Raw genomic sequence first — 288,358 nt, 5'->3', positions numbered from 1 at the left:
CACTAGCTCCGCCAGACTGTAGCAAGAGTACACATCTGAATGGAGATCGACATCTGTATCAGAGGAAAGGACTAAATGCACCATAGTCAAAGCCATTCCTTTAAGTGATATTTGAGAGGTAGAAAGGAACACCCTCTTTATTTGTGGAACCCCTAGTTTCTATAGATGTTTATCCTATTATTCATTCTGTCTTTGAAACCACATCTTGTGTGTGGCGTGTTATGTTGGTCCACCTCATTCCCTGTGTAGTACGTGATACCATGAGCCAAACGGTGCGTGTCATTTGGCATTCTTGGGGTTGTCGATTTTTTAAAAACTCAAAATATGGGCATACAAGTCCCACTATGCAAAGTGAAACTCAAACACTGAACCTGAGGTGTACATACGACTCATTCATGGAATTATTTGCGTGTAAAGCAGGGATTTGCGTGCCATTCTGCCCGCAAATCCTTGTTTGACGAATAGGGATTTGCGGGCAGAATGGCACGCAAATCCCTGCTTTACACGCAAATAATTCCATGAATCGGGGCCAGGGCCATTTGATGACCATGATCATGAGTTGAGTGAGGTCTGCTATTTCCAAGGCGAACGTTCAAATGAAATTGCTCCACATAGAAGCAGTGGTACGTGGACTGGCCTACAGGGAACTTTGGAGATTTCGCAGTAGCCCTCTGCACCCAGGGCCCCTTTTGTGTAGGAATTTCAGAATGTTCTCATTGGAAAAAGGATGGGTTTGCTCAAAGTGTGTAATATGGAGCAACTATGAACATTATTTCCAGGGCCTCGTTTGGGTCCCAGTCCAACCCTGCAAAGAAGGTTGTTTAAATGCGTGCTACTACTTTACAATGCATTAACCATGACATTTACTTTCTTAAACATGGGGGTCTTTAAATCCTAATGCAGGGCAATGTGATGTCACTGCCCATGTGGCCCGGGCTTTAAAGCAACATTATAGTTCTGCTTGACCCTACGAACTCCATAATTTGTCAGAAATGTATAACTAAATCACTAAACACCTTTATGTGTGTGGAGTGGAGAGGGTAGCGGAGGAGGGGGGCGGTCGTTGGGGGGCAGTCGTTGGGGGTGTGCTACAAATGACGCTAATCCCAGGGCGTCACGTTCAGGCGTTGGCAGAACGGGATGGCTTCATTCTATGTGTTTGTAATCAGCGTGGGCTTTTGCCCAGCGCAGGGCTGTCCAAACACAGGATACTTATTTCGTGTTTATGATCTGTCTTTCCTTCGTGTTCCCATCTTCTGCTTCGCCTACGCCCCAGATGTTTGTGAGCGGTAGTTGTTGCTTCTTTAACGTATTCGTTCTCGTTTCCCAGTTTTGAGCCTCCATGGTCTCATCCCCGCTTTCTTTGGCTCACTTCATAGAACAAAAACTCCTTTCTCTGTCTCCCCTCCCCCACCCAACCACAATACTAGTTTGTGTATTGTTCCCTCCTCTTGGGTCTTGGCCTGCCATCTGCCGCTTCCCCTGTGCCCTTTCTTTGTTCCCCTCCCAGTGCTCTCCATTACTCATACGCATTGTCTCTGCGGCTGCACTTCCTGCTCTTTCCCGCTGCCTCGGCTCTTATTCTTTTTCCGCCCTTCCCCCTCCCGCTCCGGGAGCTGCAGCTCTTTCCCCTGCGTGCGCGCGAGGCCTTCCCATTGTCCTCCTATTATTCCCTCAGAATGGACCCCCTTTTCAGCGCCGCGCTTTTTTTCTTCCTCGTCTCCTTTTTTAGGCTATTACTTCCTCTGTATAACCTGTATGATGGCTTAATAATGGATTAGCGTATCTGATGCGCAGATATGCAGCAGCATATACAGGTCTCCGCTTCCAATTCCAGTAACACAGTGCAGTGACATGCCTGCGTGCTTCCGGCGCATTACAAACCAATAAATAAAATAAACCCACTGCGCTGATCCGTGCGTAATCTTCACCCAGGGCACACGTTTCAATGCCAGTTAATAGTTCAGTGGGCCCATGCACCTGCTGCTGGTGTATTTGTATGCAAGGGATTTAAAAGGCGCGAAAATAGCCTTGTGTGCAACAGTTCAATTCACCGCTTCAAGGCAATGTCACTAAAATGGGCGTCCTTTGTGTTACATGGCCATGTTAATTAAGCAGGCTACACATGATCACTGTGATGCATTTGTGCCGAGCTACGTGGGCGGGCACACACCAGCCACTCCCCTGATACATGTTATGTGTGTCTTGTGCACGGCGTGGCAGTGGCACATGAGGCTGAAAGCTGCGTGCGAACAGTACGCGACATGTGCAAGACAAGCGTATCATGTTCTCGCATCTCTACCCTGGGCCCCCTTCGGTTTAAATCTTTCCAGATAATATTCTAATCTTCACAAGCCGGCTCAATCCTGCTCAGACCGGTTTATCCCCCTCTCTTGCCGATCTCTATTCTAAATTTCTTCTTTGTGCTTCTTCTCCCTCCTCCCCAACGCCTCCGCCTCTGCAATCTCCTTTCCAGGTTTCCAATTTCCTCTCTCAGATACCTAGCATCGGAAAAACGCATTAACTCTTCCCGAGTTGTCTGGCTACAACAAAAAAAAACGCAAGCTGTGTTGTGTACATTAAGTAATGTGGGATATAACTCGAAAGCAGAGCCGCTAAAATATAAAACTCTAATATTTATGTATTTTAAACTAGTTAAAGCGTCAAGGAGAGTACTTCCCCCTTTCACGAGCAAAGGGAAAATGGGAAAATAAACGAACAAACTCGCTGACGCGGGAGTCCTTCGCGCCATTTTGACCTGTCTTGACTTTCGCCAGTCATTTCCCACTACCTGGATACTTCTGTACAATGTATCCCCGAGCATTTTAGAGCCAATGCGATGACAAAAAATGTCCACCTACGCTACTTTTCAATTGTGATGCCCATATTCTGTCGTTTATTCGTGTAAACCTTCAAACAACCTTATAATTTACGTGAACACTCCATATAGCAGTGGAGCAGATCTATGAATTTCCCAGGGGGGGGACAAATACAGGAAGTGATATTACTGGCAGTTATAGGACCGCAAATTTGCATGCAGTCGTCAACTTGGTGCAACGGTGCGCGGGGGGGGGGGTTCGTGGAGGCACGTGCAGCGCAGAACAGTGGAAACATTGGCTAGCATGTATTGCATATATAAAAGTCAAGTAAGAAGGAGATTTAAGCCTTCCAGTTGCATTCCAGTAGGCCATCACTGCCCCTACTCCACCCCTCTATAATCATCCAGGTTGTAGTAGCCCTCAAAAGGCAAAGCAACACAAATAGGATGGGAGGGACGAAATGCCGTCCCATCCTAGGAGTTTGTCAAACGTCAGAGCAAAGACTGTGCGTGTGCCTCCTACCTTGGAGCACAATCTCACTAATTTGGTGCAAATCTTGCATGTGGGAGCATGGGAATCCCCTGCGTGTGTGTGGGCTGCAGACCCCAGATCACATGCTCACTTCTTCAGTGTGAAACTCTGGCCAAGGCTCTTTGGGCAAGCATTCAGGGTGGGTCTCACTCCTAAAACAGTGTGATATATTGAGTGGGCACCTCACTCCTTGGAGCATAGTATCAACCGTTGCTGGTAATCTCACAACTGAATGTACAGTTTCGCTCTTGGTCATCTCAGTGACCCCATGTATATTAATGAAGTCAGTCTCCCATCTGGGAAGACAATTATATTTCTGTTAAAACACTCTGAATTGTCACTCCAGTTTTCTCGATCTATAGATCCATACCATATTCATTCAATGTGTGTGCAGCGGTGATAACTTGTGTCTGAAAGAGCTCATTCTTTCATTCAGGAGAGATAAAGGGGTAACAACCCCCTGTATGTGGGATCAGGCTCATTTTGCCCCATGGCCCCTCCAGAAGGAGTGAGCAGGTTTTAAGACCCTGCTGATTCTGCTATCGGACAGGCTTGAGCCTTCTTCTATCCCTTGCCCCATCACGGCTCCCAACATCCTGAGCGGCAGCTTATGGACAGCAGGCAGCTCCGGACATGCCTGTTGCCAATTGAATGTAGACAGATCTACTATTAGACACTGGGAGAGAGCCATGAATCCACATTGGTGGTGAAGAAGCACTCAACATACAGAACACAATGGAATAGTGTTGCAGTCCTACTGAGAAATGACAATTCTGAGCATGTGAGCAGTAGGCTGTATCAGTGCTGCCCCATAAAAGGTGTAGAAGCCTCTGCGAGAAGTCGCAGTACTGTCCCAACGGTGAGAAGTGTAGTATTTTCACATTAACTATGCTTAAGAACTTTGGGTTATTGAATAGTGCTGCTACATTCGGAGTAATTCCATCCCTTTAAATATATGAGCTCTTGTATAACCACAACAGTGTTGAGTTATACTGATGATGACAGACTTGCTGAATAGTTCTGGTTCTGTATCATTAAATGTACTTCAGATCTTTAGAGTATCGGAAGGATAGCTCAGGGGCAACGTGCTCGCCTTGGAAGCAAGATGACAGAGCAACACAGGTTCGCTTCCTCGGTCCGCGCAACACAGGTTCGCTCCCTCAGTCTGCGCAACACAGGTTCGCTCCCTCGGTCCGCGCAACACAGGTTCGCTCCCTCGGTCCGCGCAACACAGGTTCGCTCCCTCAGTCTGTGCTTAGAAACCTCTGCGAAGTATACGCATTATAAATAACCAATTAAAATAAAAAGAAAGACATCTGTTGAGAATTGCTGGGGCCTTATCAATAAGAGTGTAGCAGTTCCACTGAGAAGTGCTGATGTTGTTCCATCAAAAGTATAGCAGCCCCACTAAGATGAACTAGCATTGCCTCAACAAAAGCATAGTATTATCGCTGAGAAGATTCAACAATTATAGAAGCCCTGTTACTGCAGTACTATCCCATCAAGAGTATAGCGAGCTAACTGAGGAGTACCAGCATTGCCCCATTTCAAATATGGCAGCTCTACTAGAAAGTGCTGGCATACACCTCCGCTCCCCGCCCATAGCATTCACCCTCACCACGTGAAACACTTAGAGACATGCAAACAGTCTCATTTGCCCTCTCCCTGACCCTGCTCCCTGCCCCCTCCCTCGCTTTGCATCTGTGCCTCCATTTCTAAAAATCGTTTTGGGTTGGGTGTATCCCTACATCTGTGCACCCCTCTTGCCAACAGGGGTGCACAGATGTACAAATACACCCAACCCAAAACGATTTTTAAAAATTGAGGGACAGACTTGCTTTGCATCTGTGTTTCCATTTCTAAAAATCGATTTGGGTTGGGTGTACCTCTACATCTGTTCACGCGGGTGCACAGATGTAGAAGTATACTCAACCCAGACGATTTTTTGAAATTGAGGGACAGATGTAAAACAAGAGCCTCTTGCTTTGCATCTTTCCCACAATTTATAAACCTCGGTTTCCCCGGCTTTTACCCAGGCCGCCAGAGAGAGACACAGTATAGATGGAACAAAAGTGGACGTGCTGAGCCGTAGGATCATTACGATATCTACCGGAATCCAATTGAGAGGTATTTAATAACTTCTACGAGCTCTGGTTCGAACAATATTAACTACGTTCCCGCCGTTACTCGATGGAACAATTGCGATGCATACACACAGCGGGGAGTGTGATACCCTGAACATCGAGGTGGCCTATAAGTGAAGTAGGCGCATACACAGATCCTATAGAACTGTGTTCATCTTTCCCTTCCCTTATGAGTGCATGGAATTACCAGCGCTATTGGTGTGTACATACTTTTTCTTGGGTGATTCTCACCGATGTTATGGTTTGAGATACCCATAGGAGATTCATAGTGAGTCTTGCTGGTACAGTTTTTTTTTCTCCATCTATATTCCACCTGACTGCGCTGGACCATAGCGCCCCTGAAGAATTTCTGTGCACCAAGATTTATACAGAAAGAAACATGTCGGGTTGGGGAGTGTATTGTTTATTATAAACAACTTTAAATGAAACCAGCTCGAGTTAGAATACATTGTATTACTAAAGATTGACTCATTGGTGAAAAATGTATGGTTCATATTAATAATGGACCAATATTGCAATGGTGTATTTTAATACGATTGTTTTTATAACAATGAAATACATGATGTAATTGAATGATTTGATGTTTGGTTTGAGTGTGAATGTGGTATGGTTGATGTGTGGTTGGTTATGGTTTTAGATGGGAATGTTAGCTCGTACCAGTCCGTAGATGAATTTGATGGATTGGTTGATGAATTTATTGATAGCGACATTGACTGTGTATACTTTTTATAATGATTCTTTTTTCAAATATGTTAATAAATAATTTTGAATCATGATTGAGTATCGACTGGGTTGAATTTAATTTGTTTCATCCCAATATATGGGCTGTGTAAGATATTCTGTGTCTTAGGTGTTTTTTTGTGCTCCTTAGACTGTTGGATTATGTAGATAGGTAGACTGCATTGGCTCTCACCTTATAAACACAACAGTACTTTGACCTTCTATGTGAATTATTTTCTGTTCTATCCAGGCCAGGTCAGAGTACTTAGATATCCCTTGTTACTTCTGTATTTTGGATGGAACAAAGGGCCATCCATACTGCGTCTCTTCTCTCCTGCCCGGGGGGGGGCACAGCCCCGACTTCATTCTGCAAGGGCGTGGGGGGTCAGGCCCCGCGGCCCCCCATACTCGGCGCCCCTGACCCATAGGCGACTTAGATAGTGCAGTATTAACAGAGGAGTCGGCTTTTTTTTTTTAAAATGTTTTTTATTTTGAAAACAAATAAACAATACAAACCAAACTTGCAGCATTATTTACAACAGACTCGTGAACATCAATTAACGCAGGTTACTGCTCCCCAAATCCCCCCTCCCTCAAGAGCTTATTTGCGTTTCTCGTTCTGTATCCGCTGCGTGTGGCTGGGTATCGCTTCCTTCCGAAGCTGCAGTATCCATTACTGTGCCAAACAGTCCTGTTATTAACATTCTCCAAGCCATCAGGTTACCCACTTCTTCTTCCCCGCACTTACTACATGCCTCCTGCCACACCACCGTTTCAGCCTCTGCCCATTTTTGCAAGTCCCGCCACCATACCTCAACCCGTGGCTTGTGGCTCTGCTTCCAGCCCATGGCAATCCTTTTAGCAAGCACATATGCCAGGTCCCTCAGTTTCCCAAGATGTTTAGTATTCCGTGGTCTGGGAAACCCTCCCAACAGCCAGGCCCAGGCCGTATCTATGTTGAGCGTGACCCCTTTATCCGCTAGTTTCCGTGCCACTTCCCCCCCAAAAGGCTTCAATCACTGGGCAAGACCAGAACATGTGTGTCATATCAGCATCTTCCTCATCGCATTTTGGGCATGCTTGTCTTCCTGCGTTCACAAACTTGGATATTCTCTTCGGGGTCATATAGGCTCTATGCGTTATGTATAACTGTATCTGCTGCAATCTGGTGTTTCTGGACACCTTCTTGTGGTATCCTATAGCACGTTCCTACATTCCATCGGTCATCTGTGCCCCCACCTCCGCTTCCCAGTCCAGCCTCAAATGAGTCAAATCCTTCCCCACCCGGGTCATCACCATCTCGTACAGTCTAGAGATCTCGTGCCCTCCTTCTGATATGTCATATATTGTTCCCATTAGGACGTCTGGCTCCTCCGCCAGTACAGTCTCTGGCCAGGTTTTACGAATAGTCTGCACTAGCCTAATATACATGACATATTGGCCTCTATGCAAACCTGTCTCTTCTCCCAGTTCTTCGAAATCTTTGATAATCCCTTCTTGCCATACATCTCCCAATGTGACCAGCCCAACCGATTCCCAATAGGTCCTAATTATCATTCTGAGTTGGTTGTCTCCCCCAGCTAAGGCGACTAGCGGCACCTGTGGGGAACACGGGCACGGGTTCTCCATCAGTTGGCATACTCTGTGCCACATCTTCCACCCAAGCAACAGCATACCCGGGCGTTCTTTCATTTCGAGTCTAGGCACCCAGATAATCTCATTTAGGTAAAACGGGGTGCAGTCCTGCCCAAACAGCCTAGATTCAGGAGTTACTTCATCAGAGAGCCATTTGGTTACATATTGCAACTGACTAGCTACATAATAGGCCTCAAAATTCGGCAGCTTAATGCCCCCTCTATCATGGAAGTTCTGTAGCTTCCATAGCGCCACTCTATTGCGAGTGCCATGCCATAGGAAGTCCCTGCACATGCTGTTCAGTTTGACAAAAAACTTTTTGGTTATCAAGTATGGTATATTACTAAAGACATGTAACAGCCTGGGCAGGACCACCATTTTGAGCATCGCCCCCCCGTCTCCTCATCGCCAGCGGCAGCTTCTCCCAAAACTTCATATTTGTTCTGATTTTTTTCACAGCCACCTCGGTGTTATGCAAGTGTTCCCCCTCCACCGTATGATACACATCTATTCCGAGGTAGCGGAAGGAATCAGCCGCCCAAGGTACGGACAACACTGGCAACGGTTCCTGAGGGGCTCCTATGTAGCTCCCCAAAGGGAACATGCTCGATTTTTGGGGGTTTACCGCTGTGCCGGATAGTTCTTCATACTTTTCCATAACCTCTAGCGTATACTGAAGATTTTCTTCCGGATATTTCAAATATAGTAGTAAATCGTCAGCATACAAGGATATTAGGTGTTTCTCTCCCCCTACCTCAATACCAACAATGTCATATTGTTGTCCGAGGTACACTGCCAGGGGCTCCAGGGCTAGAATGTATAACATCGGGGACCAGGGGCACCCTTGTCGGGTGCCTCTACTGAGTTGCCACCTCTCAGATATCACCGATCCTGTGCGTACTCTGGCCAGTGGTTCACTGTATAGTAATTTTGCCCACCTAACATAACCTGGCCCATTCCCGTATTCTTCCAGGGCCGCCAGCAACCATGGCCACCTCACTGAGTCAAAAGCTTTGACTGCATCTAGGGACACCACCGCCATTTCCCCCTCGCTCCCGTTTCCCTCTTCAATCACCCGGTGGAGTCGCCTGTGGTTGTGGGTTATATTTCTGTTGGGGACATAACCTGTCTGGTCCGGGTGTATCAGTTTGCTAATAACCCTTCGTAGCCTATTGGCCAGGACCGCCGTCAAGATCTTGCTATCCTGGTTCAACATTGACAACGGCCTATAGGAGCCGCAGCTATGCCCTGGCTTGTTGGGCTTAGGGAGCGGCACAATTAATGCTTCTCTGAGCGATTCCGGTAGCCGACCCATCTCAAAAGACTCATTGAGCATCTCTAGCATAGGGGGGAGTACTTCCACTTTATATGTTTTGTAAAACTCGCCAGGGAATCCGTCCGCGCCCGGAGTCTTGCAGGTGGGCAGCTGCTTCACCACCTCCTCTAATTCCTCTAAGGTAATCAGTGCGTCCAGCTCCTCCCTTTCTTCATCACTAATCTTAGGTAACTCCATGTCTTTTAGAGTTTCTCTAATCTCCTCCCGATTGTCCCCTCCTCTGTCCTCATATAATGTTCTGTAATAGTCCAAGAATGCCTCGTTGACTCCCTCCTGGGTGTCAACCACCTCCCTGGTTATTGTCCTAATCGGGGGCCTGGGGGTTTCGATCTTATATAACCACGCCAACAAGCGGCCAGTTTTATCCCCACCTGCATGTTGCCTCTCGACATACTTCTTGTAGTTAAGGTTGCAGAGCCTCTCCCAAAGCTCTGCGCACCTCTGCTGCAACTCGAGTACAAGTTCTGCATCCCCTCCCGCCCTGTTGCTTTCGCGCTCCAGGTTCTCTTCCGCTTCCTCTAGTTCCGTTAGGACCCCACCCTGTAGGCCTTTTGATTTAGCAATCGCAGCACCCCGCAATACCACCTTAAAGGCTTCCCAGAGCGTGCACGCTGAATCTACGCTGCCTGTGTTTACCTCAAAGTACTGTGTGATCGCATCCCTAATATCTTCCCTGAAGACTGGGTCTCGGAGCGCCTCCGCCCGGAGGCGCCATGTCGGTATCCGTGCCCTGGGGCGGCAGTACTGCCAGCTCAGCACCAGAGGCGAGTGGTCCGACAGAACCCTCGCTCTATAGTCTATTTGGGTGGTCTCTATCACCACATCTGGCGTGGCAAAAAAGTAATCCAGGCTCGTGTGCAGGTGCTGCAGAGCTGAGTAGTGCGAGTACTGTGTTTCATTAGGGTGTTTCAGTCTCCAAACATCCGCCAGCCCAAAGTCATCTAGTAATGTCTGCAATACCCTGGCCGCTGGGGTGGGCCTATCAATCTTCCCATCAGATCTATCTGCCTTTGGGTTGAGCACGCAGTTGAAATCCCCTCCCCAGATAAACGCTCCTCCCATACACGCGCCCAGATGAGTACACAGGGTTCTAAAATACGTTGCAGTGTTTTGGTTGGGGGCATACGTATTTATAATGCACACCTCTCTATTCTCTACCAAAGCCTTTAATATGACCAATCTCCCCTCCGTGTCCACCAACTCCTGTGTAAGTTGGAGCCGAACATGCGGTGCCACCCAGACCAGCACTCCCCTAGCGTAGGCAGAATACGAAGAGCCTACTACAGTACCTCTCCACTTCTTCCCCTCCAGTTCCAATTTTTGCTGGGTCAAATGTGTTTCCTGCAACAACGCAATATCAATCTTCTGTCTTTTTAAGTACATCATGACTTTGTTTCTCTTTAAGTAACTGTTCAGTCCCCTGACATTCCATGTTACGATCTTAAGGTCCCCCATGGCTCAGGAGTGTCTTCTTGCCTTCCGTGTAGCGACTCCCCTTTGCCCACGTGATACAGATACAGCTCTCCATCTTTGCTTGTAGCTTCTCGTACCAGCTCAAACTCCCCATAACTATGTACACGGCAAATTCCCAACTTCCCTCCCCTTCCCCCACCCGTCCCTTCCCCAACATCACACACCCCAACTGCTGCCCAGCTCCATTCTCGGAACTCAGGCACCCCCACATCTAGCCCTGCAAGCACCAAACAATGCACAGAGCTCAGTAGGGTGAAGTCGCCCTAATGGCCACTTAACTAAAGTTGTTTTGGGGTAAAGAGAACCGCTCTGTAAGGCTCCCGTTAATTCAATAATAACTACAGTGCTTGTAACATTTAGTGCAATAGTCTGACCTTCTCTACTGAAGGCTGCGCAAACGACTATATTCAAGTCCCACGTGCCGCGCCATCTTGTGGCACCTTCTTCGTGCATTACTTATCTCTTCCGTGCTCTTTCTCCGTCCGAACTTCTGACTCCTGGGGACATCCTTGCGCATCGAGCCAACCCATGGCATCCTCCGGGGTCTCAAAAAACTAAGTTTTGTGTTTATGAATGACTTTCAATTTTGCCGGATACAGTAACATATTTGTGGCCCGCCTCTCTCAATCTCCGCTTTACCGTCCCAAAGTTCATGCGGCTACGCTGCACAGACAGGGTATAGTCCGGGTAAGCCGTGATGTTTGCCGCTCCTCGTGTAATCGTTCCTCCCTTACGAAAGTGTTCCAATATCCTCTCCCGATCTCGGTAATTAAGAATTTTGCTATCACCGGCCTAGGCGGGTTCCCCGGCGGCGGCCTCCTTGTTAGAGCTCTATGTGCCCTTTCCACTGCAAATCCTTGGGATAGGGCTCCTCCGGGTATCTACTGGAATGGCATCGATTCAAGGAATTCCGTGGGATCGTGGCCCTCCAATCCCTCCGGCAGGCCCACGATGCGGATGTTGTTTCGTCGGGCTCGTCCTTCCGCCTCCTCCGCTCTGCTCTCCAAGTTGCCCACTCTTTGTATCAGGGCATGCAATTCGGCCTTATGGGAGGCGCAATCCGCAGTATTCGGGCTAACTTCCTTCTCAAGGGACTCCGTGCGCTCCGCCAAGGCCCTGACATCCTGTCGGAGTAGATTAACGTCCTCCTGCACCTCTCTGACCTTGAGGTCCAGTGCCGTTTTCAGTTCAGTGACGGCTAGTTCGAGTTTAGATTCCCAGGCCGCCCTTAGGTCCGCAATCGCAGCTAGGACTTCTTGGTTAGCGCCCGAAGTCGTCATGCCGCTTGCAGGCAGCTTGTCCCTGCTCTTGGTATTGTCTTGACCCGGGGACATCTTAGCGAAGTCGTCTAGGGGGGGCTGTTTCGCCTTCGGCCTCACCGTTCTATTCGACATAACCCAGAAGACCTGTATTTTGCACAAATGACAAATGTGCACTCAGTACGCCCCTTTCGCTCGGTCACCGTGCGGCCTGCTCCTTCCTTTGTTCCGGACATTGGTCGGCCATTTTGTGTCTTTCGTCTCCGGCGCTCCTTATCTTTCCCACACAGATCTCTGCCGTCGTTCTTCCTGCACCATCCAGGAGTTCACCACGCATGGCCCAATCATTCACACACCAACATGTGTATTTTCAGCGGTCGTCGGCCCATCATTACGCACTTTTTCGCCCGGATCATTACAGGATCTCGAGACCTCCTCCAGATCACGTCCTCCTATATGGCTCTCGTAGCCACGCCCCCAGAGGAGTCGGCTTTAACGGTGTGGGGGTCGCTGTACGACATCATCTTTACCCCTCGGTAGCAGGCTTTGGTGGACAGGTGGGGGTATAGTAATCATTTATAAATATCATTGCAGTGTATAAGGAGTGTAGCAGATGTATATATTCGCATGGCAGGGAGGTTTTTCATGGCTGCCCTATACTGTAAAGAAAGTAATACTGAGGGAGTGGAAAATTGCTACATTTCGCTCTGCCTCAGTCTGGTCTGATGAACTTTGAAAAATGTCTTTTTTTGGCCAAACTGCACAAAATCCCTCAGACTCCTGTGTAGTGGAAAAGGTTGCTTTAATGCGACAGGCACCAGCTGACAACAGAACGCTAACCTGGCTCTTTGGCTTCACAGACTACTGATAGTTTACAAATAACCAAAACAATTAATTAGTTCATTAATTAATTCATGTCACATGTTCCTTGCCCTGCCCTTCAATTCCTCTCCCCCTTCTTACGCCAATTCTCCCCCATCTTCTCCCTGAGGCCACGCCCCTCCTTCTTCCATACCTCTTCACCCTTCTTGTACCCCCGAGCTAGCATGTCCATGCAAACAGTGCCTGCCCCCTCCCACTAATAATACCCCCTTTAGCTTCCCCCAACCATCCTCATAAGGACCATGTCCCCGTCACCCAGAAAACCCCTCCCCTGATGTGTTTATTCTGTCCCGCCCCACCTCCTTTTTACCTCCACATTTTTATCAACTCTTCCACCGCCATCCACAGATCCAGCATCACTGACAGGTGCACAGCATACTCCCAAAATAAATCAAATTCCTCGTATTGGATGTCCTGGTGTGCTACTGTACGCACCCCGCCCTCCCTCCGTGCCCCAGGAATTGCAAAATGTCTCCATCTCCCTGTTGATCTTTTTCAATGTGCGCTCCACTGCCCCTTCCTTAATAGGCCCTCCTAGGCATCAACTCTGTCCAATGTAATGAAACGGCCAACCAAATCTCCCTATAACAAAACGAGGATGCCACAAACCAGCTACCCGTCTTTGCCCACCATGGTGTCATACAGCCCTAATCACAATATTTATCTAGCTAACCAAGCTAAAATAGACAGGGGTACCAAAAGATGTAAAAAGAAGAACATATTTTAATATTATCTAATACATATTCATACACAGCATAAAAGGATTTAAAAAGACCAGAAAAAATGAATCGTCAACGTCAAAAAACGACAACACATGAGAAAAAGAGTTGCCTATCACAGATTTATCTTGGCAGTTAACGTGAGGTTAGTACTTCTACGTGAGTGAATGTACATAGTTAGCCATCATTCACTTGTTTTGACATTACGTCTTCTCATTATTAGCATGTCTACATCAAAAACATTTTTTGAGACAGCAGTATCATGTCGACCATTGTATTTGTTTCTAGGTCCAACAATTTTTCAAAGAACCCGTGTGTTTATCAATCTGAATCACGTGATTTTTGGACCTGTCTTTAGGACGCTTTCTTTGATAATTTTATATGACGTGCCGACTGTGGTTCGTCATATGTGAAGACTTGGCTTTTCAATATTTCATGGCCATCTAAAAACCAAACAAACATATATTTGTTGTTATTTTCATGTACCCTAATATCTGTCATAATGTTGAGAATATATAGGCTGGACCGTGACTAACCTTTATATTCTTTTCAGCGCGCAAGGAATGGTGACCTTTTCAATGTTCACTATTGGTCTGTAATTTCTTGTCCAACTATAGAGAACAGACATGAATATAAGTTATCTTGTTCACATTTGCTTTCATGCACATGTTTATTAATAACATGTCCAAGTGTGTTCAAAAAGAGACTATTTCAAGAACAGTTCTCTTTAAGAGAAACCCCAGTGTTTATTCCGAGGTTCATGCTTTAATGAATTGCAAATTCAACGTTAGTTCTGTTGTGCAACTGCTGTCATCTAGCATACATTTTTTGATTTTTACAATGCATTCAATTTTCAACAGAAAATAGTACCTTATTAGTATTCAGTTGTCGTGCATAGTAAGTCGCTCTAGACCAAAAGGAGAACGTGCCCTCATTGAATTTCCACAGTTGTGACCGATGTGTTGGTCCATTCACCTGTGTGCCCAGAACGAAGTGTGTTAGATTTTTGTACGGCTTTTGTAACTGAATACCATCTGATCGGGGGCGTTTTGGCTTTCAACTGTTGCGAGTGCAAATACGCCTCGTTTTTTATGATGGAATCCTACGTGATTCTTTGCCGTTACTCCTGTATGTGCAACAAACCCTTGTTAGCATATGATCAATTTCTTCTCATTGTGCTATGTATACAGCAGATTCTGCTTCTAGCTTACCGGGGCTCGCGTAAAAACCTCCAGCGTTGTATCACGGAACATCACGTGACTGAGTACTATAGATCTATTAGTACTGGTACGTCTAATCTGAACACGTGATTAATGTGCATCCGCCATCTTGGATAGGTGTCCAAGTGTGTGTACGTGTTACTGAGGGCAGCTGGTGTGTATTTTTCACCCATCACATCCGAACCGTTATTTCCAGATGTGTCAAAATGTATATACGGGGATAACAAAATTCAAAGCTTCTAGGGAAAACTCCTAACACTACTTTTTGCAAAAAGCGGGCATCCTGTGATCATATCTTACAGGTGTTCAGGTCTCAGTGCGTCATTCTTTTGTATTTTTTATGGGAACATGGTCAAACCTATGTCTACCTTAATGCAGCGGCCAATCAAAATTGGCTGTATGACACCTTGGTGGGCAAGGACAGGTAGCTGGTTTGCGGCATCCTCGTTTTGTTATATATACTTTAGTCCTTCTGCCACCCAGCCCCCTAAAAAAGAAGGACACTAGAGCTCCTAGTTTTAGTTCAACCAAATCTCCCTCAACAAACTCAAATACCTCTTTATCTTCTTTATCAGCGCTACCCCTGGTTCTCTGACCAACTCGTTTTCACCTACGTGCAAAAACAGCACCGCCGGCACTCTATGCTGCACCCTCAACCTAGCCGACATGGGCAGCAACTGATCCCACCTCAAACCCCCTACCCCGATCATCTTTTATTTCATTTCCCCACTGGCCCTGCTGTGCATGCCTTTCTCAAAGATGGCTGACCCCATTTAGGGTTGTGTAGTTACCCTTTTTACCTGAGCCTGCTCCCCCACCATTGGTTGCTCGCTCCTACATCAGCCCTTCAGTTGCACCGGGAGGTGGGAGCCGACCCATTCACCAAAGGCCCACATCGAGGCCCGGGAGTTTCTTCTCTTTTGCATCTCGTATCGTGGAACAGCTGATCATCACGCTCTGGCGCTCTTCAACCTTCAGCTACTGCACTTTCCAGGCCCCCACAAAGAAGGTAATCCAAGGTGTGTCTTATCATCGCGGCACACCGTACCCTGCTTATTTTTAAGAAAAGTAACAAATTTAAATGCGCATTTGGTCATTTTTCACCACGTGATGACATGCACCATCAATAGCAACAAAAAAAAAGAAAAATGGAACTCCCTTTGTTCATGGAGTCTTCACGACGAGATTCACCATATTAGCATTCCGACAGAAGTGGATGCTTTAAAAGGACTATGTCTATGCTGCTCCCTCACCCCAGCCAACATGGGCAGCAACTGATCCCACCTCAAACCCCCCACCCCGACCATCTTTTTTTTCATTTCCCCACTGGTCCTGCTGTGCATGCCTTTCTCAAAGATGGCTGACCCCATTTAGGGTTGTGTAGTTACCCTTTTTACCTGAGCCTGATCCCCCACCATTGGTTGCTCGCTCCTACATCAGTCAATCAGTGGCATCAGGAGGCGGGAGCCGGCCCATTCACCAAAGGCCCACATCTAAGGCTTGGTCTGCTCCTGTGTCGCTTGCCGCCCTGCATTACCCGTACTATAATACCACCACCAGCGATCAATTGTCTGTCGGGTCACTATACTGCCCGCCTCTGACCTTCATAAAAGTTTTCATTTTGCTACATTGCCTGCTGCCCTCCTTGTGGCCTGCAACGTAAGGAACCTAGCCTAACCACTGCAGCACGCCAGCACCTGCACCCATTCATGCACTGTATCCCTACTTATTGCTCTATAATGCCACCTTTGTGCTCTGCCTAAATAGTATCAGTTTGCCCACCTTAGCGCCCGCATTTGCGCAGGCATTGTGCTTCCATTGTGCCCCCATCGCATTGTGCCTCTATATGCTGCTGTTTTTACCATGCCTCCTTTGTGCTCTGCCTAAATAGTATCAGTTTGCCCACCTTAGCGCCCGCATTTGCGCAGGCATTGTGCTTCCATTGTGCCCCCATGGCATTGTGCCTCTATATGCTGCTGTTTTTACCATGCCTCCTTTGTGCTCTGCCTAAATAGTATCAGCTTGCCCACCTTAGTGCCCGCATTGCGCAGGCATTGTGCTTCCATTGTGCCTCCATACTGCCTACCGGCACTAACCTGCAAACACTTGATCTCCCCGCTCACCTTAGCTAGTTCCCACATCCTTTTAGCCTAGGCAACACTCACTCACACTGTACTGGAGCTCACCATACCCTCCTGCACCCAGAAACCTACTGGCATAATGGCCTTATACTAGCATTTCACCTCTCTTGCCACACAAAGGAATCCGCCCACCCCATTCCTCCCCCTGCTCACTATTGGTGAACCCTGCCCTGCACCAAGCAAGTTCACCTCAGCCCAAAATTCAGACACGCTTTCACCGACACTAGGAGTGCAAACCCCTACAACACCAATGTCTCTATACCTAAGGAACCAAAGACTAGGATCTCGCTCCATCAGGACCTCCTCCACTGCATACACGCGCCTCGAAAAAACACCTTATGTGCCCTCTCCTACAACCACCGTTACGCCTAGAGCCTTGAAACCAAGCACTTTGCCCTCCAACACCACAACCATACCTAAAGCAAATGACAACACCACACTAATCCAACTTACACTCATTAATGCTAGATCTATGCAAGCCCACGCCAGAGAAATCCATGATCTGATCACAGACCTAGAGCTTGATGCACTAGCCATTACTGAGACCTGGCTACACGAAGCCTCCGGTCCAGCCATATGCCAATCCCTTCCACCAGGATAGACTATCCTCCGCCAGGACAGATCCACTCACAAAGGTGGCGGGGTTGCACTCATAGTTAAAGAAACTCTCAAGGCCAGACAAATCCAGTCAGCCACGTCAAACAACATTGACGCTCTCTCAGTAAAAATATCCTTCTCACCCAATGACACAATTAGACTTCACCTAGTTTATCGCCCACCAGGCTCTCTACTAGACTTTCAATCCAATGTCCTACATCTCCTAGGTAATAACCTTAAAACCAGTACTAGAGCCATTCTCTGAGGGGATTTTAAGCTTGGATTTAACGACACAAAAGACAAACAAGGAAAAACCTTCGCCAAGTCTCTCCTCGAACTAGGATTTATTCAAAAAGTAGATTCCCCAACTCATATCAAATGACGCATACTTGACTGGATAGTGGATCACAACTCTGGCGTTGACATCAGTTCCAACACTCCTCGCCCTTGGACTAACCATCACCTCCTCCACTTCCGCATACCTTCCAAAGTAGAAACTCAACAAATGCCTCCCATGCCAGCCGCTATGGCCAGATCTAGAAAATTGCTCACTAAGGACAGAATTCTCCCCCTCCTCGAAGCATCAGCGCTAGCACTCCCAGTCCCTAACAACCCTACTGAACTGATCAAGCTCTATAACACAAATCTTAGAGAATCTGTAGACGCCATCGCCCCATTAGAAAAGAAAAGAGCTAAAAGTATCAAACATACCAACTCCTGGTATAATCAAGACCTTCTTAATGTGAAAGCCATTAAAAAGCAAGCCCTGAAAAAATGGCAATATAGCCCCTCTGGCCCCACACGTGATGCCTACCTCACAATAGCTAAACAATACAAAATATCTATTGCCACTGCCAAAGCTGCCGCCTATAATATCCAAATTGACAATGCAAAACCCCAATCTAAGGAATTATTTGCCATCTACAAGAAACTGAGCGTCCCTCCCTCATCAACACAGCAAACTGTAAAAGATGAGACATGGTGCAACAACATCCAACATGCACTGCTTAACAAAATGGACCTATTGCAAGATAAAAATCAAAGCTAACTTCAACAACCTGCCCATGGCTACCCCCCCAATACTTAATGACCCAAAACCAGTCTTACCTACCCATCAAGACTTGAAACAACCAACACCTTTTACTTTCAGGGAAGTAACCATACCTGAGGTATTAATCATGAAACGCTTAAAACCATCGCTATGCAAAGGTGACATCTGCCCAGCAAGCATAATCAAAGACTGTGCAGCAACACTAGCCCCCTTCATCACAGCCTTTATTAATGCTTCCTTCACTTCCGGCATTGTACCCGCCTCCCTTAAGGAAGCTTGGGTCCGGCCTCTTCTGAAAAAGCCTACACTAGACCCAGACTCCCCAAACAACTATAGGCCGATCACCACGGTGCCTTTCCTGTTGAAGATCCTGGACAAGGCTGCATACCTACAGATCCAGCCTTACCTGGAAATGCATAACATCCTGGGAAAAAGACAATCTGGCTTTCGCCCCCGGCACGGCACAGGGTCAGCTCTGCTAGGCCTACAAAATCAGCTTCTAGAAAACATGGACAAAGGCAAGGCTGCACTTCTCCTATTCCTCGACCTCTCTGCAGCATTTGACCTAGTCGAACACGAGATCCTAGCAAGACACCTCATACCCTCTGCCTACTTCTCCCAAGAAGCCACCATCTGGATAACATCCTTTCTGGAGGGCCGGGCTATGAGGGTTTTCTCCGACCAGGCTTCAGCCAACCCATCTCCTATTGGTTGTGGAGTCACACAAAGCTCATGCACCTCTCCTACCCTCTACAACCTCTTCACTCTATCTTTATTCAAGGACTTAGAAGAATTCAGCATTACCTTCTCCCAGTATGCCAATGACACACAAATTCTTTTCCCATTATCCAGTGACTACGAGGAAGACCTGAAAACCCTACAGCATATCTACGCTATCATCCAGGCTTTGTCTCCATGGGGACAAAACTGAAATCCTATTTTGTAGGCCCCAAGGAGACTTTAAAAAAACTAGACACCAAATACTGCAACTTCCAAATTGAAAGTACTATAATCCCTGCTTCAACAGTACATTATAGATTCCTGGATCAGGGTCGGACTGGGACAAGAAATAGGCCCGGTCACCCAAAAAAAGTGGCCCACCCCTTGCCTCAAAAAAGTGGCCCACCCATCGTCTCACGACCCTTGACCTCTGATGACATCACCGGAAGTGATGTCATTTGACCCCACCCCAAAGTGACATCCCGGTAAGCGATGAAACACGACTGTTCACCCCTTGACAAAACAGGAAGTGGCATCAAATCGCATTGTGACCCTAAGTACACTAAACTGTGAATCCAAGCAGACGTCCAAGGCCAAATGATAATATGTTATTGTATAGCACCTACGCTTAAGCTCTTTTTTATAGAACAAACATGCATACAATATCACCCAACCTGTGTTGATACTCATTTATCGACCTAAGAAGAATGAAAGGCTTTTTGAAGAAAAAGAAAAATGTGAAAAACAAAAATGATTTTTTTTCCCAATTTCTTTTTCTTACAAACCGGCCCAGGCATGGCCAGAAACCAGCCCGCGCTCCCTAGGGACGATTTCAATATTGCAAGAGCCACCATAGGCGCAAAATTAGATTACTATAATGTCCTCCTTCTAGGTACCTCATCGAAAAACATGAATAGACTACAAATAACCCATAACAATGCTCTCAGAGCCGCTCTCAGCATCCCTAAGAGGGCATATTTCTCAGGCCAGACAAGAAGCCCATTGGCTCCCCATTAAAGAGCGCATTCTTTTCAAGGCTCTCACAATCACTGACAAATGCCTATCACAATCTGCACCCCCTTATCTCTCCGAACGATTTCACCAAGCACCTTCCATCAGACCCAAACGTGACTTATACTCACACCAACTCAAAATCCCCGCCTGTAACAGAGTCAAAGCAGGAGGCTCTAGTTTTGAAGTGCTAGCACCAAAATCTTGGAACGCACTTCCGCTCAGACTTAGAAAAGAAACCTCTCTCATGGCCTTCAGAAAGGCCTTGAAAACCATTCTCTTTAAGTAGACCATACTCTCTCCGCTGTTATGCCTGTAACCTCATTACTTTACTGTATAACATGTATGCTAACCAACAAGTACTTAGCACGTAAATTGTATGTATGTATGTAACAGGTACACGTTATGCTTAACCTAATACCAAGACTTGCTCCCATGTAACCAGCACCTAAGTAAATATTCTTGTAACAGCGCCACGTTGCCCGAGGGCTGTTGTGCGCTTTATAAATGGAAATAAATAAAATAAATAAATAAATCATCTTCTGCTGCATTAGGAGCTGTGCTGCGCCCTCTACCATGCTCCTCTCCACTGTCCGGGGAGACCGTCCTGGACCTTCCCCCTCTTCCGCCCAATACCAGGGAGGACGTCTTCCTCCTACCCCCTCACTCTTCTGCAGGCATTTCTTCCCCTGCCCCCTCTGTACCGCTGTCAAATTCTGCTCCCTTTCCCTATCCCCATTCTCACCTCCTTCCTTCCAACATTCACCTGCAAACCCCCTTCCTCCAACACCCCTCTTGACCCTCACTACCCTTACCAGGAGCACCCCCTAACCACCCACCAGGGTATGTCTACTCTACTTCTCCTGGCCCCTTTCATCTTTTCTTTAGCTCACCCTCTTCTGCACCCGCTGAAGGGCTGCATGCCACCAATGCTGCAAGGGCCCGTCCAAGGCTGCCCTGTGCTGGTGTCTACCCCTTTAGGCCCCCTCTTCCCTGTGACCTCCTCCACTACCTCCTCTAGCTGTGTCTTTGATACCCTACTTATAAGGTTCAGTGCCTCCTCCCAGGGCCCGCGTGTCCACTCGCCCCCGCCCAGACATGGCACCCCATGCTACCCCTTTTGCCCAATCGTGACTCCCCCTTTACCACCTATACCCCAACCCATGTGGCCCCTGCCACCCCTGTTTTGTTTCTATTTATTTTCAATGTATTTTTATTTTCTCACCCCTCACTCCCCTTCTCTCTTCTCCAAAGCCCCTTCCTCACAAACCTCCCCCTGTAACCACAAGGGCCTCCTGGCTTGGCAACCCCCTGCTGTGCAGGGCCTGGGCACTCGCCCCCCACTGAGGTGCCCACCACCAGCTGATCAGTCTCCCAGCCCACTCCTCATCTGCTTTGCCCGCACCTGCCCCTCCCAACTTTCTCTTGCAGTTGCCAGCCATGCTGCGCTGGAGACAGCAGCCCGACAGGCTCAGAGCCTGCACATAACACTGGCACTGGCAGGCTAGTCTGTGCCACCACGCTCCTCCAGTCCCTCTCACCCACTTTAGCGTTCCCAGTCCCCTTGCTCCCAAATAGAAGGCCCCCTGGGCCCTCCTCTGCCCACCAAAAGCTCACTCAATAAGCTCTGCCTGAACCCAACACAGGCCACGCGTGCAGGACCTGGGTGCTGCCCACTAACAACCCAGGCCACTTCCCCAAGGCTCTTCACCCAAAGAGTTCCCTCCCATGGAACCCATGACCCACCGCTCACTGGCAGCTAAAGCCCACAGGTCAGTCCACATCACCTCGCCCTGATACAGCTGCTTATTATTTTCTTTTTATATGTACTCTTCCTGAACAGCTAACTACTCAACCGTTCCCTCCAAGCTCAACCTGGAGAAACCTGCTGAGTCTGGGGGAGTATGGGAGCAAGTGAAAAACATGACACCAAGCCCCAACCGTCGCTTGCTCCTGAACCTTCCCTGCTCCCATTTCTACCCAAGAGGGGGCACCCCATCCCACCACCCGCTTGCTGCCCAGGGGTGCAGCGCCCAAATAACTCCGGGCGAGGGGAGGCATCCACATGCCCCCCAGTTTCCAAATCTTCCTGCCTCTCCTCCATCCCCTACAACTTATCCAGAACAGGAATGCAAGACTTGTCCTTGGCCTCAAGCCTAGGGATCGTATCTCTCTAGCACTGAAATCTCTTCACTGGCTCCAAGTGGCGGCAAGGATCACGTTCAATACCCTCTGCATAGGCCACAAGGCTTTATGGGGCCTAGGACCGCACTACCTCCAACACTCTCTTCTTAAACAACTTCCTTCTCGAGCTCTCTGCTCATCCACCTCTCTGAGGTTCAGTCGCTTTTCCAAGCAGAGAGTTAAGGGCAGATCTCTTTCTTCGGCAGGGGGCCTCCCTCTGGACCAGCCTCCCTGCCTCTCTCAGGCAGAACCACCTCTGGTTCCCCAAGCAACTCCAGACCTTCCTCTTCGCCTCCACTTTCTCTCTACCTCTCCCATGCTGATGACCCATCTAGTCCATGCACTGGTCACCTGGCCACCCTCTGAACTCGGGCCCAGGTCCTCACTTGTCCAGCTGCACTTACCTTACACTGCCGCCTGGCTCCCACAGCACTTGTGGTCTGTATCTGTAACCCTAAAGTCCCCTCTCTCTGCACTTAAGAGCCAACCGTTGGCTGCACTTTGCTTACCTGCACTGAGCCAACAGCTGGCTGCACTTTTTGATTACCTGCACTTCTCCATCCCCCCCTTCCCCCTTTTGGCACGCCTCCCCATACTCTCTCCGCACTTGCGCGATCTGAATGACACAGGGCCTAGTAAGATTGTTTTGTCCTCCCTCTGTTTCACCCCCTCTTGTCCCGTCGCGCCTAGAAACAATTGTGTAAAGGTGCGTTATAAATGCCATATCATATCACTGTCCCACGTTTGAAAAGGTCATATTGTGTAAACAGAAGAAAAGTTGTATTTTTGAAGAAATTTGGGGATGATTCAATGATATTTTGTTACGTGTAGTCTGACATTCAGAGGTGGTTGCGTTTCATAGAGTGGCGGGAGGAATATCAGTGTGTCTTTAACTCTTTAGTTCACTAGGTTTTCTACTCAATAAAAATGTGCATACAAAAAACGTGAGAGAGATGCTCTGGTTCAGGAGTGTCAGGTGGGTTGTGGAGAATCAGTACATGTTGAGGCACTCCGAAAGAGGTAGGTTGCAAAGTGAAGGTAACTCCCTGTATTTCTTGAAACGGCCTAATGCTGCCAAGGTTTCTCAGCCGGGCGTTGGGGGATACCCAACAACATGTGAATCTATGAAAAATACCAAAACCGGTAAACAAGAGCAGTGGCGGATCCAGGATTTCAAAAAGGGTCATGCGGGAAAGAGGATGGGACTGGAAGGAGGGCCGAGGGCTTGGGAGGTCAGCACCAACTTCCTTTCTCCCCTCCCCCAAAGAAACATTTTGCTACAAAGTTGTGCCTTATGAGTCTAAATGAAGATGAATATTTTTCACAGCAAGCATCAATTAAAAAAGCGCAACTAACACATACTCTGCCAGCTGCCTACACTGTCTGGATTGAAAGCTCCTTAAAAAGGGAAGTCTTGCAGAGGATCATTTATTAGGCAACACAATTTTGGATGCCAGCTTTCAAGACCTACATCAGCTGTAATTTTCATGTACCTTGTGCTTTAGTTCATTCATATTTTAAACCATATCACCATGCATTGGTATCCAAGAAATACTTTTTTTTATTATTGAAACATTAGTCTACTATGTCTCAGCATAACACTGTGACATCAGACTTTAATTACAAACGTTTTTTTGTCACATATTCCTCCAAAAGCACTAACACTAGACCAAACCAAAATAAAATAAAAGAAAGATGAATGCATGAAGAACACAGGAGCGGCCAAAGCCTCTGTTCAAATACTCTCTAGCTTCATAATTAGGGCGGCACAATCTGTGTTAATTGACTCATAGCCTCCAATTCAAGAGAGGCGATGAAATCAACTATCGCACAGCATAGTTTCACGGAATTACCCGCCATTGCATATGACCAACAATCTCGAGAGTCGGGGCTCGCAGGACTAAAGTTGCCAAGATGTAAGATTCATTGTGCCGTAATCATCGTGCATTTAGTTATTAGATGTTCTAGGGATTCAGGCTCCTTCAAACAAAATCGGCATATATCATCAGTTACTTCTTTGGAATGACGAAGCCACAACATGGCTCTTGTATCTATGGCATTCAGACGTATTCGCAGGAACTGCTCACGATGGTATCTAGACGGACAGTTCGTCAGATAGTTACATGGAACACCCAGCTTGAGTTCACCTATTCCAGCATCTAATGTAGAGGCCATCTTACTCCGTTGCTCATTATTCTGGATCCACTTCGCAGTCTCAAACTTTTTTTTCGCAGATTTTGGTCTCATTATCAGGTCGTCGGTATTTAGATCAGCACCAGTTAATATCTGTACCAAGCGTTGTTTCCACTCTTCAAGTAGATTAGAGTGACCAGGTCCAACACTTTTTGAGAAGATCTGATTGCTTAGTCCACTCTGTGTGGCTGAAAAGCATAAAGGTGCATCATGTTATGGGGGCGCGGGGGGGGGCTGGTCATGGACATCGCACCAGCCCCCTGAGGTGCTATGGGACACCAGCACCTGGGAGGCCCGGTGCCGCGGGGGAATTGGCAGGGCAAGCCTTGCCTGCACATGCAGAACCTGGCTGCCTTGCTGGCAGGGGACCCCATGGCACCCTGGCCTGCAGGCCCTGCTTACACAGGGTGGGGCTGCAGGCTTTAATCAGACACTGACTCAGGTCATTCTGTTTCAGAGGCTGCATCCGTTCTCTTGCACGTGCTTACAGGGCTTCCTTTTATTAGCTTGGGCCATGACGCAGTCATGGCCTATCTTAAAAGACAACGCATATGGGCTGGACACATCCCCTTAAAGGGGCAACACACATGGGAGGGTTACTAGACAACACATCAGATCTTAAAATAAGTCTTGTTTTTTACGGTAAATTCACGTACTGTAAAAAGTAAAGCAAGTCCAGTGAATCTGGTTTCTTTCATTGTTGACCTGAGGTAGCACTTCAAAAATCTCAAAGTTTGGAAGGATATTTTTCCACTAGCTGTTGAAACTGGAATTGTGCTAAATAGCTGAAGTAACTGGCAGATTGTTCCGAAACATTGCCAAGGACCAGCAGCAACAGCATCAATGGCATGAGCTGGCAATTTCGCATCGGTCTTCCTTCTACATGTATTTACCCATTTCTCATACTCCATTAGAATTTTGTGCGTTTTTATTTTTTGTTGCAACAAATGTAGGTCATACAGTTGTATGCATTGGCAATAAGTCAGTGAAGGAGTCCACTGTTTTAAAATATTTCGTTATCAGTGCAGAAAGTGAGTGTACATCTTTCTGGTGAGTGGAAACCTATCTTCAAAATCAACAAGGAGATGGTCTTAAAAAAAAGGAACACACCACAATCAATCTCCAGTAATCATCTGCACTTTCTGTGTATATTTGCCTGGTTTGTCTGCCTCGAAATGAGCCTTTGTTCAATTGCAGATCCATTGCAACAGCAAGCACACTGGCTTCAGCCCACACACCCCTAAACACAGATGTGGATTTTAGGCACCATTGCTACAACATATTTATGCCAATCAGGGTGACACAGCTGCACAAATCAATGTTAACCCTATGCAGCACTTCTGACAAGGGCTTTGTAACGCTTAGCACTTTACTGAGCACTTTCAGGAGCGCTGGATAAGGATGGGCATGTTGAAAACTAATTTACAAAACCATCAACAAAAGGGATGGAATTCTTTGCAAATCCACACAGCATCATGGCGCTCAACCCATCTATAAAATCACTGAACCCATCACATAAAGCTTTTCATCTGCTGGGTTTTCAAAGACCATCAGAAGAAAATGTTTCTAGCTGGCCTTGGCGCTACGTCATTTATGAAGTTTGTGCAACGGTATTCCCTTTGCTAATGGTCTGGTTCAGACAACGAGCTGCACATTGTACATAGATGGCCATTGGATAGCGCTGTCTAATTTCCGTTTAAGCCCAGCAAAATTGACCACTCATATTGCTTGCCCCATCATTTCCCTGCCCAGCTAGATTGTTCAGGTCAAGATCCAGGACTTTAAGCTCTGTCACATTACGGTTGCCAATTCTTTTTCCTGTTGTATCAGTCCTTTTTTTTGTATTCATATAAGCAAATAAATGCGACCAACTGTGTTTCCAAAGGGCAAAAGGCTGTCTCCAGTTGTCATTAAATGGTTTGTGGAGAAAGAAATGGTAAGAATACCACCTGAATCTCATTCTACACTCCACCCAAGCTAACACGACATCCCTACACACAAATCCCCCAATGAAACAACACAGGTTACACAATCAAACACACACCACCTGAAGATATAGGTCTACATTCAATGTGCCTTAATAGCACACTAATCCATCACCGATACACAAAGAGAACTCTCAACACTCCTTAAACAGCACTCCTCCAAACACCACAAACATATTAAAAATGTGCATGACTAACACAGGGTTACATTACCCACTGCTCCAGACAACTCACAAAGTATTTAAAACTTACACACCACAGAAAATCCTATCTTTTCAGATCAAGCACTCATTGACAATGCAACAACGCATTTAACCCACCTCTTGCAGATCCTGAAACTCCAAGAAACAGTGAAGATTATAATGTGTGTGCTAAACAAGGCTCAATAACGCAGGATAACAGGGCATAGCAAAGAGTTGCACTTGTTCTTTTGTCAGGCAGTACTCTGTATTGTATGTCTCAACTCACACGCTTTTGGTGAGTGTCAACCAACCTGTAAACTGTTCGCTCACCTGCCGAGCCCCCTATAACGCCCCTTCACTTGACTGGGCTCTCAACAGCCAAATACAAAATTGGGTGCTTTCACCCTCCGCCAGGACAGAAAATGCTGAGAGCTGTGCTGGACGGCCCATGCAACTTTGGTGACTGGCAGCACTAGGGTAGGAAATTAATGTTGGCCATGCTCAGATGAGTCCTCAATACTAGAAGCAATTAAATGATTTCCTCAGGGTTGGTAACGTTGGTTAAAGAGTGAAGCTGGGATTTTAACCAATGCAGTTTAGTTACTTGAACACACATACCTTCCAGGCGCCAAAATAATGCATTAGGGAGCAGAGCTTTCAAGTTACCCATGGCTATGCACGAGAATGCCACCCTGTCCTGATTTCCCGTCTAATTTTGGGAAGTTTCCCTAAATTTCAAATGGGCCAGAGAAAAAACAATTACTATTTCAAAACCTTTATTCGACATATAGTCATCAGGTTACAATACATTACAAGATGGGTAAAATACACAAAATCATACATGTGAGAGGAAACAGCTCAAATTAAACAGCTAAAAACGAACTTAAGTAAAAGGCTAAAAGGTAACACTAAAATGGTTGCTACAGCAACACAGGGCCTCAAATATCTCAAACAAGTAGGCATTACCACACCCAAAAGCAGTTGGAAAGTCAGGAGAGAAATACCTGCAGCCTCGAACCACCCATTCGAGTGCTGCCATCCTTCTCAGCAACCATGCAGATGACACTGAGCTCGTTTTCAGGCTTCCCTCCACCACCTCTTCTCCCTCCCTCCCTCCCTCCCTCCCTCATCTCCGACTGCCTGTCTGTCTGTCTACCATCCAGGAGTGGTGTGCCGTCAAATGATCTCTGCCTTAATGCCAGTAAAACAGAGATTCTTCTCATCGGCACACCTGCACCCTCCTTTCCTGTCATTCTCTGGCTGGCCTCCATTGGCCCTCTTCCTGCTCCCAACTGTGATGCTAAGAACCTCTGGCCATCTTTGACTCCACACTCTCCTTTTCTCCTCACATCTCTGACATCTCTAAGAAGTCAAACTACCAACTGCACCTCCCGAGAGGTATTCTTCCTTTCCTCTCATTCCCCCAGAAGCTCACTATCTCTAGAGCTCGGGTTCTCTATAGGCTAGACTACTGCAACAGCCTCTTTCTAAATCTGCCTGCTTCTACTCTCCACCCTCTGCAACTCATCCAAAACAGGACTGCGAGTCTGGTCCTTGGCTTCAAGCTCTGGGATCATATCTCTCCAGCCCTGAAATCTCTTCATTGGCTCCCAGTGGCTGCAAGGGTTAAATTCAAGACCCTCTGCATTGTCCACAAGGCTTTCTGGGGCCTGGGTCCAAAATAACTTCAACTCTTCCTCCGTAAATACCTTCCCACTCAAGCTCTTCGCACCTCCACCTCCAACTCCCTCAGGGTCAGCCGCTTCTCCAAGCAACGATTTAGGGGTAGATCTCTATCCTCAACTGGGACTTCCCTCTGAAACTTGAGGAGAACCATCTCCGGTTCCGGAAGCACCTCAAGACCTTCCTTTTTGCTTCTGCCTTCGCTCTTCCTCTCCCCGGCTGATCTGTCTGCTTCATGCACTTGGCTACCCTCTGATGTCGGGCCCAGGTCCCTGCCCACCAAGTCACACACCTGCACTGCCTCCTGGCAACCCTTGAAATGGGGTCTGCATCTATAAACCTCCAGTCCCCTTATCTGCCGCTTGTCTGCGCTTTAAACCTCACACTTGCACCCTGCTGGCTGCACTACCAGTTGTTGTTTGTTTTTATCCCTTGCTCAGCACATTCCACCTCTCCCCCTCTCCCTTGCACTTACCCCCTTCCTTCTCCCTTGCACTTGCGTGTTCTCAATGTCACTGTGTCTAGTAAGATCATTGCTTTGTCCTCCCTGTTCCCCTCCCTTGCCTCGTTGCACTCTGAAACACGTGTGTATGAGCACGATACAAATAAAATATCTTATAACCATGCTCTTCAGTGCAAGTCGTGGCCCACAGAGCATGCCGTTGAGTGGTTGGGGCTTTGAACAAAAATTCGAAGGTGTGACCCCATGTTTTAATATCTGCCTCCAGCACAATGGGTCTCCGATATAACTGCCTTTTGCCGCTTATATGGCTTGCTAAATGAAAGGAATTGGGCAATTGTCTCCTTGGTGGCCCGGCACAACGGGCTACTGGCTGAATCAGGGCTCTCCAATTTGCAAGTAATAGTGGTAGTCGGGAGGATCCCTGGTGTAAACCGCATGTAGAGTGATCGAGCATAGGGTGGCCAAATCTGATCCAGGTAGGCTTGAAAACCCATGTGTCTCTTACCCAGCAGTCCAAGCCCAACTTTAGCTTTGAATCTTTGATATAGAGCAAGTCCCTTGCTCTCGGTCTTATGAGTGGCTTAAATTGGCTCCAGCTCGATGCACAAAAGCTTCCAGGGTAATTCCGAAAATCACCCATGTTCAAGCGAAATAATAAATGTTTTATATTGCAGAGCCATTTCAAGCCACGGGCTGCTTCAAGGGACATGAAATGTTACAGTGCGTCCCTACATGGTTCCAGAGGTGGTTTTGAACAGACTCTGACCCATAGCGAGAAAGGGCGAAACATAATATCAGTGCTCAGAGGAAGAGTGCCATATTCAAAATGAACTAATGCAGTCAGAGCACTAGGTGGTAACAATGACAATTTCTTCAAGAAGTTATTTTGCCTTGGGAAAGAAATCGACTCAACATCATCAAACTCTGATATGTCTGAACCATAAACAGCGGCTAAAACCATCTGTCTTTGGTAAAGTTCTAATTCGGGAGAAATTGCATCACTCCTGTGACGGCTACATTTGTACAGCGTAACGGCAGCCCTATTTATCTGATGGGCCGATCCTGGGCTTGCCTGAAATCTCACGCCTAAATATTCAAAGCTATCAACTTGTTCAATTGAAGTATCGTCGATCTTTAATTGGAGCGAGACATTCTTTCCACATTTCGGCTTTATGACCAGCGACTTGGTTTTTACAGCATCCATTCGGAGACCCAACTCCATAGATTTCCTTCGAAAGATTGAAAGGGATTCCCTCAGGCCATGCAGTGGCGTTGCTATTAGGACAGCATCATACATAAAGAATAATGCTGGGTATTTGGTTGTAGTCGGCTTTGGGCAGTTCTGGCCCCCCTTAATAGCTTGTCAACGATCTCCTGTATGTAGAGATTAAACAGGAGGGGATCCAAGGCGCAGCCCTGCCTAACCCACACGGCCACCTCAAAGAATGTTTGATCACGCCCCATATTATAGCATATACAGGACACAGTTTTTGAATAGAGCGATAATATACTAATAAAATACTTTGGAACTTTACGCTTAACCAGCACCTGCCATAGGTGCTCTCGGAGCACAGAATCGAATGCTGTCCTGAGGTCCACAAACAATACATACAGACAGCTTTTCTGTAGGACTGAATAATTTTGAAAACTGAGAAATAGCACGAGGCACTGATCCACTGTCCCACAGCCCTTTTGGAACCCTGCCTGATGAACACTATTCACCCTGTTTCGTTCGACCCATACTTGAAAGTGATTCAGAATGGTTTTTCCAAACAACTTCTCAGCCCCATCTAGCAAGGAGATTGGTCTAAAATTGGCAGGACTGTCGACAATATGCAGTGAACAAAATAGGAAGAGTATCTACCAAACACCAGAGACATGGAGGGTCCTCTCTGAATGGTAAATGTGACCCAATGGTAAAATAAGAGAAAATTTTTTGGACACCCTGAATGGATTTTAATTGAGATCTGCACTGCCATTTCAGATCCCCTTACATTTGAATCACTAAACAGTGCAATCACTGATGGAGAGACCGAGAATCACATGTATAGAAGATTACAGATCATAAGGTAAATGGTAAACAGCTGATGATAATAATGGCTATAAGCAAAACCTAGATAACATCAGGAAGACTTTCTCAAAATGCCATAGAAGGTGGTGTACGCTCGCACTTTATACCAGTTAATAATCCATGTATGTCTACCAACTTTATGTAGTATTGGGTCTTGTCAAGTTAGGGGAATAAGGGGAGCATGCTGTTCTATTTTGAAATGTGAAAGAAGATTCGTGTACTCCTAACAAGATGCCCATCCATACACCGATTTTTGAATGAAACTTTAAATTTTATTTAACATTATAAACATACAATAAACATCCAGGACATCGGTGCAGGTCCGGAAATTGTCAAAAGCACTACATTGGGCCCCGTTCACCCTTTCGGTACAGTCCCGCAGGTGTGAATTGCACCACCAATTGGACCTTCATCTGCTCCTGACCACTTATTCCCCCGACCCGCTGTCTCCTACTGATCCGTTCCCCGGCCTACTGTAACAAAGTAATGACTGCCTGCCTAATCCCAACTGAGCATGCCTCCCTGTTTCTTCCTCGTCGTGTCTCCCCAATCCCGTTACCTCGTATATCGTGGTCGACCATACCACCTTCTCCCTTACTCCCGATCACCAGGCACCCCGTCCTCAGGGGTCGCAAACATCACCTGCACAAGCGGGTTCCATGCTGTCACATCATTGCTAACCTCCGGTTGGTCGCTGTACACTGGCCTATATCACACCACCAATCAGCTTCTGGCCATTTTCACAGAACTGCCCACCACTCCTCAATGTGAGGGCCTTCCGCCGCTTTCCAGGCCATTGAAATCTTTCTTTCTGCCACGACGCATTCAATATCTTTCATCCTGGTTAGATGCTTCTCTTCTTGCCGCTGCGGGTATTGTCCCAGCAGACTTGCCCCAGGCATCTAGCAACCCATTTGTACACCCCCCCACCTAACCTGTCCACTATGTTTCGCCAGAAGGCCTCAATTACAGGGCACACCAAAACATATGCATCATCCCAGCCGATTCGTTTACACATCTAGGGCATCCTTGTAGATCTTCCCCTGGGAACATCGAGATGTCTTCTGGGGTCAGATATGTCCTATGTGTGACTTGCAGTTGTGTCAGTTTAAATCTGGCGTTTCTGGACACTTTTCTTGCGAACGCCAGTGCTTTGGCACATTCTTCCTCAGCGAACGGCTTCCTCAAATCCCTTTCCCATTTTCCTCTCACCATCAGTTCCACCCATCCAATCCCATCTAAAATAACATCATAGGCCCTCGAGATCACATGTCCGCCTTCTGCCACGTCAAAGTGCGTTTAACATTTCATCCCCTTCCTCCCCCCCTCTCAGCCCTGGCCCTCTGCCCTCCGCCGACTTCACTATCCTATGATGCACCAGAATTGCCCTTTGGAAAGCCATATTCCTCCACCAGCTTGGAAAAGTCCACCGAAGTCCCTTCTCTATGCAGGTCCCCGACCGTGGCCACCCCTTTCGCTTCCCAGTGTAATCAGAGGTTGCGCATCTCATCTGAGTTCCTTCCGCAAATGGCCGTCAGGAGTATATATTGCTAGAGTACAGATCCCACCTCCCCTACCATCTTCCATATTCTGTGCCAGATCCTACGCCCCAGCTTCATGAGTACTGAGGACCCTCTCAAGCTGACGTTTCCTACCCAGAGCAGTTCCTTCAAGTAGTACGGTCTGGCCTCTTCCTGCAACAGCTCCGTGTCTAGTGAGCCCTCGTCTGCTAGCCAAGTTATAACAAATTGTAGCTGCCCAGCTAAGTAGTATGCCTCGGAATTAGGCAGTCTAATCCCCCCTGCTCCATAGTCCCTAAGCAGTATGTTCAGCGAGATCTTACCTCTCTGAAGATGAACCCCCTCACCAGTGAGTCCTACCTGTGGAAAAACCGCCTTGCTACTATGTACCGTATGTTGATGAATGTATACAGTAGGCGTGGCAGTACCACCATCATCAATATTGCAGCTCTACCCATCACAGATAACGGCAATTTCTTCCAAAAAAACATGGATCTCTCCACCCCCCCTCCGCGCCATCAATGTCTTCCCCTTGTGCTCCCTCTCTGATTCCCGATAGACATCCATCCCCAAGTAACGGAACGTCTCCATTTCCCATCTCAGTCCAAGGTTCGCCAAGCACTCACGGTCCCGCCCAGCCAGTCCCCTCAGCAGGAACAGGCTTGATTTCACCTTGCTAATGGTTATGACAGAGTCTCGTGAACCCATCCAATGCCTCCCAGATGTACGGCAGGTTATCCTCAGAGTCTCGCACATATGGTAGCATGTCATCTGCATAAAGCAAGGTCACATGTGCCTTGCCGCCCACTTGTATACCTGTGTCTAGTTCTAGTGCCAAGATGAATATCGTGGGGGACAGAGGGCACCCATGCCTGGTCCCCTTGCTCAATTCCCAAGCCTTCGGGATGCGTCTACCCATTTTGACCCTGGCCATTGTTTTCCTGGTAGAGCAACCAGACCCACCGTATAAACCCAGGGCCCATCCCAAATCTCCCCAACACTGCATGCAACCATTCCCATCGCACTGAATCAAACGCCTTGATCGCATCAAGGGAGGCCACCATATAGTCCCCATCTTCACCCCTGGTTCTGTCTATTATGTGGTGTAACCTTTGCAGATACCAGCAGGTGCTTCTACCAGGGAAGTACCCAGTCTGCTCTGCGTGGACAAGCGTTATCAACCTCCGCAGTCTATTAGCCTATAAACGCGGCCAAGACTTTACAGTCCTAGTTAATCATAGAGAGCGGCCTGTAGGACCCGCAGTCCAGCTGTGGTTTCCCTGTTTTAAGGATTTGCACTATGAGTAACTCCCTAAGACTCCCCGATAACATTCCTGCTTCAAACACCTCCTCCAGCATCTGCAAGAGGTGCAGCGTTAACTCACTGGTGTATTCTTTATAAAATTCCCCCGTAAGTCAGTCCGCGCCCGGTGTCTTACCAGTGGGCAATGATAGTATGGTATTCCTCACTTCTTCCTCCGTCAATGGTGCGTCCAGCATTTCTGCTTGCTCTGGCTCTAAGCACGGTAGCGCTATGTCACCCAGTGTCTCCTCTATTGCCGCTTCAATGCTCTCCCCTCCTGCACTATACAGTCACCCATAATATCTAGCGGGAATTGCATTAATTTACCCTTGTGCTGCCACTCCTCCCCGCACTCATCCCTAATGGCATTGATCATTTCCCTCTTTTCTTCCGCTCGACAAAGTCAAGATAGCATCCTCCCCGGTTTATCCCCGCCCTCGTGCAGCCTTTCCAAATACCTAGAGCAATCATGCTTGCCCAGGCGTTCCAAGTGCCCTGTACAGGCCCCTTTTTAAAAGGGTTTCCATTTGTGACTCAATGGCGACGATGCTGTACTGCAGTTCCTTACGTATGTGCCCTATTTTACCTATCGCCTCCCTCCTCACCACTACCTTAAATGCCTGCCAAAGGGTCCCAGAGCTATCTACACTTCCCATGTTCTGGGCAAAGTACTCCTCAATTCGCTCTCCCATGTGTACCCTGAACCACTCGTTCAGTAATGCCTCCGCCTTCAATCCCCAGGTCGGATTTGGGGGCTTCACCGTAGTTCTCTGCCACGTCACTTCCAGTGGTGCATGGTCCTATAGGACCCGAGCCTTATACTCCGCAGCCACACATTCTCCCACCATTTCCCTTCCCATGAGTATATAGTCGATGCGTGTGTGCACCTCATGTGGACTGGAGTAATAGGAATAGCCCTACTCCTCCCATGAAGCTCTCTCCATATGTCTTCAAGGCCTAACTATGCTATCTGGACTCTCAGTGCTTTAGCAGGCGGTGCCGGTTTCCTGTGCCTATTGTCTGACCTGTCCAACGTAGGGTCCAGTGTGCAATTAAAGTCCCCTCCCCCTAGCCACATGGCTCCCCTATACTGCGTCAATCTCGGGCTCTGCGTCTTAAAGAAAGCCGTAGCTTCATGGGTGATAGCATATGTATTTATAATCCAGAGTTCCCTCTGCTCCAGGAACCCATGCAGAATCACCATCCTACCTTCATTGCCACATTTATAATCCGTCATCCTGAAGGGCATGGCGGGAGCCATCCATATAAATGCACCCCACGCGTACGCCGAGTAGGTTGTGCCGTAAAACTGCCTCCCCACTTCCTAGCAATCGTCGCCTGTTTAGCAGCCGTTAAATGCGTCAATTGCAGAAGGGCTATATGTACCCTCTGCTCTGTCCTCATCCTACTTGATCTCTCCTCTGCCTTTGACACAGTTAACCATGCCATCCTGCTCAACCAGCTCCGTGATAACCTGGGTATCACTGATCATACTCTAGCCTGGTTAACTTATTTCCTCTCTGACCGACTCTCCCAGGTTCAACTTGGGTCCTTCCTCTCCTCAATCTCTCTCTCCACCTGCGGTGTTCCCCAGCGTTCTAACCGCTCTCCCTGGCTGTTCAACCAATACCTGGCACCTCTCGCCCACCGCATTGCTGCTTTCTGCGCCAACTTCCAATGCTTTGCGGATGACACTGAGCTGACTTTCAGGCTCCCCACTGCCGCCTCTTCTTCTCTCATCCCCGATTGTCTCTCGGCAATCCAAGAGTGGTGCGCCGCCAATGATCTCTGCCTGAATGCCAGCAAGACGAAAATCCTCCTCATTGGCACACCAGCACTCTTCCTTCCCCTCACTCTCTGGTTGGCCTTCCTTGGCCCTTCTCCTGCTCCCACCTACGAGGCTAAGAACCTCTGGTTATCTTCGACTCCACACTCTCCTTCTCTCATCACATATCTGACATCTCTAAGAAGTCAAACTACCAACTGCACCTTGTCAGAGGTATTAGCCCTCTCCTCTCCTTCCCCCAGAAGCTCACTGTTTTTAGGACCCTGGTTCTCTCTAGGCTTCACTACAGCCTCTTTTTAAATCTGCCTGCCTCTACTGTCCGCCCTCTGCAACTCACCCAGAACAGGACTGCAAGACTTGTCCTTGGCATCAAGCCCAGGGATAGTATCTCTTCAACATTGAAATCCCTCCGTTGGCTCCCAGTGCCTGCAAGGATAAAATTCAAGACCCTTTGCATTGTCCACAAGCCCTTCTGGGGCCTGGGACCAAAATATCTTCAGCTTTCTCTCCTGAAGTATCTTCCTACTCGAGCCCTTCGCTCCTCAACCTCCAACTCCTTGAGGGTCAGGTGCTTTTCCAAGCAACGAGCTGGGGGCAGATCGCTCTGTTCTGCGGGCGCCTCCCTCTGGAACAGCCTCCCTGCCGCTCTGAAACTTGTGCAGAACCATCTCCGGTTCTGGAAGCAGCTCAAGACTTTCCTCTTTGCTTCTGCCTTCTCTCTTCCTCTTCCCTACTGACCTCCTGTCCGATACTGCACTGGTTACCCGGCTACCCTCTCAACCACGGGCCCAGGTCCCTACCCTCTAAGCTGCACACCTGCACATGCTATTGGCAACCCTGCACTTGGGGCTGTATCTGTAACCCTACAGTCCCCCTACCTGCACTATCACTTGCTGTTCCGCACTTAACCTTGCACTGCCACCTGTTGGCCGCACTTCTTGTTTCTTGATGTTAGATCCTATCTCCTGCACTTGCTCCTCCCCCACTTCCCTCTGCACTTTTCCCCTTTCCTCTGCCCTGCACCTGCACAATCTCATTGTCACTGGGCCTAGTAAGATCGTTGTCTTGTCCCTCCCCCTTACTCCCCTCCCCCGTCATGCTTTGAAACACTTGTGTATGGGCACGCTATTAATAAAATATATCATACCTCTCCTTTTCATGCATGTGTACACATAGCTATTCAGCCCCCTGACATTCCAAGTCACTACTTTAGGCCTCTACCTCCCGTCCCCTCAGCGTTCCACTCGACCCCCTCCCTCCATTCTCTCTCCGCCTGTTGGCTGCTATGGCTTCCTCACCCTCCCAAACCTCCCCAACCTAGCACAATCGAGTGGCCAAACCACGAGGACCTCCTTCTGGGATAACATGCTCTGTAGTTGCACGTTCAGGCGCAGCTGCTTCTCACACTCCACCAGATCCTTGCTCTCCTACTCCAGTCTCATATGCAGCAGCTGGGCGCTGCCAACTGGTGCTCCTAGGGTAACTTCCTCCAAAGTCAATACACTGGGATACAGCTATCCGCCCTTGGACCCTCCCTCTCCTCCTCCTTCCACTTAGTCGTTATATCCCTCTGCTTTCCCAATACAATCCCCTTCCCGCCATTTTTGGTTTTCTAGTTCCCCTGCCATGTATAATAGGCCTCTATAAGGCTCTGATGCTTCTCTCATCCCTCTGGTCCTTTCAGGTCTCTGTGCCTTGCCTTCTCTGTAGGGGTGCCACCCCCTGCGTATCCATCCAGGCGTGTGCACCCATTGTAGTGTCAAAGAAGTGTGTAGTCCCATTATGTATGACCTTCAGTTTTGCTGCATAAATTAACATATACTTGAGACCTGCATTCCGTAGTCGCTCTTTGGAATGGCCGAACTCCGCCCATTGCCTTTGCACCTTCAGGGTGTAATCCGGGTTTACCGCTATTTTGGCTGACCCTCGCTCAATGACTCCTCCCCACATGGAAAAAGACAAGATTGTCTCCTTGTTTCTATAGTTAAGAATCTTTGCAATTACCAGTCTTGCTGGTGCCCCTGGCTGAGGTTTCTTGGCAAGAGATCAGGGGCTCTCTCCACAGTAAATCCCTGAGACAGGTTACCGGGCCCCACTTCCTGCAGCAGCATATTTTCCATGAATGTCGTGGGGTCTCTGCCCTCTGCACCTTCCGGCAGACCCAGAAGCCTTATGTTGTTGCGGCATGCCCTCCCTCTATATCCTCCGCTCTATGTTCCAGCGCTGCAACTCGCTGCTTTAGGTCCTGTGTCTCTCCGCTCGCCTCCGCAATGTTCTGCTTATTGTCTGCCACCTGGGATTTCACCATCCGTACCTTTTACGCATTGTCCTGACATCCTCTCGCAGCAGTCCCACGTCATCAATTTTCCTCTCCAAGGCAGCCTGCAGAGCTGCTATTGCCTTCAAAATCTGACTTTCCTCCACCTTGGCGTCTGGGTTTGCTGAGTCACCTTCCCTCTCCTGCGGCAATCCACTGCTGTCCTCTCCTTTTCATGCAAAGTTATCCATTTTGGTCTGCTTGGATTTCCCTTTATTTGATTTGTCAGACATGAGGCCAGAGTACCCTTGTCACAGCAGTGACCTCCTTCACGCCCCAGCTTGGGCTCGTATCTGTGTACCTACCTGCTTCTCCTCTCGCATGGGCCCTCCCAGTGTCGGTCCCCAGTGTTATGGGCTGCGCCACTCGCTGCCTCATTCATGCTCCACCGATAGCCTGCAGACATTCTTAGCGCTCTTTCCCACCATGTGGTGTTTCCCTAGGCCTGTGAATTCTCTTCCGCACCAATCTGGGACCTGCTCACACGTGTCTCCATACCCCTATGAGAGTTTCTTGATGTGCTTCCAATCATTGCACTCCTCCCATCTGCACCCATCTCCATGTCCTGCCTCCAGTTCTGTCCATCTGCCGTTACACCAGCTTTCCAATCCTATACCCCTCCCTGGCACGCCTTCTACTGCGCCACTACTTCTTTTCTCCACAGCATCTCCCAACCAGCTTGTGTAATGCTGAATGCAGTCTTTGGTTGTGCATTTGAGAGCTTGGTTCCTCAGTGACCAGCCTCTCAGACACATGCGCTGTACTGTAATTCCAGAGAGCGAGAGCCCAAATCTGCACTGTTCAGATATATGCGCACAGCTCTGAGCAGACCCTCAAGTCCTTGAGTCCACTTACAGGCTCTGTATCCGTGCCTGCTCCTCCAATCCTCCAGCGCTTCCTCGAGTCCACCGGGTCCATAGCTCGTATTTTAAATGTTGGCACTATTCCCTCGTGCGCCGCCGTTGCCTTGTGCGTATTCCACTGTTCCACCTTGCAAGCAAGCCTCCGGAGCGTCCCTGCGCTCTGCTCCTCTTAGCAGTCTGTGCGCCTTACTCCCAATCACCGTTGGTGCCGCACTTCCCCAGCTGCTCACCTGCATTCAATGTGGTCTCTGGAGTCGGCTGCCACTGCTCCAGTCAGGCCGCTCCGCCATTAGCTGGGTTCCCCACAGTGCATGTTAGCCATCCACTGCTATCTGGTGCACACTCCCAGGACCGGGGCTCTCCACCCTGCTGGTCCTGCCACCGCTGTTCAGGGCCACCTTATCTGCTACAGCAAGGGGAGGCAGTTGTCTGCTCTGCCCCTCAAGCCCTCTTCACTGCTCTGCTCGAGGTGCCATTTTCCCCTCAGGCTCTGTCTGCCGATATCTGCCTCCTGGGCACCCAGGAGGATTATTCTTTCGCTCACCACGCTCGCAGCCCCCTGCGAGGGATATCTCAAGTTTCCTGGTCTCCACAAGTTAAATTACACGGCAGGGCTCAGCTTCTTTGATGGATCAGGCAGGAGCTCTCTCGGCTCACGTCGTTACAGCATGGCTGTTATGACACGCTCCCCCCATTCCATACATAGATGTATCAGAAGATAAGTGTACTTCTAATGAGACGCACATCCATAGATGGATGTATTTCTAAGAGACACATATTTAAAGCTGTATGATGATTCTTATAAGAGTTACTCATTAAGCCTTGTTTTCTACCTTTCCCATCGCCTTTTTTGTTTCTCACAGATGTTCATACAGTGTCAAAATCCATTATAATCATGTGTCTGTATCTAAAAACGCTTTGTAACGACAAATGAACATGACATGTCAAGCAGAGAGCTTATGCTAATTTATGTGACAAGTTTATGTACTTTCATGTATTAAATCTAGAGGAAGCCTCTTTTGGCAAAACAATACGCACGTGCGCCAACTGATGATTGTTGGCTATTTGGTTTTACATTTACCACATGTTTGTATAAGGCCATTTGGCTTTTAAGGTTCTCACAGTGTGTATAATAAAATACAAGTATACTTTTACTAATGGATTGAAGAGTTTGAAAATTATAGCCACAGAGCACATTGCACCAGGGAGATCTCCCAAGTCTAACTTTTTGAAACATTCATACTGAGGGAAGAAACAATATATGTATAACCCTCTGAGAAGAAACCATCTTTGTGGTCACGTCGTCTATACAATTTGTAGACTTAACAAATTAAATCGAATAGATAGAACTGCAACGTTCTGATAAATGTCCAACACATTTTGCAAGAGCATTAATGAGACATCTTTTGATGCATCGACTTAAGAATTTAAGTTTCGGCTTTGTGTCAAAGACAATTTGTTCTGCAGCCAAGACTTCATCCGGATGCCAACATTTAAAGGAACAAACTCAAACTTTACAGATTTTGAAGTTTTTCCCACTATGACATAGAGGACATTATGTGTCAATATATAGTGGTTCATTTGCAAAGTAAATTTTGAACTAACATATCAAAATAATTTCTAATTGTTACCATTTAGGATTGCTCAACGTGGAATGCAAATTCCTTATTAGAAGAATGAGGCAGTGAATCCTCAGATAGACATGTGTGGATGAGACAAAATAGTGCTTGGTGTCGATAAAAACAGGCAACCGAGTCTGCCACCCAAAACAAGGATATGGAAATAACCAATGGTTCAGCTTAGCCTACGGGTAGTATTCAAGATGTATGTGCAATCGTTTTTGGATAAGTGTTCTGAACAAAGAAAAAAATAAGAATCTGTGTCTGCTCATAAGAGGCTGAAGTTAAAACGAAATGAATCAGATAAACTTCTTACCTAAAAGGCTTTACTCTTATTAAGCAACAAAACATTCGGGCTGCTTTATGAGCAAAATGTGCTAAATGCTACAGAGAAAAATAAATGAAATATTGCATCTCCCCAGAGTAAAAAGTAAAACAAAAATTGCGGACTAGAGCATATCAATTTGATCTTTATGTGCATGTGTGTGTGGGGTGTGGCCACGCTGAAAATGGGCCATGGTATCTCTTTAGGTTGAAAAACACAGGAAAAGCAAAAGCATATTCAAATGAGAATGAGCCCGAAGAAGTAACTGCGTCTAGAGTGCTTCACAGTCACAAAATGTAGCTGTGACTTTTAGTGCGCCACGTTAGGAGGGTGTGTTCATTTTATTTACAAAAACTGAGACGCTGTTGGGCCACCGGGTAATACTTTGCTACTCAAAACATCATCTTGAGAAAGGCTTTGTGACTCCAGCCACGTAAAGCAAATAATCAATAAATGGAAAGAAAAAGGAATCATCATCAAAACGTAAACATTTTTTCCAAAAGGGGAGGTGAAGAGCACTGGCCATTGAATATAATTGATGCCATAAACATGCATTTAGGACCTTCGGATCCAGTGTTGTTCCAGCTTGTACGGTCTGTTAGCTGTCAAAATATTGTAAGTGTCAATAATGAGCCATTGGATGTAATCCTCATTATGGTTGGATTGCATATAGCGGCTGACTAGGTCAAAGTCCTGATTTTTGTTTTTAACAGTGTTCTGCTATCGGGGTCAATGCCATGCGTCTGGTCATTCCTGCATATCATAAATTACACAGCATGAAATTGGGTAAATGTTTTTCGATTGGCAGGTGGTAACATTTTTAAGTTGCCAAAGGAAAGTACCCAATTTAGATTCAGTCTTATTTTCAGACAGAATACTATCCGTCGTGATAATGACCCGAAATAGGTGGACGGGCAGGAAGCAGATATTGTTTGTTGAATTAGGTTTGTAGTACAACTTTGGTTTGTGGTATTAGTGCACCAACTATGTTTTTGCCCCTTTTTAAACTAAACAGTCTGGATCCCGTGATGTTGTTAAGGGCCAAGCTACTTCAATAATTTCGGATCAGCTGTTTTAATCATCGTAAAAATGTTGTTAAGAATGTCAATTTGTTGCTGGGTTTGTGGGAACATAACACGATTTCTGCATTGGCATGCCATACTCTTTCGGCTGTTCGTTTCAGGAGACATAGCGGATAGCCAAGTTGTAATACATTTTCAATGAGAATATTTGCATTTTCCACATCGTTTTTGAGGAATTGTTACATCTGTAACGTAAAAATTAACTGCAGGACAAGTTGCCACCCAACAGTTGTGGATGCTGACTAGATTAATGTGAGGTGGTATTGCAGGTTTCCTGTAGAGGGAAAGTATAGTGCCCTATTGGCATGATTAAAGAAAATTTCTAGAAAGTCATTTTTCTAGGAATTGTAATTCATGGTAATCTGTGATTTTCATTGGGTCCAGATGGTTTAAACTTTGTACAAATGTTTTAAGCTCTATAAGCCTGCCTTTCCAAATCAGTAAGATGTTATCTGTGCATTGCTTCCCAAGCATGATTTTGGGATAGTAACAATCGTCTGAGAAATTTCTTTTTTCTTCAAACTAGAGGTTTGCAATTATGAGATAATGTGCCTAGACCCAGATGCATCTGCTATAAGACCTATCAGGGCCTTGCACTGCAGTTAAGGATAGGCCTCCTCAACTTAAAGGTAGACGGCCATTGGGAAGGCGCATTCAGTGGGTCAATTAGTAACTCTGCAGCCTCTCTGAATTGGGCAGCATTCCCTCGTTCATATTTTCCAGGATCCACTGTGCAGTGCTGTAGCTCACATTCTGATCATACTGCTGAACCTTTCAAGAATGGCCCTGTGTATCCCTTGCAACATTGAACAGCTGCTCTGGTCCCAGGGACACGTTAAATGGCTCTGTCGGCAGGTTATGTATCTATTGCAAAACCCTTTCAAGTCATGCACTTATGGGATCCTTCGTAAATGGGTCCTGCTATGGCTGGGGCCAGGCGGGCACATGTTCGTGGAGCAGGCACATCCTGACAGACTACTGAGGTTTAGGTTGGGGACTCTTCTCTCTGGGGACAGGATTTGGAAAATGTGAGAATTTGGCACTAAGAAGTCCTTTCTAAGACTTAACCAGCAATGCAAGCATGATTTACTCGGGATTCCTTTCTATCCTGTTCGATAATGCTCAATCATTTCCGTTTAAAGGGTAAGGGTACCAATACTGAATGAGTGATAGTTTTATTGTTGAGTGAAATCCATTGTTGTCCGTGGCAGTGGTTAAGTGGGAGAGCTGCTTTTAAAATAGTTTGAGCCATAGAAAAAGATTAGAGGGTAATCTCCTGTACCCCGTTTTGCATTAGGGTTACACCTGACAGTAAAGTGTTATCTGCCGGAAAGAGATCGTTTTACTTCACTTTCTTGCATCATGTTTGTTATCTTGCATAGTTGTATGCTTGGGGATAGGTTCAAGGAAATATACAAGTACTTTCTCGTCAAGCAAATAATGTTACTTCAGTACACATGTGATGTTGTGATATGATCTGTCCACACGCCTTGAAACATTGCATTCAAATTTGCATCGCTCAATGTCCAGGGTTACACCCCCCCACCCCCCAAAAAAGAATCAGGTTGCTTTACCTGCAACACTTTTTATAGTAGCAGTGAGGACATTCTGGAAGGAGAGCATCTGGATGGTTGAGTTGGCTTCGGCCTATAGAAGAGATAGCAGGATATCCTGATAAGAGTTCATTCTGTTTAGGAACCAAAGTAGGGGCCCCAGAAGAGGTAGACCTTTTTAAGAATGGGGCAGGAGCATCCATTCATGGTAGAAAATCTATCTCCGTATCAAGTCACGAGTCATGAAAAGAATGCATTCGAAAAGGGACTAGGTTATGTTTTAACCAAAAGGACATGACTCTTCAGTTCTGTACTGAGTATCGGTCATTAAGGCGAAAAATACATCTGTTAATATTTTTGGAAGATAAGCATTATACACATGCAGATAATTACTAGATGCTTAAGAATCGCTTACAGTGTCCTCCTCGGTGCACATGACAATGTCTGAAGCATTAGTGTTTTAATATGAAGTGCTTCAAGCCATAGAGAAGACAAAAAGAGAACAGATTATTCCTTTTATGAATATCTCCAATGTGGAAGGCAAGGCATTGAAGGATCTAGACCATAATGACTCCATTGTGATATGTAAGGCAGATAAGGGAGGAGCCATTGTTATATTGAATCGTGAAGGGCTGTTTCAGGTAGCTGGCAGACAACAATGCATATAATCAAATGAACAAAGTTCCCACGTTTAAAAGAAATCATTCAGTACCAGGTCTTTTTGGCCAAATATAGGGGATGCATATCGAAGCAGGAAGCAGTCTTTTTTGGTTCAGACTAACCCTAGAATTCTGTTTTATACATTACCCAAAATACACAAACATAAACTAAGCTCACAGGGAAACAGATTGTTTTTGGGGTATCCTCGATACTTGAACCATTATCTTAGTACAAATTATGATTTTATCCAGCAGTGCATACACATGATGCCTTCTCCAGAAGTATACACCCAGACCCATGCCATTAACTTATTAGAAAATTAGACTTTTGTAAACGGAAGTAATTTATAGATTGTACTACATATAGTGTCTCTATATACCAAGATACAACAGATAGCGCCTTTAGATGTGGTTACAGCCACAAAACACACAGACCTAGGTTGCGATTATAATCCGAAGGAATTTGTATTTTGGTGCACTGAAATGGGCTTAATATGCAAATTGTTAAAATTCAAGGTATTCTCAATAAACAAGTTTAAAGGGGAAGTTTGCTCAGAAATGTTAGACGCACAATCGATCAGGCATGTATTTTTGAGCATACATCGACTGATCTTAAAAAAATTCCAATGCAACTTACCTTAATTTTTTTCCCACATTTACACATGTGAAACTGACGGGTCGGGTAATACCATCTTGTGATAAACTTAACCATTTATCCATTGCTCTAACTTCAAGTGCTCTTGCAGCAGTAATACAGATCACCCGCCGATCAAGCTGACAACGATTCTCATGACATTCGTGGACAGCTTAGTGAAACGTACCCTGTATTTGCATTCTTTAGTCAAAGTTCTGAGTGGTCAAATCTAATGCTCTTATGTTCCATCACCGATATTTGATCGATGCACATGGTGTTCCGTTAGTGAGAAGAAAGCAGTCGTTACATTTGGAAATGCAACACTTTTCCATCTGCATGCATTCAGACCATAAATGCAGGCATGTTGCTCCTTATTACTGGCATTGCAAAAGGACACATTGGTGCCCGACGATTGTCCCAGAATATTTTACAGATGCATTGGTGATGGTTATTGTACAATTCTGGGTGAAAAACCCGTCCATTGGAAAACTGTATCCATGACAAATATATTTCAGTACCCACTAAAATAAATTATATACACAGTACATACATATGTCAATTAACAATTTACAGTAAAATGTACTCGTACGATGTCAAGACTCTGCGTAAATGGAACATTAATCTGGCACGTTTTAATCATCAAGCATACATCACACATTCCAACCTCTGTCGCATAAATATGATGTAAAACTATGCTTACGTTATTTGCTGATTTTCCACAGTGCACCAGTACCATTCAGGGTCAGTATTTGTCTTAATGTAAAGATGAGCAACCATCTCAAACGATAGATCTCTGTAATAGAAAGGTAACTTTTCTAACAAGGTGATACATACTTGCATTAAGAACATTTGTTTCAATTAAGACTCCTCTTAATGACTCATATTAATGCAATGCAACAGAGAAGTAATGTTCTTCAAAGTTTACAATTAAATGCATCTTTGTTGCATGCTAAAATCGATACATTGTCAGCCTATTTGCTCAGCATTGTGCATGGTCAGACCATAATCCAGTGTTCAAGTCCCCCCAAAAAAAGATGGTGGACTCATTATCATACCAATTGAAAGTTGTGTCAACAGAAATTTACATATGAAGGTACCCTCTGAAAAAAGTGGGTGGAAAGTTTAGTGGGGCTACTCTGTCAACACTTCTGTCCCCTCAACTTCAGCGCGCTGCCATAATGCTGGATTATTATCAACCACAAACTAATAGTTCTTTTCCTTTCAATCCATGTTCTGTGTGCACAATAAATTCTAGCAAATTTAATATTACATATGGCATGTTTTACTGTAAAGATTACATTTCCTCAATGCATTACGTTCTATTTCTCATAATGAACATTTTACCATGAACGTTTACAAAGTTTTATAAAAGTCAAAAAACACTTGTATTTGGAATTTTAATCAAAAAGCACTTCTCCATGATTTTCCAATAAAGGCACATACACAAAATAATCAATCACATTGTCATTTATTGTTGTGATATAAATCAATGATATTAAGGGGTGAAAAATCAACAAAAGGACAAGTAAAACAGATCAATGCATATCTACTAAGATTACATCACAAACAATTATTTAACAATTACATTTCAAGTGTTCTAATATTGCATTTTTTGTGTTATCAATACAGTTTCCAAATATTAGCCAAATGACTGAAACTTGCTTTGGATACAGTTGTAAAGACCGCAACACATCATTTGAATCTTGAAGTCAACCATTGAACAAGTTCTAGTTTTGGAGGACAAACCACGTTTGCAATGTTCTGTGGCATATAGACTGGGCCCTGCGAACAAAATCTGGAGCCATCCCATGCATACGCATGGGTAGCACAGTCAACGTCAGACCTTTAACAAAGTTAAAATCCATTTGCTGGAATATTGGCTTTGCCACTGACTGTTTGCTTCTTTTTGTAAACACCATGTTGTAGCGAAGCATCCCAAAAGTTCCTGCAGTTTTGGCTTGCTCCCTTCCTATGTTCTCATTGTGTGCAAGTACAGCCAGTCTTGTTATGGCCTCCATACCGTCTATGCCTAAATGCAACCACTTAGGCCTGTACTTTAGGCACATATTATACAACATCTCCAAATCTGCAGCCTGGCAGAATTCTGCAAGTCCCTTCATGTCTCTTGAAAGTGTTTTGTCGCACACAATTTTGTCGAGTGCTGTGTGAGGAGGAGAGCCTGGCACTAACCACTTTTTCTCATGCTCCTGTTCATTACTCAAAAGTCCATGTACACAACCGTGGAAATGTTTGCTTTCTTCCCAAGAGTGCATGTGTGAACAATGGTGCAGCATGGAACCTGGGTCCTTTCTCTCTCTACTATCACTCTTTCAACCTGTGGCATTCCCCAGGGTTCTAATCTATCCCCCTGGTTCTTCAATGTCAACATGGCTGCCCTTGCACGTGTGATTGCCACTTTCATCTCAAACTACCAGTGTTATGCGAATGACGCGCAACTCTCCTTCAGGCTACCCTCAGCCACCTTCTCTACCTCGCTCAGATCTGTCAGACTGTCCACAATTCAGTCATGGTATGCTGCAAACAACCTCTTTCTCAATGCCAGTAAGACTGAAATCGTTTGCATTGCGACTCCTGCTCCCGCTTTCCCACTCTCACTCTGGCCGGCCTCTCTTGGCCCTGCGCCCACACCCACCTGTGAGGCAAACAACAATGGGGTCTTCTTTGACTCCACGCTCTCCTGCTCCACTCACATTTCGCACATCTCTAAAAAGTCCAACTACCAGCTACACCTCCTCAAAGGTACTCTTCCTTTTGTCACCTTCCCCCAGCTGCTCACTGTCTCCAGAGCCCTGGTTCTCTCAAGGCTGAACTACTGCAACAGCCTCTTTCTCAATCTCCCTTCCTCTGCTCTGCGCACTCTGCAACTCATCCAGAACAGAACCGCAAGACTTACCCTTGGCATCAAGCCCAGGGGCCGTATTGTTCTCTGGCGCTGAAATCCCTCCACTAGCAACCCGTGGCTGCAAGGATCAAGTTCAAGACCCTCTGCATCGTCCACAAGGCTTTCTGGGGCCTGGGACCTACCTATCTGCAACATTGCCTACCTAAATACTGTCCTTCCCGAGCCCTCTGCTCATCTACCTCCAACCTTCTGTGAGTGAGCTGGTTATCCAAGCAGAGATTTGGAGGGAGATCTTTATCCTCTGCAGGGGCCTCCCTCTGGCATAGCCTCCCTGCCATACTCAGTCTTGAGCCTGATCTCCTCAAGTTCCAGAAACTCCTTAAGACATTCCTCTTCACCTCTTCCTTCTGTCTCCCTCTACCCCGCTAACCTTTCCCTCCACTCTATCCCGCTCTCCCTCCTTTTATTCGCAACCTGACTGGCCGCCTAGTGTACCTCAGAGTCTCACAGGTCGCTGCCAGTCTTCTCGCACTTGCCTCCAGGCCTTGCACTTGCCTCATCGTTAATGCACTTGGTCAATGACCCATGACAGTGGCATCTCTCAGCACTTACCCCAGCTTCTGACTGACTGGGCACACTTGGTCCCCTCCCCCACCCCACCTCTGCATTTGTCCCACCCTCCCCTCTCCTGCACCCGTCTGCACACATGCTCGATCTGAATGCACCATGCCTTGAAGATAGTCTGTTTTTCAGATATCTCCCCTCCTTGCATGGTGGCACCTCAATGCACTTGGAAAAATTGCAGAATCGGAATCAGACCGGATTGCTGTTATCTACACCGTTAATTGTACTATAGGCACTTGTTCCATGCACTATGACCAATTTAAAATGTTTTCTGTGTCCTTTTTCTTACCAGCAGCTGTCATTTATTTAGATATTGATTTTGCGACATGCCATAGATCAAATTGTTGCTTTATGTGTGGGAAATGGCCTTAGCTATTCAAATGTGGCTGTCAGTGGCTATCAGGCCTATTTGCATGCCGCCCCTGGATTGCAGAAGTACATTGGATTTAATGACACCATATTTCTCCATGGCAACAGAAGATGTACATTCAGACACTTGAATGATGACTGAACTCACAATATTTTTGCTTTCCATGTCTTCGAAGTGGTAAGTGCAGTATTTAGCTGAAAAAACAGAACTGTCCCACTGTCCATCACCAACAAGCCTGCGCCTTTTTCCTGTGAGAGCATTGTCCATCGATATCTGTTTGAGATTCCACGCCTGGCTAATAGCGGGGAACAAAAAAATTGATCTGATAATTGTAGCATTCGGTTTTACCAAGGAACTCAAGTCCCACAAATTTACAGAAACATGACATTTTACTGAGCTTTGATCCACTAAATAACAAAGTAAACGAACAAAGTAAACAAAGGATAGGTTGAGCAGACCATGCAAATGTGATGTGTTGGTGGTCACAGCTACCCTTGGTCTTCAGGTTGGTGCCTTTGAGTACACAAGTAAACTTCACCAATGGCTACCCACAAATCCTTCAACGTAATTTATGATGGCATTTAATCATTTTGATGATCTCTATCAGGTAGCAGTCGAATACAAGGTATTTTGGCTACCTTAATAGCCAATCATCCTGCAGTACAGGGGTTTGTGGTTCGATGGTGGTGGACACGTCCTCCACACTAGGAAGAGGAAAGTCCAGATCATGAACACATTCTTCAATCAATTCTGAAGATGCTTCAGTTATTTCAGTGTGTGATATTTCTGGATTTTCAGCATGTAATGGGGAAAGAGGGAACATAGTCTCTTTCTTTGAAGTGTTTTAGAAGGTATGAATTGGGTTAGTGGGTCTGCAAGTAATTATGAAACATCTTCTGTGTTGTCTGTCTCTTCTGGAGGACGTTGTGTGCTGCAACAGTGATTCATGTTTACTTTCCATGGGTCAGTGGTGATATTCAGTTCGAATTCCGACCACTGGACATCTGCATCCTGACTTAGAATCTTGAGACGAGCATCCTGAGCCTCAAAATTTGGTTGCTCCCAAGTGACATTGGTTTGGCAAGCAACATCAATAGTTTGTGGTGTGGTCGGAGTCTTTCTGCTCCTTTTGTTATTAGGCCTCTAATCGATTGAACGAAACAGGCTAAATTTAGAGCACACTTACAGAATATATGAATTACAACCTCAAAATGTATTATCTGTTGCTTTCCTAGTGTGCCTTGATGCAGTCAATCTTGATTTGACGACTTCAAAACCCAGCTGAAAGAGAGCATTTTGAAAACATATAAACAAAGCATTTTACTTTTCCATTTCAAGACGCATACATGCATATGTACAAATGGAACCAATTTCTGTATGAAAACCATTATCAAATAATACAAATTACATAGAAAGAAAAATGGATGATAACTGATTTTACAATATCATATGTATACTTCAGGTCCATGTGTCTTTTCAATCTCAACAGCTCCAGTAGTACAAAACATATACATAACAAATTCAGCAAAAATATTCAAATCTAGGACCTAAAAAAATACTTTTTGGGAATGTAGTTTTTAGGATTGTCGACTTAAGGTTAAACATTGAAAACAGATGGTAAATCGATGGAAGACATTTTTGAATGAACGCCTTAATAAAAATGACATTCTTAATAAGATGAAGTCAAACACTGTAGATGTAACATTTTAAAAATAAATATTTAAAATTGTACCTGGTGAGCTTCCGAGATGTCACAGGGAATTGGTGTGCAATCATCATAGAAAACAAGTGAATAAATTGTTGCTGCCTAAAGTATGTTGCGTTATAATGTTTTGTTGTACCTACTGAGCTTTAGGTAGGTAGTGAAAGTCTATTAACAGATACATTGACCATTCAGAGAGTGAAAGATTCCATGCAATTTTGTGATGAATTACTGTCATTGTTGCATGTGTGTGGGCGATTGGCACAACAAGGTTATTGATTGAATGCTTTGCAATTTGTTGAAAATATTAAGAATTCCAAATAAATAACTTCATATTAATTTTAAACAAAATATTATTAATCAACAATTATTAATATCATTCAATAAATTCTCAAGTCTCATACCTCATCCTCCTGACCGGTTGCAATAGAAGAACAGTACATGGTTGAGGATACTGCATCCCCCCTGTATCAAAATAATTGATGTTATAATAGTGATGCAAGAGAAACATAGCAGAAACATATCTTGCAAAAGATGATCGATATTGTGACATGCCAGTTTATATCAATAGCTAATATTATAAATAACAATGATCAATATGTTTAAAGTTGAACTTGACCTTATAAATGTATTGTGTGGTCGCATATGAAGGAATAGTATAAAATAATTACTTGAAAGGGGAGTGAAGTTGATGTTGATTCCAGAATATTTTTTTCAATCTGTATTCATAACACTGGCCAATAGAAAAATGCATACATTAGAATAGAAATTTAGACCATTTCATTCTATCTAAATATATGTGTATGTTGCTTGCATTCAGCGTTTGGATATTTGACTTGTCAGTTGTTTCCTTCGTGTTAACGGTCTGCACTTCCATCAGTGTGGTCTACGTAATGACAGACGTGGTAATCAACACATTTGCCAAAACAACCAATTTTCAGAGGACTCAAAGTTTTTATAAAAAGGATCCCATTGCATGGAACTATTTGCGTATCCCTAAAAAAGGGATACACAAAGCAGTCTAAAGCGAAACATTTAAAAACTACTGTACATTGTGTTGCAATGGACAATTGTGCAATAAAATGTTGATATAACTATTCCCAAAAAACACCCAAACCTTTCATCATGTTACCTTTTGACACACTATTTCAATAAATGTGTTATCATTTAGACATATGTACGCAATTGGTATATATGTTAATTTATTTTGCATTTATATAGCGCCTTATATACCATTGGAATGGTCTGAAGGTTGAACGCCCTTGGGAACCGAAGTACAGGTGAGTAGGGAGAGTCAACGGCGCGTGTGCGCACCAGGTATGTGTGCAGCAGGTGTGGTATTCGTGAAAAAAGCTGCTTCTTAGCGGTAGGTGTGATGGTTGAGATCAGGGGTATGTGTTAGTTCTGGCACGATTTATCCAGACCGACTGTGGCTGCGTTAGGCCTGAGGAGAACGCCTGGCAGGGGGGGGTGTAACCAGTAGTGTTTACTTAGAATGATGGGGAGTGAGCGGGAGATGTTAGTATGAGCTCTATGCTCTAGTTGATTGGTGGTGTAAAGAAGAGAGTAAGCGTGGGGTGTGATACGGTGGGTTACTTGCTCTTTCAAACGTTACTTGCATTCCAGACCATACTATGTATGTCGCGCAGTTCTATGCGCTCCAGTCAGTTCTATGTACTTTTATTCAATCCAAGTGTCCCCGTCTGTAATACACACTCTGGTCTGCTTGATGCACTCATGCACTCCAGTCTGCCCCGCGCGCTCCTGTCTGCCCCACACATGCAGTCATGTTTGCTCCTGAATTTTGTATTCACCCATCCTACGCAGTCACCCACTCCCCGCATTCACTCTCTACCGTACTCATGCATTCTCGGCACTCATCCGCTCCCCGCACCCATCTGTTTCCCGCACTCACCCGCTCCCCGCACTCTCCAGCTCCCCGCACTCATCTGTTCCCTCACTCATCAGCTCTCCTCACTTCTCCGCTCTATGCACTCATCCGTTCTATGTACTCATCTGCTCAATGGGAGCACTCGTGCTTTCCCCGCATTCAACTCGTCCGCTCCCCGCACTCATTCGCTCACTTCATTCATCCGCTCCTGGTGCTCATCAGTTCATCGTGTTCATCCGCTCCCCATACTCATCCACTCTCCATACTCATCCACTCCCCGTACTCATCCGCTCAATGCATTAGTGCTTTCCACGCATTCAGCTCTTCTGCTCCCCGCACCCATCCGCTCTGCACACTCATCCGCTCGAAGCACTCATACGCTCTATGCTTTCGAGCTTTCCCCGCATTCAACATTAATAAGCATCCATCAGCCCCTTGGAGACATTCGGTAATACATAGTAATCCTGGTCTATGAATTCATCCGCTCTGTAGCCTCATTCGCTCTGTAACCTCATCTGCTCTGTAACCTCATCTGCTCTGTAAACTCATCCCCTCTACACACTCTTCCGCTCCATACACTCTTCCGCTCCATACACTCTTCCGCTCTATATATATGAACATAAATATTTCAACGTTCACTAACTGAGTCAGCGTGTGCTGAAATTCAGTTGGAACTGCATTGGGAAGTAATTTGCAAAGGAGTCTGGGATGATACTTTTTAGTGTACTTTGATGGTTCATACACATCTTCTGAGAAGTGCATGCTGCAGACACGGAATCGATTGCCCCTCACGTCCTCAAAGATATTCTTAGCTCTGCTTTCAATCTCGGACACTGGAAATCCACAGTTCAACAGCCATGTTCTTATTAACGTCATATCCTTTGGGAAAACATGCATCACTGTACCAGGAGTTCTGGCATAGCGGATATTAAGGCAACCATAAACGATACATGAAGGCATTGTTTGATTGTCCAGAAGATCTGTTAAACAAATATAAATAAAGATTACAATTAATATGGTATCACCATCACATAGCTCTGATCGTATACTTTTTTTTTTAGACTTTTAAGAATGCCCTGTAATGTAACCTGGTCTAACCATCACATCGATCAAATTAGTCAAAGATCATTGGTCTACCACAAGAGGAAACTTATTACTGGTACATTGAACAACCTTTGAGCCACCTAAAGAAAATATGCATTTAAAACATGGATTACGGAACATTACATTTGCAAACAATACAATGTCATGTGATGTGGTAAGTCCACAAATAAAAATACATAGAAAGGTTGATAATGGTAAAGTTTTGAGATAAATTAAAACGAGATTACGAAGTACGTTGAGTAAAAAGCAATAGAAAAGTACTGACCTGAAAACGATGACACTAGAGAAACCAATAGTTGACTAACCGTTACTTTGAAAAATAGATGAGCCAATTCAGCAACCAAATTAAAAAGCAGATGGATGACGATATCTGTTGTGAGATTGTGGAGATGTTTTCTTGCTAAATTACAAGCATTTACAGAAAATCAAAAATATCGATCTCTTAAAAAAAAGGCTCAAGACATTTCTCTTCAACCGTCTGCTGGACTAAGCACCCCATTCCACCCTCCACCATCTTTTTCTGATGTGCTGCCGTTTGTCTTGTTTTGTTTTTCGTGTGCCCTGAGGCTTTTGGACAAGTGGTGCGTCATAAAAATTAAAATAAATGTATAAACGCTTAGAAAGTGGGTGTGTATGTGAATGTTTGACATGTTCATTCCAATGCACACATCCCTATCGGACGGGGGATGGATGTGGATGATGAAGGGAACACAAAAGGCCCGCAACATAAAAGGACACATACATATGTTGATTGCAGGGACATGGTCTTCGAAGGGGAGTCAGGAGACATCGGGTCTGGGGTGGCCGTGCGGCTAATGGTCCCCATGCGAAAGAACCCTTTGAGGTGTACACATGATATTCAGCACCTTGTTTGCTCCTACCCACCCAGCCCCCTTGCTAGCACACAGTCACAGGTGCAAGCTGCCTGGAGGGGGATGGATGTGGATGAAGCGACCGCAAATGCCAGGAACCCTGTTAAAGGACCCCAATCTTTCATGATCTTCTTGTCATAGCATACATTTTGATGTTTTTGACGTGTTGGTGAATTATAATTTAGTTTTAATAACTTCACTGTACATCATTTATTTTATTTAGTATGGCAGGGTTGTTGGCATTGACAAACTACAAATTGTACTGCTGTGATTGAGGTACTGTCTGTATAAATTCCTTGTATTGTCCGGAGTCACTGGTGAATTTCTCATGAATGGCTCGAACCACACAGGCAGGTATTAGTCCCTGAACGCGGAATCCCATGTTTCCATGAATCCACCATGTAAACGCTCAATAGGCCACAAGCCTGTACCAACTGTAATTTACTTGAATGAATCCAATAATTGCATTTATTGTGTTTGCACTGTCTTTTAAAATATAAGGCATTGCTATGCTTTAAAAAAGTACCTTTTCGAGCAAAGTACTGACAGTATTTTTGTTTTCGAGTAAGGATGAATTAACTCCCATTCCAGCAAAAACAGTTTGGAACATAGGAAAATATTGTTTTTAACTTTGAAGTGAAAGAAATTAATTGTTTGGTCGTTATATATAATGTTGAATACTTTGTTTTGAGATAAGAACAAGACATTTTTTCTAATAGAAAAACTATTTTGTCAGTGATCCATCGAAGTTGTAATGATGTAGGAAAGCAACATAAAATGTTAGCTGTTTCGGTTGGGAAGCAGACAATGTATAAAGAGGAAATGTACTCACTTGGATTACGAGGGGAATCTGTTGCTCGAAGTTTGTGCATAAGGACCATCATCATTCGCAACACAGATCTTGTAAGGCAGGCAACCCTTAAGTCATGCAGCTGGTTAACGCATAGTGGTCGTGTGTCTTCTTCGGCTATTTAGGTCAAGGAGCCAGAGTTGGCATAACCTCACAAAGGTGGCAGGTACACCAGGTGGAAACGTTTTCCATGCAACTGGGATCTTCCATGCAACTGGGATCAGGCTCCGATGATTGATCGTCAAGACTTATCCGATTCCCCACAATTTCAGCTTCTTTCTCTTTCAACCATTCCCTCCTCTCAATATTCAGGCTCGTAAACATAGGGCTGAATTGTTGCCATAGTACCTGAATATTGAAGAAGTATAAAGTCCACAGTGAGAAAAATGTAGTTTTTGTTTGTATACATTAACTAAATAAAGTTTTATCTTAAAATTCAATACAAAAGAAAAATAAGAGAAGAAACAGCCATGTTACAAAAACCCATAGTGCAAAGACAAGAGGCACAAACTTTGAAATTTAGCATTGACATGTAAAAAATAAGCCATGGAAATATAGATTTGAATATGGTTTGGTAAAGTCATTTGTACCTAATATTAAAAATGTTTTTTTAAAAACTGGTTCACGTTAGGTAGTGAGAGTACATGTTCTCAGTAGGAAGTACTTGGTAGATAGCTTAACAGAGCAAAAATAATCAGGGAGGCTCAGAATAAAATAGACTGACACGAAGGAAAAATAAACTCCAATGTTGTCGAGTCAGAAAGGGTTGGTTTATATTTATCGAGGAAAGAGGCGTCTTGACATTTGCATGGAAACACGTCATTGCGCACAGAGGACGTTTCACATGAGATTTGCATTGTGAAAAGGGGCGTAAACGTCTAGTGATGTCGGTTTGAGGCGCAGGTGATCCGTATTACTCAAGGGCACTTGAAGTTAGGGCGATGGATCAACGGCTAAGTTTAGCACAAGATGGCGGTACCCAACCCATCAGTTTCGCATGTGTAAATGTAATGAGCATTTTTACACAGACCACAGGAGATCACTGGAGTAAAACTCCAGATAGACCTCTTATGAAAGAGCCATGGGTATGTCCCCTATTTTCAATAGTTCCTGAAACTGTGCCAGAAGCTCAATAGACTGGTTGGGAGGAAGTATGGGTAAACAGAGGGTTAGAAAGCCTGAAGCCATTACCCACCATACAGTGTGTTCATGGATCATGGACGATGGCCATGGGTGGAAGTTGAAAAGAGACTTTGCCCATAGAAGATACGGTGGAGGAAATTTAATTCTTTCCTCTGTTAAACATTTAAAATGTGTGAGCAGTTGTGAGTTTGCGCAGAGATCAAGTGCCTCTTCTTCCAAATATTCCTTTTCTGGATGAATAAAATCAAAGGTTTGTGAGAGTTCAGTAATTGATGCGGGAATCCAAATCCACTTGGAAAATTCTTGGCCTTCCATGCCCTTACACAATGGGGAAAGGATATAGGCAAATCAAGCTCAGTGCCATCCTAACAAGGGTAGCCCAGCCCAAGCGTATAGGTCACATCCAGTCTGCACGAGACACAAGCAAACCCAGACAACATTCAGTTTTGCATGAGTTTCAAAGACTCTTCCAGTGACAAGATGGAAGCAGAAGTGCATCTGGTACCGGGATGGCAAAATGGGTGTGCAATCGATACTCCAGACACATCCCCGTGCAGCAACCAGGTACTCCCTCTGCCACCTCCCGTAATGCATGCTGTCTGAAGAGTAACTTCTGATGCATAAGAGTCTTATGCAGAATTAGTTATATGCAACTCAAAGTTCTTTTCAGTGGAGAGGATGTTGACAGGTAGCCAACTTACAGGGGTACCCCTTAATTATATGGGTAGCCCTAATCAAGCTCACACAAGAGTAAACGCACACTTATAGGGAATTAAGGCTAAGAGTCTTATCTTGCAAGGATAACACATTTAATCTGTAAAGAAATGAGGATGGGGCAAAGAACTCTGCTCCCTGAACGGTGTATTTTGTCCCTAACCGTTTCCACCTCCCGTACACTGGTTCCAGGCACGAGCTTAAATACGCTCGACTTGGTCACTGCATACTGGCATGGCTTATCCAAAACTGGATGTAGCTCCCGTTTATCATCATTCTGCTACCCATGAACATTTATATATATAAACACATTTTCCCGTCATGCTCTCCATACGTCGCTCATTATATTCATATTTTTATCTGGTCCAGTAATTCAGAAGCTTTGCTACCACACCGCTAGCTCTGGGTAGCGGTAGCCCAATCACATTCTCTTTTCAGGTATCAGGATGGCAGAAGAATACCCTTTTCTCGACTATATTCACAGCCAAATGGAGGGAATTTCTTTGCCTTCCCGGAGATGGAGATGAAAACCGGAGTGAGACAGCCCCCAGCATCCCAAAGCAGGTGGTACACTACCCAAAGTACCATCTGCTTTATGAGAGAAGCCACCTGGTGAACCTTCTTTAATCAGACTGATTATCACCAAAGGGCTGCCATTAGGGCTGGATACGAAGATAGGACAGTGGCTCTGCTTTCCAGTCAGGAGTTGGGAGTGGAGGTGTGGTGAAAGCTTTGCTTCCACCAAGTTTTCTATAGGGGCATTTGTGCACCATAAAGCTGGGAATTTAAATCCAGGTTACTGGCCCAATATTGTTAAAAATATCTAATTTCTCAAACTGCTCAAAAAGGTCCTCACAGTACTACTCTGTTTGTGTGTAAAGTAATTGATTGTGTTTCAGGAATGTTGGCCACACTGCTTCCTTAACTCACTAAACAGGTACAGTACTGCCACAAACAGTGGACACTTTATTCACACATAGAAAAGACAACACATGCAGCAGAAGTGTAAACTTCCCTGTGTGAAGAATTAAGGGGATATATCCCTGCTCCCCAATGGGGAGCTCCTCCTTGTGAGGCTAGAGAGGAGAGCCCGCTCCGCAACACCCTCCCTACCGGTCAAGGCAAGTGGGACCTCACAGAGAGAGACTCCCCCATTGGGGACAAGGACTCCCTTCCCTGTGAGGAACTCCCTGATGCCCTCCATGCGATGTCATATATGGAACTATCTAATACACCAAATCCTTAAATGTTCTAGGACTTTGACGAAGATAAAGTAAATGTATACCGTTATCCAAGAGAAAGAAGCTATCCCTTTAAATCACAAATCGCCAGTGGACTGTGCGGAGTTGGAGAGAGGAGATGCCAAGGGGAGGTGGAGAAAGAGAGGAAGGCCGAGACAGACAAGTGAAGCCCCCTGTACAGATAACACCCAAAAGAGGCGTAGCTGGCGTGGACGGAGAAACCTGCAAAGTTCAGAACTGCTTCAAGCTGAAGCAGGGGATGCTGGAAGCCCGGCGTGGCAGAGAAACAGGGAGCCAAGATGGCTGGACCCGAGAGCTCAGTAGTGGCTTGACCACAAAGCAATTGTGGTGGGCAGGCAGCTTCTCAACAATGTTGACACCACCTCAGAGAGAAAGCACTGAATGAACCGATTACCCACACTGGTATTGAGAAGCCAAACAGGAGACAGAAATGCACACAAAGCAAAGCGGACATCTCAGAAAGCAAACAGAGAAGCAAACCGAAGAAAGGACAAGATCCCAAGTATCTACAGGCACCTCAGAGAGTTCCCTACAATACTGAAGGCAACGGGGTGAAAGGGAATACCGCTAAATCAAAAGTGACTAGTTAGAGAATTAATTAAACTCATCCCAATACTAATGACGAAAGTTTGGAAAACAAGTTGATAACGTTGAACTATATTAATTTGTTAACAAGAAATGCAGAAAGCACCAAGAGAGAAAGGAATAGAATTGGAGTATTGATATCTTGAGAAAATGATAGGACCACCAAATATCCAAGAGACAGAGTGGAACACAAGAATGAGAGACACTCGGGAACTAAAGACGAGAGCGATCCCCAAGATATAGATATACCTTATACAAGACAGCCCACTTTGGGAAAAGAGGAACCATAATCATTTGGACAACAAAGTTGATTAAATAATGGTAGGGTCAGTTAGGTTAGCTTTGGACAGCAGACTGATTCTTTTGGACATGTAGCCATGACCGATGAGCACCTTAGTAAAATAAGCAGGGAACACCCCATAGTGATAGGGAAAGATAAGCCTTATTTCTATTCTTTAATAAAGACATGGTAAAAATGTCCTCAGTGAGTCCATGTCCTCCGCCTGACTCCCCACACCTGACATACAGGAAAGGTACCATATGGGTATCAGTGGAAGTGACCCTCACACAAAGACCAGGAACCACACAGAGCAACATTGAAAGCTTCCACCACACACTGGACAAATACATCATGGTCAGCAGCACATCAATCTACTATCACACACCAACTACGTACAGAAGGGGACGCAGAAGGTCCAAATTCCCTCACATGCACCAATAAGTCACAGTATAGGCAGCAGTGCTGCAAAGTTTGCAAAAGTACACGCTTTCCTCACAAATGCAGCAAATGCAGTTGCTAAGTGCATAGGATATATATGCACATTTTTATCTCGAACAGGTACAACATAGACCAGGATATTGCAAGCTTTCCTCACAATCCATCAGGAACTGCATGGGCAGGGCCAGTGGATGGTTTCCACAAACAGCTATAACATGTGTAGGGTCACTACAAACTTTCAAAACCAAGGGCAATATTCCATCTGAAACAGATGCAGCATTTATACAACAGTGAACTTCTCGCACAAACGGTTCAGCATGGTGAAGTGGAAGATGCCTCACAAAAAATGTCAGTGCGAGCACAGGTCTAGAGTGGGCAGACCAGTGCATGTTTCTCTCACAAGTGGGTACAAGTATAGCATGAACAGGTCAATTGCATGTCCTAACAAATGGGAACATTGACAGCATGGGTCACGCCAGGCATGTTTCCCTCACAAACAGATGCAATACATGCAGGGTCACTGCAAGCTTCCCTCACAAACAGGTACAGCATGGGCAGTGTAAGGCCTGTGCAAACAGTCACTGGCACAGCATGCCAGGGCCAGTATAGGTTTCCCTTGCAAATATGCTCAAGTACAGCATTGGCAGAGCAACTGATTGCAAGGGCCTGTGCACATTTCACTCAAATTGGTACATTTATATCACAAACTGGATAATAGCAAGCTTCCCTCCTACACTGGTACAGCATGTGCAAACCCAGTACAGGTTTCCCTACTAAACTAGTAATGGTGCAGCATGGCCAGAGCCAAGTTATGCTCCACCAACAGACAACTTGCAAAGCATAGGCAGTGCAAGTTTCACTTGCAAAGAACAGGCACAGCATGCACTCCAGATCGTTGCAACCTACTAGCTTCCAATGCATGTGGAGAGCTCTCTTTCATGTGACCCTCTGACCCAATCAGCAGCTCTTACTAGTGACCGTGTGCTGGCTGGGGAGTGGGGCAGCTAGAGGGTGCACTGTGCATACTTGTCTGCATCAACATCTCATTACCAGACTTACTTGTGTGGGGTGGAATGGCCAAGTGAAGAAGATGGGGCGGCAACTATAGCTGTTGTTGGATTGCACAAAACCCATCTATGCACATACACCTGCCCATTGCAGAAAGACTCCACTCCTAAAATCTCCCATTATGCCTTCTAGCCAATACCAGGCTATCCAACGAGGTGGGTGGGGACAGCCAGGGAGGAGCTCCTAAAACTGCAGTACAGCTTGGCTGAAGCATATGTGGCGCTTTGGAGCGCATATGCACTGTTGGCAAAGTGCCATCTGCATAATAGCGCTCCCAGTGCATTATTAGTGTCTCCTGCCCTGCTTTAAAAGACATCCATTTGGATGGTCAGACCTTTTTTCCACCATCAAATTGCTAGCATGACCTTCCAAAATGTTCAATTGTTTAATTAATTTCCCTGTAAGTTCAATGTTTGATCAGCATTTAAACATACAACTTTCATGTTTATCTTGGATGTATAACCTGCACTTGATATAAATGTACTGGCAAAGAAAGGCTTGAAATCTATGGTTCAGTATTGCTTTAAAATTTAGCGCAAATGAATTGGGTATCTTTGTTAACTTTCCAAGAAATGCTACATGCTCGCAGCTGTGAATTCACCCAGCTACAAAGAATTTCCACTTTCAATAATAAACTATTGCCTATAATAAACTATTAATGAACTAATTTAAATAAAAGTTGCATGAATAATAATGCATTACTTCCACTTGAGGAAATGCTGCAACAAATCAATTGTAGGGTAAGTTGGACCTTTCAGCATTGCCCAAAGTCACATTTATCAGGTTGTTCATGCTAATTAAAATGTTTCAGAATAAATGTGCTGTAAGCACAGCACACTTTGGTCTAGTCTGAAATTATGTGGATAAGTCCCTTTAACTCCTTGTTGCGGAATTTACAGCAGGCCCCCACACTCACCCCATCACCTTCCTGTTCCTACCTCTGAGGTGTACTACCATGACTAATTACTTGCCTACAGTGGCGTAATGGGGGCTCCCACAGTGCTTGTCTCCACACTGCCCCTAAGGGGAGGGGCCACAGATTCAGAAATACATTATTCCTTTTGCAGCACAAGATGGCGGTGCTCCATCTCCCGCTGAAAAGGAAAAATGATTTCCTTTTTGGCCCAAGAGGCAGGCAATCAAGCTCCTCTATCTTGCGGCAATAAGGACATTATGTTTTGTGCAGCGGGAGATGGAGGCACCCCAGAGTGTCTCAATCTCGAGCTGAAAGGAAATTAATTTGTTTTGAGTGACTGTATCATGTATGGTTGGCTGGGTGTGCATGTGAATGAGCGAGTGTATGGTTTGTGTAAATGAGCGATGAGCTTTTGCTGGGCAGAGAAGCCAGTACCTAGAATGCAATGTGCGCCCGATCAAGCATAAAACGCTATAGAGCCCATAATGGATGCAGTAACAATTTTGGTCCTAGACTCAAACGGCAGGAAAGGTAAGACTTCAATACTCAGTTTTGGTATAACCCGAATGGCAGACCTCAGAGATTTGGGCCTCTCTAGAGCTGGTGGGCATTAGTTTAATTCCTACGCTCTTCACTATCGGAGTGGGCTCAAGACAGGGGCCCAGGGAGATAGGCCAGTAGTCGCAAGTCCCAGACCATCCTATGCTGTTTGAGCCAACCAAGAGGACATCTGTTTTATCTCCGTTAAGTTTAAGCCAGTTATTGGCCATCCACTCTCCGACAGCAGATAGGCAGTTTTCAATTTAGATGGTGGGGGGGAGGGGGGCCAGACGACGGGAAATTGAGGCGCAAACGGATCTGTGCGTCATCAGCATATGAGTAAAAATGTACCCCATGGCTAGTATTCAGATTAACCAAAGCCTGCATATATAAATTAAACAAAAGGGGAGACAGGATAGACCCTTGGGGGACCCCGCACTTCAAAGCTGTGGCAAAGGATGTGAAAGGCAGAAGGGAGACTGTCTAAAACTAGTTCGACAAAAAAGAGGCACACCACCTGAGCGGGATGCCTGAAATTCCCGCCTTCTGAAGACATTGGAGCACGTTCCGATGGTCAACAGTATCAAAGGTTGCAGAGAGGTCAAGGAGAATCATCAAAGCTCCCACTTCATCACGGTCCTGAAGCAAAGCAATGTCATCCATAAGAGCAACCATTACAGATTCCGTCCCCATGCCGGGGCAGAAGCCCGACTGAAAGGGGTGAAGAAGCCGATTAGATTGCAGAAAGGCAGAGAATTGTGGGGGTCGAAATTGACTTCTTAAGCTTCATGATGACTGGGAGTAGCGAGATAGGACGGTAGTTATCCACTACTGTTGGGTCAAGATGTGCTTTTTTTAATAGTGGAGAGTTCACTGCATATTTGAGGGGCCCTGGAATATGCCCTGTTGAGAAGGAGTGTGGTAGTGCAGCAGTAAACAAAGAGATGGACTTGTTAAAAGCTGCCTGGATGATACGAAGAGGGATTGGGTCGGCGAGAGAGGCAGATCTAAGTTTCAACAATACAGAGGAGACTATACTATCTGTCACTGTACTGAATTCAAAGACACTGGTTTGTGTCTCCTGAGCCTTAAGAATTAGAGGATGGAGATCTACATGATCTGACCTTCCTAAACTCATCAGGCCCCAGATATTGCAGATTTTGTCCGTAACGATAGAAACAATACGATTGCAGCGTGCTTGCGTTTGTAAGGTCCTTACGGGAGGTCGTACTGGAGTGGTCAGTTGCTTTGCAACTTGAAACCGTTCTCCGGCAGAGCAGGAAGCTGTAAAAATGCGCTCAGCAAAATGACATGATTTAGCTTTTATTTATAGCAATCTGATATGCGGTGCGGGCCTGTATACAGGCTAGCTTTGCAGAGGGGTCAAAATGTCTATGCCACCTTCGTACAGCTTGCCAACATTCCTGTTTCAGTAGCCTGAGTGCTGTCAAAAACCAACGACCAGAAGGCTTAGCGTGGCCAGCTGAGAGCTTAGAAGGGGCCAAGGTGTCAGCTGTTTTCTGCATGGCATCGATCAAAGCAATACAGGGATCTTTGCTCCTTTTTGAGTGAGGGCTGGGATCAAGTTAGGAACAGAGTTGGGGCAGACCTTTGCCCAATGTCGACGAGCTTGAAATTAAACATTAGATCTTTGTCGGGACACTGGAGAGGAGAGAAAGGAAGCAAATAGTGGTCTGACCATACCATGGGCCGAGGAGTGAAAGTGTGAAGCCCATTAAACTCTGAAAAAAATGAGGTCTAGCTGGTTCCCTCCCGCACGGTTGGGACTATGATTTCTCAGGGTAAAAGTGCAGTCAGCCAAAGAAGACACAAGTATTTTAGCTTGCTGATCACTAGGGTTGTTAGTGTGCAAGTTAAAATCACCCAGAGTGACTAGTTTGGAGTGACCCAAGGAGAGATCTGCGACTAACTGTGTAGTCGTCCAGAAACTGGTTGGTTGCATACCCTGGTGGGCGGTAAACTATCAGGAAATGAGTCGAGCTCTCAGGAGAGGCCTGAATCCTAACTAACAGTAAATTGATGTCTTGGTTTCCGTTTTTATATCTACCATTTTAATGGGTAATTTTATGTTTTAGAGTGGTTATTAGTCACCTCATTGGTTTAAGTGAAAATAATGTAGACAATTAATTTTGGAAGTTGGAATCCCAAATGTAAGTTGTGCTAGGAAACATATTGTAATGTGCCAATACCACCCCCATTAAGAAGAGGTATATGACATCCTTTTATATAAAAGTAACCAGATTTTAAGAATTGATTTTTTGCCTAATTTTTGCAAGTTGCTTGTCTTTTAACTGTGCATGCATTATCCATTTCTTTGCACTGACATTGTATTTGTATGCTGCTGCTTTTATGGTTTTAATCCGCAGAAAAAGCTCATGATGGTGTTTATGATGATATTGGAGTGTGGAGTGAATGACATGCATTACTTACCGTAAAAGCATTTCTGATGGTTGTATCTTCTTAGATTCACATGCTGTGCATATAGTCCGACATCCACTGGTAACCACAGAGTATTGCATCTTGCGTTTTGAGAATCGAAAGGGGACGTCGACATGGGCGTGCCTGTAACACTATCCCTACGTGACGTATAGTGTACCCAAGATCCCTCACGCGTTGAGGTCCCTCCGATTGTATTTTTTCTGCCATGAGAGAGCCTTATAACTATCGTGAGTACAGAAAGAGAGAAAGTGGTAAGACGTCTATGTTCCTTCCTTCCGAGCGGGGAGGAAGGGTGGGCGCATGAGAATCTAAGCAGCTACAACCATCAGAAATGCTTTTACGGTAAGTAATGCATGTCTTCTGATGTTTGTTAATTTGCTTAGACTCACATGCTGTGCATAGATTAGCAAGCAGTACCCGGAAGTGGGTTGTGAGAAGGAACAGTAGTGAAAAGATGTCTTAGTACCGTCTGTCCCACCTGAGAATTAGACCTAGAATTAGCGTCTTGGCAATAGGGTTTTGTAAAGGTGTGTACAGAACTCCAGGTTGCCACTTTGCAAATGGACTCAAGGGGAACATTTGCAATGAATGCTATGGAAGTCTCAGTGCCTCAAATGGAAAGTGATCTAAGCTTGAAGGGCAGCTCTCTCTTAGCAAGGGTGTAGCAGAGTGTGATGCATTGGACTATCCACTCAGAGATAGTGGATTTGGAGACCGCATCTCCTTCTCTACCTGCCGCCACTGAAAGAAAAACTGATAAGTCTTTTAGTGGTCGAGTTCTTTCCATGTAGAACATGACAGCTCTCCGTACATCCAGTGTGTGCAGGCTTCTTTCACCCATGCTTGAAGGGTTTTGAAAGAACGTTGGTAGTTCTACAGATTGGTTCACATGGAACTTAGAAATGAATTTAGGCGCAAACCTAGGGTGAGGGCAAAGGGATCTAGGCAGAGTGCTTGTAGTTTACTTACTCTACTAATGGAGGAAATAGCTATTAAAAAAGCAGTCTTATAGGTAAGATCTTTAAGACTTGCCCTGTGCATGGGCTCGAAAGGAGGCCCCATAAGCCTAGTCAACACCACGTTTAGGTCCCATCCGGGAGCCGGGTTAGAAATGTGAGGGTGACTTCTCTTCACTCCAACCATGAAAGCTTTAATAACTGGTATCTTCCACCATGACACTTTCTGTTGTGATGTTGGCTGAAAGCACAGCTAAGTGAACCTTTAGAGAGTTAGAAACCAGGCCTGAGTCAAGTAAATGAGTTAGTCACATAACAATGTGTGTGGGAGAGCAGTTAATCGGGTTAATGCACTTTGAGTTGCACCAGATCACAAACCGTTTCCATTTACTGGATTAGCAAGATCTAGTGTTCGGTTTTCTTGCCTCCCTGAGAATGTCCATATATCTCTGGGGAGCTGCAGGTGCCCAAACTCTAGAACCTCGGGAGCCAGGCCGCTAAGTTCAACGTCTGCAGGTATGGGTGAAGTGTCTTGCGACATGTTGTACGGGCAACACAGCTCCACTGGAGCAGATAGGGACTTCTCCATCAGATGAGCAAACCAGAGTTGGTGGGCCCACGTGGGGGCCACCAGTATCATCGTGACTGGTTCCTCCTGGTGTTTGGGAGGGGGAGCATAAACAAATTTCCCTGACCATGTTATCCAGAGTCCATTCCCCTTGGACCGGTTCTGGGGGTACCTGGAAGCGTAATCTTGGCATTGAGCGTTCTCCAGAGTTGCCAACAAATCGATCTCTGGGAAGCCCCATTCTGCAAAAACATTGGAGACGATGTCTTTGTGTAGTCGCCATTCGTACTCCATGGGCAACAGGAAATCTCTGCTGAGTACGTCTGCTAGAAGATCGAGTTCCCCTGCAACATGTGATAACAGGAACATGTTGCTTTTGAGAGCCCACTTCCAAATGTTCTGTGACAGTTTGGACAGCCCTGGAGAATGAGTGCCCCTCCGTTTATTCAGATAGTACATGGCCGTGGTGCTGTCTGTGAGGATCAGGACTGTCTTTCCTTGCAGTTGTGTTAGAGACGCCTGCAGATCCTTTGCAATACTGAAGCGACCTCTACTCTACTGACCCGTTTTCTATGCAAGAGGAGCTCTGAAGAGGACGACTCCTTCCCTTTGGCTGGTGGGATCCACCAGTCCCAAGACGAACTTTGAAACGAGCCATCTCCCAAGGTCTTAGGAGCTTCCAGAGCTGCAGAACCCCAATGCAGGAGACCTGCTGCCCATTTCGAGTGGATCATTGTAGAAAGGCTGTCTAACCGTAGCATGCATAGCCCTTCTTTCCAAACAACCTGAGGACTCCGAAAAAACGACAGCTCAGAGCCTGGCGAGACCCACTAGACTCAAGAAGACCTGCATTTTCAGCCATGCCACGTCGTGCTGCAACCTTACGGGCTGCAATACCCCAATACCATGGGACCTCGAGCCATTGCACGGTGCAGTCTTCCGAATCTCGCTGAAACTTGGTGGGTACGATTCCAGTCCGAAAAGTCCCCTCACGAGAGTGCTGGACCTGGCAAACAACGAGAATCCGACTACCGATATTCTGTCTTCTGTGCTCCTGAAAAAGGTGCCAAATTCACAGAGCCACATCCAGCCACAAGGACAACCTTGCCTATAGCCTTCCCTGTGATACTTGATGCAAAAGGTCCTTCCAGTGTCCTTTCTTCTGGATGAAGGAATTCAACAACCAGGTTTCTGGCTGCAGATCCTGATGTCCTCCTGCAGCAAAATCCTCTTCTGTGCCGAGGTACAGTGCTGGGTTGGGTATTTACTTACCTTAGGTCTCTTGTGAAGTTTTGGGGTGTTTTCTGCGATTAGGAGGTGTCTCGTCCAGTTCACCCAGGCCCCTGCTAGAATCCTCCTAGGGTGTCTTCTGTGAAGCCCCTGGACCATTAACCAACTCTAAAAGTAACCTACTTACTTGTTCTAACAGCCTTCGTTAGGAACTCTGACATTTGCTACTTCAGAACCCATCCTGACCTGCCGGGTGGACACTAGGACCCTCTCCTCCCCCCCTTCTGCCACTGAGAACACTCATGCTACAAGAATAAGGAAAATACTTCTATTGGGCATTTTGCCTAGAAAAGAGAATACGTGTTTAAAAGTGACTTACTTGCAAAAGAAGTTGGTTGGTAACTGTAACCGAGAGTGAACAGTTAAAAAAGTTATTACTTACCTTAGAAATGTACAGCCATTCTGAAAAGTATATGTAAGGTTATTTTGCTTACCTAGTAATGTTCTGCCATTCTTAAAAGTATATGTAACATCATTCTTTCCTTAGAAACTGTTTCACCATTCTATTAGAAAGAATTAAGGTTATTTTACTCACCTGTAAATTGGCTGTGTCTCTTTCCCAAAGTAATGCGGTTGGCTTCACCAACTATTATTTTCAGGGAATAGGTGTATATGATTCCCAAATGGGTCTTGCTTCCCCTGATTTGCGCTTAGCTTGTTCAGAATAAGTCTGCATTAGGTTTTACCTACATAGAATAACCTTGAGTCATTCATAAAGTGTAACACTGGGTTTTGCTTTCCGTGGTCTGTTCTAGACTGACACAAAAACAGTCTGAGGTTTATACCTGCCTTTAAATTGCCGATAGCTCCTTTTAAAAAGTGTATAGGTTTTACTTAACTTGAGTTAGCCATTTGCCATCCTAAAATAAGTTACAAGTGTTATTGCTTATCTCAATCTCTGTTTACTGATCTCAAAAGCACCGGTAATAGAATATTACATACTTATGTTTTACTCACCTAGTATAACCCTGGGCTATCATAAAAGTTATAGGTTTTTACTGTACCTAGATCAAGTCTACCACTATTCGCAAAAAGTATATTGTCCAGTTGGTTTACTAAATTATTTCCTACTGATCGTCACAGTACAAATGTTAGGGCCCTTATATTAGTAAAAGTAATCTAAAAAGTAGCTATTGGTTTTACTCCTCAAGAATAGGTGTGACCTATACTGAATGTGTTGGATACGGTCTGACTCACCAAGAAATACTGTTAGTTTTCTATGCTTTGGTCTGTGTACTTTAAAGCATAATGTTTTGTTTTTATAATTGTGGTTATATATAATATGATAGTACTTATTTCCCACAAGATTTATGTGGGCCTACTTGTATCTATTTTTTACAATACATAGTGTTTCTCTGGACCATTTGTATTACAATTTCGTTGTACTGATTCTACAGCCCTCTCTCCCACCTAAGATAAGGCTGGCTGCTCTGTCTACGCTACTCTGAAATCAGGTGGTACAGCCTTATATTAAGAGTGCAGTCTTGTACTGCCTCATTTGAATGGTTTTACTAAGCACTTAGTTGGACTTCAGAAAACTTGTCCCAACACTGGCCACAAGCTGAATATTAGAAACGTGGACAACACACTGTGCACACCTTGATTTGGACGATCTTATTACATATAGGTTGTATATTGTTATATATATCTATAGATATTAAACAAAGTAAAGGTGCGGGGGAAGAGGTGCTCGATTTATTATTCATACAAGAAGGCGTTGGGCCTACCATCTTGTATGAATAATAAATCGTCTTGCTTATGAATTTATCCTTCAAGTTGTCAAAATTTAATTATTTAGTGAAATTTTGAATATATATCTGAAATGCCTCTAAAAGACTTTCCATCTTTAACGATTCTCTAATCACCATTAGGCTTTGGCCTTTTAGATAGTGTGCAGGGGACGAAGATTTCCTAATAGGAAAACACTCTTTTGTCCTCTATCTCCAGCCTAGGTACCAAGGCTGAGCACCTCTCCCCCGCACCTTTACTTTGTTTAATATCTCTAGATATATATAAAAATATACAACCTATATGTAATAAGATCGTCCAAATCAAGGTGTGCACAGTGTGTTGTCCACGTTTCTAGTATTGTTTACCCTCACAGGTTGGTACCATAGCCACACACGAGCACCCACAAACACTAGAATGTCATTCTCGACTATCAGCGCTTTAACAGACAAAGCAGCTACAACTTTGGCCTTCTCAGATGAAGAGGCGACAAGAATTCTGGGTTTAATATCAGATACTAGTAAAGATACACCAACGGAGAGAACTCTGAACGGCTAATCCATAAATTAGAACGACTCATCAGACGAGAGATTTCTCAAAAATTACATGCAACAATCCTCGCCCAGTACTATAAGTGTAAACGGATTCCAAGAGGACTTAGTTTATCTTAGACCTATCCTTTGCAAAGAGAATAAAGATTTCTTCATCAGATGGGAGCAAATCCTGAACAAATGCTCACTAGACCTAATATTGCTAACCATTGAAGAATTGGCAAAATCTGTTTCCAACCTTAAACAAGAGATTGATGACATCACATCCCAGCTGGCTAAATTCAAAACTGCAATGGAATTGAAACAAATTTTGGAAGACACTAATACAAAGCTTGACAGTTATAAAAAAAGACATCGAACAACGAAAAATAAGAAAGTTTAGAAGGGATACACTAGACTACGCGAGGGACATTGTCTACTCGTGGCAGGAATTCTACGCGAATAACTGACCACCACAACATAGGCCACCAAGACAACCGCAGCCCACTAACAACACAGAGAGCAGTGAAGTCACCAGCGGAGAGCTGGAAGAGATTCCATCCACTAGCGAAAGCGGGCCTAACGCAGCATCTCAAGTGATACCACCTACATTATCTTCCCAAAACCAACCGTCTACACCTTTTTTAGAGGAAGACAAGAAGAGGAAAAAAGAAAACCAAGACAGAAGAAGAAATAAAACAGAATCTGGTCATTAATATTTCCTCTAAATCACTGACAACAACACAGATCCAGACATTGAATCTAGGGGTCTCATTTATTCCTACAAACAACACCTCTTTCTTTGAAGAAGAAGTTAATCTTTTCAAACTCATCCGCAAAATGGAACTGAAAGTCTTTTTCCACAATATTGAAGATACACTGCAACCACAATCAAAATCTAAATTTTTGGAACTCAAAAACAAAAGCAGTTTTCATCCTCAAGTGAACCATCCTTTGATTAACTTGTTTAAACAAAAGACTACAAGAGATCTCAAACGACTAAAATATGGCCAGCCAAATAAAATGAATATTCGTAAACATCAGAGGGAAGCCATTAAGCAATTGGCCCAGGACAGTAGTCTAACATTAAAACAAGCAGACAAAGGAGGAGCTCTAGTCCTAATGCACACTACTATGTATAACATAGGATGCCAAAAACTCTTAGACGATACTAGGACATACATACAACTAGATGGAGACCCGGTAAACGAAATCAAAGAAATTATCAAGAAGGTGGTTGACAAAGCATCAGACATGGATTGGATCACAGACAAAACAGCTGAATTTTTGATACAAAAATTTCCAGTGACTCCGGTTTTCTATGGATTACCTAAAATCCACAAAAATGCCACTGACCCTCCCTTCAGACCCATAGTTGCGGGGACAGAAAGTATCTTTCAGCCGTTAGCCATATATTTGGACACGGCACTACAACCAGCTGTACAAAGCACTAAAACCTATCTAAAGGACACCACCCACTTCCTGAACATAATCAACTCTGTTAATCTCACAGAGGAGAGCCCAATTCTTTTCACAATGGACGTGAACAGTCTATATACCTCAATACCACACAGAGAAGGGATAGAAGCGTTGGAATGGTTTCTACTAGAAAACAAAAACGTCAACATTCACAAAGTACTAGCTTTAGAATTAATCAACATCATTCTATATAACAACTACTTTAGACATAATGGAACATTTTATTTACAAATTTCAGGAACCTCAATGGGTTCATCAGTGGCACCTTCATATGCCAACATTTTCATGTACCAATTTGAAACAAAATTTGTGCTACAAAACCAACAGTGGAAAGAAAAAATTAAATGCTGGCAACGATACATTGACGACAATTTTTGGTATATGGCTAGGCACAGAAAGTGAACTTTTCCAATTTTGGGAATACTTAAATACCTGCAATGAAAGAATCGGGTTCACAATTGAAATTGGGAAACCTTCAGTTCATTTTCTGGATGTTACAGTGGAAATACATGGACCAGGTCTTAAGACAAAAATATACAGGAAACCAACAGATGTTAACAGCTGCTTACATCATAGCAGTTTTCATCCGAAACATTTAAAGGCGAACCTCCCCTACAGCCAACTTTTAAGGGTGAAACGTATTACATCTGATATTACCACATTACAGATGGAATATGAAACCATGCGGAATCGATTCATTGAAAGAGGCTACCCAGGAGAAACAATACAGAAAGCCATAACAAGAACTGAATCACAGGAAAGAAAAGAACTCCTAGCAAGCAACAGTAAACCAGTTCCCAAAAATTTGATTCACTCATTGAAATACTCTAGACAAAGCTTTCAAGTCAAACGAATAATACACAAAAACTGGGACCTGATTAAGTCAGATAAAACCTTACAAGAATTGTTTCCAGATCCTCCTATGATGGCATTCAAACGAGGAAGAAATCTACGGGATAAACTCATTAAAGCGGAAAGGCCAAAAAAACCACTACAAACAACATTTTCTAAACAAAAAGCAGGCACATTTCCATGTCTCCACTGCCAACATTGCAACAACATCATTAAAGGAGAAGATGTACGACATCCCAATACAAGTAAAAAAAAATCAGTCTGAGACACTATGCTACATGTGACAGCAAAAACGTCATCTATGCCATCCGTTGCCCCTGTGGAGTCTATTATATAGGAAAAACCAACAGAAAAGCCAAAGAAAGATGGACAGAGCACAAGTCTTCCATAAGAACAAAAAATATCAAATCGCCTGTATTTAGACATTTCCGAGACCATAACCACAACATCTCACAGATGAAAATGATCATATTGGAAGTAATACACCCACTCCCGAGGGGTGGCGATTTACAAAGACAACTTTTACAAAGACAACTTTTTTGGATCCAACGGCTTGACGCAATGACACCACTAGGCATGAATGAGGACTATTACCTTGGACCATTCCTCTAAAGTTTTAACATCTATGAAAGTAAACCAATTGCTGCTACCAGTTTAAACCTTATAGGTTACTATTGCTTCTTTGTTTTTAAATAGATTCTCCCATCAAACATACCCTAGCATTACTGGGGTATCGAATATTAGAACAAAGACCTTTATTTTCTTCGCATATGAGTGTTTTAGTTACATTATCTGCTGTCAATTCACTTGGTTTCATCTTCAAGAAACTGCTTTTAGTGATGCTTTTGCTTTAGATTGTACACCCATACAATTGGGGTAGCGCTAACACAATGGCCTATATTTGTCAAAAAGGTTCACAACATGATAAAACGTGTATAATGGTTTACACAAGGTCCTAGATTTGTCAAATAGGCCAATCACATATTTGAAAATGTGGATAATGGTCGACACTAAGATATCCATTTCTTTAACCATTAATAATCAGGCAGGTACTCCATGACTATTTTGCATCTATGACCATGTGCCCATGTAGGTTTTTCTACTTATCATTAGGTTTAACACCCTCATTTACCCAAGCATGTCCTGTGGACCTTTGAAAAGCAGTCCATAAGACCTCACAGTTGCATCCGACAAAATTTAATTTGTATTTTTAGTCAAACGTGTAAACATGACGTTAGTCAAAATACAGACAGCCATTTGCACCAAACCTATCACTGGCTTATCTTCTTCATTCTCCCCTCTAAGTGTTTTAACACACATGTAGAGATTTAACTTGGTGGACGTACAACGCGTATGTGCGATTGACGTCACTAAGTTGGAGTCATTACCTATAATGTGACATGCACCTTTTCCACCTTCATTGGAATCGTTTCCCACTTATTTTCTAGCTGTAACAAGACGACATGCCCCTTGGATCACCTGATCGCCTAATATTCCATGTTGATTACATAGACGCCTTTATTTACACGTTGCACGCGCGAACAACGTCACTCACTCAATATATAAACAGTGACGTCACTCGCGCATGCGCGAATGACGTCAGCTTGTCCGAAAGGTACATAAAGACGAGTTCCATCACAAAATGGCAGACGCCTCCACAGCGTTCGCCGGTCTGGATGTTGCTCCATTTTGGGACCTGTAAAAAAGGAAGAGAAGTAAGTTGACTTGAACTTTATCACTTTATTGGTATCACTTAGTTATGTAGAATCGAAATAAGATACTATTTCCAATCTGGCCACATAGCCTTAACTTGTTCTATGCCAGGTACTTTGGGGAATAAAGCTTTTCTTCTGCCAAACACTTTATGTAGAATCATAATAAGAGACTAACCATTTCCATTCTGGCCACATAGCCTTTACTTGGTCCGTGACAGCTTTTCTAAAAAAATACCCCGTTTCCCCTTTACTTACCTCTACCACCTTGGTTTTTTAGGTTACTCTTCTTGGAAACAGTTGATTTGGATTAGTTTTCATCGATTAACCGTTTACCTGATTAAGATACCCAGTGACCATTGACTGGTCAGCTCTACCATTGGACCAGTTGTTCAACGAAAGACTTGTAAGTGTGTTTTCACTTATGCATAAACATGACAACCAGATACCTATATTCTTGTCATTAAGACAGCGTCTTTCTCCTTATCTGAATATTGCTTCTTTGACCAGATCTCACGACAGGTCAAGAAAACACTTTGCGAAATCATCTCAGGAACACTTTCATCTATGGCCATACAAGACACTCCATCTTTTTTGGTCTATTTTAAATAGGTAAGAACAACTAGCTATAATTGTTCCTTATGTGACAACTTCAGTTTATCCATTTTTGTTCAAAACACTTAGAGCATTGAATTATTCTCTCCGTGAATAGCATATACAGGCATTTAGCACCAGTAATAACCTGGTTGTACGAAAAAATGTATCTGTTTTGATTCAAATTAAGAGTTTTAAGTTTTTGTCAATTTTTGAGAACGGTTTCACTCTAAAGGCTGTTAGACACTCTAAAACAATTAAGTCCATTTGAATTATGCACTGTACACTTTAAGTCCAGGATCTGTGTGTTCACACGTATCTCAGAGATGTCCTTGAATTGAGGTTGTTTTGAAATTGTTGCTTTCGAAATTGCTTGACTAAAAATATTATATTGTTTAAATTTAAAATGTTTTTTCTTTATAGGAATGTTATTCTTAAAGAAAAAATGCCCCTGATGAAGAGTTGTTTGCTACTCGAAACGCGTTGGGCCTACCATCTTGTATGAATAATAAATCGTCTTGCTTATGAATTTAACCTTCAAGTTGTCAAAATTTAATTATTTAGTGAAATTTTGAATATATATCTGAAATGCCTTTAAAAGACTTTCCATCTTTAACGATTCTCTAATCACCATTAGGCTTTGGCCTTTTAGATAGTGTGCAGGGGACAAAGCTTTCCTAATAGGAAAACACTCTTTTGTCCACAAGCTGAATATTCGCAGGGTTCCAAGTTTCAACTCCAGCCAGTCCATTGCAGCAGTGAATGGTCAGCCTACGGGACGGCCTCAGGACCTTCCCGAAAAGAGGGCTGCAAGATGGACTAAAAGCAAGATGGCCAAACTACAGTTCTTAAGATATGCAGGCTAGCTATTTTGAGAAGATAGTACTTAAAATGGCATTAAAGGAGAAGGAAAAATTAAGGTAGTGTACCAGAAAGAAAGTTATAAAACACGGTTCACTGCAACCGGCACATCCTAGGTACACCACAAAGGCATAAAAAAAGTTGCCAGACAGAAGGAAAAAGGGGTACAAGGTACCCCTGTAACACTCCACTTAAGGTGGTGTGTTTTGCAAAATGAAAACGCAAGAACACAAATGGAAAAAACAGGACTCACCAGTGCCGCCAAATGAAATGAGTAGAGCAGATGAGGGCAGTCACAAAGGATGTACTCACCTCAAATCAGCATCAGCAAGGGACACAAAATATGAGGTCCCGTTAAAATCAATGCTTGGAAAGCTGCAAAAAGAAAACAATCCCTAACAGTACTTGTTACCCTAATATGTGATGAGCCAACGTAACAATACTAATCCTTCCACTGCAATACTCCATTCTCTAGGTGACCACATGCACTACGAATTCCCTTTTCTGGTTGACTTGAATGTGTTATGCACAATTGAAGTAATGTTTTCTTTGACTATGGCAAGAATTTAAGCATCCTGTTCACCACGTGCAATCGTATACTAAAATATATAACTACCTGCCATTTCCAAATAGTCTGGTGGAATGCATGCCGTTTTGCCCCCCCCTAGATCAGCGGTATTCAAACTGTGGGGCACAACCACCTGGGGGGGGGGGGCAGCTGGTCGCACACCCATAGTCTGAATTAAAAAAAGAAATTAAAAACTTTTTTTTTAGATGCTTTTTTTGGGGGGAATCTAGAGTCTATTCTGGAGTCTAGATTATAGACAAAAAAAATCTGGTCTTCAGCATGCAATGAATATCATGTGTAATGGTACCATTTACTTGCACACAGGTATCATTACACAAGATATTCATTGCATGCTGAAGACCAGATTTAGCATATACCATAATGACCACAACATACAGTATTGTAGCCCTCTAAACTATTGTGCATTGGATCTTGCATATTCAGTTAAACCATATTAGTTAAGGGTGTTATTTAAAATGCAGATGAGTTGAGGAGTACCATTAAAAGAGGGCAATTGCTGGGCAAGCTAAGGGATTTGCATCCATAATCGGTCTTTCTACAGGATACCCACCTTCATATGCTCGATCAAACATATTTAGAGCTTCCTGTTTTCTGTGTTCTTATTTTTTGTAATTTTCAGGGTGACGTTTTTTCAAAGCTTGAAATAAATGTGAAATCTGCTTAGATACATTTTTCTACGTCACAAAAAAATGACAATTGTTCCGTCTTTTATAGCCATTAGTTTGCCAACCACTCCCAAGCATATGCCCAGGTACTCACACGACTCGCCAACTGTCGCAATGGACAGATACCACAGTTGAACAAGTTACTCTCTTAACTGGTAACGTTCTTTCGATGGGATGGTCCGACGACGTATTCCAGATCTATGACAGTAATCACCACAGCTGTGCTGCTTCGGAAAATCTTTCAGGGTCTGCGTCCTGCATCGATGACGTCGATACGCTGTCCTCAAGGCCCTCTGCCGAGCCGACGTCACTGGATGTTATAAGTAGGATGCACGACGCCCGTAGGCTCAGTTGTAGTTTTTTCCCCAGAACGTGTGGCACCGATCAACTGCCACTATGACCACAGAAAGCCTTGGGGAAACGTAAGCTGCAATCGCATAAAAAAATTCTATAGCGGGGAAGGCAGGGAGGGAGAGATATGGAATACGTCGTCGGACCATCCCATCAAAAGAACGTTACCAGGTAAGAGTAACTTGTTATTCGAGGGGATTGGGTCCTCCGACGTATTCCATATCTATGACAGACTCCCAAAGCAGTATCAACGTAAGGAGGTGGGAAAAGAATTTAGAATAAACAAATTTAGAGTGTTCAATAAAACTGCAGAGTAAAGGACCGCCTTGCCAAAGGCCAGATCCTGCCCACGGACAGAATCTAGGGAGTAGCGACGTACAAAGGTATGGACCGAAGCCCAAGTGGCTGCATCACAGATGTTACAAATAGGAACACCCCTCTGCAGGGTAGTAGAGGCAGCCATACTCCTAGTCGTGAGGCCTCTGCCGGAAAGGAAGACAGTAGCCGTGGGTTATGATCTCCAGAACCCACACATCTGAAGTAATGGCATGCCACTCTACAAGATGCAGTGCCAGCCTTCCACCCCCAACCGGCGAAGCATGGGCCTCATGACTCTGAAGCAGCTGCAGCAGTGCCTGGAGGGCAAAGAGGCAACTGCTTGCGCGGCCTTAGAACCTCGAGTACCTTGTTTTCCACCTCTGGCACTCCTACGGTTGCCCCTTTGACTTGCAGCTCCTCTCGCTCTACTAAAGGAGTAATAACGAAAGGAACCTCCCCTCCATTGCTGTCCCCTAGGACGAAAAGGCGGAGGTTGGCGGACTGCAGCGCCCAACGACTTTGCTGCAGCTTTCGAGGTCTGCAACCTCTCAAGACTTGTCAGCCTTGCTGCCAAAAAGATGTGCACCATCAAAAGGCATGTTGAGGAGCCGGCTTTGCACATCCGCAGCAAAACCAGACTTCCGCAACCACGCAAACCTGCGCATTACGGCGCTTACTGCCATGGACCGGCTGATGCAATCAACCATGTCCAGACCCGACTGAACGGATTCACAGATGGCGTCCTTGCCATCCTGCACAATAGCAAGAAAACCATCCCTTTTCTCCCCTTCAGGGATATGATCAGCCGCTAAGGAAATGCAGTTCCACAAAGGGTGCGTGAAACGAGACAAGGCACAAACAGAGTTGGCAGCCTGAAGCACCATACCCCCAGAAGAAAATACCTTCTTCGTCCAGCCGTCAAAACGTTTGTCGTCCCATCAGGAGGGATGGTAGGATACGACGCATGCTTTGCGGGGGCCATAGCCGCCTGCACCACCAAACTTTCTGGAGTAGGGTGCGTTGTCAAGTAACACGGGTCGCCACTGGCTGGGCGATATTTCTTCGGCAAGGACTTGCTCACTGCCGGGAGACTCTCCGGAGAAGTCAAAGCCACAGCCACCCTTTTCTGCAAGGCCATATGGAATGGCAGCACCGGGTCAGTTGGAGGACCTTGGTCCAAGATATCAGTCAGGTCATCCTGCTGAAAATCCCCAGTAGGGGCAGACCAACCAAGGTATTCAGTGACCCTCGAAATGAGGCGCCGATATGAAGATTCGGCATGCGTGCCAGGCTCCGGCCTACCAAACTCCACCTCTGGAGAGGTGCCAAGACCACTGGCGTCGTTCAGTGACTGATGCAGGTCCTCAAGTTGACTGTGACCAGAAACAATGTCATCAGGAACCAATGCAGGAACCTCACCTTCCGCAGACCCCTCATCCACCTCAGAAATATAATCCAAAGGCTGGAAAGAGGGTACAGAAAAAGGCACAAAGACATGTTTAGCCTTAGCAATCGCCGTTCTGGGGGGGTGCCACAGTGCCACGGGGTACCTCCAACAAGGCTGCCTCGAAAGGCGTCAACGGAATGGGCGTCGATGTCGAGCGCAGCACTGACAGCTTCGACACAGGCCTCGAGGGCGGAGCCCCAAGCGTGTCTCGACAGCCTGGGTGCCAATGACGTCTACGATTTCCTGGGAGGCGGGGCCTCCAGAGTAAGTCGACGCCCGCGGCGCGCCGGCATCGATGTCCTCTTAGAAGACTTCACAGAGTCTCACGGTCTCGATGGCGTCGAGGACCGGGACCTGGAACGGGCATGCCTAGAGTGACCATCCTTGTCCGACCAGGACCTCGAAGGCGCCCGGTGGTCGCGACGACTGCTCGAGCCCAAAGGCGGACGAGCGGTGTCTCTAGCACGGCCTCAACCGGCGTCCTCAGACGGCAAGGCCAGACCGGAGCCCTGCGATTGAAAAATCGCCAACATCTCCTTTCGGAACAAATCCCATTCCTCAGGAGTGGAATGCTTGTTGGGACAAGCTACCCGCCGACGGGTGGAATCCTCGGAAGAGGACGGGGAAGGCGACCTGTGACGGCGCTTCCCAGACCGAGAACCCCCGGACTCGCGACGACGATGCGGAGAGTCGCCCCTCGAATCGTCCATCGAAAGACCAGTGGAACTTGACTTCCGGGGCTTGGCCACCTTACCGACCGACAGCTTTTTCTTACGCTCCTGCAAGGCCTTTCAAGTGAGCGATTGGCAGTCGACACAGTCGTCTGTATCATGGTCCTCCCCGAGGCACCAGAGGCAAGCGTTGTGTGTATCAGTCAAGGACATCTTGGACCCGCATACCCGACACTTATTAAACCCGGACCGCGGGGTGGAAGAAGGCAAGGACATCATATTCGATAGCAATGAAGCAACAGGCTCGAAGAACCGAAAGAACAGGATTTAGTGGATTCGAGGTATGCCGAGATCTCCGAAGCGAACACGTTCGCGGAAAAAACGGAACTGAGGCTACGGGCGTCATGCGTCCTACTTATAACATTTGGTGATGTCGGCTCGACGGAGGCCCTCGAGGACGGCGTATCGACGTCATCGACGCAGAAAGATTTTCCGAAGCAGCACAGCTGTGGTGATTACTGTCAGATATGGAATACGTCGGAGGACCCAATCCCCTTGAAAAGGCCTATTTCCTTTCCACACAAAAACTCTAAACTGTGGGCTTTATCACTAAGTATTTATTCATGTCAGCTTAGGTTCGTAAACACTGCATGTTAGGGCACTGTAAAGGAAAGAGACATTTATTAAATTATTCATTCAGTTCAAATATTTGTGAGTTTTACATTGTACCTTGATGTCGCCAGCAGCCACTTCTAAATATGGTTTTATATGTAGGTGTAAGCAGCCATATGGTGTCAAACGTTCATTTCATAGCACAGGGTACTTGCTCTCTAGTGGTCATATGTGCAACAATAGGTTTAGTGGGGCTATTTTCATTGTTAAATCAGGAAGCAATGTTGATCACAATTAGGTGCAACTTTAATTTCTCCAACAGAGATTTCAAAGGGGAAGCCTGCTCAGGCACACCAATATTCATCAGGTGGCTTTTGCTGACAACAAGAAAGACTTGTTAGTAAGCTGTGAAGTTTAGGGATGAGAGGTAAGAGTGGTAAACAGGGTTAATTTTAAAATGTCTGCTCTAAAATGCAGCATTTTAACCCATAATTTAAAAGAATTCCCATGGGTAGAACACCCCCCCCGAAACCCCATTGATTGGTTCGGGCTCCCTCACTACGCTCGCTCGCTATGGCATATCTGAGGGAAATATGTATGCCCCTCCACTTAAAAAATTCCCAACTGCCACTGGCTTTAGGACTGTGCTGAAAGCAGGGTGGAGGAGTCCAGGGATTATACTGGAAGCAGGGTGCGGAGACAGTGTGAAATACTTCATAGCCATTTAGACTGTCCATTTGGCATTTTTGGGGCGTCCGGGCCTGCTCAAATTTTGCTCAGAGGGGCACAGGCCAAAAAAGTTTGAAGACCACTGCCCTAGATCAACACCACTTAAAAAGCATCCAGTAGCATTTCAGCTTAAAAGCTCAAGGGAACCCCCATTTTAACATGCTTGTGCTATTTAAACAGTTTCTGCAGAGAATGACCCTGGCATGAGCAGCCACCTCCCTGACCCACCTAGTCACTCAATCCCATAATTAATCAATCTTTGTAAAACCATGGCTTTGTAACATTCCAACCATTTCTTTTTTTCCCGCTTAAGAAATAACAAAACAAGGTAGGCTACGTTCATGTGAATTTGTGCAGTGCAGTCATCAATAGTGGCCTCTTGGCACCAAGCGGAACTACTGCTATATGGACATGTATTTAAGGAGTTACTGAGTAAATAAATATTTCTAGTGCATGACATTTTCATTTGGTTAGCATTTTAGGTTTTATACCGGCATACTTCAGTTCAAAAGCCCCAATACTCAAAATTTATGGTGATCCTGCAAAGCTAGACTTTTTAGAAATAGCAAATGCTAGCGAACTTGATTATTTAATTTCCTTTGGCATATACATCTGAAAGGCCTTCTTAGTCCTTCCAAGTTAAACAGATGACAAAGATTCTTCGCAAGCGAAGCATGCGATTCACATAAAAACTAAAAATACAAAGTATACTGGAATTAAAAGGAGGGAAAAATAATATTCGGTGAAAATAACTATGTAAAAAAAAAAGGAACAAAAACAATCAGTTTTTATTATTCCTTTTAAAAACAAACGTAAAAACAAGAAAAGCACTGGGTGCTAGAGAGAATTTAGAGGAAGGCGAGAGGGTCAGAAGGGGGATATAAGGAATCAGAGGAGCGAATGCTTACATTTTTGAAGGCAGCCTCAAACTGTGCACTCACCACTAGCAAGTGAAAATGGACTCTTGACAAGTAAGAAACGGTTTGCTCTGTGCAAGTGGAGCATTGATTGTGCAAGTGACTTTTTAAGCCCAACTAGTGGTTTGCAAATTGAAATGTTGTTAACCCCATGTTTAAGTATAGCTTCTCAATAGAAATAAAAGTGCAATGGAACTAGTGGGTGCCGAGTAGAGGTGAGGATTAAGTGTGTTTGTTAAAACCAAATGTCTATATAGGGACATAATTTATGTGTTAGAAAAAAAACAAGTAAAATAATAAGTACATTTTTACTTCCTTCATTAAAAATGTACTGCTTACCTTACTAGCCTGCAAATACAAAATGATGTGCAGAATGCAAAATTTGGCGAGGGGCCCCTCAGATGGATTCTTGCCACCAAGAGATCAACCTACGTATTTGGCAAATAGGGGAGTGCTCTAAACAGTAGGGACTGTTGCAGCAGGATGTCCAGTACATCCCTTCTTTACAATGTAGTGTGAAAGTCTTATGCAGCAAACTATGTCCTCTTGTTCCCCAAGGGTCCCGCTTGCTAACTTAGCAGTGGCCTTAAGATCCTGCGCTTCACTTGTTCCTGCTATCCCTGAACCACGCACAATTCCCTTCGTCCTCGGTACAGTGCTTTCCATTCCCAACTCAACCAATTTCTTCCTTCAACTCTATCAATATTCTCCACCTACTATGGGATGCACGAGGATCCAAGCATGCTGGGTAAGAGTTCTAACAATACTGGCTGTGTTGATGCAGCATACGATTCCACGATGCCCCAAACTGACCCTCCTCCATATTCTGGGGGACTTTGCAGGTTCCGGGGCAGAAAACAAACTGATCAAAACCGCACTGATAGTCAAGAGGGATTTAGCAACTCAATGGGGGACCAGTGAGGTCCTCACAGTGGCCAAGTGGAAAGAGGGAATGGGCCAATGTCGAGCAAAGTAAGAGATAGTGTACAGAAATAGGGACTGTCAAGCCAAATACCAAAAGATCTGGGGAGAATGGGAGTCGATCATATGAGAAAATGTCCAGAAGGAAAACAAAACAGTGTGAGGCATAGGACAACCTCCATTATAATTGTACACCAATAGGGTTGGAAATGAATAATGTTTATGAGAGATTTGGTCTGAGACTGGGGGGGAAATGGTTTGTTGATGGAAGACCTGCCATTATTGTTAATTGTACTATATTCGCTTCTGGAAAATTCAATTAAAAATGGTTTTATAAAAGAGGAGATAAGATGGAAGACTTTTGAAAGAAAGAAGCTAGAGATAGTTGGTGGCAGGGAGGTGCCCCAAAATCTTTGAGACTTGACAGTGATGTATTTAACTGTTAATAAAACCCATATTTCCTGAAAAGATAAAGAACTATCTATATTGCTCCCAATCTCCAGAAAAACCTTTCCTCCAACCCAAACATAAAATGTTCGGCATTCCCACTCATCAGCATCTCAAAATCTGGTAATAGGAGTTTTAGCAAGGTGTCCCCAACACTATTGCCCCTTTTAGGTGAGTAAGGCCATCAGTACCTTCAGCAGAAACACATTAAGCCAATCCACATAAAAAGGGCATTCACCCGCCCGATGTATGCACTTGTGAAGACTAAGACCCCATCCACTGCAAAACCAAACTCCTACATACAGCTATAAACAAATATATTAGAAGATCATCAAATAGAGTAGATCAGTAGACAATTAAACTAATAACATACATTTTGCTTAAAGACACACTAAAAGGTGGACTTGACGTTTTTCTTTATCTGGGATTTCAGTCACAAAAAACTTGCGCAAAGTTTGCCATCACTCAATATATTTATATCAGTCTTAATACAGTTTATATTGCAGGCTCATGAAGTTGATCACTTTTCCTTGCAATTTATATTTTGTACATCTTCACACAAAAGGAAAACATTTTACAAACGGTCCTCGGTAGTGTTTGAAAATGGGCGTCGTGTGTTTTCATATGAATATCTTTGAATAAAAATAAAGAAATACATGCCCACATACCAGGGGAAGCCATTTTCGTACTTCTTACCTGTTCATTGCCTTAGTCACGTCGAGGTAGCTGTCTCACATACGTGTACTCCCTAGTAACTACTACTTTCATCACTGCAATAGAATTCTCTTCCACTCAGAGGAGGCACCACGGCAGCCCATGTATTCCTTGTTACAATTCAATGTAACAGAAAATACATAAACTTTGATATTAAGGTAGACAGACAACCGGAACCCACATTTCCACTAAAGATTCTACACTCTCAACTATGCCCCTTCCTCACCTCCAATGTCGCTTCAGTAATGGGAGACTGACCACTTCAAATGTGTTAAAAGGTTGGCAAAGAGAAACACAACTTTCACATAAAGAGCCTCCTACATTACACCCACAGTTCAACAATAAAACTGAGCAAATCTGTAGCATTTTGTTCCCTCAAAAAGATAATAACCAGGTCTACACAGCCATCTTTGTTTTAGTGTTGACATTTTCCTAGAAGCACCCTTAAACGATTTGACCAATAGAAGTACTGCTACAAGAAAAAAAACTAGCATTTCTTTTTTTGATTACCTGGTTTATGAAAATGGACTATTTTGGGTGGTGCTTAATGAAAAGATTTTGCTTGCCTTAACTGTATTCCAAATGGAGTGTGAAGATCGTTCCGAGACATCGAGGAGGAGCCACTGAATGAAGCTTCTAGCATGTGCTTTATGTAGATTTAATGCTTGTGAAATATGTGGCATTAAGAGCTACGACAATGGGCTACAACACGGCAACACATGCTTTTCTTGCACATGCTTTCCTACACTTGCTGAACCGTCTTCCGCAACTACCTCTTGAACTACCATCTGACAGACACCTTTGCCAAGCCATCTTAAATCTTCCAGTGTCAATCGGGAAAATGACCTTCAGGAAAGAAGGCAACTGCCACTAACCAAGTTCAAAGCAGTCAATGAACCACTGACCTTGGCCAGTACAGACTGGGGCCCCTGACATGCTCTTTAACATAATGGCATTCAACTACTACCCATCCTTAAGGAAAACAAAACTACATTTTTCAAAGAGTGAGACTACCACCCCTCCTTAAGGAAAACAAAACTACATTTTTCAAGGAGTGAGAAGAGGAATGGAAGGATAACTTGTGCTTAGAAGTCAGCATCTTAAGTGTGTTCATTTTGTGGGTTTGCCGAATTTGCATCTTTTTTTCAAGGACTATCCTGTGATTGGTTTAGAAAGGCACAGGTGACTTGTAAAAACATTAAGGACAAACTGACCAGGGGTTTACCAACTATGGACCAAAACATTTCTAAGCAAAAACATTTCTAAGCAAAAACAAAACAGAAGATAGCAGTCTCTCCACTGCTTGTTGGCAAGGTCCAATTTAAATGGAGCGGAAAACAAGCAAATATTTGGGTCATCGGTTAAATGACAAGTTAACAGATGGGGCAGATGAACATATAATATTCAAAGTGAAGCAAAGTGCAATTGTTGCTGTAAGCTCAGTAGTAAGAACAAAAGGGTTGGCATGTGGAGAATAGAGATGGTGTAAAGGAACTGACAGTGAAGGGAAGAGACAAAAGCTCTGCGACTGCAGGGACAAAGGGGAAGTGGAGTAAAAACACACAGATGTGACGGAAGAATGTTTGTAATGCAAGAACAAAAACAAAGAAAGACTAGTTTTCTACAGCACCAAGGACCTTAATTAATACATAGATGCATGTGTCAACAAAGGGCTGATGTCACTGTGTATTGCTATATGTCTTAGAAAAACTACTAATGGAGAACTATAGCCCTGGTGGTCTTTGTAAACAAATCTGGATCTGATTAAAAGAAAATCCAGTGAACATATATAATCAAGAAAAAGCAACCTGAGGGTGTGATCTTCCAGAGCTATGTACCTCCTTGCTCACCAAAAAAATAAAAATAAAACACATTGAATTGGATTCATCATTCAATTCAACCAGGACAGCAGGTAAGTGGGTAAATGAGTACGTGCTCTTGGCAGTGGGTGGGAGTAAATCAGCAAGGTCTCCAAACTAATTTTCAAGGAAAAACACTCTAAAAAAATAAACTTCAACAAATCTTTTCTTTGTTCCCACTTCTTGAGGTTCTTTGGCTAATAGCTTGGCCATAAAGAACACAATCCCTATACAATGACATAGCAATCATCAAAACCACCAATTATGTTTACATTTGGACTTTTTTTAAAGTCAACTTTGAGCCCCTAGTGCGGTTCCTTGTGCTCTGGACATGATTGTTACATACTCAGAGTTATCCATGTTTTAAACAAAATCAGTAAACTGCACTAATGGAGGAATAAGAAGTCTGCAATCATTAGTGAATTAGAAAACAAGGATCCATGGTCGACTTTCATAGTCGGGAGTGTTCTGGTAGACCATGTACAAACTTTTTGCTTGCTGTAGGTTATATGTAGTGCAGAAACACCCAAATCAGGGTGTTTATTGTCCAAAGGTGCAGCATAGCGCACATCCCCCGAAGCAACTAGGTAGGTTACCTCAATAACGCTACCAGACCAATGGGACAATGAGAAATTGTTTTGGTTGAGCAATTAGGTTGAAACTAGACGGAAGTCCTGAGAGCAGTTTACCAGGAAGTCACTATGCCTTTCTGAAAACCCATCAGCACCCCTTCGCCATTCTCATTGCTGTATCTAACTTAAAGCACAGGAAGACCAGGTGGTTTACAACTTTCAGAAATATTTCAAGCTTTTGCCACATTTCTACACCAGTTTTACAGACAAAAATGAAAGATAAGTCTTGAAACCCATGTACTTCAAGTACAATTTCATAATTCAGAGCATAATACAGTATTTAATTGGTCATAGTCATTCAGAAATGTCCTACTGCACCCAGAATCGATCATTATTTCACAGTTTTACTTCCAACTTTTCGTTTTCTCAGCTTAAGCACAGGGTCTTTTGAATGAATTCGCTGATGGTTTACTAGATGCTGCTTTTGGCTGAAACCCTTCCCACATTCACTGCAGTTGAAAGGTTTTTCCCCAGTGTGCCTTCTCTGGTGCCTGGTAAGATTTGTCTTCTGATTGAATGCCTTCCCGCAGTCTGTGCACTTGTACGGTCTCTCCCCTGTGTGTTTCCTCTGGTGGATAAGGAGGGACGAACGCCAATTGAACTTCTTCCCACATTCATTGCAAATTAGCTCCTTTTCCTCACGAGGGACTTTCGGGCGTGGATTACGCTTTCGTTCTGGCTTCATGTTTCCCTCACTTTCAGGACATTCCCCCTCGCCAAAGTGGCTTCTCCTGTGAGCAAGAAAGGGTTGCTTATGACTAAAATATTCACCACATTCAGAGCAGTAGTATCGCTGTTTTCCGATAAAACAGTTTGGGTTGGTTAGAAGACTGGACCTCTCCTTCAACTTCTCTACCCATTCTGTCCAAGATATTGGTTGACCACCTTCTTGTGTTTTAGGTATTAATTTCTCTTCCATGCTATCCACATTTTCATTTGTTCGATGCACAATGTGAAGCCGCTGGTGTTTTAAGAGGTTGGGTTTCTGGCTGAAGCTTCGACCACATAAACTACAGCAATACGGCCTCTCTCCAGTGTGTGTTCTATTGTGTATAATAAGATTTTGTTTGCAAGTGAAACTTTTTCCACAGAGTGTGCAAGGAAAAGGTTTTTCACCAGTATGAATTCTTTGGTGAGTAATCAGAGTTTGCTTCTGAGAAAAGCTTTTCCCACACTGCTCACATGGGAAGGACCGATCCTGTGAATGGGTTTCTTGATGAGTCAGAAGGTTTGTCTTCCGACGAAAGCACTTCCCACACTCATCACATTTGTATGGTTTCTCCTCAACATGAATTTTCTGGTGGGAAACCAAGTGTTGCTTTTGAATGAAACTTTTGTCACATTCAGTACATTTAAATGGCCTCTCCCCTGTGTGATATCTACGGTGTCTCAGAAGGTTGGGCTTTTGGTTAAAGGATTTCCCACAATCCGGACACGAAAATGGTCTCTCACCTGTATGTGTTCTCCTGTGACCTATCAAAGCTTGTTTCTGAGAAAACCTTTTCCCGCAATCAGGGCAATGATAGGGTTTTTCTCCAGTGTGAACTCTCTGGTGGTTGGTAAGCGTGGACCACCAATGGAAACTTTTCCCACAAATGTTACATATGAACTCGCGCTGTCCTGGGAAAGCCTTCATTTTCCTTCTGAAGAAACCCTTCTTCTCACTTTTTATATGTTTTCCAAGCAGCATATTAATGTTTTGTTCTGAACCCAAATCCTCCCCACCTTCAATTTTCAAATATAAGGCTTCGGCAGCATGGTTTTTCTGGTGTTTTACAAGACTTGCTTTTTGCTTGAAGCTTTTCCCACATTCAGAACAAGGAAATGGCCTTTCGCCAGTGTGGGTTCTTAGGTGGGTCCGCAGATGTGGCTGCTGGATGAAACTCTTGCCACATATTGTACAAGTGAATGGCCGCTCCCCAGTGTGGATCCTCTGATGGGTTATGAGTGTTTGCTTGTGATGGAAAACTTTGTGGCATTCTGCACAAGTGTAGTCTTGTTTCACCAGAGGTGCTCTTGGCCTCCTGGTTATCCTTTTCTGCTGGCATTTAATCCAAGCAAATGGTTTCACATCTTCTCCCTCAGCCACTTCTTCCTTCACACATGTGCCACATACACACACTCTCTCCCCCGTATGGATCCTCTGGTGTTTTTTCAAACTTGCCTTCTGGCTGAAACTTTTCCCACATTCGGTGCATGTATAGGGCTTCTCTCCAGTGTGCCTTTTTCGATGAGTGATCAGATTTGGCCGCCACCTAAAGCATTTCCCACACTCAAGGCATGCATAGGGTTTCTCGCCGGTGTGAATTCTCTGATGTGAAATGAGGGTTTGCTTCTGAGTAAAGTTTTTCCCACAATCTGTACATCCAAAGCGCCTCCCGCCTGTGATAGGCTCATTGAACACTATGAAGTTACCTAAAATCTCTCTGCGTCTATATGGCTTCTCCCCAGTATGGATTTTTTGGTGGGACACAAGATGCTGCTTCTGAATGAAAGATTTCCTGCATTCAGTACAGTGAAAAGGTCGCTCTCCTGTGTGGTTTTTCCTATGCCTTAAAAGGTTAGGCTTCTGATTGAAGCTTTTCCCACAATCAGGACACTTGTAAGGTCTCTCCCCAGTATGAATTCTTTGATGACTTGTTAAAGCAGACCACCATCTGAAGCTTTTTCCACAGACATTGCATATGAATTGTCTCTCTCCTGTGCGCGACCGTGGATTTCTTCGAACGGCAGACAACAGATAGGATCTCTCCCTAGTATGACTAATCTGGTGTTTCACCAAGTTAGACTTCTGTGTGAAACTTTTACCACATTCAGTACACAAAAAAGGCCTCTCTCCAGTATGCACTCTCCTGTGTGTCTGCAGATGCTGCTTCTGAATAAACTTTTTACCACACTCCATACATTGGAAAGGCCTCTCACCAGTGTGAATCCGCAAGTGATTAATAAGAATTTGTTTGTTACTGAACACCTTCACACATTCAGTACAGTTATAGGTTTTCTTTTCTTTTGGGACATCAAGTCCTTGCTCACTGCGAAGGCGCTTCATTTTCTCCTTACCGTCAGCTGTGTGAGTTCTCTGATGGGTTCGGAGATTTGCCTTCTGACTGAATCGCTTCCCACACTCAGTACATACATACGGTTTCTCTCCAGTGTGTGTTCGGGTATGTGTAATAAGATTTTGCTTGCAGCTAAATCTTTTCTCACACACTGTACATATGTATGGCCTCTCCCCAGTGTGAAGTCTCTGGTGAGTGATGAGGTTGGGCTGCTGCCGGAAACATTTCCCACATTCTTTACATTTGTACGGTTTCTCTCCTGTGTGAATTCTCTGATGTGTCTGCAGAGAGTGCTTCTGCCGAAAGTTTTTCCCACACTCTACACAAACAAAGTGTCCAGTGGAGTTCCGTTGATACTGTTGCAAGATAGCATTTGTAATTTCATGGAAACCACTATCTGATTCTGTCAATTCCTCAAACTGGAAACGCAGGTCTCCTTCCTGCTGTCTATCGGTCACTGGATGATCATTCCCATTTACATCCAGGTCGGTCTGCAGAAAATCATCCATTGGGAGTTTGCGCAGTGGATTTGGTTGTTCTAGCTGTGTACCACAATCTTCTCGTTGCACAATCTCCTCAGCTCGAGATAATCCACCTGGTAAATCAGAAAAAAAGAGCAGTAAAGTTATGTTTCAGTGATCAAGAGGGCACACCTCACATGAAGGCATCAATTACAAACAATGTGGATGCTCAAAGAGATCTCACACGGCAAAACCAGCAGAATCATTTGGGACAAACAAGAGGGTTAAAAGTTCAAACCACATAATGTCAATGATTAATCTCTCAAAGACAGCTACAATTCATATGAACCATGGCATTGTAGTGTGCAACAGGTTTGTGAAGCAAGTTGATATTTGACATAGTAGGTCTTTTATATTTGCAAAATTACCCTGGTTTATAATAAACTTTGGAAATTATACATTGTTTTTTGTACAACACAATGCTTGAAGGGTAACCGAAGGACAGAAAAAGGAGGGGGAAGGTCAGGGGGGAGGTTTAGGGAGTGGAATCTGCGGTAGCACTTAAGAGCAAATGCATCAGTAACTCAATCATATTACGCTTGTCATTTTTTGTAGTATGCCAAGTTAATCATTGTTATGACTTACTGGCACAGAGGAATGCCTGATAAATAGGTATGTTTTGGGAGGATGTGGGAGGTCACATGATTAGGAGGAGAGTGGTTCCAGAATGAAATGCTGGATATAAAGTGTTGAGTGCACAGGGGAGTAGATGGGCTAGATCTTCACTGTCACCCTCACCAAAGGGGACAAGTGCAGGGTGACGACTCCCCTTGTAAAGTCCTCTTCCAAGCCAAATTTGCCAAATACTGAACGTAGGAAGGGCCACTCACCCCAATCGAAGGCCTCCGATCGAAGGCCTTCTACGCATTCAGGGCCAGAATTACCAATTGCAACTTCTGCCCATGTGCTTCATCTATGAGGCTAATCATTTTCTGGATATTGTCCAGAACTACCCTCCCAGCCATGAAACCGGATTGATCCACCCCACCCTCCCCCCAACCAGGTCCGTAAGGAGACAGTCTAACTAGTTTGCAAGGATTTCGCATATTTTTATATCCGTGCTGAGGACTGCAATGGGGTGGTACGATGAACAAAGCTTGGGGTCTTGGCAATCCTTGCGGATCGGAGATCCTAGCCTGTCCCATGGAGCACAAAGTGTAGTCCTGGTGCCATGTACGATTAAAAAGATCTTGCAATGGAGATATTAGTATATATAAGGCTTTATAAAAGATGAAAATCTGACCAGACCTGGGGACTTCTTTGACTTCAGTGATAGAACAGGTCACAAAATCTCCTCCTTAGTAATCTCCCCATTTGACAGCTGCCGCTGGGCATTTGAAGTGGATGGGAGAGGACATGTGGCCAGGAAAGAAATCTCCTCTAGATCGGGGATTATCTGGTCTTTAGTTTCCAAGTATGTCTTTTTTTTGTGTTCCACTCTGTCTCTTGGATATTGGGTGGTCTTCCCCGTTTCCTAGGTTATCAACACTCCATTCTACTCCTTTCACTCTTGATGCTTTCCGTGTTTCTCGTTACCACATAATGTTATCAACTTGTCTTGCACACTTTCCTTATTAGTGGTGGGATGAGTTTTGTTACTTCTTTAATGAATGCCTTTTGGCTTTCCTTTATTCCCATTCACCCAGTTACTTTCAGTATTGTAGGGGAACGTCACCGGTGCCTGTCAGTACTTGAGATCATTCTTTCTTCAGTTTGCTTTACACAATGTCATCTTTGTGTGCGTTTCTGTCTGTTTGGCTTCTCGATACTGCTGCTGGTAATAGGTTTCTTTGATGCTATGCTTCCTCTCCGAGGTGGTGTCAGCATTGAGAGGACAGCCTGCCCACCACGATTGCTTTGTGGTCACGCCACCACCAAGCTCTGCGGTCCAGCCGTCTCGCTCAGTTTCTCCGACAAGCCGGGCTTCCAGGGCATCCTGCTTCAACTCCAAACAGTACTGTACTTTGCAGGGTTTGCCGTCGCATCAGCTCCGCCTGCTTCAGGTGTTCCCTGTCCCTGCCTGCCTCTCTTTTACCGCCTCCCCATGGCATCTCCTCTATCTTCAATGTACTCAGCACAGTCCATTGGCGATTGAGATTTGAAGGGATGGCTTCTCGTTCTCTTTGATAACAGTATACATTTACTTTATCTTCATCATGGAATTTGAAAGTATTTGGTTTATTAAGACAGTTCCATGTAGGCTATCACATGGAGGGCATCGGGGAATTCCTCATGGGAACGGGAGTCCTTGTCCCCAAAGGGGAGTCTCCAGGTCAGTTCCCACTTGCCTCAACCCCTAGGGAGGGTGTTGCGGAGCGAGTTCACCTTCCTAGTCTCACAGGGGTTGGGTGTGCCTCCCCCTTGGGGGAGAAGGGACAAATTCCCTCGATTCACCAAAAGGAGCATGGTTTGAGAGGACAATATAATAGTGCCTATTATTGAAGCATCCATGTGTGGAAGAATCGCAGAGCTGAATAGAATATAGTTAATCCTAGAATAAATCCTATGGACATTTGAGAAAAAGGTATCTTCTTTGTTCCCAGTTGTGCATGCCCCCATCAGTCCATCATATCGACCTCCAGAATACTACTACGGTGAATCAAATAGGATTGGGTCACATCTAAATAAGAACCTTTAGATTATATCCCATGATATACCCCATTCAGGGGGCAAAAGTCAAATTTAAGTTGCCTGCCAAGATTGTGTGACCATTAGAAAAAGTGACCAGTTACTTCAGAAACCGCACAACAAAACATGTTCTGCCCAGTGTTAGGACTTGATAAATGCTATGGTGAGCTGAACTCCGTTGAGCAGTCCCATCAGGGATGTATATTGTCCCCCCCCCCCTCATCAACTTTACATTTCAAAGCTGAATTGGACATGTCTCATCAGGATGCTAGTTCCCTTTTTCTTTGCAGTTGAGAACAACTGATGAGGAAAGTGTATCAACCGATGTCTGGCAGTATCCTCCTTTAGCAAGTGCGTCTCCTCGAGGCATGAAACAGCCACCTGCTCATGTCTAAGTTCTGAGAGGAATTTCAACCTCTTTTGAGGGGAATCGAGACATCTCAAATTATATGCAGGGACCTTACATGAAACAGTATAAATGCTGTGTTGAGGAGTACAAAAGGGGCCTCTTGAACCTAACTTTACTACCATGTTGGCAGGAAGGGGTTAACTCGGTAGTGGCCCTGAAGAGAATGTTAATCAGGCAACAGCCGAGAAAAAAAACAGCCAAAAAAACTAGAATCAATACATAGAAACTAAGATTAAACACTAACAGACAACTGGTTATGGAACAATGGCGAAGTATGATGGTCAGGTCCCATCCATCTCAGCTAGTACCAATTTCCAGCGTGTCCTGGACCCTTGCCCAGTAACTATTACCCTGTGGATCACAATCCCCCCCCCCTCAACATCAGCAGTTAACACGCATGTCCCCAGCAAGCTTGATCTTCAGGATGGCAACTGCCACCCCAGGTGCAGCGCACTGGCACTTAACCGTGGAACTGCCCCTCCTCCTTGCCCGGACCTCGCCCATCTTCTCGCACTGGAATCAGCAGAGTCTACTGGTAGCTGCAGCCCGATGGCGTATGCCGTCTCTTCCCGTTTTGTTTGGCATCTGCCAACTCCCACTGAAGATTGTAATGTCCCATGAAGGGCGTTTCACTGTCCAGACCCCAGCGATCCCTTGCTCAGGTGGCCAGGGCACAGCCATCGCCTTTGGATCCGGACCCTGGGGGTGGACAAGTGCGGTAAGATCACGTGGGTGAGGGACCCTCGGGGAGTGGGGTGGCACCCGATAGTGAGATGCGGTACCCCCCCCCCCCACTTTCCAATGCCCCCCATCAAATCCCATTTTGTGGGATATTCCAACTTCCCAGAACCCCCCCCTTTCTACACAAATACTTAGCTGAGGAAGAGGAAATCCGAGACTGAGAGGATTACCACCCATGCAATACAATGGACATGTCCCTCTAACGAGATCAGGCAGGGTCAGGCACTTGACTTGAATCACGCACACCTAATATCTATTAACTCTCCCCACATGGTTAAAAAGTGGAACACAGACACTTTGAGCAAGGCTGTGCATGAGAAGGAGTAGACCATCCAGGGCGATGGCAAATCAGGTGAAGGAGAGCGACAAACCGAGGGGTTAATCCAAAAGGGCAAGAAGCCAGTGGACCCCCGGCGAGAGATTGTTATTTCCAAAAGGCTGTGAGGACTGCGCAAGACAGCCCAGCTGGAAGGGATAAAGTCTTCTGAGTGCTACAAGGTTACCAGCCACACTCCCGGGTGAACGGCAGAGTTGGGGAGGCGCCGAACCGGCAGTGGTAACAACCTTGACTCCATCAAAGGCACGAAAGAGAGAAAGCATCTTAACACGACCAGTGAGCTGAAGGAAGCAAAGAAAGCCCAGTTTGTGTTTAATTGAAATGCTTGCAACAGTATCCGAGGGATGAAGGTTATGCAAGTGCCGATAAACTGCAAGAGAAAGTAAATCTAATAAGAACTGTGAATATGAAATACAAAGTAGCCGAGTGATCCGGCGAAGTGATATTGCCCAATCGAAAGTCTCTGTGAAATGTTTCTAAGCCGCAGAGGCAGTGGGAAGTGAAAGATGAGCGTTAAGTGAAAAGCCCAAGAACTATTGAACTTTGTTTTGTTGAATCTGCCAAGGGAGCGAGAGGAGAGTCCGAGCCCAACCGAGGGACATCCAAGTTTGAAAGTAAAGAAGAGCCAGAGCCTGACAGGGAAACCTGTGTGAAAAGCAGTGGCAGATTTAAGGCAAAGGGCCTGTGTGCAGCACCCGACAGAGGGCCCTAGGTGGGCGGGTCAAGGAGGTGGAGCTTAGGGTGGGCGTAGTTAATTGCGGTCACGAGTGCACAATGGCGAACTTTAGGGACAAAAGCTATTTTTTATAAAGTTGTTTTTATTACAGTTACCTGTGTCTAGGGGTTTGACTAACTGGAAACAGCTGGGCCTCCCCAGCAGGCTTTGCGATCAATGGTGTACTATTGGAGGATCAAGCCTGAAACCAATGTTGCAAATGAACATGTTTCAAGGCTAAGGGCGAAAGAGAATTGCAGCTTCTGAAGACCACCATTTCCTAGAAAAAATGGTCTCCAAGAAAGCGGTTTGGGTCCAATGTTTGTAATTACAACTGTGGAAATGTTTCACAAAAGTACAAAACCTTGTCGAAATAGGTTTTCAGTAAGTACACGTCACAGTACAAGAAATTCAGTATTATGCAAAAAAAAAAACTGTTCCTTTATAGATATTCTTGTGCAATAAGTGAAGTAAACACAATTGCCAGCTAAGCTTCATAAAATAATGCAATGAGAAGACGTCAATAATAAAGTGTGCATTCATATATTGCACACCACAAAATTCCCTTGTATTTGTATTTATTGATTTATTAAGTGCCTTACGCCAAAGCGCTGTACAATTGAACAACATAATAAATAAACAATATAACAGTTGAAGCAAATACATTATGAATCAATCAACAAAACAATGAAAAGAGCAATTAACTGAGAGGGTTAGTTTGGGAAGGGGAGAGGGAGTGGATAGGAGTGGTGAAGAATGTTAGGAGGAGGGAAGAGGGAGGGTGGGGGCAAGTAGGGTGGAGACTTCAGAAGGGGAGATGGGAGAGAAGATGGACATGTAGGATGAAGGAGGAGGGGAGGAGTAGAAGTGAAGTCAGAGGGGGTGCAGATTTTTGTTGACAAAGGGTAAGAATCTTAGAGGAAAAGAAGTTGGCGAAATCAGAAGGGGAGAGTGTAGAATTGGAGGAGGGATCAGGAGTGGGGGGAGAGATAAGTCGAGAGAGAGTTGGAAGATACAGCGAGGGTGAGTGGCTTGAGATTGGAGTAGGTTAGAGAAGTAAGAGGATTTAGCCGAGGCAAGACAAGAGTCGTAGAGTGCGTGGTAGGAGAAGTAAGAGGTTTGGTTAGAACGTGAGGGAGCTTTGAGCGAGAGTCTCGAGACGACGGAGAAAGCGTCGCACGGAGAGGAGTTGAGGAGTAAACCAAGGTTGAGAGGGTTTCCGGGTTGGGCGGAAAAGAGAAAGGGGGTAGAGTCTGTCAAGGGAGGAGGAGATAGAGGAGAGGGAGGATAGAGCATCATTCATGGATAATAAGGAGAAGTCTTGGAGAGCTGGAAGGAAAGAAGAGCAAGTGTCAGTAAAGAGGGAGGTGTCAAAGTTGCAAAAATCGCGCCGTGAGTAGGTTGGAGGGGACGGGTTAGGAGCGGTGGAGTGTGGGAGAGGAGAAAGGGAGAAAGAGAGTAAGGCATGATCAGAGAGATAGATAGGAAGAGTAGAGACAGGGGAAGAGAGGTAGGAAGAATTGAAGATGAGGTCCAGGGTGGAGCCAGAGGAGTTGGTGGAGGAGGAAGGAAGAGGGGAAAGAAGGTAGGAGTCAAAGATAGAGAAGAGGGGAGAGGATTGAGGGGGAGAAGGGAGATGGAGATTGAAGTCACCAAGCACAGATAGAGGAGAGGGGGAGGGAGAGATAAGCGAGAGGAGGTGATCCAGGTCTTCATAGAAGGAAGAGAGAGGGCCAGGGGGACGGTATATGATCAGAAAAGAAATAGGGTGGGGAGAGGAGAAAGATTTGTAGAGAAGTTCAAAAGGTAGGGAAAGAAGGGAGATGGTGAGGAGGAAGAGGAGGCCAACGCCTCCACCATGGCCAGTAGCGCGTGGGGTATGAGTAAAGGAGGAAGAGGAGGTGGTTAATGAAGTGGGGATAGAAGTGTTATGGGGGGATCCAGGTTTCAGTTAGGCATAGAAAATGGAGGTCAAGGCAATAGAATAGGTCAAGAACAGCTGCAGTTTTGTTGCAGATAGATCTGGCGTTCCAGAATGCCATGTTCAAGTGGGTGGAGTAGTGGATGGTAGGGGGGTATAGAAGGTTAGGGCGGTGAGAGAGGGAAGGAGAGTGACAGGAGTGTGGGCGGGATAGGGGAGAGGGCTGGGCATTAGGAGGGAAAAGGGGAGTAGGAGGGAGAGGAGAAGGTGGGAGTAGGGTGAAGGGGCAGAGGCGGGAAGGAAGGGTGGCGAGAAGGAGATTTGGAAAATTGCATAACAGAGGACTCAAAGAAAGGGCGAGTACGGATGGATCGTTGCTGTAGAGTCTTGTGATGGTTAGGAAGAGACCAGTGTGGCAGTTTCAGGTAGGGGCGGTGATCAGGGAAACAAGTTAGGAGAGTAATGGGGAGAGGATGGGGGGCTGCGGGCGGCACCAGGCGTTGTAGAAAGGCGCTAGTGGAGGAAAACAGGTAGTGGATGGTTCAAAGCAGGGGTCCACCTTAGCTGCACTCACACTTGAGTTGGAAGGGCCGCAGGCAATGGGACCAGGAGTGGTGTGGGACAAGAGAAGAACAGAGTCAGGCAAGGAGGGTGGGCAGAAGCAGCGAAGTTCTGTGAGTGGACCCGCACTAGAGCGGGAAGGGTTGCTCACAGCGAAGAAGGGTTGGAATCCTAAGCAGCCGCAGTGGGAGAACTTCAAACTTCAGAGGCAATGGGGCTGAGCCGGAATCCCAAGTAGTCAGCCAGGAGGAGCCAGGCTAAAGAGGGCAATCCCAAGCAGCCGGATCGATGTCAGGCAGGGCGGGCCGGTGGCAGCGGCTCAGAGATGGCAGGAGGTACCCTTAGCAATCACGACCCTGCCAGGACCCTGAGAGTCAGTGTGACAGGTGGAAGGCCAGGGGCAGAGCAAAGGCGATCCGAGGATTGAGAGAAGGTGCTGGGTGACATGAGGAGTTGGAGACTCACTGCGGATGTTATTGGTGACAGCAGGCGCCAAGACCTCCCATGCACTAGGAGGGCTGCCGGCAGCAGGAGGAAGCCAAGAAGGTAGGACTCCGAGCAGCTATACCCCGCGGGACACCAGTAGCTAGGGTGGAAGCGTGACGGCACTGGGGGTACAGTGGCACAGCAGGATCCCAGTAGCTGGAATGGAGACGGGACGGCACGGGGAGAGCAGCGGCAAGGCATGCACCAGGAGAGTACATCGGCAAGGCATGCACCAGGATCAAGAAATGGTGCCAGGTGAAAAGGAGCCAGAAACTCAAATTTCCACCGAGCACCAGAGGAGACAGGATGGTGTTGGCGACTGCAGGTGCGGAGTCCACACAAGCACCAGAAGGGAGTCAAGATGGTGGACACTGAATGGCCTCACCCAGCCGGGACCCCAGCAGCTGGAATGGAGGCGGGACGGCACGGAGAGCACAGGAGGTCTCCAAGACAGCCATGGCCCAGCCGAGACTCCGGATGACAGAGTAACACAACACAAGGACTGCTGCAGGCACTGGGCGAGTCCTGGAGGCAGAAGAGCACACCGCAGGCCCGGCCATCACCCGAACGGGAGGGATCACTGCAGGAGCCGGGCTGGAGGAGGAGGAGGAGGAGGAGGAGCAGGAGGAGGCCTCACCAGGGACGTTCCAGCAGAGACTCGGATGACAGATGACTGCTGCAGGCGCTGGGCGAGTGCTGAGGCAGAAGAGCACACCACAGGCCCGGTCGTCCGCCAAGCAGGAAGGATCACCACAGGAGCCGGGCTGGAGGAGGAGCAAGAAGAGGCCTCACTAGGGACGATCCCGAAGTAGGTGAAAGCAGATCAGATTTTCATCAGGATCGGAGATGGAGGGGCCCCAGGAGTAGGGTAGCCGGAACTGAGAGAGGTAAGTGTCAGAATTGCTTTTTTGATTGTTTTATTATCGAGAGATTCAGCCTGTTGAGGAGGCGCTGGTTCAGGCTACCGGCTTCTGCGCCCCCTGCTGGTCTGGATTACTGCTCTTGCTTTACACAGGAAATCCTGGCATCCAGGATGGAGAAAATGTTTTACAAAAAATAAATAAAAAATAGATTCACATGCTGTGCATAGGCCGACCTCTAGTGGAAGCTGCGGAGTATTACAATTTGTTTTTCGAAACCTCGAAAATGGGCGTCGACACAGTGCGTGCCAGTAATACTATCCCATGTGTGACGTCCACTGTACCCATGATCCGTCACGCGTGTAGGACCGTCAGATTGTATTTTTTCTGACAAGAGGTAGCATGAGGACTAGCGCGAGTACAGATTATCCAAGCAGATAGAAGGAAGATAAAAGACTACAAGCATCCATGCGCCTTCTCTCAGAGGGGAGGAAGGGTGGGTCTCATGTGAATCTAAGCAGATACAAGCGTCAGAAATACGATTACGGTGAGATTTGTATCTCTTCTGAAGCTTGTGGAATCTGCTTAGAATACATGCTGTGCATAGATTAGTGAGCAGTATTAAAAGAAGGAGGTGGGATGTGAGAAGGGTCCTGAGCAAACAGAGGTCTTAGAACCTCTTGTCCCACTTGGGTATCTGCCTTAGAATGAGTGACAATGCAGTAGTGCTGAGTAAAAGTGTGCATAGAGCACCAAGTAGCTGCTTTGCAAATGGTGTCAAGGGGTACATTTGCAATGAAAGCCATAGTGGTCCCAATGCCTCTTGTAGAGTGGGCTCTTGGCGTAAAAGGCAAAGTTCTTTCAGAAAGGGAGTAAAACAGTTGTTTACAATTTCCAATCCACTTAGCGATGGCACCTTTTGAGACGCCATCTCCCTCTTTGCCTGTATCTACGGAGACAAACAGTTGGTCTGTTTTTCTTAGTGGTCTGGTCTTATCTGCATAGTAGAGGACCCCTCTTTGCACATCTAGAGTGTGTAGTTTCACCTCAGCAGAGCTCTTGGAAGAAAGACGGGAGCTCAATGGACTGGTTAACGTGGAATTTAGAAATAAACATAGGTGAGAACCTAGGGTGTGTACGTAGAACCAGTTTATCCTTATGAATAGTAAAGAAAGGATCCTGCACTGACAGAGCCTGAATTTCACTTACCCTTCTTATGGATGTAATGGCTACTAAGAAGGCAGTTTTATAGGTCAGGTGTTTGAGAATGGCTTTATGCATGGGTTCGAATTGTGGGCCCATGAGTTTAGCAAGCACCACATTAAGGTCCCAACTCAGTGGTGGGTTAGAAATTGGAGGGTGGAGTCTCTTAACCCCTTCCATGAAGGCCTTCACCACTGGTACTTTCCACCACAAAACCTTGCTGTGGGAAGTGGTGTAGGCAGATATCGCTGCCAGGTGTACCTTCAGTGAGTTGAATACAAGGCCTGCGTCCAGCAGGTGGAGCATCTAGGTGACAATATTGGAAGGAGTACAATCAACTGGGTTGAATTGCTTATTCTGGCAGCAGACAACAAATCTTTCCCATTTATCAAATTAACAGTACCTTGTGTTTGGTTTCCTAGATTCCTTTAGGATATCCATGCATCTATGTGGTAAATTGAGATGTCCAAACTCTAGGACCTCAGGAGCCATGCTGCCAGGTTCATTGAGTTGGGTTGGGGGTGTACCATTTGTCCTTGGTGCTGGGACAGTATGTTGTGCCAGCACGGGAGTCTGATGGGTTCGCACACGGCTAGTCTGCGTAGGTGTAGGAACCACGGTTGGCTCGCCCGCATGGGAGCAAGTAGGACGAGCGTCGTCAATTCCCTGTGCATCTTGCTGACCACCTTCCTCATAAGAGGGGTTGGTGAAAAAGCGTAGGCAAAAATCCCTGACCAGTCCATCCAATCCATAGGGCATTCCCCTTGGAGTGTGGCTGTGGGAACCTGGATGCGAATCCTGGACATTGTTTTCGCTTGTGGCGAATAGGTCTGTAGTGGGGAAACCCCACAGTGAGAAGATGTCTTCTACGACTTCTCTGTGTAGAGACCACTCGTGTTCTTGTGGAAGAGGATCTCTGCTCAAGGCGTCTGGCTAGAGAATTGAGATCCCCTGGAACATGTTGCGATGACAGCTAAATGTTCCGTCTGAGTGCCCATATCAAAATTTTCTGGGCAAGCTTGGACAGATTTGGCGAACAAGTCCCTCCCTGCTTGTTTAGGTAGAACATTGCAGTTGTGCTGTCTGTTAGGATTTTTTACACTGACAGGTTTAACAGTTGGGGCTTGAACACTCGAAGCGCTCTGAATACTGCCAGAAGCTCTAGCAGATTGATGTGATTCTTGGCCACTGAGTGAGGTCAGAGACCCTGAGCTGTGTAGTGAAGGAGGTGTGCTCCCCACCCTGATAGGGATGCGTCTGTAGTGACTACAGCCTGAACCTCTATCATAAAAGGCTTTTCCCTTTGACAGGTTCTCTCTTGTCCACCAGCGAAGACTTTGTACCATTGTTGGCGAAACGACCACTAGATCGTCCCACTGACCACTTGCCTGAGACCACTGTTTCGCCAACCATTCTTGCATGGGACGCAGGCGCGCGTGGGTTACCAGGGTAATACAGGACACCATCATGCCTAGCAAACGCATCGCTTTGCGCACCGTTATCTGGCAACCGGACTGATATTCAGGAATCTACAGTAGTATGTTCCGAATTCTTTCCTCTGATGGAAAGGCCAACCCCTCTTGAGTATTTAGTACAGCTTCTAGGAACTGTTTGGAGGTGCTCGGCACCAGGCTTGATTTTTTCTCGTTTATGGAGAAACCCAATTCGAAGAGGAGGTCGATCGTTCTTTGAATGTTTGAACTGCAAATTGCTGGGGTCTCCCCCGTGATGAGCCAGTCGTCCAGGTAAGGGTGCACTGGGAATGCCGCCCTGCGTAGGTGTGCCGCCACCACCGTCAGAACCTTGGTAAATACCCTTGGAGCCGAGGCTATACCGAAGGGCAGCACCTTGAACTGATAGTGCCGACTGTCCACCTTGAAGCGCAAGAATCTTCTGTGCGCTGGGAACATGGAAATATGAAAATAGGCATCTTTCTTGTCCAGTGTTGCCATGTAACCCCCCCTTTTTGGAGAGTAGTCATGCAACATTTTTGGGGCTTGACATACTTGTTTCCAGGGTGTAAGTCTAAGACTGGGCGCATTGTTAGATCTTTTTTTGGCACAAGGAAGTAAGTTGAATAAATACCCTTGTTTACCTGTTTGCCCGGGACGAGTTTGATCGCGTCCTTTTCTAGAAGATTGACGATCTCCTCGAGGAGGATCTTCTGGTGGTTTAAGGATGTACCTTTTCTCGTGGAGCGTGGTTTCGGGGACACAAGCAGTTCTATGCAGTATCCTGCGGACACTGTGGACAGCACCCATCTGTCTGATGTGATCCCTTCCCAAGCTTGGGTGAAGTTGGTAATGCGTCCCCCTACTGGAGATGCGTGGGAAGGCACCCGGATCTCGGCGTCACTGCTTTGCGGGAGGCATGCTGCCTCTGCTGGGGCTGCCTCTACCCTTACCACGACCCCTTTTGTTACCCCTGTTGTAAATCTGGGTAGACTGCTGGTTGTTACCCCATGGTGTGCCCTGCCCCCGAGAATAGTTGGAGCCTCTTTCAGAATTTTGTCCGCGTGGACGTCGAAAATTGCCATTCCCCCTTTTATTAGGGGGTTTGTTGGTCAACTGTCCCAGGGATTTTTAGAGTCTCATACTCATCTTTGGGATTTTTTAATGCGTCCTCTACCACCTTGCCAAACAGTAGATCAGGCTCCACTGGCTTGTCCATAAGGGATGCTTGTGTCTCGGGTTTAAACCTGGACTGCCTTAACCAAGCATGCCTCTTAACAACAGTGCTCTCTGCCATTAGCCAGCCGGCGTTATCCGCGGCATCAAAGGTTGCCTTAAGGATGCAACTGGACACAGCCCTCCCCTCCGACGCAACCTGTGCCAACTGGCTCTTTAAAGGTTCCGGTGCAGAGTCTGAGTGCAGCCACTTGTTCCCGCTGGTGGCAGTTTTAACTAGCCAGCAGAGTGGTGGAGTTGGGAATCCTTGCCTGGTAGGCGGAAGTGGAGGCTACCTTCCTTCCCAGCCGGTAGATCTTTTTGCTCTCCTTGTCAGGGGGAGCCTCAGACGATGATAGGGGTGTTGCCGCCCTCTTTCGGGTATTAGTGACTACCAGGGAGTCCGGTTTCAGTTGCCCCCTTATATACAGCGGGTCTGACTGGTCTGCCCTGAACAACTTCTCGATCCTGGGGTTTACTGCCCTGGTGAGGTTGGGATTGAGAGGGGAAGGATCAATCCTCCTTTGTATAGATTTGAGAATAGGGATGGCCTGGGCAATTGGTCTCTTTTCTCCCACTAGTTCCTTGGCGAAGTCCCTCTCCTCCTGAGCTCCCCGAGTATCTATGCAGAAGTGTTCTGCCGCTCTGGATAAAACCTCATTTAGGAGAGGTTGGTTGTCGACTGGAGAGTCGGTAACCGGAGGTTCCTTCTCTACTGGGAAGTCTACTCTGTAGACTTCTGGGTTATCTTCGTCCTCCTCTTGGTCCTCGTCATTGTCACGACCCTCATCCCGAAGCCCCCATGGCCTACCCATGGGGCAGGGGGAGCCTTGACCCCAGTCCCCACTAAATCCCAACCTAGGCCTTCTTGGGGCCAGTCCTGTCGCCAGGCTCATACTTAATGGGTTTGTGCTAGGGAACTATTTTTTGTTACTGTCATTCAAGGTGGAAGCATCCACAGAATCAGGCTTCTTGGAACCTGGCTTGCAGAAGGATGGTTTGGGTGTGGCACCTTGGAACTCTTTTACCTGGACTTCTTTCTTGAAGCTATTTAAACCACGCCCGACTGAACTGACACGCTTTGCGTTAGTTTGCAATTCTGCAACGTGACGCTCACTGCGTTCAGCTTCAGCCACAAACCTCGGATGAACAGCATCTGCAGAAAAAGAAAGAAGACCTTGTTAGAAAAGGTTGCAGCTTACCTGAATTCCATCATTAGCGGTCCTCAGCTCTTCCGACCGGCATCCTGGAACCAGCGCTCCTTCGGATCGACGGACCTGCAGAAAGGGAAAGACAAGGCATTAGACATTTTGCACAATTAACGAACTCCGCCAAAAGGCTTGCCTTGCCACTCGCACTTCATTCAGTAACATCTCTGGAATTCTACACTCCCGCGGAGCACGCAACCTGTGAAGACAAAAGATAACAGGTTAGCAAAGGCAAGGCACCTTAGCGCTGCGTTAAGCGTCTACTCGCCGCGTCTAGGCGCTCCAAAAATGCTAATACTTACCAGCGAACCCCAAATCCAATCTTCGCCACGAATTGGACTCCCACGTACCTAAGGAAGAGAAAAAAAGACATTGTTAATTCTAGAAAGGCATGCTAGGACAGCAAAACACCATAGCAATAGGACCTACCTGAAAGACTCCCGTCGGGCCGGCATCAGTGAAGTAACTCGACCGCCATAGCCCGCAAAGCACCACGCGCCCCTGCCGAGACAGCAGGACGGAGAACCCGCCAACATCAAGAACAAGGTGAGAGGAAGCCCAGAGGGACCGCAGACATACCGGGTGGTGGGAGGCTGTTAATCCCAGTTACCCGGTCCTAAACATTATTTACCTGTATTTCTGGCAGGATTCTTCCGCTGGTCACTACTGGGCATCGCAGGGAGGGATACCTGGACACCGATTGCTGGGTGGCACCCCCGTGGAACCAGGTGAGCGTAACAGTCATCCCCATAGTAGTCCATCCCAGTTTGGTCATCCAACGTTGCCAATTCTGGATCCTCACCCTGTAGTGGATCCTCATTATACTGTGTGTATGGCTGTACGTAGAAAGGGTCAGAAGACCGAGCTTGAGTTGGTGCCTACACTCAAGGTTTTTTTACCAGAAGGTTGCGGGGCCTAGACCCTGAGGGAGTAGCCCCGTCCGGGGTATAAGAGAGGAAGTGGTCTGGATTCTTGGCATAGAAGTCTGCTAGGGATGACATTCTAGACATAACTCTGTCTATGTCCTCACTGGACCATTGTTTTGAGCTGGGAATTATCCTCTCTTGGAGGTGTTTCCCTGGAATATCTGGACCTATGGGCTTGTGCAGGGGTCTTAGTATGTTTACCAGAGGATTTGGAACTGTCTTTACGTATTTGAGGTGTAGAAGAAGGCTGAGAAGGCTTTTTCTGCGGTTTTCCCCCCTCCCCGTGAGTGAAAGAGTGCTTCGCTGGGGTTTTCACCTTTTCGGAACTTTTTCGATGTCTGGCGTCGAGATTCGGGGGTAGTGTCCCTTTCCGTAGATTGAGGACACAGGCGCAGGCGTCGAGCTCCTGGAGTGCGGCCTGGGGATGGAGGTCGGCTTCGGACGATCGAACCTCCATTACTTTAGTAAATTAGACTTTTGGCAACAGTGGATGGTTGCCTGGTGTCATGCAGGAATCTTGATCGAGAACGCCCAGATGATACTGATTCGGTGGACCGTTCTCTGTGTGCCTCTTTCCGAGAACTCGACGTGCATGTGGAGTCTCGGTTGGACTTGAGTGTTTAGGGGAAGTGGTGTGGGTAGCGATTGTGTCGCTGGGTGTTTTCCCCATAGGTGCCCTGCCGGACAACCTTCCGAGGTCGGGGACTTGCGCTTGGCTGTCTTTCCACGCCATGTTGCCCTCGCCGTCCAATAGTATGGCGTCGCTGCCATCACTGAAGGCGCCCTCCGCCTCCATGGCCTCTTGTTGCTTGGCGTGGAGGGCCCAACGTTTGATCGAACGGTCCTTTAGAGTCTTAGCCTTGAACCGGCTACACACTCTACAATTTGCCTCGGGGTGGTCCCTCGGCAAGCAGAGGTTACAGGTGGCGTGTCTGTCAACCCCAAGGGTACTTACGGTTGCACTTGAGGCAAAATTGGAAAAGGGTACCCTCCATACGTACTCTGTGGCAGCGGGCTAGTGTGTAGGAATATATATAAATGTAAATATATGTGAGTGAAATACCACCCCCCCACTCTCCCTACTTGTACAGGGCAGAGGCCCAAAGTCTGTCGTGTAGCTCTCAACGGTAGTTTTTCTTCTCCGGTCTGGCGTCGAGCTTCGGATTCCGATGACTCGACGTGGGTAATGAAGAAAACTGGGAAATATATATTATTTTGCAAAATTATGGCTAAAGCCAGGGAACTCCGCAGGATGCTTCCGACAAGTATGGCAGAAAAAAACAATCTGAGGGTCCTACACGCGTGAGGGATCATGGGTACAGTGGACGTCACACTAGGGATAGTATTACTGGCACGCCCTGTGTCGACGCCCAGTTTAAAAAAACAAACTGCAATACTCCGCAGCTTCCACTAGATGTTTACCCTTTTGATTACCAAGCCTTCTAAATACTGATATGAAGTATACCTGGGCAAATCATGCAATTTCAATGTGCCTGATCTACCAACATTGGGAACCCATAAAAGCGATTCAGTTTTCAACTTTTGTTATGCACTCAAGAGTCACTAAACTTGAGTTTATGATAAATATTGGTTATGTAAATAGCGATTCGCCAAACCATTATACATATAACATATTCACATACAATAATAATCACCCAACTAAAGTTGGCACTGATTTATCGACCTTGGAAGGATGAAAGCCTGAGTTGGCCTTGCCAGTATTACAATCTTTGACCTGCAGATCATACACATCACAGAAACAATTATATAGCACACAACATAAACTTCGCTTGGCATATACGTAAAAACCTTGATTCATGATGAGCAAAATAAACATCTCACATTCTTTTTGCTTGACCCATTTACATAAAGTATATATACATTGGGAGCCCATAAAAGCAATTCAGTTTGCTACTTTTCTGATTGGCCACCCCAGGTGCCACCCCCATTATCCTAAACTATCATCATTATGTGTGTGCGCTCGTACTTTATGCCTCCCCTGCATAGGTCAGTGCCCCACTTGGGCCCCCAGCCAAAAGCGCCAGGACAGCCACTGGATAGCACACTTTAAGCATTTGTGCAGCGCATTTGTTGTTTGGTGGACCAAACTGGGAGGAAAGTCATCTGTCAAGTAATCTGTGGACCAAGTGAAGCAAAACTTCAGTTTTTGCCCCTCGAGGTGCCTCAATGATCCTACTGACCACACTCTTACCATTCTATCACTGCCTGCGACATGATAGCCATTTCTGTGGGTTTACATGGTATATAGAAGACAATATTCTGCATCAACTATACTGGGTGCATTGTAAATGCGAAAACCCCCTGCTTCCTGTCTGCATTTCATCAACACATGGATGTGCACTAATTGGGCAAAACTGCCTGCATCACAAAGCTGTCACAACCAAACACCACTCTATGCACCCAAGCGTCTCGGTTTCATGGGAATCTTGAACATTTTGTTAATCTCTTCCCCAGCACCCTCCCTTTTTGCCCCCCTATTGCTCGCCTGCTTTGAAGCCACTTGTAGTATTCAGCGTTTTAAAACTGAAAAGTATATAACTAAATACAATACATAGCTTCCAAATGGATCCATGTCATGAGGGTCTCCTTTGTCCAGTCCAAGCTTATTAACCAACAGCATGTTTAATGCTGGGATTTGAAGTCCTATGTTCATATTAAAAAGTTGAACTGCACGTGACAATGTGAGATGTGATGTTGGCCATCCAGGATATGAGGAGGATATCCTCCATCCTCATGGAGTCATCCGCTCGGCCCCTCCTGACTTCCATTGTTGGAAGGAACCCTAATGACACCCAATTCACCAGCCGCACCCCCATATTGACACCACTGGCTGGAGTCACAGCCATGGCTCACGTCGAGGGTACACGCGAATGGACAGAGCCCACCCACTTTTTTCAAAGGGTGAACTCAGTCCCCCCAGCTAAAATGAGAAGCATTGAAAGTCTTCTTTGAATGTATGAATTAAAGCAATCTCAGGGGTGGTAGTCGTCCGGTTTGCAGCGCGGACACTTCACCACTGCACTATATAACCGGATGAAAAATAACAGACAAGTAAAGGTGAAAGGTCCCATGGAAAACATTAGTATTGCTTATTGCAGTTTAAAACATGCACACCTTTTAACATTTTAAAAATAATATTAGAAGAAAATCTCCTCTCGGGGTTGTGGGGGTGTGTATATGTAAAGGCAAATGCCATTCGCCCTGACCAAACGCAAAGCCATTTTAATGAAATCTGCATATTTCACCTTGATATGCTTATTCATGGCAATGACACACACCCCACTGCATTTGTTGATGAGTCCCCCCCCACTTTTATTTTTTAGGACTTGACCCCTGGTCACAGCAGAAAGGGCCTTGTGTCCTCTGTCTCAAAGAGATACTGGAAAGGAAAGGAGTGGAGCAGGGCACAGAGGCCCACTCGCTATTTGTCCGCCTGGCAACCGTTAAATTCCCCTCTGGTGAAAAGTAAGAGGGTCTGAGCCTGAGTGAGGGAGACCCATGCTTGTGAAAGTAAAAGGAGGGTCAGAGGATTCCCAATTCAGGGGTCTCAAAGACTTGAGACTTGTAACTTGGTCACAGTATCTGGCTTGGGGTGGAGGGGGTCGGCTCTGGAAGACCACAACAAAAATCGGATGTTGACGAACAGTTTAATAAAAGCAAACCATAGAGGAGCAAGCCAAAGAAGATGGATTGAAGTCAGTGATTTTGGTAGTAGGGTCACAGGAATGGAGGAAACATGGATTCTAGAGCTTCTCTGGCGACTGCCACAATTGAACTACAGCACTTGCCTGGGGTCCACTGGTGAAGATGATTGGGTCTGTGCGGCTCAGAGGCTTCATGGTCCCGGCAGTAAAGGGGCACCGACTGCTGGTTTCAGCAATGCAGGCACAGTCAAGAGCTTCAGGGCGACATGGAAGTCTAGCAGGAGCTGTGATACAGTTGTTGCCTCCAGATCAGGGGAAGGGAACACTGTAGAAGATTCCTTATCTGTTTTGGAGAGGCAGAGCTTCACTGTCGGATTGTTCTGTATGTCGAAGGGTGCTGGTGCAGAGCTTCGGTCCTTCCTCGAACAGCATTCTCCGAGATGCAGCCACAGCCAAGTTGAGTGGGCATGAGGCTATGCTTTTATCCCACTCAGGAACAACTGAGTGAACACTGCTCCCAATCACACCAAGCAGAATTCAAACACAGGAGTTATCAGCCAATGGCATACCATTGCTCCAAGCGTACCTGGGCATTCTGAAAAAGTCTCACACAAATGAATGAATCCAACTTGTCCCAGACATAGAACTGCATATGCCAGTGAGAACTGGCTTCGGGGCGACTAGAATCCTAGTCCTGGGACACACACACACACACACACACACACACACACACTGTGACCCCTCAAGTCTTTGAGGCAAACACAACCTCAATTTAGATTAATGAAGTGAGGACGTTGGAGGGGTCAAAAAAGACCCAGCCAGTTAAAATAGAGTCCACCCAGTGGAACCATTTTACACAGGCGAAAAAGCCACAAACAGCCTAGTCATATGGCTAACAAATAGAGTACCCTCTCTGAGACCCAAGGGTGGGGGAGGGGGCGGTTGGGTTAGTCCTGCCTTAGGAGTCATAAGAACATAGCCACACTTGTCAGGCTTGGGATCAAGCCTAGCTGGGAGAGCTTGAGATCAAGCCTAGCTGGGAGAAAGTAAGTCACAAACCAGAAAAGCCAGCAACAAGTACAGTGGCCACCACATGTGATAAAAGGTGAAGCATCTACCTGTTAGGCAAGATTGTAAGTAGTAACCCTGTGGGAGACTACACCAGCCTTGTACTCTTGGCAATAGGTAACACAACCTTTGGTATAGCCCTGTACTACACAAGTTGATAAAGTGACTGAGAAGCCAGGCTCATCTCAAGAGGGGTGAATGTGAGCTGTAGAGATGCAACATAGAGATTCACAATGACAAGTATGCAAATAACACTTACACTCATGTATTAACTTAACAGGCAGTTTTAAAATAAGCCTTCTTTATGAAGGGCAATATGCAACAATAAAATACACTTCGAAAATACACTCCTTCAGTTTCAGTTAAGTAAGTAGATACCCTTTTGGGATGTCACACACAGACTTCCTATACCCTGAGGTGACTTCTATAGCTAGGATACTGTGGGCATTATATCACTTTAACACTTTAATGAAAGACTGAGGTTTGTGAAATAAAGTACACGTTAGGGAAGGAAACAAAGGCTAACAAGTTTCCGTGAAGAGGTAAGTACTTTTCAATCCGGCAATGAAGTATAGGTTAACCCTTTCCCAGCAATGCAAGTGACTTAAGTATGACTTATAAGGGACAGATAAACACAAAGTCAAAGGGTCAGAAGAGTCTGCAGGGTGCCAGGACAGCCAATGTCAATTGAACCCAGTCTAGGGGATCTGAGGCACTTGTTGAGGATAGCACAAAAGTCTTGCACAATGTTATATAGAAAGTCTGTAGGAAAGAAATCACTGGTGGGCCACAAGCTGGGAGGCTTGTGAAAAGCAAAGATGCAAGCAACTGTCCACAAGAGCAGCTAATGCAGGTCTCCAGTGAGAGCAAGCAAGCTACAAGCCTCAACAAGTTAGACAGTACCTTGCGTACTAAGGAAAGGATCCAGTGTCTTCTGTTCAGGTTGCAGTTATGCAGTTCCTGGGCCTCAGTCGTGGGGACAAGAGGGAGGACGTCTGTAGGACTCCTGCACTGCAGTTTGAAGGTCGGCGGCGGCAATGAACTTACTCCAGATCAGCAGCACTTCGCGGTTTCAGCTACCAGCAAATAGCACCACTGTGGTTCTTGGACACCTTGTGGGCTTCCCTTGCTTCTGGGGTCCAGCACTCTGTTGAGGTGGCTCAGGCTTGGATCACCCTGCTTCAGGAGGGTCCTCACGAGCTCCAGTGCGGCTTAAAGTCTATGCACTTGTTTCTGACCCCTGGCACTCTGTTCCAGCAGCAGCAAGGAAGTACAGCCAGCAGGGAGAGGGGTTCCAGTCAGGTTTGTCTTGGGGTCAGTTGGTCCCACCAATCCAAGGGAGAAGTCGTCTGTTCCAGGGTTCTCTAGTCGATGCAAAATTGGAGCTTCACCACTGCGGCAGGGCTTCACCGGGAAAACCAACCATCCAGGAGGGTGCCGCAAGCTCTTCTTCCAGTTTCCTTTTCGGTTCCTTCGTCCAGTGGTCTACTATGCCTTCTCTCCAAGAGACTTCGCCTTTTATGCATGTTTCTCCCATTCATTCGCAGCCTCGCTGTCAGTCACATACCAGGGTGGCTGTCCTCAGCCAATCACCTTTGGGTGCATTCCTGTAACCAAGGAGACTAAGCACAGAGAGTTTCGGGAACCTCCATCGCTTCCTGCCCTGCCAGACACGCTGGAGCCAGAGGCGGGTTTCAGCACTGAAGCCTGCCAAAGGCAAAACGAACAAAGGGACCAAACCTGGTTTGGCGCACAGAGTAAAACCCAAGAAAGACCTCACAAGCAAGAAATGGCGAAAATAAATGTTACATGAGAAAGTAGACAAAAGGGGAAACTAAGCAACCCCTCAGCACTCCACATAAAATGATCTGTTTCACTTTACTACTCTAGTAAACAGTAGTTTATCAAAGAGAAGGTATTTAAACCGAATGAGAAATCCAAGGGACTTCTCTGTGACACTGCACTGAGGGTGCTGTGTGTCACAATACAACAAAATGATGCCCATGGAGTTTGTCAGACTCCAAAAGAAACAGAGTCCAAATCAGATGAAAATGCTTGAGAGAGTGAGAAAAAGGTTTCACTCCTTCCAGGATTAAAATCAAAAGCCCTAAAGTCCAGAAAAAGAAATGGGGGTCTCTAAGGTAGAAGGGAATTAACACAGAAATTAGAATTCTCCTTAACACTACCCAACACCAACCCTGGAAATGGCAAAACTGTCTTGTACAGAAAAGCTTCTTGGACCCAGGGTATTACTCTCTGGCTTTTTATTTTCCTTCAGCTGGCTCTCCATCGGAGTTACTCTCTCAGAATGGCTGCAGGACTCCTATTCTCCAAATTCCATGCAGAGGGTTACCCCCAGCCCACCAATGGCAAGGATCTGCATCACCCAAACAGGCAACAGCTGTCCAATCAGTCACAAACCACACATCTACCAAGCAGCACACACTTCCCGGCACGAATGTATATTGGGGCCAGAAAGCATCCAACAACAGTCCTGACCAGGTTACCAACACAAAAACATTGGCTCAGCCATCCAAGCTGGATCACATGAAAAGGAGTGCCCTTATTTCGAGTTTTCTGACCTAAGTGGAAAGGACGACTGCCAAAAATTAAGATGGCCAAAGGACAGGCCTTCATATGGAATGCCTATTTTGAGTTTATGGTACTTGAAATGACATTATGAAGTTTAAAAAATAATAATGTGCGAGAGTGAACCTAAAAACAGATGATAAACAGTTATCTGCCACCAGCCTGTCCTACGCACATCAAAAAGGCATACGTATGTTGCCAAACAAAAGTGGAAAAGGGAGTAAGAAGTAACCCTGAAGCATTCCGCTGTAAAGTGATGTGTGCTACATTAACACAAAACAGAAAACATGACTGGTGGAAACAGTGCCCCTGCAATGGTACTAATGGGTCACCAGTGCCCCCAAATAAATTAGCTGAACCGTTAAGTGAAGCTAAAAAGGCTTCATTTGCCTCAAAAGCCAAGGAATGGTTCAAGAGAGCTGCTGGGGGTTCCATTGCAACATGGTTGGAAAACATAAAAAGAAGAAATCTTCCCAAACAGTCCCACTTTCATGGTGTTACAGGTAGAACAGAAAAACTAAACTGCCTCCCCAATCCTCAGTCAGCATAGACAATGGTAAGACAAAACGGCAAGCCTAAGTAGGCCAAGCTATGTGCAGAAACAGGTTTAATGTGGCTGGGTGCACTGAACCATCAACAGCAGTATAAAAGGGAGAGGTCTTCAACTTAATGGGCCGCCATAGGAGACTCCCTTCCCCCACCAGCTCTAAAGACTTGTCTGTTCAAATGTGCCCCTTACTCATGAGAAGTTGGTGGAGTATTGTCAAAAGCTCATACAGTACAAGCTTTCTCCGTTTGCAGGTTAAGGAACCCCTGCTATAAGAAACATCAGAAGAGGTGTGCTACTCCCTAAAGCATGGTGATTAGGTTAAAGAGGAGGAGATTACCTTACTTGATTTTACTCAACACCAATACTGTTACTAAAGGCAGGGGAACTGCCTGCCTCGGGTCTACAACCCATTGTTATGAAGTGCACCCACACAAATGGACAAATTGATGGCCGTTAGTTTTCGTTTTCTCTTTGCCAATGACTTGATACAATGGGGCAGAGAGAAGTACAATTTGCACTTTTGACACGAAGCATCAACTTGAGCAATGTCATCACCATGGCCAAAGTGTACAGTTGGCTGTGGAGGGGGGGAAAAGGATATTATGGCGTGGCAAGGAGGGGAACTGTAGTTTTAGGTGGGGGTGGCCTTGTGTGGTTTTATCCCTTCTACAGCATAATGCAAAGAAGGTCAGAGGACTACTCCTGGCTAAGTACGCCCTTCCAAATTGGATTTCAGTCAAAACATGTGCTAAAGCACTTGCTGCTAGTGGTAAACCCTGACCTACTGCTTCACAAGCTAAGCACTCTGACCAGGATGTTCCTCCGATCCCTACCAAACCTAAATGAACGTATGTGCCCATAAACCTCACTTAAAATGGATCTCAACCTCGATTATGGCAACCTCTTTTTCTTCAGAAAACAGTTTTTACTCAGAGGTTTATTATCCGGTACGCGAATAGAACACTTCGGGTAAATTCATGTCCAATGAAGTGAACAAAAGGTACAGAAAGACGTAGGGGTCCCTCTACCGAAGCAGTGCACATGGTGGCTGTACACAGTTTTTGCGATATAGAAAGGCTCATAGATCATGTGAATGGGCCTCATTGTTTCTTGGTGACGCGTTTATCAAAGGAGAATAAAACAAGCACAGAAAGGACATATTCCCATATCTATTACACACACATCTACAGAGCCCAATGTAGTTTAATCAAGAGCACAATTGTAGGTCTGCTAATTTCGGAGCCCTGCAGAATTCAGCGATCTTGTCACTATCAAAACCAGGAGTTGTGGTTGCTGAAAAGCAACCACAGCAAATCAGGTTAAAGTATATTGTTCTAAAATGTTACACTAGGCATGATCAGTTTCTCACTTTCTTCGTCTACTTTCCCCAGTGGCTTCCCAGTATCCGAATTGCGCCAAATGAGCAGCTATACAGCTGTCACAACAGGTGCGGTTCATCACAAAAAGAGGGATATAGGAGATTGGGTATGGAATGGGGGAAATGCGGTACTTGCAAATTACAATGTTTACAAAGGCCAGTCGTTACACATCTAAGTTGGAGAACGCTGCTGGTCCCATCACTGGGGCACGAATGTCAACCATTGATGCATATGTCCGAGAACTGCACATGCATTTCTGCCTTGACCACAATGACCCAAGATCTTTTGAAAACCTTGATCTAGGATGTCAGAGGATGGTGAAGGAAGGGAAGGGAGCATGGCTTGTGTGGTAGTGCAGCATTACCTTAACCAGCAGCTGGTACTAATCATAGGATTTGCAACACCAAGTCTCGCTGAGAGATCACAAGAGAGACCGGGATTCATTCTTAACTCTGACCTACGCAGATGTTTTAGAGGTTTAGCAGCTGGAGCCGTCAGCTACTACAGCGCTCCTTTCAAGCTTGTAATCCCATCAATGGGGTATGGGCCATTACCAGTTGAATACTGCCTGGTCCGTGGGAAGGATGCGTCTGGGAATGGATTATACAAAGTGATGTCTGGCAGGTCAAGATTGTAAAACTGCCCACAAGCTTCATGCTCAGTGCCCCATAGAACACCAGACATCTGGTTAGGTCTAGGAAAGATTGGAAATTGTGGCCCCTAGAACTGCCTCGTCTGGAATGCACCACAAAATTAGAACTAGGTCAAATCGTTTTAGTAGAAGATAGAATTTTGGGAAGGGTTGGGCCAAAGGCTTTATTGAGTGGTTGCATGAATAGTGCCAACAGCATCTGTGTTTGGATTAGTAGAGTCCCTTCCAGAGATGTACACCTTGTCCTGCGTCACATGTACTAGGAATCACACTGCGGTTTAGCTGGATGAAAGGTTGGCAAGTTTGGTCTACAATATACCCTTCAACCGGTCAGTCGTCCTAGTAAATAGATTCCTAAATGTGTAGAACAACATGCTCCAGAACAAACATCTCTGAAATAAGTCGGAAGGCACAGATCATAGTAACTACATTTAATGTTGTGAAGAAAGCTGTTGAATCTGAATATTATTTTGCCACCATGTGCACTCCTTCAGAGTTATTGTGCATGGATACAGAGGGTGTTTTCTTTTATCGCCTGGGGAATCATTCTAACAATATTTCTCACTAATCTTGCAGAATATTATGTGGCTGTAGACACATGCTAAAGAGCTTGTACGTGTGTACACTTCCCACTCCTGAGACATTTATTCTTCTACAATAAAAATGAAGATGATAATGCATAAATGTCTAGCAATTATATTAATGGAATAAAAGGCGAGTCTGCGTTGACCCGGTACCCATGAAAAATGACATTTTTAACTGTGCTTTATTATCTTAGTGATGTGAGTAATTGCAGATAAAGCGCAGACGCAGAGATTGTGGGAACAAAATTCTCTCTCTCTCTCTCTCTCTCTCTCTCTCTCTCTTTTATATATATATATATAAAGAGAGAATCATTCCACTGTTTAAGGTTTCTGCTACAGCAGCCAGTGAAGTGTCCCTCGCTCCCACTTTCTCAAGCAACAGGTCTTTGAATATGGCCTGAACCATATGCTGGAGGAACATCCAATCGAAAGAACGTTACCAGTTGGTAATTAACTTGTTCAAGTGGATTGTGTCCTCCAACATATTCCTCATCTTAAATATACTCCCAAAGCAGTATGGACAATTCTCTGGAGGAGGGAGTAGATTTTTTGATACCCTCAAATGGCTGAATATAGTACTGCTTTACCAAAATTCAGCTCCTTAGATTGGGAAGCATCCAGATTATAGAATTTTGAAAAAGTATGCAGCGAAGACCAAGTTGCTGCTTCACAAACGGATCTTCTGGGAACACCTCTTTGAAGGGCTGTCGAAGACGCGATGCCTCTGGTGGAATGGGCCCTTAAGCCCTCTGGTGGGTCTTTCCCTGCTAATCTGTAGCATTCTGAAATGCAAAGCACAATCCAACGTGATATGGTTTGCTTTGACACCGATTGACCCAATTTCCTTCTGGCGTAGCCAATGAAGTTGATTATCCACTCTAAGCTTGGAGAGCCTAGGAATGTAAAAGCTTAGAGCTCTTTTCGGGTCCAACCTGTGCAATCTTTCCTCCTCCTTACTAGGATGAGGTGGAGGGTAGAATGTGGGTAGAACAATTTTCTGATATAAATGAAAATCGGACACAACTTTAGGCAAAAATGAGCGTTTGACCTTCAATACCACTCTGTTCCTGTGGAACACAGTATAGGGTGGCCCAGAAGACAGTGCCTGCAATTCGCTCACTCTTGTTGCAGATGTTAAGGCAACTGGGAAAGAAGTTTTCCATGTCAGTAATCTTAATGGACAAGTGTGCAAGGGTTCAAAAGGGGCACACATTAAGAATTTTAGAACCAGATTAAGATCCCAAATTGGTACTTGGTAAGGATAAGGAGGACACATTGGTGATTCCTTTTAAGAATTGTACTACTAAAGGAATTTTGAAATAGGAGCATTCTTCTAACAAGTGCTTCAAGATGGAAAGCGCTGCAAGATAACCTTTTATGGTCCCAACATTTAGACCTCTATGTGCTAGGATCAAGAGGAAGGACAGTACTTCTGGAATAGAACAAAAAGGATCAACATTCTTTTCTCTGCAACAGTTACAAAACTTTTTCCAACGGCAACAGTATAGAGATTTTGTTGCTGATCTTGCCGAAAGCAACACCTCAATGACGTCATCTGGAAGGTCCCAAGCCTTGTATCCCAGCCTTTCAGATACCAAGCGTGAAGGTTGAGAATCTTGACCTCTGGATGGAGAACCTGACCCTTCATTTGTGAGAGAAGGTCCTCTCTGAGGAAGACGTACTGGGGGATAGATGGACATGTCTAGAAGGTCCGGGTGCCACATTCTTCTAGCCCAATCCGGGGCAATTAGGATCATGTGGTTTCCGAAACATCTCAGTCTCCTGATGACCTGAGGAATGACGGGAATCGGAGGGAACGCGTAAAATAGTGGGAAGTTCCATTCCACCACAAACATGTCCCCTAGGGCTCCTATCGGGTGAAAATTCCCTTGAGCAATACCCTTTGCATTTTTCAGTTGATTCCCATCGCAAATAAGTCTACTTGAGGGGTTCCCCAAAGGGCGAAGATCTCTTGAATGACTTCCTGAGCCAGTTCCCACTCGTGGGACACCATGCTCTGCCTGCTCAGAGCGTCTGCCGTCACATTCTCCTCCACGGCTAGATGGACTGCCGTTAAGGAGATTCCTTCTTGAATTGCACAATACCAGAGCTGCATTGCCTCTCTGCACAGAGGTAGTGACCCTACACCACCTCTTTTGTTTAGATGGTGCATGGCCACTGTGTTGTCCGTCATTAGGAATTTTTTTTTCCCCCTGACAGATGGCAGAAAAGCCTTCAGCGCTAGTCTGATTGCTCTCAGCTCTAAAAGGTTGATGTGTAGTTTGGACTCCGATGGAGACCAGCGACTGCTGATTGTCAGATCGTTGCCATGAGCTCCCAACCCCATGAGTGAGGCGTCCGTCACTACTGTAATCTCCCGCCATGGCTGCCAAAACTGTTCACCTTTTAGGATATACTCTGCAATTCCACCACAGAAGATCCTGTCGAACCTTGTTCGGAATCTGAAGAAAATCCGTCATTTGACCTGAGAACTGGGACCACTGAGTCTTTAGAGCCCACTGCAGGGATCTCATCCTCAGGCGGGCTTCTGGCACTAGGAAGATGCAGGATGCCATGAGGCCGAGCAACCTTAAGTCGTAGGCCTGGAGATTATGGGCATTTTGAATTTGGAAACCATCTGAAGAGTGTCTTGAACCCTTGACTTGGGAGGCGAGCTCTTTCCCAAGGATATGTCCAATACAGCCCCCATGTACTGGAGCTGTTGGGAAGGTGTCATTTGTGACTTCTTGAAATTGAGGGAGAAGCCCAGTCTGTGGAGGAAGTTGCAGGTGACTTTCAGATGATCTAGTGCTTGTTCGGCAGAACATGCCCTGATCAACCAATCGTCCAGGTAGGGATAAACGCTGAGGTACGCTGCCACCACCATCAACTTGGTGAAGACCCTCGGGGCAGAGGTCAATCCGAATGGCAGGACTCTAAAATGATAGTGCGAGTCGCCATCTACGAACCTCAGGTATTTTCTGTGCTTGAGATGAATTGTCACATGAAAATAAGCATCCTGGAGGTCCAATGACACCAACCAATCTTGAAGTTGGAAGGCCTGAAGGATCTGAGAAAGAGTGACCATCTTGACCTTGTCCTTCCTGAGGAACTTGTTAAAGTTTCTTAAGTCCAAGATGGGTCTCAGTCCTCTGTCCTTTTTGAGAATCAAATAATACGGGGAGTACCAACCCTTGTTCCTCTCCGCTACAGGTACTAGCTCTATAGCACCTTTCTCCAGCAGGGTTAGAACTTCCTACTTTAGGAGCGCGTCTGAAAACTTCAAAGGGTGTCTCCCTGGTGGATTGTTTTGAGGTTACGTTAGAAAAGGAAGGCAGTAACCTTGGGCTATTATTTCTAGAGCCCAAATACCTGAAGTAATGGCTCGCCAATCTTGCAGATGCTGCGATAGCCTGCCTCCCACAGGTGTCTTATGATGCAAGTCCTTAAAGTGGTTTTGTGGCGGTTGCTGCGGCCGCTGATGGCAAAGTGGCTGCAGCTGGCTTTGCACGTTTTACTCGTCCGCCACGATTGGCCTTTTTCTGGCCCCTTTGACTGGCCATTCCACTCGCCTTTCCATATGAGGAGTAACAATGATAGGATCGTCCCCTCCAAGATTGTCCTGGCGCACGAAAAGGCTGAGGTTGCTTAACAGCAGCTCCTAAAGATTTGGCAGCTGCTTTGAAGGTCTGCAACCTCTCAAGGCTCTTGTCAGCCTTGCTGCCAAAAAGATGAGACCCGTCAAAGGGCATGCTCAGAAGGCTGTTCTGTACGTCTGGTGCGAAACCCAACTTTCGTAACTACGCAAATCTGCGTATTACCGTGCTAGTACCCATGGACCTGCTCACACTATCTACAGTGTGCAATCCAGATTGAAGGGATGTCACGACCCTCAGCCATGATCCCCACTGGCAAGCCCATTGGCCAGGTGGAATCAGGGCTCGGATCACTAATAAGGCCTGGCATCCACTTCTCAGGCCCTCTTGGGGCCAGTCCTGGCACCTTTGGTGCCAGCTTCATCAGTAAGGAAAGACATCTGCTTGAGGAACTACTTTATTTAGGCTTTCAGCCAACATGGAGGCATCCACATAGCTTGATTCCTAGAACCAAGCTATGCAGTCTAGTGTTTTGGGTGTGGTGGCCTGGGGACTACTTTACCTGGACTACTTTACAGTGGCTATTTAAACCACACCCGAACAAGACGGAACAAGTTACTTACCTGTAACTGTTGTTCTCCAGCATGGGTCTGGCATGGATTCACATGCTCATGAATATTCCCCGCCAGGCCGGGAATTCTCGGTATAGAAAAAAATCAGTATCAGTTTCGTTTCTGATCTGTCTTTCTTAGTAGTAACCAATCACTGGTCTCTGGGTCATACTGCCCCCAGCCAATGACTGCCCTCTGCCTAAGCCCCGCCTCTGGCAGCCATCCTCAGATTTGGTAGCACGTAAAGTGGCAGTATGACCAAGTGAAGAGCCGCAGAGGGGTAGGCGGGAGGGTTCGCATGTGAATCCATGCCAGACCCATGCTGGAGAACAACAGTTACAGGTAAGTAACTTGTTCCTTCTCCAGCATGGGGTCTGACATGGATTCACATGCTCATGAATAAGAGAATACATAGCAGTACACACATGCACAACCACGGGAGGTGGCAACAGGCTCAACATTAAGCAATACAACTCAACATTAAGCATCTCTTACCTCCTCACCAGGCTCACCTTAAGCGAACAGGTTGTGCAGCAATGCTTGGCCGACCCTGGAGTCCCGATCGACGCAGTAGAATCTTGTGAAGGTGTGCGTCGACCTCCATGTCGCAGCCCTGCAGATGTCCAGCAGGGGCACACCAGACAGGAACGCCGTGGTAGCAGCGATCGCTCTGGTCGAATGGGCTCTCAGACGGCCGGGCAGCGGTCGGTTTGCCAACCAGTGACAGTGCATGATGCAGCCGGAGAGCCATCTGGAAATGGACATCTTCGAGAGAGCATTCCCTTGATTCACAGTCCCAAAGTTCACAAACAGCTGTGATGTCTTCCGAAAACTCTTCGTGCGGTCCACGTAGAACTTCAGCGCTCTAGCTACGTCCAGCGAGTGCAGAGTCCTTTCAGCCGCGACGAAGGAGACGGGAAGAAAACTGGCAACACCAAGGGTTCGTTGAGGTGGAAGTCCGACGGCACCTTGGGCATGAAGGAGGGGTGCGTCCTCAGCACCACCCTCGTGTCGTGAAACGTCAAGTATGGCGGCTTGCAAGATAGGGCCTGGAGATCTCCCACTCGTCGTGCGGAGGTGATGGCCACGAGAAACGCCGTCTTCCACGACAGAAACTTCAACGGTGCCGAATGCATAGGCTCAAATGGGGCCCCCCCCATGAGCCTGGTCAGCACCACGTTGAGCTCCCACGCCGGGGAAGGGGCTTTCACCGGCGGGAATGAACAGAACAATCCTTTCATAAATTCCTTCACCAGTCGATATGACCACAAGGACGCCCGCCCCGTAGTTCTGGCGTATCGTGAGATGGCGGCCAGATGTATCTTGATGGAAGCGTGAGCTAGTCCAGCCTTGGCCAATGACAGTAGGTACGGCAATACTTGAGGGGCCGTAATCCGCAGAGGGTTAATCTTCTATGCACGGCACCAGACAGAGAACCTCTTGCATTTATGTCCGTAGCACTAAAGAGTTGAGGACGCCCTGGCCTTTGCAGGAACCTCTCTGCAGTCGGCCGGGATGTCGTACCCTCCAAACTCTAGTGCTGCAGGAGCCAGGCCTGCAAGTTCAGCGACTCCGGGTTGTGGTGAAGAATGGCGCCTCCTTCTCTGGAGAGAAGATCTGCGTCCGTCGGCAGCTTGACTGGTGTGGACGTTGACAAGTCCAGAAGGTCCGGGAACCAGATCTGTCTCGGCCACACCAGTGCGACGAGGCTCATCCTGCACCGGGACCTCTTGAGCTGGAGCAGCAACGGCAGCAGAGGGAACGCATAAAGAAATAGGCCGTCCCAGGGGAACGAGAAAGCATCGCCCATGCTCCTCGGCTGGGAGAACCTGCTGGCGAACCTCCGGCACTTGGAATTCGTCACCGTCGCGAAGAGATCGATCTGGGGTTCGCCCCATCGTAGGAAGAGTCGATCCACTTGATCCTGGCGTAGTTCCCACTCGTGGCACGAGCGCAGCTCTCTGCTGAGTGAGTCGCCGATGGCGTTTTTTATTCCTGCCAGATGAAAAGGCACCAGAAACATCCCTTGGGCGACGGCCCAATGCCGCAGATCCTGGGCTTCCTTGGATAGGGCAGGGGATCGGGTTCCGCCCTGCTTCCGGATGTAGAACATCGTGGTGGTGTTGTCGGTGAAGATCCTCACCACCTTGCCCTTGAGGGACGGAAGAAAAGACCTGAGGGCCCAGAACACTGCGCGGAGCTCCAAGATGTTGATGTGGAGTGACTTCTCCTCCGGGAGCCAAAGGCCTCTCGCGTGAAGATCTCCGGAGTGCGCTCCCCAACCTTCCAGGGAGGCATCCATCGTCACAGTCACCTGGTGACATGGGGTCTGAAAGTCTGCGCCCGCCGACAGATGAGAGCAGGTACCCCACCACCGGATCGCCTGACGGAACGTCTTGTTGAGAGGGATCCTGTCCTTGAAGCTGCCCGTCGACTGGACCCAGCAGGCGTCGAGGAACTCTTGTAAGGGGCGCATCCGAAGCCTGCAAAGGCGCACCAGATAAATGCAGGAGGACATCATCCCGAGGAGGGACTTGATAGATCTTACCCTGGCCATGTCCGTGGCCAGCAGACGCTGCACCTTGCCCAGAATGGTCCCGGTCCTTTCCTCCGACGGCGAGGCCAGCCGCGCCACTGTGTCGAGCTTGGCTCCCAGAAACAGGCCGACTTGCGACGGAACCAGGTGGGATTTTGGAAAGTTGATGGAGAATCCCAGGTCCGTGAGCAGCTGGACGGTCTTCGCAGTGTGCTCCACGGCGAGCTCCCTTGTCCTTGCCCAGATGAGCCAGTCATCCAGGTAGGGGTAGACGTGGATCCCCTGTAGGCGCAGCTGCGCTGCCACCGGTGCAAGGCACTTGGTGAACACCCTGGGTGCCGACTTCAATCCGAACGGGAGGGGCTTGAACTGGTAGTGCCGCCCTTGGACCACAAACCTGAGGAACTTTCGGTGTCTTTTTAGAATGGGGATGTGGAAGTACGCATCCTCCAAGTCCAACGACGACAGGAAGTCGCCCTCCTCCAGCTGTCCCAGCACATGCTGGAGGGTGACCATCCGGAACTTCTGTGCCTTGATGTACTTGTTCAGTCGTCGCAGGTCCAGGATGGGGCGCCATCCTCCCGTCTTCTTTTTTAAGAGGAAGTACCTTGAGTAAACTCAGGTGCCCCAAAGCCTCTTTGGGACGAGCTCGATTGCACCTTTCTTGAGCATCGCCCTTACTTCCAACAGCAGTTGAGGGACGTGATTTTCCTTCCTGGCCACGGGTGGAACGCAAGGGCACTTCTTCTGAAACTCGTGGGCGTGCCCTTGGGCCAGGGCATCCAGCACCCAACGGTCGGTGGAGATGGACTCCCACACGCTGACGAACCTCGCCAGCCGGCCTCCCACCGGGGTGCTTCGGCGGGGACCCAACCCCACGGTCAGTTCAATCTTGTTTGGAGGCCGCCTTGCCTCCTTGACCTCCCTGTCGACGACGGGCACCACCCGACTTGCCGCGTCCCCTGTAGGCTTCCTGGGACAAAGATCCCAGAGAGCAGGACGGAGAGCCCACCAATTCCGACAACCAGGTGAGAAGAGAACCTGAAGGGGCTGGAAACACAAGGGAGGTGGGGGAAAACTTACCTTGGTAGCCCAGTCCTAATATAATCTTCATTTCCAGGCGGAATCCCAACAACACCGAGACCACACCAGGCAATCATTGGGAAGGGCACCAACGAGCAACTGGCTGGGTGTCGTTCCCGTGGATACCAGGTGAGCATAACAAGGGATTCCTGCATGGCCTCCTTCCCATCTCTAACAATGGCTAGGAATCCTGCCCTTTTATCCTCTTCTGGTATGTGCTCTGCCGCCACTGCAATGCCCTCTCACAGAGTGTATGAAAACGTTGCCAAGGCACATGTGGAGTTGGCTGATTTTAACGCCATACTCCCAGATGAAAATACCTTACGTGCCCAGCCATACACACCCTTATCGTCCCTGTCCGGAGGGATAGAAGGGTACGCCATTTTATTTTAAAATGTGGCTGCCTGGACCACCAGACGTTCGGGAGTGGGATGTGTAGACAGATAGCCGGGGTCGCTACTGGCAGGGCGGTATTTTGAAGTAAGGGATTTATTCACTGGAGGAATACATTTTTTGGCCACCCTATTTTGCAAAGCTACATGGAAGGGTAGGACTGGATCTTCGGTGGGACCATGGTCCAATAGATCGGTCAAATCATCCTGGTTGAATTGGGTTGGTAGTCTAGCCCAACCTAAATAATCAACCACTTTTTTCATTAGTTGACGGTATGAGGGACTGGCATGCTCTCCAGGTTCTGGCCTGCCAAAATCTGTTTCAGGAGATGTATCAATGCCACATGCATTGTTTAAGGACTCCACCAGATTCCTCATCCTGCTTTCTTCAGAAATCACACATTCTGGGACATTTGGTGTACCATATTCCAGTCCAAAAGGCACATTCTCCTCATCAGAGCTCTCCTGTTCCTCAAAAATTGCGGTCAAGGACTTGAAAAATTCCTTCCTAGGAAGGTTTAAAAACCTTTTCTGGGAGAGGCGCAGGAGGTGCGTTAGTGGACCCTGAAGGCCTTACAGGCTTTGCAGCCTTCTCTTCTGGTCAAGTTGGCTGAACTGGAGCCTTTGGCACCAAGGGCTTCGGGGTCGACAAAGGCATTGATGGAATAGTGGTCATCGAGGCGCTCTTCGAAGATTTGCCCTTCGAGGTGTGTTGGGTTTTGGACAGCGTCGGTGACCTCGAGCGGTCGACTCGAGCGGTCTTTTTTCACTCTGCGTCCTGGAAGGTTCTCGATCCTTCCTTCTTCGATCACCCAGGCTCGAGGGCGCGCGAGTGTCGGAGCGATGACGCTCCTGGCCGGCTTCCGAAGAAGGCGTGGACCAAGGCTTCGCTTTTTCGAACACCATCATTTTAATTCTGAATGGTTCCCACTCTTCGGAGGAAGAATGTTTTGTGGGGGCTTTTCATTCTTTTCGGGGATTCGTCCAAGGACGAGGTGGAGGGGGACCTGTGGCGTATTTTCGTCTATTTCTTTGTCAAAAACGACGAGCGATGGGAATCGCTTCGTGACCTGGACCGATGCTTTTCGCGTCGAGGAGATTTCTCCTCACGGGACCTCGACTCGACGCTAGAGGCTTTTCGGTCGGATTTACGACCTACCTGTAGTTTTTCCTTCCTCTCTTGCAAGGCCTTCCCCATCATCGCCCGACACTTAGTACAGGCCTCCATGTCGTGGACTTCTCCGAGACACCAGACATTCTCGATGCAGGTCCGTGATAGACATTTTCGAACAGCAAGATTTACATTTTTTTTAAACCCGATCGCGGGGTCGATGTCGAGGACATATCGTATTCTCTAGCAATATTCACTGCGTCACAGAACTCGAGGCGCGCCGCATCTCCGAAGCAACATGTACCGCGGAAAAACGGAACTGAGGCCAACGGGTGCTGCGCGTGCTACTTGTATACCAGATAACATCACCGTCAACGTAGGACTTCGAGGGACCATCGACATCGACGCACGGCGGCCACTGCCAAATTTTTTTTTCCAAAGCAGCTAAAGCTGGATGGAATACATCTAAGATGAGGAATACTTTGGAGGACACAATCCACTCGAAGGATATTTACTTTGGACTTCCTGACACAGACTATCCTTAGTGTCAGTTATGTAGGGAAATCCCACCTTAGCATAAAGGCAAGGTAGGCATTACCCCAACCTCTTTGTCTTCTTTCTTTTCTTTATTTGTTTTGGTTTGTTTAAAAGATTTACAAAGTTACTTATAAGCTACATTTGAGAGCACTAAACATCCTGAAACGGACTGAAATGTACAACTTAATACAACAAAAAAACATCAGAAATATAAAAATGAAAACATAACACATAATTTGCGCCTATAACAAATCAAGACAAATGATTTACAATTGTCATCACAATAGTCTAAAAGATAAAATCTTCTGAACCACATAAAGAACAATTTCCACTCCTTTAGCCAAATTTCCAATTTCAATGGGAATCAGTAAATTAATTTCTATAACCAATATAGATTAGTTAATACAATTGTAAGAATGAATGCAACCACACAAAAAAAGAAGGAAAAGGGATATTACTTTAGGGAGATCGGCTATTTCAAATGAATCATGCCACATGCGTCTGACAAAAAGCGAACCACTGCCATCTTTAGTGCCACTGAGGTTCCATGTAACATATCCCACCAAATAAGAGTCTAGATCAACTCAAGATCGGTAACACATTTTCCAAAGGCTGAGATTCGACTAGTTCTGATTAAGTCACATTCCAAAATAACATGTCTTAAGGTTTCCTTTCCTTTAACAAAATTGCAGATTCTGCAAGGTACGAATCCAACAGACATGTGATCTCTAATTTCAATTATTTCTCCCGTCTGCAGAACATTAAATTGGAATCTCATGTAACCATTTCGCCAAACCCTATCAGCGAAACGCACCAAGTATGATTCGGAGGTGCCCAGTCGTTAATTCAAGACCAGTTGATGATTTACATTTCAAATTGGATACTGCCTCCATAGTTTCTTCCCAATCCGCATTTTGTAGTAAACCCTTACCATGCATAGGATTAGATAGTAGGATTTCCTTTGTCAAACCATTTTTTTCTAAGGAGGCTTTACACAAAGCACTAAGGTTGGGACAGAAACAAAGATTCCGAAGTCCCACATCTCTAGCTAATTCCCAAATGAAAATATAAACCATTGCCCGACTCCAAAAGACATCTGGACAGGGAAAGACATCTCCATTCCACTATGCTAGCCACAGATTGGAGGCCCAATTCATACCCGAGGGCGGCCAATGGAATGCACTTGGTAGGCAAAACAATATAGCTCTCCAGATTCTCGTCCCCATTTCATACAAATCAGTCTTTAGCCAAGCCGGAGACAGTTCCAAACTATCGCACAATTTAGGAATTACTTTGGCCGTATTAAAGCGTAGGAGCGGGGTTAGAGAATATTTGCAAAACCTATGTTGTACCTTTCTCATTTGTGTAATTAACCGGCCACCTTTCTCCAAAATGTGGTGTTGGTAGTTAGCGCACGTTTTTCTCTATTCAGGAACCATTTGTAACCGGTCCGTTTTTACATTTACTTAATCACATAATCACTGTTTTTATTTTTTACTTTTATGACCAGACCGTTAAGATTAATATACTTACAGAAAGTGGTTATTAAATGTTGCAGACATATGGGAGTGCGAGTGCAATCGAGTAGCAGAAAATCATCTGCATAGGCACACCAACAAAGCTTGATCCCATCTATTTTAGAGAGATCAAGGATGCACTAAGCAATCCCAAACATTGGACACGTAAAGGTTGAAAAGGGCCAGGGCAAATAAGCATCCCTGATGTAAAACCATTTGTGGTTTTGATTGGGGCAGAAAGAAGGCCCTTGCTATTTAAGCAGACCTGCGCTGTGGAACCTTCATGCAGTCGAATTAAGATAATTCCTAAAAGCGCTAATTTCGGCCATAAAAGGGACAGATCGAAAGCTAAGGATAAATCCATGGCTGCGATATAAATGGGTGTAGCTTCTTTTTTCCAGGCCTGTTCTTGCAGAAATGTAATAATTAGTCTACCTGCTTCTGTACCTACTGCCTTTCTAAAGCCAAACTTGTTTGTTTGACAAAATGAAGTTACTTCTAGATCATTCTTCTAGTTGTTTCATTACTAGCCGGGGTGAACAATTTTGAATCAGCATCGATTTAGAGGGGAGCTTCTGTCCCCTTTCTTATATATCGGTACTATGAACGACAAGTGCCAGGTCGGAGGGATACACTTGAATTTAGTAATATCAGCAAATAGTAATGCTAACACTTTTGCCCATATTTCAGGATTAGCCTTAAAGATAACGTTCGACAAACCATTCAATCCAGGAGCTCTAGACGAACTGGACTTTTGTATTTGCAGTGTTATGTCCGGAATAGAGACGTTACAATTCCAATGATAATTCCTAGCAGAATCAATAATATCCAAGGTCAGATTTCTAACAGCATAAATGTTACTGAAGTGTCCGGGCCAATTTTCCTCAGATATACTATTGGCTTGTAAAGACAATTGAGGGCACTTCTTGGCATTGATCAGACACCAAAACTGACGAGAAGAGCCATCTTTTAATGCTGTTAAAATAGCTTCATTATCCGCTTGAAGCATTTCAGCCCTGTGACCCTTTATCCAATTATTTAGTTTGTTTTCTTATTCCCACCTTCCGAGTTTCCCTTGGGAGGTCACTATTTAGTATTCATCTCACCTCTCTGTTGCATGAGTTTTTATGCTGTTTAACCAAAATATCATGTGTGGAGGTGCGTACCTCTAGATTTCCTACCCCAGCAATTAATGGATTTCGAAATCAAGTTGTCTACATACAGATGGAATTTCGAATGTGTGAAAATAGATTGCCTCAAATCTAGTGAATTGTGATTCTCCTACAAACCATATCATATTTATTCACATTACCATTATGGCAGGTAATTCTAGTTTTAGGGCAAAAAAACAAAAACGCTTGTACAAATGCTCCTAGGTGTACTATCCAGATCAACACAGAGCACTACCTCCAGCATTCGTTGGTCACAGGGAGGTGGCCTTAATGGTAAATGATTGGTATACATCAATAAGACATTGGGACATGAATACATGGTCAATGGGCGAAGCACAGATACCATCTGTCCAAGTGGTGGAATCCATGCCTTGTCCCCAGGGTGGCATTAATGGAGGATAAACCCCAGTTTATAAATAGGGTATACCAGATCTGGCCCTGTAATCGCTTTCTGGTGGTTCCCGGTGGGCCATGGATTATCAAATTTGTCCCTCCCTCTTGTATATCTGTCAGGGGCCCAAGATCTGGCACCTCCCGTGAAGTGAGAGGGGAGCCATGCGATTTCTGCATTTAAATCCCCCCATCACGAAAATTTGCAACCCTGTGTATTTCAACATGAAGTCTATAATAAGCGTATTTATCTTTTCTATGGTCTGCTGAAGATTTAGGAGCAGATTCCAGTAGATGTTAAAGATAAGAATAGGGGTCGGGGAACCAGAGGTTTTTGCCTCCACCACAACAGCAACACCACCGGGGGGGGGGGGGGGGGGGGTTGGAAATCTAGTATGTGTAGGCCAGCGTCCATCTTGCTGGCAATTAAGAGACCCCGAGCAGGACAACCCCCAACACCCTTCTTAGCTAATTTAAAACACAAATCGATGGAATGGTGCAGTCATCCAGGACATGCATGCCAAACCTACTGCAGGGTGTGCACATCCAGAGATGGAGGGACAAGTGGCTAAGATCTCAGATCTCAATCCTATAATGCTCTTTTGTGTAGGCAAGTCCATAAAGCATTCAAGGAGAGACACTGGCTAGGTTTGGCAGGCATGCAGACTTCTGGATATAGAAGAGTCACTGGCTAAGGTTTTGGAACTTGCTCAAACAGCCAAAAATAATGGATCTCCAGTTGACCCAACAATACTGTTGGGCAATGCAAACTGTGCCTTGGAAACAGAACATGAAGGTTTGACGTCTTGCTTAATGAAATGATAGATATATGCAGCAAAATTGTAGCAAGTAAATTAGGTAATGTCATGTCAGACTTGCAACCCCTTGACCTTGTAATTCGTTTGGTGTAGCGAAGAGAAATAGTCTAATACACATGTACCTTCTGTACACAAATGTACGCGTACCTCACCGTCCCCTCCTCCAATGCAGTGGGCCATTAGTAAATTGAGTCACTGAATGAGTCTTTGGACAAGCCTATGTATGAACCAGAACCATAGAGTTCTTTGAGAATTTTAGATGCAACCAGAGTTGATGCACTAATGCGTGCACTATCCTACTACCACATGCTGCTTTTATCAATTATTGTTTAGATTCTAAGTAGTTAGTGTGGATTGTCCTTCTACATTAAATGCTTTTGCAAAATGTAACATTTTATTGTGCATTGGTTAGGCACTTCTACAGCAAGTCAATTCTGTTTCAAAATGCCGACAGGGTAACAGGGGAGAGCGGGGGGAAATGGGATTAAAAACAATGAATACAGTGGAAGATAAAGACAAACCTACTAGGTTTTGTGATTATTCAGAACGTCCAAGTGCAGTGAGAAGAGTGGAAGTGGGGTTAAGTGCTGGAATTTCCATGCTTGTGGGTGAGCAGCAGATGAAGTGTATAGTATGGTAAGTGCTATGCAGCTTGAAGCTGCATTGGGAAGAAAGTGAGGCCGGTGGGTGCCGAGGCAAGTGTTGCGAGGTAGGCAGAGGCTGGGGCGATAGGGTGTGGAAGGCCAGGACCCCGAAGGATACATAAGGGCCCTGGTCACCAGTCACAGCGACTGAGATTAGCAGAGGGAAGGAGGGAAGGAGGAGATGAAGAGGAAAGTCTTGAGGAGCTTCCGGCATTTGAGGAAGCCCTGCTCAAGACGAAGAGGAAGGGGGAGGCTGTTCCATAATAGGGAGTCAGCTGAAGGAAAGTGATCGGCCTCCGGCCCTCTGTTTAGCAAAACGCTTTACACGCAGAGTTGGTGCCAGAGTACCGTAGGGGTCTAGAGGGAGAGTATTTAGTAAAAGAAAGTTGCAGATAGCGACAGCCTTGTGGATGATGCAGAGGGATTTGAATTTAATCTGTGCCGCAACCAGGAGCCAGTGGAGAGTTTTTAGGGCAAGAGAGATGCAGTCCCGGGGCTTAAGGCCAAGGGTTAGTCTTTCTGCCCTATTCTGGATTAGATGGAGGGGTTGAAAAGTGCAAGGTAGATTCAGGAGAAGGCTATTGCAGTAGTCAAGCCTAGAGAGAACCAGGGCTTGGGTAACATTGAGCATCTGCGGGAAAGTGGGAAAAGGGAGAATTCCTTTGAGAATGAAGTGTTAAACGTGGAGCTTCCTGGCAATGTCCTGCGTGTGGGGGAGGAAGGAGAGCCAGAGAGAGGAGTCGAAGATGACTCCAAGGTTACTGGCTTCAGGTGAAGGAGCAGGGTGAGAGCCCATAGATGATGGCCATAGTGAGGGGAAAAAAAGAGGGAGCAGGAGTCCCAATGGAAATGATCTCAGGCTTACTGGCATTGAGGCCGAGATCGTTGGAAGTACACCAGGACTGGATGGCAGATAGGCAGGCAGGGATGATGGAAGATGCAAAATGGTCAGCAGGAAGTTTGAAAAAGAGTTGGCATCTGCGTAGCACTGGAAGTTGGTGGAGAAGTAGGAAATGAGGAGTGCCATCTGAGCAAGGCAAGTGTTGAAGAGCCATGGGCAGAGGTTTGAGCCCTGGGGGAACACCACAAGTGGAGAAGGAAGTAGGTGAGGAGAAGGTGCCCAAAATGACTTCGGACGAATGGTCAGTTAGGAAGGAGGTCAGCCAGTCCATTGCCTGCTCCGAGATACCAAGGGCATCATTAAGCGTTTTAGGAGGACAGAATGGTTGACCGTATCGAGAAGGATGAGGACAGATGGAGTCCAGAGATGCGAGCAGTTCTTCACGGGTGTTCAGAAGAGCAGTTTCCATGCCTCTGGATGCTCGGAATCCAAATTGATAGTCGTGGAGACCACCAACAAGTTCAGTGTGTGAGGTAAGTTGTGGAAAGGCCAGCTTCTCCAGCAGTCTTCCAAAGAAGGGAGTGACAGAACTAGGGCAGTAGTTGGCTGGACAGGTAGGGTCTGCTGAAGGTTTTTTCAGGAGGGGGCACACAAGGGAGTTCTGGAGGGAGGATGGGAATGATCCAGTGGCATAAGGGTGGTTGCAGAGATCAGCGAGTACAGGGGCAAGAGAGCCAATGTTGTCCCTGATGGTTCTGTTGGAGCAAGGGGAATGCTTTGCAGAGTTTTAATGGTGAAGTGTGCTGCCAGTGCGTTGCAAAGAGCCTGGAACAGAAAAGGGGAGGAGGAGCCTGCAGAAGGGTTGGCTAGTTCCCTGCAGATGTTAAAGAGTTCAGCTGTGTTTGCATGCACCGGATACCCATGCCTGGATGTGGGGCATTTTATTGGCACAGATGGAGTCTGTATTGCCTTTGGAGCAGGCAGCAGGCAACTTTGTCGGAGGGTGAGCCTGAGGTTTGCCACTTCGCAGCTCTGCACTTGCGTTTCAGGCCTGCAAGTTCAGAGTCGTTCAAGGTGTTACTTTTGGAGGCAGATTTCAGGCCGATCCTCATGACTGGGGCAAGAACGTTAAGGGTGTTGGTAATGGGTGGCAAATAAAGGTTGCTGAGAGCAGAGCCAGTGGTAGAGTCTGGGTATAGGGGAGAGGAGGAGGGATGAAGATGGATGCAAAGGCAGCAGCTGACACTCGTTTCATCAGACGGATGTTCGTGAACGAGGTTGGCAGAGCTTTTGGAGGGGCGGTCAAAGGGCCGACGGGACCCACGTACGAGAAGAGGAGAGAACAGTCTGACCAAGAGTGCAAGAGTGGAGTGACCAGAGGGGGCGGGAGAGAGGCTTCACAATGGATGAGGGTGTCCAGAGTGTGTCCAGCCGAGTGGATTATGCCAGAACGCGCTGGTCTTGGAAGCAAGACCACGAAGAGCAACAGCGGTTCAAATTCTGTATCCACGCTTAGAAACCGAACTCGGGTATGGTATTAGGCGCGTTATAAAAAAAAACAATTAACTACATTTAATAAATAAATAGTGAAGTGCAGATGTCAAGGAAGATAGTGGATGCTGTGACAGGGGAGTCCAATTGGATGTTTAAATCGCCCATGAGGAGGAGATTGGAGGTGGTTGAGAGTAGCGTGGAACAGAAATCAGCCCATTCAGAGAAGAACAGGGTGATAGAGCGAGGAGGCCTGTAGATGGTTGCAATGGTCAAAAAGGAGGAGAGATGACCAGCTTTCAGACCAGGCTCTCAAAGTAAGAGTTGAGCTGGGTGGGTATGAAGGGAAAAAGGAACCCACTCTGGGAAGATTAAAGGCAACCGCACCGCCAGCACAGTGAGGTTGTGGCTTGAGGATGATCTTAAAGCCATCAGGGAGAAGGGAGTGAAAGCAGTGACTGAGCTGGCACTGAACCATGTCTCAGTAACAGCGAGAATGTCATGGTCAGCGTCTTCAAGAAGGAGGCAGATGTAGGCAGAGTGTTTGTTGGTTTAGCCGGCGCTAAGAGTAGCCAGGTGAAGGAGCTCTCTGCCTTTGAAGGTTTTCTGAGGTGGAGTACAGGGATGCGGTACACCAGACGGAGGGGGAGGGGCAGAGCGAGTGGTAAGGGGAGAGGCAGGTGGATGGAGGATGTTAATGAGGGACGGCATGCGCCGATCAAAGAAGAGGAGGTTGGGTTAAGGACCCTGAACGAAGATAGTGCCTGTGTAGTAGCCATTAATGATGCAGCGTGATAAGCCGGCCAAGAGGACTGCCCACTTGGTGCCAGCATTAATGGGAGAGGATGTGAAAGGGAGGAGAATGGAGATGAGGAGCCCAAAGATCTGGAGGAGGTACAGAGAAAAATGTGGTCGATGACTGACACACTGACATAGGTGTCTGCGATGGATAGGCCAGGGTTGGTTCGCAGTATGTCTTATTTGTGCTTTTTTCTTGCAAATGCAATCCATACACCAATGGTCCACCACAGAGCTGTGGCATGGTGTTAAAAGGCATTTCCAGAGTGGGGGTCCTCTTGAATGGTGACCCGGGCACGCCGTTCCTTACCAGATCCAGAACCCTGATCGGACAAAGGGGACACACTTCGGACATGAGAAAATGGGAGTCACAGGGAATAGGCTTAAGGGAACCAGGAAGCATGCTATAGGGTCTTTATAATAAAGATATACCAGGATGCACTGCGTAGCAAGCAACACGTTTATCGTGTCTGTGTGAAGGATGTGGCGGGTGGAACTCCACTAAGAACTCAGAGTGGGCTCATTTTTGTTCCAATCATGTTTGTTTGCAAACATTGATTTTTGAGAAAATATGGAAATGCTGCAAATGGTTGGCCACTAATAGCATGTAAAAACTTTCACATATCAGAAATCGAATACAGTATGGCGGTTCATGGCAAGCATTTTTCCACCTCCTTGCCTTCCCAAAAATCTCCCTATGGATATCTCTGGCAGGCTGCCACATCAGAATTTAAAAACGAAGAGCTTATTCTGCGGTTGTTAATGTACATTAGCACCCTGCAAATGTTCATTATCCAGTCACCATATAGGCAACAAGGGCATTACCTGCTGGGCTAAGCATGCATTTTATGTCCGCTGTGCTATTTTCCCTGTCTGCGCGATTCACAGTGCTAGTCAGTCTGTCCCTTCCATCCTCCTGTGTTATACACCACCTCTAACCCCACAGACCCCACTCAATAACACCCCCCCCCACCCGCCCCTGTTCACTCCTTTTATCGCTCCTCGACTAAGTCCCGGCCCTCTGCCACACTCGTTGCTCAACCCTGATGGCAGAGACAAACCACGTACCAGTCAGCCAGATTTGTTTTTCTATTCCCTCCTGAGTTCTCTGCCATTATCGCCTACACCCCCCACAACCGCCTTCGCCCCCAGTAATACCCCTGCTTCACTCCGGCTCTTACCTTGTGGTAGCGGGCTGTTACAGACTGCCTTGATTGCCATTCAAGCCATAGTAGATAACTTTCAAGCCTTAACCCCATCCTTAGCATTAAAATAGGCTTTGCTTAACTAACTTAATACATCTTGAGAAGTCAAGAGTGTAGGGGCCTGATTTACAAAAATGTTTTAACATGGGGAAAGTCCCACTGAAAACCTAAATCAGGTCCTGGATCTTTTGGGTAAATCGATTTTATCTTGATTTCCCTTTAGTGGTTATAGATTTACAATGTAGCCCAATGTCTGGCAGGTCCATATTGGACTGGGTCCCCATTTTGGTCTTCAGTCCTGCCCTATAACAAAGAAAAAACTACAAGAGGTGCTCTTCATAAAGCAGGTTGATGAGTGGTCAAAGGTCTCACCCGATGGAGGACTGACCTAACACAATCAAATGCAAGACGGCATTCATAATCCAGGCCAACTGTGCCAGCAATCCCATACCTCTCAACTCACAAGCTTTTGGTGGGTGTCACCCACCATGTAATCAGTTTACTCACACACCAAACACCCTAAACGCCCATACACTTCAATATGCCCTCACCCACCAAAAAATAATCTGGTGTTTTCACCTGCCCTGGGAACACAAAAGGCCTAGGACAACTATGCAATCACTGGGGTACTTTTGAGAGCCATTAGCAGCTATTTAGAGAAGGGCCTTTCCAGCCTGGTTGATCGTAGGTATAGCAGCAAGCACCTTATGCCCCCAAACTTTGCACTGGTACCCCTATGTACAGTTAAGCTACACCCCTTCCTTCATCGCCACTAAACCGTCCTGTAGATTGAGCAGTAGATTTGCGGTCCAATTAAGGGATAATGTATCCTATATCAGAACCATGGGTGGGGGTGCCAGCCAATTAGGGAGCTCGGAACACAGGCCTAATCCTTTGGTATAAGACTGCGTTCTGAACTCTCCCCACGCCCTGTGCCATCCTTGCTCCCTCCCCCACCACCCCCAGATCGCCTTTGGCACCCACAACTACACATGGGTGCCAAAGTCAATGTTACCATTTTTTTTTTTTTAAAAAAAGGAATACCTTCACTATGGCCTGCGACACAGCCTCAGGAACAGTGGGCCGTTATTTAGAATCAACGCTGAAGCCAGATTCCCCTCCCGACGCGGCATCACAGAACAGAGTAAAAGGTATGCCCCCCCCCCCCTTTTTTTTGGTGTACATTGCCTTTAGCACCCATGTGTAGTTACTCGCGAGTGCTAAAGACGATATGCCCGAGGCGGCGGGCCGACCCTCTCGGTAAAGGCACCACTGCCCGTGCCTACGTCAGATCTAGATAGAAATATGAATGTTAGCACGTGCCAGGACAGCAATGCCAACCAACCAATCCACTAACAATTTCATCCCTCTGAATACACCTCTCAAACTCTAACCAAACAACTGCAAACCTCATACGCAGCAATCCACACAAACTACTGCAACAACAAAACAAACCACACAGACTTGCACAATAGCACACGACGACTCCCGGCCGAAAAACACCCCAAGCCCTGCCAACGGACTCACCGGGTTGAGGCTGCCATCAGCACATGACTGCTCTCTTGCACTTTTCCAGCTTATTCCCACTAACTCACCCTTCTCCCTTTTCAGAGCCGCCAGAGGACCACTTCGGTGGTGATAGTGCACAGTACAAATATCCTTTAACATTAAGGGACCCCCCCCTTTTGCTCAGGCCCTTAACTTGGGCAGCAGGCCGTTACTGAGAGGGTCGGCCTGCCACCTCTGGGAATATCGCCTCTTAAAATGTATAGAGTGCATCGAAGCACTATGACAGACTTAACCGTATCCTCTTGTTTTAATAAACTTTATATGGCTTCCTATAATTGGTTTCTCTCTCATATACAGCAGTGCAAACTGTTTTACTACATGTGGTTTTATTATATGCAACATATGAAATTGGATAAGTTAGGGAGGTCGGCATAGATGCTTATAAAACCAAAACTAGAATGCACCAACTGAGAATACCTGTGGTGGAAATAAGTTGTGCATGCACTCACCATTGCCTGTGGAGGAGCTGTGAGGAACCTGCATTTCTAACGAGTCCTGGTGATCAAGAAGAGTAGACTCCTCACCTTCCATCCTTGTGATCAGGTCAGGCTTAGACACTGGATAACCTTAAAGATGGAGACACAACAAGATCACGTGACAAGAACACATCAGTTCTATAAAAGTCTTAGATCTACAAGAGCAAACTGTGATTCTGTGCCAATAACTTGTTTTGCCTCTTTCTGTCACAGACGGACACACAAAATGCTACGGAAACAGGACATTCCACACACTTCGGTATGAGTTACATCCATTATTAAATATCTTGGGGGTCATTAGTAGTTGGGCAGTATCCCCGGATAGCACCCAACGCAATTAGCGTTAACGCAACTTGGTCTGGCGCTATAAGCACCGGTTCATAAGTTACGGTGGCAGGTTAAGTCCCAACTTTTCTGAGTCCACGGGACGCAATGCGGCATACAACTAAGAGGTAATTGCATGTGGTTATTGTGCTGAAAATGGGTGGAAAGTCGGAGCATTTACCTCAGCTCTGAGCTGGAGGCGAATGCTCCAAGGTTCCCCCAAAATCTGGATTGGGCGGAACGGTAATGCAGCGGTAATAGGGTTACCACCACATTTTTACTTCTCCGCCCAACCTAGTGAGGTCCCTCATCACGAGGGGGGCGCAGGGGTAGATCGTCAGGTTAAATTCAGTTGTCTCCACATTTTGCTTCACAAAATACGTAAGAAATAATGCTACAAGAAAGAAACAGAAAAAAACAATGCTGATCATGGGAAGGTGTTAAATTACTCCCCTTTGATTAAAAGCTAAGAGCGCAGTAGTGCTGGGGAAGGAAGCACCGCGAGCACAAAATGGAAAAGGCAACTTGAGCTGGACGCAAGTGTATCAAGTACACCGTCGGGCTTTTTCTCTAACCATTGGTCTTGCCTAAGCTCTTGGGCTGCCGTTCAGTTTTTTTCCCCTTCATTTTCTTCTTGGAGTTAAACGCCTTCTGCCAACACAATGATTCGATTGAGAACACCAAAAAGCCAGGGTAATAGGTGACAAAAAGCACAAGACGCGGTCTTTACCCAAGGATAGCAGGGTCTGGTAATTGTCCGTCATGACGTCCTTGTAGAGCTCGCGCTGCCACCCGGCCAAGTCCCGCCACTCCTCCTCTGTAAAGTAGACCGCGATGTCGCTGAACGTTACCGGGACCTGGAAGAAGAAGTGTCGCACATAGTTAGACTCAAGGTCAGCGCGGCGCCTCCAACAGTGTTCTCTGCAGAGCAGCAGCCATGTATTCTGTACCACTGCAAGCGTCAGAGCGGCACACACCTGTATAGCGTGCCACAGTGCCCAAGACAGGAGAGAGGGGCGGGACGCAGAGGAGCGAGGGAGGGCAAGGCGGGCCGCGGCGGGCCGCCGGGGAAGGGGTGGAGAATATCAGCCAGATGGAGGGAGACGACAGAAAATGCAATTTTAAACAGACAGGGCTGAACTCTAGACAGAGCGGAAGGACTCCTGACAAAGACGAGTGATGAAGTCAAGGAGAAAAGTAGAGACCGCATAGCATCAAAACTCAAGGGACGCGCCAACCGCATTTTTACAGGTGGATCATGGGTTAGAGCAGTCGAGGACAACAATACAGGATTCGCATGCAGGAGGCGAGCGGACAGGTGGCTGCGGCCCGAGGGAGGGAGGCAGAGGACAAAATCACTGGGAATGGGGACATGCATTAAACTGTACGGAAGAGAAGTGGCGGCAAGAGAGGTGCCACTGCCAACCACTGATGGAGAGAGTGTCAAATCAGAGAGACAGAGAGCGAGTTAACGGCAATAGTTGTAAACTAAACGGTTGCACTCGAAGAAATTGGCTCCGACACCCACAACACAGCTACCCATTATGTCAATGCACCCCTACCTATTGGGAAGGCAGTATATTTCTTTCAAACTCTTGGTATAGCCCTGGTCAATGAGAAAACAAAACAAGCATTGACCAGGGCAATGCCAACAGTTCGGGCCTTTGTGTAGGCATGGGAAAGGCACTTGCCAGGCACTGCCCTAGTGCTAATAACTAGCTATTGATGGTAGCAGGTGCAAAATGGCGAGAGTTCATGGGTGTGTAATAGCAGTGACTGGCAGCTGCCTAATACTTATACACAAGCCAAAACTGTTGGCTTTGCCAATGCTAGATGTGAAGGACATGCATAGTGCTTATAAGTTGAGTGGCTGAAACCAGAACAGGTTAAGACTTATTACACTAGTAGCGTGTTTACAACCCCAACTAGTCATTAACTCTCAGAAGATCACTTTGAAAAAACACAGGCAGGCACTTGAAATGCAAAGTTTGATGGTAAGGATTAAATCGAGCTCCGAGTTCTGCTGAGGTGGCGTTTTGGGCGGGGATGGGCCTGCACTGGGTGGGGCTGGCCATAGGGATTAGCAAGGCCATGGGCAGTCAATGGGTGGGCAAATAACTACACAACACTTACAAGCTTTGTGCCCCCCCCCTCATATGCCATTTCTCCCCATCTGTACTGTAATGCAATGCAATATCGGCTTATAAGTGGCTAATAGTCAGTCCGATTTAAATAGATCAAACCACATGCCTATATGGCACTAACATGCAGAGAGCTTCACTGTATTGCACTACAGTTGGTATACAGAGAAATGCAGAATTCTTCTGATACTTCCTACTTTAAAAAAAGGAGGAGTGCATCTTTTCACAAAGTTATTTCCATTCATCTCCATAAGTTTTCCGATCAGCCGACTCGTTAAGGCCAGATGCGTGAGACGGCGAGCTCCTTTTCTGTATGCCAGTAAGGCAGATGCCCTAGAAATATACACGCCTCTCAGCTGCAGAGTGGTTCTGCGCACAAGCATTCGGTCTTGGTGAAACGGGATAAGGCATTCAATGTTTTGACCCCAAGGGTATTTAAAGATCAATTTCGGGGATGGCAAACTTACTTTGCAAATATGAAAAATACTTTTATCATCCTCCTACGCCCACCGACGACATCTTTCGAATGAATACATAACCGAGAAAACGAAGAGGAGGAGGCATTGCAAAAGCACAAACAGACCAAATCTGCTCCACACTACTCCCCTCACCAACAAAGAAGATTGGGAAACACTACTAATCAACATCAAGCTCAACGACCAACCCAGGTTACTGTGCCTCCTGATCTACAGAGGGCCATCCGACAACCACAACTTTGCCACAAATCTCACCAACTGCATTGCCAACCTCGCCCCTTATGACAACCTAATTGTTCTCGGGTATGTCAACATCGGATTCAAAAGAGAAAATGAAACCACAGCAAACTCCCTCTGCACCCTTCTTGAAACCCTCCACAAACGGCCCCATCCACCCACCAGATGCAATTTTCTGCAGAGATGAACTCTCGACCACAGCCCCACTGGTACCAATCCCATTCACTGTCAAAATCCCAAACTGCATGATGCCCATAAACGTAAAACTCCCTGAGACTTAAAGAAACTGGAAGAGTCTTGACCTGGAAACGGTAACAGAGCTACTGGAATCAACCAAGCCAAACACCTTCCAGCTAAACAGAATGACACCAGACTCAGTGGAAGAAAAACTTGACACCTGGATCACATACGCCATAGACCAATTTAGCACCTGCAAAACTCGCCAATCCCACCACAAAGGCAGAAAGATGGTTCAGAAAAGAACTGAGGGAACTCAAACAATGAAAAAAATCACTATAACAATCGGACATAAACAAATACTGATGACAAATCCAAATTTACAAATCAGCAGTCCTGAAAGCAACAAAAAAAAAAAGGAAAAAAAAAAGTACTAAACCACAAGAATCTAATCTGCCACAAACCCACAAAAAGAACTATCCCAATTTCGTTCAACAAATGTGTCATACCATCACAATCCCTGTGACAACTTCACTCCCCACCTAAGAATGAAAATGGAAGCAATACAACAGCAATTGATACAAGCTGCCTTACCTTACCCCTCCAGAACTATGAGAAACCAGCACGCCACCAACGACAACACTCAATCGTTGCGAACCAATAAGCGCAGACATTTTCAGCTAATAAAAACACCACCCTCACCGGATCCCCCCCAGTGACCCATGCCCACCGGGCATCTTAAAAAAAAAACATTTTTTAATAAATGACTCCTCAACCACAGAATACCAGCCTCATACTTCTGACTAATGAACCCATCCCTAAACCAAAGAATAGTACCTAAAATGTTAAAAATCAGCATACATCAAGCCCTCCTAAAAAACAAATCAGGAAATGCAGAAGACACTACCGACTACATACCTATAAATCGAAAGCTACCCTACCCGGCAAAAATCAAGAACCACATCTACAAAATACTACTCAACCATGTGGAAAGCAACAGAATACTCAATTACTCCTAGGTCGGCTTCAGACCCGTGAGAATAACAGAGTCAGCACTTACATCCATTTGGGAAGACCTAAAAATAAATGCAGACGAACAGCACCCAATCAGCCCTCATACGAATAGACTCATCAGCCACCTTCGACAAAATCAGACAAACAAAACTAATACAGATACTGGAGGAATGCAGAATAAAAAAAACTCTGCACTACAATGGCTGAAATCTTTCCTCACCAACCAGAGCACACTTACATGTACATCCAACACTAACAACAGTGTACCACAAGGATCAAACCTCTCCACACTCTTCTTCAACGTCTACATGTCCCTCCTAATGAAACTCATTCAAACCCATGGACTGACCCTAAAACTACACAGAAAACACCAAACTCATCTGCAAGGTAACCTCCGCCCAAGACGCAAACACCCTCAACAAATGCCTCACAGACATATACACCAGGATGACAAAACAATATCAAAGTAACAGAAATAATGATGATCGCCTCCCCAGAAGACAATGTAACATATACATACCCGAGCTGGCCACTGCGCATGGGAACAAAACCAGAGACATCGTAAAGTGATTAAAAAAAAAAACCTAGGAACACTCATGGACAATGGACACCCTCTCTCACTAGAACCACAAGTGAATGCAATAGTAAAGAAATGCTTTTACTGCCTGCGATTACTACAACAGATCCTCCCCTACCTCAACTTTGCTCACAGAACCGCTGCAATCATCTCCATGGTACTAGCAAGACTGTACTATGCAAACAGCCTCTACCTTGGAATGCCACAGCCTCACAAAAAAACAATGCATCCAAAATACTGCAGCAAGACTACTCCTGGGACTAAATAGAAGAGACCACATCAGCCGAGCCATGAGCAGTCTACACTGGCTACCAGTAAAAAAAAAAAAAAAAAAAAAGCCCATTAACTTCAAAGCCTTCTCCATCGGCCACAAATCACTACATGGACAAGGAACCACATTTATCCATAAACAAAACAACCGCTACCAACCAGCAGGAAACCTAAGACTGAGCAACAGTGTCCAAATAGAAACAAGTCACTATGAGAAAAGGACATTTGGAGGAACCACATTCTCCTATTTGAAACTATGGAACTCAGTACCGAAGGAAACAACAACGGAAGATCACCCAACTTTCAGAAAACGACTGAAAACCTGGCTATGCAACTCACCGAGAGGAGCATAAAAAAGGTGTACACCCACAAACTATACTCTGGTTCCAAAGCAAACATGGGACAATACGGATCTAAGAACCAACAATAACACAACCACACACCAGATCCAAACAAACCTACTAAACCACCCCTCCTCTTCTCCAACCTGCATACCTCCCCATGTACTACAAACGCCTAAAAAAGCCTCTCTCTCTCACACACACACTCACACACAAAAGCCCAGTTCACACAAACACGCAAGTTTCTCCTGGTTCTGCAAGCATCAACAGAAGAGCACAACTTCTATCCTATCCCTCTGCCTCCTAACCAACCCCACACAATTTTCTTACAGAACCACGTGAGCCCCTGCAGACCTTCCAAATTGCACTGGTGCGCGGTATTAACATTACATACAGTTGCACAAATTGTAGAACGTCCACATCTTTCCCAAATCTTGACGTATCCATCATAGAAAACAACCAGCAGACTGGGAATATCATATCGGGGCCTAATACAACAGAATGGGGAGTCCGGTGGGACAGAAAGCCTATGCCACAAAACACGGTACAAATCTGTAAAAGAGTGTAATGAGTGCAAACTAGCTACCAGAATTGACTTTTTTGTAATGCGAAACCCGTCAAGTTTAAGGAGTAGATCATTCTAGCTAATTTACCACTCTAGTGTAAACACTACATCAGCGACTAGTAACCTCATCCAATATTGGAAGAAGGTTGACATCAGTGTTTTTCTAAAACGTGCTATGCAAATGAATCATTGCATGTTGTATTTCGGTTACTAAAGAATGTGTGGAGCCGCGCTCAAGAGCCCAGCCAAGATCCAAACACAATCTGCAGTTTGATGCAGTGCCGCAAAACAGCCTGCTATTTTGGGGAACTTCCTGACAGCTTTTGAGCCCCTTTTCATACTATGGGAACATCAATATTCGCTGCAGAACCGCGAGACATACGCATCAGGGTGTACGGCCCACTATCTCACACTCCTGGAGACACGCATAAGATACATGCTGCCGGGATCGCATAATGAGGCGGCACAGCGACCCTCGCAAGCCCGGTAGAGGACTGTAAATGGCGATTGGCCTGGCAAGGCCTAGCCAGTGATAATTATCAGGACTGCTTGTGTGTAGCGTACACATTCTGCCTTTCGCAGAACTGGAAAAGGAGAGACAATGGACATGGCTCATCAGAGCTGGCGAACAATACCAGTGTTCGTTGCGGGAAATGGTGGTACACCGAACCCTTGCAGAGGCGTTCGCTAAGACACTGAGTGAAGAAGGGGATGCCCGGGCCTTTGATCTGCAGCAGTGATCTCCGCTGCAGGTTTGAGACACCAGCGCTCGGTGGCTGCTCTCCAGATTCCTGCGGCCAACATTTAATTTTTCTCTCCTGCTGAGGCTGGGTTGCCTGGCACACTCTTGCCTGCTCCCCCACCTGCGCTCGTGCTTCTGTCTGCATTGCATTGGGCTGTGGACGTTCCAGAGAGGCGATCCCCTGCAAGTATTGACACAATGGAGCCAAGAGCTGAATCCATGGTGCCTCTAATTTTTCATGTTCATGTTAAAGGATTTTTGTACCGTGCACTATCACCACCTGCGTGGCGCTCTGGCGGCTCTGAAAAAGGGAAAGGGGGGGGGGGGTGGTAGGTGGGGTTGGGTGAGTTATTGGGAATTAGCTGGAAAAGAGCAAGGAGCAGTGATGTGCTGTTGGCAGCCTCAGCCCAGTGGGTCCGTTGGCTGGGCTTGGGGTGTTTTACAGTCGGTAGTGGTGTGCTGTTGTGCAAGTCTATGTGTGGTTTGTTTTGTTGCGTTGTAGGCGTGTGGTTGTGTTTGGTTAGAGTTTGAGAGGCATATGCAGAGGGTTGAAATTGTTAGTGGATTGGTTAATTGGCATAGCTGTCCTTGCAATGTCTAGGTGTGATGCTTACTATCCTTCACTATTCCATCTGAGTGTGGCACTTGCTAATCTTCAATATGCTATCTAGATGCGAAGTAGGCTAGTGATCACATTTCCATCTAAGTGTGGCACATGCTAACATTCATAATCCTATCTAAATGTGACGCAGGCTGAAGTTAAGAATTCCGTCTAAGTGTGGCACATTGTTACATGTGTCTAAATGTGACGCATGCTAATCTTCACAGTTCTCTCTAGGTGTGGCACTTGTTAACATTGGCAAGTATATTAGTATGTGATGCAAGGCAACATTTACAGTCCAGCCACGAATAGATGTAGGCTGGTGTTCACAAATCTCTCTAAGTGTGCATGGTGTAAGTCTATGTTAAGGAAAGGTAAGGGAGTGGCGGGGGCTTTCTGGAGTAGAGTAATTGCTCTATACCCCACCCATGCCACACTTACAGTTTTTGTCGTCTGTTGGCTTCATTGGTTTCCCCTGCGGACACGTCTTGGAGCCGCCAATGTAGGAGCCGCCCTTTGCCTTGGGGCCCTTCGCTACAGGGGCTGCAAGGCAGAGGGCTGCCAGGTCAGATCCAGGAGAAGGAGGGGTGGACCAATGGGGCTGGGAAGGGAGCAGCACAGACCTCGAGGGTCGGATGGAATGAGAAATGAAGCACTACATAATGTTAAAAGTATCAAGGGCACTAGAGAAACGCAACGCTTACCTGAAGCCAAGTTGGAAAATGGCTCAGGAAGCGTGTATGCACGGGGGATAGGCCCCCTTGCACAACAAGGTGCAATTTCACCAATCGGGGCTGGAGGGGTGCGCTTGGGAGGCAGGATTGGAGGGAGCAGCGCAGACCTTGAGGGTCGGATGGAATGAGAAATGAAGCGCTACATAATGTTAAAAGTGCCAAGGGGACTAGAGAAACGCAACACTTACCTGAAGCCAAGTTGGAAAAATCATGCACGCCATCTCAGAGAAATGGAGGGCTCCCACTGAAATAAACTACCAGCTGTTTGCCCATTGTTGTTGGGGGGGGGTCCTAATGGCGTCCACCAGGGCCCTGCCAACAAGCTGTTCCGTTTGTGGGATAACGGAAAATTTGTGCCACTCACATTGAGAGCTCCTTTGCGATGGGCAAGTCAGAGCGATGTCTAACCAAACCTCATTTTGCAGCCTCTGCCCAGAGTAAAAAAAGTTGTGGCTGATCGTGTGGAACCACAACCTGATAACTCACCTGAAGCCATGCAAGACATCAATGACATGTTTGCCAGGTTAGATACACTGACTTGCAAAGTAGATCAAATCAGGCGTAATAAACACAGCAACAGATTATACAAGGCTGGAAAACGTTTGTCTACAGTGGAAGATGAAGCATTGGCATCCGAAAGAAATATCCAAACTAACTAAAGCACACCAGGAAATCTCTAGGCAACAAGAGGACCTTGAATCAAGACCCCGCAGGAACAACCTCAGGATAATAGAAATTCCTGAATCAGATGCCTCTGGACTCAAGGAACTCTTGGTAGAATCTATCCTTCTTGGGACAAAATGGCTTTTCATCATCACTCATGGCTGAGGGGGCTCATAGCATCCTCGGGGGTGGGGTGCTGCGGGGGGGGGTTTGGGGGAAACTTTTCCCTCAAGCTCCTATCAGACCAATAATTGCTGGTTTGCTCAATCATCGGGACAGGGACTTTCCTCTGTTTCGTCCTAGGGAGATGGGAACGCTTACATAGAGGGTGATCCAGTGAGTTTGTTTCTGGACAGGGTCCAGCAGCTGCGATGCCAAGAGAAGGCTGCGTGAGAAGGACCACACTCTTCGCCGCAAAACTCCAGGTAGAATAAAGGAAGGGCAATGTTTTTTCATTCTCCGGAGGAAGCTGCGGACTTCCTGGATCCGACGCTCAGTGGGCCCAAGTTTTCCAAGAGTGGTACTAAATTTTTTGGGGGGGGGGGGGTCTAGAGAAGATGACAGTGGCTGATGACTAACAAATACCTCCATCTTTGGGGGCTTTCTTTGTTTTGTTTTCTCAGTCAGCAGGTTGTACCGGCTCTGTGAGCGGTACTGTGATTTGTCTAGAGGTAGATAGTTTTGCATGTACTGGAAAGTGTTGCCATAATATTTTTTCTCACGATTCATCATGTGCAATGATGCATCTGAGCTATGTTTGTAGATCCATTTTGGCATTCTTACGGAGTTTGCTGTATGATGTTGAATGTCTGGTCTTAATTGCCCTCAAACCTAGGAAAGTATTAGACATGCAAAGACACCATGTGACATAGCCTTTTTCATTAGACTTGCCTCCAAAACCAAAGACGAAATAAAATTTGCCAAGTCCTGGGGCTGTCACAGGCATTTCTCCTCCGTTTCCCATTACTCATGGGGTGTCTGCATTGCTATTAGTGGGGCAATGGGGTTTTGTTTTAGTGACCTGATGAAGGACTCGGAGTGAATGGCACTGATCACTTCAGGTGTAGCACACAGTCAGGGCGTCACATTGGTCAATTATTATGGTCCTAATACTAACTCCATTGACACATTGAAGTGGATTGAGACCAACATTATCATTTGGGTGGGCGATTTTCATGCAGTTTTGGACCCTGACCTGGACCGAACAGAGGGATTCACTGGTCATTAACAAAAGCTACACAAAAGCACCACCAATGAAGATGTCGAGAAGGACCGTCATCAGCTTGTAAGAGGTTATACGTTCAGGTTTGCAGTACATCAATCGGCGCCCAGACTAGATTATGTACTTGTTTAAGAGAGGGATGCTAATTGGGTGATGAAATGCACTATTTTGGCACACACATTGTTGGACCATGCACCAGCGATTACCGCTGTGGATATCCCTGGTAAGAAGCATGGCGGTAATAGTGAGTTTTTCTAAGAATGAGAGCCTTGTAGTGTTTCAAAAGTCTATTCAGGGAAGTATTGTTCATTTTTTCCAGGTAAACGAGGGCACAGTAGCCTCTCACTCTGTACTCTGGGTGACCTTCAAATGTGTAATTTGTGTGTAATGCATTGCCAGGGCAAGAATGTTCAAGCCGATCAGGGCGGAGCTGGCCAGTAGGGAATCTTTGCTTCAATGTAGAGTCTGCTTTACAGGCGCAATTTGATAAAGAACTCGTGAAGTGCCGGGAAGCCGCTGAGGGGGTGGTGGGGAAAGTGACGTTTTTACACAGGCAGACACCTGTCTGCCAATATGGAGAGGGCCAATGCGTAGAAAGATTGTTGGCTCATGCAGTGAGAATTGAGACTCCTAGATCCCATATTACAGCTACAAGAAATCAGGAAGGGGCCCTACAACATACAGATGACTAAACCACTTCGACCCTGGTGGCCTTTTACAGTACTCTATATTTTTCCAAGGCTATGGTGCATCAGTCATTGATGGATAACTATCTAGAGCAGATGGGCCTGTATTGGTTTACTCAGGGTGACATGGATTGGTTGGGTAGCCCCACCTCTGCTCAAGAAGTCCATAACGCCACCAGGGCTTTGCCTTCCCGGAAAGCACTGCGCCCCAACAGCTATACCGCTGACATTTGCTACAATTCTGGTGCCCCACCTTTTGAATTTGCATCAGTAAGATTTGGCAGATGGGAGGTTACCAGAGTCAATGTGGGAGACGGTTACATTACTCTTGAAGCCAGGGAAGGACGCTGAGGATTGCTCTTCCTACAGGCCGCGTTTGCTCATAAATATGGATAACAAAATATATGTGTGAGGATTCATGCTACTAGGCTAGCTACACTAATGGCTAAGAGTGTAGAGGCTGGTCAAGCAAGCTTTATTCCTGGGAGATCCACATCTTATAGATTACGTAGTGTGTTTGGCCTGCTCTCTGTGTTGAATCAGCAAGTTCCTGTGGTTGCAGCCCTTTTAGATGGCAAAAAAACATTTGGTTCTGTGGATTGGCCCTTCATGTTCACGGTGCTTAGACGTATCAGAGTTGGGGGACGATTTTTATCAAACTAGTATCCTTGTTGTATTCATCTCCGGTTGCGCGGCTTTGTGGGAATGGACAGATTTCTGTCCCCTTTCGGATGGGTCGTGGAACAAGGCAGATGTGCCCCCCCCCCTGCTATTCGCCATAGCAGTGGAACCATTAGGAGAATCGATTAGGTCTCTGCATATTCATAGGGTCATACGCTGGTTCATGTATCGGTTGGTAATGTCACTATATGCAGACGACATTCTCTTGTTCGTCATCTGACGGTTTATTTGGCACCCATTAGGGAGAACGTCCTGGCATTTGGGCAATATTCCAGTCATTAATCCTGCAAAATCTCTGTAGTTTCCTTTAACTGAGAAGTTGGTGACGTATCAGGATGGGTTGGGCTTTCAGTCGCATGAAGCAAGCACTCACTATTTGGGAATTGAGCTTGCACGATCCCAGAGATTCTCGATCAGAAGGACTATAAGTCAAAACTTGCTCAGGCTTGGACAGTTAAGGTTAATGGACATTTGTACCGCACACTATCACCACCGGAGTGGTCCCCTGGCACTCTGGCGGCTCTGAAAGAGGAAGAGAAAGGTGTGTTAGTGGGTGGAGGCTGGAAAAGTGCAAGAGTGCAGTGATGTGCTGTTGGCAGCCTCAGCCCGGTCGGTCCGTCGGCTGGGCCTGGGGTGTATGCGGGCAGTAGTCGTTGTGTACTGATGTGCGCGTCTATGTGTGTTTATTGTTTTGTTGTTGCAGTGTAGTGAAGTTTGTGTGGTTTGTTGTGCTGGAGGTTTGTGTTTGGTTTGGAGTTTGAGAGGTGTATGCAGAGGAGGAAATGGTTAGTGGTATTGGTTAGTTGGTATCTCTATCCTGAATTGACCAGTTGGGCTTGCGTAATCTCACACGATCAGGTGCTTGGGCACCCTGTGCCTCTTAAGACTCGTGGCCGTTTTGTATTCAAGACCCTTTGAGCATTTAGCTGCCTCCGCCCGCTCCGTCAACAAACCTGCATGTTCCTCACCCCCACTCACATGGCCAGCGCACAATGTTAGTGTCCATGTCTCAGTTAGTGTGGTGATTGGTGGTGTCTCGCCCGTTTCACAACCCTGTGGTACCTAGTTGTAGATTTACGGGCGGTTGGGGATGGTAAGGATTGGCTGGGGTCGTTACCTCTGTCTCCCTAGGTCTCGCATGTGGGCCCCTCTGTCCAGCGTCACCCCTACTGGTGCTCCGAGTGCTTCTCTGTCGGTTCTAGGAGCTGGTCAATGTCCTTTCCTGTTGTCATTTGTCTTACTGTTTCGCTTTTAGACTTTGGTATTGAATAGCCAGGTTTTTAGTAGTTTTCTGAATTTAAGGTGATGTTTGGTGTTCCTTATTTCTTTTGGGATGTTGTTCCATGTTTTTGCGGCTAAGTGGTAGAAGGCGGTGCCTCCGAGTTTTTTCTTGATGTAAGGTTTTAGTTCCATGCGGATTTCGTTGGTTGACCTGAAGGGTCTCATTGGCTAGAAGATTGTTATTTTTATTACAGTAGTTGATAGGTGGACACATCTTCCGTTATCTTTGTATGGTCGCATAGCTCTAGTCAAAATGTTATCCTCCCTGATTTTTACAAATCCATTGTTTCGGGTTTCATTTGGGAGAGTAGGCAACTTCACATACGCTGGTATAAATCGATAGCTCCACTGGAAACGGGCGTGCTTGATTTTGAATCTTATGATGCAGTGCAGGCTTCATTTCTGTCCTAATGGTATGCCTCTATCTCGGATAGATCACACATCCAGATAGAAAGGGCCCTCACATCGCGGGCACTCATGCGGGCAGCGATACTTAACTCTCTGCGATGTATTGGAAGAGCCAGAAATAGGGTTGAGGGTACTTGTAAGGCTTAGCAGCGGATTGAACAAAGGTCACTTCATGATGTCCCGTACTCTTCCCTTCTATGCGTTGTACATGTGCCCGGGATCCCACTAACTAGTGAAAAGGTTTACACTCAGTGCATGGTTAGGCTGGGTATTTCCCAGTGGCAAGTCTTATTTCCCTTGGAACAATTTCAATATCAATAGACTAGTTTAAATTCTTGGGTGGCACATCTGCAGGGAAGTTTTTATACTGTAGGCTTGGGAATGTTAAAAGACTGGCTTCCTTTCTTTCCTGCGGCACCTTCTGTCGCACCCCTTTTTCATGGGATGATTGGAGCAGATGGCAAAGGGAAATTGGTTTCCAGTTTATACGCATAAAGTGTAGACAAAGTGGGTTGGATTGAGGATTCTCATGAGAAATGGGAGGAATCTATGGGTGTCCCATCCTGGAAAATGTATGGCGCTATTGCTGTACTCAAGAGTAAAAAAGTCTGACTCAATAGTAGAAATAAATAATATACTTCAAATGTTTGCTCTAGTGTCATTTCATATCCGTTGGCCTGCATGAATTCTTCATAGAGGTTTCTAACATGTGCCTGCGTTGTCGGCTCACCCCAGCCACCTTGATACATTTATCGTGGCATTTTTCCCAAATATATCGTTTTTTTTAAGTCAGGTCTTTAGCACAATAAGTGAGATCATTGGTCAGCATGTTGTTCCTTCCCTGTGGATTGCTTTGCTGGGGTACACAAAAGAAGCGGCTGGGCATGCCAGACACCTCATGGCTCTCCTTTTCGTTCTTGTGAAAAGGACAGGTGCCCTAGTCTGGGGTAGGGGACGTCCCCATGCACGATCTTTGGAAGTCTGATATCCTTTACTGTCAAATGTATACTGTGCTGCTTTACGCCCTTCTTCGAGACTGAATATATGGGATCTGTTATCAGGAGCGCAACAGAACCCTACGGTGACTGTGGACTTGTCTGATGACTGTGTAATTGATGTTGTTTATGGGAAAGTTGTTGATACGAGTTGTTACAGGATACTTGTGGAGCACTGCTGTCTTATTTTGTTGTGCAAAACAAAAAAAACGAAAGAAAGTATGTTCCAATTTCTTATTAGTACCCGGCGAGAGTCAACCGGAATGTAAAACACATTCTGATTGGTTCTCGCCGGGTCGTTCCCCTGGCAGGGATTCCACAGCCATTGTTCCTGGCAGGGGGTGTGGCAGCCCCTAAGCCAATGAGGAGGCTCGAAGCAGGGCTATCCCCGCTCCGAGCCATCACATGGCTGAGAACTGCTGCCATCGCCCCCACCGCTGGGGACTCTGGTATGCTTTTTTTCTTCCTCCCGCCCTTTCCGCCCTCCCAACCCCATTTACCTGTTGATTTCTCCTTTTTCAGGAGACGCTCCAGAAGGCCGCCATGGAAAGGGAAAACGGACTCTGTTTTCCCTTTCCCGGCGGCTGTTTTCTGTATCTTTTTCTGTCCCGAATTGCTGCAGAGTTTCGGGACCAAAAAAAAAAATATATATATATATATATATGTGTTTAGTACGCCAGTCTTGCAGGCCGGAGTACTAATAGCAATATGCCCCGAGCGGCGGGAGTATTACAGAGGCCGGTAACTATGGGCCCCGGGGCATTACCTCGGTAATGCCCCCGCCGCTCGGGGCATATTGCTTAATTAGCAACCGAAATAAGAATAGTCACTGAGGCAGGACAGCCCTTCTCACTAAATGTCTATTTCTCAACTTGGAAAGTGATAAAAGTCCTGAGTGGTTAACATGAGGACCCACTTGACCCAGACAGTGGAGCATGATCCGATTTCTGAAAAAAGCCCTCAAATGAATAGAAATAATTTTATGAACCACTGTTTTCATTAAAGGGCAAATCCAGTTAACCTGTATACAAATGTTTATTCTGGGCATTTGTCAGTATAGTAAAGGTGCTGTTTAAGATGCGATTTCCCCGAGACCTCCATACAATCTTCCCATTTATTTGAAAATGGAATTTCCCATTATCCAGCAGTACAATGTCACATCAATAGTCCCTTTTAATCACAGTGTAACAAGAGTATATTTCCAAACCAGAAGTGCCAAAAAAGAAGACGTACAGGGCAAAACCAGGTGGGAGCAGGCAAAACTCTGACTCCTGTCTAGTGCCAAAGAGTAAATGCGGTTTGGACTCATTACATAATGGTGGGAGCACCGTGGTAAAATGAGAAAACAAGCCAATTCCCAAAACTAGCCATACAAACTCATATTTCAGTAAGGTGATTGATTTTTTTTAATATAAAGGACTAACTGCTAATGGGGGGGAACCCCCCCCCTCCTTCCCGAGTAGAGACAGCCAAGAGCGAGAGATTCAATAAACCAGTGTGCTAGCTGCCAGCTTTATGTGGGGGAAGAAACCAGTCTCAACTGGATTAACAATGTCGACAATTATTGTATAACATTTTTATAATATGCGTTTCATAAAGTCAGTTTTGATACAAAGCACGCAGGCTACAACTTTTTCTAAAAATTGGCATAATGCCCATCCACAATGGTTCTGGGGACAGCTAAAAAGGGGCATTTCATGCTGGAGTCCTACATTTATACAATTTATCAGCTTACGAACCACAATTTCAACCTGCAATTTGAACCACGACACTGTGAAAACCCTGCCTGCGGTTTTCGGACATGTCATACTGTTAAAGGCCCCCGTATCTCCTTTAAATGCAGGAGAAGAGATCAGGCTCCTGGACACCATCGCACAACTTTGGTAGCCCCGGGTGCTGCCAAGAATTGTTCATTGTCTTCCTTGTGATAGAACTTTGATTGAAACTCACAAAAAGCGTCAGGTGAGCTTTCAGAGTTCCCCAAAAAGTTTCCCATTAGAGAACAATGGGGCAAACCCAGAGACTAGCCGTGGTTATGCGGAAAAGTAAAGCATGTTCTCCCCCACCAAAGGTGCACCAGCCAAATCAGACACCTGCAGAGACTCAAGAAGAATTTCAGTCCAGGGTTTGAGCACCAGCAGGCTAGGAAGAGCTGGTTGCAGAGGGAGCACAATCACACTCTAGACAACGGAAATCGCAGTTGGTGGTCAAAAAGACTTTTCCAGGAACAAGTGGATGCCTGAAGAAGAATAAATCAGGACCCAGGGGAAGTCCAAACATTGCTGAATTTGAAAGATTTCGCCCTTGAATGGTGAGGGAAAAGTGTTTAGATGGCAAATTTAGGTAGGACTTGCGGTCGGGGCATCGAACTTGAATCAACAACTAGGCAAAGATCCAGATAACGCAAAGGGGAAATAAACAGGACGCCATGAAGGACGACCAAGAGGCAGAAGCATCAGCATTCGAAAAGAAGGCGACGGTGTGTAGGAATCGGACCAAGGTTCCAGGACTGTCGAGGGAGTTGGAAAGAGCACAGTCAAACGACAAGGTCAATGACAGGAAGCAAACTAACATCCTAAAACGGAGCAGAGGCAGCAGGAAAGCATTTGACGTCTAGGCCAGGAAAACTATCTCAAGAAGCTTTGTCCAGAAGGATTTAACAGAGGTAGCAAAGGGCAGGAAAATGTCCCATTAAAAAACGATTGTGTAGCCAGCAAGGAAACAGAGGGGTACTAATGAGACCACCAGGATTGAATTACACAAGCAAAGAAGGAACCAGAGGGAAGGCCAAAGGAGCCAGGGTCCAGCCAGCATAGCCACAACAGGCCCTTGGCAGCAACCGATCGTGAGAAGCAGTCTTCCAGAATATCTGGGGAATGCAGTGTCTTCCACTGAGAATATACTTGGTGGGTTTGTTAAGAGCCCCTGCACCAACAAAAGTGGCCTGTGTCCTTGGGCCGTTAGACTGCCAGTTTACATGTGCCTTTTCATGTGGAGCACAAAAAGTACTTGAGGTTGATGGCCGGCAAGGGACCAAAGTGACCGGGCAAGGTTGACCAACATGAACTCTTACTTGCGCAGGTTCAATTTATGAGCAGCAGCTTGAGGCCGGTTACTCTCAGCACCAGAGCATAATGGGAGTACCAACCATTGCCCCACTCAGAAGCAGGCACAAGTTATAGCAGCCTTCACCAGGAGCTGTGAAATCTCTAGCTGGAGGGCATCACGGTTTAGGGGACATGGCAGAGAATGGGACCCATACAGGGGACAGTAGAGGAAGGGATGAACTGTCCCAGAGGAGAAACTATATGCTGCAAGGTCCCAGCATTAGAGGTTGTTCATCCATGCCAAAATAAAGACAGTAGCCCCCCCCCCCCAGCCCGACACACCAGAGAAGAGTGGTGGATGGTAAATTAAAGGGGCCTTGAGGTGGGGTGGAGGCAACCGAGATGGAAATGCTTCTTATAGTTACCCCTTTACTGCTAGCTGGGCGAGTTCAACGCCTTTGGTCCAGTTTACCTTCAGGGCCTTGCCCACTGGTTCTGTGGGAAAGGTGTTAGGAAAAAGTATCTTGTTTAAACTTTCCTTCTATTAGCATCAATGCAACTTCTAGCCATTTCTTTCGGCGTGGAACCCTGTGCAAACGTAAACGTTTTAAGGAAAGAAAAGTCTTTTTACTTTACTGCTGGGACTGTCATGTCCCAATCCACATTTTAGCGAGGGGATGTCTGTTGCTGGGCAGATGTGGGTAAAGAGTCTGTTCACAACTGGATGGCCCTTGACAGTTATAGGTCCTTACCAGTGGTGACCTGAGGCAGTCATCAGCTTGAATTTGGATTAAAAAGTGGAGGCCATCAACTATTCCCCAGATTATCAACTGAAGCCAAGATCCGAAGAAGGAGTACGTAAAAGACCTGGAAGACTGTAGCTGAGAATAACTGGCATCGCTAAAGCCAAATCCCAGTGAAGCCCTCCCTTTGTGTGGTAAGATTGGGCGAGTATTCCTAAAAACCCTTGGTTTACTTTTGAAACTCACAAAGTGCTTTATTCTGAATGGTGTCCAACCTGTAGGTGTTGCCAAAGCCTGTTCTAAGGAGACCCTTAGACTTCCTGATCCCTACACAAGTACTTATCTGGGACGTTCACTTTGTTGAGGCACTAGGCCTATTCACTTGATAAGGGAGGTCTAATGAAGCAGTATGGAGTTTAGGAATATAAAACAGGGTACATGGTTACAGTTTTAAATGAACTGGTATCTCACTTAACTGCAGACAGTTTTATTTTTTTTTTAATTTTATTGGTTTTTACAAACCTTTAAAATCTGACACAAGTTAACCACACATCTTTATCAAAGTTCCTTAGACCCATCCACGTAACATCCATTACTATAACTTTGTCAACTTTTTTCCATCTATGGTTATTCAACCAAGTTCACCGTTTACCAGAGAACTTTCAAATATTGGTAACAGACGTGCTTCTATAATTTCCAGCAATCTTGTTAAGGGCAGGATTAGTTTTAAGTCGGTTCCCTGGAACATTGAGCTCCACCACTCGTCCGCACACAATGATGGATGAGCTAAGCTCCAGGGCCCCAAGTGTACGGTCCTCTCAGATCTTAATTTTGTGCAAAATAGGACTAGATGTTTTAGTGGATTCGTTTCCCTTTAAGCACAACCTACATTCAGGTCTCAGGTGGGAAAAACCCCTCCATGAGCGGAGGCGATAGTTCGTTTTGAACAAGTTCAATCTGAACAGTATAAATAGTCTGCGTGCCTGTGGATTAGGAAATAGAAGCACATATTTCTGAAGGCTGTTAAAGGCACGTGCTTCTAATGGAGCGTTGCGCGAACTACTGGCGGCAGCTCTTTCCGCACAAGTCTCGTCCCAATCTGTACGCCAGATCTTTAATTTAGCTGCATCCGGATTCTCATGAAGCAAATCGACTGTTATGTCGTATTTTTTCAAGATTGCCTCGCATCTGTTCGACCACATCTGGATAATTTTGTGATTTCCAGGTTGGGCATTGTAAAAGATCTCAAATTGTGGGATCTGCGCCCGACTACAGGTCTTTCGATATAAACACAACAGGCTCCAACATATTCTTGCGTGCAAGGATATTAAAGCCAGTTCATATCTTATACAAGAGGTTTTCACACCCCTAGGAAGTGTTAAAACTCTTGTCCAGAAACAATTTTCCAGTTTGGCCCAGATCTCATGGGGGCATCCCAGCGCATTTTCTGCGCCATATGTCACAACCGGTATGACCTTCTGTTGGTAAAAGGCCAAGACTGGACGTAATGAGAATTTGCCAAATTTCTTGTTGATTATCAGGGCTTGGTTTGCTAGTTGGTTGCATTTCCTTTTGGTTTCCGCAAGCCAGGGCCCGTCATTAATGGCCGAACTTATTATCATCCCCAGATACTTGACACTTTGTGAGATCTGCAACGTTTCATGTCCCAAAGCCAATGTTATGCTTTTTCTGTTCCTTACTCCACCGCCGTTCAAATTCTGCAGGACTAATATTTTGCATTTTTTGGTGTTAATTGTGAGCTTATTGGACGTGACGTATCGTTGCACAGCATTTAGTTTCCTTTGCAACCCGATCGGCGTCACGTCCATTACGATCAAGTCATCTGCGTAAAGCAGCCAGCTTAGATGTGTATTGGCCACTTTAGGTGGAAAGGATTTTACTTCGTTGATTGAGTCGCCGATGTCAGAAATGAACAACCCAAAAATGGCTGCTGCTAGTGGGCAGCCCTGCTTCACTCCCTTGAATGTGTCAATGGAGGAGGATAACAAGCCAGATCGATCCAGTCTCACTCGAATGGAGGTCTTTGAATGGAGTTCCTTAATTGCTGCCATTAAGTCTGGTGGACATCCCCAGTTCTTCAATTTGTCCCACAAGAGCGTTCTGTCGATGGTATCAAATGCGTACGAGAAATCTATAAATGCTAAATATACCTTTGTATTCGTTTTGATTGCCTCCATTTTGATTATGTTTAGCAATAGAAGATTTAGCAAGCAACCCACTTGTTTTACAAAACCTGATTGACGTTTGTCAACATGTGATGATGATTTTGACCAAGCTAGTAGTTTCTTTTGTAGCATAGACTTTGCCTAACACGTCCAATAGTGCAACAGGCCTGTAATTTTTAGGGTCCGATCTGTCGCCCTTTTTAAAGATTGGTACAATAATCGCGCACTTCCAAGATTTAGGTGTTTGCCGAATTTGTGCTATTCTTTTGAAGAGTGTCTCACACAATCGTGCCCATATTTCTGGGAACTGTTTAATTGTAAAATTCGTGAGACCATCGGGTCCCGGTGCATGCGAGTTTTTTGCTTTCTTAATGATGTCTATTATCTCTTCTTTTCGAAAATCTAGATCCCATGGTAGGGAACATTCCTCCGTCGAGGCATCCACAGGCTCAGTTGAGATATATAGGCTTCCAAAGTGCGATATCCAGTCAGCCTCTGACACCATGCAAGCTTGAATTGCATCTTGGGGCGCGTGCACATTGTTAATAAGAGACCAAAAGGCTGATGTGCTCTTATTTTGTAATGTCCTCATCATCGCTTCGGCGTCGTTTTGGAGTATAATGTGTTTGTGCGATTTTAACCAGTTCTTATACGATTGCTTGGCGGCCTTAGCAGCTTTTAAGCTAGCTTGTGTAACTAAGGACTTCGCGTGTCTTAGATCGCTGCGTAGCATACGCTTGTGTTTCAGCACTTCCAAGTCGAAGCTGTGAGCACGCACATAGCTACTGTTTTTTAATCCTGCTAATTTAGGTTTAAACTGCTTCAGCAGCTGCTCGTATTCCAAATGCTGACTAACACTGCAGTATTCACTGGTAAGATTCTCCGTCTCATCTCTCTTCAATGTTAATCGCACTCTATTTGAGGTAGCCTGAATTTTGTGCTGCAACGTGCAAGTTGGAACTTTTTCAAGTATGGAAAATTCTGCTACCAGCATATCATGGTCGCTTTCGTTTTTCTTTGTGACCTTCAGTGAGACTATTCGCGGGTGTAACAGCTCTGAAACGAACATATAGTCAATTATAGAGGCCTGATTTGCACGGTGCCAAGTGTTTGCAGGGGGCACGCCATTATGGATGTTTCCATTTAACATTTGAAAATTGCGTGCAGCCATCTCTTCTAACCACGACTGCTTCAGGTGTTTTTTTGTTATCGAGTTCAATGTTTTCATCAGGTCAATGTTAAGGTCTCCACATATCATTATGTTAGGCCATCCTGATAACACCACAAGAGAGTCCAATATTTCCATAGTCTTGTCTATAAAGACTTGTTCGCCGGCCCTTTTATGGTTCCAGTAGATGTTTACCACTATTAGGGAATCGGCCGGCGAACCTGCTGGGCCAGACCATTCTAAGGAGGTAGACTGAATGAATGGCGAGTGATTCGTTGAGCTTACAAGTCTCCAGCCTGAAGATCTTCTGATCATGGTGGCCAACCCTGCCATAGGACGACCTTTCCTAGATTTTATGGCAGGATTGAGCGCAACCTCAAAGTCATTCAAAACCGGGGCTTCTGTTAGCCACGTTTCTTGTAAGCAGATAATCTGCAGTTCGTTAGTCCAATTTGAGTTGAATAAGTGCATGAATCCCCGAGTGTTCCAGGATGCAAAACTGCACACATTTCGTGCAGTACGTTTTTGGCGTTATTGATGGGATGTGTTACCCAAAGCCTCGGACAGCCAGAGCCACTCCAGGGCTTCTGTACTAGGATTTCCAGGTTGAGCTCCTGAGAGTTTGGTGGAGATCTGAGATGAATTTCCATTTATTGTTATGGTTATCTTGTCTTTTTGAGTCATTGAAACCATAGTTTGTGTCAGTGCTTCCTTATCGATTGGTAGTGAATTATTTATGACGCGCGTTGGGCTTTTATTGTTGCTTTGGCAAGAGCTTTTTTTTCCGGTTTCTTCGAGCACATTATTCTCTGGCAATGTTTTCAAGATGGATACTCGCGCTGCAGGTTTATGGTGAACAGAAGCATCGTCTGTGATGACCAATGACTGCTGTGATTCATTCAGTGCATAAACATCGAAGCCCAATGAAAATAATGCTGCGTTCGCTTCCAAGATTGTTGTCACAATTAGTGAGGACAACATGTGGAGTACTACCTTATCATTTCTGTTCTCCTCGTAGAATCCCACGATCTTCAAGTCGTTAGAACTTATGGACCGTAGGGATGGTACCGAATGAAGAAGTCTAACAATGTTACCTCGATTCAGTATTAGCTTGTCCGAGAGTTCCAGCCTCTCAATTATAATTTTATGAATCGGCATTGTCGAGAAGTTCTTTTTAGACGATGAGCCTTTACTAAATCGCACGTGTTTTGGCACCTCTTTTGTATTGGAAGGGCGACACATGTTTCGTGTTGGTAACTGCGATCCAGCAGAGCCTATTTGGCCATTTTTTTTCTCCAAGGTGACAGGGTTAGGTACATCTGATGCAATTCACTCTGCAGTATTGAGGAGCTCATGATGGTGGACAGCTAAGGACCGCATCCTTTTTTCTTGTAAAGTTAAAAAGGGTGGACTCTCAGGGCCATTTGAGAGTGACGACACGCGTTTGTCTTTGTTGATGATCTGGCATATTCTGCCATGTTGAGTCATTTGCTGTCGCACCTCTTGAGGAGGCTCTTCTTGGTTCTGAGTTTTATTTATTATGACCGGTTCCATTGCAGGTGCCTGGTGTCCATTTAGACAGTCTTGTGCGTTTATGCTCGTCAGATGCTCAGTGCCAGTGGGCACGTCTCTCTCAGGTGGTGTCGATTCATTTTCAAGATCTATGTAGTCTACATCTTCGTAAGTTGACATATTCAACATTTCGCTTGAAATGTCCTGAGCTTGGTCTATTAAGACCGAATCAGTGTTGCATGTGGAAGTTGGTTGACTAGCTGATGTTTGTTGTGATGGCTTGTTTGGCAGAGCTGACCCGAGTATGCATTTATTTAAAGTGCTGGCTACGTTTTGTACAACGTTGATATTTCGCAAAAATTTTCGCGCACCATTTAAGGACTTATGTTTCCGGCTCAGTTGGTTTTTTGTTTTTTTTGGTTGATTTGTCTGATTCGCAATTGTCCGTTTTGAATGAGGTAGGTTTGTCACAGGTAGGTGACCTCCATTAAATAACGGGTAGATGGCTGTTTGAGCCCCTTCCAAATTCTTTGAAGTAGGCTCGGCGGAAGAGTTTACACTCAAAGCCTGCTGCGAGCAAGCTGCCGCCTGAATGTCCGTTTGCGCTTGGTTAGAGATGCTCCGCGCTTGTTCAAATGCAGTATTAAAGGAGATGTCTAAAGAAGGGTCACATCTGTGCTCCTAGAGGTTTGAGGAGCTTTACTTTGGTGGTCAGTTTGTTGCCGATCTGTATCTCTCAAGGATTCCTTCGTTTGCACAATTGAAGCAAGCAGCGGTACCGACTGGGCTCCGGGCTTGTCACCCACTTTCGACGATGTCCTAAGCTCAGCGGCCGTATGCGCTTCCTTGTCTAGATTAATCACAAGCGATCCTTGTACACTCCGTAAGTCAATGATTGGGGCCGGTAGAGTTTTTTCGCCCGCTCCTTCTTTAGGGTGACGTTCTCTGGTTGAGAGGCGGTCTTCGAATTTAAATATCGCGAGTGCCTCTCTCCCAACATCTGCCAATAGTTTTTTGTCCAGAGTGTCATTTTTCCTTTGCTCGTTTAAGAGGTTAAAGGATAAGTCAAGTCTCTTGAATCCTTCATGTTGAGTATGGTATGAGCGCTCACATACTTGCTCCAAGTAAATTAACTTGGATAAAACTAAGGCCACCGTTGTTGATAGATCCCTAGTTGCTTCGTGCAAATTTTCATATAGTTTCATAAATGGAGCCAATGCAATTGTCGTTGATGACATCAGGATGGCTTGAAGGTCTTTCGGAGATGTACAGGTGTCTTCTTTAGGAGAAGACTCATGAACTTGATAGTCCCTAGTGTTTGTTGTTGGACCTTCCTTACATTGATGGATTTTAGGGAATGGCCGTTCCATGAAAGAAGAGTCTTGAGATTCGTCTCGGTTTGTCCCGTTTAAACCAGGAGACACTGACATAGCCGTAGACAAATCATTAACAATGTTTGTGTTGTGTCGAGTCGACACTAGCCTCTTTTGAGAGGATTGTGAGTAGATGCGTCATCAAGGTTAACATTAGACTCACCACAGCCGTCAATTTTTGCACGCTTATAGCACACTTTGTGCCAAATGTCCTCATTTGCTCCTGACAGCTGACAATTTGGTCTTTTGACTAAGAGTCTTTCCGTTAAAGGTGGCGACTGCAGTAGTCCCCTGTGTACGAGTTGACGGCATGATTTGTTCATTGCTATCAAGTTAACCAGGACTTTGTCAGCGATTCCCAAGGAGTCTCTCCTATTGTCTTCGTGCACGTGATCGTCGTCCTTGGGAAACTCTGACATATGTGCCTGTGGAACAGTTTGTCGGAGGAAGCGGCTCCGCAAATACTTCGTCTTGCAACACCTCGCCCTGGAGTCTACCAGGCCATCCCACTGGTTGGGCGGCGCGGGGCGAGATCTCATGGGGACGTACCTCATCAGCTCCAGCTGTCAGTAATGCTGCGCGTTCCCCCGCGGGGCCCAACCCTCCCTCCCCAGATTCCAATGGCTCGCTCGTTGGAGCGCTTGCTTTATTTTCACTCTCAGGGTGGCCACCCTCAGGGCAACCACTATCGCCATCTGCTGGAGGCAACCCGTACTCCCCTAGTGTTGACAGCCGCTCTGCAACTTCAGTACATACCGCGGACACCACAGGCCGAGCGCCCCCTCCTGATGTTGAGTTTCTGCATGCACTGCTGTTTCCGACCACCGGTTCAGCCCCAAACATGGATGCGAAGGGGGGAGGGGTGGTCTCCACACAAGGCGAGATCTCAGAGTGTGCGGCAGAGTTTATGACAGAGTTTGTGGCAGCTCTGCCTGCGGTGACCATTGTTCTCTGGTTATCATCTGTTGATAGTTCCGTTTGTAGAATTTGATCATTATAAACATCTGTAATCGGGCCAGGTGATGTATGAACATCGGGCCCGCTCGTCTCGACTGTGTAGTGCTCGCTCGGTTGTAACTCAGTCAAGTTTGGTGGAACAAACACACCCGCTGGCATGCTTGAGTTAGAGCAGTCGCGAGAGGCGGGGGAGGGTGGACAATCAAGGTCCTCCGAGTTCGAAACACAAGAAAAGTAACGACTTACTTTGTTAGTCGGCCCCCTGTGGCTAGGTACAGCAGATTCTACGGGTGCCTCTCGCTTCTTTTGTGCGCGGATCCTTGATGCTGATGGAGCCGGTAATGATGGTGTAGTAACCGTCATAATTCACGTCGGCAATTTGTATGGCTCGCAGCTCGCCAAACAGCCTAACAGCAGGAAAGAAGTTCACAGCCCTTCACTCGCAGGGTTTAACGCCGCAAGGACGCTTGAGGCGGCCACAAATAGGCAGGTGAAGTCAGGTGACACAGCAACAACTTCCCCTTAAGGGCACACGCACCTCAATGGAAACGAGTTCGTAGTTTGTAGTCCAGTTGCCATTCCAAAAGGCACTCCAGGCACTCCAGATAGGCGCTCGCCACAGCCTAAAAGCAGGAAAGAAGTTCACAGCCCTTCACTCGCAGGGCTTAACAGACAGTTTTTCCTGCTTCTTGATTTAACCTGTTTGAACTGTGTTTCGTAAGTGTGGGAGATCTCGCTTTAAGAACAACTCTACATTTGTTTATAGCGGGTTTCAGAGACTGAGGCTTCACTTTTACTTTACCCACTTGGGCCTAATGAAGGAGTATAATGCTGTATTCCTTTGTTGCTTGATTTGAGGCCTCTGGTTATGGTTAACTATTGCAGCCCACAACCCCCCCCATATTTCCTGAAGCCTGCCTTACTGCTCGGTCTATGTTACCTTAACAACAGTGAAGTACCAATAACCCTTTTCAACTTAGATCACCTCTCAGAATTCTCCCTCTGGGTTGGTTCTGACAATCCATCCAAAGATGTGGGGGAAGGTCTGAAAAGGAGCTTCCTCTAGCAAAGAACACAGAGGGCTGTTGGACCACCAGACAAAGCGACTTGGCTGTGGACTTTGGCCCTGAACTTATCCATTGACTCATCAACTTCAGGTTGGACCGATTATCAGGCACAAAACCCACGGTTAATATCCAGCATTGCCTCCTGGCAAATGCAGCAGAGCCTTCAAGCATGCCACACAGTCCGCCATATGCACGTACACATGCATAATCTACTTGGCAGCTCCCTTTCCCCCAGTGACCAATAAGGTTAAATGCCTCTTACACATGGCGCTCTTGTAACCGCAACCCACTAACAGTGCAAATAGCAGGCAAGTGTGCACAAGACATGCCCAAAACTACATCGTCCGAAACAAAAGAAAAAAACACAATGGAAAGGTGCAATATTGTGCACCTGGAAAAAGATGAAAAACGATTCCATTGCCACAAGCCTACTCAGTACGTACACATCTCTGAGGCAACTGGAATGTTACTTGACAATTGCAGGCCGCTTCTACTACACTGTAAAAATAAAGGGAGAACAAAAGGAAGACATTCCCTGCGCTGATAGGGACGGACTAGTGCCACCAAATTAAATAAAAGAAGCAGGTCAAGGTAAAAGGCCCTGACTCGCCCCAAAAATCAGTTTGAATCCAGACAGAAAGAAGATAAGTCAGGAAACTCTACTGAAGTCAATGGAGGAGAGTTGCAAAAGGAAAAACATTCTTAACAGTCGGAAGCCAAATAGACCACAACAGTTCTGGTTAATAGAGTCCCTCAGAGCCCAGTTTTCCTTCAAGGGATTCAAGCCCAAAGGGGATATGGTCTCTCCTGAATGGAGTAGAGGTGCCATTGGAGAAATGTAGGGGGAGGACTTCTCAAAATCAAAAAGGTGGACTCGTAGCCAGAGTGACTGTGCTGGTTTCTGGAGGAGGAGTAGTGGCATCTGTAGAGAGCGTCATTCATGGAACAAATCCTCCTATCAATTTCTTCCTTCTCAACTGTTTGATGGTCGACAGGGGCTGGGATTCGATTTGAGCGGCCCCACTGTTGCAGAGAGCGGTAAAGGACTTTGCGATTAGTTCCATTATGGCCCTAGATTGCATTGATTGGCAAGAGCCACACTAACAGTCCTTGAAACTGAAAACAGCAGTGGTGAGAGTATGACAGGGACATGGGCTTTGCCCAATCACCACAAGACTTCAAGCCAAATACAAACATTTCAAAGCCAGACTTGCACCTGGATGATCTTCCTAAAACTGGGATCTGCTACCTTTCGGTCTCAGTTGCTTTGGACTTCCAAGTTCCATCATCCCTAACCAGAATAGCCAAAGGTCATGTATCATGAGATTTGTAGTGCAAAACATCCAGAGTTCTGCGGGTTGCTCAAAGATGAGGAATGCTTGGGAGGAATGAATCCATTGGGAGTCTCTTGAAACATTGAAATCTTTTTCTGAGAACTTTTCAGAAGTAAAACAAGTCATCACTTTTCTTGTGGATATCCCACCTATTAGGATTCACAGATAGACTAATTATTGTTTGGTTTCTGTGTGTTATGATGGTAACCTTTATTATAGCCATGAGATCAACTCTCGCTTCATTCCCACCTTCAACATGTCCTTCCAGGTTTTCCATTTTGATCATCACCTGCCCTTCCCCATCTCCTCACGCTCCAGTTTCCTGCTGCGCCACCCTTCAACCCCATAGTTGAAGACCCAGGTAATAGCACCTCCCTCCATTATGTGCACATTTTCATCTAAAGGCAGCAGGGAAGGATGTTGCCATGACACACATTAATTTACAAGGAAGAAACACTTCCAGCCTGCCCTCAATTCACTCATAAGCATATGCATTTAATACAATGCTGAGCAACCCCAAAGAGCTAGCAACTCACATTATGGACTCCCAGCAACTACACATCATTTAAAAAGGTAGAGTGAGCATGGCACGAAATTTTGGAAAATGCAATCAGACATCAGCTTGACATGGAATTAAAAAGAGATTTTGCCATTTGCATTAGGTGCAAGGAAATGGTAATAACAGTTGCAAAACTGGATACTGGGTATAAATTTACATGCTTTGGGAATCCAGACACCTAGTGGTTGCTTGTAAATTGCTTTTTATTGTCCCTCAAAAGTTAAATGCGTATGGCAAGCAACTTGCATTTGACCCCATCACTGCTTTTACTATATGGTTTTGAGCAAACTTTGCAAAATGCTTTTATTATAGTTGTGATGACATACATTTTTTTTAAAAAAAAATTATTAAGTGTATTTGGTTTATTACAAACCTTTCACAATCAGAAAAGACAATTTCATTTCTAACAAAGATCTAACTTAAGTAAGAGAACAACGGAGATATACAAAAGAGATCAAAACAACAAACCCTTAATCAGATAATTAAAATCTAACTTAATAAAACTTTTTAAATTACACAGCTGATATTTGAATAACATTTAAAAACAAATTTTGCAGGTTTTACGATAAAACAGTAAATCTTCCTAGCTATACCAGTTAACTTTTTCGCATTGCATCTTCTTCATCGCATTGGTCTAACTTTTTAAGGGTTTGTTCCAAAAATGTGACCGTTACAAAGTTTATTTTTGGAGTTCGACAGTCATATATTAGACTCCACCACTTCTCCGAGTCTAAACTGCATAAATCAACAATGTTGCTATTTAGATACGAATTTCTAAGATCTCTTAACTTTGGGCAAAATAATACCAAATGTCTGAGGGATTCTTCGCTTCTTTTGCACAGTCTGCACATTGTGCATATCTTTTCTTTGGTGTATCTTGCCTTTTTTGTTTTGTTTCGAAGAACATTCAATCTAAAGCGCAACAATAGATCTCTTTGTTTGCAGTTCGGGAATTTTCACAAATAGTTCGGTACAATAGACATTACACCCCAATTGGTTTTCGAGAGTGTGAGTTTTTGACAACGCTCTTTTTGTTTCAGTATTTGACCAGTCTTCGGCCCATAGCATTCTTTTGACGGCTATTGGATTTTCTGCCAATGTTTGGATTTTCAAACTTGTCTTTTTTAGAATTCTTTCATCGTCTCTTTTCCATTCTTCCACTACTTTTTCTTCGAAATTGTCATTTTCGCAGAGTATTTCGAATTGGGGAGGCGTCAAATTGGCCATTGTTTTTCTGTACAACATCAGCTTACTGTGGCAGATGTGTACATATAAAGCAGTCAGGCCAAGTTTGTGGCGAAATTACCGTCCTTGGTGTTGCTTTTGGGATCAGTAAGATGTTTTTCCAGAAAAGCCCTTCTAGGGTGTTCCAGAATTCTTCCGGAATATTCATACAAGTGTCTGCTCCATATGTTAATGTTGGTATCACTTTGAGCCTGTACAATGTTATAACAGGTTGGAGGGAGAACTTTCCGTATCTTTTGTTAAAGATTTTCGCGTGTGCTGTTAGTTGTTTTGTCTTTAACATCCTTCTCCAGGGCTCTTCCTTTTTTATTCCGCTTAGTTGGATGCCTAAGTATCTCATTTCGTTGCATGGTTTTATTAGTGTTTTATTCACTATCCATTTCTCGTTCTTGCTTTTTTTCCATCTTTTATCACTGAATATTAATATTTCTGTCTTATCTGCATTTATTTCTAGATCTTTTTGTTCCATGTATTTTTCCACCTGATTTAACGCTCTTTGGAGACCAATTTGTGTGTGGTCTAGTATTATCAAATCATCTGCATATAGCAGACGATTGACCGGTCTACCATTTAATCTTGGTGGGAAAGTTCTGCTATTTCCCAGGCAGTATTGCAAATCTTCGATGTAAAAGCAGAAAAGAGTGGCTGGTAGCGGGCATCCTTGTTTCAGGCCTTTTGTCATTTTTATATCCTTCGACAAGGTGCCACTTTGGTCTAGTTTGACCCTTATAGAAGTTTTAGCATGCAATTCTTTAATTGCTTTTAGCAGGTCCATATGACAGCCTCTAGAAGCTAGTTTTTCCTAGAGACGATTTCGATTTACACTGTCGAAGGCTTGACGTAAGTCAATGCTAGCTGTGTATAATTTGTTTGTTTACGCTCTTTTTTTCAACAAACCCAATATCAGAAGATTTAAATTACATCCTACTTTTTCGACGAAACCTGACTGCCGTTTATCGTACATGTTTGTGTCTTTAATCCATTTCTTCAGTTGATTTAACAGGAGGGTAGCAAAGATCTTCCCGACACAATCCAGTAAGGCAATTGGGCGGTAATTATTAGGATCCATCCTATTAGCTTTTTTGAAAATTGGAACGACGATAGCTGCCTTCCATGAATTGGGGATTTGGCCTTGCGTAGCAATTCTCTTGAACAGACTTTCACAGAAACTTGCCCATTTCTCTGGATCTTTTAATACCGCATTCAACAGGCCGTCTGGCTCTGGTGCTCTTGAAGAGCTTGCTTTTAGGATTAGCAACTTTATATCTTCCTTATCAAAATGAATATTCCAAGCTCTTGTTTCATTTTCATCTGTGTTATTTTCGGAATTAGATTTTTCCGTCTCGTTGAACAATATCGTGAAGTGTTCCATCCAAGCAGTTTCTGATATTGGGTTCATAAGCGCCGCTGCCGTTAGTTGTTTTTCGTTTAATAGGTCCCATAATGACCTGCTGTTTGTGTTGTTCATGGCTTTTTGCATGGTTTCAGCATCCCATTGGTATAGCTGAGATTTATGAGATTTCTGCCAATTTTTGTATTTTTGTTTCCTTTTTCGAATCAGTTCTTTTATTCCATCACTCTTTTCTGTTTTTAGTGCATATATATCCTTTCTCAGTTTCTTTTGTATCATCACCTCTGGGTAATATACATGTAGTTTTTGAACTCTCATTTTTATGTATTTACCATTGCTTTGTTTGAATATCTGTAGAGATGTGTCATATTCTACGGACGTTTTTTCTTTATCTTGCCACTTTTCCAGATTTTTCAATACAGTGTCAAAGTCACTTTTTTTCAGCCTTAAACGATTTAATCCATGTTCCAACTCGATTTTGGCATCCCATATCCGGTTTGCCCTAATTTTCAAGTGAGAAATCTCAGCGATAATTGGTTCGTGATCGCTGTGAATTGATGACATGACTTTGAAACTTTGGATTTTTACCAACAGCTCTTCGGAGACAAACATATAGTTCAGTGTATTACTCACGTTGCCATTAGTCCAGGTCTTAGATGGCGGTATATCTCCCTTCATATTTCCGTTTAGTCTATGGAGTCTCCTCGCATCCATTTCATTGTTCCATATTTTCCCTCGCTTACATTTTTGATTTATTCCATTTTGTGGTGTTTTTTTGATTTTCAAAACAGTTGATGTTGAGATCACCACACATAATGTTCAGATCTCCATGAGCTTCTTTTTTGCTATCCAAGCATTCCATTATTTGGTCTATGAATTGTTCGCTTTTATTTGTTACAGGGTTCCAATAGACATTCAATATTAGCAATCTTTGTGTAGATTTCGGGGATTCCGACTGGAATTGCACTTCAGTGGCCTGTATATTCGAATTAATGTTTGTGGATTCCAGCAACGATATTCCAGCCCCATTTTTAATTAAAGTTAATAAACCTGCGGAGGGCCTTCCAAGTAGAACTCCTTTAGCTGGATTACATAGCACAGTATATCCTTCCTTACAGGGGGCGATTTTGAGCCATGTTTCTTGTAAGCATATTATTTCAATGTTATTTAAGGATGAGATGAAATCATTGAAAAGGGTGACGGAAACCTCTAGTATTCCAACTTCCTATTTTCCATTGATCAGCTTGAGCATTTTTGGATGGCTACAGTTTCGGTTTTGTAGCAAGAGTACCAGCTAGCCAATTCCAATACTTCGGGTCTTCTTTAGATGTTTGTGTTGTGTTATTAGAATCAAGCATTTTTTGGGTTCTTTTTATAGTTATTTTTATTTTATTTAAAATGTTCCTTTTGATGCTTTTGGATTTGTTCTTCATTTTCATCTTCCTTTATTTCTTGGATCCTTGATTCCGTGATTGGTCTTGCTGGTTCATTGCTACCAACCCAAAGGCTCTGATTATATTCAGAGTTCTCTCTTTGTTTCGGCTTTACAATCTCTTTTCTCAGTTTGTTGTAATTCGCTTCATCTTTAAATGGGTCTTTGTCGAAATGCTTGTTTTTGATGGTTCCACGGGCCCCTGTCCCTTCAACGATGATTTGGTTTTCCGCAGGTTTTGTGATCTTAAAGCCTAGTTCTCTGAAATTTTCCTGGGCCTCCAACATAAGAGGCAAGTATAACCGAGTTTGTCACAATTTCTACTATGTCGACCCGAGCTTCGTCAGGGAAACTTACTGACAAAATTTCGTCTGATTTTATGATTTTTAATTGAGGAATGTATTGTAGGAGTTTCATAACTGCTGATCTATTTAATATCAGCCCATCTGAGTTTGTCATTTTCTCCAGTATTACGACCGTATTTTTCAGGGGTATTGGTTTTTGCTTCATCCATTTGTTGTTTTGACCAGTTTTTCTTGAGAAACGTTGGCTTTCGCTCGTTGTTCTTTGCTTGTTTCTTATATCTTTTTGATGATTGTGCTTTGAATTTTCAGGGGGCGATTCTTTCAGTGGAGGAATTTCCTTTTGTCCTTTTATTTCAGAGTATTTATCTGTGCATTTCTTTAGTTTGTCACTTAGAGTTAAAAAGATTTCTTCATTTGGGGCCTTGAGGTTAATACATACTTTTTTAGCTTCATATATATTGAAATCCATAATCACCCGTTCTTGGGTTTCGTCTGCTTGCGAATTTTCCTCATCATAGACCGAACAGTCTAGAAGTTCTTGTAGGCTGCCATCAAGTATACTCGCTTCTTCAGAAGACACAAATACGGTCGAAATCTTATCTTGGATTAGTTTGGGCGGGGTCTTTATAGGTTTGTTGTTTGGGTGAGGCACATCGGAAGTACTTGACATCTCATCTTTCGCTGTAACTTTTAAATTCCTTAAGAAGCTCCTAGGCCCACATCTTATTTCTGGTGCTTGTATCTGCTTAGATTCACATACTGTGCATATTGTCAGACATCGAGTGGTAATCACGGAGTATTGCATCTTTTTTTCGAAGATCGAAAAGGGACGGCGACCTGGGCATGTCTAACACTATCCCTCCTGTGACGTGTAGTGTACCCATGATCCACGCGTCGAGGTCCCCCGGTTATTTTTGTTCTGCCAAGAGGGAGCCTGAAGAGAACGCTTGAGTGAGTATAGAAGGATAGAAAAATTGTAAAATGTCAATGTTCCTTCAACTCCAGGAGAGGAGGAAGGTTGGGCGCATGTGAATCTAAGCAGATACAAGCACCAGAAAAACGATAAGTAATGCAGGTCTTCGGATGCTTGTCAATCTATCTGCTAAGAATCACATGCTGTGCATAGGCTAGCAAGCACTACCAGGAGATGGTGGTGGAATGTTTGAAGGAACAGTGGCAAAAAGAGGTCTTAACACCACCGGAGAATCAGTCTTAGAATGTGTATCTAAGCAGTAATATTGTGTAAATAGAACTCCCGGTAGCTGCTATGCAAATAGCATCTAGAGCAGAGGTATTGAAACTGTGAGACGCACCCCTGCACAGAAGCGGGCCCACATATCTGTGGAGGGTGGGGGGGGGGGGGGGGGGGTTGGGGCAGAGGCGAGAGCCCAGCATGAAATGTAAAAAAAGAAAACTTTTTTTTTAGATTGGAGGCAATGGCCAGGGGTGGCTCACATGGTCGACCTGGAGCATGAAACTGTCAAAGGCACCAATGAAAAAGTGGCCCGCAGTTGCAACTGGATATTCATTCCTTTAGTCACATACTGTTTGAATAGTATTGTATTTGGTTATTTATATAGCACTCTTTCCCCACTTGTGTGGCCTCAATGAATTCTTTTTTCTGGTTTGAATACCCTCAGTGACTGTAGTCAATGTGTTAGAAAACTCTAAGGAGCTTAGCTTAGGAAATGCATGTGTGCATGTTGCCGGTGTAGGAATTGGATGGCTGGCAAGGCTCGACTAAGAGCCCGAAGAGGGGTCAGGCACGTGGTTGGGCGCTGTTGAGAGGTTTGGGATAGATTGCTATTGTTGAAAGAGTCGATGTGTGGCCAGCTGTATCGAGTTCCTTTCGGATGGGCGCTGTATGCTAGTGGCAGAGGTGTTGAGGTACGTCAGGTGTTTCAATATGGACGGCTATATCTGATGTTAGACCGGATGTGCTTAGCCATAGCAGCATTCTATCGTGCATGGATGCTTGGCCGTGCCTGCGGCCTGTGTCCACACTGGTGGTGTGAGGCATACATACCATAAGCTTTGAGATTGTTCAGGTGGGGGCGATCTTTGTCCAGTGTAACAGGAAACAGGCCTAGATTTGAGAGTCCAATACCATTGAGGCCTAGGTTTCACCATATACTAAACAAAGATGGAGACTACCCCTAGATTTGAGAGTCCTACATAGTGGGAGAGAGGCCTAGGTTTCACAATGCAGGTTTCACCATATACTGTATGGTGGGGGGAGAGGGCTAGATTTCACAATGGACTAGGTTTTACCATGAGATGGACAGGGAAGTGGGCAGTTGTCTGGGGTACGATGCAGTCTAGTAATAACAATGCTATAACAGTGTGATACAGGCCAAACTTTAACAGTACCATCCCAGTGTGGAGCCCACTAGATATGAATCAGGTCAATCTGAACCATTCGCTGTGATACGGCGCAGGCTAGCAATCGCAGTACTATCACAATGTAGTTTAGCTTGCCAAGTGGTAGGGGTTCCAGGGCAGAGTAAACGCTCCATCCTTCACCCTGACCATATTAAGTCGGACCCAAGCTCCAGGAAGATCCTCCGGACTCCCATGAAGCAGGACTGACTGAGCCCGAACCACCTCAGAGTGCCGGACCCCAGATACAAGGAAAGTCCATAAGGCACCCGAGAATTGAGGCAGCGCTATTCACAAGAAGGTGAAACCACGAAGCGCTGCCAACAGTTCGCCCATTGCCGCCACCGACCCTCAAACCGTAATGCAGGAGTCCACAGTCTTGTCGAAACACGTGTTGGCTGTAGGACTGAACTGTTGATCTACATCGAATTATAATGCTGTTAACAAGGAATTAAAGTGCTGTTAACTAAGCGCATCCATTTGTGTTGTTGCATCTTTATTTGTATTCAAGTGTTCACCCATTCCTGCTAATGGAACTTGATTTTCTAGGCTAGTGCAATCAAGGGCCACCGTGTATTTTCACAGATTTACCTTTTGAGGTTGGGATTAGAGCCTCAAGTCTCTGGTTGTACAGCAAGCCTTACTATACTTTAGGACACTAGGCTCGCTGAGAGTCAGACCTAACCATTATATTTAACTCACTAAGTTAGAGAGAGTGTCGAAAAATCAGGGTCACAAGCTGTTAAGCCTGTGAAAAGAGTTGGAATCAACTCTAAAAAAGCTATGCCAGTGCAATTCCCAACGGTCCAGTGGAGTTAGTCTCTGGGTTAGTTGGCCCCACTAACTCAAGGGGAGGAGCTTCTCGATGAAAAAGGAGTGCAGCACAGCAGCAGGGCTTCACCGGGCAATTCAAAGGTCGGAGGATGCAGCAAGCTTCGCTCAGGGTGTTTCTACCAGTGGTCAACTCTGCCAAAGCACTCGCCTTTTAAGCAGGTTTCTTCCATTCATGCACAGCATAGGCTGTCAGGGTGGCAGTCCTGAAAGGACAGCCAGCCAATCGGGACTGGTTCCATTCAGGAATCCCTCGAGACACAGAATGGAGTTTCTGGAACCCCCCTCACATCCTATCTTTCCAGAAACACTGGAGGCAGAGGTGGGCTTCAGGGCTGAAGCTCGCCAAAGGCAAGACAAGCAAAGGGCTCAAATCTGTCTCAAGGCACACAGTAAAACCCAAGAAATACCTCACAAACAGAAATGGCGATAATAGACTGGGCCATTTTGCCAAAATGGTCACCCATGGGTGCTGTACTGCAGCTGAGGGTTGAGCTTGCGGTGGAAAAGCACAATGGTAAGAAAAATTAAACTACTGCCAATAGCCATTTAAAGTAGTGAGGTTAACAATGTTACATGAGAGAGTAGGCTAAGGGGCTACTAGTTCACCCCCTCTCCCGCAGCACTCCACACAAGATGGTGTGTGCTGGACCCACAAAGAGAAAAGGTATTTTCACTTGACTATTCTAGGGAACTGTAGTTCACACAAGAAAAGGTATTTAAACCTTGTGAGAAATCTAAAAGATCTTCGTGATACTGTACTGTGTCACCATACAAACAGTAGATGCCTATGGAGTTTGTCAGACTCCAATAACAGTGAAATCACAAAATCCAAATCACGTAAAAACAATGAGTGAGAAAAGGTGTCACTCACTCCAGGGTGAAAATTAAAAAGTCCTAAGTCCAGCAAAAGGGCAGGGGGTCCCCAAGGTTGAAGGGAATTAACCCAGAAATGAGAATTCTTCCTAAAATCCACCTACTCGAACCAGACTATGCCTCAACACCTCTGAAAGCAGAATGCAGCACAGTCCTACAATAATTTCAGGCACACTGAACACAGCCTCTCTCAAGCACGGACACCACCCTACTCTTTTCAGCAGCCCTCCACATACCCAACTGCATGAACTGCTTCACACCACAAGAGCCTGGCCAGCCCTGCTATCCTTTGTCAGCCAAATGCACACACGCATCATAATCGTGCTCCAGGACCTCCAACCCTCTGAACTTCAGTCCTCAGAGGGCGTTACCACTAACAAAGCAATTAAACTATAATAATGGTAAAATCAGCGCTATACAAATAAAGTACAATACAATCAGCAAAAGTCTAAATAGTATGATTTGGGGCAAATTTAATTTTTACATTTTATTTCCCTTATGCCAAGATCAACAGCCCCACAATATTGCAATCTGGACATAACCACTGCCTGAAATAGCAGGGTATGATGACTGATGCTCCAGATAAGATTTTGAAGTGGGAGTATTGGGAGTATTTTACTAAGTATGCTTTAAAGTTGAATGATTTTTTAGGGAGTTCCATTCCCAGCGCAAGTATTTAATAAGTACCAAAAAAAGTGACCCGTTAGAAATCGTTCATAAGAAATATTTCTTTGCACCAAGTTATTCATGCACATTAAAAAAAGAAAAAAAAGTGGTCCAATTTTACCTCTTCAGATTAAGCAGTAATAATAGTAGATCTTCCTGTGGCACTAACTTCACTAATGGTCCAAACATATTCATGGGGCTGTGTGGATGAAAGCAGTGGGACATGCTCCGATATGTCAGTTTGCCATTTTTTGTTGGGAGCATTTTTACTCCCCATTTTTATTTTGGGAGGGGGGGGGGGCATTTTCCTATTTTTAGGGAGTAAAAGTGGCCAATACAGCCCTCATCTGTAGGGCTGCAATACTCCACGAGCAAACCTTTCCAATATGACATGCATTACTTACCATAAAAGCATTTCTGATGGTTGTATCTGCTTAGATTCACATGCTGTGCATAGTCCGACATCCAGTGGTCACTACGCAGCATTGCATCTTGTTTTTTCGAAAGTCAAAAAGTGGACATCGACATAGGCGTGTCTGTAATACTATCCCTATAGTGACGTGTAGTGTACTCAAAATCCCTCACGCGTCGAGGTCCCTCTGTATTTTCTCTGCCATGAGGGAGCCTTATGACTAACGTGAGTGAGTACAGAAAAGAGAGGTAATAAGACGTCCATGTTCCCTCCATCCGAGCGGGGAGGAAGGGTGGGTGCATGTGAATCTAAGCAGATACAATCATCAGAAATGCTTTTACGGTAAGTAATGCATGTCTTCTGATGTTTGTTAATCTGCTTAGAATCACATGCTGTGCATAGACTAGCGAGCAGTACCCAGAGCTGGCGGTGGGTTGTGAGAGGGAACAGTAGAGAAAAGATGTCTTAGTACCGCTTGTCCCACCTGGGAATCAGATCTAGAATGGGCAGCTAGACAATAATGTTTGGTGTGTACAGAACTCCAGGTTGCCGCCTTGCAAATGGACTCAAGGGGAACGTTTGCAATGAATGCTATGGATGCCCCAGTGCCTCGAGTAGAATGTGCTCTAGGGTTAAAGGGCAGTTCTCTCTTAGCAAGAGAGAAACAGAGTGATGCATTGGACAATCCATCTAAATATAGTGGATTTGGAAACCATCTCCTTCTCTTCCTGCCACCACTGAGACAAAGAACTGATTAGTCTCGCTCAGTGACTCTCTCTTCCCAAATATCTTCCTCCCCGAGCCCTTCGCTCATCCGCCTCCAACTCCCTCATGGTCAGCCGCTTCTCGAAGCAACGAGCTGGGGTTAGATCTCTCTCCGCGGCAGGGGCCTCCCTCTGGAACAGCCTTCCTGCCTCCCTGAAACTTGAGGAGAACCACCTCCGGTTCCGGAAGCACCTCAAAACCTTCCTCTTTGCTTCTGCTTTCTCTCTCCCTCTCCCCTGCTGAACAGCTAATTAATTCTTCACTAAACAGCACTGATCCTGCAACTGGACCACTCTAAACTGCCTTCGGTCCTGGTCCCAGTCACTGATCCCCTGGAACCCCTCTGCACTACGGGACTGTCTCCGTATCCCTACAGCCCCCCCCCCTTCCCCAGCACTTGTTCTGCACTTACCTTGCACTTGCCACTAGCTGGCCCTTTTTTATTTATTACTTACGTCACTTACCTTTACTGCACTTCCCCCTCCTCCCCTTCCCCTTGCACTTTCCCCCCCCCCCACCCCTGCACTTGCGCGATCTGAATGACACCTGGCCTAGTAGGATCGTTTGTTTTGTCTCCCCTTGTTCCTCCCCTCCCTGCCTCGTCGCGCCTTGAAACACCTGTGTATAGGCGCGTTACAAATACCATATATCATATCATATCAGTGGTCTAGTTCTTTCCATATAAAACACGACCGCTCTGCGCACATCAAGTATGTGTAGGCTCTTTTCGCCCATGTTTGATGGGTTTTGAAAGAACGTTTGGTAGTTCTATAGACTGGTTGACATGGAATTTTGAAATGAACTTCGGTGCAAACCTAGGGTGTGTGTGTGTGTGTGTGTGTAGAACCACCTTGTCTTTGTGAACTGTTACAAAGGGATCTAGTATAGAGAGAGCTTGCAGTTCACTCACCCTCCTAATGGAAGTGATAGCTATCAAGAAAACAGTCTTAAGAGTGAGATCCTGAAGGGTTGCTTTATGCATGGGTTTGAAGGAGGGTGAATTCTTTTCACTCCCTCCATGAAGGCTTTAATAACTGGAACTTTCCACCATGACACCTTATGTTGAGACGTAGTGTAGGTGGAGAGTGCAGCTAGGTGAACTTTAATAGAATTAAAGACTAAGTGAGTCAGGTATAGAACAATCTGTGTGGGAGAAATAGTGAACGGGGTTGACACTCTTTGACTTACACCAGATGACGAACAAACAGTTTCCACTTGCTAGAGTAGCAGTAATGAGGGTTTGGTTTCCTAGCTTCTCTGAGAACGTCTATGCATCCCTGAGGGAGCTGCCAAGTTCAGTGTCGGAGGGCATGGGTGCAGCGTTTGGCCCCTGTCCCGTGACAGCATGTTGTACAGGCAGGGTAGTTTCACCGGAGGAGACAGTGACATCTCCATTAGGTGAGCGAACCATGGTTGTCAGGTCCACATGGAGTCCACCAGTAGCATGGTAACTGGTTCCTGGTGCACTATCTTGTTGAGAAGGGGAGTCAGGGGGAGGGGGTGGAAGCGTAGACACATTTCCCTGACCATGTTATCCAGAGACCGTTCCCCTTGGAGCGGTTCTGGGGTACCTGGAGGCGTAATCTTGGCATTGGGTGTTCTCCAGAGTTGGGAACAGGTCGATCTCTGGGAAGCCCCATTCTGCGAAAACGTTGGAGATGTCTTTGTGTAGTCGCAATTCGTACTCTGCGGGCAGAGGGAAGTCTCTGCTGAGTTCGTCTGCCAGAAGATTGAGTTCCCCTGGTACATGTTGAGATAACAGGAACATGTGTTTGAGAGCCCACCTCCAGATGTTCTGGGACAGCTCGGACAGTCCTGGAGAGTGAGTGCCCCCTTGCTTTTTCAAATAGTACATGGCTGTGGTGCTGTATGAGGATCAGCTCTGTCTTCCCTTGTAGGTGTGTCTGGAAAGCCTTCAGTGCTTTGAAGACTGCCAGCAGTTCCAGGAAGTTTGTGCTTGGACGCCACGCTAGGAGTCCAAATACCGTGAGCAGTCTGATGGGATAGGTGAGCCCCCCCCCCATCCTGTGAGGGATGCGTCTGGTTAGAGTGGCTTCCACTGCGGGGTTGCGAAAGGTTTTCCCAACACAAGGTTTTCCTTCGACCACCATCACAGCGAGAGAACCAAGGCCTGCGAGACCACCACTAGATCGTCCCTTTGTCCGCTGGCCTGACACCACTGGCTGTTGAGCCAATCCTGCATTGGGCGCATGTGCAGGCACGCGTGAGGTACCAAATAAATACAGGACGCCATCATGCCTAGCAATTGCATGGCTTTGCGTACCGTCACCTCCCGACCGGCTACATATTGAGGGATCTGAAACAGCATGTTTTGGAGCCTCCCGTTGGAGGGGAAAACAAGGCCGTCCTTTGTTCGAATTAGAGCCCCTAGGAATTGCTTTTGGCTGGGGTCTAGGCTGGACTTCTTGTTGATGGAGAAGCCCAGGTGGAAAAAAAGGTCTACACTCTTTTGGGTGTTTGAGAAGCATGTTTCGTAAGAATCCCCTGTTATGAGCCAGTCGTCGAGGTAAGGATAGACTGGACAGGACAATCTGCACAGGTGTGCCGCTGCCACTGCCAGTACCTTCGTGAATACCTTTGGCGCTGAAGCTCTGCCGAAGGATGGCACTTTGAACTGATAGTGTTTGCCTTCTATCATGAACCGGAGGTATTTCCTGTGCGCTGGCAACATTGAAATATGAAAGTATGCACCTTTCACGTCCAGTGTTGCCATGTAATCCCCTTGTGTGAGCAGGGGGATTAACTCCTGCAAAGTCAGCATACGAAATATATGAGGTTTTACAAATTTGTTCGCTGGGCGCAGATCTAGTACAGGGTGCATGGTTAAATCCTTTTTGGGTACAAGGAAGTAAACTGAATAAATACCCTCCTTTACCTGTGATAGAGGCATGACACGAAGGATGGAGAGGTGTTCCGGTGATGGGCGTCTTCCCCTTGGGGATCTGAATGTAGGGGACCGACTGAATTTGATGCAGTAACCATGGGCTATTGTTGACAGTACCCAGCGGTCTGTGGCAATTCCCTCCCATGCTTGTAGGAATGATGTTAACCGGCCCGACCGGAGATGCATGGGAGGGGACCTGAACTTTCGGGCCATTTGGTGTTGGTAGCCCAGGAGCCTCTGGGAGTGGGACCCCGACCTCTTCCCTTGCCACAACGTTGTCCTCCATGATCATATTGTCCACTGGTTCCCTGAGGGGGATGACCAGTTGCCTGCTGAGGAATAATTATTTTTTTGTTGTTGATATTGTCATTGGCCACGAAAAGTGCGCCTTTTTGCCATAGCCCCGATTATTAGGGCGTCTTGTGATTTGGTCCAGAGTCTTTACAGATTCAAAATCTTTCTTGGCTGTCTCCAGTGCGTCATCAACCGCCTTGCCAAACAAGTTCGAGTCTTCAAGGGGTTTGTTGATGAGGGACGCCTGGGTTTCTGGCTTGAGACTTGAGTTTCTGAGCCAAACATGATGCTTTAGAAGTACACCCTGGACTAGTGACCGGCCAGCCGTTTCCGCAGCATCTAGAGAGTTCTTGATGATGCTTTGGTTTACCGGAGTGCCTTCTGTCACAATGGCTAACAAGCGTGTTCGCAAAGGCTCAGGGGCTTCTTGTAGGCCTTCACGCAACAATTCCCATTGGGCATCAGCGTAGCTTGCCAACAAGGTATTGTTGTTGGCAACCTGCGTGGAGAAAGCTGCAGAGGATGTAATCCTTTTTCCCCAAGGCATAAAGCTTCTTCCCCTCCTTGTCTGGGGGTGCTTCGCTAGTAGATAGCGGAACCCCCGCCTTTTCCTCGTGGTGGTTATTACCAGGGAATCAGGTATGGAGTGACCCCCAATATATAAGGGGTCCGACGGTGAGGGGCTGAAAATCTTCTCAATTCTTGGGTTGACACCTCTAACCAATGCTGGTGTGGATAAAAGATGGAACAAGGAGTCTCTTGAATGAGGCAAGAAGCGGAATGGCCTGGCTAGTAGGTGGTTTTTCCTTAATCATTTTCTCCACAAGTCTACTTCTGGAGTAATTTCCCCTGTGTCAATTTCAAAATGCGCTGCCGCCTTGCGTAGCAGTGCATTGAAAGTGGGTTGGTCATCCACAGGTGATGGGTTTCTGACCGGTGTGGTCTGAGGAGAGGACAGATCCAAAGCGTCAGGGTCTGTTGACGTCCCTGGAGACTGCCAGGGCTGCGATCCACCTAGGTCTGGGTCTTCTTCAAAGCCTCCTACAGGGTCTTCTAGATCCTCAGCATTTAGGAACTCTTCATCTTCCTGAAACTGGGGGGTCCTCTTCAGTGAGGTCATATGCATCAATTCCTCTTCAAGTGGGTTGAAGAGTCTTGGATATTTGGCCCTAGGGTCTTCATGGAGTATCTCTCTAGGTCTTTTGGGTGTAACGTGTTCAGAGGTGGACATAACCCATCTAGCTAGTCCATACACGAGTCGAATCTTTCCATAGTCCTTAGAGAGGTCAACAACCTCCGATACGGAGGTAGCATTATCCCTATCCCCCTCGTCACATTCGGCGGCGGTGGGTGAGTAATCAGCCTTCGACATAGCGTAGGCTTCCCACCTCTTGCCCCTGTGGTCCTTAAAAATGTATGGACGAAGGAGTTTTTACAGGCCGCACAGCCGTCCTCGTTGTGGTCGAGGGGTAAGCAGCAGTTACACCGCTTATGTTTATCCTTCCACGTGAATTTGCCGTTACGACGGCAAAATCTAAAAGGAGTCCTCTCCATAGCTGAGGATGTAGTAATAAGTGATAACGACCCCAACGGAAAGGGGGTGGGGGGGAGAAAGGCATTCTAGAAGAAAACAGAAATGTCCACAACAACCCCCACTCTCCCTACCGTGTAGGCCGGCGAGGCAAGGCCACGTGTTCGGCAGCGCCGATAGGATCGCCTCTGTCGAAACCACCGCTGTCGAAGATCTTGACTCGGCGGGGAAGTTGCTTAGCCATCTGGATTAACGATAACGTACAAAAAACTACCAAGGGTCGAATAATGGTAATGGCAATGTCTCTTACGAGCTCCGCATAAGGTGACCAGTATTCTGGGTGGAAAAAACAATCTGAGGGACCTCCACGCATCAGGAATTTTGGGTGTGTTGTTACATCCATTGCTTATGTGTTTAAACACTGAGGATCAGGTAGGAGAGATACAACAGGATACTGGACACTAAACCTCAAGGCTAAGTGCTGCATCACGAGTGAATACAGCACAGATTGTGCTGCAGTAGCCTATTAAGGGTGCCATTCAGAGTTTGATTTTTCCTGGTTTCCCCCTAGCTATTCAATCATGCAACCCTAAGCCTCTTTCCAGGTTTACTAAACCTCCCCCCACCAACCTATGCACAACCAACCTAACTCTTCTCCCCCCTCCACCAACATTAGCACCCTCATTGTTACCTGTTCTCTATCAATCAGGCACACCTGACTCCATGTCCCCCTTCCTTGTCCCAGTAATTAAGGCATTGTGAGACGAAGTCCCCAAATGTTCGTATTACCTTTTTCTTCATGAATACAAACTTCAACTTTATTGGATTTACTGTTTATTGAATAGATTCCTAGGGAATGGTTTTAGAGGGGTTAATGGTTGATCCAGATTTAAAGGAGAAATGTATTCATCAGAAGTCAGGGTATTAAGGGTCTAACTTCCACATATATATTGGTCCCTTGTTGATCACAAGAGTTTTCACTATCATCAATGTGGGTAGCTTTGTGAAGGGAAGTCTTACTCTGACAACAAGTCATTAAACATTCTGGCACCGTAGAAATCTCCCTCTCTAAAGATAAATACTGTGTCTTTCCTAACAGAGTCGTCCTGCTCCGTTGGAGGCCTTCATCTCCCAGGTGATCCACCCAGCTAATACCACCCCCCACATTTAGGATCAGGTAGCAGCTGCTTTCTTCTGGCATTCTGTGAGGGTTCATCAAAAATCTCAGTCTGCGCTGGGGCACTCCCTCTCCATCGCCATGCTGCGGTAAAAGTTCCCAAAGTTTTCCGCCCTGGCCAAAACCTAGCTAATTTTAGTAGTCTGCGGAAGGAAACCATCCATTAGAAATCAGATTCCAAACCGGTCTACTTTGAACAAGTTAAGGATGGGACACATTTGCTAAAGAAGGTCATCTTCAAAATGAATTCATAAACCCCCTCCACCCCAAGAGTGACAAGAGGAGCACATCCAGTGTTCAGAGGCGCTGATTGAGAAACAATTAAAAGGACTAGCTACCTGTGGGGGTCACACTGACACTTCCCAATACCTGTTCATTACTTACACACACAACACAACACAACACACCGACTATTCAAGGTGTGACATTTCGTTTCCCCCAACCCCTAGGGTTCTTTAAGTAACCAAATCCGACCGCTGCTAGGGGGTTCTATAGTGCATAGAGTAGTAGCAATAAAAGACACGTGACTTGTCCCAGAGTAGATACGGATACGAAACAGTTTGGATATAGTGGCGAGTATATACAGAGGCAATCAGGAATTTATACCTGGTACTACTATGCAATAGCTTTGGCTTATAGGCGGCGTTAAATCTCCACTAACAATCAAAACTAAAGGTTTTATAGGTCCCATACAATGAGACTGCAGAACCCCCAACAATTGAATTCTGTCCTAACAAGCTCACAGCTGAACTGGTCAATAGAGCCAAGTGGAGAATATACAGCTGGGCTTGCATTATGTGCCACACAGTCACAATGTAAATCAAAAGACATTGTGAACACGAGAGCAGGGTCCTTCATAGGACAGGCATTAAGCACCAGAAGCAGACTCACTGAAGAAGGTTTGTGGGGAGGGATCATTTGTCAAAATCGTCCTGCTCCCCTTCTAATGTGAAAAATAACTAAACAGGACTAATCTGGAATTACAGACAATGAAAGCTACACCCTGAAGGAGAGTCACAATCACCACACTGTTTACTTCACGCATCTCCCCTCAGGCACCACTCTTTTTATCAGTCAGAGGCTGTCCATAGGCGGCGGCGGCAGCATAAGCAGCAGTCTGTCCGTAAATTGCAGTAGTCTGAACATGTGCGTAGCTGGAATCGGTGGATTGCCCATATGTGCCATAAGCTGGCTGCCCATAAACCTGGGGTGGAGTTGTCTGTGCACCCAAGGGGGTGTTTTTTGTTAAAACGTAAGCAAATTGTGATACTTTTTATGTGTTGATATGTTTAAAAATACTAATAAAAAGATATGTTAAATTGACCTTCCTGGTGCTTTAAAGCCGCCGCCCTATCTGACATTGTCTTCAAAGCTGAGATCCTAGCGGACATAACCACATTCTTTGAAAATAACAGAGCATCTGACACATGGGAGGCATTTAAGGTTTACATCAGAGGGATGTGCATCTCTAGGGACGCTGGAGTCCTGAAAGCCATAAGGCAAGCCCTAAACAATACTGAAACTAAACTTAAAGCCCTAGAACAGGAATACCTCTCCACTCCTGATCCCAGCTAGGATTACTGGGGTCGATCAGAACTGGAACAGTTTGAGTCACATGCCATAAGAGAGGTGCAATACTATGCTTGCCCCATTGCTGCCCGTAAATATGGGGAGGGGGACAGACCGGGCAGAACCCTGGCCAGGCTGGCGCGTGCTGAGGGTGGTAAGACCCGAATTGATAGCATTATAGATGAGAACGGGCTGAGGCACTGGTCAGACCAATCCATTCTAGACACATTCGCTAGCTTTTATGCCAATCTATATGGTCCCCAGCCTGAACACTCAGCCCAGGACTTGGACAACCTGCTGGAAAGCATTCCTATGACCCTTATCTCCCAGGACACCAGGGAGCGAGTCGACACTCCGTTCACTTGGGCAAGATAGTCCAGGTGATATCAGACCTTCCCAAAAACAAGGCTCCTGGCCAGGATGGCCTCACCTCTGAGTTTTACCAGGAGCACGTGGCCATATTAGCGCCTGCTCTACACGGGGTCTGGGCCGAATCACTTCGATTAAACACCCCCCCCCTCCTTAAGGGAAGCCTTAATAACAGTCCTCCCCAAACCTGGGAAACCCCCCGATGAGTGCGGGTCCTACAGGCCCCTAGCCCTTATTAATACTGACATGAAAATCTTTGCCAAGATAATCGCAAACAGGTTTCTCCCTTTCATGTCCCACATGGTCCATGCAGACCAGAGTGGATTCATTCCCGGTCGATCCACGGCACTCAACATCTGCCGCCTATTTAATGTGATGTCCAGAATTGACTCGAACGCTGATGCTGTGGCGGTAACACTAGATGCCTAAAAGGCTTTTGATATGGTCTCATGGCAATATCTATGGGCCGTGCTGGAGAAGATGGGAGTGGGGCCGAATATGATGTCTTACATAAAACTCTTATACACGGGCCCACTGGCTAGGGTCCTTGTAAACTCTGTTCCCTCCTCTCCCTTCACGTTACACTGTGGTACTCGCCAGGGATGTCCATTCTCCCCCCCTCCTTTTTGCGCTTGCTATCGAACCCATGGCTGACCATGTAAGAGGGCGTCACATCGATAAAGGCATTCAGTTACTGGACACTGGAAATCATCTCACTTTACGCGGATGACGTGCTCTTATATATATCAGAAACCCCTCCACATATCTAGACCCGATCATCCGTGACATTACCAAAATCAGCACGTACTCCAGGTTCACAATCAACTATTCTAAATCTGAAATGTTCCCTCTCACTATAGCAACTCAACAACCGGCATGCGAGTATCCCCTACGCTGGTCCACGGGTGGTGTCAGGTATCTCGGGGTACAGGTGTCGCTAACCAAACCTTCCCTACTAACGGCCAGCTACGAGGCTATGGCTCAGCTCGTCGTCTCCAAGTTCTCCAAATGGTGCAATCTACCGCTATCCCTGGCGGGCAGACTCTCTCTAATAAAGATGATAGTGGTCCCCAAGCTCCTTTACATCTTCACTAACGTACCAGTCTGGCCCGGGATGCAATACTTTAAGAGGCTCCACTCGGAGTGCGCACAATTTCCGCAAGAAGTGGCAACACATGACTTTACCATATGATAAGGGGGGGCTCACAGCCCCAGACATCTGTCTGTACTGGAACGCGGCACAGGCCCAACACGCCTCTCACTGGTACACGTTCCAGAATCCGGCCCCCTCATGTAAAACTTGAGAAACTGGCGGGGGTGGGACCAACATCATGACCCTATTATTGCACCGCACATTACAAACAGATGCCCAGGCAGACCCGGTGGCCACCACGATCAGGGCTTGGAGTGGTATCCTGTGCCCCGAGCAAGAGCAACACCCATACTATAAGTGGCTTCCCATATGGCAATTTCCCAGACTCCCTCCCACCCCCCACACATGACCAACACCTCTTACGACACTGGGAGAATCTGGGCTATCGAGCCCTTGCTGACCTCTTCCCTAATGGTACGTTTATCACCCCTCAAACATGGCAACCAGAACACTAACTCTTCGCTCGAAATGCTACAGTACTACAGGCTTAGAGCAGCGGTACGAGCTATGCGGCCCTCATACCCAGACGAACCCCCAGACTCACCCGAACTCCAATATATAGCAAACTCTGCAGGCGCCAAGGGTATTATATCCAATTTGTACAAAATGCAGCTGGAGGAAACAGTGGATAAGTCTCTCAAACCACCTGAAGCATCGGCTAGGGAGCTTGAAACGGAAATAACCGATGAACTGTGGGGCAAAATGTGCGCACACACGCACAAAGTCTCCCTTAGCGCCAGATTCCGCTGCATACAATTCAAACTCCTCAATAGGCTCTATTAAACACCGTACAGAGTGGCAAAATTCACACGTACCCCGACTCATATGCCTCAAATGCAAATCCTGCGAAGCAGATCACACACATGTTTTGGTCCTGCGATCAGCACGTTCAGGGTGGCTGTGACGGAGGCGCTCTCCGAAATTATTGGTTCCCCGGTGCATATGGACCCTCTAGCCCTGTTTGTTATCTGTGAAGGGGAAAATGTAAGTAAAATGTCAAAATTCTTAAATGTAAGTGCCATTGTTGCCAAAAGATGTATATTGCAATGCTGGAAGCACCATAATCCCCCCCACCCTTATGTTGTGGCTGAAAGCCCTTACCTGGATACAAATGTGCAAAGAATACATTGGATCCCTGCCAATCTCATCGTGCTCCAAAAACATGTGGTCAGAATTCTGTAGCTACCTGGATAGAGACGAAATGGAATGGAGGGCGACTCCCCCTCCAGTACAGCCCAACACGCCATGTACAGTGTAACTCTCCTTCCTTTTTGCGCCTCTCCAAGACATCAATCGTCCCTAACCTGAAATGTTGAATTTAGCCATGTTGTACTGCCTCTTGTGATGCAGTGTTGCTAGCTTATTGCTATGTCATCTGTGCTGTGCCTGTCTTAACTTACTGCCAATAAACAAAAGTAAAAAAAAAAATAAAAAAAAAAAAGTGTTAAAAAAACAAAAGAATATTTATTGAGCAACAATGGTCAAAATTACTAGCTGCATAGTTAAGTAACTCAAACTGCCCCACATTGGCCAAAAAGGTTGCCCATTTTGACTGGCCCACCTAGCCTTTTGCATTTTTGGTATAGACATTGCCCTATTGCTCTAAAGGCCAGTCCGAGCCTGGCGGCTCATCCAGAATGGCAAGGGGCGCCCCACCCAATGGCTCCCTCACCCATTATGGAGGAGCTAAGCAGCCAGCACAGTGAAACAATGAGCACTCCCTCAGTTGCTTTTTCCAGCTGAGGGGGTGCTCTTAGGCTGGCTGAACTGTCAAAGGGAAATAGTGTTTCCCTTTGACAGTTCAGTTCCCCAGCCGCACATGCTCACTGAGCCATGCAAGGCTGGGGGCGTTTTGCTTTGCCAGCCTGGCATAGCTCATTGGAAATGCTGGTTGGGGCACTGCAGGTCTGTATGTGCAAAGGGGAACTCCTGTGCCTCCTCTCAGATACGGACAGAGCAGCCTGAAGCAGGGTGTTTCAACACCCACGCACAAGCCCCTGCAGAATGCATGTTTATGTTAATTTCTGTTTTATTTAAATGTGTATGGATGCGTGTATGCTTGTGTTACGAGTGAGTGTATGGTGATGGATGCTTGTGTGAATGACAGATTGCTGTGTGAATGTGTGCATTTGTTTTGGTCCGTTGAGCTGATTTTGGCAAGTGGGGGCATAGAGGAGAGGAAGGTGTGTTGTACAACAAAAAGCATTTAAAAAATGGCTAAATGCCTATGTTGCACAATTCCCTTACCCACCTGCCAAAATCAGCTCTCTTTCTGAGGCGCTGTGGAGCCCAGGGGACAGGGATGTTATTTTTTTCTACTCGATATCCATCCTAGATGTCCAGTCAAAAATACCATGCTTCCCCCCCAACCCCCCTTGGCACCCCATCGCCTTGCATACACACAATCATGTTGTGTTAGGCTCAGTGGACAGGGATGGTATCTTTAAAGTATGCTATACAATGCAACATTTTAATTCATTATTTTAAAAGAATTCACGGCTGAAAACCCCCCCGAACCCTCTTCATTGATTTGGGCTCCCTCACTGCGCTTGGTTGATATGGCACTTTTCGGGGACATTTTTATGCCCCTTCACTTAAATAAATTCACCAGTCGCCACTGGCCCGCGGACTGTGTTGTTAACTGGGTGGTGGGAGCCCAGGGACTGTGGTGGCAGCAGGATGGGCGGGAGCCATGGGATAGTGGTGGGAGCAGGATGGGGAGAGCCCAGGGTCTGTGATCAAGTGGGGAGTGCCCAGGGCAGGAGTGGGATGAGGGAGCCCAGCGACTGATGGGAGAAGGTGGGGGAGGCCAGGGACTATACTGGGCGTAGGGTGCGGTGACAGCACGCAATAGTTCATAGCCATTTGTACATACTGACCATTTGGAATGTTTGGGGATGCCCGGCCTGCTCAGGACGGGGGGGGGGAGGGCGCCCAGGCCAAAAAAGTTTGAAGACCACTGATCTAGAGGAATAATTGCAAGGAAAGCTATAGTAGCGCCTCTGTCCATCAACTAGAATGTTCTCTAGGCATAAAAGGTAAAACCGACAGAGAATGAGACATCTGGACACATTTAACAATCCATTTTGAGATTGCCGACTTGAGACAGGATCCCCCTTCTTTACCAATGGCAAAGGAGCCAAAGTATTAATCTGTCTTTCAAAGTGGTTTTGATTTATTGAGGTGGTACATAACTGCTCTCCAACATTGAGTGTATGGAGACCTTTTAGCCGAATTGGTTGGGTTGTGAAAGAAAGAAGGCAGTTCTATGGATTGGTCACATGGAATTTAGAGAAACATTTAGGTGCAAACCGTGGATGTGTGTGCAAAACCACTTTGTCCTTATGAATAGTCACAAATGGGTCTTGAATTGAGAGCACCTGCAGGTCACTTACCCTCCTAAAGGAAGGAATAGCAACAAGAAAAGCAGTCTTGTAGGCGAGAACCTTAAAACCAGCTTTGTGCATTGCTTCAAAACGAGGGCCCATACGTTTAGTAAGGATGACATTCACATCCCATCCCGGAGTTGGATTAGAAATAGATGGGTGAAGTCTGTTCACCCCTTCCATAAAAGCTTTGATTACAGGGAGTTTCCCCATTAATCCTTGATTTGAGAGGTGGTATAAGTAGAAAGGGCAGCAAGGTGGACGTTTAGTGAGTTTTAAAAACTAGTCCCGACTCAAAGAAGTGATTTAGGTAAAGGACTGTCTGCAAGTGAACAACCAATTGGGTTGATGGTACAAGTACCAAACCAAAGAACAAAGTTTCTCCATTTAGTGAAATAACAGTGTCTGGTATTTGGTTTATGTGCCTCTTTAACAATGTCTATACATCTTTGAGGCAGTTGGAGATGCCTGCTCTATGACCTCAGGAGCCAAGCTGCTAAATGGAGTGTCTGTGGACATGGGTGCAGTGTTGTCCCTTGATCCTGGGATAGTATGTTGTAAGGGCAAGGCAGTTTCACTGGAGGTCAAAGTGACATTTTCATGAGATGGGAGAACCACGGCTGACAATCCCACATTGGTGTAATCAGGATTAGAGTAACTTGTTCCTGGTGCATCTTGTGAATTATCCTGTTGAGGAGAGGAGTTTGAGGGGGGAGGGGAGGCAAGAGCATAAGTAAATCTCCCTAACCATTTGAACCAAAGACCCTTTGGACATTTTTGGGGGGGTAGTCTGGGCATTGTGCATTCTACAGTGTCGCAAAGAAGTTGATGTCTGGATGCCCCGATTCTGCAAAGACGCTGTGCAAAATGTGCTTGTGTAAACACCACGTGTTCTACGAGTAGTTGAACGTTTCTGCTGAGCACGTCTGCAAGAAGATTGTGTTCCCCTAGAACATGTTGTGACAGGAGGAACATGTGTTTGAGTGGCTGCTTCCAAATGCTTTTTGCCAGTTTGGATAGACTGTAAAGCGAGTTCCTTCCCGTTTGCTTATGAAAAACATGGCAGTGGTGCTGTCCGTTAGGACTAGAACGGTCTTCCCTGGCAGTTATTGTTGAAAAGGGCTTTGAACACTGCCAGTAACTCTAACAGGTTGATATGTTTTCTTGCTACCGATTGTGACCACATGCTGTGCGCTGTCTGGGGGATAAGGTGAGCACCCCACCCTGACGGGGATGAGTCTGGGGTGAGAGTGGCCTTTACTGCGGGGGTGGTGAACGATTTCCCTCTCACAAGGTTTTCCCTTGTCCACCACTGCAGTGATAGAATGAGGGCTTTCTAAACAACCACTAGATCATCTCACTGACTGCTTGACAGCATTGGCTCAAGAGCCACTCTTGCATAGGACGCATGCGAAAACAGGCTTCTGGTACCAGAAAAATGCAGGAAGCCATCATTCCTATTATCCACATGGCTTTCTGTATGGTTATCTGACGACCGGCAACATACCAAGGGATTTCATACAACATGTTTTGGACCCTCTCGTGTGAGGGGGAAGACGAGGCCGTCTTCTGTTCGAATCAGAGCTCTGCGAAAATGTTTCACTTGGCTGGGGACAAGGCTGACTACTCTTCTTTGATAGAGAACCCCAGTTGAAAGAGTAGGTATACAGTCTTTTGGGTGTTCTCTAGACTTCCCTGATGTGAGTCTCCTGTCATGAGCCAGTCAGAAACAGACTGCGTGAGTGAACTGCTGCCGCTGCCAGAACTTTGGTAAAAACCCTTGGAGCTGAGGCAATGCCGAAAGGAAGCACTTTGAATCGATAAAAAGTGACCCCCATCTTGAACCGCAGGCTTTTTCAGTGTGCTGGCAACATTGAAATATGAAAGTATTCATCTTTCATATTCAAGGGTGGCATATAATCCCTGTGCTTCAGCAGTGGAATTACCTCCTGCAGAGTTGTCATCCTGAACCTTGAGGGTTTACATACAGGGTGCATGGTTGGATACAAGGAAGTATATTGAAAAGATACCCTGGTCTACCTGGGGAGCCAGGACATGTTCTATCGCTCCCCTTTAACAGCAGGGCTTCCACATCTGCTTAAAAACAATAAGGAGATGGTCTGGAGACATTCTTTTTGTTTTTTTGGCAGTGTCTGGTTTTAGGGCAGTTTTTCTAAAGTCCAACTAAGGGCTTAGTAAAACCATACAACTAAAACAGTACAAAACTCCACTCAGTATAAGGCTGTACTACCAGAGTATTTGGTAGCGTAGACAGAGAAGCCAGACTCATCTTGGGAGGGAGAGAGGGTTGCAGGAAGGTACAAAGATCCTGTAGCATACAAATGGTTTAAAAGAAACACTAACACCCAGAACTATAAACAATAAAGGAGTATTATAAATACAAATAGGCCAAGGTAAAACTTGGTGGTTAAGTACTTTGTCATAAAATCATGAACACAATATAAAAAACACAATACAAAGCTTAAGATACCAAAGCATACACTTTGTTCAGTATAACCAACAGTATTTCTAGGCAGGTCAGACCCAATCATACACATTCAGAATAGAACACACCTATTCAGGGGGAGAAAACCCACAAGTTACTTTTTGATTACTTACAGTCATTCAAGGGTATAAGACCCCATCAGTCATGCAGTGACACTCCGCTTGAGAATTTAGTAAACCAAACCTATTACCGGTATAGTTTTTCTGAATAGTGAAACACAAATTCATAGAACAGTATAAACCTTTAACTACATTCAGGATAACCCTCAGTTATACAAGGTAAGTCCTAATGTTGTAAGGAACAAGTTACTTACCTGTAACTGTTGTTCTCCAGCATGGGTCTGGCATGGATTCACATGCTCATGAATATTCCCCGTCGTCAGGCTGGGAATCCTCGGTAAAGAAAAAATAAGTATCAGTTTCGTTTCTGATCTGCCTTTCGTAGTAGTAACCAATCACTGATCTCTGCGTCATACTGACCACAGCCAATGACTGCCCTCTACCTAAGCCCCGCCTCTGGCAGCCATCTTCAGATTTGGTAGCACGTGAAGTGGCAGTATGACCAAGTGAAGAGCCGCAGAGGGGTACGCGGGAGGGTTGGCATGTGAATCCATGCCAGACCCATGCTGGAGAACAACAGTTACAGGTAAGTAACTTGTTCCTTCTCCAGCATGGGGTCTGGCATGGATTCACATGCTCATGAATAAAGAATACATAGCAGTACACACATGCACAACCACGGGAGGTGGCAAAGGCTCAACATTAAGCATTACATCTAACTCAACATTAAGCAATTCTTACCTCCTCACCAGGCTCACCTTAGGCGAACAGATTACGCAGCACTGCTTGGCCGACCCTGGACTCCTCCCTGGAATCCCGATCGACGCAGTAGAATTTCGTGAAGGTGTGCGTCGACCTCCACGTAGCAGCCCTGCAGATGTCCAGCAAGGGCACACCAGATAGGAACGCTGTGGTAGCTGCGATCGCTCTGGTGGAATGGGCGCTCGGACGGCCAGGCAGCGGTCGGTTTGCCAACCGATGACAGTACATGATACAGCCGGAGAGCCATCTGGAAATGGAGGCCTTTGAGAGTGCCTTCCTCTGATTGACAGGTCCAAAGTTCACAAAAAGTTGTGACGTCTTCCGAAAACACTTTGTGCGGTCCACGTAAAACTTCAGCGCTCTAGCCACATCCAGCGAGTGCAAAGTCCTTTCGGCCGGCGACAAAGGCGACGGGAAGAAAACAGGCAACACCAAGGGTTCGTTGAGGTGGAAGTCCGACGGTACCTTGGGCATGAAGGAGGGGTGCGTCCTGAGCAATACCCTTGTGTCGTGAAAAGTCAAGTACGGGGGCTTGCAGGAAAGGGCCTGGATCTCTCCCACTCTTCGTGCGGAGGTGATGGCCACAAGAAACGCTGTTTTCCACGACAAGAACTTCAACGGAGCCGAGTGCAGAGGCTCGAACGAAGGTCCCATGAGCTTGGTCAGCACCACGTTGAGCTCCCACGCAGGGGCCGGAGCCTTCACCGGCGGGAACGATCTGAACAGTCCCTTCATGAATTCTTTCACCAGACGATGAGACCACAAAGACGTCCACCCCGTGGTTCTGGTGTATCGGGAGATCGCAGCATGATGAATCTTGATGGACGCGTGCGCCAGTCCAGCCTTGGCCAGCGTCAGAAGGTACGGCAGTACCTGGGGAACCGTAATCTGTAGAGGGTTAATCTTCTGTGCGTGGCACCAGACAGAGAACCTCTTCCATTTGTGTCCATAGCATTTAAGAGTTGAGGACGCCCTGGCCTTTGCAAGAACCTCTCTGCAGTCGGCCGGTATGTCGTATCCTCCAAACTCTAACGCTGCAGGAGCCAGGCCTGCAAGTTCAGCGACTTCGGGTCGTGATGGAGGATGGCGCCTCCTTCCCTGGAGAGAAGATCCGCGTCCACTGGCAGCTTGATTGATGGGGACGCTGAAGTCCAGAAGGTCCGGGAACCATATCTGCCTCGGCCACGCAGGTGCGACAAGGATCATCCTGCACCGTGACCTCTTGAGCTGGTTGATGAGCCGGATCAGTAATGGCAATGGAGGGAACGCGTATAGAAACAGGCCCTCCCAGGGCAACGAGAAAGCATCGCCCATGCGCCTCGGCTGGGGAAACCTGCTGGCGAACCTCCGGCACTTGGAGTTCGTCGCCGTCGCGAACAGATTGATCTGGGGTGTGCCCCACCGTCGGAAGAGGCGGTCCACTAGATCCGGTCGTAGTTCCCCACTCGTGGCACGAGCGCAGCTCTCTGCTAAGCGAGTCGGCGATGGTGTTTTTTATCCCTGCAAGATGAAACGGCACCAGACACATCCCTTGGGCGACGGCCCAATGCCACAGATCCTGCGCCTCCTTGGACAGGGCTGGGGACCTGGTTCCGCCCTGCTTCCTGATGTAGAACATGGTGGTGGTGTTGTCGGTGAAGATCCTCACCACCTTGCCCTTGAGAGACGGAAGAAAGGACCCGAGGGCCCAAAACACTGCACGGAGCTCCAGGACGTTGATATGGAGGGACTTCTCCGTCGGAAGCCAAAGGCCTCTCGCATGCAGATTTTCGGTGTGCGCTCCCCACCCTTCCAGGGAGGCATCCGTGGTCACTGTCTCCGGGTGGCCGGGGTCTGGAAGTCCATGCCCGCTGTCAGATGCGCGCGGGTGCCCCACCACCGGATCGCTCATCGGAAACTCTCGTCGAGTGTGATCCTCTCCTCGAAGCTGCCCGTCGTCTGGATCCAGCGCGCGTCCAGGAACTCCTGCAACGGGCGCTCCCGGAGCCTGCACAGGCGGATGAGATAGATGCAAGAAGACATCATTCCAAGGAGGGACTTGATGGACCTCACCCTGGCCGCGTCCGCAACCAGCATCCGCTGCACCTTGCCCAAGATGGCCCTCGTCCTTTCCTCCGACGGAGAGGCCAGAGGCGACACTGTCGAGCTTCGCTCCCAGAAACTGTGCGTCTTGCGCGGGCACCAGGTGGGACTTGGCGTAGTTTATGGAGAATCCCAGGTCCGTGAGTAGTTGGACGGTCCTTGCCGTGTGCTCCACGGCGAGCTCCTTCGTCTTTGCTCGGATGAGCCAGTCGTCCAGGTAGGGGTAGACGTGGATCCCCTCTCGGTGCAGCTGCGCCGCCACCGGTGCGAGGCACTTGGTGAACACCCTGGGTGCGGACCTCAATCCGAAGGGAAGGGCTCTGAACTGGTAGGGACGCCCTTGGACCACGAACCTGAGAAACTTTCGGTGTCCCTTTAGGATGGGAATATGGAAGTAGGCATCCTCCAAATCCAACGACGACAGGAAATCGCCCTCCTCCAGTTGACCCAGGACGTGTTGGAGGGTGACCATCCGGATCTTCTGTGCCTTGATGAATTTGTTCAGTCGTCGTAGGTCCAGGATGGGACGCCATCCTCCCGTCTTCTTCTTCACGAGGAAGTATCTGGAGTAAACTCCAGAGCCCCGAAGCCTCTTTGGGACGAGCTCGATGGCACCCTTCTTGAGCACGCCTTTACCTCCAAGAGAAGTTGAGGGACGTGATGTTCTTTCCTGGCCACAGGGGGGACGCGCGGGCACCTCTTTAGAAACTCGAGCGCGTGACCCTGAGCTAGGGCGTCCAGCACCCAACGGTCGGTGGAGATGGACTCCCACACGCTGACGAAGCTCGCCAGCCGGCCTCCCACCGGGGTGCTTCGGTGGGGGCCCGACCCCACGGCCGGTTCAGTCCTGCTTCGATGAGGCTTTGCCGCCTTGTCCTCCTTGGCGACGATGGCGGGGTCCGCCTGACTTCCCTCGTCCCCTGTAAGCTTCCTGTGACGACGAACGGGCCGCTTGACGGTAGGTGGAAAATCCGCCGCTGGAACCTTTGGAGGCACCCTGTTTGCCTCCGCCTCTCCGAAAGGGCGGCCGCCGTTGCTGGAGAACCCCAAGAGCCCAGGCCGTCTCCGTGTCCGCCTTGATGGCTTGAAGGGAATCGTCCACTGTTTTCCCAAACAGGTTGTTTCCGTCGAACGGCATGTCCAAGACTCTGGTCTGCACGTCCTGACGGAAGTCAGTAGCCTTGAGCCATCCACGCCGCCTAAGGCACACGCCGTTGCCCAACTGGCGAAATCTAGTGTCAGCGATGTCTGTCGCAATCGTAATGGCGTGGTCCGACGCCACCTCTCCTTCCTGCAAGATCTCTAGGGCGTCTGCCCTCTTGTCGTCTGGTAGGAAGTCGAGCAGGGGGGCCAGTTTGTACCACAACTCCCTGTCATAGCGGGCTACAATAGCCAAGGCATTGGCCGCCTTAACCGTCGTCGCTGCCGACGAGATGACTGCGTCCCATCGTGTCTAATTTCTTTCCCTCGCTGTCCGGCGGGGAGGTAGACGTAGAGGCCGCGCTCCCCCCCCCGCTTTCTTCCTGGCCGCCGCGGAGACGACCGAGTCCGGGGTCGGCTGTGCCCGAAGGCACAAGGGGGCCGCGTCCGGGACCCGGTACTTCTTCTCGTACCGATCCCTTCTAGCCGGCGTCGTGGATGGGTTCTTGAGGAGGGCGAGGCCCTCATCCCAAATATCGTCCAGTAGAGGTACAGCGAGGACCGTCTTCCTCTTGGCCTTGCGCCGTTGATAAAGGAAACCTTCCTTCTTCTCTTCCGGGCAGAGCTGGAAAAGCTCGGATGCTCTGGCGATCATGGAGTGAAACGATCCAATCTCGTCGGACGGGGAAGCCCGGGTGGGAGGTGACGACGTGAGATCCTCGTCGTAAACCTCGTCGCCTGTACCCGTCGCGGCCGTGTCAGTCCCCACGTGTCGTGGACGGGGAGGAGGGCTGAACAGGGCGTGATGGCTGAAAAGGAGGTGGAGGATGAATCCTTCTTCTCTTAGGGGGAGGGCTCCCAGAAGGGCCTGGCTCCGGGTCCCCCGTCGGGAACGGTTCCTCCGTTGGTGGTAACGGCAGTCTCGTCGTCATCTCCGAGCATAAGGACTGTATAGCCAACAAAATGGCCGCCAAGTTGTCTTGCGGCACTGGTTGAGGGGAGTCCAACGGGCGGTCAGGAGCCCCGTCGGCACCCTCGACGTTCTCGTCGTCTCCTACATCGGGGTCCCTCCCGACGGGCTGGTCTTCTTCCATGCCAACGCCGTGGCTTAAGACTTCGATCAGCTCTTCCTCAGAGGTTGAGGCCGAATCCACGACGACCTCCTGCCCCCCCTTTTTCTTCTCCGCCGGAGGTTTCACGGGGGTCCTGTCGATGGGCATGAAAGAGGACTCCCCCCGCGGTGGCAGGGAGACTCTGGGCCCCGAGGTCGCCACCACTGGTGTAGCCTCCACAGGCTGAGCCAGGGCCGCCGTGACTGTCTCGATAGAGGCCTTGGCCAGATGGATTAAGGCTTTACCCACCTTAGGTGCACTCACCGCCTTCTCCTTGGGGGGAGGGTCACCGCCTCGCTCCCCCTCCGATGGGGCCTTCGAGCTCGACCGGGGTCTCTCCAGGAGCTTCGCCGGGTGCTCGGCCTTCCTCTTACCTGAGCCAGAGCGTTGGCTCGTGGTTGATGGTGCCGGGGAGGATGCGCCCTGCCTGGCGCCTGTAGAGCCCGACCGTTTGGCGCTCCCGGTGCCAGCGGACTCGCAGTGCTTGGCCTTCTGTTGGACCCCCGTCGCCGGGGCGCCCTCAAAGGTCTTAGAAGACCGCCCGGACTTCTTCTTCTCGCCTGACGGGCTCTTTCCTTCCAGCCAGTTGGCGAGACATTGATGGCGGTCCTTCATGGTCCGCTCCGACATATTGCCGCAAAACGCACAGTCCTTCTCCACGTGCGTCTTGTCCTCATGTAGGCAGTAAAGACAAAGGGAGTGTTCGTCCTCCTTAAAGACATTCTGAAGCTGGCATCCAGGGCAGACCCTGAACAGCTTTCCGGGCGTCGAGCTTCCCTTCTCCTGGGCCATGTCCGAGATGGGCCTGAGAAACTTCTGGAGTCCTCCAAAAGCGTGGCTCGACGAAATCTTCACCCTTGAGGGGCGTAGACGAATCCGACACGGGTCCCCGTTGATCGGATGAAGAAACGGTGGAGCTTGAGGCTCTTTTGACCGAAAGAAATTTTTTGAGAAAAAACGTGAAAAATAGCACTAACGCTCGAGAGCAATAGGACGAGGATCCCAACACTTGAACGTGCGGTAAAAATCTGAAGATGTCTGCCAGAGGCGGGGCTTAGGTAGAGGGCAGTCATTGGCTGTGGTCAGTATGACGCAAAGATCAGTGATTGGTTACTACTACGAAAGACAGATCAGAAACGAAACTGATACTGATACTGATTTTTTCTTTACCGAGGATTCCCAGCCTGACGACGGGGAATATTCATGAGCATGTGAATCCATGCCAGACCCCATGCTGGAGAATAAACGATTAGAGTTGCAGCTCAGTGGAACACAGATTGAGATAAGCACTAACTCATTACACTATTTTTAGGATGGCACAAGGCAGACCACAGTTAGTAAAACCCACAATGCACATAATAAGAATTGCACACAGCTATTCAATGCAAGTAAAACCCAAGGCAAACTTATTGTAGACAGGCTAACCAGCAAGTCAGTGGAAGCAAGACCCAGTTGGTAAACATATACACTTATATTCTGAAAGAAATAGTTAGGTGAAGCCAACAGCATTACTTTTGGGAAGTGGCGGAGCCAATTCACAGGTGAGCAAAATAACCCATTATATACTTTTAAGAATGGCAAAACACATTCAAAGGATAGTAAGGAATTTTGTAACTGCTCATATTTCAGAGGGGCAGTTACCAAACCAACTCTATTACAAACTTTCAAACACTTGTTGCATTTACTAGGCAAAAGGCCAAAACCTTATAAGTCCTTCCCTATTCTTGGAGCATGAGTGTCCTTGATGGCAGGAGAGTCTCACTAGGTTTCTAGTGGCCAACAGACATGTCAGGATAGGCACAGATGTAGGAATAGTCAGAATGCATGAGGAAAGATGTTCAAACAAGGTTGTATTTTACTTTAGAGTGCTAGATAGGTCCCAGGGACTTCAGACAAGACACCCCAGGGAGACTCCAGCAATGGGCCTCGGTGAACTGGATGAGAGGGCTCCCAATCACATGAATCACCCCAAAAGCTTCACAGGAATCCCAAAAGGCTTAAAAAGGTAAGTAATACCCCAGCCCACACAGAAGAAGATTTTGCAGCAGGACGTCTTCAGAATCTGCAGCCAAAATCCCAGTCGAATTCCTTGTTGTGAAGACTGAACACCTGACACTGGAAGGGAATTTGCAGCAGGGATCAATGGGGAAGGCTCCCGGCAAGGGTTCTTCATGGCTGGATGCGGTTCTATGGTTTTGGTGCCCTTTCAGGAGCCAAGAGAAGACTGAATATCGGATTCTCGTTGCTAATTTGGTCCAACACTCTGGTGAGGGCACTTCAAGGATTCAAATCAAGTCTCTGGAGGTCCAGAAGTATGCCACCAAAGATTCAGCGTGAACGTGAATACCGAAGACTGTGCACCACGCAATGGCTCGAGGTCCCAGGGTATTGCAACCCGGCAAGGTCACAGCACGCCAAGGGAAGGCTCAAAATGTAGGTCTTCTTGATTCTATTGGATCACACAAGGCTCTGGGTCATCCTTTTTGGATCCCCAGGTTGCTTGGAAGGAATGGTAATGGCAGGCTCTGATTACACAGCAGGCTTTCCAGAAATCGCTATGGCTGTCATTTCTTCATCTTCCTCTTCAGTTTCAGCTCAAGTGGTCGACTTGTCAGCAGGTTCTGGTAATTTAACAGGAACAACAGCACAACATCTGCATGCCGGGGTACCACGATGCTCACATTTGTTAACATATACGGCCCGAAAGCGGACGACCCTGAATTATTAATACTTTGTCGGGGAACTGCCAAAAATACTTGCATACTAACAGTGTGAGCGGGAGACCTTAATGCGACACTAGATCCGCGTAAGGACAGATCTGGAGGGGAGCGACGATGCTCCAGAGCAGGTGAAGCGGTTCTCAGCGCCATGAACACACTAGACTTGGGGGATGTCTGGAGGTTGTTAAAACCGGAAGGGGAGGAGTTCTCACACCCCTCTACAGCCCACAACACTTCGGCCCAGCTAGATTATATCCTTGCAGGCCCCTACCTTGTGCACCAGACTGAGGACAGTGTGCTGCTCCCAAGATCTCTTTCGGACCACTCCCCGGTGCTGTGGTCCATGCGCCTGGATCTGGCATGACGCCGCCCCCACTGGAGGTTCAAGCCAGCAGCAATGTTGGATTAGTGTTCAGGAGTGAGATCCACAGCCTAGTCAAGGATTGCTTCTGTGAGAACCTGGGCACGGTACTGGGAAAGGGTATGGTGTGGGAGGCGTTTAAAGTGGTGCTCCGTGGTGGGTGTATGTCACTGGAAGTGGGGGTGTTAAAATTGATACATAGGCAGCTAAATGACACAGAGCTTGAAATCAAAGGTAGGAGGGGGAGGTAGACAGAGGGAGCACACCAGGCTCTCTCAATAAACTGAGGGAAGTACTGGACCGCTTCTACACACTAGGGAGGTAAGATCCTTAGCCCAGCCAGCGATGGCCCACAAATACGGGGAGGAGGGCAGCCCGGGCGGGCACCTGGCAGCACTGGTAAGGCATGAACAAGGCTATAGGGAAATAACGGCTGTGAGAACAACTGTGGAATGGAACTACTTGTTTGAGGTGCTGTCCCAGCTGGGGGTTCTGGCGTACTTCCTGTCCACGGTGCGGCTTCTGTATGCAGGTTCAAGCACCCAGATGGGCATCAGCGGCACGCAATCCAACCTCTTCAAACTAGGGCGAAGCACCAGACAAGGGTGCCCGCTCTCGCCATTACTTTTCGTCATGGCAATTGAAGTGCTGGTGGCTCGAATGCAGAGGTTGTATGGTCATAGAGGTCTGGTGATGGGCCTCATTCAGAGCCTCCTAGGTTACCACCGAGGATTTGACACATGCTAAATACGCAAGTGTCAGAAACTATACCATAAGGGAGTTATCCCAATTAGTTATTGCCTTGAGAACGACCGATTGGTCGAAATGCTGTGAACACAATAAATCACCATTCACACTACTGGATGGTTGGGTTTTATTGAGTGCTCAAAGACATTGCAGCAATTCAACCAATACCAAGATTTGAACATTAGAACACTGTGTCCTTTGTGCAGTTTCACTGCACATTCTATACTCTTGCATACTCTAAAGAACTCTGCACTGTAGACTTCATGCATGTAACAAATGCTGCCAGGTAGGCCTCCACAGAGGTGTACCCTAAACCATCCTTTCTACATTAAGAAATACGTCTGCCATCATCATTAATTCAGTAAATGGGTCTTCCTTAAATACCACGTCACAAATCGTGTCCATTTGTGAACAGAACATGCTTTTGTAGTTGCTTCTCTTTAAATAAGTTTGCTTTTTGGTATTGGGTTTACCTATTCTATGGTCTCAAACACCAGGATATAAAGCTTGTGAACTGGTGTTTGGATGAAATTGCATACTGTGGTTTCGCAAGTAGATTTTGCTGAATAAGAATCTTGTGTGGATGTACCAACATTGCTGTTAGGTGCAATAACCATCTTCTCTTTCTCAAGTAGAAGCAATGAGTTAATCAAATTCAAAGTGGCAGATAAAATGAGGTGCTTGGCTTTCATTGATATCACATTAAATAACGAACAACAGAGTAAAAGCAAATCCCCCGTGGAAATGGTGGTAACAACAGCATTGCTTGTGAGGCAGACCACGGTGGCCTGCAGAATGAGGAGTAGAAATTGCGTGGGGACATTTGGTGTGAGGATCAGGAATACAGGTCCGCTTTGGCTTGTGGAGTTGTGTGGATGTGGTGTGTTAAACTGTGTGTAGGGTGAGTGAAATGCAAATCAGATGGTACTGTGGAAGGTAATCAGAAGCATGGATTGGTTGGCATGCCATTCGTGGCTGTTGACTGTTGTGATATGCAGCGTGCGAGCAGTGATGTGTAGGTTTAGTGTGACGCGATGCGCTGGGGGATGGTTTGAAGTGGTTGGAGTGTTGTGATAGAGCATGTGAAGATGGCGATTGAGGTGTGGCTGAGCTGGAAAAAGTAGAGAGGGAGTGTAGGATAGCGCGAAGTGGCCGATTTAGTTGTTCCCGTTCAAACAGCAGAACAGTTGAGACATAGCTGTATGGCAGCAACGCTGCTCATTGTGACAATGCTACCCATGCAATAGGATGAAATACTTCATTTCACTCGCTGAAGATGGAAGTGAATAGCAGTGGACCCAAATCTGACAGATTCTGAATCATCTGTGGCTCACAAAACACTGGACAATTTTAGGTCTTGGGCTTAATGAGCACTGGAGCCCAGAGAGGAACCACGGATGTCATAAGGTCCCACAGAACCACACATGAATCTTATGAATCTCCAGAGGTAGTATAAAAAAAATATATATATATGAGGAAATGTGAAGATGGGAGACAGAAGGGGGCTCTCTTGGATCGTTTTCATTTAAACCTTCAAGATGAGCTGCTGTTGGGGATTTCAAAGATTTTCCTCAAGCAAATTCCAGAACATCTAGAATAGAGCACAGCAGATCTGGTTATTTGGATTTAATATTTCATTGGTCAACACAGTATGGACCATTAATATTGTTGTACAATAGTTCCATACTCTCAATACACAATATTTCAAGAAAAAAGAAAAACGAGTGGTACCAAGGTGATCTTAAGGAGAGGAAGTTAAGTCCCGACTTTCGAATGTACCACAAGGTTATCGCAGTGAACCCTCTTCCTCTGGACAGGCTCGGAGAGATGCTGAAAACGAGCAGCCTTGGTCCGGGAGTAGATTAGTTTAAGTAAATGATGATGTGCCTAATGAGTCAGCAAAAATGGCAAAATAAGTTTAAATTGAAAAACAATAGATGGATGTAGGAACAAAGGCCATTTGATTTGGTCATCAATGTTCTGGCAGGGCCTTTCAGAATATCAATAGAAGTATAATGTGAGGCATATGGTCTTCTCCGCTGGTACAAAAATAAAACTTCCCAAAATGTGCCTCTTAAAGCAGTGCAAGGGCTCCTACAGATCATTCCAAATGTACTCAAGGGATAGAAAGTAGAATTTAAAGTCTTATATCGGATTACTGCGTACCAGTTCAGCAGGATTTCAAGTCAAGAGTCATAAGCCTACCCAGGTCAATGCAGATGTATTGCTTTAACTGCAAAAGTGGTTGTATTAAGTAGAACTACTAAAACTGTAACAAAACAAAACAGTGGAACTCAGTTCCCCTTAGTTCTCGCTCACTTTCGTCTCTGCACAGTAACAATCTACTGCATAGCTAGGTCTTGCCTTGTGGTAATGTACCTTGTTCTGAGTATTGGCCGAGTGCAACGTCAGTCACGATTTCTGCACAGAGCGACAGATGAAGAAAGGCACTCAACTGTTCCAGGCACACAGCACAGCAACTAAGAAGCCACTCTTCCTTCCTCCCGCTCTACAGCGCCTTCACCTGACCAGTCCACCCCCAGCAAAAACAGCTTCCCTGGAAATATGTACATCATTTTTACCATTCATCCTTCTCAACAAGTTGTGTGCACATGGCCAAAGGAAGCAACGCGCTATGCAATGCTAAAGAACAATAAATAAGGAAATCCAATTTAAAATAGACATGACGTTTTGAAAGAATCTTGCTGAATGCACAATTATAGGGACAAAAAATATATATTTAGAGCTTCTTTTGACCTACAAACTATGACAATAATTACTCACTTGTAAAGTGCTTTAATATAAATGATCAACATGGGCATGAATGCTGTGCCGAAGCCAGTAAAAAGGCTGTTCCTGGAAAAAGGAGTCCAGGCTGAGAAGGAACTAGTTAAGTATATTAGATCATACAGTAACGCACACCGCCCGCCCCCTTTTTACACAGCAGACTTACACAGTGTGATCACCGTCTCAAGGCACTTCAAAACCTAAATGTAAAAGCTATTACGGCGACCCTCAGAGCCGGAAGGAGCAGGCAAGGCAACACTGGCGACGATCACTTCGGGAAAACTGAAAACAAAGAAAATACCGGAGAGATGTGAAGCGAGGGACAAAAAGAAACTGAGCAGGAGAGGAGAAATCAGCAAACAAAATAAGGAAGGAACCAAAGCAGCGGAAGCAGATAAGTTACCAGTGCAATGTGCGTTATTTTTAGAAATAAAGTACAGTATGCAAATAAAAGCGACAGCCTGCCAAGCATAAAGGGTGAATAGGAAGGAAAGGCGTGATAACATGCACCACAAGATAACATGAGACATAAATATTAAAAGTGATGGTCCACAGAGGATTAAATAAAAAAGCACAAGTAGTAAGCATTAAATAATCAATCAAGAATTAGACCAAACCCAGAACTTTTTTTGTAAAACAAATTTCCAATCCGGTTAATCTCGCTGATCGCTAGTTTGATATTTGTGTTTGCAGAAGCCATTTTCTACACAAAGTATGTGCTTAGGTATTGGGCCAAAAAATTGGGTCCACCTTTAAGTATGTCACATGCATCCAAGGATTCAGGGGGGTTGCTTGACCGGTAAATGACAAGGACTTCTCCGCAATAAGAGGATATCTCCTGCATAGCATCCCTCGGCTACCTCGACCAGCCCCCGCTCAGCACTGAAATACCCCATTTAAAAATGTACATGAAATATTTACAACTGTAGCAGCTGGTCTTCATAGCAGGCAGATCTTGCAAAGCATAGAGGGTCATTCCGCCAGATCCTCTGAAAAAAGGCGGGATGTTTCTGCTATAGGTAGTGTGTAATGAAGCAGCGATACCATTCCTGGAAGCTGCTTAAAGACCAGTGACGCAGTCTGGCATAATGCCACCTACACGTGTACTCACCTCAATGTCCATTTCTTAACACACGGTAAAGGTGCTTTTTCTTGCTATGGTGCTCTGCTAAATTGTACAAATGCTCCTTCAGTGGTTACAGCAAACTCACTTCTCACCGAGGCGGGTAAGGCGTGACCTATTCACAGCCATCAATAGAGCACATTCATGGGTACTTCAGTCCAATGAACATGAAGAAACTGCATTGCAGATCCTCACGTGATCTCCCTTTAAGAGCCCACCAGTAGTAAGGAAACGGACTATTATACTGATCTATGTATGGGCATCTATGGCATTATCAGTAACAGAATATAGGTTCCAGCATGTGTATGTAGTACCCGAAATAAAGTTGGGCAAGCTCCAAAAACACCAGTAATATCGCCGGACCAAGCGCAGGTATCAGTATTTCAGTTTGCTGTTATCATGGCGGTAACTACAGCAAACTTGTAATGAGGCCCAATGTCACATAGATGTGTGTGTTGGCACAACTAGCTACAGGTAGCTATTGGTGTCTAACCAGGCTCTTCTAGGTTGGACGCTGAACCTAAACAAATCCCAGCTTCTACTAATTTCAAACACGCTCATTGATATTCCCAAAGCACATAAAATATATTTTTTTAAATAAAAAAATAACACCTTGTGGCAGTTTATCATTATCCTACTAATTCAATGGAAATGCAAACTAAATTCATCTTTCAAAGAAAATATTGTGGTATGCTTGGAGACAAAAAGCTATAGCCATATTCATTAACAGGAATAAAGTTACTGAAATTGACCTGCACAAAATGGCCCTAGATTAAGGACAGCTGCTAGTAACTGCTGAACCCATATGCATGCATTAGTAATGGCCGAACCCCAAACGCTCACCCATAATGATAGGCTCACAACTTGTTTCAAGTGTTGGCAATAAAAAGGCCGTAGGATTTTATTGTACAGATATGGGTTATGACAATAATAATATCACATATCATGATGGTATCATACTTTTGGGCACCAGGTCCTGAGGTTACCCCCTCGGACCCGTGCCGCCTTGTGTCCCACGACTTGTTGTGGGCACCGTACAGTGCCTTGTACTTCTTTTTGTTCTTCTCCCCCTTTGTAGGGTGGGTGGGTTCTGTGGTAAAGAAGCAAGAAGATTTGGAAGACACTGAGTAAACCGTGAACCTCCCGTTTTCTTGGGTCCCCGTTCAGGGTCCACAAACAGATTGTGTTTACTCAGAGCATGCTGCTCTCATTTATAGGCCCCAGGGAGGCCCTAGGTCTTTGTTGTGTATGTGGTGGGGGCCGCTATTGTCGCAGCCCCCGGCCGGATAGCCGACTGTCTAACCCCCTGGTGGGGGCAGATCTTTGAACCTGGGCCCTTCCTGATGGTTGTTTCCTTATGGTGCTTTAGCTTTAGCACCTTGCTGTTTGGAGGAAGGGTGCACCTTACCCTTCCGTGGCTTTTGTGCTGCTGAGACTGCGTGTCAAGGAGAGGAGAGGAGCAGGAGCGGGAGCGGGGTGTTGGGGCTGCCCCTCTCCCAGCTGCCGATGGTAACAGCAGTTACCCTGCCTCGCTTGTGGGATGCCCATGCAGCATTGCCCATAACTGCTGAACCCATATGCATGCATTAGTAATGGCCGAACCCCAAACCCTCACCCATAATGATAGGCTCACAACTTGTTTCAAGTGTTGGCAATAAAAAGGCCGTAGGATTTTATTGTATAGATATGGGTTATGACAATAACAATATCACATATCATGATGGTATCATACTTTTGGGCACCGGGTCCTGAGGTTACCCCCTCGGACCCATGCCGCCACACACGGGCAGGTTCACGGCTGACCGTGTTCCCCCAAGAGTATGCCCTAGAGACAGCCCCTGTGAGCAAGAGTTGTATTGATTTCCCGAAAGAAATGCTCCATGCCCTGGCTAGACAGATGGGTGCCGTCATGGAGAAAAAGGTCTGGGTTGCCTAGTGTAATGGCTGGGTGTTTTATGAAACCCAGTCCTCTTGTCATACAGAAGGTCTCCATCGTCCTGTTCAGTTTTCTTCTAGATAGGTCTAGAGATTTGTAGCAGTTGGCCCCTAGCCATTTCTTTCTTGGTAAAATGGCTGAGAAGTATATTTCCGTCCCCCTCCATTTGTGTGAAATACCTACTAGGGAGGAGCAGATTTCTTTGCATAGGGTGTGTCTAACTGTGTTAACTAGATCGTTGCCCCCTAGATGGATGATCAGGAATTCTGGGGGTCCCTGTATGCCACCAGTTCTGCTAGTGTTTCGTGGACGTCAGCCCAGCGTAGGTCTCTGTATCCCCACCATGAAGTAATTGTGTTTCTGAACGGTGGCCCTTCTTTGGTCTCTTCAGCCCATCTGCCTGTCCTGAAAACAAATGAGTGGCCAACTATCCATGCTGATCGTAGTGTGGTCCTCGATTCACCCGTTTCTGTGGTGGTGGGAGGTTGGGAAAAGAAAGAAAATTTTAGGGGTAAAGGCTATATCAATTTTGGTCTGATGTATCTTTTATAACAGTCTGACTTCCATCCCCCTATGTTTTTTAGTAGTTGCGGCGCTAAACCTCCTTGCCATGCTGCAGTGGCGGCACCTATCCTGAAGGAGTGAGTGCCGAATTGTTTGGGATCCCACCCTGCTCTGCTGATTGCTTTTATCAGCACTCCTTTAAATTGGTAGCGGCTTAGGGCCAATGTATCCTTGTGGATTAAAAAACTCCCCCCCCCCCCCCTACTTTGGGTCGTTGCGCGTAATAGAGGTTGGTGATGCAAACTGGGCAGTTTGTTGCCTCATCAATGCAACAGATATTGATGGTTCTTTTTGCACCCGTTTTCGACTGTTGCATTTCTATGTTAACACTCTCTTGCCTCACCCAGATTGCCATGACACCCAGGCCGTTTGTGGCCTTGGTGCTGGAAGCGATGAGTTCTCCCACCCGGAAAGCCCCGAAGTAGGCTAAGAAAAAAGCTGTTTTAAATAACGTTATCTCGTATGGGTGCCAACATATGGCTTCCAAATGACTTGCTATCTGCACCAGTTTGCTGAAATCAAGGGGTCGGCGGGTGTCCACCTGTGGACCCTCTATTCTGCCCCATCCCTTCATTGCGTAAGAGATGAGGGCATTCTGGGTGGGGTCTGAATCGCTCAGAATTTTTGTAAAGTATGAAATTGCCAACAGGTGTCTTTTTGCCCAATCCCTTTTGAAACCTTGTTCCCGGGCCCATTTTAAAAATACTTCTATATCTTTAATCGTTATAAGTTCTACGTGGTTTACACCTCTGGCCTTAAATACTGTTTGCAAACACTTACTGTACTGCGTTGCAGTGGTGCTTGCCACCGCCCTCTCTGCCATCTCTGTTAGGAAGCCTGTGAGGTTGTTGGCACCCGTTGTTGTGCCCGATTCCTGTTGGGCATCCTGGCCTGGGCTCACTGGCGCTGATGCCAATCTGTTGCTGGAACCCGTTTTAGAGGTGCCTACTTTGTATTGGTCCTCCCGGCCTGCACTCTGATGCTGCCGTTGATGCCAATGTGTTGTTGGCACCTGTTTAGAGGTGCCTGGTTTTCGTTGGGCATCCCGGCCTGTGCTCTCTGGCCTTGGCGTTGATGACGTTATTCTTGTCTTCCCATTATTGTCCATCATTCTGCTGGTATTGGCGTCATCTGTTCTTGGGCGTGCGGCACTAGCTCTCGGAATCTTGTCCACTGGAAACGAGATAAGGCATCAGCAATGTTATTATCTGCCCCTGAAATGTGCTTCGCTTTGAGTACAAGGTTTACTTGTAGTGTGACTGTTGTAATGGCTCGTAATACTTTTAGTACTAGAGGGCATTTCGTAGACCTTCTGTTTATGGAGCCCACTACAGCCATGTTATCGCACCAGATCAAAAGTTCTGTATTCGCTAGTCGCCTGCCCCAGATGTGTAATGTTAGCCAGATGGGGAATATTTCTAGTAGGGTGATGTTTCTTGTCCACCCTGCTGTTTGCCATGAATTGGGCCAGTGTCCTGCCACCCATTCGGAGTCTAGTATGGCTCCAAACCCCTTGCTCCCAGCTGCGTCGGTGTATAGGACCCTGTTTGACCGGGTATTTAAAGGCGTTCGCCAAAGTAAAACCCCTTTGAAATCTCCGAGGAATTTTCCCCATGTTTCCAGGTCTTGTTTCACCTCTCTGCCTAGCCGGATATTCAAGTGTGGTTTGGTGAGTGATTTGATTTTGAACTCCAGGCTTCTGGCAAATATCCTTCCTGGAGGTATTATTTTGGATGCGAAATTGAGGCTGCCTGCCAAGGATTGTATTTCCTTTACGGTCCCCTTTCCTCTCATTATCAGGTTTTGTATTTTTGCCAGGAGTTCTGATATTTTTGTTTTGGGGATTCTGCAGAGTCCCTTTACTGAGTCTATTTCGATGCCCAGAAAAATTATGTTTGTGTCTGGTATGGTGGTTTTTTCCCTTCGCTAGGGGAACTCCCCGCTGTGCTGCCATGTGCTAGAGTTTTGCTAAAGCCCGGCCGCATTCCTCAGAGTTTGGTGGCCCTATGACCATGAAATCGTCTAGTTAGTGCACTATCTTTGTCCCTGTTTTAGGAAAGCCCATTGAAAAAAGGAACTGAATTGTTCAAATAGTGCACAGGATACTGCGCACCCCATGGGGAGGCATCTTTCTACGTAGAATTTGTGGTTAAAAGTGAAACCTAGCCACTGCTGTGACTCTCGGTGGACTGGCAAGAGTCTGAAAGCAGATTCGATGTCCAGTTTGGCCATCAAAGCATTTCTGCCGCATTCTTGTATGAGCCTTACCGCCTCTTGAAAATGCGTGTAAAATACTGCAGATTCTGTGTGTGGGATGCCTTTGTTTAAAGACTGGCCTTTAGGGTAGGAGAGGTGATGAATTTTTCCGGGTTCTTTTTTGGGAACCAGGCCTAGTGGAGATATTAAATAGTCTTTTAAAGGCATGAAGTCCCAGGGACCTGCTACCCCTTCCCAGTTGCAGTTCTTTCTTGATTTTGGTTTCTACTATCTGGGGGTTGTCCCTGGCTGACTTTAGGTTCATCGGGATGTGTTGTGACCCAGTGCCCTTAAATGGGATGAAAAACCCTTTGGTGAAACCTTGCGATATTATCCTGCTGGTTTCCTTGTCAGGGTAGCTGTTTAGGGCATCCCTAAAATTGCCCGGGTTGATGGGCGTTAGTCCTGGTTCTAAAACTGGGAGATCATTCTTTCTTGGCTGGTAGTCTGGTGTAGTTTCTTGCTGCATGGTCGCCGTTGCAGTGTGTGCAGGCGTGTTTGTACCAGCATTCTTTGCCCCATGTACACTGTTTTTTCCTGAAATTTCTGCATGGGATGTTGGATTTGACAGCCTGCTGTTTGTTCGGTCTGTGGGCATTATTTTTAGCACCCCAAGGCTGGTTCCTCCGAAAGGGCTGCTGCCCTTTTTTGGATTTATCATTGTCATGGGATTTGCTTACTTGGGAATTTTTGGAAGAAGACTGCATGGTATCTTCTTCCTGGGGAGGTTCGGCGTTGAGGGTGTATAAATCGTTCTGGACTTCATCCCACTCAATGGCCGGCCTTTCTGACATGCTCCTCCTAAATCTAATGTCGTATGCAAGCCATGTCTTCCCCCTCTGTGTTACTTTTACTTCCCTTATTTTATCAACGTATGCCCAGATCTTCCTGCCATCCAAAGGGAATTTTTCTTCGAATATTGTTGCTAAAATGGCAAAGGCCTGTAACTAGCTGTCCCAGTTTTGTTCGACCTAGGCGTTTCTGGCAATAGCTTTTTCTTCTATTTTTTTGGGGTCTCTGAAAGCGTCTTTCCCTTTGCGCTGGGCTTCTATTAGGGAAAAGATTTCTATACATTCTTTGGCCCATATGGCTTCTTTGATTATGGTATCAATGTTCCATGCCAGGCATCTTTTGGATTTCATTTTCTGGTCCAATTGTGCATTACAGATTGTTACAATGTCAGTTGTATTGCTGCCGGGTGACCCTGTCGCGCCCATGTTGTCTGTGCCTGGGGTTGTCCATGCTTTTAGGGCACCTGTTGGATCAGTTGCTGGAGTTGTGGAGGCTGTTGTATTTATAGCTGTGGGGGCTATTGGCAACTGCTGTGCTTGTTGTGGCGGGATTTCTATAGGGTTGACAACCGTTATTGTAGGTTCTATTGCGATGGTGGGGTTTGAGGCCCCAGGTTCCCTTGTGGGCGGTGTCCGTTTCCCCCTTATTTCTACCATTAGATGCTGTAATTCCGCTACATTTTCGCATACTTCTGACAGTTTTTTAGTACCTTTTCTGGCGCCTTCGGATATTTTTCTCTTTTAATGGTGCAGAAACCTCCTCCTGGCTGGGTGGGCTGGTAATTCCTTCCCTGGGTAGGCCGTACATGTTTTTTCTAACCCGTGCCCATCCGTAGTGCTCTGCCGCTTCAATGGCTGCTAGCAATTGTGGTGATTTGGGCTTCTGCGCCGGTGTTGGGGGTGCCCGTGTTTTCCGTTTGGGCCCCATGTTTTTCTATGCCTGCAAGAGGAACAGAAAAAGGGGTTTTATCAAGGAGTTAAACCGTTATCGGCGAGTTCTTTGCACTTGTTCTATTTGTTGCCCGTGCTGGGTAACTGTTGACTGGTGCCTTCTTGCCCGGGTTCAGAAAATTGGGCACCCCCCAGGTTTGATTTACTGGATTTAAATTGGTTTCGCTGTGAGGTCGCCCTGCAATATTACAGAAATTATTTTACATCTGCAGTCTTTGGGCCGACCGCGCTTGGAACGGTGTTCGCTGGCTCTGCGTGGTTGTAAAGCAAAAGACGAGCTCCCAAGCTGGCTTGTGACTCTGCCGAGTTTAAAACTGCCTTGTGTTATCTTGCCCCGTCTGCCTTATAACGCGGGGGTTCCGGTCCACTGTAATAAAACTTCCGGACATAAATGTCTATTTATCCTCCCTCGTAGCCCCAGCGTGGTGGCTCACCTTAAAAGTGTTGAATCGGAAGCTGTCCGCGCCATGCTATTCGTGCGCCGCTTCTCCCTCGTTCGCACTGGTTTTGGGGATGATTCCGCAGCACGCGTCTTTGTTTGTTTTGTTTTGGACCCACTCGCTTTTCGTTCTATGCCGAATACGTTGAAGTTGACAGCGTCCGCACTGGCCGTTCGGTTGCCGCTTCTTCCTTCGTTAAAGCTGTATTGGAAATGCTTTGAACAGTACAATGTTCGGGAAGGAAAAAGACACTGCGATGTACAACGAACTTCAAGAATTGGTAAAGAAGCAAGAAGATTTGGAAGACACTGAGTAAACAGTGAACCTCCTGTTTGCTTGGGTCCCCGTTCAGGGTCCACAAACAGATTGTGTTTACTCTGAGCATGCTGCTCTCATTTATAGGCCCCAGGGAGGCCCTGGGTCTTTGTTGTGTATGTGGTGGGGGCCGCTGTTGTCGCAGCCCCCGGCCGGATAGCCGACTGTCTAACCCCCCTGGTGGGGGCAGATCTTTGAATCTGGGCCCTGCCTGATGGTTGTTTCCTTATGGCGCTTTAGCACCTTGCTGTTTGGAGGAAGGGTGCGATGACTGTTCGCACCTTACCCTTCCGTGGCTTTTTTGCTGCCGAGACTGCGTGTCTCCGTAGCTGGGGGGAAAGGAGAGGAGCAGGCGCGGGGGGGGGGGGTTGGGGCTGCCCCTCTCCCAGCTGCCGATGGTAACAGCAGTTACCCTGCCTCGCTTGTGGGATGCCCATGCAGCATTGCCCAGAATCATCCGCCTTCAGAACTGATACCACATGTGTTCAGCCCATCCCGTCCCAGGAAGTCCTTTGTGAACCCCAAATGGTAAGTTCACAGATCACTAGCATGTCTGTATGTATGAGGGGCTAGGGGAGGGAGGTCATAAATGTTGATAAACTGAACAGATAAACCATTGGAGCTCAATGAGCCGGAGATGACGTGACAGTGCGCTTTTTCTTAGGTATTCGAAATATGGCAGCATGGGAGCACTGATGCAGGAAGGATTCTTTCACCATTTTGGATTCCTTCTTGCTTAGCCATTCCACGTAGTGGCTACTGTTAGCAATGCACTCTGGGAATGGACCATTGACATGCCACAAGCGAGTTCCCTATGGGATTTCAGGAACTTGGAAGCCACCAATCAACTGCTAGGAGTCTGCTAAAATAGTTTGGGAACCCTGTTCCTGAAAGTTACTTGCTGAAGATGTGGACAGTTCAAAGTCCCCATCATTGGGGTGCGAAAACATCAGATGCTTCTGGAGACTACAATGGTAATGTGCTCCAAGTACCTTGAACCTTCCTACACCCAGGAGCAAGAATCAGGCTATAGGGGGAGGGGGCGATTGTGCCTAGACGTGCCCCTGGCATACATCAGCCCTTGGGGACGAAGGGGGGGAGTGCAGGACACCACTCTAGCACTGTGTGGGTCTCTTGAGACAGGTTCTTCACTGAGCACATGAATTTCAAAATGTTCGGTCTTCTCTTCAAACAAATTATCAATGCAAACACTTGTGAAAGTTGTTAATTCAATTTCAAAATAGCATATGAAACTGCACACCTTGTGTCCTACAACTTCTTGACTTGATCCCTTCAGGTGTAGCTGGAATATCTTGCTCAAGAAAGCTTGAGCAAATCTGGCTCTATATTTTGTTTGGTCGTTTTGAGGTGAAACAGTCACCACTTTATTTTATTGTTTTTTATAATGGGCCTAAACGTACCAGAGTTCAGTTTCTAAGCATGGATCCAGGATTCAAACCTCTGTTGCTCTGCGTGGTCTTGCCCCTGTGCTATCCTCCGTTCTGTACTTTTAAGTTCACATGTGATAGCAAGGAGCTGAACATTGTAATTCCTTTAGGTCTAAAGTGTGTTGCTATCATGCGGATTCTTAAGCTACGATGTTAAGGATTTCAATAGGAAATGGCTTCATTTGAGCAATATCACTTGAGGAGATACCATGTTTGCTCTACGGCAACTATGGCTACTCAGCAATTCAAGAAAGAATGTTGAGGCCCTTTCACACTTTCGAGTTACATGAATCTAAACATGAGGAAGGGTGCTCTTCATGCAACGGGCCGTCTTCTTAGCTTCACGCTACTGCTACACTCATTGAGATGCCCGAAAACGTCATTCAGGCTCCAATTTAGCATCTCTGAGCTGCTTGGGGGAGGCAGAGAGAGAGAGAGAAGTAAAAGGAGGGCAACTGGGAGAAGGTGTGGGTATAGTGCTAGCATGGGGGGGGGGTAGTAATGGCTCTGTGGAGAAAGAAGAGGGATAGCGAGGGGGAGAAGAGAGAGGGGGAGACGAAAGAGGGGTAGCAGTGAGGAGAAGAGATGGATAGTGGTGGGGAGAAGAGATGGGTAGTGGCAGAAGGGAGAGGGGTAGCAGTGGGCAGAAGGGAGAGGGGTAGTATCAGTGCAGGGGAGCGGTGGGGAATAGTAGTGGTGTGGCTAAGATAGAGGGGACGTAGAAGAGCAAGATCAAAGGTTGGAGGTAGATCGTTGATAGAAGCACATCAGAGGGATAGAAGAGGCAGTGTGAGGGGGAGAAAGGCGAGACATGGGTGGTGTAGTAGAAAGGGGAGGAGGGAATGAGCGTAGAGGAGGGAAGAGAGAGGGTCAGAGATATAGGTAGAGAAATAAGTGTGCATGGAAGAAAAAGACAAAGCGAGGACCCAGTGTCTGGAAGGCACCTACGCTTACGCCATACTCTATTGAAGTTTAGAGAGGGCATTTGCCTTTAAGCCATAACAACCAGACAGGCAGCTTCTTAGATGGCAGCGGTTACTGTTCGCTAATGAGCATCTTAGGCTGGAGTGACTCCTGTGTTATGGCGGTAGCAGCCTTCATTAGACAAGAGGCAGGAAGGGTGAGCCCTTAAGAGACCCTTCACTTTTCTGAAAACAAAATGAAAAAAAAACACATTAGACCTGTCTGTGGGAGTTGGGTGTTTTTTTTTTTTTTAACGCTACTGGGTGGGAAGAAAAGGGGTTCCTTAATACACAGCGCATATCCTGGAATTGCTTTGGCGGTACTCGAATTAGGAGTCTGGGCTATTTTGGCACTAAGGCGTGGACAAGTCGGGGAGCGGCGGCACCTGCTTCCAACAATGCAGTGCTGTTCGACAGCAGCAATGGTTTGTAGGTCTTAGACACTGGGGATAGCAGGCGGAATCTGGTGCGAATCAGGAGCGGAGACACGCTGTCAGCAGTGAGCAGGCTCAACATGGCATTGTGATACTGCACCAGCGATGGCCTGGAGGGTGGTAATCAGGTGCACAGTGTCAAGTTGGGGTGAGGAATCAGCAGGTCTAAGATGCAGAGACAGCAGATCTTTGATGTAGAGTGAAACTTGGTCATGCGTCAAAATCTTAGAGGACTTAATGACGTCCAAGTTGCCCAAACCAGTATTGAAGGGGCTCTGAATTGCAGAGAGAGCCAGGATTGCTTCCTTCGTTCTTTAGTTGCTGGGAGAGCTGGTCGAGGATCTCTAGTGTAAGGCAAGTCCTTTCTTCTTCCCTTGCCAAACATAAGGTTTTGTAGGGGGCAATTGCAAAGTTCCATCATCTCCAGCGAGTGGGATCCTGGGTACCTTGCAGTAGAGTTCTCCAGCCAATCATTAACCAAAATCTGCTCTTGTGCTCACCTCTCTGAATGAGGACGTTGGAGTAGAGTGTGCTTCCCATCAAGGCCCAGGTGAACCTTCAAGAATGGTCCAAAGAAGAAATCGACTAAAGGGAGCCCACCCCTTATATAGGCAAAATTCTATTGGCATCATCAAAGCGCAAAACCTCTCCTCTTAGCTACTATAACTCCGCCCCCTTCCTCAGTCTGCCGACATCAAGGGAGTGTCACTGCTCCTTGGAGGAAGGCAACAACCTTTCTCAGCGGGTGGGGGGGGGGGGATGAAAGAGGGTTTCCTGAGCTAGACACAACAGAGGTCTGCCGCGCAGAGGCAGACCGAGAATAGAAGAGAGAAGAAAGCAGTGGTGCCATAACACACCAAACAGCACATTCAGGCAGAGGCGAGCATGCAGGCTCTCGAGCAAGGAGCAAAGGAAGGAAAGGCATTAGAAGTCTCAGGGAAGACCAGGACCAACGCAGAGGATCAGGATCTCCCATTGAAGGTACGGAGGCTGCCTGGGTCCATCGAGGGGGATAGGAGAAGCCAAAACGAGTGGGTCTGGGACCCAGAATGCAAACATAAGAACATTTGGACAAAGTACTATACCCGGCAAGAGAGTGACCCAGGTATAGTAAGAAATATACAGAGTGAAAGAGACTGGGTCAAGAACCCCAAGTGAAAGGAGGAGTGCCTCCATTCTGCATGGACATTGGGGCAGTACCTGGCAGGGGAGTATACCAGGTACGCCCACCTGAGCCACAAAAAGTGCTGTAAATATTGTGAGAAGCTTGAGAAAGGTCTAGGCAGGGGAATCATCATTCCCCCAACATCTGAAGTGTGATAAAAGCCTGACAGACCAAGAGAAGAAAGGCATACCCCTGGCGTTGTGTGCCGTGAAACCAAGGGAGGTCAGGGTAGAGAAGCCATACCCCCTAGTATTGTGTACTGTACTGAGAAACCAAGTAGAAGAAGGTCCAGGGAAGGGAGTCATCCCTCTGGCATGGCAAAAGTATTGAGAAAAAAAGATACCTGGAGAAGCGAGGCAATCAGCAGGAACCCAATAGTGAGGAAACTATGGGCAATACGGACTGAGTTGGAACTTTGAGAACATTACAGTACCTCAAGCTGGACCTTTGTGTTATATCCTGGAAAGGAACCAAGACCAGGAGAAGGGAGTCATCCTCACAGGTGAAGTTCCAACTGGCCAACTATAACTATAATCCAACGTCCAGATGAAGGGAGTCATTCTATCCATTACCGTTCATATCCTCTATCCACAACCAGGACCCACAGCCGCCTTAGAAGATCTCGGCCATATTCTAGTGATAATATCAAGCCCACCTCAAGAACCCTACTATTGGGTGACCTCAACCTAGGCCTTGATGACCCGAAGGACACGGCAGCTACTGCTGTAGCCAATGCCCTTTCTGATGTGGGGTTCAAACACCGCGTCTCATCCCTCACCCACAACAAGGGCAGACGGAGTTGCCGTCTTAAACAGCCATGTCACCATAACCTCCAACACACCCAGTCCTTGGTCAGACCGCCAAATCATAGGATTCTCATTCGCTTTTCAAAAACCACTCCTTCCCTCTGGGCCTTCTCTTCCACAGACCTTAGCCCAAAGCGCCAGAAAATCACCAAAGCAACCATATCACCTTCCCTTGCCACCCTCAGCGTACATTCTTTAGGGGGTAACAGACACCCCAAGTCTTAGCAGACCTTTATGCTAGCACCCTAACCAAAGCAGTCAACAAGGTCGCCCCTCCTCCCCAGAAAGTCCAAACCCACATGCCACCTCAACCCCTGTTTCACCACAGACCTCTAGACCTTGCAATCCAAAAAGAGACAGGCGGACGCCCTCTGGAAAAAAAGACCACCCAAACACCAAAGGGGTCCCCATGCATGTGACAGATGCTGTCAAAGAGCCGGCTGCAGCATGCTGTGGACAGAGGAGGGAACAATCTTGCGGAGGTCATTGGCAAGCGAATGCTCCCTCTCCAGAGGGAAAGCGGTTGTCAGAGATAGAAGGTTAACTCTGCCACAAGCAAATATCCTGGGCCATCTTGGCAAGAGACCCACTTCTCACGGCCCACTGGCGACGTATATAACATTTTGTCCCCTACTAATGCACCAGGGGAGAGAATTGGAGGGGAGCTTTGTGTATGGCTGGCACTTCTGGCAGTGGGGGTGGATGGGGGAGGGGGGGGGGCGTTCTTGGCATCTGCTCTCGACAACCATGCCTGCATTGTAGACCTAGGAGGTACCTCCCACCCTCAGTGGCTCACATCTGTTGTCAAGATTAAAGGGGCTTCAATATAGAGACATTCGATTAAGGAGGTGGGATGGAGACAACCACCACTGAAGGTTGTAAAAGCTGTTTTTAGAAGACGCATTGCAGCACTTTGAGGTTTTCATTCTAGATTATTTATGATGGTATTTTTGTTGTTAGGAATGTGCCAATGTGGCCCGGGACTGGGATGGGATGGGATGGGGCTAATTGAAAGTATTTTCGTTCAGTGAACAGGGAGTCTTGTGGCGTCATGGAAAGGGAAAGGGCTGGTCCGTACGGTGCACATTTTCTTTTCCATGGAGGCCACACGCAAGAAAAAAGGAAGAAGGAAGCTGCGGTGGTGTCTGGGAGTGCCGGTGAGTGACACCGCCACCACATAGAGGTAAGTGGGGAGGGGTTTAAAAAAAAGGGGTTGGGCAAGATGGCGGGTGGGCGAGGCAGCCATCAGGCGACATGGAACATGGGCCGAGATTGCCGGTTTCAGCCCGCATGCCTAGCCACCGGTTTGTCCGGCTCCCAATGCATATTTTTTTTTTTTTAAAGAGCTTACCACTACTGAAGGTTTTCCTAGTGTCCGTATCCATAGGACCTGGGTCTCAAATAGTTGAGACCCTGTCAGGAGGTGGGAGTCTATGAAAGTTAGAGACAGCCAGATTGCTAGATGGCACCTCTATCTTTTCAGAAAGAGGGGAGAAAAACAGATTCAGTGAACAACACTTGCGGAAAAGGTTGCACCTTGTACAGAAAGTACAAAACAATAACAGACCCAATGTTCTGGACTTTAATCCTCATTTGGGGGTCCTCTATTCAGATCTAAGTGCTTATGCAGCCCTCAACATTAACCAGAGGCAGGACACATCAATCCCAGCATTCAGGAGCCATTCCCAGTGCAAGTTCTCCAGAAAGCCCTGAATGTTTCAGTGATGGTGCTCCAGCCGAGAGGGGGACGAGCAGACCCCTGGCAGAACAGATATTAGTCTGTTTGGCCACAGGTCAGAGGCAGCTGCTTGCAAAGTCGGTGCTGGGTCTTTGGAGTTCCTTTTGGCACACACTGGGGGTGGGGGTCTCGGCGTCACGAGATGCCAGGTAGTAGTCATATCAAAGATTTATCCTCAGGACCAACCGGGAAAGGAGCCAGCGACCACGGTCTTGCGGTTCACTCTCTGTGACCATGGGATGCATCAGAAACTGAGGGAATTTCATGGAAATTAATTAATGAAATCTTGTCTGACTGAAAACTGCCGCTGCCAGGGCTCTCAATGTTTTCAGTCAAGCGGAAGTAGCACCATATTTTAACAATTATTTATTCTTTAGCGCTATTTCACTCTACTCTGGCAGCCTGCCTTCTGGCCATCAAATCCTTTATGCTGCTCATTTTCTACAGCTTAATACATCAAAAACTGAATTTATTTCCTTCTACTTCTGTTCCTCCAACCTTTACCTCCTTCTGCTCTTTTTCTCCATCTTCTCTTCCAATTTTTTTTGTCCGCTCGCAATCTTGGAATTTGTCTAGACTCTTATCCTTCTCCTGTTTATTCTGTCGCCCGCTCCTGTCCCTTTCACTTTTATAGTGTTCAACCTGCCTACCTAATTTTTCATGGCACCAAAACTCGTCTCTTTGCTTATTAATTCTCAGACTGTTTTGTTGCTCCTCTCTGGTCTTCCTGCTTACCAACCTGCCCCTCTCCTTTCTATTCATCTTTTTCGCCTCCCTCTGTGATTCCATACTTCGTCTTCTCTTCATTGGCTTTCCTTTGAATCTCAGATACTCTTGCATTTTCCTTGGATCGTCTTTCAATGCCTACATGACATGGCTTCCAGCTCTCTCCTCTGCGTCCTTTCTTTTCACCAGCTTGTTCTCTTCGCTCTAGTCACAATTTCTCCTATCGGTCCCCTGAGAAACTGCAAAATTGCTTCCATTCCCTCTTCTAGCACCTAAATTCTGGAACAAACTTGATCTTCGATCTGTCCTATTTCGCTCTTTCGTTCATATTGTAAGGCCCATTTACTGTCCAATTGATCTTTTATGTAAATCATTGATTTGCATCTTTATGTACTTTTTTTGTCAATCGCTTTGCCATACAGCGCCATAGAAACCGTGTGAAACAAACGATGTCCAGCATTTGTTATGGCGGAAAAGTTATTTTACAGAATGAAGAGCTGTTGGGAGAATAGTACTGGATACATTATCCATACTAGGTATTACCACAGAGTTATGTCCCCAAACGTTGGTTTGGGGACATAACATTGGTTTATACCAAGAAGTCCTCTTGGCTGGCTGGCTTTGCTTCATCTCGTTGCTTCGTTATTGTCTATCACACTGGCACCATTCTAGTTCAGGGTCCACAACCCAACCTCCTTTTTGACCACATCTTGCCTTCTCGCATTAACTTCCTTCACCTACTTCCCCCTCCTCTGAATGGTGTACCACGCCCCTGTACTGCACCTCAGCAAACCTTCAAAAGCACAGACCTCCTCCACCCAATGCCCACTCAGCCAACAAACACTCCTCTGACATAGGTCTCCTTCAAGACAATGATCTTGACATTCTCGCTCTTACCGAGACTTGGTTCAATGCCAGCTCAGTCACTGCCTTCGACTCCCTCCTCCCTGATGGCTTAAAGATAATCTCCAAGCCTCGACCTCACTGCACTGTCGGGGGCACAGGGGTTGCCTTAATCTTCCCCGAGTGGGTTCCGGCTTCCATCTAACCTACCCAGACCAATTCCTCTTTTGAAAGCCTGATTTGCAGGTTGGTTACCTCTCCCACCTCCACCCAGACTATGGCTACCACCTCCCTTTTTTTTCTTTGAATGGGCTGATTTTTGCTCTTCTTTACTTTCTGCCACCTCTAACCTTCTCCTCCAGGGTGACTTCAACTTTCAACTTGACTTCCGTGGCTTGCTGGGGTTCGGGGTCTCGGTCACTCTCTCCTCATCCCTTTCCCTCTCTTCTTTCTCCTGAAACAAAAGTGCAGGGTAGCAGAACGGAAGTGGTAAACCTCAGGCTCAACCTCTGACAAACTGGCCTGCCGCCTGTTCCAAAGGCAATACAGACTCGCCATCCGTGCAAAGAAGAGAGACCCCATTCAGGCACGAGTCTCTGGTGCATCCAATAACACGACTCAGCTTTTCAAAATCTGCAGGGAACTAGACAACTTCTCTGCAGCGTCCACCCTTTCTCAGGCCCTCTGCAATGCACTGGCCTCACACTTTGCCACCAAAATGCAGGACATTACAACTACCCTTTCTACACTCCATCACAACCCATCCCACTCTCCTCCCACCAAATTCCCCCCCTCCCCACTCCTCCTTTTCCTTCTTCTCTCCTGAAGAAGTTACCAGAGTTGTCCGCACCATGAAGGTCTCTCCTAAACAGGTCTCCCCTTGCTCATCCAGGACCATCAAGGATAACAAGGTCTCCCTTGCCCCTGCTCTCACCGATTACTGCAATAACTCCTTCCGCTGACTATCTGGCCTTCCAAATTAAAGAAACCCATATTCCAGTGGCAGATAAGGTTAAAACACTAGGCATGACGTTGGAAGCCTCCCTCAACTCAGATGCCCAGGCTATGTATGTAAGCAAAAACTGCAACTATTACATCAGGCTCCTTAAATCTATTCGACCACTACTGAGTGAAAAAGCTGTGCCACAATAGCAAGAGCTACCATCATGTTGCGTCTGGACTATGGTAATGCCCTCCTGGCAGGAGCTAGTAAGCAAAGCATCCAAAAACTCCAGCTGGTCCAAAATAATGCGATCAGAATGGTAAAAAAGAAAGCAAGAAGCGAACACATCAGTGAAGCTAGGCGGGATCTCCACTGGCTGAGAATAGAGGATCGCATTCTATTTAAGTCCTTGTGCTTAACTCACAAGTGTCTATACGGCAAGGCACCAGCCTATTTGAAGTCCAAACTTACTTTCTACCATCCTCCCAGGACTTTAAGATCAGAACCAAATGGGCTTATGGCTCCCCAGAAACACAAGAAAGAACTCAGCATGGGCAGAGCTTTCCCCAACCGTGCGGCTGCTAATTGGAACAAATTGCCAAAGCACCTTAGATTGGAACCTAATCTCTTGGTGTTCCGCAAAAAACTCAAAGCTGAGCTTTTCAAGTAGCCCTCCCTCTAGACCTACCTGAATTAGGCAACCAGTACTTTATGTATTTTTTTCCCCGTCTCATCTTTTTAGGCTCCCTCTGAATCTTGTCCATGTCTATATATAAGCGCCTCGATGCCTGCGGGCAGTCGGCGCTATACAAATAAAATAAATAAATCCTTTATCACTGGATCTTCCCCCCTTCCCTTAAACACTCCCTTGTGCACCCACTTCTGAAGAAAAAAAAATAATAATCCTCTGACCGTAACTGCCCTGCCAGCTATCGCCCCAACTTAACTCAAACTGAACTTGTAGGAGGCCCCCATGACAATCTGGATTCCAAGCAAACTGGCATGGAAACTGCTCTTCTGAATACACGTGAAGACCTGCTCTCATATCTGGACTCTAACTCCCCAGCTGTCCTTATCCTTCTCAATCTCTCCTCTGCATTTAACACAGTTAACAATTCCACCCTCATACAAAGGCTCCATGATACACTTGGTATCTCCGAACGGGCACAGGATTGGCTGTCCCCTTTCCTCACTAACCACTCTTCCCAAGTCATATTGGGACCCTCCTCATCTCCTTCCATATCCACCTGTGGTGTCCCTCAGGGCTCTATACTCTCCCCCTTGCTCTTCAAAGTCTACCTTGCTCTCCTTGCATGCCTCATCTCCTCCAACTTCCAGTGTCACGCAGACACAGCTCTTCTTCAGACTCCCTGCTGACCCTGTGGCACTCTCCAGCATCACTGGCTGAATATCTGCCATCCAGTCCTGATGCGCCTCCAATGATCTAATGCCTGTAAAACTGAGATCCTTCCCATTGGAACCCCTGCTCCCTCCTTCTCCTCACTCTCCCCCTGTGCCTTCAACTGAAGCCAGAAGCCCCAGAGGCATCTCCGACTCCTCGCTTTCCTTCCTCCCTCACACTCAGGACATTGCCAATATGTCCACTAAGAGCCTCTTCCTTCTCAAAGGAATTCTACCTCTTCTCACTTTCCCTCAGAGGCTCAATGTGACTCAAGCCCTTGTTCTCTCTATACTGGACTACCGTAACAGCCTCCTCCTGAACCTTTCTTCTTCCACTCTGCAACCCCTCCAGCTTATCCAGAATAGGGCAGAAAGACTTATCCTTGGCCTTAAGCCCAGGGACCGCATCTCTCCTGCACTAAAAAAAGTCTTCACTGGCTCCTGGTTGCTGCACGGATTAAATTCAAATCCCTCTGCATCATCCACTAGGCTGTCTGGGCCAGGGGACCACACTCTTGTTTGTTTGTTTGTTTAACTTTATCTCTCTAAATACTCTCCCCTAGACCACTGCACTCCTCTGGCACCACCTCCTTGTGTGTAAAGTGTTTTTTCTAAGCAGAGGGTCACTCACTTTCCTCTGTGGGGCCCCTCCTTTGAAATAGCCTCCCCGTGCGCCTTGAGCAGGATCTTCTCAAATTCTGGAAGCTTCTTAAGACTTTCCTCTTTTCTACCTCCTTCCCCCTGTTCTCTCCTCTGCTAATCTCACAGTTGCTGAATCTGTGTCCTTAGCCCTTATGCAGCTTCGGGGCCTTGACCTCCCACCAGCTCTTGTCTTTCCACAGCACTCTGCATCTGCACACCCTCCGCTCTGGGGACTCGCGGCCCAGACATGTAGCACTCAACATTCTAGCACTTCATCCATGGCTCACCCACAATCACGGACTCCCCTGCACTTACCCCCTTCTTCCTTTCTACACTTGCACATTCTGAATACTCAAGGCATACTAGGTTTGTCCCCCTCCCTCTTCCCCATCTGCTCTTAAATACTGTGTTGTAATGTTCTAACTGTACTTCCTACCCTCCCTCTCTGCCTCCCTCCATGACTTGTGGGCGCTTTGAAACAGTATATTCTAATAGTATAAGCGCCTAACAAGCCAACAATAAATAACCTACTAATGTATGGTGTATTGGAAATGTGCGCATGTAGTTTCCTGCAACACCCATGTGGTGAAAAATGGGAGTGATACACTGAGTTGCATCAGGGCTTTTTTTTCTAACTCCCTCCGGCGCCTGGTAGGGAGTTAATCACTGGAATAGGGTGCTCATGCTAATGCGTGCACAAGCGCCCTATTCCACTGAAAACCGCCTCGCTTCCGCGTGCAAGCGGGGAGGTAATCATCTAAATAGGGTGCAGATTGTTATTATATGCACCCCCTTGCTGTGGGCACATTTAATAACAAAAGGGCGCCTACCGCACCTTCTCCCACTATGCCAGCTTGGGGGGGGGATCCCTTGAAAGCCTCCCCTGAGGTGGTAGGGGCTAATGGCGCCGTGGGGGGCATGGCACCCCGGCTGGTCGACCGGCCCACCCTGCCATAAGGCCGGCAATGAGTTGCATCGGAATTGCGTTGCACATCATGCAATACCCTTTTTTACCCATTCTGCGTACTGTACGTCTTTTCACATTTTGTGGACATCCCATATTTACAAATCGGATGCCCATGCAACTGCAAGGAAATAGCTAGTTTGTTCACATGAGTATTCGGAACAGGTGCAATATGTGTGTGATGCATGTGAAAAGGGGGATGTTTCCTCAGGGGTGAACATGTTCACTGTTCATTGATGCAAGAGCTGCCCCTAAAGGGTGCTGTTTAACCCCTCATCTCCTGGGAACTTTATGACTGTTCAAGCATTATAGGTTGACCCCCACACCTCCCTACCAGCTGAGATTGATCACCTAAGACTCAGCGGTCCGTAGAGCTGGGGGTGCAACGACGAGTTGGAAGCATTCACTTTTAAATCTGGAGTCCACAATTGGTCTAAATGCTTGAGAAAACACACGAAAATACACACACACACACACACACACACACACACACACCTCCCCCGCCCCCCTCCTCTCCAATATATCGCTGTTTCCCATGCCCTGTGCTGCAGTTGAATTCTTAATAAGCCCCGAGCTGGGGCGGGGGGGCATTATCACATAAGGTAATGCCCCCGGGGCCCATAGTTACAGGCCTGAGTGTAGCGAGGGTCTTAACGAAGGCACCAGGGCATAACCAGCTAGAGTAATGCCCCCTCTCCCCAGCAAGGGGCTTCTTGCCATTAGTACCCCGGCCCATTAGACTTGGGCACTAATAGTGGGTTTTTTGTTGCGAGACACCTCGTGATTCGCCAAAACAAATTAAAAAAACGGCAGCCAATGATTGGGAAACTTAGCCTGTTGTCCCTTCCCCCCTTCCATGGCGGCCTGACGGGAGAATCCGATATACGGAAGCGAGTTGGTAAGGGACGGAGGGAATGTAGGGGACCGAAGACGCAATTGCACAAGTGAAATTAACGGCAGGTAAGGCTTGCAAAAGCACCAATCGGTGCGCAGATGTGGACGAAAATATGGCACGCCAGGTACCAATTTTGGCAACATGAGGGCATCAGGATAAACATGGATTATTACATAGCGAAATAGCTCAATTTACTGGGCAACCTAGTCTTTCCACAGCCTATTCCTAGGCCAACAGGTATCTTGGGCTGCTGGGATGTTGTCGATTAGGGAGGCGCGCCTCCAGGTTTTATTTGCCAAGCCTTGGGCGAAGAGGCTAGATTTTGCAATGTACTGCTGGGAAGTAAGAGGCCTTGTTAAGAAGGTTTTTCGATCTATGGTGGGGAAGGTGAAAACTAAAATCTGGAGTTAGTAAAGCTTGCTGCTTAAAGTCAGATACACACCCCGATTGGGCGTCAGACTCATGTGCCCGTGTGTGGAAGGAGCTTTCTATTGCACTGAATTGTTGGAGAAAGATAACCCATTTCGAAATATTTTCTGCTATGCTAAAAATCTCTAAGGAAAAGCAAAACGACCAGGGGAACATGAGCAGAGAACAAGAGAGTAAACATTTCCTCAAAAATGCCTTCTCCTAAATTACTTAACCCCGCCACCACTGATACGCACACCAGTCTCGGGAAGATAGCTCAGCAGCAACTTGCTCGCACCGAAGCCCCAGACAAGATGGCCCCCGTCTCCATGGAAGCAATCAACAAAATGTGCTCCTGAAATCACCGCCGCGGGCCCGTGTCCCGATTCACTGCCTCACCCCGCCCGCCCCTCCCCTCCTGCTTTAAATGGAGGGGGAGAGGGCCGAGAGGCGAAGCCGAGCAGGGAAGGCCGTAAGGAAAGGCCTCCGGTGCTCTTCGCTGCTCGAAGTCTGCCGTTTGCCGCGGACACCTGCTGGAACCACAAGGTAAGGAGTCCCGCACTCCGGAACTACCCCCACACACTCGCAAAAAGGCGAGACCGTCTACGCACACGTACTCTACCTAGCGTATTGGTCACTCTGCCCATCCCCACAAGTGCACGCAATGCACGACTTCAGTCGAGAACCTTAGCTACAACTAACCGAAAGGCCACCTCCCCAGTACTGCATCTATACCATAAACTAAGCCACACAACTGAGCCCACTTATCAAGCACCACCGTGAGCCATTTCCATTGGCTACAATGTCTAAGACTCTTGTTAATGTGTCACTCACACGTATGAATGCAATTACCGCTATCTGCAATTCTTCTACCACTGCCTTGCTACCTAATGATGCAAATGCCACTTTATCTGTGTCTATGACCCCAGAAAACATGCCCCCACTGGTTTGAATGAAATTACCGCTATTTGCAATTCTTCTACCACTGCCTTGCTACCTAATGATGCAAATGCCACTTTATCTGTGTCTATGACCCCAGAAAACATGCCCCCCACTGGTTTGAATGAAATTACCGCTATTTGCAATTCTTCTACCACTGCCTTGCTACCTAATGATGCAAATGCCACTTTATCTGTGTCTATGACCCCAGAGAACATGCCCCCCACTGGTTTGAATGAAATTACCGCTATTTGCAATTCTTCTACTACTGCCTTGCTACCTAATGATGCAAATGCCACTTTATCTGTGTCTATGACCCCAGGAAACATGCCTCCCACCGGTTCGGATGTGCCACCCTCGACCATCAATGTCACCCCTGAACCACACCTCAAATGTGCCCTCATCAACGCCCGCTCTATCAATGTGCATGCACTAGACATCCACGACCTTATTACCACCCTAGATCTAGATCTTCTAATGGTCACCGAAACTTGGCTACATGAAGCCTCAGGCCCCGCCCTATCCCTCGCTCTCCCACCTGGCTATGCCATCACGAGACAAGATCGCATGACCACTGGAGGCGGTGTCGCACTCATAGCCAAAGACTCAATCACCATCAGAAAGGCTGACAAAACTATCAACAATAACAGCGACTACCTTCAATTAAAACTCACCATCTCGCACCAATGCACCATCACCCTACACCTCATCTATCGACCACCAGGCCCCCTAGGAGACTTCCAGGCCTCCATCACCCACCTCCTGGCGCACAACCTCAAAAAGTCATCCAAAGCCATTCTCCTTGGAGACATCAACCTTGGCCTGAATGACGCCAAAGACCCTACAGCCAAAGCACTTGACACAGCTCTAGCCACCCTAGGATTCGTCAACACCATCAATAACCCCACACACGCCCTAGGCAGATCACTAGACTGGATCGCCCACCACAATTGCCCCATCACAGTCACGGGCAACACCCCCACCCCATGGTCCGACCACCACACCATCACCTTTAACATCCCCACCACTACAACCACATCCCACCCCCCTCCTCCCTTGCCTCCTGCCCTTACAAGGAGCGCCCGTCAACTGACCAAAGAAAGACTCCTACCCTTCTTACTGGGACCTGCCTTCACAGCCCCATTCTCCAACGACCCAGAAACTCTGGCAAAAAATTATGATACGGCCATCACAGCAGCAATCAATACCATCGCCCCACTTAAACCTCGGAAAACCAAACCCACTAGACACGCTAATGCGTGGTTCACCCAAGACCTTCTAAAACTACGCTCCGACAAACGGGCAGCATTAGCTCTTTGGCAAACATCCCGGGATGAGAAAGACAAACTCAACTTCAAATCCCTTGCAACTAATTACAAGAAAGCCATCATTAAAGCCAAAGCTAAATCCTTCGAAGAGAGAATTACTGAGGCCAAGTCGAACACAAAGGAAATGTTCGCCATTTTCAGGGAACTTCAGAACCCCACACCCACCCCCCAAAACTTCACTAAGGACAAAGAATGGTGTGACAACATCCAAACAGCCATGCGCAATAAGATCAGCTCTCTCCAAGCCAAAATCTTGAACACCAAACTAACACTATCCACCCACACTACACCCTCCCCACCACCACTGCCCCCATCGCCCACTGAGGCCCCACCCACCTTCTTGTTTAAAACCATCCAAGAAAACGACATGATCAACATTATGAAAAACATAAAACCCTCCAATTGCAAAGGCGACCCCTGTCCTGCCTCCATCATCAAAGACTGCGCAGACACCCTGGCCCCTTTCCTAACAGCCTTCGTCAACGCCTCTTTCACCACAGGGAGAGTCCCCGCCTGCCTAAAGGAAGCATGAGTCCGGCCCCTCAAAGAAACCCACACTTGACCCCACCTCCCCTAATAACTACCGCCCCATCACCACTGTCCCTTTCCTCCTCAAGATTCTAGACAAAGCAGCTTACCTGCAGGTCCAGCACTTCCTCGAAGAACAGAACCTCCTTGGACTGAGACAATCCGGCTTTCGCCCTAGGCATGGGACAGAGACCGCCCTACTCGACCTAAAAAACCAAATGGACGACGCAAGGGACCAAGGCAAACCTGCCTTGCTCCTTCTCCTGGATCTGTCGGCAGCTTTTGATCTTGTAGACCACGACATCCTCTGCCACCACCTCTCCTCCACAGCCAACTTCTCTCAAGAAGCCATTACATGGATCACCTCCTTCTTCCAAGGCAGGACCATGCAGGTCTTCTCTGACCTAGCCACTGCATCACCCTCTATCATGCTATGTGGGGTGCCCCAAGGCTCCTGCCTCTCCCCCACCCTCTACAACATCTTCACCCGCCCCCTCTTCCTCATCCTTGACGCCATGGGCATCTCTTACACCAACTACGCCGACGACACACAGATCCTTCTCACTCCGACAGGCGACTATGACACGGACTCTGCTACCCTCAACAACATCTACAACACAATTCAAATGTGGATGGCTATCAGCGGCCTCTGCCTTAACTCTGACAAAACTGAGCTCCTACTCGTAGGCTCCCCTGACACCATCAAGAAACTTGACGCTCAGTTCAGTCATTTCACCATTGACTCAATCACGATCCCAGTACTTGACACGGTAAAAACACTAGGCGTCTACTTAGACTCCAATCTATCCATGACCAGACAAGTAAACGCCATTGCCTCCTCGGCCGCTTACCATGCAAAACTCCTTAACGCAATCAGACCTTATCTGTCAAAAGACACTTGCACTAACATAGCCAGGGCCATAACCGGCTCGCGACTTGATTACTGCAATATTCTGTTCCTTGGGACCTCCAACAAAAATCTTGAGAAGCTCCAAGTAATACAGAACAATGCCCTACGCGCTGCACAAGGCATTGCCAAGAGAGAGCACATCACCGCGGCCAGAAAAGCATCCCACTGGCTCCCCATAAAGGAGAGGATCTTATTCAAGGCTCTAAGCATCACCCACAAATGTGTCCATCTTGCCGCCCCAATGTACCTTTCCCAGAGGATCCACCTGGTCTCCTCCACAAGACCCACTAGATCACCCTATGCCAGCATGCTCTCAGTACCTAGGGTAAAAAGGACCAGAGCAGGGGGCTCCAGTTTCCCGTACCTCGGTGCCGTACACTGGAACACCCTCCCTAGCTCCCTGCGCTCTGAACCCTCACTGACCGCCTTTCGGAAAACCCTGAAAACGACCCTGTTCATCTAACAATTACATGGCCTAGCCCTCATAATTGTATTGTATGATGTATTATGTGGTATATCTGATCACAGGTCACTGCCTCACTGTAACCCAAGGCACAACCTGCACACATTGTAACTAAGTCTTCCTTGCAAGTAACAGTGCCACAATGCCCCTGGGCTGCCTGCGCGCTATATAAATTTAATAAATAAATAAATAGAGCAACACAAGTTTGGTCCGTGCTTAGAAACCTCTGGGTATTAAGCACATTATAAATAACCTATCATAACATATATCATAACCTGTCCCATAATTAACAGGCAGGATGAAGAAAAAAAAAGAAAGAAAGAAAAAAGCAGAACCTAGGGAGGAGCTGACACGAATTTAAAAAGGGCCAACCTCACACTCCTATCAACAGTTGCTAACCAGTTTCATCCATAAAAGTGCGTTTTCGGTCTTTAAAGCAAACGTGGATGAGAGGAGAGAAGTTGGAAGCAGCACAGTGATCAAGGAAACACGTTAGGTTATTTCGGTTGCTCGTTTAGGTCATTTGTGCTCAGAGGCGGGTTTTGTATCGTGTGCAAAGAGGGGACATGAGAGGTCGACTGGGGAGAGAGATTGAGGCAATACAAGAGGCAAGGTGGCAACACACTGACCGTTAGGCCAAGGAGGATCTAGCCAGCAAAGTACTGGCAAAGGTAAGAATAAGCAGCCAGAATCAGTGACAAAAAACAGAAGACTGAGCGCTTTTATTTGTGCTCGATCTACAAAAGGACACAAGAAGAAAAAAAAAAAACAGAACAATTCAAGTAAAAGTAGCAGTTTGCATGGTGCTCTAGCAGAAGACAAAGCTCTAGATCCGTTACTTCGAGGTTTCCCACATAGCTCCCTTCAAACAGTGGGGATCCAGTCCGTTTTCCTAAAGACTACAAAACAGGCACAACCTTGAATTCTACACATTTTGAAATTTGGCAAAGGAGGGTTTGAAATTAAGATTGGATAAGCAGCAGCTAAAAGTAGCTCCTAGGCATCCCACCATTGACCAGGAGCTATTACATAGGTTTGCATCTTATGTGGAAGTTAGATTTGCACACAGCTATCATTAAGTCATTTATTTATTACTCCATAAGTATTAAATGTGCACAGATATGTATAGCTTGCCCGAGAGTAAAATTCAGATAGGTTCGTTTGTCATCAGTTCACATGCAGTACCAAAAGGTATCTTGTAAAATTGGTTGGTGTCAAGCTAAATAGCTCCCAGATGCCATACATTTCTAACACTAAGGTCTGGCTCTACGAGGGTAAGACTCTATTCACGTTGTCGTGTTGCAAGTTTACAATTGATCCAAAAGGCAGGAGCTGGAAATCCGTGGGTTTAACTTGTTCTAAACAAGGCGGAAAAATAGTGTTATTTTGTCATCTATCCAGATGCGTAGCCCAGAGTTAGTGTTTAATTGGAAAACAGTCACACCTTTGGGTGCTACGGCCACCTGATTAAATAAGTTAGTTACAGAGTTAATTTAGATCTGTGTCCTTCATTGGTAGCCCTTATGGTTTACCTCCGTTGTGGACGAATGTAGTGTTGGCTAGTAAATAGTCATACGAGAGACTTTCAGAGGCTGTTGGAAAACATGTCAGGATCCTCTGTATAGGACCGAATACACAGATTTGGTTTCCGGGCGAAACTGATGAAATGTAGTTATTAAAAAAACAACAACAGCGGGGCTCCCCCCAGAGGTACCATAAAACACAAATTAGGGAGTTTTGGAAGGATGTAACCCTCCCCCCCCCCGGCCAATACAAAATATGTGCACAGGTCCTAATAAAAAGGAAGCAAACTATCCCACAGTATCCCCGCTTCCTCCAATCAATTCAGACCATTGTTCAAGCAGAAAACCCCATCAAATGCAGCTCAAGATCAATAGGGCCAGCTAGCCTCGTTCTCTCTAGTACGTCTAAAACATCAAGGAAAGCGGTCTCAGTCGTGCGACGAAGTATACAATAATTCTTTCAGGAGATGGAGTGGAGGGGCACTGCGATGTGGTGATGGTAGCCTAGTTCAGTCAGATCTAAGGTGGCCTTATAGCTTTAATGGCTGTGGGAACATGCCTACTGTGCAAGTCAATTAAGCGACATTGTCCCATGGCCAGGAAGGCTGTCCTACCAGAGCATTACCACGACAATGAGCTAACTGGAGGCGCTACAGAATAAACAGCTGCAGAGCTCTCCCTCCAAACATCTGGCCAAGCACATACCCAAGCGATGCACTGTCCGAGCTTTGTGCTTTCGGGTACAGAGCACAAATGTACTTTAAGGAGAGAGCCTCAGCCTACTCCCTAGTGTCTAAGCAGAGACTCAAAGCATTGGCAATGATGGTTTTGATTCTGCCACAGGGAATCCCAAAAAACAGAATGAGAGATGGCCGAATACACTAATTGTATCGAAAGTTAATTCTAAGGGACAGCGTAGGGCAGGATGGGTCTCTGCAGCATTCAGCTTGGCAAATCTGCAACAGTCAGAAAGAAGAACCTGAGACATAGTGACCACTGGTGCTCACAGGTCACTTGTGAATGAGAATCCCACAAAGCGGAGCCCAAAGAAGTATGAGTCAAGTACAGAGTGGTGCAGAATTGTGGTGCTGTGGAAGCAGACAAAGAGGTATAGGGAGCCGAGGCTTGATAGACAAGAGCAACAAGGAGCTAGTATATGGGTAGGACTTCCACCTGATTCAAAGACGACCACATGTTGAAATCTCAAAGCTTAGATAGTAGTTGGCAATCTACGGATAGGATAGCAGCGGCATCAGCAAGTTTGTCAGCAGTGTGGACTAGAGGAGGGGGGGGGCTGTAGATTAGGGGATGCTCGGTGCAACTGTGCACAGTCTGGGAGGAGGTCAATGGTAGGGTGTGGAGACTGTGAAGGAGTCTCTGTGCAACAGAGCTATGCCACCTCCTCTTCTATGGTTGCTATTAGCACAAACAATCTTGAAGGCTGGTGGAATAACCTTGTGGATAACTTGGGACTGATCATCTGCAAGCAATGTTTCTGTGATGAAGAGATCCATCTAGTCTTGAGAGAAGGGTCGAAAATGTCAGTGCTTGGAAACCGAACGCACATTGATTAGGAGGCATCTTGTGCCCGACATTTCTGGGTAGGTTTGGCTGCTTGGACAAGTATGGTTGGGTTGTTCAAGGTTGCGTCCTTAGCAAGCTCTTCTTGGGACCCATCACCTCTCTCAGTTTCTGCTGCGTGGTTGCAGTGGATGATGCAGGGTGTGCAATGATGCATGAAGTAACAGGTATTGTTTCTTGCACGTCTGGTCTTATGGTTGTTTGGATGGCTGTCAGATCGATGCAGGCAACAGTGTTGGGTTTTTGTTATATCCTATTTTTCTGACCAAAATTTTGTTAAAGCAACAAAGCAATGTGGTTCAGCTGGGTGCCTCAGGAGGTATCTAGAGCTAAAAGCTGTCGACAGTCTCTTGAGGCGAGGTGGTGGAAAACCATACAATCTTGAGATGACTGATCAGAAGGGGTATTGAGGGCTGCTTTCACTTCTCTCCTTGTTCTTTCTTCCTTTATGATTCTGCTACCTTTGCGGTTTCTAGGCATCTTGTTACTGTGTTTTCGGCATGTAACTGTTGAGGATTGGGCTGAGAGGGTGATAAGGTTGGGAGGTATAAAGTGAAAACAGCTGGAGGAGCTAGCTTCCCGGTACTTGCCGCCAAACGCTGGAGCTCGCTACCTCTCACCATCAGAATGGAACCCTCCTTCTGGTCCTTCACAGCCAAGTAGAGAGCTGACTCTCCGACAGAAACATGAACTAAATTGTCAGCCTATTTTCTACCCCCATTCTGTCTCACTATATGTATCATTGTCAGTCTTTGCACGGACGGCTAACTGTAACCAATGGCGACATCCTTCTGCTCTTATCTGTGTTTATTTCGCTTTTTTTTTTTTTAGACTTACCTCTAACCCTAGGTCGTCTAGCCCGATGTTATCCTACACATGCTTTTAACTCTTTCACAAGTTCTCAGCGCCCAGTTACCTCGGTGTTAGGTGCGCGATATAAATAATAAACTAAAAAGCTTGTAGACAGTACAGATGAGATGATTTATCAGGGTTCAGGTTATGTAAAGGGTTCTTTCAGTAGTAGTCTATGTGGCAACGGTTATAATGGTTCTGGGATGAGGAATTGTTGATGTCTGATACTCCATGTGGGGCCTAGTTTCTGTGAGATAGAACTGGTTACGACAGAATAGGCAATAGGATTAATTGATGTGTCGATTTAGCTTTGTGCTGGTTGTTCGGGCAAATATGGAGTGTCCAACAAGTTATGATTTGGGGGTGCAGACAAATAGCATGAGCTACACAGTTATTATGGGGACAGCACAGTGAGTTAAGGTCTGTAGGCATAGGCACAACATAAATGTAAACTAGTTATGTAATAGGTATATAGACAGCTGTTATGTTATTTTGCATTTATATAGCGCCTTATACACCATTGGTATGGTCTGAAGGCGCTGGTAGGTTGAACGCCCTTGGGATCGGAAGTTCCGATCAGTAGAGAGTCAAAGGGGCTTGTGAGCACCGGGTATGTGTGCAGCTGGTGCGGTATTCATGTAATAGCTGCTTCTTCGCGGTAGGTGTGGTGGTTGAGAGATCAGCAGTATGTGTTTGTTCTGGCAGGATTTATCCAGACCGAATGTGGCTGCGTTAGGCCTGAGGAGAACGCCTGGCTGGGGTGTGTGTAACCAGCAGTGTTTACTTAGAATGATGTGGAGTGTGCGGCGGATGTTGGTATGAGAACAGTTATACCGAATGGTGTCATAGTATCTCTGTGGTGTAAAGGAGAGAGTAAGCGTGATGGTGTGATATGATGGGTTTTATGTTCTTTCAAACATTCTCTGCATTCCAAACCATACTATATACGTCATGCAATTCTATGCGCTCCAGTCCGTTCCATGCACTCCTATCTGCTTCATGCACCCCAGACTGCTCCAGATTCCGGTCCGCTCGATGCACTCATGCACTTCAGTCCGTCCCGTGTGCTCCAGTTCGCCCCGTGTACTCCTGTCTGCCCCACGCATGCCCTCCCGTCTGCCCCACGCATGCTCCCCCCCCCCCCCCCGTCTGCCCCATGCTCTATACATTCAGCAGCTCTATGTACTCAACCATTCAACGTAGTCATCAGTACTGGATGCAATCTGCGCTTGTTCGTTCTACGTACTCATCCGCTCTACGCAACTCATCCGTTCGCTCCAGGCACTCGTTCGCTCTAGGCACTCACATGTACTATGCATTCACTTGTTTTTGTTCACTCACCCCCTCTACGCATATATTTGCCGGCCCTACCCACAAGTCTGTTCTATGCAGTCCTCCATTCTACACATTCTTCCGCTCAGCTCATCCATCCGTTCTCCGCACTCTGCATGCATTCCGCACTCATCCGTTCTACATGCTTAACTGTTCTACGCACTCACCCGGTCTGTGTAACTCAACTGCTCTAGGGGGTTTGTCCGCTTTATCCACTCGCATGCACTACACCTTCATCTGCTCTACGCACTTACCAGCTCCCCACACTCACCCGCTCCCCACACCCACCCGCTCTATACATTCACCAGATCTGCACATTCATCTGCTCCAGCGATCTACACACTCTCCGCACTTCCGTACTTATCCGCTATCCACGCTCTACATACTTATCCGCTCTACACACATCCGGGTTACGCTCACCCGTTCTGCGCATTCATCTGTTCTACGCACTCCTGCGTTCTACTCACTTCTCTGTATTTACACACTCATCCGCTCTACACGTTCATCCATTCTATACACTAATCCGGTCTACATGCTCATTCGAACTATATTGTCATATGTTCTTCCATTCATGCATTCTTCCACTCAGCGCATTCATCTGTTCCACACGGTTCACCCATTCTAGCTATTTCATCCATGCCATTCACTTCGTTCAATCCTCATGCATTATGTCCATTTCAGGAGTTTAATTCTCTTTACAGTTTCCGTATGAACCACTTCACTGCTTTGATCTACTTTACTTGTTTAATTCTGTTTGTCCTTCTAGTTTATATTAGGGGTTATTAGCGGTCAATTTCTCTCATCAGGTAGTTTGTTGGATTGGTGCCATTGAGATGCTGTTAGTCTGTTTGGGTTAGTTTGGTACGGGTTGGTTTTAGGGGAAGAACCAAGTTTTCAGCAGTTTGCGGAAAGACGTTAAATCCTCAATTAGGCGGATGTGGGGTGGCAGTGAGTTCCATAGCGTGGGGGCTAAGGCTGGGAATGATGATACGCCTAAACTGACTGAGTTTGTCTTCGGTATGACTAGGAGGCCGGCTGAGCTCGATCTTAGGATGCGTGTGGGGTGATAGGGTTTTAGCTTGTCTTGAAGATATTGAAGTCCGGTTTTATGCAGTGCTCGATGGGAGATGCATAAGGTTTTGAAAGTCACCCTTCGGGATACTGGAAGCCAGTGCAGCGTCTTAAGGGCTAGGGAGATGTGGTCTCTTGGGCCAAGCGCAAGTAGCATTTTGGCTGCCGCGTTTTGTGCCCTTTGGAGTTTATTCAGTTGGTACGCGTGGACTCCGAAGTATAGGGGGTTTGCGTGGTCCAGTCTTGATATAACGATCGATTGGACCGCAGAGAGTCTGTTGGGAAAGGAGAGATATGGAAAGATGCTCCTAAGGGTTTTAAGGTGGTAGTGGCAGGACTTTGAGATGTTGTTGACTTGGAGCGAGAGTGTTAGGTCAGAGTCAAGGGTGCATCCAAGATTATTCACTGAGTTGGAGGGGTCGGTGAGTTGCAGATGGCCAGGGTAGTGGGTGCGGGAGAAGTTCGGACTTGCCACATAACATGATTGAGTGGTTTCACAGGAGGTTGCTTTGGGTCTTGCAGAGTTCTATGTCAAGGAGGCAGGAGGCCAGGTCAGGTCAGGTCAGGTCAGGTCGGGAGATGGTTTTTGAGTTCAGGAGTTTTAGAATCAGTTGAGTGTCGTCGGCGTAGTTGTAACACAGGATGTTGTGTGAACGAATTATTGGTGGGAGGGTGATCAAGTAGAGATTGAACATGAGGGCGGATAGGCATGCTCCTTGTGGGACTCCCGTGTCGACTGGTCAGGCTTGGGAGGTATAGGTGGAGAGTATTGTTCTTTGGTACCTATCTTTGAGGAATGAAGCTATCCATTTAAGAGCGGTTCCACCAATTCCTAGGGAGTGGAGGCGGTCTAGGAGGATTGAGTGATTGATTGTGTCAAAGGCGGCAGATAGGTCAAGAAATATTAGTGCGGAGCATCCCCCGGAGTCTGCCGTCATTTTAAGGTCGTACCAGATTGAGGTTAGCGTGGTTTCAGTTCCGTGACGGGCTCTGAAACCTGATTGGGCGGGGTCTAGGAGATTGTTGGCTTCGACAAAGGCATTTAGTCGGGAGTAGGCAGTTCGGTCAATGAGTTTGGCAAGGGACCTGTTGTTTGAGATGGGGCGGTAGGTTTTGGGCACGAGAGGGTCGAGGGAAGGTTTTTTAATTAGAGGTTTGACATGAACCATTTTGAATGTGTCTGGAAAGATACCAGAGGAAAGGGAGGCATTTATGATGGATCTTGCGTGTTCTCCTGCGCTTGTGGAAGCGAACATTTCTTTGAGGGTTGTGGCTGGGCAAGGGTCCAGCGGCGAGCCAGATGGTTTGCAGGCAGATAGAAGTTTGAGAAATTGCTCTAGTGATATTGGACTACAGGATTCGAACGTTGGTTGCGTAGTGGTCGCAGCTGGTGGGCTGGCCGGTATGGGTGGAGAATTGCCTGGTGGATCTAAGAGAGCCAGTTTTGGTGGCTAGAGTATTTGTTCTTTCGAGAGTTGTGGTGTAAAAGTAGAGGGAGAGTGAGTCGCAAAGTGATTGTGAGGGGGACGGGATGGTCCTGGTGCAAGCCGGTTTGGTGAATTCGGAGATGATTTTGTGGAGTTCTTTGCTTGGGTTTTTGCAGTTTAGGATTCGGGAGTTGTAGTGGCCTTTTTTTGCTTTCTGGATTTCGGCCTTGCAGTAGTAAGTCTGCAGTTACTGTGGAGGCACAAACACTGATTCAATCTCCCAAAATGCTAGGAAAGCAGGCGAGCTTTGCAGTAGTTAAGCAGGTGCAAAGTGAGTCAATCTTTCATGCAGATGTTATAAGCAAAGCAGTAGGACAAAGGCTTGTAGTGTGTTTGGTATGCATGGAAGTACAAGAATCGAATCTTGCTGTGTGCTCGGCGTTCAGGTATCAATATGAAGTCAAACAGTTGTTATGGACGCGTGTATAAATGATATATAATATAGCTAGCAGGCAAATCAGTGAGTCAACTATGCAGTTTTAACCGAACATACGTAGGCAGTGAAGGCAATCTATTGATTTACTTGGTATGCAGGCACCAGCGAGTTAATTCAGTTATTTAGTAGATATGCAGGTTGTAGAATAAAGAGTCATGAAAGTGTGGGCCCAATGCAATGACTCAATCTAGCCATGTGTTGTGTGTCTATGCACACCAGAGTCTATGTGGCTATGTGCTTGGTATGCAAGCATGTACAATGAGTGAAGTTCAGCTATGTGCTAGGTATGGAGTGATCACTATGGTAAGACGAGTAGCTGTTGTGATGACTAACAGGTAATCTGTTAGGCATGCATTTATTGTATTGTAGTAGTCATTTACATAGCCCTTTTACCCATTTGTATGGCCTCAAATCACTTTGTGGTAGGAACACTCAGGGACCGAAGTCCAGGTTTGGGAAAATTCTGAGAGGCAGGTGTGCATTTGGCCAAGATTAAGACTCAAGAGTGCTAGATAGTCTCCAGTAAGCAAACCAAGAGGTCAGGGTGTGAACAGGAGCTGAGGGAGGTCACGACAGAGCACTAGTGGAGGAGCTAGTGCATGCAGCAATATATAGTTAGATGTACAGATGTAGAGAAGGATTAACACAGAGCTCTATAGGTTAATCCAATGGGTTGATGTAGCTATGTTGGTATGAGGAAGCAATATAGTTAGCTCTACGGATGTAGCAGATGCTAAACACATTCAGTGTAGTACATTCTAGTCATGCAATCTAACACTATAACTCATCATGATTTTTTCTGGAATTTCAGGCAAAACAGGGTCAATCTAGCCATGTGTTATTCAGGGAGAGACGTGCACTCGCCACGCATGGAGTGATTTTTATGTATAGAATTGAGGTTTTGAGGGATTTTATGACTTGCTACTAGATTGCAACCATCTGTTTTTGGGTGTGCAGTATGATAAGGTCTACCAATTAAAATTATTGTGTGGACCAACACAATCATTCAATAAAACTCAGTGCTAGTTGCTCTGGGACATGTATCACAAGCTAGACAGTTTTGGTGTGAATATACAAACAAACAAATAAGGAGAGGGAAGCCTGGAGTGACTCCACAGGTGGCTGTGATGGTAGGGATGATAGGTTACCAAGCCTGAAAAACGCGTGTGCACTGTGGCGAGCAGCCAGAAAGAACGACTGGAATCATTTCAATTTCATGGCAGGAAGGGGGAGGAAATGTGAGGGGCCTCAGGCTATTGTGTCGTGATAAATAAACCAGCACTGGCAAAGCCAACCGTTCATCAGGTACTGCCTAGCCATAAAATGACAGATGGCAAAAAGTGCAAGTTGTGTCTTCCAAAACAGAAGAGGACATCAATACCACCCCTGAAGTCAGGCCTGGCCAATGACAACCATGACACAGACCATTTCAATAGGTTTAGGTGGCATTTGGATGCCCTATACAATCTTTAAAGGATTGAAGCGCTCTAATATTGCAAGGTCACTGGAAAACAAAGCTGGTTAGCCGAACCCTATGGTGGGGCTAGAGGGGCAACAGGCTTGGTCGCTCCCTCCAGCACAGACTAAAAGAGATCAAAAATTACAAACTATCCTTGGATAGTCCGAGACCCATGCTCTCTTATCCAATTCTATGCGTCGTATAAGAAAACACACTTCTCGCACGAAATCAGCATCTGGCTCTTGATCTTGCCATTAATTTTGGCGACCTTTGTAATAAACGGTGAGAATTAAATCTCACTTCACAAGAAAACTATAGTTAATGTAAATGAGGAACATGAACATCAAATATAACTTTCCATTGGGCATCTTCACATATCTAGTAGTAGTAGATGCAAGTAATCTTTATAGACCCTTATATCCTCAGTGTAGGTTTTGTGATTCCTTTTTCCATTCTTGACTATCATTTTAGAGTCATCCAATTGAAAGTAGTTATGATTTTGTTTCTCATTTACATTGGTTATGATTTCTTAATTACAAGACATCAAGACCTCAACAAAAACAGACACATATATGGAGATAAGAATAAGTCGGAACACTTGCAATCTACCATCTATAATCATAAGAACAAAACTAAGACGGAGGAGCCTCCCTGGTCCCCCACCGCTACTGACATATTAACTTCCCCTCTTCACTAGATATTCAGATTGCACTCCCCCCGTCCCCCACACAATCACACAACAGCCTCACGCCGGCAACCAACTTTCACTAGCTCGGCAATACAGCCATGAGCGTGGCGTGCTCCCTCTACACACCTAACACATGCACCTTCCCGACAAGCAGCCCGCCCACAAGCTCAGTTATAGTTGCACTAGTAGCGAATCGAACAGATTATCCTACCTGGGTTTTCCCTGTTGGATATGCAGATACCTCCCCCTAAATCTCCCCTCCCCCCACAACTCAACTTGGTTGACCACCAGGAACTAGCTGTAGGCATACAGCACACTGGAATTACGTTCTGCACCCTTCAACAACTCAGAATTCCAAACAGCCTCGCTCCCCTACAGAGCCTTGTGCAAAAGGCTGCCAAAATGGTTGAAGTTGTGCTATTTAAAATCACTTTGCAGTGCAGAATAGGAACTATTCATATATTGCACACCACAAAGTAATGCTTCCCTTTGCCTGCCCTTGAAAACATTTGTTTTTATACTGTGCTAGCATACAGAACTATGGTGTTTAAAACAAAAGCACGGTTACGTATATGGGCCACAATCATGCGACGCATTCACACCTAAAAGGACGCACATGAGAAATCTCAGATTTTAATCTTTAGAATTGCAGTTTATTTTTTTTATAAAAGCATAGGATGGGAATGTAGCCCATTCAAGTGCTCCAAACTCTTGCAATTAGGAGACCTCTGGTGCATGGAGGCAAAGTGATTTACCCAACATTTCACAACATGGCCAAGATGAGTCGTGATTAGAGGCAAGCGTATCCAAACCTACAGCCACAAACGTAATCACTAGATCCCAAGAAATAGAGGCTTGCTAGTCTTTCCAGGTTTCCCCTTGGTCATCCAGAACCATCAAGGACAACATTGGCTCGCTTTCCCCTGTACTCGCTGATCTCTGCAGCCACTCCTTTGCTGCTGGTTCTTTCCCCTCCACCCTCAAGCACTCCCTTGCACGCCCCTCCTCAAAAAACCATCAGCAGACCCTACATCTCCATCACCCCCTTACTGGGGAAAAACTGCTGGAGAAGTTGGCCCCGTCTCAACTCAACTCTCACACAGAACCTGTTGGTGGTCTCCACAACCATCACTCTGGATTCCGTGCATCCAGAGGCACAGAAACTGCTCTTCTGAACACCCATGAAGAACTGCTTTCATTCCTGGATTTCAACTCCCCTGCTGTCCTCATCCCTCTCTCTCCTCTGTATTTGACACGGTCAACCACTCCATCCTCATACAACGGCTCCACAACACCCATGGTATCTCAGAGGGGGCACTGGACCGGCTGACCTGCTTCATAACTGACCATTCCTCCCAAGTCATCTCTGGCACCTTCTCCTCTACTATTTCCTTCTCCACCTGTAGTGTCCCCCAGGGTTCTATTCTCTCACCTTGGGTCTTTAATATTTACTTTACTCGGCTGGCACTCCTCATCTCCTCCTCCCCAAACTTCCAGTGTTATGCTGACGACACACAACTTTTCTTCAAAACTTCCTGCTGACACTCTTGCACCTTCCATCATCCCCGACAGCCTTTCTGCCATCCAGGCCTGGTGCACTTCCAATGATCTATGCCTCAATGCCAGCAAAACGTGATCTTCCCATTGGGACCCGGCCCCCGACTTCTTCCCTTCAATCTGCCCATCCTCCATAGGCTCTCCCCCTGCTCCCTCTTCTGAAGCCAGAAACCTTGGGAGTCATCTCCGACTCCTCTCTATCCTTCCTCCCTCACACTCAGGACATTGCCAAGAAGTCCCACTTTCAGCTCTTCCTTCTCAAAGGAATTCTACCTTTTCTCACCTTCCCCCAGAAGCTCAATGTTACCCGAGCCCTGGTTCTCTCTAGGCTTGACTATTGCAATAGCCTCCTGCTGAATCTACCTTCTTCCACTCTGCGACCCCTCCAGCTAATCCAGAATAGGGCAGTGAGATTTATCACTCTGTGTGATCCACAAGGCTTTCTGGGGCCTGAGACCCCGCTATCTACAACTCTTCATTACTAAATATTCCCCCTCTAGACCTCTCTGCTCCTTCCTATGGCACCACCTCTGTGTGTAAAGCATTTTGCTAAACAGAGAGCAGGTGGTCGAACACTTTCCTCAGCTGGCTCCCTTCTTTGGAACAGCCCAGCCTCCCCCTCCCTGTTAGTCTAGAGCAGGACTTTCTTAAATTCCGGAAGCTCCTCAAGACTTTCCTCTTTAACTCCTTTCCTTCCCCTCTCTTCTCTGCTAATCTCTCAATTGCTTATTTGGTGTACAGGGCCCTTATGCATCCTCGGGCCCTGACCTCCCATACTGAAATCACCCCCAGCTTCTGTCTATCTTCAGCACTTGCTTCAGCTCACCCTCCACACTAGAGGCTTGCACTTACTCACATTGCATTTCATCTGTTGCTCACATATGAGCACCCCAGCACCTATCCCATGCCCCCTTCCTTCTGCACTTGCACATTCTGAACACTCACAAGGCATAATAGGTTCGTCCTCCCCCCGCATGTAATATTTTGTATGTATTTTAATTGTATTTCAAAAAAGGTAACAGGCGCTCCTCTCCAGAAAGAACATGGCATTATAACCTGTTCTGTGTTTTTTTCCCCCCCACTTTGAGATGAGAATTTGCAGCACATGCTTTTTGCTCACTGTACCTTTCACAGATGGGAAATATCCATTTGCATATCAGTCTTTGTCCCGCCCACATGGGCAGTCCAGCACTGACTGGTAAGGGGAGATCATTTGTCCCCTCCTTGTTGCCCTGTGGGCACTTTGAAGCAGTACTTCCTTCCTGCAAACAAAAAGAAATGGGCAAACAAGTGCATTTTCCCAAAAAGTAACTCTGAAAGGCCAAAGAGGTCAGAGCTGTGCCATGCCAGTTCACGTGCCAGCACGCCTCAGCTAGGATGTCATACCCATCCACTTGCCTGTACTGCTGCCTTTGTGGTGAGGCATGGTAGTGCCGTATTGAACTACCACTGGACTGAATACCAAACATAACGCGAGTACCTGGTTATCAATGGTGGGGTGTGAGGATAGCTCTAGGGCAAAACGTTCATGTTGGAAGCAAGACAAGACAGAGCAACCCAGGTTCCAATCCAGGTCCTGGACTTCGAGACTGCTCTCCGGTATTAAACACATTATAAAAAATGTATCACTGACACTGCCTGGCATATGATGTGAGAACCTGGTGCTTCATGGTAATACCTAGAATTAATCCAACTAACTGGGCATGTGATGGTAAAACTTCCCACAGGACGTATGAATATAGAACGTAATTACCAATACCTGGCATGCGCCACATTACATGGCATCCGATGGCACAACATTGAATGTGTTGCAAATACTTAGCTTTTGACGACAACAGCTAGCACACGTTGTATGCACCCGCCATTGGATGGCAAAATCTGTCACGTCATTAGAGACGTGGAGCAAAAGAGGCACGGATTTCAAGTGCACAAGACGGAAAGCAATGACGGACTAAATAGAAAGCTTAGGGCACAGAGCAGACGAGAGCAAAAAGTAGAAAGAGTTAGAGCCTCTGACCGATAATAGTAACTAGTAGGAACGGTGTGCTAGTTTAAAGGAATAGAAGAAGAGATACAGTTCAGGGATGATCATAGCTTCAGTCCTTATTGCACTCGCTGGTTACATGTACCATAGAAATATTTTTATGTAAAAATAGGTTTATCGCAAAGGAGTTTCTAATAACGCTTCTTAAACATGTTTGCCTAGGGAGTATGCTGTTGAGGAACGAGGAAAGTTGTGTCCCCATATAAAACATACTAATTAGGTGCACATTTTTGGTGGTCGGTTCCCTTCTTTATTTGTACCGCTACCAGTGAATGTGTCTTATCATAAAAACTCTTAATAAACTGTTAAGGTCATACTGGCCGAATGCAGCTAGGAAATAATTGTGCAATCTATCAGTAAGTATCCTATTACTGTTGGATAGGGTTAAAATGATGTATGATTACTCAAGCCCCATCTTCAAATGTATGTAGGAACTCAGAGTTGCGGTCATCGGCCTAACAACTCTTAGATTAGTCAACCGGTTTCAGGGGAGTGGATTACTCGCCGCCTTCTTCAGGACGGAGACATTTTTTGAACCTGGTTTGTGCTATATACATTGGGGCGTAGACAAGTAGTGGAAGCCCATTGACTTCTACTGTTAATACCCATATAAAACATACCAACATTTAGCATTTGGATAGCTCGGTCAGACTGCAGTAGGTAGCCATACTGCAAACCGTGTCTCCCACTGGAGCACAGCCTTCGTTATTACTTAGCAAGTGTCTCAATTTATTCTTGGTGCAAACCTTATAAAAACGGCTGTGATCAAGACAAGGGTACTGTAACCACAACCAAGGCTGAAAATTGAACAAATATCCCTGCCACAGCACTTGGCATGCAGCATCAGCGACCACATGATAGAATTGAGAGAGAAGACTCAAAGAGCACTGCTGGATAATTACAATCTCTCCCAGGCTCCACTTACCCAATGAAGTGGGGATACTAGCATCAGAAATGTTATTTGTCTTTCTTTCAAAAGGGTATTAGTCTTAACATCTGTGGAACTACTGAAATGAAACACATAGGGTATTCACACACAAAACAGCCAGAAAACCTACTTTACGGTATGCTCTTATGGCAGGATTATGGGTAGAGTGCGCAAATTATTATCACCACTAAACTATTGGCAATAATTGTCATGCGACAACTGTAGTAAATGAACTACGCAGTTAGCCAATGCAATTCCACAAATGAATTAAAGAACCAACTTTGAGAAACACTTTCTAATGCCTTGATTTTCTATGGCTATGAGCAGTTGAGGAGGGGTGCATTTATTTCAGCAGCTTCCCCCAACATCCAGAAACAGACTTCCTAAAGTTATATGACGGACTTGGAGATGGTGAAAATATGATTAAGGCAATGACCGAGTAACTCTCGGAGGTACTGGTCCATCATTAATAGTATGCAAGTATCCTAACCTCAGATTCAATCCAATCCAACTGACGCCAACATATGGACTGACTTTTTTGGTAAACTATACAAAAAAAAAAAATCCTCTGAAGAGTGGAATTCCCAGTATGGGACAGAGGTATCTATTCAAAAATATAGGGAGAGTAATTAGGAAAGCAAAATCTACGACCACTCCGGGTCCAAATCTTCTGTCCTTTGCCAATTTGAAAAAAGTGATCTGGTAATGTGGTCTAAAGTCCTTCATATACTATTTAGTGACATATGCATGAAGAAGGTGACTGCGGCTTCCTGGAAAATGTCTTGTGTATTGTTGATATACAAAAAAGGTAACCGGCTTTGTCCAAATAATTATAGGCCAATCACTCATGAATATAGAATCTAAAATATTTGCTGCACTGGTCCTGGACAATTTAACAACATGGATTGATCAGAATTCTACTCTAGTGCAGGCAGACAGATTGGATTTAGGAGTAAGATGGGGACAGATGCTGGGGGCCTTTTAATAGCCCAACGTTTCAGCCATATCAAAACTAAAAACTATGGAGAGTTTATATATAGCTGCAATGGACCTTACTAAAGCATTGGACTTGGTGGATCGCCCCGAACACTGGCAAACCCTAGCAGCGTTAGGTATCGATAATGGGCTACTCAATATAATCATATTTCTGTACACAGATACAGTCATGAGTGTAAGATTAAATAATAGGGGCCCGATGTCTAACTTAATTGAAACCCAAAATGGTCGGAAATAAGCCTGTAGATTAGCCGCAATTCTTTTCATTATATATGTATCACAGGCAGGAAAGGCATTAAATAAGGGAGGTTTAATTGCTCCAAAAATTGGTGGCGTTTCCATAAAGCTGGTGACAGACGCAGATGATTTTCTCTTGCTTGACTGCACTAAGATCGGTCCGCAGAGAATGATAAAAGCTTTCGAAGATTTCATTGCAGAAAGAAAATTGGTAATTAACCCCAGCAAAACAACAATATTCTATGCTGGCAACAAAAGAGTTAGACCATCCTCATTTGGGATATGTATTTACCAGCACACATTCTTACATGGACCAGAAAAATGCAATGTTGATAGAAGCAAAAGAGTAAACAAATCAAATGAGATCTATAGAAAGAAAATATGGTAAATTCACCCTGGATCCATGCATTAAATTCTATAGATTATTAACATATGGTTTGGAATTCTTACCCAATGAACTTGGTCTGTACCCGAGACAAATGGAATCACTGATATGGTGGAAAATACTTTATTTTATTCCAAAATGTATCCCTTTAGATTCACAGAATAATGTATGCTAAGAAATCAGCCTTGCTGAGAAAATGTTTAATGGCTGGGAAGGACGTCCAGTATTTAAATGCGGAGATGTAGGCGAATTTCATGCAAACGCTGAAAACCACCTGTATGAAAATTCTATCAGATATTGGTCTTTCTCTTGTAACCCTGATTAGTAAACCAGGGAAGAAAAAATATATCTTTTTTTTTTTTTAAATGGTATGGTTGGTTAGAAAACAATGCAGTCATTTTGAATTCCAGACTATACAGCCAAGCAATCTCCTTTTGGACATGGTTTCTGAGGCCTGAAGCGTATTAGATAAAATATCCTTCAAGACTATATAGGAATAAGACCATGCGCTTCAGGTTTAATGTACTAAACACAAACCAGATCCTCTATATTCGAGGTGGGGCTGACATGGATTTGAAATATTGTCGTTTTTGTAAACAAGGAGCTACAACGGAATCTTTAATGCACCTGCTTTTGGTATGTCCTAATCTACTTCTGCAGAGAATAGACTATCTTGCAAGGTTTGTCAAAGACCAATCTGTTGTAGATAGAGAAAAGTTGTGTGGAGAAATGCTGCATGGGGACTTTGAAAATAAGTGTTAATGCATTCTTGCAGAATGTACGTTTCGTCACTTAAGGGTGCTTACTTCTTGTTTCTGTGCTCTCAGGAATGACAATTGGAGTATGCAGTGCGTAAACTATGGTGATGAACGCAAGAGACTTTCACATGGACATTTCATAAGGTGTTGGTTATAAAAGTGTGGAGTAGGTGGAAGAAGTCTCACAAAACCCATTGCCACTGGATGTGAAAACCTGGTAATTGAAATATATGATAACAATTTCATGTTGATGTTTTAACCAGGTATCTGTAATGTTTGAATACTTTCTATTTTATTGAGTTGTATTTTACTGAATTCTGTATGAAAAATCTTGTACAGTTTTGGAAAGGTTTATATAAACCAAAACAATAAAGGCAAAATAAATACATACATTTATATATCGGACTTCAAATTCCAAGCCTGACCAGTTCCCACGGCTTTCAGGAATAAAGTGAACACTATCAACATACCAGTCATCAGAAAATAATGTAAAACATCCCATGCCTTTCAAGGCCCATAATACTAGTCTCCAAAAACGCAACGGAAGAATTATCCATTCACAATCTAGCAACCCTGGGATAACAAATTAAAACCTAGCAGTGCCCCAAGATCCCAAACTTCTGTGCCTCAAATCTGCTGGCCTCCAAAAACGAACCAAGAGTCTACTGTCCCCTTGAAATTATTTTAACAGCTGTCAAAGGGATCCTAGTTACCACCCAAAATGCAACCTGGCCTACCACCATCACATGAAGCTGGCTAGCTGACTAGCCCTGCTTGTGGAACTTCCAATTGACATCAAAGTGTATATTTATATACACAAAACAGGAGGGACGGGGGAGGAGGGGTGCGGGGGGGTTTGGGAGCCTCCCTACCAGCACGAACATGGCCCATTGACCGTTCTTGGGTGAATGGCCCCGGGGAGTCTCAACCAAGTCTTTAGGTCACTGTCCCTTTCACAGAGGAGAAATGTCCCTGCATATCAGTCTTTGTCCTGCCCTGGGGCAATTCTCCTCTGAACAAGAGTACCAACAGCAAACTCAGACACGTGTTTTGGCCTAGTCGGGCCTCATCAGTGAGGTGGAGCTTTGCCTCTCTAAAAACAGTCAGCAAGGGTTCCACGTCTGGATTCCGCTGGTAACATAGGGTGAGACCAAAGTTACTTAATATGCAAAACAGGGGGGGTGGTTCTGGGAGTCTCTCTACCAGCACGAACATGGCCCATTGACCTGTTCTTGGGTGGAAGGGCCCCGGGAGATATTCTCAACCAAATCTTTAGGTCACTTGGTTGAGACTCTCCCGGGGCCCATCCACCCAAGAACAGGTCAATGGGCTGTCAACTGAGTCAGGACAGCAAGATTAGAATAGAATATGCAACTTGCAGGCCGACTCCCTGTAAGAGGAGAGTCGACCTGCAAAACAATTAAAATACACTTAGGATCACAGACAGACAGACAGTTCTTGGGAGCAATTCAAGAGAGTTACAAAATCCCATGTGAGCACCTGACTCCATTAGAAACCATGTGGGTACTAGCAAATAAATAATGGAAACCAAACCCTATCAATACACTAGTTGTAAGGAAATTGTAGTTTGGGTGTCGCCGTGCAACCCAAGATGTCGGACGCTTCTCTAACGCTCAACAAATTTGAAAACGGAGCTTGCTGATATAAAAGCTGCATCTAAACATTATGAACTAGAATACACATGGAAATTGATTCACTAACTAATACACTGAGTTATTAACAACACACGGTCACTTATCTGATTTTGTTGATGAAGCATGAATAATTGAATTATCTTAATTCCTTCATATTAAGCCCTGAAGAGCACAGGATCGAAACACGAGATGGCTGGGTTGTCAGTGAAATGTTCAAGTGAATAAATAAAACGATATATTACATTGCATGGATGAATAGATTGTGAATTATCAGTTTCTATGGAGTAGACCGCCGCTAGGAACCCAATCTGGGTACTAGACAGCAAGAATGTATAACATGTGACCCTGCCCTCAGGTGAAAAACAGCCACCAGAGGGCAAAAATAGCCAGGGCTAGATATCTCAAGTGACTCCATGACAACTTTTACTAAATATTGTTATGGCATTTATATTGGGACACTGGACATGTATATATATATATATATATACACACACACACACGCAGCTAATAATTAAATGATACAATAAGAACCACTGGAAACTTCTTCATAGCAATTTAAGAGATGTACAAAACTCCACATTACACTAAATCCAGCTGAATTCCAAACGTCCCGCATATTAAGAGTGCACTGTTAAATACATTTCAGGCAGAGAACCAGTTTTCAGTGAGTTACTACTACCATTTAACTTATTGTCTGACATCCAAGTAAACGAGCTGTAAAACAAACTTACCACCTAAAACTATTTAAAAACAGGCAGCATTCAATGCTGGGACGGGCAATAGATTCAGCAAGTCATCTCGTCACACGCATGCAGGAATCCCATTAGTAATGTGTTTAAAAAATTAATAGTGAGCATGACATGTCTTGTTGCGGCGTGGTGGAACAATGCCTTCAAATCACGCGTGAGGAGAGGGATGTGACATGGCTAAATACTGCCATAGCTGCATCCATCCACGAATGCAATATTATCCTCCCGTTACTCAGAGCTTTTGTTTTAGACTACGATAGTTGTTACTCTGCAATATGTAGGAGCCAAAATCTAAAAACGAACAAGCATAATGAAAAATTTAAAAAGTCTGCCTTCTCAGTTTCAACTTGCCATTATTTACACGGCATGTAGCTACATGTTCACTGTGCTCTGAAAGAAACATACATTTATATTTAATCAAAAGCGAGGATGTATTTTTTTCCCCCAACCACACATACATACAGTGCATACAGTGAAAGAAGTCAATGTCAGTCAGTTAGGTACAGCGCGTTTACAATAGGAAGACAGGAAGAGGCAGGCCTGGTGATGAAGGGGTAATATTGGAACATAGAATGGGGACAGGAACAAGGGGGCAAAACAAATACTCTAATAATGCCATGTTTAGGGCCTAGGGCTAGTATGATTTACAGTTGTCATTTACGCTTGCATAAACCGATCAGATGTTTAGCAGGAGATACAGTTTCTTGAGAAAGTAAGGTGAGGTGGGGGTAGCAAGTAGACTGTGCCAGATTTCCACTGATGGGGATGAAGCCATTAGCTAGTGGGGCGCAAGATCATGAATGGATTTGAATACCAATATGAGCGATTTTATATTGAGAGGCCATCCAGAATACCAACGGTGAGGCGACCATGTGGGGTGGCTAGGTGGGATGGTTGGAAAGGATATTGGTGGAAAGTTGGGAACTTTGTTGAGTCTGCTGTAGAGTACTGTAGTGATAAAGAGTTGTTGTTGAGTGTTGTCGCGTAGATACAATGGAAGACGCTGGAAAACTGCAATAGTAGTAGGTCACTATCAAAAGTGAACCCCCATGGATCCGAACCATGGGGTGGGAGTAGGTGGTGGTAGAAGTCCTTGGGGAAGAAGAAGATAGAGTAGGATCATAGTGAGGCACTAAATAAAGCCAACCAATGGGCGGGTAGAGGGGAGGCATTTGGTTACTATTCAGAAATGGGAGTTGGCCAAGGGGACGATTTGGGTTTCGTCAGCAAAGAGGCGAGTTTTGGAGCCAAATTAAGAAATATATGTAAGCATGAGGCACTGATAAGTTCAGCAAGGATAGGGCCTTGCGGGAAGCCGACAGGGAGGATGGGTTGGCGTTTCATGAGAAGGAAATAGGAGCAAGGGAGAGGAGGCCACCTAGTAAATGACTGTTGCCTTGAAACCAAGGGAGTAAAAGGATAAGGTAGGGAAGGATAAGCCACAGTGTCCATGGTGCAGAGAGGTCAAGTAGAATATGGTTGAATGGGAGAGGTGAGTGGTGGGCAGTGGTTAGCAAGTTGGAAACGTGGGAGGGTGCAGCATCAGTAGAATGTTTCAACCCAGAAAAAAATAACTAATTGGATGGAGGAATACCGCAGAGGTAATGTATAGCAAGATAGTTAGCCGACTCCAAGAATATAAAGTGCTGGGGGGGCGAGAGGGACATATATAAGAGGAGGGACTGGCAGTGGTTTTTTTTGGTATAGGTATAACTGGCTATTTTGTTATAGAATGGGAAGATCACAACAACAAAAATGTAATAGAAAAATTAATTTAATTAAACACTCGCGTTTAGTGCACATTTGTTCATGGCATAAACGATTCGGGAATAATGACATGCCAGCATAGAACAAGATGCCTTCAGGGCATGGTACAACTTCGCTTTCCAAAATGTTATTTCATGGTATCAGAAAAAGTTTACATGCAAACAAACACCCACTTTATCAAGTCTAGCTCACTAAAAAACACACCGTGCGAATATGTCAGGCTGACTAAAGGGGGCCACTGTGGAGAAGTAGCTTTTGCTCTTGAAAAAGTCCTCAAAAGAGTCTTCTTAGTCTTGATGTTTTTAGTACTTTATATTGCTTAGAAACTTGAACCTTTTGAAAGTCATTCCATCTTTACAAAAAAAAATACGTTCTGCGCCTGGAGTTAGAAATGAATGAAAGGTGACCTACCTGAGGGGTGCCCATGGTGGCAGGTGGTTCAAGTTGAAAATGGAGGCCTGCAGGCCTTAGTAGGGAAGAATTCAAGGGGGGTGGGCAGTCCTGCACACATACCCCCAGCGGTGGTGGGTGCTTCTGCGAGCATTGAATCAAAAGAACACGGGGTGCTGAGGCAGAGGGGCGCTTAGAGCGGGCTAAATTCACTGGACTCTGCAAAGATGAGTTCATGGATGCTCGTGCAAGCAGTGGATGAATAGGTGCTGTTGCAGGTTTACCATAACTTAAGTAGCGCTACACGAGCGTCGATAAGCACCCCGTGCTGGGGGGGGATACTGCGGATCCTTGCAGAGATGATCTCCGGGTTCTGGATATTGTTGCAAGAGCCTGCTGGCACAAGAGAAGGCTGCTGACACCTACCTGCTGGTAGGGAGGTTAGAAGGATGTGGGACATCAGGGCACCCTGGGTGGGGGGATTCTGCCACATGTCCTTGTAGAGCTGGGCCGGATGGTGCTGTCGGTGGTGTAGAATATTTAGTTATCCATGGGCTATCCTTTGCTGTTCGTTTATTTTTGTGACTCCTACGCTTTGCCTGCACCTGAAAGCAGAGAGGACTGGAGGCTGCTAGAGGACTTGTAGAGATGGGCTCTTGGGGTGAATGCTGCAGCAGGTCCCTTCTCATATAAACCCAAGGGGTAGAACACTACTGCAGGTACCCGCAAAAAGGAGTTCATGGGTAGTAGCATGTTACCGCAGGTCTCAACAGATCGTTCCGCTGAGCTTTATGTTTTTGTAGGTCCCTTACCATCCCGCCGCAAAAGACCGGGGGGGGGGGGTGCTGGACGCTGCTGCGGACGATAAGGAAGATTTGCTCCAGGCGGGGGCAGGAAGTTGCTGTGAAAATCACCTCAGGGCGATCCTGAGGGGTGTAGCCCAGGCGACTGGCTGGGCAAAATCCCCGAAGAGAGCGATTACGGCTTCTGGATAGGATTCCTAGATAGTCTCGGTGAACTGGGTGCTGCTGACTAGGGGATACAGGCCGCTGTAGGGATGCTCTTCATCCTGCCTTTTTCATGGCTGGTCTTTAACACTGGCTGCCTCTTAGGCTGTGTGAGCACTGCTGCAGGGCAAGGGCAGGGAGGGGTCACCCTTAAGACAATGGGGAGAGTGGGAGGGGAGCAGCAGGGGGATCACCAGGCTTCCTCTGCTCCATCACAGGAGGAGAAGTGGGGGCTTGTATCTTATGGACACCGATAAAGGACTGGAGCGGGTACCCCCTCCCGTCTCTCCGCATAATGAATGCAGGGCAGCAGCATGCTGGCCATCTTAGAACAGATGGTTCAAGTTTAGACCACCACAATCCTGAATAGTAAAGGCAAGTACAAAGCTGAAGCATTCGTTATTTTGAAGTCGTTTATTACATTTTCAATACTATCATATATTTTGACATTTCTAAGAAAATAATTATTATAACGCGTTGATAGAAATCATATATATTCAGATAACTATATTAATTCCTACTATTTTCTGCAACTTTTAACCTTTTAAAGCTTTAGGTTAAGTTGTTAGTAGGGGAAGAACGACTTTCTAAAATGGACTTTGCGTTTGCACAGAAGTGGTTATTGGCTGCAGATGAGCTCGCCCGTCTTCTATGTCTACGGCGAGATTCACCGTTCTCCATTTTAGGGCGGAGCGGAACTCGGACTGCAGGACTTCGTGTTCGGCAATCTTCGGCTACACGCCCACCTCATCGATTCGCCCTCGGGGCAACCAAGCGGCCGTGGTTCCGAGTATTGCCGAACACTTGGCCCTGCATTCTGCCACGGTCGACGGATATCATGCCGATATTGTATAATATACGGTTCCCCACTGAATGCAGGACCCGGGTGTTCGGTAAACTTCGGAAACTCCAAAAAGGAAATAAACTTGGGTTGCTTAGTTGGTCCTTTCCTGGAGTTCTGGCACTGGCAGCAGGAAATCATACGACCAATGCTTTAAATGGAAAAAAAGAAGTGCAGGTACCTGTTGGTGTAGTTCTCCATTTCACGTTTTACGTATGTGTAGTGGCCCTCAATGAGTACAGGACACTGTAGTGGTAGGAATATATATATATATATATATATATATATATATATATATATATATGAGGAATGGGGACTGAGGGCAGTACTCACATTCAGGTCCTATGGCCCATGCAGTTAGCTTCACTGCACAATATTATGCTGGGGTATTGCATACATGCCAACATTCAGATGCACCTGGGAGGGAGATTTCCACAGGGAAATCGGGAGACACACATTTCGCGATAGGAATGCATTGGGGCTACAGTTATTTTAGGTGGGAGACTGAAAAATAGCAATATTTTTCACCTAAAAATCGGGAGTCTCCCGCCTAAATCAGGAGGGTTGGCATGTATGGTATTGATACCCCCTGCCAGCTGGAGCTTCACAAGGCTGCCTGCAGCCATGCAATTACGCTCCGCTGTGTGCAGGGATCTGTAGATGAGGCAGACTTTGTAAGAGGGCTGATTTCCCTCAATCAGGAGGAGCGCCGAGGCCCAACCATATTCTGGTGCCTGGCTCCAATTCTGCCATTTAACCGTTCTGTGCTTTCCGCGCATTGCCGAGATCTCGCATGAGGAGTCCCCACACAACTCCTTTTGTGGAAAGGCTGGTTCCTAGTCCATGGCAAAGTCTGTTAATCTAGTTGGCTTCCTTCTTTCCTGTTTGGGTCGGTTCTGGTCAGTGGCTGTTTTGGGGGATTGAGTGGTTGTGCGGGATGTGTCGCATGGGGTTTGTTCTGCTGAGGTTGCTTCCCCGTATGGTTCTCTAGACCAGGGTGTGAAGCTTATGTGTACATTTTCATTTTTGTTTTCTTCTTCCCTGAGCTCCATCTCTGGTTGTTGACGGTTGTTGGCTAACTCCTGTGGCTCATGGTCGTCTCATACTCCCATGGAGGGGCAGGTTGTGGATGCCGTTTTCTTGTACACGGCCACCCTTTCCAGGTTCCACATTCTCCCATCACTAGTGTAGACATGGTTGGTTCCTTTCCGTGTGACTTCGATGGACTTACTGTATTTGAAGCCTGTTGCAGTGTCTTTGTGGGTTAGGTGTATCTTCACCAAGTCCCCTTTGTTGACCTGCGTGCGATATGTTGCTCTGCATTTGTCACCCTGAGATTTCATGATCTCCTTGCTCTTTTGTAATCTGAAAACGATGTTGCTCATGTCGATTTCGTTGTCCTCTCTAACTTTGTGTAGCCATAGTGGCACCAGCGTGGATGCGGCCCTTCTCCCTCTCAACATCTGAAATTAAGGTATGATATGATATGATATGATATGGTATTTGTAACGCGCCTATACACAGGTGTTTCAAGGCGCGACGAGGCAGGGAGGGGAGGGACAAGGGGAGACAGACAACGATCCTACTAGGCCAGGTGTCATTCAGATCGCGCAAGTGCAGGGGTGGGGGAGGGGGAAAAGTGCAGGGGGAAGGGGAGGGGGGGAAGTGCAGTACAAGGTAAGTGGCGTAAAGTAATAAATAAATAAATAGGGCCAGCTGGTGGCAAGTGCGAGGTAAGTGCAGAGCAAGTGCAGGGGAAGGGGGGGCTGTAGGGATACAGAGACAGTCCCGCAGTGCAAAGGGGTTCCAGGGCATCAGTGCAAGTGGAGAGTGGCTGGGCCCAGGACCGAGGCCGTTAAGAGTGGTCCAGTTGCAGGATCAGTGCAGTTTCAGTGAACAATTAATTAGCTGTTCAGCAGGGGAGAGGGAGAGAGAAAGCAGAAGCAAAGAGGAAGGTTTTGAGGTGCTTCCGGAACCGGAGATGGTTCTCCTCAAGTTTCAGGGAGGCAGGAAGGCTGTTCCAGAGGGAGGCCCCTGCCGCGGAGAGAGATCTACCCCCAGCTCGATGCTTCGAGAAGCGGCTAACCCTGAGGGAATTGGAGGCGGATGAGCGAAGGGCTCGGGAAGGAAGATATTTGGGAAGAGAGAGTTGAAGGTATTTAGGACCCAGGCCCCAGAAGGCCTTGTGGACAATGCAGAGGGTTTTGAACTTTATCCTCGCAGCCACTGGGAGCCAGTGTAGAGATTTCAGTCCTGGAGAGATACGGTCCCTGGGCTTGAGGCCAAGGACAAGTCTCGCAGTTCTGTTCTGGATGAGTTGCAGAGGGCGGAGAGTGGAGGCAGGCAGGTTAAGATAGAGGCTGTTATGGTAGTCCAGCTTCGAGAGAACCAGGGCTCGGGAGACAGTGAGCTTCTGGGGGAAGGAGAGGAAGGGAAGAATACCTCTGAGGAGGTGCAGCTGGTAGTGTGACCTCTTGGCGACGTCAGAAATATGAGGAGAGAAGGAGAGTGTGGAGTCGAAGATGACCCCAAGGTTTTTTGCCTTGCCGGTAGGAGCAGGGAGGGGGCCAAGGGAGGCAGGCCAGAGAGCTGCAGGGAAGGAGGGAGTGGGAGTACCGATGAGTAGAATCTCAGTCTTACTGGCATTAAGGCAGAGGTCATTGGCTACTACTGTGATGGCATTTGGCATCAAGCGATGTGCTGCCACAGCCTCTTTGATGATTTTGAAGGGATTCGTTCCTGATGCTTATGCCAATTGTAAGGCTCCTTTAATGAATCGGTTTGCCTTTTCTACCAACCCGTTGGCTAGTGGGTGATACAGGCTTGCTCTCAACTGATGGATATTGTGCTTCTTTAGAAAGCTTTCCATATCTCTGGAAACTAGTTGCACTCCATTGTCTGTTACAATCTCTTTGGGGAGCGCTTCTCTTTGAAAGACGGAGCTGAGCACTTCTATGACTGTGCCCGTGGTGATGTCTGGCACAAATTCTACATCAACCCACTTGGAGAGGGTAGTCCACCATGACTACCCCATACCTGTTGTCACTCGACATGCCGTCCAATGGGCCAATAAAATCCAGCCCTATTTTATGCCAGAGGGCGTGAGGGATTTCTGTGGGTATCATGGGTGCTTGCCTCACTTTTAGACGTTTGCCGCTGTTTGTACATTCATGGCATCTTTCGATCATTGCCCTTACTTCTTGGTCCATTCCAGGCCACCAATACGCGTTGCACACTCTGCATCGTGTAGATGACCTGCATGTGCTCTACACAATATCACCTTGCAGATGCCTCTTGGAGGAATTACTTGGTCGCATCTCATTATTAGACCATTAATTTCTGTGATTTCGTCGCTAACTTTCCAATATGGTTGCAGACCTTCCGGGACTGCTCTCTCATTGGGCCGACCTTTGCGGGCCCTTTCTGCTACTCGGCCCAGGGCATTATCATGTATCATTTCCTCTTGCCAATGAGACTCGCTCATCTCCATGAAGTCTTTGTTTCTTAGATCTCTTATGGATGCCACAACACATTAGTCTTCCAGGAATGTAGTGCCCAGGGTACTTTGATCCAGTAACCTGGACATGCAGTCCGCTTGGGCGTTCTTCCAGCCTGCAATGTGGGTAATCTCATTCGTGTACTCTTGCAGTTTGGCGGCGATTCTTGCTAGGCGTGGTGTCACCATTTTTGTGCCGCCGGGGCTCAACATGTGCACCAGGGGTTTGTGGTCGGTGACTAGGCAAAATTTGGTTCCCCAAAACATACAACCTGAAATTCTCCACAGCCCAGGCGCACACCAGCATCTCCTTCTCGACCGCAGACTAGTTTTTCTGTGAAGTGGACAGTGTTTTTGAGGCAAAGGCAACAATGTTCTCAGTGTCTCCCTTTTTTTGGGGTGGGGTGGCACCCAAGCGGTATGCACTGGCCACTGTCGGTATGTACGGTTTGAGACACGGTGCATGTAGGATTCTCTTCTTGATTTTGGCGAAGTCCTTGACTTGTGATTCCCACGTGTGCTCTGCACCTTTCCTCAGGAGCTCCCTCAGGGGAGATGTGGTTTTGGAAAATCTGAGAACGAATTTCACGTAATCCTCTGTGAGACCCAGGAACGACCAAAGTTCATCTTTTGAAGTCAGGGCTGGGGTGTCAACTATAGCTTGTACAGGTTTTTCTTGGGGCTAACCCAGGTATTCTACTTCGCTAGCTCCAATTATGCACTTCTCGTGACGCAGGTGGACTCCTGCGCTCTGCAGTTTGCCAAGTACTTCTCCTAGCACTCTGTCCTGGGTTCTGTGTATTTGCCGTACACAAGGATGTCATCTTGGAAATACGACACGTTGTTGATGCCGTGCAGCAGTGAGATCATCATTCTTTGAAATGCTGACGCAGCGGATGACAAACCAAATGGCATTCATGTGTATTGAAATGTGCCGAATGGCGTAATGAATGCGGTGAGTGGGCGTGACGCCTTGTGCAGATCTATCTGATGGTAGGCATCTTGCATATCGAGTTTTGAAAATACTTTTGCTTCCTTCATCATCCGTATGATTTCATTGATGCTGGGCAAGGGGAAACTGTCCATGACCACCTCCAGGTTAAGGCTGCGTAGATTTATGCACACTCTCAAATTGTTGGAGGATTTCTTCTTTATGAGGACCACTGGGTTTAGCCTTCGGAGGACTTGACAGTCTCAATCCTTCTTTCCTTGACCATTTTCTGAAGCTGGGAATCGAGTGCCAACCTTGCTGTTGCTGGAACGGGCCTGACCTTGTCCTTGACCGGTACTGCATTGGGTTTTAGGTGGATTGTGTGCACATAGTATTTTATTTTCCTGGGTGTTTTGGAAAACAACATGGGGAATGCACTTCTCAGATCCCACACTCCTCCTGAGGAGACCAGCAGCACTTGTTCGTCAGTGCTGGGGTCTAACCGGATGCTCAGTTTAGGCTGGTCGTCCCATCCCAGTACTGCTGGACCCTCGGTCGAAAAGTAGACTTTTGTAATGGTGCACCTATCCTTGAATTCGAGTTTGGCTTTTATGTAGCCTAATAGGTCTTCGGTGGCTCCCCCGAGGACTGTGGGCTTTTGCTTGGTGCTTCTAATCTCGAACAAATTGCGTCCCATCATGTTTTTCTATGTCTGGATGGGAAGGATAGTCAGGTTGGACCCTGAATTGGCCATGACACGTGTTTCCTTTCCATCCCCTCTCACCACGCAATGGGGTTTCTCCCTCCTAGCTCGATATGAGTTAACCATGATTACCATTGGCTTATCGTCAGGTTCTTCCTCATCGCTCGTTCCTCTGTCTCCCTCAATGTGGGTGACATTCTTTTCCCGTCACATGCAGGTTACGGCAACGTGGCCAAATTGCGTGCACTTGGAGCATTCTTTGTTCCTTTCAAGACAATCTCGATCGTTCGCCAGGTGCTTGGTGCTGGCACACCTGTAACACCTAGGTGCATCTCTCCACTTTGGTCCTTTCTCTCTGGCAGCTTCTTGCGGCTGTCTGTCTCTACGCCCCTTCCATCGGACAGCCACCATTTCAGGTGCGGGCGACAGCCCACTTAATTCTCTGCACCTACTCGAGGTCTTCTCCTCGGCCCTCTCTATTTGTGTTGCCTTATCTAGGTCCAGTTCCTTCTCTTGAATGAACTTGTCCCGGACTTTGCGGGCATTGGTGTGGACCACTTACATGTCAGAAATGACTTGCTCCACGTTGTCCCCGAATCTGCATAGGGCCGCCAGTTCTCTCATCCTCATGATGTCATCATTGACAGGTTTGTTACCTTCTTGTTTCCTTGTATAAAACTTGAGTCTGTGGAGGACCACATTTTCTTTGTTGGAGAACCTCTTAATTATGCAGTGTACCACCTCTTTGTATCCATCATCTCTTTCGTCCGTGGTGGACACAGCCTTCAAGCCTGCAAAAATGCACTGTCCTTCGACCCCCCATGTCATTGAGTAACATGGCCTTCTTCCTGGCCGGCGAATAGCCTGTTCCTCCCAATGCCTCCAGATACGTGGAGAACAGTGGCTCCCATTGCTGCAGGTGTGCCGGGGGACTGGAGGGAAGCGGGAGGTGGCATGGCACCCTGCATGGTTCCTGCGTGGGTGTTTTCTGGTCCTCATCGCCAATTATGTACTGGCCCTCAATGAGTACAGGACACTGGTGGTAGGACGAGGTGTTTATTTTGACACCTGACACATAGAGGGCAACATGGATATATATTTATATGTCCAGGAATGGGGACTGGGGGCAGTACTCACAGTTCAGTTCCTATGCCCCATGCAGTTAGCTTCACTGCACAGTATGTATGCTGGGGTACTGATATCCCCAGCCGGCTGGAGCTCCCACGTGGCTGCCCTCAGCCATGGAATTACGCTCAGCTGTGTGCAGGGATCTGTAGATGAGGTAGACTTTGTAAGAGGGCTGATTTCTCTCAATCAGGAGGAGCGCAGAGGGCCGACCGTATTCTGGTGCCTCGCTCGGATTCTGCCATGTATCCTTTGCGCACTTCCAGCAGTATGCTTAACATTTAGTCTCGTAATGACCCTCTTTGTGCTCCTTTATAGTTCTTTCTCAACCCTTATCCCCCTGCCGCCATTGCATATCACCTCTTTGCACAGCACCAGGCATATGTACAGCTGGCAGTTGGCAAAAACCATTGTAAATTGCAGAACAATGATACAAAATGACAGTATTGGGTCATGACAGGTAACAATTATAGTCATCTGTAGATGTGAAAGGTGATGTAGAGAAGCGGAGCAAAGCTACTGTTGGCTGTAATAGGCTGCAGCACGCTTGAGGCGGTATGCGATATGGGGATGATTTACAAGTATTTTTCAATGGAAAAATCCCATTGAGAAATGCTTTGTAAATCAGGCCATGATTGTACCGTAGTGCCAGTATTTTATTTATATATTTTCATTTTATTGTTTGCTTGTTATGCGCGCATACAGCAAGAAAATACTGTTTCAAAGCGCCCACACGGCGATTACAAACTCAATATTTAAAGCAGTGGAAGGAAAACAAGAACAAACCTACTATGCCTTGTGAGTATTCAGAACGTGCAAGTGCAGCAAGGAAGAGGATAGAGGAGGTAAGTGCTGGGAGTCCAAGCTCATGGGTGAGCCATAGATGAAGCGCTTGGAATGTTGAGTGCTACACAGCCTGGAGCCATGTTAGGTGTATGTGTGAACCTCCAGGCTGGAGGGTGTGCCAGGCAAGTGGTGAGGGTAGACAGAAGTTGGGGCGATATGGTGTAGGAGGTCAGGGGCCCAGAGGGCCCAGTGATGCATAAGGGCCCCGGACATCGAATCACAGCAACTGTGGGATTAGCAGAGGACGGAAGAAGGGAAGGAGGAGGTAAAGAGGAAAGTATTGAGGAGCTTCCGGAATTTAGGAAAGTCTTGCTCCAGGCGCACATGGTGGGTGAGGCTGTTCCATAGGAGGGAGCCAGCTGAGGAAAGCGATTGGCCACCCACCTTCTGTTTAGTGAAACACTTTACACACAAAGAGTTGGTGCCAGAGGAACGAAGTGGCCTAGAGGGAGAGTATTTAGTAAGATAAAGTTGAAGATAGTGAGGTCCCCAGGCCCATACAGCCCTGTGGATGATGCAGAGGGATTTGATTTTAATCCGTGCAGCAACCGGGAGCCAGTGAAGCCTTTTTAGGGCGGGAGAGATGCAGTCCCTGGGCTTAAGGCCAAGGATAAGTCTTGCTGCCCTATTCTGGATTCGTTGGAGGGTGGAAGAAGGTAGATTCAGGAAGAGGCTATTGCAATAGTCAAGCCTAGAGAGAACCAGGGCTTGGGTAACATTGAGCCTCCGGGGGAAAGTGAGAAAAGAGAGAATTCCTTTGAGAAAGAAGAGTTGAAATGGGACTTTGTGGCAATGTCCTAAGTATGAGGGAGGAAGGAGAGAGAGGAGTCGAACATTACTCCAAGGTTTCTGGCTTCAGAAGAAGGAGCAGGGGCAGAGCCCAAGGAAGAAGGCCAGAGTGAAGGGAATAAGGAAGGCGCAGGGATCCTGATGGGAAGGATCTCAGTTTGACAGGCATTGAGGCAGAGATTGTTGGAGGTGCACCAGGACTGAATGGCAGATAGGCAGTCAGGGATGATGGAGGGTGTAAGAGGATCAGCAGGAAGTTTGAAAAAAGAGTTGTGTGTCATCTACATAACACTGGATGTTGGCAGAAAAGGAGGGGAGGCGTGTAAGCTGAGCAAGGTAGATGTTAAAGAGCCAAGGGGAGAAGATAGAACCCTGGGGGACACCGCAGGTGGCAAAGGAAGTAGGAGAGAAGTTGCCCAAAATTACTTGAGAAGAACGGTCATTTAGGAAGGATGTCAGCCAGTCCAGTGCCGTTCTGAGATACCAAGGGTATTGTGGATGTCATGGGTATCAGGCAGGTAGTTGGGGCAAGCTGGGTGGAGGCTTTGCACGCCTGGCATAGGCACACAAAGAACCCATAACAAATCCTTCATTTCATTCCTTCCTAGTGTTTGTAGTAACTTCCTGGTTACCACTTCCTGTTGCCAAACAGGAAGTGCATGATAACTCATGAGCTCTCTAGTGTTTGGGTGTGGCTGGCTATATAAGCCACACCCAAGATTCTTCCAGTGCTTCGTGTTGCTTACTGTGAGCTGTACCAGCAACACACTTTCCATGCTCTGGATAATCCTGTTTCTGCTTACCTGCTCCGGATCATCCTGCTTCTGCTTACCTGCTCTGGATCATCCTGTTTCTGCTTACCTGCTCCCGATCATCTCAGGTAGATCCTCATAACTGGGGCAAGAATGTCAAGAGTATTGGGGATGGACAAGTGGAGGTTGCTGAGAGCAGAGTCAGAGACAGAAACTGAGGTAGGAGCTGAGGGGGGATGAAGCTGGAAGCGACCCAGGAGGGAGGAGAGAATTATCTGGCCAGGAGAGGGGTGACTAGTGGGGGGGGGAAGAGTCATAGTGTATGAGGGCATCCATAGTGTGTCCAGCCGAGAGGTTTGGACCAGTAGGTAGAATGGAGAGGGAAAGAGAGGTGCAGAGGTCAATGAATAGAGTGGATGCTGAGCCAGGGTAGTCCAGTTGGATGTTTAAATCACCCAGGAGGAGGAGGTTGGAGGTGGATGAAAGGAAGAACAGAAATCGGCCGGTTCAGAGAGGAACAGGGTGGTGGCGCCAGGAGGAGAGTAAATAGTAGCAATAGTCAGGGTGAAACTGGGAGAGATGACCAACCTGCAAACCAGTCTCTCAAAGGAAGAGTAGAGCTGAGTGAGTAAGATGGAAGCAGGAACCCACTCAGAGAAGATTAAGGCAACCCCCAGCGAGTGCAGTGAGGTCGAGGCTTAGAGATGATCTTAAAGCCGTTGGGGAGTAGGGAGTCAAAAGCAGTGACTGAGCAGGCATTGAACCATGTCTCGGTAAGAGCGAGAATGTCAAGGTCAATGTCTTCAAGAAAGAGGCAGATGTCAGCAGAGTGTTTGTTGGTTGAGCGGGCGATACGAGTCGCCAGGTGGCGGAGGTCTCTGCCTTTGAAGGTTTTCTGAGGTGGAGTACAGGGGCGTGGTACACCAGTCAGAATAGGGATAGAGAGAGTAGTAGGGGGAGATGCAGGAGAAGGGAAGAAGTTAATGAGAAAAGGTAGGATGGCAAAGAGAAGGAGGTTGGGTTGAGAACCCTGAACCAGGATAGTGCCAGTATAATAGACATTAAAGAAGCAACTTGAAGATGAGAAGCCGGCCAAAAGGACTTCCCACTTGGTGCCACCGTTATTGTGAGAGGATGTGGAAGTAGAGCGAGTAGAGATGAGATGGGGGGTCCATAGATGTGGAGAGGGGAGCGAGAAAAGGATATCAGTGAAGACCTCTCTGTAGGAAGTGCTGACATAGGTGTCTGCAATGGGAAGGCCAGGGTTTGCACTCAAGATGTCTTTTTGGTGCTTTTTATTACCGGACTTTGTTAGAAAGGAGGGTCAGGTAATAGTGTAGCAGTTAGAGAAGATGGGGAAGCTGGAGAGGGCCATAGGGGCAGAAAAGGTTAGTCAAGGAGTGAAAGAATAGTGGCTGCACAGCACAGTTCTAGCTAAACTCACCTGGAGGCCTAGTGGAAGTAGTCACAAAGGCATAAATGCAATCTGAAAAGGAAATAGAATTTTAGGAAAAAAGAGGTGCACAGAGGTAAAAGTACACACACCTAAATTCGATTTTTCGAAAAGGGGGCACAAATGAGAGAAGATGTAGGTTATTTGAGGTAAGTGTGAGAAACCTGACTGTGTTCTCCCAGTAAAACCTTGAGAATCCCTTATTCAGGTGGCAAGGACATAGACATCGCTGTTGGATCCAGTTCCTGGGGGTGGACCAATGGGGGAGGATCACCTGTATAGGGGAACCCGGGTTGTGCTCGGGAGAGTACACCAGGTGAGATGCAGTATCATGCCAGAGAAGGAGAGAAAGGCGAGACATCCGAGGCCTTCATGGGCTGTATTGCATCTGCCTCCCTTTCTTGTGTTAGATCCCTCCGGCCCAGATACAACAAACCATCTATATGTAATCAATCCCCCAAGGCCCCAAACCCGGTTACATCCAAAAAGCATAACTCCCGGAATCTTTGTTTCACTGGTCTCCATTCGAGTACTCCCTATTTTTGTTCTTGCTGTTCCTCTCAGTATAATTTTCCGCCTTCCCTACTTGATCAGACCAAACACTACCATTCCCACAATCCCCATTGTTCATCATATCATAACCCCAGCTATTCCCGCTTACTGTGCAAACCCTACCAATCCTGGCTCCCTGATTGTCATTTCTCGAAGTCCCAACCTACTATGACAGAACACTATCGTCCCCACAATCCCCTATGTTCTGTTCTTTATCCTGGTCATTCTCGCCCATTTAACAAACCCTCCTTCACCTACCCTTCTGAGAGCACCCCAAACCCAAATACGAAGAATATGATTCCATACAACACCTCTTTCCCTTCTGACTCTGTAGATTGCTCTGCCATTCAAACGTTCTCCTTTTCCGAAACAAACACTCAAACACACCATAAACAATGGACTATTGTTAAGCCTGGGTACCTGACATGTCCCAACCCGAGGGTCAGGCAAAGTCAGGCAATTAACTTGAACCACACACACCTGACGGCCCTTCCCTTTCCCCACAGGGATAAAAGATAGAGCCGGAGAGTGCAGTACGAGCAAGGCGAGCACAGCAGACCACACAACGAGATGGCTACCACGCAGCAGTTCAAAGGAAGGAGAAAGGCAGCAGGAATCGAGAGGGTGGCGAGGAGAGAAGTGATCTTGCCCTTTTTTCGTCCCAGGCCTGCGGAACCTTCGTGGAAGAGAGACTAAGACCGCAAACAATATCACAAGTGTCCTGCAGCAGATATCAATGGTTCACGGGGCAAGCCTATGCCAATAAGCAGGAGCGAGGGGAAACTCCCACGCCCTTGGTACCAGCCTTGACTCCAGAGAAGCCACAAGCCAAGCGGTTCGACACGACTGGTGAGTCGAGAGGAGAACCGATAAGAACCGAGCTTCGGTGAGTGAGAATCGCAAAGTGGCAATTTTAGAACCAAAGCTAATGAACTTTGAATGAACTGTTAAAAGTGTGTAGTGGAGACCAGCTGCAGAGGGAAAGCGGCACCACATGGGTGCTAACTCGAGAGACTGGTCTAGCCCCATATGAGAGAAACTACAAGTACCAGAAGGCCATAGAAGGGCAGTCGTAATAGGTCAAAGTGGTCATATAGAGGGTCAAGCAAAAACCTGTACAATCGAAAGGCTTTGATCTACCAGCAGTGTAAGGTGAAGGGAAGAGAATCCCACAGTGAAAGTGAACATTGAGAAACCAAGGGAAAAGAAATCCTGCAAGAGGGGTCCGAGCCCCACCGACAGAGATCCAGGAGTGAAGCTGCAAAAGTTGATTGATAAAGGAACTGTGATATATTTTGGAATACGATTGAGAGAGGTCAGCACCCAGAAGAGGGGGACCCAGGGGTGAAACCATCACCCAGCAAATGTTAGAAAATAACTTTCATTTGTTAAAGGAACTTTTGTTTTGTTGATTGAACACATCAGGTCCTTGAAGGCTAGAGACTTTCAAGTGAAACGAGACTTGGCCATTGACGGCCCTGATAACTGAAAGCTTGAGTGTTAAAAGCTGAATCTTGTGCTAGAAAAGCCCAGGAGTGTGTCCTGAGAGCTGCCATTGGAACTGCCGTCTCATGCTGCAGAAACCAGAGACTGTACTGTGCTTCAAGCTCCCATCTTAGCCTGTGTCCAAAACGTGGGTGAGGGAGACCCAGGCTACTGCATCCTGACATATTATTTGAGAATACTTCTTTCTTTTCTTGAGAACTATCCCACACCCCTTTTTGTATTAGTTGTGAGGTTTGGCAATAGGTTTGTATAGGCCCTTTTATTTTTGACACAACACCAGTAGGACTGCCTTATATTCATTTGATGGTCGACATCTGCCTGCATCTTAGATTTAGGTTTAGATTAGGCGTTTTTCCAACCAGAATGCCACTTGCATTGTTCAATAAACACCCTTGAACTGTGATCACTTGTGTCTGTCTTACTTGTTGTCACCATGAGTTCCTCACACAAGGAAGGCAGAGTACATATGACAGTGAATTGTTCAGAAAGATTGTATCAGGCTGCTGGTTCTGAGGTGATAATCCGGTAGAAGAACTAGAAGCGTAGCTGTAGAGTTTTTCCTACCAATGTATCCCTTTGTATTTCTAATCAAACTACAAAGGAATCAATTAGCCGAAAGATGGGATCACTGCATCCGTTGTTGGAGTGTTCAGACACCGTTGACTGTAGGAGAGGAAAGACCTGATATCAGAACAAATAATCTCTCAAGAACCAGAACAAGAACAGGGCACCAGAAAGAATGCAAGAGATTTACATAAATACCAAATCAAGAAAAGAGCAATGAGGTGAGATGGATATGACTTATCACTGTGGATCTTTAGGAAAAACACTACCGAGGAACTCATACACCACCCAACCTAGCCCTAAACCCCGCCGGCATGAGGACCCCTAGGCGGAAACAGACAGTCTCTAGTCCAAGGTGCTACCCTGACGAAACGAGGACGCCTGTCGGCCTATGCGCCAATTATCACAGTCTCTAGTCCAGGCGCTATGGAGTTTGGGTTGCGCAGGTTTGCTCTAGGCAGTAAGGGAAGGGAAGCCAGACCCAAGGTGATCAAGAGAACGTTGGTATCTTTCAGCAGTTCACAGGTGGGTCTCCTAATTGCAGACCAGTAGTGTGTAAAAGGCTGCAGCGTGCGAGCAGTAAGGTTTCGTAAACTGAAAGGAAGGCAGGTCGGTAGACGGTCCGGAGTCAGCAGCGTGCGAGCAATGAAGGTAACGCAATCCGAAAAGCAGAAGCAGTTCGTTAGACGGTCCGGAGTCAGCAGCATACGAGCAATGAAGGTAATGCAATCCGAAAAGCAGAAGCAGGTCGTTAGCCGGTTCGGAGTCAGCAGCGTGCGAGCAATGAAGGTGATGCAAATCCACGAAGAAGAAACAGGTCGGAAAGGCAGGCCGAGGTCTTTCACAAGGGAGGCTAACACAGGAAAATGAAGGTCAAGGTGGGTTACGAACAAGAGCACAATTCGTGCAAACACTGGCCTTGATTCGAAATCAGAAGCAGCAAGTGCGGCAACCCAGAAGCGTTATAACGGGTGACCGTGACCTCGCTTGGCTCCTCTACTGCAGAATGCAATAGCATTGCGCTTGTGGAGAGGACACCACAATCGCCATGGTAACAATGCTGTGTGAGTTCTGAGGCGGCTGCGGGTGATACGGGTACTGAACGTTGTGAAAGCTTGGAGAGGTTTTGCCAGATGGCATAGACGACAGAGAGCGTTGGTGGTGTGCTGGGCTAATCCTGACAGTTTCCCACCTCAAAGAAGACCTCCCTCTCCGGGACCAAAAGTCAGAAACCAAGAGAGGGGCGTGGACATTGTTCGCAGGTTCCCATGTTCTATCCTCAGGCATGTAACCCTTCCAATCCACTAGATACAGCCGAACCCCTCTCCAAACCTTAGTATCCAGGATGCGGCTCACTTCATACTCATCAGATCCTTGCACGTTGAGCGGGGAGGGACACAAGGGCAATCTCATAGAAGGAAGACAAGGTTTCAGTAGAGAAACATGAAAGACCGGATGGATGTGCCAATTGTCCGGTAGCTTCAACCATACCGCCACAGGGTTGATAACAGCTGTAACCCAATAAGGGCCAACAAAACGTGGTAGAAGGAAATGACGGGCCGGAATATGTAAATTCCGAGTCGCCAACCAAACCCGTGAACCCACCTTGTAAGCGGGTGCAGGAGCCCTATGGCAGTCCGCCTGTATTTATTGCTGCAACTTGGCTTTCTCTAACTGAGAGAACACTCCATCCCGAGTCTTGTTTAGATCACGCAAACACGCACTGGCAGCAGGGCTGGAGGCCGACAGGATCGGATGTATGGGAAGTGTGCGTGGATGCCATCCGTATATAGCGAAAAAAAGTGAGGTTCCCATAGAAGTATGGACCGAGTTATTGTATGCAACGTCAGCCATATCTAGTAAAGCCAACCATGAGTCTTGATGTTGCACAGTGAGGCACCTTAAGTATTGTTTGAGTGTGGTGTTTAACCTTTCCGTTTGACAATCCGTCTGTGGGTGGTAAGCGATGGAAAAACGATCCTCGATGCCCAGGGATGTAGTCAGGGCACGCCAACAAACGAGACGTGAATTGGGATCCACGATCCGAAACAATAATGTGGGGAAGACCGAAAGGCCTAAAAACATGATGCAAAGAGAGTTTGGCCAAAGCAGGTGCCGTAGGCAGCCCTTTGCAAGGAATAAATAGGGCCAACTTGGTAAAATAGTCGACAACGACCCAAACAGTATCATGACCATGGTCACAAGGTAGCTCCACTATGAAATCCATTGAGATCATGATCCAGGGTTCTTTGGGAACCGGCAAGGGGTGTAACAAACCAATGGGCTTCGTTGGGACTACCTTGCACTGAGCGCAAATAGCACATGAAGCTACGTATTCCAAGACGTCTTTGGACATCTGAGGCCACCATGACCAATGGCGCAGTTTTCCGACCTCCAGGATGAGCTGAACATTTTGTATCATGACACCAATGCATGGCTGTAGAGCGAGTTTCTGCGTCAGGGAGATAAACCATTCCATTATGGTATGGAAGTCCATGCAGCAATGTTAAATTCATTTTGCGAATGGTTTGTGGATTGGCCTTAGCCCATTTGAGTAAGGCAGAACATAAAGGAGTGTATATTCCACAGGCACATACTACCTGAGCAGGAAGAAGAACGTTACGTTCTTCCACGGGAGGCAGAGAGACATTATGCAACCTGGAAAGAGCATCAGCCTTGGAGTGCCGTGCGTCGGGCCTGTAGGTTACTTGGAAATTGAACATTGAGAAAAACTCCTGCCAACAAGCATGTCTGGCTGTGGTACATTTCACCGACTGTAATGCCAAAAGAGTACGGTGATCTGATATACACCTGAACCGGCAAAGCAGTCCTAGGAGGTGGTGGCGCCATTCGAGGAAAGCGTCCCGAATGGCCAATAGCTCCTTTTCTGTAATAGTGTAGTGGGACTCATAGGTAGTGAGTTTCCTAGAATGAAAGGCCAGTGGATGTAGTTCCCCGTTGTCCTTTCACTGCTGTGAAAGGATAGCGCCAACTGCGATATCCGAGGTGTCCGCCTCTACCACAAAAGGTAGGTCGGGGTTAGGATGCATCAAGACGGGAGCAGTGGTAAAAGAAGACTTGAGATTTTCAAAAGCTTCCTGAGCAGCAGGATTCCAACAAAACAAATGTTTCGAACTGGTCAAAGACGTGAGGGGGGCAACGATGCTCGAAAAGGACTTAATGAAGCGCCTGTAATAGTTGGCGAAGCCAAGGAATGATTGCAATTGTTTAAGATTAGAAGGTGTCGGCCAATCTAAGACAGCTTTGACCTTGACGTCTCTCATTTGGATGCCCTTATCTGTGATATCATATCCCAAAAAATCAACAGAAGTGACATGGAACACGCATTTCTCTAGTTTAGCGTATAACTGATTATCACAAAGTCTTTGGAGAACCGAAGAAACGAGTTCAATGTGGGTTGAATAAGATGGAGAATAAATGAGGATGTCATCTAGATATACCACCAAGTAAGTATCCAAGAGATCCCGAAACACATCATTGATGAAATGCTGAAAAGTAGCAGGGGCATTACATAGCCCAAAAGGCATGATGCGGTACTCGTAGAGACCGTATTTGGTTTTAAATACGGTCTTCCACTTATCCCCTGAGCGCATTCTAACAAGATTGTAGGCGCCCCTCAAGTCGAGTTTCGTGAATATTTTGGAATTGCCTAGCTGATCTAACAGAACCGAGATATGGGGAATAGGATATTGGTTCCGAACAGTGATGGCATTTAATTCATGATAATCGATACATGGACGAAGATCCCCTTCTTTCTTCGGTACAAAGAACATGGGGTGGCCGCAGGGGACTGAGATGGGCGGATACAACCCGTACTGAGTGCCTTGTTGATGTATTCCTTCAAGATGGCGTCTTCTTTGGCCGTTAAGAAGTACAACCTTCCATTCGGTATTTTGGCCCCAGGGACCAAATCAATAGGGCAGTCATAGGGTTGATGGGGTGGCAAAACTTCGGCTCCTTTAGCATCAAAGACATCTTGATAAGCATTGTATTCTGGAGGCAAGGACATAGCAACCAAAGCACCCACCGAGGGTGCGATGTGTATGAGAGGATGACAGTGGTTCTCAAAAGGGTGTTGATGTTTTTGACACTGTTTTACACAAAATGTAGAATCAAAAACAACAATCCCCTTGTCCCACTCGTTAGTCGGGTTATGCCGTTTAAGCCAAGGTAAACCCAAAATGAGTCGAAACTGAGGTGCGGTGATAACATCAAAGGTAATGATTTCTGCATGAGCGGAATCCGTAGTCATAGACAAAGGTACTGTTTGTTCAGTAACCAAACCTGACAAGAGTGATGTTCCATCAACAGCATTAACAACCTCCGGGTGGCTTTTGGCATTGAAGGTAACACCGTTTTCTGTAGCGTAGGAGAAATCAATGTAGTTCCTGGTGGTGCCTGAATCTAGGATCGGTTCCCCAATCCAAGAGGGACCTGACATGGGCTGAAAAGAAGCCTTAAGCATGACTGGATTAATCGATAAGGGGTCCTGAGGTGTGTGACTCAGCAGAGGAGCCTCATCTACTACCGAGTCATGGCGTTTCCCAACTTCTTGGGTTTCTTTGGGAATGCTTTTAGGAAATGTTCAGCAGATCCGCAATAGAAGCAGAGATTGTTCAGACGTCTCCTCTCTCTTTCGCTAGGTGTTAAAGGCCCCTTTACCGCACCTATTTGCATAGGTTCAGGAGCATTTGAGGAGGCAAGAGAAGGAGTAACTAGAACAGGCACCATACCCCTTTTTTTCTCTCTTCCTTTCTGCTCGCCGGGCATCAATCTGTAGAACGAGATCCAGTAGTTCATGGAAAGACGTTGGTACCACCAGAACCATAGCTAATGTGTCTTTAAGAGAGTCAGATAGACCCTTATAGAACATTGAGGCCTTTTTATCCTCAGGCCCGCCCGTTTCTGCAATCAGCTGATTGAACTTGGCTACATAGGTCAGAAGGGTGCGAATCGCCTTGTTGTATAGCCAGTAATTCCAACTCAGTTGCTTGGGTTCTGTAACGACTATCAAATACCCGACCCATCGCCTCCAGCAAGGCATCGCAATCAAATAGTAGACGACTACCAGCCTCCAATAACGGGTTAGCCCAAGTAGCAGTGGTACCGGCTAAATGGGATAAAACAAAAGCCGCCTTTGTGGCCATATCAAGAAAGGCCGTGGGACGACACAAAAAGTGCAAGCGGCACTGATTCAAAAAGGTGCGATATAGTTTGGGGTCACCATGAAACCTCTCGGGGGGAGCCAATGGGAAATGTGTGGCCATAGCCACCGATGGTTGAGCGGCCCCTTGGGGAACGGGAGTGGCTGAACCAGCGGCCACCGCCGGAGGAGGTACTGGTGCCGTGGTTGATGCCCGTGCCTGTAACTCATCAATTCTCATTTGAGTGGCAGCATGGGCGGCCGTCATGTCGGTCCGCAACTCTGCCATGAGTTGCATGAGATTGACCAGGGTGTCATTAACATCCATCTTTCGTATGTGTGGCTTCTGATTATATCAGGCTGCTGGTCCTGAGATGATAATCCGGTAGAAGAACTAGAAGCGTAGCTGTAGAGTTCTTCCTACCAATGTATCCCTTTGTATTTTTAATCAAACTACAAAGGAATCAATTAGCCGAAAGATGGGATTCCTGCATCCGTTGTTGGAGTGTTCAGACACCGTTGACTGTAGGAGAGTTGGAGTATTCAAACACTGTTGACTGTAGAAGAGGAAAGAACTGATATCAGAACAAATAATCTCTCAAGAAACAGAACAAGAACGAGGCACCAGAAAGAATGTGAGAGATTTACATGAATACCAAATCAAGAAAAGAGCAATGAGGTGAGATGGATATGACTTACCACTGTGGGTCTTTAGGAAAAAAACTACCGATGAACTCATACACCACCCAACCTAGCCCTAAACCCCGCCGGCATGAGGACGCCTAGGCGGAAACAGACAGTCTCTAGTCCAAGGTGCTACCCCGACGAAACAAGAACGCCTGTCGGCCTATGCGCCAATGATCACAGTCTCTAGTCCAGGCGCTTTGGAGTTTGGGTGGTGCAGGTTCGGTTTAGGCAGTAAGGGAAGGGAAGCCAGACCCAAGGTGATCAGGAGAATGTTGGTATCTTTCAGCAGTTCACAGGTGAGTCTCCTCATTGCAGACCAGTAGTGTGTAAAAGGCTGCAGCGTGCGAGCAGTAAGGTTTCGTAAACTGAAAGGAAGGCAGGTGGGTAGACGGTCCGGAGTCAGCAGCGTGCGAGCAATGAAGGTAATGCAATCCGAAAAGCAGAAGCAGGTCGTTAGCCAGTCCGGAGTCGGCAGCGTGCGAGCAACGAAAGTGATGCAAATCCGCGAAGAAGAAACAGGTCAGGAAGGCAGGCCGAGGTCGTTCACAAGGGAGGCTAACACAGGAAAATGAAGGGGAAGGTGGGTCAAGAACAAGAGCAAGATTCGGGCAAACACTAGCCTTTATTCAAAATCAGAAGCAGGGAGTGCAGCAACCCGGAAGCGTTATAACGGGTGACCGTGACCTCGCTTGGCTCCTCCCTGTGGGTGAAACGGGGTACTGAACATTGTGAAAAGCTAGGAGAGGTTTTGCCTGATGGTATAGACGGCAGAGAGTGTTGGTGGTGTGCTGGGCTAATCCTGACAGATTGGTGGAGGCGGCAATGGAAGAGATCAGCCATCATTCACTTGCAGATCTGCAGGGAACGTAGATGTCCAAGGATCAAAAGAAAACACATGTGGGAGCAGTAACTAGTCTGGAGGCCGAGTCATAATTTATGTATGGAACCTCCAGGCCCTCCTCGGGCCGGACAGGCACAGACAGGCACAGGCAGGGTCCTTAGGACTGGACCTTTGGCTGTGGGCCGGCTTTCATCTGCCTGTCTGCAGTTGGTTGATAAGAAAGAGCATCTACCAATCAGGCAGTTTCAGACTGCTTCGGGAAACACACAAAGGGCTGCAGTATTCCATGGTGGCCATTTTACAGAATTGTGGTTTTAATTGGGGGTAATATGCAAACAGAGGTTGATGCACCAAAAACAATTCACATGCAGATAATTCCTAAATGAAATCATAGCAACTTTGCAAATGCTGCTAAAGTGCTATTTATGGTGCCGAAATAGTGTGGCCCACAAGCATCGCTGTTCGAGTAGGGCAGCGTGGTGGAATTGCAGAGCGTGCAAGCCCCAGCTCACTGTAGCTTTGTCGAATGAGAGGGTTCTCGCCAGACAATGAAGTGGGGCCTCCTTCCTTCATGCTGAGAGATGTGAGGTAACATGGGCACACATTGTTGCTGGAGGATCATGTGACCCTATTTGACGAGGCAATGTCTCACCCGGAAAGAAAGTAGTTATTCCCTGGCAATCTAATGTGCGGGTGTCTCATTTACTTCAGCTTGTGTTAATTGTGGCGCGCATAGCCTCAGATTATAACCTGACATTGGCGACCAAGGGGAACCACCGTACCTGCGCTGGTGGTTCTTATGCCCTTGTTCACCCTGTCACGGCACGCAGAGCCCAGCAACAGGGAGGCCTGGTTGCCGACACAGCCACTCTTCACAGGCTGGCATCCCTTGGCCTGCTGGCACATCACAAAGGAAGCTCCGGTGCTGCACGCCAAGGGAAGCAGCATACATATGCTGAATATCCTGAGCCCCCAGAGGAAGACCGGCACATTGCAACAAGTTCTGCCGGGACTTATGAATTGATGTCAACGTGCACAATCAGAGAAGGAGCCCAACAGCACACCCACTGCACGTGCTGGGCCTCATGGCACGCGCAGGAAGTGCTGGTTCACACAACACAGGGAGCTAAGCATATCTTGCCTTGTTTAATCCAAGGAAAGGTGTTTTGGATGGTGTTGTGAGCCCGCAACCTAGTGGATGACAATGTGCAGGAGTGCAGTGGAACACAGAACCTCTGCCCAAGGAAAGGAAGCAAGAAAGTACCTGTTTCAAGTGCAGCCAACATACAGGGGGACAAGAAAAAGTGTGAATAATATAAAGGACCCCTAACTCGCACATCAAAAAAGGTGGAGCAGGTCCCTGTGCCCACAGGGTGGCAACGCCCCAGAATGTAGCCGGTTGATGAGTGGTCAAAGGTGCTTTGAGAGTCCTCCAAGCCAAATCCTCAGCAACAGGATGGGAGACCCAGCGCCTGACCCAGCCCCAGCAGCACTAGCACCGCAAGTGAGGGACTCATTCCCCATACCAACACTGCTCTCATTCCATATGACAGACACCTCCAACCTGGGCCCCAGGTGGTCACGATGGATGAAAAAGTTTGATGTCTACCTGAACGCCCTTGGCCCACAAAAAAACAAATGCCTCACTGGCCTAACCACGCTCACTGCAGGCCCTGAGGCAAAAGACCTAATTTCGGAACTCCCTGAAGATGTCGAATGCACATAGCTTAACCTAAAACGCATCCTCAATTAACATTTAGTGATCCACAAAAACATGGACTATGAACGCCACATCTTTCATATCATACCACTATGCAGTATTGTAAAGGTATACCAGAGGACCAGGGTTCGTGCTGCACAACAACCATTCAGCAGAATACCCAGGGCCCAACTAACCCTCTCCCGGTAAGAGACGGAGGACTCAGCCAAGGGTATGTTAGAATTGTCCTTTATTTTCCATAGGAAACAAGAAATGTCTAGCAATCATAGCTCCTGAGCCTGTGTCAGGAGCTTTTGTTAGCATGTGTCGTCACAAGTTAGGGCTCTTCCCCCAAATCCTAAGAGCTTACACTACTGGGTGGCTGGGGTGGTAGGGCCTATAGATGGCACCTATAGAGGTTAGCTGGCTGGCCCTTGCAGTCTTCCACAAAAAACTATCTATTACAATGTTGCAGGGTCGCAGGATTACCATTGGCCCTTGCCCTTTGCCACCCACCCAAGAATTTGTGTTACCTGATTCGCTGGAGTGTGTCTCCTCAGGGGTGTGACCCAGCTCTGTTCTCAGTGGTCCGTGTACCTTCTCAAGTTGACAAGAAATACTGTGTGTCCCTGTTGTTACTACTGATATAACCACCCCGCCTTAGAGAGTCCCTGCAGGTTGCAGCATTGTAAAATGGCATATGTATCAGTTATTGTCTGCTTTGCTGGGTACTGCTCCTCTTCCCAATGCGGGTAAATGGCTATTGTTTGAATCGGCCGGATCACATGGGCGAAGACCGCAAAATTGAGCTTTTCTGTCTGCATTTAGTGAGGATTTATTCTGCTATTTTGCAGGTGGCTCCCTGTCCCTGGAACCAGGAATGTTCTGCTCATCTCTGACTTTGGCTGCGAGCACCAGCCCTGGACAGTGTGCTGCAATATCGGTTTTCCTTTGTCCCTTATTCTGAGACCTGTAGCTTCATGTAATTCTACTATAGTTATGCTATGATTTCTATACGTCTATATTGTATTATTTTCCTTATGGGTTAGTGGTACTTGGTTCTTCCAGGTTCCTTATACAACCCTGTAGTTCATATGGTTAGTTGCAATAAGCGGCTGCAAGCTTTCTCTGCATCTCTTGCTTTCTTGCGTTTCTGTCATGATCCATCGATCACGCCCCTTCTGGTCTTCCTGGTCCCTGGCACGTCGGGGGTTACTCGCTGTAGTACACCCAACATGGGCGTATACACGGAACGCGGCCTATCGACCTTTACGTCCTATGCAGCATGTTCTATAAATTAGCCACTCCCTTGCGGTTCCACACGTCTCAACACTACCGATAGCTGTGGCCTGACATGCTCCGTAGTTCGTACTCCTGAACTGTGTTGCTTCCTGGTCCCCGGACCTTCCTCCTTCTCCTTTCCTACTACCTTCCTTGATTCTGTCTCTTCCGCGTTCCGCCCAGACCGCCTCCGTGTGCTGTCTCCATTCCAAGCTTCCTGGAGTTTCCTAGATCCCGGACGAAGAAGCTGATCGAATCCTGGAATCCAAAGACGGTCGAGCGGGCTTGTACAAGACCCAAACTGCTCGAAAGAAAACCCTGACAAAGGATTCCGCAAAACAGAGAAACCAGGTGAGAAAAGGGGAAACCTGTGACAGTTTCTGCATTTTGCTAATGAAAAGGAAAGGCTTCTGACAGTATGTATATGTATCTGTCCTCTATCTACAGAACTGTCTAAGCATGTTCTTCATGTGTGCACGTGTAACTTCGTGCATGGATGCGAGTTTGCTTCGTGGCTAACGTTACTTTGTCAATGTGTCTCTAATGACATCAGCACATCTGGATGTTTATCATTAGTCAACCAGGTCCAGTGTTGAGGCACCTGTATCCATGAAGACGGCAGCTGGATAATGTTTGAATGGTTGTACGAGAATGGAGGTAATGAAAAAAGGAAGGCAGAATGGTAATAGCGGCATCGTTAACGGGTCCGGGTCATTACGACCCGACAACCCGCCAGTACCGGCACTACCCGTACCGTGCCCCCTCATACCGGCATGGGTGCGTACACGTGCCCCTTCGGGGAGCAAATACCGGCAAGCCGGTAATTGGAGGACATCACAACCCACACGGCCATGCAAATACCAGCATCCCGAAGGCGGTAATCAGGGGCTGCACGATGGCGGCCATACAGGCATCACGGACCACCAGTAAACAGCAATCAGCAATCAAGCCAACTGCCACAGGTGCACACAATCACCACAGATGGACTCAATGGAGTCTGCCCAGTATAAAAGGAGTACACCCACACACCACATCCCTTCCTACACCAAAATTCTACCACTAGCTGTTGCAATCATGGCGCCGGAGGACACGCCTATACGACTACAAGTACAGCAACAACAGCAACTACAACAACAACTACAGCAGCAACAGGCAGCACAGAGGAGACGCAGGAGGAGAAGGAGGGTGAGACAGGCCCAGCAATTACCACCAGTGCAGCCAGTATTTCCTCGTAGGCAGCTGCCAATCCCTCGCATCAGACCCAGTCCATTCAATCTAACCCCTGAGCAGATCCACACCCTGTACCGGTTGGACCGGGACACCATCACCACCATAGTGGACATGATTCACGACAACATTGTCAGCCTGATAGAAATACGCACTGCCATCTCCCCGCTACTAAAGGTGGTGTCTGTGCTCCACTTCCTGGCCACAGGCACCTACCAGCACACAGTGGGCCAGCTGCATGGCATTTCGCAACCACTATTTTCACGCATGCTGTACCAAGTGCTGGATGCCCACCTGAAGCATGCTAGCACCCACATATCCCTACCATGGACTGCCCAGGAGATAGCAAACTCCAAAGTAGGCTTCCATGCACTGGCAGGCATGCCCAATTGTGTTGGTGCCCTGGACTGCACCCATGTAGAATTGGTAGTCCACCATGCCTTAGAGGCGGTGAATAGCTATTCCACTCCATCAATGTGCAGATGGTATGTGACTCCAGCAAGATCATCACACATCGCTGCGCCCGATTTCCCGGATCTACACATGATGCCATGGTGCTGCGTAGCTCCACGCTACCCCATCACATGCAGCGACATGCTGGACCACGTGCCTGGCTGCTTGGTGAGATGCCTGACTGGCCCATGGCAGTGCATCGGGGTAGTGATGTGTTGGGATGCATACCCCACCTGGGTGGGAATGAGGGCGGGTATACATACTCCACCTGGGTGGGAATGGGGGGGGATGCATACTCCACCTGGGTGGGAATGGACGGTGAGTGGAGAATACACGCAGAGCTAATGACACCTGACCTGAACCTCCCAACCCCAACATGACACATCATTGGCACACATCTGACCATTTACGCATATCAATGACCACATGTAAGACGCACAACCTGCCCACCATGTGTTTGTCAAGCAATGCATGACTAAACAGGATCGCAACTGTGCTAGTGTGACCATGCACAGTGTAGTATACACAGCATAAATGGGAGGCTAAACATTGTCGTACAACCACATTACATCCGCCTCAGGACGCATTATTTCACCCTGCATCATCTATTGAACGCCATCCAGACTACCACACTTCATAGCAGTATAGAATGCATCTAGATAATATTTGTGCATACGTACAGGGACATGTGCATGTCCACACCAAATAGCTGCGGGCATGACTGTGAATCCTGAAGGTGGCAGCTTTGAGTGACACACACCTATTTGTATGTGCTTGCAGGTGATGGAGGATATCCCTTGAAGTGTGGCTACTTACCCCTGTGCGGAACCCGCGGAACAGCCATGAAGAGGAGTACAGTCGGGTTCACAACCGTACCCGTGTTGTGATTGAGCAGACCTTTGGCCTGTTGAAGGCGTGGTTCTGCTGCCTAAGCAGGTCTGGTGGAGCACTCTTTATAGGCCTGAGAAGGTGGCAAAGATCACCATGGCCTGTGTCATGCAGCACAACATGTGCGTCCGGAGAAATGTACCACTGCCAGCTGACATTGACATGCATGCACCGGGTGAGGATGATGAGGATGGAGGTGAAGCAGAACCCTTGCCAGTACGTGATGCACAGGATGGCCATGCAGTACGCCAATCACTGATTCACGAATACTTCTGAACTACAGGGACTTTGATAGACATATGTCAGTGACACACTGGGTCCATGTGGACATGCACACAGGGAAGGTTGGGATTTGGGCACTGAACACCGTCATACATTAAATGGATACACACGAAATGAACAATGTCCAGGCATTGAATGTTTTTTCACACAACGGGTGTATTGGTTCAAACTGCAAAAATGTGACAACCCCCCCTCAAACTCCCAGTAAACTCCCAAAACCCCCCAGTGAACTCCCAAACCCCCCTAGTAAACTCTCAAAGCCCCCCAGTGAACCCCCCCAAACCCTCCAGTAAACTCCCCCTAATGCTCCCATTCACCCCCAACACCATCTGAGCCACTCCCATAGTTCTCCCACACTATTTGCGGGACTTCTTGCTGTCCGGGGGCAGCATTTCAGTGTGCCTCGCACTCCTTCTCGTAGGACGCACAGGGCTGTGGGGTCCAGAGGAAGTGGGGACAGAGGAAGCAGGTGTGGTGGCTGATGAGGAGTTGGTGGGGATTTCCAAGCCTGCTGAAAGTCGTGGCCACTGCATGTGCAGCAGGATGGATGTCAGTATCTGTGTGATGGCCCCCAGACAGTCTCTCATCTTCACTGCCGAGGCATTGACTGCGGCTGTGTTGGCCGATATGGCGGCTGTGGTCGCCGCTATGGCTGTGGCTATCTCCCGCCTGGTGTCCTCGCCATCCGCGATGATTTGGCACAGCAGGTCCAACATCGACTCCTGTCGGGCATCCACCCTCACCAGCCGTACCTCAAGGCTGTGTTACGCTCACCTGGTTCCCACAGGGGCGTCGATCAGACCCGGACAGCTGCGGTCTCCACCAACGTGATGCATAGTAACGAGATGACAGTCTGGACTGGCCCGCCTAATCTTGTCTGCTGGACTCGTAGAAGTATTCTCCTGCAAGTGGAGAAAGGGATTTAGCCACCCGTGGACTTTAGTGATGGCCCCCCAAACTGTTCTCGTTCTCCCCACTAATCACCTCCGATATCCCCTCTTGGTAACCTCACCTTATGTTTTTAAATGATGAGCTCTCCATCCTGCATGGCATGCAGGGGTGCGTAGATACCAGTTACTTCACTGGTTTGAAGGTACTGGAGGAGTTCCAGAGGAATATTGACTCCAGTGTCTATAAAGTTCAAAGAGTTCAATATGTCCGATGTTCACTCTTGTTCCATTCCCTCGTTAGGTTGCAGCTGGGTCCAAAGGAATATTGCCTGGAGGCAGCTGATGGCGTTCAGGTAAGAGTCTGTATTACCAAACACTATCCGGTAAAAGTTGCATGAGTTTAACTTGCTGTTTTCTCTCCCTTTATAGGTGCGGCATAGAAAGATGCAGTGAATTAAAGGATAATACCTCCGGTGGTAAAGCAGGTAAGCCTATGGTGGCAAAGAGATTGTCTTTGTCGGTTTTCTCGGCTCACCTTGTTATTCCTTTTGTTTTCCCCCCAGGTGCTGGGTTTCGACGAAGAAAATGATGGAGGCAGCGCCGAGTTGAAAGATGCGGTGGACTGGTGAGTATGATGCGGCGCTGCTGCTGGCGAAGCGACGCGTCCTGAAATAATGTCCTTTCCAGGCTCGGAGATGTGCTGGGTCCGGAATCAAGTAAGGAATCAAATAATGTCCGTGATCTAACCTCTTCTCCTTTCTTTTCCTTTTGTCTAGGAGCTCCGGATTCGAGGCGGGCTTGGCAGAAGACTGGATGCTGACTTGCAGACACAGTGAGCGTTACGATGCTGGATGCAGAATAACACAAAGCATGAGCTGCTGTTCGGGCGTGGTTTAAATAGCCTGCAAAGTAGTCCCAGGTAAGAAGTTCCCCAGAACCACAACCGAGTAAAAAATAGTCCCTGTAATAAAATAGTCCCATCCAGGCCTCACGTTGGCTTGGACTCATTTGCAGCATGGTCTGCATAAGGTAAGTAAAGTCTATGAGCCTGGCGCCTATGGCGCCAGGACTGATTTCTATGATGAGCCTGGCGCCTAAGGCGCCAGGACTGAAACCAAACAGCCCCCAGCCCGGGCTGTTGGGGTTTTAATGAGTATCTGGATGCCTGCTCCCGGGGATGATGGACTCGATCCGGATGCCCGGGGGTAGGCATCATGACAGCACTCCCCCCCAAGGCCCCTCCTAAAGTTATTCTTCCCCTTGGCCCTGGCTTGTCTGGGAAGTCCCGATGGAATTTTTTCACCAATCGAGGAGCATGAACGTGGTCACTAGGTTCCCATGACCTTTCTTGTGGTCCGTAACCCTTCCAGTCGATTAAATAAAAAAAGTCTTGATTTAACCATTTTAGAGTCCAGGATGTTTTTTACCTTGAATTCAGGTTCTCCATCTATTAGGATGGGGTCAGGTGGTTTGGTTAATCTTGTCCCGGGTTGAACTGGTTTTAGAAGTGAAACATGAAAGACAGGATGAATCCGCATATTAGAGGGTAATTCTAATTTGACGGCCACCGGGTTGATAATGGCCTTGATGGTGTAAGGTCCCAAATATCTAGGATTAAAAGTCTGAGTTCCTTTCAGAGGTATATGTCTTGTAGCCAGCCAAACTTGGTCTCCGATTCGATATGGTGGGGTCTCACTTCTATGTTGATCAGCATTTTTCTTGTATTTCTCTTTTGCTTGTTTCAAATGTTTTGTTGCCTCTTTAAAAGCTTGTGTAATAGTAGAATGCAGATGAGTTACTGCCGGCATTTCTAAATGCTGGGGCGAATCGACTTCTGAGGTTCGAGGATGATGTCCATATATGGTATAAAAGGGGCTTTGTCCGGTTCCTGAATGTACAGAGTTATTGTATGCGTATTCAGAAATCCATAAAATGTCCTTCCAATTACTTTCGGTTTGGTGGAGCATACAACGTAGGTATTGTTCAAGAGTCTGGTTGGTTCTCTCCGCCTCACCATCGGTTTGGGGATGGTGACTGGTTGATAACCTTACGTCGATTTGTGACAATTGACAACATTTCTGCCAAAATTGCGAAATGAACTGACTATCGGTCAGAGATCAATACAGAAGGAAATCCATGTATTCGAACAATATTTTCGAGAAATTCCTTGGCCAAGATTGAAGCAGAAGGTAATCCTTTTAAAGGAATAAAGTGGGCCATCTTGGAAAAAAGATCCACAATAACTAGAATGGTGTTGAATCCATTACATGGCAGTAGATCTGTAATAAAGTCTAAAGACAAAGTGTGCCATGGTGTGGGTGGAATATCTAAAGGTTGTAAAAGACCAGCTGGTTTCTTCTTTTGACTTTTGTTCTGGGCGCAGATGCCACAAGACAGTACAAATGACTTTACATCTTTTCGCCAGGTGGGCCACCAGAATTGTCTTTTAATTTTAGCTAAGTTTTTGCAAAACCTGGGTGCCCTTCCATCAGAGCTTCATGGTAATTGGAGATGACTTGTTCTTGTAGTTCCTTGTGTGGTAGAAATAGACGCCCTTGATAGTAAGGTAGGTCATTGACAACTGAATAATCTGGGCCCTTTTTAACCCAGTCCTGCAGGGCTGCTGAATCGAAAGTTGTTGGATCTTTAAATGAATATCTTCTAAGGTCTGTAGAGTAGTTATCCCAAGAATTCTTTGTTCAGGAATTATAGGCACCGGTTCCGGGTTCGAATATGCTTCTCCCGTCCCAATTTGGGATAAAGCGTCTGCCTTACCATTCTTACAACCTGGTCGATAAGTGATCACGAAATCGAATTTGGCAAGGAATAAGGCCCATCGAAGTTGACGCGATGATTGGGCCTTAGCTGTTTTTAAATACTGCAAGTTCCTGTGATCGGTGATTACAGTAATGGTATGCCTGGCACCGAGAAGATAATGCCGCCAAGCCTTGAAGGCGGATTTGATGGCTAACAACTCTTTATCGGTAACCGCATAGTTTAATTTGGGGGCCGAACATTTTCTGGACCAAAATGCTACTGGATGAAGTTGACCGGTTTCCGGATCCTTCTGGGACAGGACAGCCCCCATGGCTAAACTGGATGCATCGGTTTCAACTATGAATGGGAGCTCGGGGCGTGGATGCTTTAAGACAGGTGCCGACGTGAATTTCAATTTCAGTTCTTGGAAGGCTTTTTCAGCCTCTTCGGTCCATAAGAAGCGTTTGTTTTTTCGCAAAAGTGCTGTGATTGGGTGTACAACAACATTTGAGAAGTCAGGAATAAATTTGTGGTAGAAATTAGCAAATCCAAGCATGCTTTGCACCCCTTTAACTGAAGTGGGTGATGGCCACTTGAGAATTGAGTCCACCTTTCGAGAGTCCATTCGGACTCCTTTTGGAGTCAGGATAAATCCAAGGAATTCAACTTCTGTAGCATGAAAAATACATTTTTCTAATTTTGCATATAACTTGTGCTGGCGTAGTTTCTCAAGGACTACACAAACATGCTTAACATGGTCTGATTCTGAGGAGGAGTACACTAGAATATCGTCTATGTATACGACAACACAGACGTCAATGAGTTCACGAAGGACATCGTTCATAAAATACTGGAAGGCTGCTGGTGCATTGCACAACCCGAAGGGCATCACCTGATATTCAAATAATCCGTACTTGGTGCGAAAAGCGGTCTTCCATTCGTCACCCTTCTTTACACGTACCAGATGATATGCCCCTCGGAGATCTAATTTAGTGTAGATGCAAGCATCCTTTACTTGGTCTAGTAGTTCGGGGATCAGAGGCAATGGATATCGGTTCTTCACCGTGATCTGGTTTAATGCGCGGTAGTCTATGCACATTCTGAGGTCACCTTCCTTTTTGGGCACGAAGAATAAAGCTGAAGATGCAGGGGACTTAGATGGACGAATTAAGCCATTAGCAAGGTATTGGTCCAAGTATTGTCGTAGGTGACGGTTTTCGGGTTTCGTAAGGGCATAGATCCTACTGCATGGAAGTTGTGCACCGGGTATGAGGTCGATTTGACAATCGTATGATCTATGAGGTGGTAAGGTGTTTGCCTGTTCTTTTTGGAAAACATCCTGGAATTCTTGATATTCCTGAGGTAACTGCATGACTGGATTAGCGACTGTGGCCAGGCTTTTGTTCAAGGTTTTTTCCGGGTAACAGGTGTGTGCACACTCCGGGAAGGTTACTCTCTTCTCTCGCCAATCAATACAAGGATTATGTGTTTCCAACCAAGGTATCCCCAGTATTATTTGGAACTGCGGGGCTTTGATTAAGTCAAACACAATAGTCTCTCGATGCCCATCTTGACCCAACAGTGTCATCTCTGTGGTGGAATGAGTTACAGGCCCAGAGGCAATTTCAGTTCCATCGACTGTGGTGATAACATCCGAAGTGGTCTTTTTGCAGAGAGGTAGATTCATCCTAGAAGCCAATTCGTGGTCCACATAGTTTACTACGGCCCGCTATCAATGTATGCCCTAACTGCATGCATACGTGATGGCTGCCTTGGATCAATAAGGACCATTGGTATGATTAGGTGCGAGGTCTGAGTATCCTTCTTTAAGCTCGGCAAGCGGACCTCTACGCTTGTCGGGCGTGGTCGTTTCCCGAATCAGGCTCTTCTATCAGCAACTCTGACTACTTTCTTGGATGGTTTTATAGGGCAAATGTCCTGAGGCCCCACGGTACAGACACAACTGCATCTGTCATCTCCTTTCTCTTTCTTTTTGAGTTAAGGGTCCCTTAACGCGCCGATCTGCATTGGTTCTGATGCATCTGTTCCTTTGGGAGTAACATTGGGTTTAACCAATACCCGATTCTCGAACTTAGCTCGATCAGCTTTTCTATTCTGAAGTCGGTGGTCTAGCTGGACCACTAAGTCTATATATTCTGCGCAATCCTGAGGTGGGTTCACAACTTGGGCCAAAACATCTTTGAGTTCACCCCGAAGTCCACGATGAAATAATGTAATTCGCTTTACCTCTGGCCATCCGGTTTCAACCACCAACCTATTGAAGGTTGCGATATAAATTAGCAGGTCCTGGTTTCCTTGTCGTAGGGATAGAAGTTCGTTATCCAGGGCCTGTCCCTGTGAATGTCTGGCAAATAGTCTTTCCATGCTCAATTGAAAACCCTGAAAATCCCAAAGAAGAGGGTCATCCTGGTTGACTAATGGAATTGACCAATCCGCTGCGCTGCCACTAAGGTATGACAGTACAAAGGGTACTTTGGCTTGGTCGTTTGGAAAAGCTCCTGGTCTGAATAAAAAGTGCAAGCGGCATTGGTTCATGAACACGGCAAACCTTTTCGGGTCCCCAGCAAAGCGTTCGGGCGGAGCTAAAGGAATGCTCCCTGGTAGAACCACTTGCACAGGGCTGCTCGATGAAACGGGGGTTGAATTCCCCCCAAGTCCAGGAAGTGGTGTTTGCCCGGCTTGGTTTTGCAGAAGTTGTCTGGCAAGATCATCAGTGCGCTCCTTTGACACAATCAGTTCTCTCCTGAGGGCATTAGTTTCTTGGCGCGCGGAGTGCACTTCTGCCCTTAGTTCTCCTAACAATTGGGCTAGTTGGTCGATTTCTGAGGTCTCCATTACGCCCGGGTGGATATTTGTAGATAGGCTTCGTGTTCTGTTACGCTCACCTGGTTCCCACAGGGGCGTTGATCGGACCCGGACAGCTGCGGTCTCCACCAACGTGATGTGTAGTGAAGAGATGACAGTCTGGACTGGCCCGCCTAATCTTGTCTGCTGGACTCGTAGAAGTATTCTCCTGCAAGTGGAGAAAGGAATTTAGCCACCCATGGACTTTAGTGATGGCCCCCCCAACTGTTCTCGTTCTCCCCACTAATCACCTCCGATATCCCCTCTTGGTAACCTCACCTTATGTTTTTAAATGATGAGCTCTCCATCCTGCATGGCATGCAGGGGCGCGTAGGTACCAGTTACTTCACTGGTTTGAAGGTACTGGAGGAGTTCTGGAGGAATATTGACTCCAGTGTCTATAAAGTTCAAAGAGTTCAATATGTCCGATGTTCACTCTTGTTCCATTCCCTCGTTAGGTTGCAGGTGGGTCCAAAAGAATATTGCCTGGAGGCAGCTGATGGCGTTCAGATAAGAGTCTGTATTACCAAACACTGTCCGGTAAAAGTTACATGAGTTTAACTTGCTGTTTTCTCTCCCTTTATAGGTGCGGCATAGAAAGATGCAGCGAATTAAAGGATAATACCTCCGGTGGTAAAGTAGGTCCGCCTATGGTGGCAAAGAGATTGTCTTTGTCGGTTTTCTCGGCTCACCTTGTTATTCCTTTTGTTTTCCCCCCAGGTGCTGGGTTTCAACGAAGAAAATGATGGAGGCAGCGCCGAGTTGAAAGATGCAGTGGACTGGTGAGTGTAACGCGGTGCTGCTGCTGGCGAAGCGACGCGTGCTGAAATAAAGTCCTTTCCAGGCTCGGAGATGTGCTGGGTCCGGAATCAGGTAAGGAATCAAATAATGTCCGTGATCTAACCTCTTCTCCTTTCTTTTCCTTTTGTCTAGGAGCTCCGGATTCGAGGCGGGCGTGCAGAAGACTGGATGCTGACTTGCAGACACGGTGTGCGTTACGCTGCTGGATGCAGAATAACACGAAGCATGAGCGGCTGTTCGGGCGTGGTTTAAATAGCCTGCAAAGTAGTCCCAGGTAAGAAGTTCCCCAGAACCACACCCGAGTAATAAATAGTCCCTGTAATAAAATAGTCCCATCCAGGCCGCACGTTGGCTTGGACTCATTTGCAGCATGGTCTGCATAAGGTAAGTAAAGTCTATGAGCCTGGCGCCTATGGCGCCAGGACTGATTTCTATGATGAGCCTGGTGCCTAAGGCGCCAGTACTGATTCCAAACAGCCCCCAGCCGGGGCTGTTGGGGTTTTAATGAGTATCTGGATGCCTGCTCCTGGGGATGATGGACTCGATCCGGATGCCTGGGGGTAGGCATCATGACAGGCTGTTGGTGGGAGCAGCGGTGGTCGAGGGTGCTGTCACGGGGCCTGCATTATCAGTGTTGTCCTCGGGGATGGGGCTCAGGTCAGAATCGTGCAGGCAGGGATCGGTACTGCTGTAGGTGGGTGAGGGCTGAGTTTGGGGTAGGGGGGTGGACACGGGGCTTGGGGTGTGTGTGGACAGCAAAAACAAAGAGGTGATGGCTGGAAGGTTTAGAATTAATCTTAACCACTGGCAACGCTCTGGGCAACCCTCCAGACCACCGTTCTTCGCCTGCCAAGCCATTACAGAAGGGAAAGACCATATGCAAATCAGGCTTGGCCCCACCCCAAAAGGGGCAGTCCAGCCCGAACTGCTAGGCCACATCCCCTCTGCACGAGACCACAAGCATCCCCAAACATGTTTCGCCCTTGTTGGGGCTCATCAGTGAGGAGTAGCTTGGGTCTCTAGGCCCAGCAGGCACGGGACCCACGTCTGGGCATACCCGTCCCACTCGGGGTGACATAGCAAAAACAAAGAGGTGATGGCTGGAAGGTTTAGAATTAATCTTAACCACTGGCAACGCTCTGGGCAACCCTCCAGACCACCGTTCTTCGCCTGCCAAGCCATTACAGAAGGGAAAGACCATATGCAAATCAGGCTTGGCCCCACCCCAAAAGGGGCAGTCCAGCCCGAACTGCTAGGCCACATCCCCTCTGCACGAGACCACAAGCATCCCCAAACATGTTTCGCCCTTGTTGGGGCTCATCAGTGAGGAGTAGCTTGGGTCTCTAGGCCCAGCAGGCACGGGACCCACGTCTGGGCATACCCGTCCCACTCGGGGTGACATAGCAAAAACAAAGAGGTGATGGCTGGAAGGTTTAGAATTAATCTTAACCACTGGCAACGCTCTGGGCAACCCTCCAGACCACCGTTCTTCGCCTGCCAAGCCATTACAGAAGGGAAAGACCATATGCAAATCAGGCTTGGCCCCACCCCAAAAGGGGCAGTCCAGCCCGAACTGCTAGGCCACATCCCCTCTGCACGAGACCACAAGCATCCCCAAACATGTTTCGCCCTTGTTGGGGCTCATCAGTGAGGAGTAGCTTGGGTCTCTAGGCCCAGCAGGCACGGGACCCACGTCTGGGCATACCCGTCCCACTCGGGGTGACATAGCAAAAACAAAGAGGTGATGGCTGGAAGGTTTAGAATTAATCTTAACCACTGGCAACGCTCTGGGCAACCCTCCAGACCACCGTTCTTCGCCTGCCAAGCCATTACAGAAGGGAAAGACCATATGCAAATCAGGCTTGGCCCCACCCCAAAAGGGGCAGTCCAGCCCGAACTGCTAGGCCACATCCCCTCTGCACGAGACCACAAGCATCCCCAAACATGTTTCGCCTCAACATGATGAGCCTCAACAAGGGCGAAACATGTTTGGGGATGCTTGTGGTCTCGTGCAGAGGGGATGTGGCCTAGCAGTTCGGGCTGGACTGCCCCTTTTGGGGTGGGGCCAAGCCTGATTTGCATATGGTCTTTCCCTTCTGTAATGGCTTGGCAGGCGAAGAACGGTGGTCTGGAGGGTTGCCCAGAGCATTGCCAGTGGCTATGATTAATTCTAAACCTTCCAGCCATCACCTCTTTGTTTTTGCTATGTCACCCCGAGTGGGACGGGTATGCCCAGACGTGGGTCCCGTGCCTGCTGGGCCTAGAGACCCAAGCTACTCCTCACTGATGAGCCTCAACAAGGGCGAAACATGTTTGGGGATGCTTGTGGTCTCGTGCAGAGGGGATGTGGCCTAGCAGTTCGGGCTGGACTGCCCCTTTTGGGGTGGGGCCAAGCCTGATTTGCATATGGTCTTTCCCTTCTGTAATGGCTTGGCAGGCGAAGAACGGTGGTCTGGAGGGTTGCCCAGAGCATTGCCAGTGGCTATGATTAATTCTAAACCTTCCAGCCATCACCTCTTTGTTTTTGCTATGTCACCCCGAGTGGGACGGGTATGCCCAGACGTGGGTCCCGTGCCTGCTGGGCCTAGAGACCCAAGCTACTCCTCACTGATGAGCCTCAACAAGGGCGAAACATGTTTGGGGATGCTTGTGGTCTCGTGCAGAGGGGATGTGGCCTAGCAGTTCGGGCTGGACTGCCCCTTTTGGGGTGGGGCCAAGCCTGATTTGCATATGGTCTTTCCCTTCTGTAATGGCTTGGCAGGCGAAGAACGGTGGTCTGGAGGGTTGCCCAGAGCATTGCCAGTGGCTATGATTAATTCTAAACCTTCCAGCCATCACCTCTTTGTTTTTGCTATGTCACCCCGAGTGGGACGGGTATGCCCAGACGTGGGTCCCGTGCCTGCTGGGCCTAGAGACCCAAGCTACTCCTCACTGATGAGCCTCAACAAGGGCGAAACATGTTTGGGGATGCTTGTGGTCTCGTGCAGAGGGGATGTGGCCTAGCAGTTCGGGCTGGACTGCCCCTTTTGGGGTGGGGCCAAGCCTGATTTGCATATGGTCTTTCCCTTCTGTAATGGCTTGGCAGGCGAAGAACGGTGGTCTGGAGGGTTGCCCAGAGCATTGCCAGTGGCTATGATTAATTCTAAACCTTCCAGCCATCACCTCTTTGTTTTTGCTATGTCACCCCGAGTGGGACGGGTATGCCCAGACGTGGGTCCCGTGCCTGCTGGGCCTAGAGACCCAAGCTACTCCTCACTGATGAGCCTCAACAAGGGCGAAACATGTTTGGGGATGCTTGTGGTCTCGTGCAGAGGGGATGTGGCCTAGCAGTTCGGGCTGGACTGCCCCTTTTGGGGTGGGGCCAAGCCTGATTTGCATATGGTCTTTCCCTTCTGTAATGGCTTGGCAGGCGAAGAACGGTGGTCTGGAGGGTTGCCCAGAGCATTGCCAGTGGCTATGATTAATTCTAAACCTTCCAGCCATCACCTCTTTGTTTTTGCTATGTCACCCCGAGTGGGACGGGTATGCCCAGACGTGGGTCCCGTGCCTGCTGGGCCTAGAGACCCAAGCTACTCCTCACTGATGAGCCTCAACAAGGGCGAAACATGTTTGGGGATGCTTGTGGTCTCGTGCAGAGGGGATGTGGCCTAGCAGTTCGGGCTGGACTGCCCCTTTTGGGGTGGGGCCAAGCCTGATTTGCATATGGTCTTTCCCTTCTGTAATGGCTTGGCAGGCGAAGAACGGTGGTCTGGAGGGTTGCCCAGAGCATTGCCAGTGGCTATGATTAATTCTAAACCTTCCAGCCATCACCTCTTTGTTTTTGCTATGTCACCCCGAGTGGGACGGGTATGCCCAGACGTGGGTCCCGTGCCTGCTGGGCCTAGAGACCCAAGCTACTCCTCACTGATGAGCCTCAACAAGGGCGAAACATGTTTGGGGATGCTTGTGGTCTCGTGCAGAGGGGATGTGGCCTAGCAGTTCGGGCTGGACTGCCCCTTTTGGGGTGGGGCCAAGCCTGATTTGCATATGGTCTTTCCCTTCTGTAATGGCTTGGCAGGCGAAGAACGGTGGTCTGGAGGGTTGCCCAGAGCATTGCCAGTGGCTATGATTAATTCTAAACCTTCCAGCCATCACCTCTTTGTTTTTGCTATGTCACCCCGAGTGGGACGGGTATGCCCAGACGTGGGTCCCGTGCCTGCTGGGCCTAGAGACCCAAGCTACTCCTCACTGATGAGCCTCAACAAGGGCGAAACATGTTTGGGGATGCTTGTGGTCTCGTGCAGAGGGGATGTGGCCTAGCAGTTCGGGCTGGACTGCCCCTTTTGGGGTGGGGCCAAGCCTGATTTGCATATGGTCTTTCCCTTCTGTAATGGCTTGGCAGGCGAAGAACGGTGGTCTGGAGGGTTGCCCAGAGCATTGCCAGTGGCTATGATTAATTCTAAACCTTCCAGCCATCACCTCTTTGTTTTTGCTATGTCACCCCGAGTGGGACGGGTATGCCCAGACGTGGGTCCCGTGCCTGCTGGGCCTAGAGACCCAAGCTACTCCTCACTGATGAGCCTCAACAAGGGCGAAACATGTTTGGGGATGCTTGTGGTCTCGTGCAGAGGGGATGTGGCCTAGCAGTTCGGGCTGGACTGCCCCTTTTGGGGTGGGGCCAAGCCTGATTTGCATATGGTCTTTCCCTTCTGTAATGGCTTGGCAGGCGAAGAACGGTGGTCTGGAGGGTTGCCCAGAGCATTGCCAGTGGCTATGATTAATTCTAAACCTTCCAGCCATCACCTCTTTGTTTTTGCTATGTCACCCCGAGTGGGACGGGTATGCCCAGACGTGGGTCCCGTGCCTGCTGGGCCTAGAGACCCAAGCTACTCCTCACTGATGAGCCTCAACAAGGGCGAAACATGTTTGGGGATGCTTGTGGTCTCGTGCAGAGGGGATGTGGCCTAGCAGTTCGGGCTGGACTGCCCCTTTTGGGGTGGGGCCAAGCCTGATTTGCATATGGTCTTTCCCTTCTGTAATGGCTTGGCAGGCGAAGATCGGTGGTCTGGAGGGTTGCCCAGAGCATTGCCAGTGGCTATGATTAATTCTAAACCTTCCAGCCATCACCTCTTTGTTTTTGCTATGTCACCCCGAGTGGGACGGGTATGCCCAGACGTGGGTCCCGTGCCTGCTGGGCCTAGAGACCCAAGCTACTCCTCACTGATGAGCCTCAACAAGGGCGAAACATGTTTGGGGATGCTTGTGGTCTCGTGCAGAGGGGATGTGGCCTAGCAGTTCGGGCTGGACTGCCCCTTTTGGGGTGGGGCCAAGCCTGATTTGCATATGGTCTTTCCCTTCTGTAATGGCTTGGCAGGCGAAGAACGGTGGTCTGGAGGGTTGCCCAGAGCATTGCCAGTGGCTATGATTAATTCTAAACCTTCCAGCCATCACCTCTTTGTTTTTGCTATGTCACCCCGAGTGGGACGGGTATGCCCAGACGTGGGTCCCGTGCCTGCTGGGCCTAGAGACCCAAGCTACTCCTCACTGATGAGCCTCAACAAGGGCGAAACATGTTTGGGGATGCTTGTGGTCTCGTGCAGAGGGGATGTGGCCTAGCAGTTCGGGCTGGACTGCCCCTTTTGGGGTGGGGCCAAGCCTGATTTGCATATGGTCTTTCCCTTCTGTAATGGCTTGGCAGGCGAAGTACGGTGGTCTGGAGGGTTGCCCAGAGCATTGCCAGTGGCTATGATTAATTCTAAACCTTCCAGCCATCACCTCTTTGTTTTTGCTATGTCACCCCGAGTGGGACGGGTATGCCCAGACGTGGGTCCCGTGCCTGCTGG

General features: G+C 46.7%; 1 protein-coding gene across 4 annotated transcripts; it reads right to left on the bottom strand.

Moving 5' to 3' along the window:
- Positions 1-83,053: 83,053 nt before the first annotated feature.
- Positions 83,054-249,384, bottom strand: LOC138567567 (zinc finger protein 585A-like). Of its 4 annotated transcripts, XM_069645919.1 has the most exons (6): positions 248,158-249,384; positions 200,489-200,604; positions 183,476-183,628; positions 136,374-136,500; positions 135,293-135,409; positions 83,054-89,458 (listed from the first exon to the last, which is right to left on the bottom strand). In XM_069645919.1, exons 4-6 carry the CDS (start codon positions 136,405-136,407, stop codon positions 86,136-86,138), a joined length of 3,474 nt encoding a protein of 1,157 aa, XP_069502020.1. In that variant the 5' UTR covers positions 136,408-136,500; positions 183,476-183,628; positions 200,489-200,604; positions 248,158-249,384; the 3' UTR covers positions 83,054-86,135. The 4 variants fall into 4 exon arrangements, with proteins under 4 accessions (XP_069502020.1, XP_069502019.1, XP_069502017.1 ...); XM_069645918.1 differs by lacking the exon at positions 183,476-183,628; XM_069645916.1 differs by lacking the exons at positions 183,476-183,628; positions 200,489-200,604.
- Positions 249,385-288,358: the final 38,974 nt, after the last annotated feature.

Source organism: Ambystoma mexicanum, chromosome 2p, assembly GCF_040938575.1.
Source record: "Ambystoma mexicanum isolate Mex_15411 chromosome 2p, UKY_AmexF1_1, whole genome shotgun sequence".
Classification (NCBI taxonomy): Eukaryota; Metazoa; Chordata; class Amphibia; order Caudata; family Ambystomatidae; genus Ambystoma; species Ambystoma mexicanum.
This window is presented reverse-complemented; position numbering and strand designations above follow the sequence as displayed.

Excerpts from the sequence above, each read along its gene's own strand:
- LOC138567567 (XM_069645916.1), bottom strand. The coding sequence starts at position 248,373 with ATGAACTCATCTTTGCAGAGTCCAGTGAATTTAGCCCGCTCTAAGCGC. Across the intron at positions 136,501-248,157 it reads CCACCATGGGCACCCCTCAG|GTCCCGGTAACGTTCAGCGA; the intron begins GTAGGTCACCTT and ends TTCTTCTTCCAG. Across the intron at positions 89,459-135,292 it reads CAGCTCCTCCACAGGCAATG|GTGGATTATCTCGAGCTGAG; the intron begins GTGAGTGCATGC and ends CTGATTTACCAG.